This window comes from Equus przewalskii, chromosome 4 (assembly GCF_037783145.1).
Source record: "Equus przewalskii isolate Varuska chromosome 4, EquPr2, whole genome shotgun sequence".
NCBI lineage: Eukaryota > Metazoa > Chordata > Mammalia > Perissodactyla > Equidae > Equus > Equus przewalskii.
This window is the reverse complement of record NC_091834.1, coordinates 37,084,920-37,373,277: the sequence shown is the minus strand read 5'-3', so window position 1 is coordinate 37,373,277 and position 288,358 is coordinate 37,084,920. Positions and strand designations below refer to the sequence as shown.

General features: G+C 37.2%; 1 protein-coding gene across 1 annotated transcript; it reads left to right on the top strand.

The window, feature by feature from the left end:
- The first annotated feature begins 111,219 nt into the window (after window positions 1–111,219).
- Window positions 111,220–255,365, top strand: CALCR (calcitonin receptor). Its single transcript, XM_008526146.2, has 14 exons — window positions 111,220–111,325; window positions 111,516–111,735; window positions 190,627–190,707; window positions 197,771–197,927; window positions 199,701–199,811; window positions 205,324–205,436; window positions 210,653–210,744; window positions 218,420–218,546; window positions 231,931–232,084; window positions 237,472–237,532; window positions 237,613–237,679; window positions 240,276–240,494; window positions 242,597–242,638; window positions 253,222–255,365. The coding sequence occupies exons 3-14, from the start codon at window positions 190,657–190,659 to the stop codon at window positions 253,453–253,455; spliced, it is 1,428 nt and encodes a 475-aa protein (XP_008524368.1). The 5' UTR covers window positions 111,220–111,325; window positions 111,516–111,735; window positions 190,627–190,656; the 3' UTR covers window positions 253,456–255,365.
- Window positions 255,366–288,358: the final 32,993 nt, after the last annotated feature.

The following is a 288,358-nucleotide window of genomic DNA, read 5'->3' as shown; positions in this document are numbered from 1 at the left end:
AATAGACTTTAAATCAAAAACTGTAATAAGAGACAAAGATGGGCACTACATAATGATGAAGGGAACAAGTCAACAAGAAAATATAACACTTGTAAATGTCTAAGCGCCCAACATAGGAGCACCTAAATATATGAAGCAATTATTAACAGACATAAGAGGAGAAATAGACAGTAACACAATAATAGTAGGGGACTTTAACACTCCACTTACACAAATGGATAGATCATCCAAACAGAAGATCAATAAGGAAACACTCGCCTTAAAGGACACATTAGACCAGCTGGACTTAGTAGATATACAGAACATTCCATCCAAAAACCAAAAAGAATATACATTCCTTTCAAATGCCCATGGAACATTCTCCAGGATTGATCACATATTAGGCCACAAAACAAGTCTCAATAAATTTAAGAAGATCGAAATAATACCATGCATCTTTTCTGACCACAAAGGTATGAAACTGGAAATCAACTACAGAAAGAAAACCAGAAAAGACAGAAAAATGTGGAGATTGAACAAAATGCTACTGAACAATGATTGGGTCAATGACGAAATCAAAGAAGAAATAAAAAAATTCCTGGAGACAAATGAAAATGAAAACACGACATGCCAAAATCTGTGGGATACAGCAAAAGCGGTTCTATGAGGGAAGTTTATAGCAATTCAGGCCTACCTCAACAAAGAATAAAAATCCCAAATAGACAATCTAAAAGTGTACCTAAAGGTACTGGAAAAAGAACAACAAACAAAGCCCAAAATAAGCAGAAGGAAGGAAATAATAAAAATCAGAGCAGAAATAAACGAAATAGAGCCAAAAAAAAAAAAAAAACAGTAGAAAAAATTAATGAAACCAAGAGCTGGTTCTTTGAAAAGATAAACAAAACTGACAAACCCTTAGCTAGACTCACCAAGAAAGAAAGACAGAAGGCTCAAATAAATAAAATCAGAAATGAAAGAGGAGAGATTATAATGGACACCTCAGAAATACAAAAGATAAGAGAATACTATGAAAAGCTATACGCCAACAAATTGGATAATCCAGAAGAAATGGATAAATTCTTAGAAACACACAACCTTCCAAAACTGGACCAAGAAGATGTAGAAAATTGGAATAGACTGATCACCAGTAAGGAGATCGAAACAGCAATTAAAAACCTCCCAAAAAATAAAAGTCTAGGACCAGATGGCTTCCCTGGTGAATTCTACCAAACACTCAAAGAAGCCTTAATACGCATCCTTCTCAAACTCTTCCAAAAAATTGAAGAGGAGGGAGGCTTCCTAACTCATTCTAGGAAGCAAACATTATCCTGATACCAAAACCAGACAAGGACAACACAGAAAAAGAACGTCACAGGCCAATATCACTGATGAACATCGATGCAAAAATCCTCATCAAAATACTAGCAAATCGAATACAACAATACATTAAAAAGATCATACATCTTGATCAAGTGGGTTTAATTCCGGGGATGCAGGGATGGTTCAACATCTGAAAATCTATCAATGTGATACACCACATTAACAAAATGAAGAATAAAAATAACATGATCATCTCAATAGATGCAGAGAAAGCATTTGACAAGATACAGCATCCATTTATGGTAAAAACTCTAAATTGCGTATAGAAGGAAAATACCTCAACAAAATAAAGGCCATATATGACAAACCCACCACAAATATCATTCTCAATGGAGAAAAACTGAAAGCTATCCCTCTAAGAACAGGAACCAGACAAGGATGCCCACTGTCACCACTCTTATTTAACATAATATTGGAAGTCCTAGCCAGAACAATCAGGCAAGAAAAAGAAATAAAAGGGATCCACATTGGAAAAGAAGAAGTGAAACTGTCACTCTTTGCAGATGACATGATTTTATATCTAGAAAACCCTAAAGAGTCCACTAAAAAACTTTTAGAAATAATAAGGGAAAACAGTCAAGTTTTGGGATACAAAATCAATGTACAAAAATCCTTTGCATTTCTATACGCTAACAACAAAGTAGCAGAAAGAGAAATTAAGAATACAATCCCATTTACAATTGCAACAAAAAGAATAAAATACCTAAGAATAAACTTAACCAAAGAGGTGAAAGATCTGTACACCAAAAACTATAAAACATTGTTGAAAGAAATCGAAGAAGACACAAAGAAATGGAAAGATATTCCGTGCTCTTGGATTGGAAGAATTAACATTGTTAAAATGTCCATACTTCCTAAAGCAATCTATAGATTCAACGCAATCCCTATCAAAGTTCCAACAACATTTTTTACAGAAATAGAACAAGGAATCCTAAAATTTATATGGAAAAACAAAAGACCCCGAATAGCCAAAGGATTCCTGAGAAAAAAGAACAAAGCTGGAGGTATCACACTCCCTGATTTCAAATTATACTACAAAGTCATAGTAACCAAAACAGCATGGTACTGGCACAAAAACAGACACACAAATCAATGGAACAAAATTGAGAGCCAGAAGTAAACCCACACGTTTATGGACAGCTAATATTCGACAAGGGAGTCAAGAGCATACAATGGAGAAAGGAGAGTCTCTTCAATAAATGGTGTTGGGAAAACTGGACAGCCACATGCAAAAGAATGAAAGTAGACCATTCCCTTACACCATGCACAGAAATCAACTCAAAATGGATTAAAGACTTGAATGTAAGACCCAAAACCATGAGACTTCTAGAAGAAAACATAGGCAGTATGCTCTATGAATTGGTCTGAGCAGCATATTTTCAAGTCCCATGTCTGACCGGGCAAGGGAAACAAAAGAAAAAATGAACAAATGGGACTACATCAAACTAAAAAGTTTCTGCACAGCAAAGGAAACCATCAACAAAACAAAAAGACAACCTGACAATTGGGAGAAGATATTTGCAAACCACATATCAGATAAGGGGTTAATATCCAAAATATACAAAGAACCCATACAGCTCAACAACAAAAAAACCAACAATCCGATTAGAAAATGGGCAAAAGATCTGAACTGAGATTTCTCCAAAGAAGAAATACAGATGGCCAACAGGCATATGAAAAGATGATCAACATCGTTAGCTATCAGGGAAATGCAAATCAAAACTACAATGAGGTATCACCTCACTCCGGTCAGAATGGCTATAATTAACAAGACAGGAAACAACAAGTGTTGGAGAGGGTGTGGAGAGAAGGGACCCCTTGTTCACTGCTGGTGGCAGTGCAAACTGGTGCAGCCACTATGGAAAGCAGTTTGGAGTATCCTCAGAAAATTAAGGATAGATCTACCATATGATCCAGCTATCCCACTGCTGGGTATTTATCCAAAGAACTTGAAAACACAAAGGCATAAAGATACTTGCACCCCTATGTTCATTGCGGCATTATACACAATAGCCAAGACTTGGAAGCAACCTAGGTGCCCATCAAGGGATGAATGGATAAAGAAGATGTGGTATTTATACACGATGGACTACTACTCAGCCATAAGAAATGACGAAATCCAGCCATTTGTGACAACATGGATGGACCTTGAGGGTATTATGCTCAGTGAAATAAGTCAGAGGGAGAAAGTCAAACACCATATGATCTCACTTATAAGTAGAAGATAAAAACAACAACAAAAAAACACATAGCATTGGAGATTGGACTGGTGGTTACCATTGGGGAAGGGGGGAGGGGGAGGGCAAAAGGGGTGATTAGGCTCACATGTGAGGGGATGCACTATAATTAGTGTTCAGGTGGTGAACATGATGTAATGTATCCAGAATTTGAAATATGATGTACATCTGAAAAAAATAAAAATGAAACAACAACAACAACAAAAAAAGAAAAAGTACAGACATTAAGAAGAAACGGAGAGAAAGACACATGAGTGATTCGTTTTCTCTAGCCCTAACTCATTGTTCTCAGGAACCTACTTATATCTGCATGTTAATGAAAAATAAACTGTAATAAATATTAGGGGTTTTTGGTAGGAAATGACGTTGTAGTATTGTGGGATAAGATTGATTTGATCCTATAAACAATATCTGATGTAATATATGTTGTTTTTTAATTTCTTGGTGTTTCTTTTCCTAAATCTTCATTATCTACTTTACTTCTCATCTTTTTCTGTTTCTTTTGTCCAGTAGGAGAAAATAAAATACTTTCATTTTAGGTGTGTTATGGATTTTGCTAATTCTTCCAAAAAGCCACTAGTATTAGTGGAATAGGCAACTCCATCATAGTCTTAACCAGCTTGAAAGATATCCCTGAAACTAGTTAGTCAAAAGGAGAATCATCAAAGTGGACATGAGGAAATCATATTCAGCTGTTTCCCTACAATTAATCGATTCTAAGTCCCTTGCAGTTCTTCTTACCACACTCCCATGTTATATTGTTGTTGTGGCCGTGGAAATATTAGAGATAGGGGGAATTGATAGAACCAAACTTAAAATATAGTCTTGTATGTAAGTATATGTACAGGTACATAATTTCTTTACTTTGCATCAGATCACTTTCTGTTAACACAATTTCTCTAGAAAGAAATGTAGTATTATAATGACAAATTTTCCAATTTGGATAATTTCCTGAGTACCTAACTGTTGAACTCTACAATTTAGTGTTGAGGAATCAATATGAACATTTATTAAAAGTGGAACAACATGCCATTTTCTGCTTCTGTTTGATTCATTGAGGAGTGTCTCATATATATTAGCTCATGTTTGTGATGAATGTTAGTGTTTAGGATCCAAAGATCAAGGAGAGATGTGTGGACCACAGGGGAGGGAAACATAAGAGGTGATGACCATGGAATAGGGAAACAGGTCAATCCTTTAGGCCTAAGGAATAACGAAGAGATTGAGTGGCCAACCTAGAACCCAGTGTCACCTACAATGTAACCCTAGTAGAAAACTGAAGTCTACAACTCCTTTGTCTCTCTGCCTTTGGAGTATCTGTCAACACTCCTCTTTCCCCAGTCCCTCCTCGTCACAGAGTCACTAGCTCCTCCCCTCATCCCATAATCTTGTCCCCATCCCCTATCTAGCTCAAGTTCCTGTATAAGAACATTTTCAGTCACTTAGATCTCAGAGAGTCTCTGCTTTTACCACCCAGAAGGCAATACGTTAATGGAAAAGATCAAATATTCTCTACTAGAGTGGGATGTTTCTTTGAGAGACAACTTTGAATATGTTTCCCACAGAAACATTGCACTATTGTTATATTAATGCAATACTATAACTCAGATATGTTTAGAATTGGCCTTACCAAGAGATATAAATATCCTGCATGATATTTTCTCCCAAAGAAAAATGTCTTCCAACTCCCGGACAAGTAATGTACAATCAAACTTTTAAAACCCTACCCCCATTGTTATAGTAGGAATTTCAGGTGTATTTGTATGCATTGTTTTCTTCATTACTGTAAATTTCTGGGCATGAGGGATAAGATTAAACCTTTTATAAGATTAGCAAGGAAGATAGAGTATCTAGTTTGTGCCATAAGCTAGGCTCTGGAGAAGAGAAAATTAATCACCATCAGTTGTTTATTATACACAAATTTGGCTATGGTCTATGCTTGGACATTTCAAAAGGAAATAAACAAATCTAGTCTCTTCCCTCAGGGAACTTAAAATTAAGCATTGGCTATTCCAATAAAGCCATAGAGGTCCAGGAAACATGTAAATTAAATAAGAAGTATTTATCAGTCAAAATAGAAATTGAATTAAATGAGAATTGATCTTCTCAGAAGAATAATCCCCAAAGTGTTCTGAAAGGTTATAGTGCATCCCCTAGCAACAGTGAGGGGCTGTACTGTGATGCTTTCCCTGAGACACTTGGCTTTGCCCACCACCAAAACTGTGGAGGACCTTTCTGTGCATCAAGAAGCACTGGGAACACCAAGCGTCCACTCTCAGTCTTAACACTGCACCTGTCAGGAAAGCATGACTCTGCTCTGATGCTCTCTTTATTCTCTATAGTCATTCAAGATTGGAACTTTATTTTCTATTTTGAAAATAAGGAATTCCTTATGTTATAGCATGTTGGTTTGGTTGAAGGACATAAAGAAAATCTGGCCTCACACAAATATATAATTGGAAAAGGGAAGAGTATTTTAGTAGGCTTTTTAAGATAATTTCATATTCAACAAGATTTTATAAGTGGTAGTTTCTTAAAAGTTAGTTGAAACAGGAGATCTGAAACAATGTCAATAAACTTTCCATATTCTGTCACATTAAGTTGATTTGTCTATCTTGAATTTTGAATGAATCTTGAATCCATGTAAGATTTGGTAACAGCAAACATTGGTCATTTGGAAAATATTGGATCATTGAGCTATGCAGGCCTTCTAAATGTTCACACGTTTCATGAAACAACATAAAGAACATTTGTCAATATCTGTAACAATCTTTTCAGGAAAGTCTTTATGTATTGGGAAGCTGTCAGGCTCATGTTGATGGATACAAATTTTCCAAAAGCCTAATTTTCACTTAGAATGTCTATCATCGGCACTGTTTTCATTTTCAATAGTGTGCTGTGGTTGCTTTGCAATGGTTTGTGAGACCCAATTATCTATTCTCATCTCTATGTTCAATGACATCAAGTTGGTAGTTTGAAATCAGCCGAGCTGGGAGAGCTCACACCGCAGAAACTGACTACAAATCTACACATTGGGACTTTCTTTTTTGCCCAGAGGGCTAGTTGTTAAATATTTATCAGTATATCACTGGTTGTTTTCCTTGAAGTGACAGGTTTACATTTTGTTGAAGATAAATTTGCTGCCAAATATTTGAAATTTAAATAATGATAGGTTGTCTGAAAGTCATTCTTTAAAAAAAGAAATGTTCCATGAAGAAGCAGTTCATTCATCTTATAATACAAACTATTGGACAAATCCTTTTCCTTCAGACAACAAAGGAACTTTTTAGTTCGCAATATGCTTTATGCACATTTCTTCTTCCTTGAAACAGAATAATAAAAAAGACATGTATTCAAGTGTCAAAATGTAATAAAATTAGGAATTTTTACTGCTTCATCAAAGCATTCCTACAGAGCCAGCAGTTTTACCCACCATTGCTTTTCAACACTTGTGCAAACGTCACCTTGGTGAAAAATGCAAATAACACCTTAGTATTTTTATCAAAATAGTTTTATAAATCCTCTGAGAGTATCTCAGGATCCCCAGAGTACTATAGTCTATACTATGAGAACCATATTTTAAGACAAACAGAAACCTAGAAAATTTACTACCAATATACTCTCACTTAAAAAAGTCTAAAGAAAATAAGGCCTAAAGAAGAAAATATCAACATTAGATGATATCAGAAGGAGAATTTGAGATGCAAGAAGGGATGATGAAAAAATAAAATGAGCTAGCCCTGACAGCCCCGCAGTTCAAGTTCAGCACACTCCACTTCAGTGTCCCAGGTTCAGTTCCTAGGCAGAACCACACCACTCATCTGTCAATAGCCATGCTGTGGCAGTGGCTCATGTCGAAGAACCAGAACGACTTACAACTAAAGCATATAACTGTGTACTGGGGCTTTGGGGAGAAAAAAAAATGAGAGAAGGATTGTCAACAGACGTAAGGTCAGAGTGAGTCTTTCCCAGCAAATAAAATAAAATAAAATGATATGCACCTGTTAAATGAAAATAGATATGACATAATAAGCATGAAATAATAATAATGTATGTGCTGAGGGATTAAATACACAAGAGGAAACTAAACTTGCACATAATAGAAGTATTTAACTCAGGAGAGAAGGCAAATGAAAATAAGATGTTTGAAATTCTTGATTTGTTTCAGAAGAGGGACAAGACGTTAACTTTAGACTATAGTAAGTCAAATATGAATACTAAATTTTCTGGGGAAGCATTAAAATATTAGAAATAATACATGCCCTTACATTATACTTCAAATATGCAGAAGAAAAAAATTTAAAAAATAAAGGGAGAATAAATAACTGAAAAAGATCACAACAATATACCTAAGTAAATTTATAATTAAAACAAATAAAAATCAATTAACTTATCTTATTAAGAGGGAAATATTGAGGATTTCCACTTTTCTCTATGATAGAGTAGTTTGTAGAAGACCAATCTTCCCATTGAGAATAATTGCCGGCTGTAATAAAAATGAAAAAAACAACTGTTTGAACACATCAGAGAGCAGCATAGACTCTCAGAACTTGAGCAGCCTAGATTACAGAGAGGATGGAAACACACTGAGGTGGCCATCACATTCTCTGACTGTTTTCTCCTTGAAATATTTGCCAATAAGTATTGTTGTCAAGCTAGAGATCTAGCCAAAAGCAGCAGCTCTGAACCTTGAACACTCTTCTGAGGCTGGGGAGACAGATCGAGTTTAACACTCCAAGACAGCAAGAACTTGTGGGACCAGGATCCTGCAGTTTAAGAAACTACAGAGAACCAGCCTGACCTTCTGCATTGCTTTTTCTCTTGATACATTTTCCGTATTCTATGCTTTGTAGGATAGAGATCTAAAAGCTGAGAAACCAGGGGCTGGCCCTGTGGCCGAGTGGTTAAGTTCACGCGCTCCGCTGCTGGCAGCCCAGTGTTTCGCTGGTTTGAATCCTGGGCGCAGACATGGCACTGCTCATCAAACCATGCTGAGGTGGCATCCCACATGCCACAACTAGAAGGACCCACAACGAAATATACAACTATGTACCGGGGGGCTTTGGGTTGAAAAAGGAAAAAATAAAATCTTTAAAAGCTGAGAAACCAGTTGTCTTATGAAATTCTCCATCTTGACACCTATTTTCTTGAATACAATAATCACAATTATTTTAAAATTTACATATGATACTTCCAAAACCTAGTTCACCTGTGAATCTGTTTCTATTAACTGTTTTCTTTGTTTGCTTTTGATCATTTTTGTCACGTGGCTGGCCTCATAGATTTTATTTGAATATTGAACATTGTGTATGTAATATTGTAGTTTATCTGATTGTTGCCATTTTCCCCTAGAGGAGATTTAAAGATTTAATTTTCTTTTTTCAGGTAGTTAGAATAGGGTCACATCTTACTTCTGACAGAAACATTTGCATATTGATGAAAAGTTTTAATCCACAGAAATACATAATAATTCTAAACTTGTGTATATCTAAGTGTAGTTTAAAAATGTATCAAGCAAAAGATAGGCAGAACAATAATAAGTAATTCTACCTTTTAACACTGAGTAATTCATAGCTCAGGAAAACATTCCCCAGTAAAGACAAAGATTGAACAATAGAACGAATAAGTTTGAACTAATGAAAATTATAAACACTGTACTTATGCATAAGAAGCCAGAAGATGCTCCTTAAAAATATACATTTTTAACTGAACCTAGAACATTTACCAAAATTGGCTGGGCTTTAGGCCATTAATCAAGTCTTGATAAATCTCAATCCCACAAACTATTTCTTTCATCAAAATGCAATGGAGATAGAAATCAATATCAAAATATATCTTTCAAGGGGCTGGCCCCGTGGCCGAGTGGTTAAGTTCGCGCGCTCCGCTGCAGGCGGCCCAGTGTTTCGTTGGTTCGAATCCTGGGCGCGGACATGGCACTGCTCGTCAGACCACGCTGAGGCAGCGTCCCATATGCCACAACTAGAAGAACCCACAACGAAGAATATACAACTATGTACTGGGGGGCTTTGGGGAGAAAAAGGAAAAAATAAAATCTTTAAAAAAAAAAAAAAAGAATGTTTTAAAAAATATATATATCTTTCAAAACCACATATATCTGGATATTTTAAAACCTTTGTAAATAATTCAAATACAAAAAATCATAACAAAAATTAGAAATATTCAGGGCTATATAATGAGAAAAGTAGAAAATCTCAAAACTTGCATGTGATGGTTAATTTTATATGTCAACTTGACTGCGCTAAGGGAGGCCCAGAGAGCTGGTACAACATTATATCTGGGTGTCTCTTTGAAGGTGTTTCCAGAGGAGATTAGCATTTGAATCGGTGAACTGAATAAAGCAGATAGCCCTCCCCAGTGTGGATGGACATCATCCATCTCTTGAGGACCTGAATAGAAGAGAAAGGCAGAGGAAGGGTGAATTTGCTCTCTCTCCTTGATCTGAGACATCCATCTTTTATCCTTAGACATCAGACATCCATGCTCCTGGTTCTAGGGCTTTCAGACTCAGATGGGAACTTACACCATCAGCCCCTCACACACACACACACACAAACACAAACACACACACACACACACACACCATTCTCAGGCCTTCAGACTTGGTCTGAATTATACCAGTGACCTTCCTAGTTCTCTAGCTTGCAGACAGCATACGCTGGGACTTTTCAGCTTCCATAATCGTATGAGCCAGTTCCTGTAATAAATCTGTGGGATGCATCCAAAGAAACACGAGGAAGAAATTTTAGACTTAAATGCTCATGTTAAGAAAAAAAGACAAAGTGAATGAGCTAAGCTTTCAGTTTGTTAGGAAAAGCATACAGAATAAACCAAAAGAAAGTAGAAAGAAGAAATAAAAAAAGATCAACAAAGCTAAAATTTGGTTTAACGAAAGACCTAGTAAAATTTATAAATTTCAGGTAAAGCTGATGAATAAAAATAAAAGAAAACACAAAGAAAACTATTTAAAATGAAACAGAGAAGAAAACGTTACAGCAAAGATTTATAAAAGACAAAAAGAATACATTTGAAAACTTAGACCAAAATACATTCCTAGGAAAAAAACTTTACTGAAACTAAGCGTAGAAAAGGAGAGTCCTTAAACAGTTTCAAAAAATTGAATAAGTAGTTAATATATACCCACAAATAAAACACCAGGTTCAGATGGCTTTAAGGTAAATTCTACCGAAACTCAGAGGCAGTTATTTCCACTTATTTCCTCTTCTAGAGGTTGTAAACAAAGGTACTCTCCACAATTCGTTTTATGAGGCCAACGTTATCTTAGTATTAAAACCAGAGAAGAACCGTATGTGCATCAAACATTACAAACTACTCTCAATTATGAATATAGATCTGAAATCTAAATAAAATTTTAATAGATACGACCCATCAATGTGATTTTAAAAACTGTATTTATTCCAGAAGTGCAGAATTAGTCAACATTAGGAAATCTATCTATGTTATTCCTCGCATTACATTATATAATCATCTCAATAGATTCGAGGGAAATAATCAATATAAGCAAACATTTGTTCATGTTAAAAATTCTTATCAAACTAGGAATAGAATTTATTTCCTTAATTTGATAAAAGATATCCTCAAAAACCCTCTAACAAAGAGCACATTCAGTATAAGTGTGAAAGCAGCCCTTTAAAAACCAGGAACAAGACAAATACGTCCATTAACACCACATAAATCCCACATTGTGTGGGAGGTACTGGACAGCTTAAAAGTACAAGAAAAGGCAGGCATGTTAAAGAAACAGAACAGAAGCAAAACTAAATTATTTGTAGTAGATACGAATTGCCTACAAAGAAAACCCAAAAGAATGCATAGACAAGATATTAGAATTAATAGGAGAATTCAGCAAGAGTACTACACATAAGATCTAGGCAAAAATCAATTGCATTTCTATACCAATAACAAGGTGTTAGAAAATGTAATTAAAAGATACAATTTTCAATAGCAACAAGGGATTTAAGGTGTCTGTGGTACCTAGAAATACACCCAACAAAAGATATTGTGAAAACAATTTTGGAAGACATTAAAGATAGAAATAAAAGAATAACAAGAGCATGGAGATGGAGCTAACAAAAGATGAAGCTGAAGATGTAGTCAGGGCCAGATCATGATGGGTTTTGGGGTCTTTTTAAGTTGTGGGAATAATTCTGAAAGCAATGAGTATCCACTGAAGGAGTTTAAGTAGGGATAAATATGCTGGCAATGGTTTGGTGAGCAGACTGAAGAGGGGTGACATTTGGGATCAGGAAACAAGCTAGGAGGCTTTTTCAACTGTCCTGGTGAGATTGAGGGTGACCTGAACTAGGCTGTCCAAAAGGTCCTTGGTGGCCTTGTCCTTGACTGCCTCTCCAGCTTCACACTTTATCAGTCCCATCTTGTGCTCTATGCTCTATGTTCTTGCAGTTCAATGGGCTCCACATGGTCTCTCATACCTCCAGAACTATTATGAAACCCGGTATGCTGGGACACATTTCAGATTACCTTTCTCTGACAGTGACCTGGGTAACAGTCATCTTTCAGATCTAAGCTTAGCTGTTGCATCCAATTGGAAAATTTTTACTGTTCCTCCAAAATTGAGGCAGTTTTTTCACATAATAGTCTTTTCATACTCCTACTGTAATATCTAAAACACTGTATTGAAATCGTCTCTTTATTCTGTTGCCTCCCCTATTGACTGAAAGCATCTCTAAGTCAGACAGCTAGGCCTTATTCAACACTGTATCCCTAGCACCTAACATATACTTGGGCTTCAAAAAATATATGTTGCGAGAGAGAGAGATGGGTGCAGGGAGGGGAGAAAAGGCAGAGAAGGAAGGAAGGACAGAAGGCAAAAAGAAAAAAATTCCATCCATTATTTGACATTTCAAAGGTCTTTTTCATATCCCGAATAGAACACTAGCGATAATTTAAGGCAACTGAAAAGCTTAATCCTGTCTGGAAAATGTAGCTCATGTGGGATTTCTACCTGCACAATCTTACCCTTGGGTGGAGGAAGTGGTGGATTTTTGCCTGAGTGAAGGTACAAAGCAGAAGTTGACAAACTATGGCCTGTAGGCCATATTTGGCCTCAGTCCGTTTTGTAAGTAGTTATATTGGAACCGAGTCATGTTTATTCATCTATATATAGTCTTATGACCACTTTCATTCTACAACATCCAACATCTAAATAATTGTGATGTAGACCCACAATGTCTAAAATACTTACTATCTTGCCTTTTACACTTTCACAATTCGTTGTGTAAAGAGCCAGAGCTCACCTGGTCAGTTGTAAGTTTCTTAATTACGACTATCTCCTGATGGCAGAAGAGCACAACAGAACCTCTGCTCTCTTTCAAGTTCAGTCCTTGGTGTAGTGGGTTGGGTTAGACAACATGACAAATCACCTTGGGGTAACAGATTATTGTACAAAAATTTTTAAATGAGAGAGACAGAGACGGAGAGAATCATTGATAAGAGTTAATGTCTGAATATCTTCTTGATATAGAAAAAGAAGTCCTCTCCACTCATATAAAATAAAGTGTCAGACACTATACCCAGGACGTGGTTTTCTTTTGTCATTTTAGAATATTTCTCATGCTTATGAAAGATCTAAGACTGGAGTTGTGGAGGCTGTTCTATTTTTTCTTTAAAGATTGGCACCTGAGCTAACATCTATTGCCAATCTTCTCTTTTTCTTCTTCTTCTCCTCAAAACTCTCCAGTACATAGTTGTGTATTCTAATTCTAAGTCTTTCTGGTTGTGCTATGTGGGTTGCCACCTCAGCATGGCTTGATGAGTGGTGCTAGGTCCATGCCCAGGATCTGAATCAGTGAAACTCTGGGCCACTGAAGCAGAGCGCTTGAACTTACCACTCGGCCACAGGGCCAGCCCCTGCTCTATTTTTATTTAAGAATAGCTGATCTTGGCTGAGGGCTATGGAGCTGTTAATGTCAAAGTTCTTCCTTTCACAAAGACTCAAAGAATTTTTACCTTTTGTGGCTATGGCACATTTGTGTCAACTACAGTCACTTCTCAAGGTGAGCCTCATGACACAGATGTTTCCTTAACAGATCCAGATGCAATCCAAATAAAAGGGTACTTCAAGAACTTACATATTTTATTGTGGCTCTAAGTTACTATTTTCAAGAATTCATATAGAATCCTAGGACCGTTTTAAGATTGGAAAAGTCACACTTAGGTCTATTTATCAAAAATTGGAAATATCATACTGATTAGTTTTACTTGGATGCTTCAAAGAATAATTAAGCAAACCATCAATTAATCATTTTGCAGTTACATAAAAAATAACTCTCTGGGATAAAAATTATCATAGTTTTGTGACAAGTTATTCCTTTCAGCTATCCTTCTAGAGCTGCAAAATTATGTCTCTCAGTATTTCAAGAAAAATATTGGTATGTTTGTTCTTTATTGTGCAGAGTTTACTTCATTTACAAATGTATCTTTTTATATACTTTAAGATCTTTCTAAAAAATTATGTATAAACAGAATTTCTAGTAATATGTGTCAAGAATGTCTTTTTTTAATCTTAGAAATTCAGATTAAAATCCTGACTCTTGCCTTGTATTTTAAGTGATCCTGTAAATTATTTAATCTCTCTGAATTTTCATCCCCCTTTTATAAAATGGGGAGAACGATAGTATTTATCTCCTAGGGTACTGTGAGGATCAAATGAGCTAACAAATGTAAAGCTATATTGCATTATCTGGAATGTGGTAAATGCTCAAAAAATGTTAATATTATTATTCTGCCTGCATTGAGGAAACTAACTATGGTGTTTCACCACAAGTGAAAGCTCCTTGGTGAAATCAGTTGTTATACAAGTAAGCTTTTTCCTACTTGATTGAATTCTGGGCTTTGTGTTGGTATTTGGAGTTTTTTGTTTGTTTTGCTTTCTTGTTTTTAGCTAATTTGTGTTTCTTCCGTGGCTTTTCTTAAAGTGGTCCAGCTTTACCCAGTATTCTTGGCAGATTGTCACTTGGATCATAATTACTTGGCAATATCTTTTAAAAGACATAGCAAACCTATAGCACACGCGCCATCACTTCATTCTTCCACTCCAGAAAAGACACCGTTAATCAATGACAGCACGTCTTTTCCACCTGAGTCCTAACATAAGCTCAGAATTCTCCTCAATACGTGACTCCTGGAAAGCAAGAGAGTAGCTCAAGGGTAATATATGAGCTGAAATCTGGTTGGTATCCCTGATTTAGGAGATGGCACCTGTTAAAATTGTTATTTGTATTTTTTATCCTCCAATACCTTCCACTCCTTTTAGGTCTTCTCTTCAATGCCTATCTTTTTACTTGCCTAAGTCTTGGATCTACCAGTGATTGCCACCCATCCCATCATTTCTAAGATCCATTGCTAACATTGATACTAAGATGCTGCTTATTAAATTTCTATACTACAAGGAGCTGCATAGAAAATCAAACTTGCCTGTAGTAGATTACATGAACATTAACAAATAGACACATTTAAAATTTAAAATGACAATAGAATCAAATGCTATGGAGGAAAAGTATATAACAGGAGTCCTGATGAAATCTAGTGAGTCAGAAAAGGCTTCCCCAAGGTAGCGATGTTTACGCTGAAATGCAAAAGATGAATAGGATTTAAGTAGAAGTAGGAGTTGGTGAGAAGTAAAAATATTCCAGACAGAGAGGCCAGTATGAGTGAAGGTTTAGGGATAGGAGGAACTCAGTATGTGTAAAGAACTGAGAAGTTCAGTGGTAGGGCCTTGGATTGAAGGTAAGGGGAGTTGTGGTTAGATAGGTAGGCAGGGGCCAAATCATTTAAGGGCATTGGGAGTACATTAAGTATTTGTGACTTCATCATATGAACAAGTTGAAAGTATTAAAGAGGTTAAGCAGGGGAGTGGCATGATCAGATTTGCCTTTTTAAAGATTATTCTGGGCAACATTTAGTAGACTGATTACAGTCGAGTAAGAATGCATGCAGGAACTTCAAATGGGAGCCTATTAGAGTAGCCCAAGTAGGAAATGATAGTAACAGATCATGGAGAAGTGGGGGGAGATGAAAGATATTTCAGAGATAAAATCAACAGGGCATTTTGATGCATTGCATATGATAGGTGAGGAAAAGGGTGATCATGGATGACTCTCAGGTTTTTGCTTATGGAATTGGGGGCATGTGATGTCATCCCCTGAATTAAGGAACATTGCACAAGGATCAGCCTTGGGTAGAAGGTCATGAGTTCAGTTTGGGGGAAGGTTAGTTGGCTACACATTTGAGGTGTTCAAGCACTGACAGGATGCAGTTGGATACACACATCTGAAACTCAAAGAACTCAGACATAGAGATATAACTTTGTTAGTAATGCATGTATAGTGGTAATTTGTTATATGTGTGGATAATACCATAAAAGGAGAGAGTAAAAATTGTAATCAGAAATGGCCTTACGGGGCTGGCCCCGTGGCCGAGTGGTTAAGTTCGCGCGCTCCGCTGCAGGCGGCCCAGTGTTTCGTCGGTTCGAATCCTGGGCGCGGACATGGCACTGCTCGTCAGACCACGCTGAGGCAGCGTCCCACATGCCACAACTAGAGGAACCCACAACGAAGAATACACAACTATGTACCGGGGAGCTTTGGGGAGAAAAAGGAAAAAATAAAATCTTAAAAAAAAATAAAAAAAAAAAAAAAAAAAAAAAAAAAAAAGAAATGGCCTTAGAATTCAGACTTGAGATCCCTGATGTTTAAAGGTCAGCTGGATGGAAAGAAGCCTATAGAAGAGGTGAAATGTTCAGGAATAGGGAGAGAATTCAGGAGGAAATCAGGAAAATGTTGTGTCATGGAAGCTAAGAAGAGACAGTGTTTCCGAACAGAAGGCAACCTAAGAGCATTGAATGCTCCTGAGGTAAGTTAAGGTGAAGGTTTAGACTTAAAGTAGAGGTTTTTGGGAGATTTTAAATGAAGGCTAAGTGGTGGGGTTGGAAACTAGATTGGAAGTAGCTGAAGGTTGTGTGATTTGTGAGGAAATGCCAATGGGGAGCACAAGGAGAAGAGAATTTCAGGGAGGAAGAGGGTTCAGGGAGGCTCGGTTTGATTTTTCAGACAGGAAAGACTTGGGCATATTCAGATTGATGAGAAAGAGTCTACATAGAAGGAATATCTGAAAGTATGGTAGAAAGGAGAGGTAGTGGGGAGCTTAAGATTCCTGGGAAGGAAAGGGGACGTGGAAGTCAGAGCACAAGTGGTGGTCACAGGTAGAGGAGGCACATCTCTAACGTGAGATGAGGGAAGGAGAGGAGAATCAGACAGATGGAAGTAGGTGTCTCAGCAACAATGCGAGGGGTACAGGAAAGGCAGAGTGTACAAGTGTGGGATTTTCCTCATACGACCAGCTTGAGGTCATCATGGCTTATGTGAACTACATCTAAATCTGTGCTTTAGAGATAATAATATCCAACCTCTCCTCCTTTTTGAAAAAAAATAATCAGGAGATTCTTTTTCTAATGTGCTCTTAGCAATCAGTAGAAAGCAGGGCTCAGAGAGTTCTAACATTGTTTGGTCTCTTTAAAATCTCCACAAGGTGCATTTTTAAAATTATACAGAAACTGAATCCTCTTCAAATTGGCAGAGATGAGGAGAGTGTTGGTGTGGCTCCGCCTTGCCCTGTCAGCAGGTATAAAGACTTCTGCTCCTTAAAGCAACACAGCTTGGCCTCAAAGGGAGTATAAAGTTTTACTTTATGCAGGCAGCTTTTATAAAACAGTAGTTTCCTTTGGAGTTGAAAAGGCGTTCACCTTTTAAACTTCACTGGAGATAGAGATGTTATGGAGGCAACTTAAAAATGCGTTTCTTTGGTATAAAGAGAAAGAAAGATGATAAAACAAATTAATATTTGACTGGGCATGTAAGTGGAAGAGTATCATCTCATTAATTTTAGGAAGGCTCAGAGTCACATCGCCGTCTCTTAGCTGTCACGCCAACATGGGACTGGTTAATGAGAAACGCTGCACTGACTTGAATTTCACTAGTCCCTCAGGTCCTTTTTCCTATTTCATCTCAAAATAACGGACCAGCATGTTTCAGTTAGAAAAATCTTCAGTGATCTCATTACCAACTCATTGTCTGTAATTAAAATAGCCATAAATTTAAGGAAAAGGATAATAGGTTTTGATATGCTAGTCCCAGTATAGCCTCTGAAAAGAAAGTTCTCAAATATTTTTGAACACTGAGGACTTTTCTGCAGTTTTCATGCTAAGGAATAAGGGTGAGAGTTTTCACCTCCAAGAACTTGGTGACAGAAACTTCCCTTTTCCTTTCTTCTGAAGTATTTCTTCCCTTAATGTCTATTTAACATGACAAAATCACAGACTTAAACTACTTCACTGCATTGTGGAGTAGTCTCAGTAAATAAATTAGGTACATAACTGATAAGCAGTATCTCATTATTGAATTCAGCCTGGTGAAGTTAAATTCATTAAATTAGGCTCTTAACGTGCCTTTGCCCTGGGTTTCAGTCTCTGGTGAGCTAAAACTCCCAGCCATCTATTTACCCATTCCTTCTTGATGGCTCAGTCCTCACCGCTTTCCCAGTTTGAGATTGTTTCGTCAGTTACCCAGATCCTAACTCGTTGGTTCTATCTGCTTGATTTCCAAGTAAGTAAAGATCTTCCTGCCTCAGTTATTTACAGGTTACTTTTTCCTTCGTATTGAATTGTGAGTCTGTGCAATATCTAAAAAGTTGTACTCCCTCTGTCCCCTCTATCCTCTATACTGCCTCTAATTTGAAAACTCAAATGTCTATAGAGACCCAGCATGTGTCATAAATAAGAGAAGTGATTGAAGTGTAATGCAGTAGAAGAACCTGTAAATAGAAGGGGCTGTGGCTACTCACTTCCACTCTAATGCAGCCATAGTTTTGCTAGTCTTTCCAATTTATCATAAAAAGACAGACATCCAGACTATACAAAATATCTCAGGTATTAAGTGTGGGCAAATAGCTCAATATGTTGTGTGGGTCAAACAGATTTATGCATGGATTTGGGGCCACAGGTCACAGCTTTGTTGCCTCTGGTCATCAAGTTCGTGAGAAGGGCCAGTTCGGACACTGTGGGTGGCTCAGACTCAGAGGCCCTTAGCACCCAGCCACACTGATATGTTGTTGTGTTTCTGAGAACTGCAACTGAGCATGAATGTAACCTGAGAGGTTGCAATTCAGCCTGCACATGGTGGGACCAGCAAGGTCCTCCTCAAGAGTGGACAAGTGCCCGTTAGACTGTATAGGTCCAAGCTTCAGCAGCAACTATAATAAAGAGCATAGGTAGTAAACTGATCAGTCTTTCTGGTCTTCTGTTTACTTGCTACTTGGAAAGAGGATTAATTCCTCCTTTACCCCCTAATTTTAGTGCCTGAATTAGCCTGTCATGTTCTTAGGAAACTGGGGAGGATGGTTATCCTCAAGGGGATAATGCTGAACTAACTACAACAATACCAGACCTTTAAAAATTCATTTAAAACTAAGTATAACTATGTTTGTACCCATATTGGTGAAAAGGACAGTAAGAGTGAAAAGAAAATCATTAATACTTCTAAAATTTCAATTTACTTTTGGATTATTAACACCAGGTGACTGTCAAACTCATGTAAGTCTGGGGTATTTTGTTAGCCATATGTTGTGCAAGTTAGGACCCTTTAACGAACACCACTATTTTGTTAGATAGATCCCATTTGGATCTCCTTATCCATGCATCAATGTTTAGAATGAATTCCTTAAGGTTTTGCAGCTCAGTTGAGAAATAGGCTTTAACCAAGAAAAGGAGAATTTGCAAAATTAAAGTCACATATAATTCAGCAATCCATCATCATCCTATAAAGAGGGAAATAGAAGCTTGAGCAATCTTCTGGAACCCCAAATGAGTCCAAGTCAGCGTAGATGGAAACTGTCTACTGCCCATTGTTCTCATTCTTGCAGGGCAAACATTAAAGCAAACTTCTTAGGCAATCTGGATTAGAATGTCAACTATTTACAGGAACCGTCTGGGAATGCTATCTGCCCAGCACTTCTAGAGGACTTTATAGTCTCCACTGCAATGCAAAAGCCTCTTGTCCCACTGGACCCAGCTAGCTCATTTTCAGGAAACCTAGACTGAGCACCTGGGCTCATTTTTGTATAGTCCTGCTCCTTGTATCACACCAGAGAAGTTCTACCTTCCTTCACTATTATTGGCCCCTTGAAAAGCAAATATCCATGTCCTATACAAATATGCAGACATCTGGTACTTTATACATCCAAATCTGGTAATGGGAGCTAGAAAGTGCCGAGAAAACTAAAATACACATGCAATTTCCAAACTTCACTTATCACTTATAAACTGTTCTTTTTGCTAAACCTGCTAAGGGACCGACAGGCAATTTGTTAGATCTGGGTTTTAGGTATTTGACCTTCACATGTCTGCCTTGGAAGTGGCAACGTGTGTTGGTATGGTTCAAAGACAGAGAGAGCCAGGATGGTACCTGATTGACTGGTGGACATACCACATAGAGGGAGTACCTAGTGTGCCTCTCCAAGAAAATATTCAGGACCTTAAAAGGGCAGTGGGGACATTCCTCTAACAGGAATGTGTGGTTCTGGCTTTTTCTGTATTTTAGATAGTAGTTGTCATGGTTTTTAAACCCAGAAAATCCAAAGATCATGTCTGGATTGTTTTCTCTGTCCCAAGATGATGTTGAAGTGGACTCTGGTCAAGATTCTAGGATGACTAAAGCATACTCCTGTCTTGAGCCTGCTTTGTGGAAATATTCACTCTGGACCAATTCATCAGAAGATGTATTCTTTAGCTTCACAAACATCTGTCCCTCCACAAACTCTTGCTCCATCCTGGAGACCTGAGTAGGGTAGGGTACTCAGTCATCTGCCAGGACCAATAATTGTTCATGTAGATGGGAAGAGCACAATGTTGATGCTCTTCATATTATTGTGCATCTGAGTCATGGTGAGAAGCTAAGTGATGGTAAATGTGCACTGGTTGGCTGATTTTTCTTAGACTCATTTTATCAGCCAGGGATCCAAGAGAAAACAAATGGCATAATGGAATTATGCTAACTTAGGATAACCTTATGAGAGTTTAATACAAGGACTTTTTACAAACTATGGTCAGGATACAGGGAAATGAGAAAAGATAGTGCAGGACCCTGGGAGGGGGAGAGAAGAGTTCACCACCCTAAGCCTAAAGGCAGATGAAGAGGAGGAACACTTATTGGAATTGGAAGGACAGAGCTAAGAAATGAGAGCCACCTATCAGAAGCTAAGGCCTTAGATGGAGGGACTCACCCAGCCATCACACACCCCATAGGAAAGAACTGGGGAAACAAATATCCTGACCTCACTTTCTTCCATGCCTCTCCTCCCTCCTTTTCACCTCCTATTGTGCTACCAACTGGCAAAATCCAGTGCTCAATCTGATCCCAGAAGACCAGGGCAGAGCGTGTTGGAGAATAATAAAGAATGAATCTGAAGAGGAAAGGAAAGATATCCAACACTCTCACCCACTAAGTAGGGGGAAAGGAAGTGACATTCCTCGTGAAGGGTCAGTGAAGACCAATAAAACAGGCCAAAATTATAATGCCCAAAGTGCCTCAGAGCTTCAGGAGTCAAATTAAAACTGCCAGACCACATGGAACCACAAGTGACCTGCTTATGCTTTCTCCATAGGAAAGGCTCCAGAACACTGAGGTCTCCATTCCTTTTGCTTTTGCCAAATGACCCCTTCAATTGGTACTGGGCACTTGGGTGTTATCTGAACCTCATCACTCAGCACACATTAGTGACAAGTGTTGGATGGTACTTGGCTATAAGAGGAACATCCAGAGAGAGTTGATTTCTTCACACTGATAGAAAAGAAAATCAGGTAGACGATGTGTGATATTGTGACTATGGACAGTGACGTATATTCTAACTTGTTTGTTTCTGACATCATTCTTTTTCACCCATCATGCCAAGGCTTGTCACTCCTAATCAGGTTCACATCATTATTCTCACATGAGTGCTCAGCTATCTAATTTTGATGATGCTGGTTATTTTTAAGACAGCTTCTCTTTCTTTTATTCCTCATCTTCTGTACCTTTGGTATTAAAAAGATTTCCCTAAATTTCTATCTTCAGAGAAAATAGTAAGGACCAGGGCTGCCTGAACTTGGACATTCTCAGAACTTTCCTTTTCTGTCTCATAACACTTCTCTTGTAACCTTTCAGAGTCCTGAGAAAATAAAATGAAATAATATATGAGGAATCTTTTTCAAAAATATTTTTGTTTTACTCTTGTGCCTCTTTTTACAGTTTCTGTATTTTCCCACGATTTCTTTCAGGGAATTGGCTGATTCCTATTTTATTTTTATTTGTATACGAGGAGCTTATTTTATCTTATTGATTTTCGTTGTAATAAAAGGAAAAGCCCATACGCATAAGCTCACGTGTGTGTTCACACACACACATACATCCATTCACAGAGAAACCATATGCAGCCATTTCTATTCTTTCTGAATGTTCATGTTTGAAAATTATTGGAAACAAGGCCAATGAATTCGCACCTAGAAGCAATGGTGAGAAATACGGCCACTATCACCTTTAAGAGGAAAAAATAATATAACTTGGGAGTAAGTTCTTCTTAGGAAAATAGTGTTTCCTTTGCATTATTTTCTTAATTTTCTCTTCATGAAGGAACTAAGAGAGCTTTGTCAATTATTGCTCTCCTTCCTACTATAAAAATTATAAGCATTTTAGAAGGTCTGAAGGTTAATTTTCTACAATGCTTATTTTAAAATATAAATTACTTTCAAGTGTATGACTTCACTGTGCATGTTATCTGTATAGTAAGAGTAGAGAGTAATATACATTGAGTTCACATTAATAATTTGAAACTATAGTATTATCATGTAGTTCACCCAGACAAATTAACATTCATTGAAAAATGATATTTATACGTTTTATGCCTAATGTGAGCACCTGAATCTTTACCACTGTGGCAGAATCCATCTTCCAAGTTCAGAAATCTGTCTATATCTTAATCTTTAGAGAGGCTCTTCAACTGGAACTCTTGTGGTCTACAACATCCCTGAACATCCACTCTGAAAAGAGAACTGTATTTAGTGTTCACTACATTTAACACAGGCATAATTTTTTATATAAAGCGATGTTTTGATATAAACTTCCAATTCTTCCTCACCTGCGATCGGTAAGCCCCTTGACCAGTATGTCTAAGAGCACAGTGTCTTTTCTGAGCCAATAAGGATTCCTGTTCATGAAGGCACTACAGCTCACTCTCCTGGTTTCTGCTGAGTCTGCCCTAGGACACTGTCTTTTTATATCAGATATCCTTACCGTCTGGAATAAATTTTTAGTCTTTGCTTATAGGCTTCTTCAAAGCTTCCTTTCAGTATAGAAACCTTATAACTTTGTTATTAAGGTGGTATTACTTTCTTCCATTACATTCAAGACGTGCTTCTGATCACTCATTAAGCTAGGAAATACTAGTCTTTCTGAGATGCTCAGATGCTGTCTTTCTTTTCTCTCTGAATACTTTGTGTCCTAATCTATTAGAAAATTTCATGTTCTACTTGAAAATTCAAATGTTCTATTGTCGTATCTAATTAAAAACTGATTTCCATCTCACCTTCATCCTTACCCATTGCTCAAAATTGTAAATACTGAAGTATGTCCTACATTGCACACACAAACTCTTGGTATAATATCTCAGGGAGGTGATAGTGTTTAAAATGTATACACCTAAGAGTATATAAGTGAAATTGACAAACATGTGGAATAACTGCCTTCATTTCCTCTTCTTCATCCAAGGCACAGATGTTCAATGAGCCACAATATTTTTTTCTATTGGATCCAAATTTCAACTGATCAGAGTTATAAGATGACATCCACCTACCTCCCAGATGTAGTGGATACATTATCCGCCTTAAGAATATTGCATTTTTGGCAAGGTTTATAACAAAAAGTAATCTATGTTTCTGTAAATAGTGTCATGAGGAAGATCATTAATTTGAAATAAAAATATTGAGAAGGATAATGGGAGGGAAAAGATTCACTTCTATCAACCCAATGGATCGGCTACTGAAGAAGACCATTTACTTCAGGCTAAAAGTACTATGGTAATTCACCTTAATGAACCACTAATTTGCTCTAAAAATTGCTTTAATTTAATACGACTCAGAAAATATTATGTCTCGTAACTTTTTATGCCCAACACTTAGCATAGTACCTCACGGAGTGTACTTGTCTATCATTATTCATCACTTCTGAGGTAATCTGTCTTCCTGCTTCCCTGATGACCACATATTGTAAACTGTAAACTTCTCCTATCCCCAGCCACTTTTGATTAAACTATGGCTTCTCCCAGAATTTAGAAACTTATGAAAGATCCAGGAGTCAGGAATTGGCCCAGAGTTATGTTGTGTCACAACGTTTTCTTTGGAAACTTTAAGAGGATAAAGTAAGGGAAGCACATTTTTCATAAAAAAAAAGTATTGATTGCTTAATTAAGAAACTATGAAGTTTTTTGCCACCAATTATGCCACTTAAATGAAGTAGCTATGACAGAGTAATGATATTACCAAAAACAGTGAGAAGAGAAAGATAAAATGCAAATATTGCTTATAAGAAACTGTCAGTGACCTGCCAGAACTGGAGGAATCTAAACATAAAGAAAAATACACCAAAGCACATCATAAATAAATTGCTCAAAACCCATGGTAATGAACAAACCTTAAAAGAAGTTATAGAAAAAAAAAAAGATAGTAAGGAGGAACAAGGATAAGGATAACAATAGATTTCTCATTGGTAACAATGCAAGCAGGAAGTCAGTAGAGCAATGTTCATAAAGAACTAGAACAAAAAAACACTGTTAACCAGTTAACCTATACCCAGTTAACATATCTTTCAAAAGTGAAAGCAAAATGAAGACTTTTTCAGACATGCAAAAGCAAAAAGAACTCATCACCAGCAAACCTGCACTACAAGAAATATTAAAGATAGTCCTTCAGGGAGAAAAAACCCCACAATATCAGATGAGAATATGGAACTACAAAAAGAGAAAAAGGGCACCAGAAATGATGCCCACATAAGTAAATATATAACATTGTTTCTAATTTTAAGAATCACATTGAAATATAATTTACTATTTAAACAGAAATAATAGAAATGTGTTGTGGAGTTTATGACATATGTATGTAAAATGGGTGACAATATTACAGAGTCTGGGAGGAAATATATAAAAGTATAGTATCGTAAGATTCCTATACTATGCAGAAAGTAGTAATATCACTTGAAGACAAACTGTGATAAATTAAAATTACACTAAACACCCTAAAGCAACCACAAAATAAAACAAAACATGTTAGTTAATAAACCAACAAAGGAAATAAAAGCGGAGTCCTAAAAAACTACTCAACTAATTCACAAGGAGTAAAGAAGGGACAGAGAAGGATTGGGGCAAAAAGAATGGAAATAGCAAGATGACACACGATTTAAAACAAACTGTATCAATAATCACATCGAATGTAAATGGTCTCAATAGTCCAACTGAAAGAAAGACATTGTCACATTGGATTTAAAAAGCAAGATTCAATTATATGCTACCTATAAGAAATGCACTTTAAATCATAAATAACTTAAAAGTAAAATAATGGAAAAAGATATACTACACTAACCTTTATCAAAAGAAAGAAGGGGTGGCTATATTAATATCAGGCAAAGTAAATTACAAATCGAGGAACATTACCAGGAATAGAAGAGGAGGTCATTTCATGATGATAAAGCAGTCAATTCAATAAGATGTAACGATTCTAAACATTTATGCCCCTCATAACAATGCATCAAAATAAACGAAGCAAAGATTAACAGAACAACAAGGAGAAATAGACAAATCTACAATTACAATTATAGATGTCAATATCCCTCTCCTAATAATTAATAGAACAAAGTGACTTACATCAGTACAATATAAAAGGCTTCAAAAGCTTGATTTAATTGACATAAAACACCACCCAACAACAGTTTAACAGATATTATTCTCAAGTACATGTAGAATATGTACCAATAGGTCGTATTTTAACCCACAAAATATGTTCCAAAATTTTTTAAAGATTCATGTCTGTTCCAGGACAACAGTGAAATTAGACTGGAAATCAGTACTAGAAAGAACACTGAGAAATCCCCCAATACTTGGAAACAAAATAATACGCTTTCAAGTGTCTCATGGGTCAAGAGAAATCAAAATTAGAAAGTGTATTTGAATTCAGTAAAAATGAAAACACAACATATCACAATATATGGAATGCCACTAAAGCACTACTTAGAGAATATATTGAAAAGTTTCAAAGAAATGACACAACTTATACTATAGGAAATTAGAAAAAGATGAGCAAATAAAACACAGTTAGCAGAAGAAAGAAGATAGTAAAGATAAAAATGGAAATCAATAAAATGGAAAATATAAAAATAATATAAATAATAGATGGAAGCAAAATCTGGTTCTTTAAGAGTATAAAGTTTACAAACATCAAGAAAGATTGATCAGGAAAAAAAATAGAGACGGTAACTAATGAGTAGGTGATATTAATACAGATTCTACAGATTTAAAAGATAAGGAAATACTAAAAATAACTTTATGTCAATAAATTCACCAGTTACATGAAATGGATAAATACCTTGAAAAATACAAACTGCTAAAGCTGACTTACAAAGAAATAGGTAACCAAAATAGCCCTGTGCCTATAAAAGGAATGGAATTTGTGGTTTAAAATCTCCCTACAAAGGAAACTCCAGGCCCAGATGACTTTGCTGGTAACTTCTAACAAATATTTAAGAAATAAATAATATCTATTCAAACTCTTTGATAAATTCAATGAGGAGGAATGTATTCCTACTCACCCTAAGAGGCCAGATTTATGCTGATAACCAAAAGCAGACAAAGACTATACAAGAAAGAAAACTACGAAGTAATAACCTGGATGAATACAGATGCAAAATCCAAACAAAAAATTAAAAGAGTTGTATAATATATGAAAATGACAATACGTCAAACCAAGTGTCATTTATCTGTGGAATTTGGAGTTGGGTTAACATTAAAAAATCAGTCAATGTAGGGGCCAGCCCAGTGGAACAATGGTTAAGTTTGCACATTCCACTTCGGTGGCCTGGGGTTCGCCAGTTCAGATCCTGGGTATGGACCTAGCACCGCTTATCAAGCCATGCTGTGGCAGGCTTGCTACATATAAAATAGAGGAAGATGGGCACAGATGTTAGCTCAGGGCCAATCTTCCTCAGCAAAAAGAGGAGGATTGGCAGCGAATGTTAGCTCAGGGCTAATCTTCCTTAGCAAAAAGAGGAGGATTGGCAACGGATGTTAGCTCAGGGCTAATCTTCCTCAAAAAAAAAAAAGAATTGGTCAATGTAATCCATCATATCAACTAACTTAAAAGAGAAAAATCATAGATCATTTCAATGGAAAATATTCACCTTATAGTCATAGTAAAAAACATCCAGCAAGCTAGTAATAGAAGGGAACTTATTCAAACTAATAAGGGGCATCTAAGGAAACCTTACAGATAACATGGTATTTGATGCTTTTGCCCCAAGATGATGAATGAGACAAGGACGCTAGCTCTTGCCACTTTACTCAACACTATGCTAGAGATTCTAGCCAGTACAATAACAGGGAAGTAGAAATAAAGGGGATCCAGACTAAAAAATAAAAAGCAATATGGCATTTATTCACAGATAACATGATCATCTATGTTGAAAATCTGGCTGGGATGAAGAGAAAGCCAAAGCTTCATTTATTGCTGGCAGGAATGTAAAACAGTACAGCCTCTTTGAAGAACTGTTTGGAAGTTTCTTTAAAAGTGAAAAATAAACTTACCTGTTATTCAGCAATTCCATTCTTAGGTATCTACACAGGAAAAATGTAAGCATGTGTTCAAACAAGGACTTGTACACAAATATCCGTAGCAGCATTTTACATAGTAGCCCCAAACTGGAAACAATTAATATTCATTGACTGGCAATGGATAAACAAAATGTATATCGCTACTATTCATCAATAAAAATAAACAAACTACTGATAACATACTCAACATGGATGAACCTCAAAAATACTACACTAAGTGAAAGGAGTCATACACAAAATACTACATTTGTATGGCTCCATTTACGTGAAATATCTAGAAAAGGCAAATCTACAGAGACAGAAAGATCAGTAGTCGCCTGGGGCAGAGTCTGAAGCAAGTGATTGACTACAAACAGGCATGAGGAAACTTTTTGGAGCTATGGAAATATTCTAAAATTGCATCATGGTGACAGGTGTACGACTCTATAAGTTTATTGAAAATCACTGAATTGTATAGTTACAGTGGGTGAATTTTATAGTATGTAAATTATACTTTAATAAAACTGTTTATTTTAAAGCCAATGAGGGCTTGGAGTGCGATGTTTAGATGAAATAAATTTGGCAGTATATTTATAATTATTGATGCTAGGTGATGGGTAATGGGGGTCCATTGTAATATTCCTTTTACTTTTCTGTATGTTTGAACATTTTCAGAATAAAAACTAAAAACAAAAAGAGAGTAACTGATTCATATTTTGATCTATTGTGCAAATTCTTTTGTACAATCTGACTAGTGTATTATTAGCATATGCTATTCATACCCCTAAGCACCCATATTCATTTTTAACCAATAACTCTGTTGACCTAAACTTCCTAATATTTCCTATCTCAATCATTTATCATTGTTAATAAGTCTGGAGAGCCACTTTCAATTTAATTTTTCTCTTCAATTATAAATGAGCCAAACACCTGATTTTCATGCATTTCCACATTTCAGCAATCTTGTTCAATACACTATGAGATTACCGAAAGCTTGGGCATTAGACGCTCCGTGCCAGTGCTGAGGCAAAGGAAGGAAAGAAGCTGCTTTACATATTGCTTCCAAGTTTCCTCCTTGTTTTTACTTTAGTCATTGATTAATAGTTCCCTAAGAAGTTATAATATGCCTGAAACTAGTTTATAAGTTTTTTCCATAAGGAAATTGTGAGCACTTGAATTTAATCCCATTTCCTCAGCCGCTACGTCAGGAGTTCCTGTGAAGAAGTGGCTGGTTCTCTCTCAGTTCTGCCAACAACACGTACTGTGATTTTGGAGAAGTAGTCACCTAACTTCTCTTTATCTGAGTCGTCTCCAAGATTAGGACCACAACTCTTAAACGCTACTCACTTGACTTGGAGATTGAATCCTAATTCATATTTCTGGAGATATGACATTCATACCAGGTGAAGTTTCTGAAGTCCTCCATGATTTTTTCTACAATCAGAATTATTCATTTCACCTGAGTTTTAATATCACTTTGATTATAATTCATCTTCAAGTTTATCATACTGTGATTGCATTATGGGAAGACAATTTTATGCCTGTCTCTCCAGTGAGGGTATAAACTCTTTGAAACGTGACGTTGGACAAACCACATTCTGTTAATCTTTGAATCTCAGAAGTTAGTGTAGCGATCTCTCAAAAAGTTTGTTGAATTGAATTGAATTAGAGTTCATCTTGTCCAATGTCTACATTTTACAGATGAAGGGACTTAAGCCTAAACAGTATTTCTTCACCTTTTCCACATCACGACACACACAGGAAATATGAACATTTGTGCAGTACACTAAGGTCATTGAATGAGGCTGCTCCAAGACAGAAGCTTCCCTGGAAGCTCCAGCAGGCCCAGGCGTCCCACCCCCACCCACCTTGCCCCTCTCGGGATGCTGCTGGCAGATCATTATCTCAGCCTGGTCATAACCCTTTCACAGCAGACCTGAGTGCCAAGGCATACCAGGAGGAGGCGAGGCTCTGGTTGTGTGTCTGCCTCATCAGCCAGCCTTCCAGCTTCAAATACTTTCCATGTTCAATTGCAATTAAATGTGTGCAATTAAGTTTGTATAGCAATAAACTTGTTACTAAATAAAACACTTGCTTTTTTTATTCAGATGGTGGCCAACTCCTCCTGCCTTATTTCTGTATAATTCTCTGTGAATAAAATCATCTTAAATTATGCTCTCCAAAATGTGAGTGGGATATTTTGAATAAATATTAGGTTTCATTTTCTATGTTCTCAGATACAATGTTTCTATCCATCCTAGTTTCAGGTCATGGACTCTTTTCTTCATTAAAAAAATACTAATAAAAAAGATCTTTTATGGCTGTGTTGTATAAAGATGAATATAATCCAGGCTGAATTAATTATTATAGACTCATTATTATAACACATTTTTTTCTTACTTTAAAAGAAAGTATAAATAAAATATTTTCTTGGGCCCTATGTACTGTGCCTAATGGAAAAGTTGGCTCTGCCCAGTTCATTCTTGATTTCCGGCTTTGAAGTTTACCCACATAGGAACACTTTAGTTAACCATTCCATGGGCTAAATTTCTGGATGTCTCCAGCAGCAGAACAATTGGTCTCAGCAATGATTGAACAAAAAGATAGCAGAGTTGAATGTGCAAGCAAGGACAGAAAACAGTGTATTCTAATCCCTACTCTAGGGCACATTAATGTGCCCTGGGCAAGTCCATTGGATTTAGCCAAATTACCTTTGTTCACTTAAAAACAACTCATGGGAGACTAAGTTGGAACACTTTGAATCATTATCTAAGACTTCACACCGTGAAGAAAGTTGCCCACCTGACTGCTGCTGAGTTATTGATGTTTGTCACAGAAACTGAAGGCAAAATCTGAATTCACAGGCTACATAGAATCTGATCTCTCATGCTTTCTGGTTCCTAATTATTTTCAATTGGAAAAGGCTCTCATGTTTTCCAGAGAGTAAGTGGCTCTGAATTAGTGTAAGGCATGATAGATTGATGGGCACAGAGTAAGTGGCTTAGCTCCTGCTCTTAGTTGCATGGTGAAGGCAGAAAGCCTTTCCTTGCTTTTCACTTTTCCATGGGTTGTATTCAGCGCTCTTTCTCACAGTGCATCTGGGTGAAAACTGATGTTAGGTGAGGAGTCTCTTACCTTCACTCAGACTCCATTCTGAAATGTGTCATTTCCAGGTGGGCTCAGATCTGATCAAACACCAAAAGTCTAGGTCCCTGATAGCTCTCTTTTCTACATTCTTTGATATGCATAACAGGGCCAAAGTTGCTGCTGCTAGTTTCATAAAGCACCGACTTCCACAAGGAATCTCATGATTGTCGACTTGCATGCCAGAAAGACAACTATTTTCCACAGGCATTTATCCCCTCTATTTCAATGAACTGCTTTCCTCGGAGAATTCAGCGCCTCTTCCGTGTTGGGAACTCAGATTGGGTGCTGACTACTAGCGAGGGCTCTTTCTCCCTTCGGACTCCTCAGGAAGGAGCTCTCTGTTTTATTCCTTTACAAAGTCTTCCGGAGGTTGTTCAGGCAACACTTCTGCATTCAGACGTGTAACTGAGACTGCAATCTCCTCTCAGTCCCAGGACCTACGGGTGGGATAGCGGGGTGGAATTAGTAATAAGAAAAGCAGCTATTGTATTTGTGGATTTTAATTTACCCATTTAGACATATTTATTGAATGTTTACTAAATACCAAGTCCTAGATTCCAATACACAAAGAGGAAAGACAATTTCTGTTCTAATAGAGTTCACACAATCCCAGAGAAGAGACAATAAGTAACAACACTTATATTGGAGAGAGATAGATGCTATGATTGAAATAACAAGAAAAAGATCTGTGCATGCTCTACAATTGAGAAATATCAAGGTGGTGACACCTTATGGTTAACACTAGATAAATTCAGATTATTTCTTCATTTGGGCTTAATGTGTTTTTCCTACTTCATGGTTTCTATAGGTGGTGGGTACTATTCTCCGATTCCTGCTGTTTCAGTCTTGTTGTTTAATATCATCTGGTGTCCTGTTCATTCTAAAACTCATCTTTCCCCAGCACCATTTTCCTATATTCTTCCCAGATTTTCCACCAAAGAGGTGAAATGTTTATTTTTAAAAGTTAAATAGAAAAGATATATATGCTTTGTAAATGCAGAGGCAGGGTCCTGTATTAGAGTCCCATGACTGCTGTAACACATTACCTCAAACGTGTTGCCTTGAAACAATGCAAATTCATTCTCTTACAATTCTGGGGGGGCTAGAAATACAGAAGCAGCTTCACTGCACTAAAGTGAAAGTGCCCACAGGGCCGCATTCCTTCTGGAGGCTCCAGAGAACTTATTTCTTTGCCTTTTCCAGCACTAAAGATACTCCTTGGCTTGTGTCCCCTTTGTCTATTTTCAAAGTTCATCAATCCAACCTCTACTTCCGATGTCACATGGCCTTCCTTCTGGTTCTGTTCCTCCTACACCCCCCTTATAAGGACCCTCATGACTTCATGGGTCCGCTGAATAATCCATGATAATTGAAGAATCCCTAACTGCATCTGCAAAATTCCTCTTTCTATTTAAGGTAATATTCACAGGTACCAGAGATTAGGCTGTGGACATATTTGGGGGACTGTTATTCAGCCTATCATAGGTATCTCGAGCCCAAGGAATTTGTGAAATAGATTCAGCTCTTATGTTTCTGGGTGGCACATTCTATACCACCGCTATGCACTTCCCTAGGGCTCAGCACATTCCTGGATCTTGATCATATATCAAAAATATTTTTACACTGTTAATATAAATACTAATATGTGCTAAGATACAAGTGTAGTGGGTGTAATAATAAAAAAAACTCACGACCAGAGAATAAGGGAAAGAATGCTGCAAGTTACTTAGTTTCTGAGATCTGGTTTTTTGGAGACAACATGGGGTTGATATCTACCTTGTAGAACTGCAGTGAGGATGACGTAAAATGTATTTAATGTCTTATTACAGTACCTGGGACAGGATCAAACCCTCAAAAATAGCAGCTCTGATTATTATTCATAGCAGTAGCATTATCAAAATTATTATTATGTCAGAGTCCTTTTTAGGTAAATGAGTGAAATGAATCCTGAAGGAGATTAAAATGTGCCACCACCGGCAGGCCTTCAAAGCCTAATTATGATTTGGTTGCAATAAAATTTATTAAAATCACGACTCTTTATAACTACGTGTGCCATCTCCCTTCACTCTTGTGAAATTCAGACATTTTCCCCAAGATTCGGGGTACAATGGAAAGAACTCTGAATATGCTGGGTTTAAAATGGTTAAATAAAGTAATCATTGTTTTATGATATCTTTTGGCCTTCTACTAAAGAAACTGTGCAAGCAAGCATGTCACCCTGTCTTTTGTGCTTATTTCGTCTCCCTTATTTTTCATGAAGTGCCTAGAGAAGGGCACTTTCAATTTCTGCCACTTATTGTTCTGCAGTAATTTCTGAAACATTCATAAGAACGTGTTTAAGGAACTGAATACAAGTGTGACTGGAGAAAGCAAGTAAAGTCATATTAGGACTCTTGGCTACGAGTGACAGAAACTCAAACAAGCTTTTTTCAAAAAGAAAAGATAATTTATTGGTTCTCTTAACTGGAAAATTTAAGAGCTGAATTTTGGAGTTGAGATTGTTATGGAAGAGAGAAAATTCTTATGATTAAAAATGAATGTGAGAACCTGCATTAATATTGAAAAATAATTATAAGCCAGTGAAAGTTTCTGCTGAAGCAAGTACGGTGGTCAAATTTGAAGGGTGTTTTTTTCAGTAATGAAATAATGCATTTACTCAAAAAATTTGGATGACGCACATAGTTGGACCATATTGGGTTGCCCCTCACACAGACTTTCTGCCTTCTCTGCCCTACTGTGTACTTCAGGACTGACTCATATGAACTGGGCTTCCTTGTCCTCTACTTTCTGATTTGTTCAGCCAATATCAGGCACTGTTGGAAAGTTTAACGGTAGAAGGAGACAACTCAATGTACTTATTCCTACAGTTCCTCCTGCTCTGCCTTGTGTTGACTTAGGCTGTGTTCCTTGACCAAAACTTCAGCTTCTTACATATGAGTCTTTCCCGTAGCTAGAGGTCTCAGAAGGTTCCAATAAACTTTTGCTGCCTTTTTCCTTTCAAGCCTACAGGTAATAATAGCTTTCAGCTTTTGCTAGCTGTTGGGAGGTTTGCCATTCTTTATTGATTTTCTTTAAACCTTGTCACATATGTGTAAAAAATTGGTTTATTAAACTATTTTTCAACATCCCCTTATAATGTTGCTTTTTCCTGCTGATTTCATGTCTGATACAGTAATTTATACTGGATCTGGCCCTGACAAAGACCTTCAAAATGTAATTCTGTAATTGGGTTGCTCTCATATCAGATGGGTACACTAACTGTATTGTGCAGATGGGAGGATGGGCCTTATTGATCCCAATTCTTCATCTCCCTACAACAGAATTGTGCAGCCATACTCTTGCCATGGACTCAAGATGGGCAGAGCGAACTTTCTCATCCCTTTATGAAAGTAGATGATGCTTCCAAAGCATGAGCCAACCACCACTGGAGCCACAGTGATTTTGCAGGTTATATGTTCATAATCTTAAGTCAAAGTGAGCAGTAGCACCTATCCTGCATGTCCCCTCAGAGTCCAGGAAGGCCTTAATCTCTCTGAGTCATTAGCCAACAGAATAATTACTCTTAGATATCTATTCCACAGAGCAAGAACTAAAAGAATTAAATGACTGCTTTTGCTCTATGTAGAGAGTATCTAAGTACCCAAAGCAAGAGGAAATTTTTCAATGATCAATTATGTGGAAAAAATGAATAAGTTGTTTGAGTTAGAAAGCGTCCAATGAAATATTCTTACGTATCTCTGGTAATGAGAGAGCAATGATATGAAGAGGGGAAAAGCCCTAAATCAGGCATAAAGTTGACTTTGTTACATCCCTCCCTTATATTTTGTATAATTTCTGTGGGGTCAATCACATAATTTGCGTCATATCAGTTTATATTTTTAACAACTGAGAGTTTGAGGGACCTCTAAGTTTGCTTCTACATTTTATATTTCAAATGTCTGACAGTTTTTAATTCTTTTTGAAATTTCTGCATTCCAAGAGGTCTTCTAAAGCCTCAGCAACTTGGTGAAGTCAATCAGGACTTTAAACACAGTGTTCCAAGTAGGAAATGGAATGTAAACACAGGCTGAGTATCTCAGTGACCTTTGAAATAGTGGCGCCATGCCGATTGCAAAGTAATATCATATCACAGCACTGTCAAGACCATGAAAGAAGACATTTAAACTAAATACCAACAAATAGAAAAAAGGAAGAGTGCCACTGAATCAGCTGCTGCATTGTATTCCATTCAGAATCCAAACAGAAATTTTTGGTAGTTACAAAGTTTCACACAGGCAATTTCAACCTCATGCGGAGTATGAGCAGTACGAGGATCAGCGGTATGGAAGCATGAGCAGCGGATTGGCAGGATTGGAGAAAAGCAAAACATTTCCTCTAGCTTCCAAGTAACTCCCAACATTGTTGAAAAACTCTCTTAGGTCTAACAGAGTAAAGTGTGCAAAAACGTGGAAAAGGCTAACAGAGGTAAGACAGGGCAGCTGGTGCTGGCCTTCAATTGCTATAGAATCTGTTAACCTCCCTTATCAGAAAGAAGGTTTGCTCAGAGCAAGAGTACTGACCATCCGGGATCCCTTGAGCCTGGTCTTGCGGTGGGTACTTTCTTCCCCAAAGTTAAAATGCATGGAGTTGATTTACCAAATTGGTCATAATGGGAAAGGGGCTTGAAATGAGTGTCAGGTGCCAAGATATAGACAAAACTGAGGGCCAGAGAACTAGGAATATAGGAGTTAGGAATACTAGATTAAAATGAAGAAAAGAAGAGGGAGTGTGAACAAATTCTGGAGCTAGAGGTTCATTGCTTGTGATAGAACCTTTAGACACTGCCAATATATGTGGGTTGGACTCTGGGGTGGGGGAAAGAATAAAGCAATAAATATCACATCTCTTCACCATCCACGTTCTGAACAAGTTGAAAAATAAATAGTAGTTATGGAGAGCAAATTATCACTTTTATTAACCAGTGGTTAGGTTGGAGAACCTTTAGGTGGAATAGTGAAGTAGATTGCCAATACTGGGCCCCTGAATTAAATAGACTTAGGCACCTAGTTGCAAGCAGTGCTGGACTAGTCAAGGCCTCCCTGCATTGTGGAGATCTGTCCAAGTAGGACTCACAGTATGAGGAAGTAGAGGAGAACTTGTCCTGTTGCAGGCAGGCATGGTCCCAGAGAAACAAGTAGCACTGAGCCAAGCCTGTCTAGTTATCCTCCCAAGTTTACCACTCAGATAAATCATTCTACTTCCTCAGGACATAGCAAGTAAAGCAGAGGACAGAGATCTTGCTTATACTGATTGAGTTCTAGTCACAGGAAGGAAAGATTAGGAATAGGGAAAGCACCTTCCTCAGTAATAGGAAGTAGCTCAGTTTGGATGGACTGACAGGGGCCAAAGCGGAAAGAGCTCAGAAAGATATGGAAGCATCAGCCAGGAAGGGTAGAGGTCACAGTGCTGTGCCCCAGGAGCTGGAAGGAAGCAGTGCCCATCCTAATCCAACCTCTATGCAATCGCCACATTTTCAGGAACCTTGGAAATCCAGCTGAGGACAAAACATGTTAATCAACCCCGGCACTTTCATCATGATATTCCTATAGCTGTTTGTACTCCAACACTTCCCTATAGTCACTTGGTACTTTATACTTTTCAAAATAGTTCCATATATTGTCGTTTTACTTATACTCATCATCATCCTGTTTGTGGAGACAAGACTATCATTATTATTTCTATTTTAAAGAAAAGTACAGAGAGCTAAAATGTCATTTTCTTGGAAGATATTTACTAGAAGAACTAAAACACGATACTAAACAAGAACTGAAACATAGGTTTCCTAAAATTTTTATGACTAGAATATGAAACTTCTGATTTACTTGTTGGTATATGCAGAAGCTAATAAAGAAAGCTAGATATGTATCTTAACATATTGGCCTTATTCTTAGAATATGAAAATTCAAATATTTGGAGATTCAGGCTGGAGCAAAGTCATTAACCATCTTGTGCGGCTACCTTTGACCCATTCAATCCATGAGCTAAAATTTTACACATATAGAGAAAATTCAGCTTTGTTTTTTTTTTTTTTTTTTTTTTTTGGCACATCTATTAAAGGTGAGTTTACAGATTTTTTTTTTTAATTTTTATTTTTTTCAGATGTACATCATATTTCAAATTCTGGATACATTACATCATGTTCACCACCCTAACACTAATTATAGTTCATCCCCACACATGTGACCCTAATCACCCCTTTTGCCCTCCCCCTCCCCCCTTCCCCAATGGTAACCACCAGTCCAATCTCCAATGCTATGTGTGTGGGGGGTTTTTTGTCGTTTTTATCTTCTACTTATGAGCGAGATCATATGGTGTTTGACTTTCTCCCTCTGACTTATTTCACTCAGCATAATACCCTCAAGGTCCATCCATGTTGTCACAAATGGCTGGATTTCATCATTTCTTATGGCTGAGTAGTAGTCTATCGTGTATAAATACCACATCTTCTTTATCCATTCGTCCCTTGATGGGCACCTAGGTTGCTTCCAAGTCTTGGCTATTGTGTATAATGCTGCAATGAACGTAGGGGTGCAAGTATCTTTATGCCTTTGTGTTTTCAAGTTCTTTGGATATATACCCAGCAGTGGAATAGCTGGATCATATGGTAGATCTATCCTTAATTTTCTGAGGATACTCCAAACTGCTTTCCATAGTGGCTGCACCAGTTTGCATTGCCACCAGCAGTGAACAAGCATTTATGGACAGCTAATATTCGACAAGGGAGCCAAGAGCATACAATGGAGAAAGGAGAGTCTCTTCCATAAACGGTGTTGGGAAAACTGGACAGCCACATGCAAAAGAATGAAAGTAGACCATTCCCTTACACCATGCACAAAAATCAACTCAAAATGGATTAAAGACTTGAATGTAAGACCCGTAACCATGAGACTTCTAGAAGAAAACATAGGCAGTACGCTCTATGACATTGGTCTGAGCAGCATATTTTCAAGTCCCATGTCTGACCGGGCAAGGGAAACAAAAGAGAAAATGAACAAATGGGACTACATCAAACTAAAAAGTTTCTGCACAGCAAAGGAAACCATCAACAAAACAAAAAGACAACCTGACAATTGGGAGAAGATATTTGCAAACCACATATCAGATAAGGGGTTAATATCCAAAATATACAAAGAACCCATATAGCTCAACAACAAAAATCCAACAATCCGATTAGAAAATGGGCAAAAGATCTGAACAGAGATTTCTCCAAAGAAGAAATTCAGATGGCCAGCAGGCATATGAAAAGATGCTCAACATCATTAGCTATCAGGGAAATGCAAATCAAAACTACAATGAGGTATCACCTCACTCTGGTCAGAATGGCTATAATTAACAAGACAGGAAACAACAAGTGTTGGAGAGGGTGTGGAGAGAAGGGAACCCTTGTTCACTACAGATATTTTATTTCAGATTTCTTTTTTGCTAAACTGACAGTAATATAGAAAAATCTTCCTAACCATTCTTTTTAAGGGAAAGGACTTTTGTGTGTAAGCCAGTCACTTATTCACTTATACTAAAGTGCACAATAAGTGCTAGGTTCTATTCTGGGTGCTTGTTTATACAAAGAAGAGAAAGATTTGTCTTTAGTTGTGGATATTCAACTCACGGAAATGGACACATAGGCGAACGTAATAAATTATTGCGGCTGAAATGATAGGGGGATATATACCCTGCAATGGAGGCTCAAAGGATAAAGTAAAGAAAATTGGTTTTGAAGTCTAAACTTTTAGAAGTTTTTTGGAGATTTTGTATAATATATAAATTCTTTTCTACCAGAATTTTACTTTACAAATTGCATGGGAGCTGGGTTTACCCTACTCAGCGTGTAAGCAAAAATGATTTATCTTTACTATCCACAAAAATTTTTTGAAGGGAAAATGTAAATGATCGATATTAATTATCATTGTGTGAATGATCACTTTAGCATTTCCCTGGTTATTACAGTGTCATAAGGTGGTGATTAGGAGAGAAAAACACTTGGATCCCAGAACAGTTAGAATAATATAGGGACTGAATGATATGTTTCTGAAAGACAACATGTTCCATTATCCTAGTCGAGAACAAAGTGACAAGTCCCTATAGAATCTCCAGACTGACTTAGCAATTAGCTAAGAATTTAATGAATCCACAGAAAAAAAAACTATTTTCATGATTTTCTCTGTGCCCATTGGGGTACTTTCAGTGAAACACAGGATGTACCTAATCACATAGAATCCCATGAAAATGACTTATGCTGTTACTGAAATACTGAGCCATCTTTTACAGAACAGAAAATATTTCTAGTAGTATCCACCTTGCAAGAATCTTCATCTATGAAAAGTTCTTTAGAAAAAGGTTTTTCTGCATAAGAAAGTGAGCCTGTGCTAGTTTTCCTGGTAAACATTCTCTATCTCCCATGTCAATTGAATAATTCATTCTATTCAAGTAGAGAGGATCCCATAGGGTCTGTTTATCTCTTGATGGGAACATAAGCCATAGTTATGACACAATTGTCCAGCTCTGAAGCACTCAGTTCTAAAAATATTCACCTGTGTCAATATGGGACCCACCTAGAAGACACAAGTGGCACAATTATTCACAGTTCTATAAGAGTTCTTTCATTATGATTTTTTTCTTCGTCCTAATGCATTTGTGTCTCACCTTTTTCTTTTTGAAATGAATAACCTATGTAATTGTGTGTTTCTCAGAGACAATTGAGATATGAACAGCAAGTAATTCATAGATTTAATTCCCTGAGTTTGGTAAAATTCTTGAGAAAATCAATGGCCTTAGTGCTAACAAATGTACCTCAAAATAGGGCATGAGATTAGAGCAAGCTGCAGTGAGGTCACGGGTGGCCCCACAAAGCCTGATAGGGAAAAACCTGTGGTACAAAGTCACTAGGCAGCACTTCTAGAAATGACAGGCTATTTGTCATATAACGAGGAGTAAATAGCATCAGGCTGTAGGTGTGAAACTGGTAGTGGAAATGTAGAAGCCTCAGAAAGGGCAGATAGAGAGGTAGGAAGAAATTAAGCTACAGGGTTGATGTTGGGCGTTCACTAGCAGTCAGTCTGATAAGGTCAAGCTTCATGGTGCCCAAATAAAAGAACTCAAAAAGTAGACACAGTCAATGTTGGTTGATGATGATGATAAGTTTTGAGGACAGAACCAGCCAAGAGTCTGAGCTAGATAGTGCAGGTAAAATACTATAGGGAAGATTGAGTAGACAGGTGGTATTAAACTTAGTACTGAGAGTCCCAGGAATCGAATCTCTGAGTTAAGAGGAGGACGAGGAGCTGGGAGGTCAGCAAGTGTTATGGATTGAACGTGTTTTCCCTCAAAATTCATACGTTGAAGCTCTAACATCCAGTGTGGCTGTATTTGGAGTAAGGAAGTAATTATGATTAAATGAGGTCATAAGGCGGGGTCCTGATCCAATAGGATCAGTGTCCTTATAAGAAGAGACACCAGAGCTCACTCCCTCTCTTCTGTGCACACACAGGGAAGGCAACGCAAGCACACAGTAAGAAGGCAGTTTCTGCAACCCAAGGGGAGAGCACTCACCAGACACTAACAGCCCTGCTGGCACATTCATCTTGGGCTTCCAGTCTCCAGAACTTTAAGAAAATAAATTTCTGTTGTTTAAGTCTCCCAGCCTGTGGTATTTTGTTATGGCAGCCCAAGCAGACTAACTGGCAGGCAAAGAACTTTGGAAAGGGAGTTATATGATTTTAGGATTCAGTGAAGCCTGTGAGCTGAGGAATGTGCTGCTATAGTGTTAGATTTTACCTTTCTCAATAGGACGTAAGCTGCAGGACAGCAGGGGCTTAAGTCATTTCCTGCTACATCCTCAATTCCTAGAACACAACAGGTGTTTGATAAACATTTGTTGAGTGAATTTCACCTTACCAAAATTGGCCATAGACCTGCAGTAATGGCAATCAGAAACAAAAGCAGAGAATAAAATAGCTCCCAGTACAGCATTTTGTACACAAAAGACACTGGACTGATATTTACCCAAAACAGAGATAATGTGGAAACCGTCATTATACCTTCTCCAAAGTTTCAGAGTAAAAGTCATTCTTTAGACTGCTAAACAATTGCCTCTGGGCCAATTCCATTGTCTTTTGAAAGGCAAGAGGTAGAAAACACTGTTGATGAAAGGCAGCTCATTCAGGATGAACTTAATGGACTTCTTCATTTTTCCAAGAAAATAGTTATTGAGTGATCATGACCTGATACTGGAAACAAACTAGGAAACAATGTACAAAAGCCAAAAGTGTGTATGTCCGTTTGTGTGTTATGAAACATCTCATAATTCGCATGTTGTCCAGTGATAAAGTCAAGTCAATCAAAGTACAGATGATTAATATTGTGAAAACCACATGATATATGTACATGTATGGGAATTTTATAGGGAACGACTAGAGAGCGTAGGAGCAAGCCCCACAGTGTAAGCCCATTTTAAGCCACTGTTTGTGTCATGTACACTGACATTCCATTAGTCAAAGCAAATCGCAAACAAGGCCAAAGTCAAGGAGCAAGAACATTCATTTTACACACCAAGAAACCACAGCGAGGATGCACATGTGGAATTGCATTACAGAGGAATGAAGTGTCGAAACCAATAATTCAATCTAATACAATTGGTGTTTTCTGATTTTTAAAGTTTTTGAAAATCTTTGTGATTAGTAGTGTTAAGCTACTGCAGTATCATTTTGCTTATTCTTGATTATTAAAGAGATTAAACATATTTTCATGGAGTTATGTGGCCAGGTGAGTTTCATATTTTTCATACGTAGGAGTGTTATATATATACTCCCAAATCAAGTTAATTGTCCATTGTATGTTTTGTGCATATCTTCTCTCACATCTCCTAAAGTGGCTTGTCTTCACTTTCTTCTAGTACTTTGAGGACCAAAAGGTTTCATTTTAATGTAATTGAACTTATCTATCACTTTTATACTGGAAGCTATTCTATATTTTTAAAGAACTTCTTCCCTATTCAAAAATTACAAATAAAATTTTATATTAATTTCTTTAAAATAGTAGTTTTGCCTTTAACAATTAGATCTTTATTTCTTCTGGGAATTTTGGGCAGATACAGTATGCAGTAGTAGTAGTCCAATTTTGTTTCTTTTTCCCACATGGATTCCCACTTTTCCAGCACCTTTTGTTGAACAGTCTGCATTTCTCCACGGATCTGTTATGCTCTCTCTCTCAAATATCGTGCCCATTTATGTATGATTCTTCTCTGGGCTATTTGTTCTGCCCACCGTTCTATATGTTTGTCGCTGAAACATGTTGTTTTCTTTATTAGAAATTAACAATAATCTTGATATCTAGTAAGAAAGGTCCGCTTACATTGTGAATAGGGCAAGTTAAAATGTCATACAATTCAATGTTCTTACTCAGATTCATCTATTTTTCTTAAATAAATGCTTCTCAGTTTACTTCAAGCCTTTGGTTAATTTCCAGAGTTCTACCAAGGCTGATTATCAGAATTTTTGCTAGCGTTCCATTGTTTTTATGGACAGAAGGATTTCTGGAGGTCTTTACTCTGCAATTTCTGCTGACATCACTCTGAAAAATAAATGTTTAAATACTAAATTAATATCCAACAACTTACAACAACTCACCTACCAATTCTAAAAATTTATCTATCAATACATTTGAAATGCTATATGTTCAATCATTGATGAATAGCAACAATTTTGTTTCTTTTCCATTCTTCAGGATTTTTTTTGCTTTATTAGAACCTCTAATACAATGTTTAAGCAAAGCAACTTTCTTGTCTTATTATCAATCACAAAGCAAACTTTCTGGTTTTGCTGTTAAGTGTAATGTTGCTATAGATATTTTTCTATGACCTCTAGCACATTAAGAAACTTTGGTTTTTCTCAATTTTCTAAGATTTCTATCTTACATGAATGTTGGATTTTTCCGCATGTGTTAAAACAAAAATATAGTTATTCTCCTTTACACTCTTAATGTGGTGATTTATATTAACAGATTTTTTAACGTTAAACCAAACTTTAATTTCTTAGATAAATTCTGTGATTTCTTATTCTTTTATGTTTCCTGGAATATAATTGCTAACATTTTGTTTAGAATTTTGCATCCCTATTCATGATTGAAATTGGCTTGTAATTTTCCTTCCTCAAGTAGTGGTGGCATCAATATGATACCAGACTCAAAAAAAATGACAAGTTTTTTCACATTACCTGGAAGATTTTGTGTAAAATTAGAATACTTTCTTCCCTGAAATCACTGAACCTTGGATTCTGCTTGTGAAACAATTTTTGATTGCTAGTCCAATTCTTTAATTCAAATTTGGGTTCTTTATTTCTTCTCAGTTGGTTATGGTAGCTTATACTTTTCTAGGAATTTATCCATTCTGCCTAAAATTTCAAAATTGTTAGTATAAAGTTTTCCATAGTACATTGTTACAATTTTTAAATCTCTGTATCATTTATAATGATGTCATCTTTTTTATTGCTGATATTTGTGCATTTTTTTTTATCAGTCACTGGAATTTTGTCAGTTATGTTAGTTTTTTTTCGAAAAATCAACTTTTGCCCTTTCTGCTCTTTTCATTTGCATGTTTATTTTCTATTTTATAAATTTCTTGTCTTGTTTAATTTTCTTATTTTTATTTTTCAATTCTTATTCTGACATCTTGAGGAAGATCTTAGTTCTTTAATTTGCAGATTTTTTTAATAATATATGCATCAAAGTCTATTTTTTCCTTTAAATACTACCACTGAATATACATGTTCATATTTTATTCAATATTTTGAATCTTTTTCAAGCAGAGATTTAATATGAATAACTTGGCCCAACATTTTGCCAGAAGTAGAAGTCAGTTCTCGTCTTCTATTGATAGAACCACCACTTTCTTCTTGGCTCATCCTATTCTTAAAATTATCAAAAATATAGCATTCTATATCTTTCTCCACCTTGTCTTTATTTTTCCCAATGCCTCCTTGATTTCAATAACTTACTATATTCTATTGCTACTATGTAAGTTTATTTTACCTCTCACATTTTATACAGTAGACTTCCCTTCTGATCAATTCTATCCAGCAACACGATCTTTTGGAATCATTGCATAAAGATCAGAAGATATATCTAGATTTCCTTGTATATTTAAACACTTTCAATATGTACAAATATTTCTGAATCTTTACATGTTGAGTTTCACTCATTCACATCATCTTTATTGTTACATTTAATTTATTTAATTTGAAATATAGAGCTTTCTCAGTGCTTCTTCTCATTCAGATTTTTTTTCAAGTGACAAGAGACCATGGCACTTACCCTAAAACCCAAAACAAAACAATCTGGACAAGTTTCAAAATAATACTGAATTAAAGACACCAAGAAATACAAATGAGCTAAAATACAGAAAGTGATAAGACATTAATATTCTTAGAACACTAGTGAAAGGAAAAAGAATATGACATAGAAAGAAGTACAAGAAACAGCTGAACTTTTAACAGCTGCATGTAAGTTAGTGTGACATATTAATATCCTAAGGAATCTCAGCTACAGATTGAATCTGTTACCATCTGCCAATTATTTCCCTCATATCTTCACCAAATATTCAACAATAGTATACTGAAACCTGGGAGCAGGGAAGGTGACAAGGCTTCCTACATGTTCCAGATAACAACCTTAGCAAGTAGGGGGTCAGGAAAAGAAAGATAAAAAAATTACAGTGCTGCCTCAGGCTTTCAAATATCAAAAACTGGGGACACATCCTTGTTCAAGAGAAGAAATAGTTAACAAATGCAGATCAAGAGATTTTTAAGGTGGTGGAATTAATTAACAGGGACTTTAAAATAATTGTGATTAAAATGCTAGAGGACCTAGTAAAAATGGTGGGTGAAATGTGTAAAGAGGTGGGAAAATGCATCAGAGAGATGAAAGCTACAATCAAAACTAAATGGAAATGCTCATAGTGAAAATTACCACATCCAAAATTAAAAATTTATTTATTGGACTTAGCAGAGGAGAAGATCAGAAAACTTGAAGATAGGTTAAATAGAAACAATTTCAACTAAAACTCAAAGATTTTTCCAAGTGAACATAACAAAACAATTATGTGTAATTGTAGTCCCAAAAAGAGTGAAAGGATGAGGCAGAATGAACATTTGTGATAATGACTGAAAACTTTCAAAAACTAGTGACACACATCAACTATTGATCCAAAATTCTCAGCAAAGTAAATATCATAAATACAAAGAAAACTATACCTGTGTACAGCATGATCAACTCCTGAAAATCAAAGATAAAGAATAATTATTGAAAGTAGCCAGACAAGAAAAGACTGAATACAAAGAGGAAGAAAAGAATATAAATGATGCCAATAATTTTATCAGAAATAATAAAGGCCAGATGACAATGGAATGATATCTTTAAAGTGCTAAAAGAACATAAGATAAAAAATGTCAAATCTAGAATTTTATCTCCACAGAAAATATCCTTCAACTATGAAAGGAGTATAAAGATGTTCCCAGATAGCCAAAGCTAAGAGAATTTGTCTCCAGCAAATCCACACTTCAAAAAAAAAAAAAATATATATATATATATATGAAGGAATGAAGAGTATCAGAAAGAGTAAACAGCTGAGTAAACAAAAAATATTTTTTTAAATTGCATTTATTATATTTGCATTATATTGTATTTACAAATTTTTAAAAGGTGATTCTTATTAAAAAATAGTAACAAAAATTTTTGGAGATTACAGGTAGAAGTAAATTAATAATAACTTCAGAAAGAAAGAGTGGGGAAAATAAATGAAATTATATTATTATAATTTTTTTAAGGTTCCTATGCAGATCCTGAAGTGCCTTTTATTGCTATTATTTAAAGGTGGACGGTGGTAACAATGATTTCTGTTGTAATCTCTAGAGCAACTACTAAAAAAATAAAATAGATATAGCTTAAAAAGTCAATGCAAGAAACAAAATAAGATTGAAAAAATGGTATTTACCAAAAGAAGGCAAAAAATGAGAAACAGAGAAACAAAGTACAAATGGAATACACAGCTAACACCAAAATGAGATACTTAACCAACTATATTAATAATTATATTAAATGCAAATAGAATAACCATTCCAGCTAAGACAGAGATTACTACACTGAAGGAGAAAACAAGACTCAACTATATGCTGTTTACATAAAACAGACTTTAAGAATAAAGGCACAGACATGTTGAAAATAAAAATGGAAAATATTCCCATGCAAACTCTAAGCCTGAGAAAGCTTGTATGGCCATACTAATTTCAGACAAAAAAGACTTCAAGACAAGAATATTACTACAGTCATGCACCACACAGTTATGTTTCAATCAACGACGGACCACATATATAACAGTGGTCCCATAAGATTAGTGCCATATAGCCTAGATGAGTAGTAAGCCATACTATTTAGGTTTGTGTAAGTACACTCTGTGATGTTCCCATAATGACAAAATCGCCTAATGATGCATTTCTCAGAACTTATCCCCATTGCTAAGCGATGCATGACCGTAGAAACAAAAGAGGGCATTTCATGACAAAATAACAGTTTATCAAGAAAACATAAAATCTGGGCCAGCCTGGTGATGTAGTGATTAAGTTCGTATGCTCCACTTAGTGACGCAGGGTTCACGGGTTTGGATCCAGGGCAGGGATCTACTCACTCCTCATCAAGCCAAACTGTGGCAGCACGCCCCCTTACAAAATAGAGGAAGATTGGCACAGATGTTAGCTCATGGCCAATCTTCCTCACCAAAAAAAAAAAAAGAAAACATAAAATCCCAAACATGTGTGCACCTAATTATAGGAGAGCTTCAAAATACTTTAATCAAATTTGACAAAACTAATGGAAGAAATAGATAAATCCATAATCAAAGTTGGAGATTTTAGCAAACCTTTCTCAATAACTATTAGAATAAGTAGAGAAAAAGTCAGTAAAAATATAGATTTCAAAAAACTCTCAAACAATCTGAGCCAACTAACAATTATAGAACACTACTCCCAAATGCCAACTATACATTCAAGTGCACCTGGAACTTTCACTAAGATTGTATAGTGGGCCTTAACCAAATTGCAATAAATATCAAATAATTGTAATTACACAGAATATAATCTCACACTACAACAGTGTTAAATTAGAAATCAATAAATATATCTACAAATATATTTAGAATACACAGAAAGTATAGAAATTTTAATACTTAGGAAATAGAATAAGTATGTATTTAAGTAAATACATATTTAAATAAGTATATAAATACACATATAAAGTAAATACAATATATAAATATATAGAAATTATAAATATGCAGAAAATGGAGAAATTAAACGAAGTATGCCCTAATTATCCTAGGTCAAAGAAGATATACAGGTAAATTAGAGCATATATTGGGATAAATAATAATAAAACCACAACAAATAAAAATATGTGAGCTGTGGTTGAAACAATGCTGAAAGGGAAATTTATAGCTTGAAATGTAATTTTGCGAAAAGAAGAAAAGCCTAAAATTCTCCTTGAAGAAGCCAGAAAAAGAGAAGCAAATTATATGTAAGGTAAAATTAAAAATTAAAAATGACTGGAAACCATTGAAATAGAAAATGAACTAAAAATAAAGAAAATCAAGAAGCTGGAAAGTTGGTTTTCTGAAAAGAATAATATAGGTAGAATCACCAAGAAAAAATAAAGGAACCACAAATTAAGGAATCAGGAATAAAAACATTAAAATGATAAATAAGGACGTGTGAGCAACAAAATAAAATGTGGATAAATATAACAGCCAGCAAATGGATGGATTTCAAAAATACCTTGTTTAATTAAGGAAACCAGGCATGGCAGACTTCCCAATATTTCTATTTGAATTCCAAGAAGAGGTAAACTTCATTAACAGTGACAGATATTAAAGTCATGGAAGGTGTTGGGGTGGCAGAGGGGAAATGATTAAAAAGGTGCATGAGGGAAGTTTCTGCTGTGCTGGAAATGGTCTGTAGCTTTGGTGTTTACACAGGTGTATACAATTGTTAAAATCGAGCAATTAAGATCTGTGTAATCATTCCATGCTAACCATTCCTCAATTAAAGAAAAAAAACTTGAAAAGTAGACCTTTCCTGCTTGCATCCTACTTAGAAGAGAGGTTGAGCCCTCCCATTAGCATTCTTTTACATCTTCAGCGATCTGATATTCCTCCTTTCTTAGCTTTCTCTCAATCCGCTAGCCCTATGTATCTCTCCCCAAATATGTTTTTCCGTCTCTGTGAGCCTTTCCCAAAGCTATTTGTGCTTTCTAGAATACTGTCCTCCTTGACCTATGCAAATTAAAGCTCAGTTTTAATCTCCCTTAAGGTCTTGCCCGTCTACTCTTGCTGTTATTATTATTGTTAACATTACTAATAATAATAACTGCCAGTTATTGAGCACTTTATATGATGTACGCTGTGCTGTTTTATTAGTTAAGTCACTTCTCATAACAGCCACAGGAGATAGGTGATATTATCCGTAGCCCTTTATAGTAAACTAGGCTCAAATGCAATTTGCAGAATATTACACAACTAGAGAGAAGTAGAGCCAAGATCATCTCACTATGAAGATTGTGCTCTTAGGTCCATTATACTACAGTCAATCATATGCTTTCTTTTGGTCAGTACAAATAAGCACTTTAATATAGTGGTTTTTTACTGTCACTGTCTCTTAAGGATAGAAACCAAGGCTTTCATTTGGCTTACTCCTCCTAAAATACTTAACATATCTGTAGTCACATAGACAACTAGGCAAATGGTTGTTGATTGATTAAAAATAAAGTCATTGTCTCCTAATCGCTGGGGCTAGATCTTTGCCTAAGTAAATAAAGGAAACAGTCACAATAATTATGGCTAAAATAATGGGAGTTTTGTTGACTTGAACACTAACTTATTGCCAATACTATCGCTTGTCTGACACACCCTGGGTGGGTTATACCATGGTAATGATGAAAGCCAACCTCTTAAACATTAACATGAATATAGGGACACACTTGTTATCTGTACAAATATTTGTTATTAATTAGAGCTGTAATGAAAGCAGAGCTGTCATTTGGGTAAAGAGCTTTTAACACAAAATTAAAGCTAAGGGTGTTTTATTCTACTTCCTTGTATTTCTAAAAGACTACGTGACAAATGTTGCTTCCTGTAATTTGAGTTGTCTCTTGTTAAATTAGTTGCGTGGAAATTCCCTGTCGTCTTTGTTTCTTTACTTAAAAGCTAAGTGTTGCCTTTCTGAATGTCCCCAAGTGTTCTTATTTTATATCTCAGTGAATAGTCATTGTGCAAGTTTTCTCCACCCCTGCCACTTCTGATCTTCTCAGTGTCACAGAGAACTACAGTTATTTGCCTTTCCCCTGCCCTCTGACTTCAGGTAGGCCTGGCTACCATTAGGAGGAATAGCAAAAGATTGGAGGGCAGGAATAGGGTAAAATCCAGGATATTTCTTTCTTTCTTCTCTCTCTAATTCTGGTGACATCTCTGGCAGGGGTCACATATTCTGCTGGCTCCAACTTCCATCACACAGCCTTCCATCTACCCTCATAAAAATATCTAGCTTCTGGATTCTAGTAATACCACCTCTTCATCTTGTCCCTCCAGCCCTGGGATGGTAGTGCTGCCACATCACAAATAATATTATTAAAAATTAGTGCCTTTCTAAAATAATCTGTCATTGCTCTGTCTTGAGATAAAACAGAATATATTTTGTTAAACCAATTGAAATTCAGGACTCATTAGGTCTACTGTAGAGACTCACTGAGATGAGCCCTTACTACAGACATCTGGAGCTGCACTGATTGATGTTGTCCACTGTCTCTTAGATATTCATCCAGGAAACTCAGAATTGAAGCTTTCTATATCAGGAACAGAAAATTAAAAAGTGTTCTTTGTACCTACCATTCTATTATGAGTAGATAGGAGTAGCCACGTGTCCCACCAAGGCCAGCACAATCTTTAATAACCTGCCTGATGTTAACCTGACAGCAAGTTAAATGTCTACAAAGTTGGTCAGTGAATAAAAGGCCTGAACCCATGGTTGCTATCATTTACCTGAACAGCTCCATCAATGTCCTCTATTGACAACGAAAAAAACAAAGATAGCCTAACATAGGCATATCTAATGATTCTGGAAGAGGATTTAACGTCACTTAGGTAATGTGTGATCTTAGAAAACATACTTCATCCTTTGGACCACAATTTACAGACCGCAGTCTGTAGCAGCTGATCTCCAAGTCCCTTTTCCTTTTAATGTTCCTTGTTCTGAAGTCTCCCATCTGCCTTTATTTGACAATATTCTCTCCTAATTAATTGGCTAGACATGTGTAAAGGAAAATGAGAAACAGGACTCCCAAAGAACTGTGATATGGAAAAATAAAATTATGGGTAGTATATGGAAGCCAGGACTAATATTAGTGGAAACGCTAAAAGAAAAAAATGCTAACCCATGCAAAAAGAATACTATCAGAAAGTCAGACTGAGTGGAGTGAAAGGCAAAAATGCGTAGCTCAATTAGAACAGAAGCAAAGAGAAAAGCACCAAAGAGAGAACCCAGCAAAAGAAGCTAACGAGGGAATAATTTTCTTGTACTCTCTCTTAAGTACAAGGAGCAGTAAAGCCCACACTTCATTTCAGTCCCTGAGATAATTATAAATAAATACACATAAGAAGATGATCTTTTAAACCAAAATTTATGGTGTCTCAAACAATGTGGAAAAGCTTTTTTTCCTGTTTAATAAGTATATACTCTGAGATGGGGAGTATTTTATTCTCAGGCTAGTGGAAAGGAATTGCTTGATCATCTGACAGAGTCAATCTCCAAAATATTTCCAACCTCTTTTCCCTTCATTTCTCATTCTATTTCATTCCCAGGTAACTGGAAATTAAGCAGGAGGGAAATCCAATCTCTTATGTAGTTTCAATTAAAAATAGAAAACAGTTTATCAAGTTGAGTAGGTTCCTTTGAGCATTTTTACTCTATGAATAATGTATTCCTGAAGAGTAACAGAGAAGAAACATCAGTGGAAGAATGTCACACAACAGAGGCGTACCTCTGTATTTGGAGAGGAATTTGCCAGAGAGAAAATTGAGTTGCTCAGTATTGTGGTCAATGTATACAATTATAAGGAGTGTTATGGCAATACAAAATAGCTTCAGAATTTCCCAATACCAGCTCACTGTTTAATCTGTAAAGTATTCTGAGTGTCTTCAGAACTGGTTGCCACAGAGTTTGGGGGTTTTCTCTTCTCGTCATGGGATAGGGCATGATATCGGTTATTTTATACATAAATGGAGAACTCAAGACTTTGACAATAGAGTGGAGCTCCAAGATTCCAGAGGTAAAATGTGACTCTCACAGCATGTGACCACAAGGACCGTAGGAGCATTACATAGAATAATTTATGTTATTTGCTCCCAAATCTCCCCCATCTCTTAACCAATCTACCAACCCTGAGTGTAGAAGGGAAAATATCTGATCCTTTGGAATCTGTTCCACTAAGTTGGGAGTACTAGATACTCCTATGGGGTTGGGGATCGTCAATCCTAGACGTGATTGTCAAAATAGCAACATAAATATAGATATTGTATATAATATATACTTTATAATAGTAAATATTATATATATTTTATATATACAATATAAAAAACAAAAAAGCAATAATAATAGTAGTTATATCTAATACTTACTTGAGGACTTATGTATACATTACCTTATACTTTAATTTTCAAAACGATTCTCTGAAGTAGGTATTATTACAGTATACCTTTTACAAATGAGGAAAGCAAGACTTGGAGAAGTTATATCAAACAGCCACAGGGCATGATGTACTCCTTTCAGGTCTCACCCACTAGCAATGCTAGATATTTTACCAATTATATTATACTAAAATTACATTATATGTTTAATGTTGTCTCTCAGAAGAAAAGTTTCTGAGACTACAGAGAAAATGCTTATTTTTAGAATGGTTCACGAAAGTTTCTGTGTGTGGCTATGATGTTAAACAAGATAATGCAGTACTTCCATTTCTATTTTGCCAGTATATGTAATAAGTATTTAGATTTTGTTTTAAAAGCATTTCCAAGTTGTGTTGCATGTGTACAAATAGAGATATTCATCATTTATATAACGAATATATTCATGACTTAGTCACCATCAGGTTTCTAACTCAACTGAAAAATACCAGCCACTACAGTGATTGCTTTTCAAACAACTTTACTGAGATATAATTCACATATGATGCAATTCACTTACTTAAAGTGTACAATTCAACATTTTTAGTATATTCACAGGGTTGTGAAATGACCATCTCAATCTATTTTAAAATATTTTGTCCTCCGTAAAAGAAATCCCATGCCTATTAATAGTAAGTACCCATTCCTCTTCAAACTTCCTCCCCCACCTCCATTAGCCCTGAGGAACCACTAATTTACTTTATGTCTCTATAAATTTCCGTATCCTAGATATTTCATATAAATGTAGATATACAATCCATGTTCTTTTATGACTAACTTTTTTTTACTGAGACTATTGCTTTATAGATTGTTCTATGTTGTAATATGTACCAGCTCAATTTATTTTTATTGTAAAATAATATTCCATTGAATGAATATACATCATATTTACCTACTCATCAGTTGATGAATATTTGAGTTCTTTTTACTTGTTGACTGTTATGAATTATGCTACTATGAACATTGTGTAGAAGAGGACATAGGTTTTTATTTCTCTTGGGTCTACATCCAGGAGCAGAATTGCTAGTCTATACAGTAACTCTATTTTTTACTTTTTGAGGGACTGCTAAACTGATTTCAACAGCAACTGCACCATTTTACATTTCAACTAGCAATGTTTGAGTTTCAAATTCTTTACATCTTTGCCAACAGTTGTCATTATCTATCTTTTTGATTATAGCTATCCTAGTGAGTGTGACCTGTATCACACCATGGTTTTGATTTGCATTCCCCTAATGACTGCTGATGTTGAGAATTTTTTCATATGCTTAATAGCCAGTTATATGTTTTCTTTGGAGAAATGTTTATTCAAATCCTTTGCCTATTTTTAAAATTGCTATTTTTTTTATTGAGGTAAAACTCATGCAACATAAAATTAACCATTTAAAAGTGTATAATTCCATGGCATTCAGTACACTCACAATGTAATGCAACCATTATTTCTAATTAATTCCAAAAAGAATCAGGTGTTCCATATAAATCATACTATTTATGTAAACTATATAGACAACGTTTATAGTATGGCTCAAGACCCTAAGCATGCAAAGCACTCTTACCAGCCAAAGCATTCCATGAGCTCAATTCTCAAGAGCTGGCCAAAGGTCAACAATAAAAAGAAGCTTTTCTGGGAAACATGCAAGGTTTGCCCTGCTAGGTTAACCCTTTTCCACACAATGTATATCCAGAACATATAAATAACTCTTAAAACTCAATAACAAGGCAAACAAACCAATAGAAATGGTAAAAAGATTTTATAAAAACCTCCACTAAAGAAGATATGTAGATGGCCAATAAACACCTAGAAAAGATTCTCAGTATCTTTGCTTATCATGGAAATGCAAATTGAATCACAGTGAGATACCACTAAATATGACTAAAATAGGATAGAATTAGGCAAACTAGTCTGTAATGCTGGAAATACGATCACTGGCTGCTTAGGGCTGGAGATGGGGAAGTGGGGTTGACAGCAAAGGCCACCAAAGAATTTTGGGGAGTAAAGAAACCCTATCTTGATTAGGGTTGTGGTTGTATACATTTGTCAAAACTCATCAAATAGAACCTTTAAAATGATTGCATTTTATTGTACACAAAGACATATACAATGACCTTGCAAAAGTAGATTTGTGAAAAATAAAGCTAGAGCCACCGGATCAATACTATTGCATTTTACCACTTGTCTTCCAGTTATGTGAGTAAATAAATCTCCTTACTTTTAAACCAATTTGAATTGATTTTCTGTTACTTGCTTCCAAAAGCATCTTTACTGATATATCCATCAATTGTGAACAATACAGAAAACATTTACAGATAATCCAGTCAATTATTTTGTGTATAAAACTCATGCATATCAAACAATTAGATTATAAAAATAGTTCTCATGTATTTTCACAGCTTCAACTACAATTATACTTTAATCTGTATTTTAATCTGTATTTTAACATATGTTCAATTCCTAACTAAAAATGATACATCATTTTTAAAATTTATTTGTTGCTAACGATGCACTTTCTCCAAAAAAGATGGAATTTAAACTAAATTAAACTAAAATCCTTAATTGTTAAATGGTATATATGTGAAATTTGCCTTTAAGTAAATATTATTAAATTCAAAAAAGTATATATATTCAGATATATTGTGAATTTCATGACATTCTGATCTGAAATTACATAATATATATTACAAATATAAATACCCAAAACTATTAATTTTTAATAATTTCCAATATATAAAAAAGAATTTAGATGGATAATGATGGATAAATAGATAGATATTTGGGATAAACTTTTCTAAATTTGAGAATGTTGATTTTCGGTATTAGAGAATTGGAAGTATTATGGAAAACGTCACAGTCACAGGCTGCTAAACATTATTGTAGTTAGTTTTTTTTTTCTTCTTCGATTGTTAGTCATGACTGCAGCTCTCTCCTTTTGATTCTTTCATCTATCCTCTTTGCTATCAATGAACACCTTAAAGAAAGAAAGAAAATGACCCAAAACATGTAGATCGCATGATCAGCCCAGGAACGATAAGGAATTTCCATTTATTCCTGAATTGTATCCTTTATTCTTATATCTATCTTTCTCTGTATGTTTTCCTTAGAAACAGCACAATGGAGAAGAGCAACAAGGCTGCCACTTTGTCAGTTAATTTGGATTGGGTACCTGCTTACATTTCCACAATGTGTTAAACTACTTTCCAAATTCATCTCAGAAGGTGCTTCTGATGTGATTGAATTTTCATCTCAATAACTGTGGGATCATTTTATGCCCTGGAATCAAAGTTTCATTTTCTTTTGTTCCATTTTCATTAATGAATAGGTTAACCAGATACTCGTGCCTAGCTAAACAAAGTTGCATTATATTTTTCTTGTATGATGCAGTAGTGGTGACGCTGTGTTCTAATTCAGTTGGTTCGTGCTATAGTTACATGTTTGTGTCCCCTCAGAGTTCATGTGTTAAAAATCTAATGCCCAAGGTGTTAGTATTAGGAGGTGGGGCCTTTGCAAGGAACTAAATCATGAAGAAAGAGCCCTCATGAAGGAGGTTAGCGCGCTTACAAAAGAGGCCTGATGGAGCTTCCTAACCCTTCCACCATATGAGCATGCAACTGAAAGTCAGCAATCTGCAAACCAGAAGAGGAACTTCACCAGAACCCGACCACGCTGGCAGCCTGATCTCGGACTTCCAGCCTCCAGAACTGCAAGAAATAAATTTCTGTTGTTTATAAGCATGTGTTATAGCAGCCCGAGCTGAGATGTTGAGTTGAGATGTTCTCACATTGATATTCTTTTCCAGCACTTTTATAGTGGAGCTCCCTATATAATGTCCATCCACACAAAATAAATAGATGAACTTATTTTCGCTCTGTAACGACTTTCTCTTTTCAATAGGTTAAGGAAAAAAAACTTCTAAGTAGTCATTAAAAACATCTTCTGAAATATGAGACTCTTATTAAATAAATATCTAATAATTACTACAGAGAAACAGTAGAAGATAGTGGTCAAATCCTGGGGTTCTGAATTCTGTAGGCCTCGGCTCCGAAGAGTTTTCTACTAGTAGCAGTATCACCAAGGAGACACAACCTCTCTAAGCTTTACTTTTCTAATCTAATAAATAGACAAATTAGAGCAGTCGTAAGAGCAAAATTAAATTATAAATAAGAAAATGAAAGTGTAGTTAGCAAAGTGAACGAAGTGACAAATGCTAGTGTTCAGTAAAGGTTAACTTTTGTTCTTAAAATTTACCATTATTATTTTTATTATTTTTTCCAGACCCTAATAATAATATTTTATTTTAATTATTTGCTAAGCTATTGGATTATAAAGATAAATTAAAACATCGGAAACAGTGTTGTTCAGCCTATTAGAGAAACAAGACATGCTAACAGATGCTTATAATCTAGTGAGATTATCATGGGATGAAAACTGTGCTGTGGTATTTCAAGGGAAGAAGATATTATAGATTAGTTTTACCTGAGAGTGCGAGAGAAAGTAAAGGGTGACAGCTGCTGGAAAGATGAAGAGAAAATCTTCATGAATGTTATGACGTTTGTTTCCTCATAAACTACCTGTATGAGTCTGGTCATTTAAGTCCCCCATTTACCACAATGACTATTTTAGACTTTATCCACCCCTCCTCACACTTACAATATCTCCTTTCCTCCCCACATTCTCAACAGATGACAATGATTCATAGTTTTTGGAGGAAATAGAAGCCAGCAGTCTGGGACCCCATTAATTTCATTTTTCCTAATTTGCAATCCTTTCCACATGAGAATCTGTCAATATCCCTTCATTCCTGTTGCACTAAAGGAACTTAACCTCCTTGTGTACTTTGGCTCTCATCTCCTCCCCCTTCTCAGGAAACAATATTATCTATTCCTCCTTTCCTTTTGTTTATTTAACAACTCTTTTCAACTGGATTCTTCTAGTTGGCTTTTAAATACATTGTGTCACTTATAGAAAAAAATAAACATCTCCAGCCACTTCCTGATCTTCTCCCCTTCACACTTTAGAGTTTTCTATATTTATTGTTTTTTCCTCACCCTCACTTTTCATCTCACTTCAAGCTGGTTTGTTCCCCCATTGTTTCATTTCAACAATTCTTTCTAGGGTAATCAATAAATCTCATTTGACTAACTGCAAGAAAAATACTTCTTATTTGACATCTAAGGAGCATGTGTCACACTGGCAATGCTCTTTTCCTTCAAACACTTGTTTTCTCAGTTTCCATGACACAATACTTCTTTTTCCTTCACAACTGATTGTCTGTCTGTCTCCCACGTGGGCTTACTGACCTCCACTTGGCCATTAAATGTTACAATTCTTGGGGCTGGCCCTGTGGCCAAGTGGTTAAGCTTCATGCTCTACTTCAACAGCTCAGGGTTTCATCGGTTCAGATCCTGGGCATGGACATGGCACCACTCATCAGGCCCTGCTGAGGCGGCATCCCACATAGCACAACCAGAAGGACCAAAAGCTAGAATATACAACTATGTACTAGGGGGCTTTGGGGAGAAGAAGAAAAAAAAAAGAAGATCTGCAACAGACGTTAGCTCAGGTGCCAATCTTTAAAAATGAATAAATAAACAAATTAATTAATTAATTAAAATTCTTTAAGTTCCATCGTTTTCTCATGCTATACTCTCCATTGGTGATGTCATCCATGTCCATGACTTTACTTATCACCATTACACCAATGACTCATATCCAACTGCCTACTAAGCATCTCCTGTTAATTATCTCAAAGCCACATCAAACTCTACACATTTAAAGCCCAGTTCATGTTTTTCACCTCCTACAACCACAACATAACCCACTTAGCATGGTGGTCTTCCAATGTGTGACAAACCACGAATGGTGACAAACCAGACATCTGCTTTAACTAACCAGTCTTCCTTATCCCCCAATCTGTCTCAAAGTCAAATCAATTTTAGCTCCTGAATATCTCTTACTTCTGTCTATCTTTTCCTCTATATCCACTACCACTGCCACAGTCCAAGCTGCTATTATCTCTCACTCCAGTAACTGTAATGTCCTCTGTATTTGTTTTCTTTTGCCAAGTAACAAGTTACCACAAACTGAGTGACTTAAAACAACACCAATTTATTAGCTCACAGTTTTGTATGTCAAAAATCCAGCATGGAACAGGCATAGCTAGGTTCTGTGCTCTGGGCATCAAAAGACTGAAACCAAGGTGTCAGGTAGACTGAGTACTTATCTGCAGGCTCTGAGGATGATATGCTTTGAAGCTTATTCTTGTTATTGGAAGAACTAAGTTCCTTGCAGTTGTAGGACTGAAGTTCCCATTTCCTTGCAGCATGTCATCCATGACTGCTCTCAGCTCTTTCCTTCTTTCATTCCTTTCTCTCCATATTCAAGTCATCAATGGCACATGAAATCCTTCTTGTGCTTTGAATCTCTAGCCCTCTCTTCTGCAGTCTGCTAAAGAAAATTCTCTGCCTTTAATGATTTTAAGGCCAGGTCAAATCCACACAGATAATCTGCCCATTTCAAGGTAAATGGATTTGGGACCTTAATTCATCTGTAAAATCTCTTCACAGGAGTGCCAAGATTAGTATTTTATTGGACAGCTGGGAGAAGGTATGTGTACACCAGAGAACAGAAATCTTGGGGATCATCTTAAAAATTCTGCCTACCATACTCTCTATATTTATTCTTGTCCCCTCCTACAGCTAATTCATGCTTGAGCCAAAGTAATCACAGCATACCCCATCCTTGACACTGAATGAATAAACTCCACTGCTTTTTTGTTGGTGTCTATATAAGGTAAAATGGAAACTAACCATTTAAGTCTTTGTATCATTTTGATCAAAGAAGTGTAATATAATTTTCACACAATTGGATGATAATTATCTAGCAAAAGGGCTATCAGCAAGGAAGAATTGTGTAGGGCTCAAATAAAATAGCCTCAAATATTGGACTACTCCTTATTTTATAACTACATGATAGTTCAATGATTTGAATTATAAACCTAATTTGAGCATGTAAGTAGGCAGTTCTGAGAGGCACCTTGGGGGACAGTTTGTACAGACAATCTAGTGAGAGCTGAGAGGAAACCTGATAGAATAAAAAATAGATATCAAACAGAGGGTTTGAGCTGTGTCTAAATATGAACATTCAAACATGCATATATAGAACTTTGTGATACTGCAGACTGGTTTCTTCTCCCACTGACCAGTTGCCCATGTCAGTGTAAGTAAATTGAATTTTCGTGGTTAAACTGTTAACTGTTTGGTATGCTCACAAAGACAGGTATTTTGTTTATTCGTTTGCTTGTTTTGGTGAGGAAGATGGACCCTGAGCTAACATCTGTTGCCAATCTTCCTTTTATTGCTTGAGGAAGATTGCTGCTGAGCTAACATCAGTGCCAATCTTTCTTTACTTTGTATGTGGGATGCTGCCACAGCATGATGAGCCGTGTGTATGCCTGCACCCGAGATCTGAACCTGCGAACCCTGGGCCGCCGAAGTGGAGTGTTCGAACTTAACTACTATGCCACCAGGCTGACCCCAAGACAGATTTTTAGATGAGAAAAAAGCAGAGTTTGCTTCCTTGGAAGGATAATGAATTTAAATGGGATTTTAGAGTTATATGGAACAGCTCTGTTTAATTGGTGTGGTGACCAAGAGTTGTGGGAATGACCAGCAAATGGGCTAGAAAAGACATTGTTAACAGAAATAATGAAGATATGGATATGCAGTATACGGGAGTAATAGCAAACAACTTGGGATAAAATAGAAAAAAAAGAGCATGAAATTTGGGAGATTAGAAAGGCATATTTGAAGTATGTGATGAAAAGTCTCATTTTCCTTGAGTACTACAAAGGGTTTATTATAGGCTGAATGGGCAGCCTTCTGTTATGGGCAAAAGTGCAATGGTATCAAAGATTCTCCATCTCTTGGCATCCTATGGCATCCTTTGGAGAGGCTCCCTGAGGACAGAGTGCAGCAGGACATACCATGTGGCTGTGCTTTAGCAGAGAAACCACACCACTCCCTCCCCCCGCTGCTCCCACACTGACTTTTTGTTTTTAATGGGGCAAGCCGAGGTACTCATTGTAGAGTTTGGGTCAAAATAAACTGCTTTGGCATCAAAAAGTCTGAGCTTAAGTGCCAGCTGCTCAGAAGAGTACTAGAAAATCCAGGCACCTACAAGCTGGAGATACTGGTAGTCTCTCCAACTGGGAACAGGAGACCTTAGTCCCTTAGTCAGGCAACTGAGGGAGACTATCTAAAGCTACACATCAGAGGAATCCTGGCTGCATCTCCCCATACAATGCTAACAGGATTATATTTCATTCTCCAGGGTGGGAGAACCATTGGAGGTTTCCAAACAGGTGACAGACATGACCAGGTCAGTGGTCAGGATGACTAGTAACAATGTGAGTGGTGGATTTGGTAAGAGAACATACACAAGAGGTAAAGACATCATTAAGAAAACTATAAAATAAGGCAGACCATGAAGTAGGCAGATATCCTGCAAGAAAGGGGATGGATTCTAGAGATATTCTGTATATCTGACAAAACTATAACTCAGTCATCTTGATTTTCATTAAACCACCACTCTATCATTCAATAAGTACTCTTTACATGTTCTTCTTGGAACTAAATTTAGGTTTGTTGCTAGGACATTAGCATCATCAAAGACCCAAAAGATCTTCTGGAACTCTCTCACCCTTAATTTCTTAGGTATCCACCCAGCCATGAAATATGTAAATAAAATATAGGTTTCATACAAAATCAACATGTAACCAAAATATATATTAGTTAAAGCATTTTGAAAACTGTAAGGTATTGAACAAATTCCTGATGCCTAAACTTTCTCAGGCAGATTCAACTGCACTCCTATCTGATCACCTAAACATGCAAAGCCCAGAGAACAAGATTAATCTACCCAAGGTCTTTTGACTTCTGTGAGAATCAAGACGGTCCTTGAGGTAGCCCAGAATGTCGATCTTTATTGAACGATATCCTAATCAGGAGTCTTGTCCTTTGGTCACTTCTACTTTCTCAAAAACAGGGGACTTCCTACTCTTTCTGATATATTGGTAGCTTCCCAGTGAATCACAGAATTCAATTCTATTATTCAATTCAATCCAAAGGATTTTTATTAAGCATTTACTACTTATGCAGCATGACTGGTAGACACTGTGAGAGAAATCAACAGTAAGTAAGCAACTATTACTACTCTCAAGTAATCCAAAATCCAGTAAGGAAGACAGACATAATCAATTAAAATGTAGTGTCAAAAGTGAAACAAATGAAGGTATATATAAAGGGCTATGGGGCATAGAGTGAATATCAAATTGTAACCCTTTTCTTCCCCTACTAATTTTCCAGGAAGGTTTACCAAAAACGGACATCTGGATTTATTTTCAGATGCAATCTATATATAAATAAAAAGAAATAGTGTAAGATCAGTTATTCCTAACATTATCAAAAATAAAAATTTCCAAATATCCCTACATGAGCGTAGTTTTACTTTAATTATGGATTGTTTGGAAAACTCAGAATGACAAAAAACTTTTGCCTTTAGTTGGTAAATAAATCACAAATTAAATTTTACATATATCTAATAGAAAAAAATGCACCGTGAAAAATCTTTTTAATCATTAAAGTATTTTCCTTTAATTTAATGGACATTTAAAATTGATTATTTTAACTTTACTAATCATGGGAATATCTATTTATATTTCAAAAATTAAAATGCATACATATGAGCTACTTTCAGTCTATAGAAAATATTTGATGCATTTAAGGATTTACATTTTCTTCAAACTCCAATAAATCTACAGGCTCCCAGACATTTGAAGTATGTAATTTGAGAGTTACTAGTCTAGGTGGCCTATAACTCAGAAAAGGAAGAACAGTTTGGATCTCTGGGACACTAAGAAAGAATTAGAAAGTGTGTGGGAAACTAGAATGGAACTGAGAATAGTCATAGGTGTTTTACACTCAGTATGTCTGTGTGTATGTCAATATGTCCCTAATACAAAATGTAAAATTGTAGGGACATTAATGATTTTCTTTTTTGGTCCTTCTCATTTTACAGTGTGGGAACTGAAAATCAGGGAAGTTAAAATATTGCCAAGAGTTACCAAGCAATACAACCAAAAGTATGATCTTGGTTCTTGACTCTAAGTATATCCTTTTATCCAACCCATTAAATTAAAGGAAAATATCCTAATGACTAAAAAGATTTTTTGCAGTGCACTTTTTTCTAATAGATGATGTAAAATTTAATTTATGATTTATTGACCAAGCTAAAGGCAAATTTTTATGGTAATTGTATAGAAAAGAAGACAATTATAAAGAATATAAAATCTATATTGATAGTAATTTGTATATAAATAAGTTTGATTGGAAACTTGAAAATAAAAATTGACACATTTCCCTTCCCAAAAATGGGACCCCCACAAAAACCACAAACAACTTAAAGCTTCTTTCCTCCAAGAAAGACTTGTGTTTATAGCTCATTGAGCATTCTAGGTCAGAATAATTATGCAGGAGAAGAAATACCGGACAATGCAAGAACTGACACTTCATTCCTACTCCTACAATAATTACTTGGCTTCATTTCCTAAAGTCTTAGATGAGGAGTTAATTTCCTTTCTGTTGTTCTGACCATAAATGAGACTGTCATTTACTTCTGTTTAATTCTGATTAAAAGTAATGACCACTTAAGTATCATTATTTAATCTAGTTTTAATCAAAATCGTCTGTCACCACCAATAATAGAATTTAAAACATGTAATAATGTGATGTATTTATCCAGCATTTTATGTGTAGCTCAAACAAGGAAACAAGTCCTACATTGTATCTCTTTAAAGAGCATCTGTATTCTTTTACAGAATGGATCAATGGTGGATTTTTGTCACCAAGGACCTTATAGTTCAAAGTTCAGGAGGCAAAAGGCTTTTGCATCCTGCATAGAAAACAGTTGGAACTGAAGGCCTTGCACAAAGATGAGTCACCTGTCACAACATCACTGGGATGAGACCTTCCCTCCCAAAGGTTTCAGACATTGTAACTATTGAATCAAGACTACGAACATAAACACTTAAAGTAAATTAAAGATATAAAGTAAGAATTTGAAAACAGGAAAACAGAAAAATTAAAAAGCTAATGAAAAGTTAAAACACAAATAGATTCAGCTGAAATTTTGAGCTATTAAATTGGAAACTAGATATTGAATTAGACGCAGAAAATATAAAAAAATTAGGAAATATAGAATGTGTAAAGACAAAGCCTGTCATAAGTTCACGGGAGCTCCAGAAGAGAAATAAGAAAATGGCAGTGGGAAAAAGAAAACCAGCTTTACCAGGTAAAAGTTCTAGAAATAAGAGTTCAGATCTGGGAAAGAAGCTGGAAATATAAAGAGGAAATCATGGCAGTGCAAGAAGAAAAGTGAAGCCAAAATTCAGAGTATAAACTGCCCAAATCGCTACTGACAATTACATATGCATGATGGGGTTGATCCCAGGGACTTGGAGGAAAGGCTCACAGAGACCACAAAGAAATCAACTCTTGAAAAGTAGAGTGATACTGAGCCAGATCTGTGAGTTTGATGATTTTTTTGACTGAGTGCCAGATCTAAGAACCTCAACCAACTCCAAGTAAGATTGAAAAATACAAATAAGGGGCCATCCCAGTGGCATAGCAGTTAAGTTCGTGCGCTCTGCTTTGGTGGCCCAGTATTCGCCTGTTTGGATCCCAGGCATGGACCTACACATCGCTTATCAAGCCATACTGTGGCAGGTATCCCACATATAAAAATATAGAGGAAGAGGGGCACAGATGTTAACTCAGGGCAAATCTTCCTCAGCAAAAATAGGAGGATTGGCAGTGGATGTTAGCTCAGGGCTAATCTTCCTCAAAAAAAAATAAAAATAAAAGCTCTTCTAGACACATCATACTCAGCTGTACTTCACCATACTGATGAAAGCCAAAGATAAAGAGAAAATCTTGAAACCAGCCAGAGAAAAATGGCATATTATATAGAGAATAATAATGATTAGATAACAGATGATTTACCAGAAATTCTCCAAGCCAGAAGACATTGAAATGACATACAGGCATACCTCCATTTTATTGCACTCTGCTTTATTGTACTTTGTAGACACTGCCTTTTATAAAGACCCTCCACCAGCAAAAAGATTGAAAATCACTGAAGGCTCAGATGATGGTTAGCATTTTTTAGCAATAAAGTATTTTTTTAACTAAGGCGTGCACATTTTTTTTAGACATAATGCTATTGCACACAGACTACAGTATAGTGTAAAGATAACTTGTAGAAGCGCTGGAAAAATAAAAAGTTCATGTGACTTGCTTTTTTGTGATAGTTGCTTTATTGCAGTGGTCTGAAACCAAATCCACAATATCTCCCAGGCTGTATTCATGGGGCTGAAGGAAAAAAGTTCCAGCATTATTTACAATAGCCAAGACATGGAAACAATCTAAGTGTCCTTCAATGGATGAATGGATAAAGAAGTTGTGGTATATAACTACAATGGGATATTATTCAGCCATAAAAAAATGAGAAAATCCTACCATTTGCAACAACATGGATGGACTTTGAAGGCATTATGTTAAGTGAAATAAGTCAGACAGAGAAAGACAAATTGTATGATCTCACTTACATGTGGAATCTAAAAAAACAGGAGATCAAACTTGTGGTTACCAGAGGCAGAGAGTGAGAAGAGAAATAGGAGGAAGGTGGTTAAAATGTACAAACTTTCAGCTATAAGATAAACAAGTACTAAAAGGTAATGTATTGGCAAGTGGGCAAATGGGACAATATGATGACTATAGCTAATACTGCTGTATGGTATATAAGAAAGTTGTTGAGAGTAAGTCGTAAGAGTTCTCATCACAAAGAGAAAAGTTTTTTCCTTTTTTCTTTTTTTCTTTCTTTTCTTTTTATTATATCTATATGAGAAGATGGATGTTGAACCTATTCTGGTAATCATTTCACAATATATGTAAATCAAACCATCATGCTGTACTCAAAACTTATACAGTGATGTACATCAATTATTTCTCAATAAAATTGGGGAAAAAATTGCCAACTAAGAATTCTATATCCAGTGAAGATAAACTCCAAAGATAAAATTGAAATAAATAAATTTTTGTATAAACAAAACCCAAGAGTATTTACACCTCACAGACTTGTTCTATAAGAAGTACTATAGGGCAACTCAAATCTACAGAAAGAAATTTTAAAAACCAAAAATGATAAAGATGTGAACATATATATGAGTAAAAGTATAGAAGATCGAATGACACCAACAACCACATGGTAACTTTGTGAGGTAACGGATGTGTTAACTAACCTCATTGTGGTAATCATTTTGCAATATATACATATATCAAATCATCACATTGTACACTTTAAACTTCTGCAATATCTGTCAATTCTATCTCAATAAAGCTGTAAAAAATAACCACATTAACCTACTACCAATTTTATAACACTACATCCAACAACTAAAGATGCATATTCTTTTCAAGTGTTTATAAAATGTACATGAAGGTAGACCATATGATGGACCACAAAACAAATCTTTAAAATGTTTGAAAAGGTTGAAATTTTACACAATATATTCCCCTACAAAAACGAAATCAAATTATGAATCACCAAATAATACATCTACAAAAGCCCCAGATATCTGGAACTTAAGCCATTTACATTTAAGCAACTCATGTGTCAAAGAAGAAATCACAAAGAAAATTAGAAAATATTTTTAACCATTAGTAATAAAAGCACAACACGTTAACATCTTTGGAATGCAGCTAAAGCAGTATTTAGAAGGAAATTTTAGTCATTAAAGGCTTATGTAAGAAAATAGAGTCTCAAATCAATGACCTAATCTTTTCCACTAGAATCCAACAACTAAAGAAACTAGAAAAAAACCAGCCAATTACATCCAAAGAAAGCATAAAGAAGGAAATAATAAATACAAAGGCAGAAAACAATAAAACAGAAAACCAATAGAGAAAATCAATGAAACCAATGTTTTTTCTTTAAAACAAACTGAAGACTTCTATTAAGGCTGATCAGGAAAAAAGAAAACACAAGTTATCAGTACCAGGCATGAAAGAAAGGACATCACTACAGATCTTACAGACATTATGAATAACTTTATACTAATAAATTAGAAAACTAAGAGTAAATTAAATCCCTTGAAAGACATAAATTACCAAAGCTCACTTAAGGAAAGATACGTGACCTGAATAAGCCTGTACCTATTAAAGAAATGGAACCCATATTTGAAAACCTTCTTACAAGGAAAACTTCAGCCCCAAATAGCTTCACTAGTGAATTCTACAAAACATTTAAGAAAGAAATACCAACTTTACATACAATGCTTCAGAAAATTGAAGAGGAAGAATTATGCCATAACTTATTTTATGAGGTAAGCCTTATTGTGATATCAAAAATCAGACAAGGATATCACAAGAAAAGAGAATTACAGAAATGTAAATGCAAAAAATAAATATGAGATATAAAAGTTCTTGAGAAAATTCTAAAGGAGCAGAGAGAAGACAAAATGAAAAGAGGCTGTTGGATGTCCAATACTCTACAGGAAGAAGGCAGGCTGCTAAAATTACTCAGGTGCACGCACATGCTACCTTTCACCAAAAAAGAAATATGACTAAGAGGATGAAATCAAGAGCAGAGAGAGCATAGCCAAGACCCTCCAGGGCACAAATGAGAGCTCAGAGGGCAGAGTAGAGAGCCATGAAGGATTATCCCTGTCTTGAAATCAACCCAAGGAACTCAAGCTAGAGTTTGCCTTGCTAAATTTCAGAACTGTGTTGGACCAATAATTCCGTATTACCTCCCATTTTTGCCTTTTTTGAATTGGAATGCCTATAATTGTGTGCCTATTCTTGCCCCACAATTGTGTGTAGGGAGTGTTGGGGGTCACATAAATTCTCTTTTCAGTTTCACAGGTCCAAGGATGAAGAGTACTTGTGTCCCAGGAGTTACACTTCATGGATTATACCCAGGAGCCTCATTTGCATGTAACTCAGATAACGTAAATGTTGAGAGTTTGAACTTTTGAGCTAGTAAGATGTAGACGAGATTCTGGATTTGAGCCACTGCTGCAATGGGGTGAGACTCTTGGATCCTTGGGAGGGAATGGATGTGTTGTGCATTTGGCAGGGACTTGAATCTTTGGGGGCCAGATGGCAGACTGTGGCAGGCAGAACTGTAAGACAGCCCCCAAGAATTATCACCCACCTTGTACACGTGTCCTGGTAATACCTGGGACCTTGAACAAGATGGATTTTACTCCAGTGATTAGGTTATGTTATAGGCAGAGTTAACCTTAAGATAGGAAGATTATCCAAGTGGATCTGATCAAATCATATGAACCTTTAAAAGCAGAGAATTTTCTTCAACTGGTCACATAACAGACAGTGAGATTTTCAAAGCGTACAAAAGATTTGATATGTCATTCGTAGCTTGAAGATCTACGTTATTAATATGCCTTACCTGGACTGATAGAAGGTGGAAATGGGGGTGATAAGGAAGAAGAGGGAAAATTATATGACCCAATTATATGTAAAATTATGTGTCTGGGAGTGTGGATGAATGCACAAAAGATACATTAAAGCATGAACTAAAATGTTAGTGGTAGTTATTTAGGTATAGTGACATTTCAGGAGATCTTACAAGTATCTGTATGTATCTTTTGAATAACACAGAGATGTATTATTTATTTAATACTGAATAAAGTGCAACTGTTTTTACCATGGGGAAAATAAAATTTAAAAATATTTGTTCAAAAATAACATACAAAAAAGTAACTGTGATATCACAAGTGAAATAAGATTGGAAGATGGGGGAGTCAAGGTGGGAGAGAGAAATTCTGTAAATCAATAAGAACAAAGTCAAACAACCACGGAGAAAAATATAGCAAAAGATATGAACAAAAATTTTCAGAAAAGCAAAACTCAATAGCAAATAAACATAGGACAACATGCTAGTGATCATATAAATGCAAAATAAAATCACAATAAGATTCAATTTCATACTCCTAGACTGACAAAAAATACATAAAAATAAGGTCTAATAATAGTAAGTGTTAATGAGATTGTGAAATAATAAGAACTCCCTTATACCTGGCTGGGGAAAGTGTAAGAGTAAGAACAATTTGGGGATATCTGGTAAATCTGAAGATGCATTTCCTCTGATCTAGCAGATTTCTTGCCAGAGACCCTCTCACACATGTACACAGGAAGACATACACACAAATGCTCAGTGCAGCACTGTTTGTAACAGAAGCAAATTGTAAACAACCTAAATGTCCTTCAGTTGAAGGACAGATAGATAAACTTTACTCTATTTATCTATGTAAGAGTTGCATCAGCATGGATGAATCTCAAAAAATTTCATTTTAATAAAAAAACAAGTTGTTAGAGGAAACACTGAGTATGAGACCATTTATTATAAAACAGGCAGAACAACAACATATGTAGTAAAAACTTACATGGGAAGATAAACACTAATTCTTGAGGTTGGAGAAGGATAAATAGGAATGAGACCAGGATGGTACATGTAGGGATTTCCAGCAATAGTTTCTTTTTAAAATTTTTTTTTTAAAAAGTGACAAAATGTTACGATTGACAAACCTGAGGGAAGGATGAAAGATGATGATGATGAAGATATAAAGATAGATGGATTAGATCAAATGTTTCATAATGAAAAAATCTTGCAGTATTATAAAAACGTATTTTCCAAGCTTCTGCTGATAATAATTTTTACAATGGAAATATGTCTAAAATTACTTGGCACATATTAGCTAATAAAGCTTCACTTTATTTTACTAATTGAGGATAACTTATTATTACTGAGCTGTCAAAGTTCTATTAGGGTTCATTTTTTTTATCATAATTTCATGAGGAACAGAACTCTAACACAGATATACCTAACAATTGATCAAACCAAGGCACAGTTGAACCAGTCATTTCAACCCTCATCAAGATCAATACCAATCACTACAATATTGATTGGAATACAAAGCCAGACATAGATAGTGAAGCTGGAGGAAATGATTACCTCAAGCTGATTCTATAACCAGTGCAGAAGTGGCCCAAGGGATGAGAAACAGCAAAATCCTTCCAATGTGTCAGCTGCATTAGATTAATGTAGAATACTACCCTTCAACTCTTCTTTGGTTGTTAATCCTCTACTTTACTTTCTGGAAAAACTTTGCTTTTAATTCTGCCCTTTTGGGCTCAGAAATGACTACATTATTTCTGAAGATTTCCTATACTCATTTTCCAAAGAGCAGGTCCAATCTATTTGACAATATAATTAAATGGGAATGTGGCTTCTCTTATGCTGAATTAAGAATCAGAATGTAAAATCCAGAGAAGGAAGATTTGGGAGACTCACACAAGCTGTGTGAGAAGGGACAAGATTGTGATGTACTGATATTTCATAACATAAACCATAATATTATTATATAACATACATCTTCTTGAAATTTGAAAGCCTTTATAATGAATGAATACCTTTAAATACTCTGTGGCATATGAAAATGTTGATTTATTTCTATATGATTATAATCATTACTAGAATTGAAATGCACCAACTGTAGGACTGTGATATACAAATAGAGAAGACAGTGTGCTTTTATGGGCATTTAAAATGCAGTAGGTAAAGATATTATTCATGTTTCTTTTATTATCTTCTTAAGCCAATCCCCATAATGACACTTGGAATCGTGGAATGCATTAATTGGTGAGATAACATAATCTGGGTACTCAAGCAGCAGAATTCTGAATATCCAGCAAAGCAAAAGCCTCTAATAGTATGCTTACAAGTAATGCCATCGAGCTCATATAATAGAGGTATACCTAATAGCTGCTGCCAGACATAAGGTGTAGCAAGCAGCTTTCAGAATATGGAAGGGCAAAATTCTATTTCAAAACGTTTTTTCCCCCAAGTTAGGGGAAAGATAGAGAACATCCCTATAGACCTCTCAGCGTTTAAACCTCGACAAAGCAGTGTGGGAGAGGTAATCTGATGGTGCTTGTGAAAGAAAAGATGTAGATCACATTATTCATGGATACCACCTGCTGGTAGACATGCGGCGTTGCTACACAGAGAAGGGCAGGGAGGGGAAACATGCGAAGAAATGGAAAGACCAGAGTATACTGAATAGAGAAATAATGATATTTAGAAAAGAATGACAAAATTGAGTAGGGTTAGAGCAAGCTGGTGACAACACCTATTCCTTCAAGATCTTTGCAAACAAATTTCTGAGTTTTGACTTTGAAAAGTCTGTAGTAGTAGTGACGTAGCAATTGGCTCCACTTTGTAACTAACAATAATTGTACCTAAATCCAAGATTTCTGGGCTATTAATTCTTATATCTAGAGCACTGATTTTCAAAGGGGACAATTTTGCTCCCCCCATTGGGAAATTTGTCAATGTCTGGAGACAATTTTATTTGTCACGATGCGGGGGCAGGGAGGGGTGCTACTGACATCTAGTGCGTAGAGGCCAGGGGTGCTGCTGCTAAGTACCCTGCAATACACAGGACAGCCCCCACAACAACGCATAAACCAGCCAAAAATGAAAATAGGGTCAAACTTGAGAAATCCTGACTGAGAGGAATCAATTCAAAGATAAAAATACACAAAACTAATGTTAAACCACAACAAACCTGCTGGGTTTTATTTTATTTAATAAACACTTACGTAGTACTTACTATGCATCTAGTGCTCCTCTGAGAGCTTTATAAACATTAACATATTTTATTCTCATAACAACCCTAGGAGGTATATATTATTAATAATTCCATTTTAAAAATGGGGGAACTGAAACAGAAAGAGCTTCAACAGCTTGTCCGACTTGCTTGTCACAACTAGTCAGTACTGGAGCCGTAATCTGAACCCAGAGGGCCTGGCTCCACAGTCTATTCCCTAGACTGTGAAACTAGGCTGATCATCTTTCAGTGGATATGTTCTTCTAATTGAAGGAAATATCCAAAAATAGGATTACCATTTCAATGATTTTCCTGCTCACCTTGGGGTCTTCTGCTAGAACAGCATGAGTTCAATGTGTTGTCAGGCACTGCTCCCTTTGGCATCCCTGTTTCAAGGGAATAGGCTAGTGCAGTGAAAAAAAAAAACTTTGGGTTTTGAAATTCAGAAGGCCTGAGTTCAAACTATCCTTCTTCCTTAACATTATGGCCTCCACCAACTATCTAAGCCTCAGTTTCCCTCTTATAAAATAGAGTCATTAATACTTGCAGACGTTGCAAAGAATAGAGATAAGATGCGTGGTGTGTGTAGCACATAGAAGGCACTGAAAGGCTAAATAGCCAATAAAAATGGTTATTATCATTATTTTTCTATTTAATAGACTGAAGTTTCTTACCAATATCCAACTGGTCCCACATTCTCTCTTCCCGTCCATTCAAGTCTGAATATCTAGTTCTTGAATGATTCAGACTCTCCCAGTCAGCCCCACTAAATGAAGCTAATTCTTCCATTTTCCTGGCTATGGAATAAGTGAAGTCACTGGGACAACGCATATAGAAATAAGTTTTATTGTGGTTGAGACTTGAAGTTCTTGAAAAAGTAATTTTTATTCATCCTCTTGCTATGTTGATTTCTTTGTCTTAGCCGGTTTAGGTATAAATTCATGTCTCCTATATTATTCTTTATCTGAAGCAAGATAACGCCCTGGTCTCACATAGACTATAACATTACAAATAGTTCAATTTGTGTTTACCATGTCAAATTTGACTCATTAGATTGCCAGTAGTAGATCCACTCAAGAAAAGAAATTCAGGTGTTAATTCATACCACTGGGAAGTTTGGAAATGTAGCTAGGTCCTGGGATTCAAGCATGGCTAGACAGAGAACATTGCCTCTTTGGACATCTCTTAGAATCTTCTGTCTCCACTGGTTTTCTCTTTGGCTTCTTCAGAATAGAAAAGATGACTAATAGTTACCCCATATATCCCACACTTATAGGCTAGTGGCTTTGGAGCCTCAGCCTGAAGGGCAGGCATCTGTTCTAACACACATTTGGGAGCCTGCTAGGATGCTCTCTGGGTACAGAGACCATCTCCGCACTTCCTTCTGCGAACTCCAGGGCGCCAGTATCTCCTGGAGGGGAACTTTTGCTCTGGGGCCCAGCTCTTTGCGCCGCTGCCCAGGGGATGCTCCTTGATCGCCTGGCTCCGGGTCCAGGGGTCCTTCCCTTCCTGGGTCCCAAGGGACTGTAACAATTGGAGAAACAGTTCTTGGTAGGATGCCACCCCTAAGGCACCGCACAAACAGCGGGCTGAAACACATCCATTTTTCTGTGAAAGAGGCCTGTTTGCTCATCCTGGAATCTGGCGTGAGGGGCAGGCTTCTGCTTTGGCACACCTCTAGGGCCCTAAGATGTGCTCCCAGGGAACGGAGGCCAGAGCACCCATCTTTGGGTTCTGCCGCTGTCTCGCCACAGCTCTGCGGTATCTCCCAAACAGGAGCTTATGCTCTGGGTTGGAGCCCCAAGTTTTGCGACTGCCACCCAGGGGACACTTCTAGATCACCAATGGCTGGCCAGAGGGGCATATGCTTACAGTCCGCAGGGCTGTATACACTCGCATACTTTAACAGGCGCTGCCTGAAGTCTGCCTTCCAGTTGCATACACAAATATAACACGTTAGAAAACTCTAAACAAGAAAAATTGTCTTCCACAATCTCAGCAGCAGGCCTTGACTTTGTCATTTATACCACTCTCCAGTCCTTGTTCACATTTATTTTCAGAATCTGTATTGACTTTTACCTTCTACTGTGGTAATTTTAAAATACAATATTTGTTTTTAAAAAGATCTCTCTTAATGAGCTATGCATAAGCTCTACCAAACATAGCATTAGTTTCTAATACATATGTCATGAATAACTTTATGAATATCGTAGGTTACCGTCCTTGTGTTTCTTGTGCTCTCCTGCAGGATTTTATGGGCAGTATTTCATTGGATCAAAATAAATATTTTATATTCATCTTTTCAATTCTTGCTTATTAAACTTCACAGATATAGTCAATAGTTCCCTGTGATACAATACTAAGACCAAACAATTAACTCATTTTATTTAAAAAAATTTTTTCTAGCTTCAAAACCTCTGCATGCATTTACCACAATCATTTGAGGATTTTTTTAAAGATCCTTGTTAATCTTTTGAGGTTCACTCATTAACTTTGCCAAATATAATATCAACAAATCTCTACAATAATGTTTAAGCAAATTTGGTTACTTTTAAAACAAGTTTGCAATGTTTTATTTATTTAAGCACTTTTGGAAATATAAAAAGACATGGGGCATCCTTGAAAAGCAACTATTTTAAAAACTTATAAATTCTCTGGTACATGAACTTTGTGTTAATACTTGTATAAATGCATACCACTGCCTCTTCCAGTACCGTAAGGCTTAATGATTATGACCTTAGGGTAACATTAAAGTTTTTTTTTTAAGTAGGTAGTACCTGATATATTTTTGTGAACATTTAATTTTTCACTTGGAGGCAGGGTGAGGGATTGGTGACTCTGTGATTATTTACATCAGAGTAATTCTAATGGGTAGCCTTCCTTAAAGTAGATAAATTAACCTTATCGTTAAACCTTATTGCATTTTAAATGCTCTTTGTGGTCTTGACTGTTTGAGTTACATATACCACATATTTAGAAAACTCTAAATAAGAAAAATAATCTTTCACACTCTTCCCAGCAATCTCTGACGTTTTCATTTGTGCCACCCTCCAGTCCTTGTCCACATTTATTTTAGATAGTTGTCATAGAATTGTGAACATTCCAGGCTCTATGGCAAGAATATAAGGAAGTTATTTTTCATCAGACCTCTTTGCATCATTCTGCCCAAAGTTCACGAGTAAATCTTTTCATTACCTCTTTTTTCTGGTCTTGTTTTTACTTAAAGAAATCTATTCCCATTAAAAAAGCTTACCCAGCACAGGTCTTCACTATTGGTTAACATCTATCTTTCCATCCAACAGTGTCCCATTTTTCCTGGTCCTGCATTTGGTATCCTATTTAGATTTTGTCCAAGTTTCACTATTACTCTTTATGTCATCCCTAAAAATTGTATGGCAGAAGAAAACATCCCCTCAAAATTGTTCAGACAAGATATAAATCCAAGAGTTGCTTACTACAAAAAGCCATTTTCTTGGCATCTTAACTCCATTTCTGAGCAATTGAGAGCTCAACCAGATGGGACACAAAACAGAAAATATTATTAAGTACTATTCTAATTGCTTTTCACATATTTTAACTTTTCTAATATTCGCAATAACCCAATGATGTAGCTACCATTATTAATCCCATTTTGCAAATAAGGAGACAGGCAGAGAAAGGTTAGACAACTTTCCCAGTGCAAGCAATCTGGCTCCAGAGTCTGTGGGTTTAATCATTGCACATATTTTCTCTTTTATATACGATTAACATTGCCCACCTTGTTCTCGCTTTCTGCCATATACATCCACAGGTCTTAGTCATATTTGAGAGTACCTAAATATACATAAGGAATGCCGTCTTAGAATTTTCTATAAGTCTTGAGCTAAAAAAATTAGATTACATTTCCAATATTTTAGATTTTAAAAAGAATTTCAGGAATTGTAATTCAACTTCAGAAGTATTTGAGAAAAGGTCAAGGAGATTGTTGAAGTATAGACTAGTATTTTTCATTTAATTGTAGTCTTATAACATGGTACAGCAGACAAGGAATTAAGCTAGAAGTCGGAAGACTCAGCTCTGGTCTTGGCACTGCTCCTAGATATGTGTGTTAGTTTAGATAAGTCACTTTCTTTTTAAATTAGTTTCTTCATCTGATAAAAAAAATTCCAAACAAAAATACATGTTTTGCCCATATCACTGTTCTGAAGACAAATGAGATAATGTATTGGGGGCACTCTGTAGGTTAGTCAGTGTTATGTACGATGCTACACAATGGGAGTTATTCTAGAATGTGGCTAAGAGCAGGCTCTAGTGTCTTTTTCATATACTTCCTAGGTATATTACCTTGGCCAAGTTCTTTAAACTTTCTAATATTCCATTTCCTCAACTTTAAAAAGTTATAAGAGGGCTTAATAATAGAAGAGACTTCCCAGGAGTTTTGTTTATTTTATATAAGATAACGCAAGTATAGTCTGAGTTTCCTCAGACCCTGGTCCTGAGACAAGGATTCAAGTGCAACTAATTTAGCGAGGTAGGGAAATGAGACAAAGCAGGCAAGGAAGCAATAAAAGGTATGTGTGAGACAGATTACCACCTTGGCTTACTGGGAACTTAATCCTGCTGGGGAGCTCTTGAGTCTGAGGAAGGCACGGAACATATACTTCAGAAACATACAAAATCATTCTGCTTCATTTGGACAATTTCCATCTACTCATTTTCGAGTTAATTGATCCTCTCATTTCCCATGTCCACTCAGTTACCAAACCCATCAAATCAATGTTTGTTTCTGATATTCTATTTTCACTTCTAGAATTTCTACCTGTCTCTCTCTCACAGTTGCTATTTCTCTGCTTTAATTCTGCATCTGTTCACATCTCTTCTCTACCTGTCCTGTTTATTATTGCTACATAATAAATTACTCACACGCTTAGCAGCTGCAAATAACCATTCTAGTTTGCTCATGATTCTATCGTAATTCGGGAAAGGCTTAGCCTTTGCTGTCTCCCATGTGGTTCTAGGAGGATACCAGCTGGGACCGCAGTCATCTGAAGGCTCAAGTGGGCTGGGTATCAAGATGTCTCAACCCACAATGGACAGTTGATGCTGGATGTTACCTGAGAGCTCAGCTAAGGCTATTGACCTGAGTACTTACATGTGCCCTCTCCAGGATGGCAATCTGAAGGTAGTCAGACTTCTTACCTGGCATCTGGCTTCCTCCAGAGGAAGCAACCAAGAGGATCAGAAGGAAGCTGCATAATTTTTTCTGATATAGCCTCAGGAGTCACATAGGATCACTTCTGCCTTACTCTGTTCAAACTTTATCAGTTTGAAGCAGATAAAAAACCTGTCCACATTCAAGGGAAGGTAAAATAGACATCACTTCTCAGTGAAGAGTCTCAAAGAATTTGGGGACCATGTTTTAAAATCATCACACCACTTTTACATATAAATTATTTAATATATTTGTCATAGTCATTTTAAAGACCTTTTCTGCTAATTCCAATATCTGTGTTGTCTGTGGGTCAGCTTCAACTAACTCTTTACTTAACTGTGAATGACATTGTCCTGTCTCTGCATACATCATTATCTTCACAGGTGGTTGATTTGCTACCTTTACTGTATTTTTGCCTTTTTATTCCCTAGTATTTTGTTGTGTTTTTTTTTTTTTGATAATTTTCTTATCGCTATTTGTGGTCTTTTCTTTCCCACTTAAATAAGTCCCTTCAGCATTTCTTGTAGAACTGGTTTCTTGGTGATATATTCCTTTAATTTTTGGATAGAGTATTCTTGGCTGTAAGTTTTTTCCTTTCAGCACTTTAAATATGTCATGTTACTCTCTTCTAGCATGTAGGGCTTTGGCTGAGAAGTCTGCCAATAACCTTATGGGCATTCCTTTTTACGTCACTTTTTGCCTTTCTCCTGTCTCTTTTAGGATTCTCTTTTATCTTTAATTTTGGACATTTTAAGTATAATATGTCTTGGTGTGGGCCTCTCGGTGTTCATCTTGTTTGGTGCTCTCTGTGCTTCCTGTACTTTGATATCTGTGTCCTTCCTTAAGTTAGGAAAGTTCTCAGCTCTTATTTCTTCAAATAGAGTCTCTGCCCCTTTGTCTCTCTTTTCTCCTTCTGGGACACCTATAATACAAATGTTAGTGGGCTTGACATTGTCCCAGATTTCCCTTAGACTGTTCTCATTCTGTCTGATTCTTTTTTCCTTTATCTGATCAGCTTGGGTGATGTCCTCTAGTCCTTCTTCCAGCTCGCTGATCCATTCTTCTATATCATCTACTCTGCTATTGAGTCCTTCTAGTGAATTGTTCATTTCCAGTATTGTATTCTTCATTTCTGATTGGTTCTTTTTTATATTTTCCAATGCTTTGTTGACATTCTCACTGTGTTCATCCAGTCTTCTCCCAATATCGGTGAGCATCCTTATGAATTTTTGTTTGAATTCTTTGTCAGGTAGATTGCTTATTTCTATTTCATTTAGTTCTTTTTATGGGGTTTTGTCCTGTTGCCTTGCTTGGAATGTGTTCCTTTGCCTCCTCATTATGCTTCTTTCTCTGTGCTTATATCTATGTATCAGGTGATTCAGCTATGTCTCCTGATCTTGGAGAATTGGCCTTATGTGAGAGATGACTTTTGAGGCCCAGCAGTGTACTTCCCTCTCCTCACCAGCCCAAATGATCCAGGAGTGACCCCTGTGTGGGCTACTTGTGTCCTTTTGCTGTGGCAGGGTTGCTCTTACTGCAGGTACCCAGGGAGTCTAGTCTTTCCCTCCCTGGATGGCTGTTTCTAAATTGGGTTTGGGGAACCCCAGCACCATTGGCTACAAGGTCTAATAGCACACTCTGGTAGCAATTTTCCTGTTAATTAAGTAGGTACCCAGTGTAGCTGGTTTCTAGGCTCAGGGGCTTACTGTTGCTACAGGCCTCGGGCCTGAAAGGCAGTTGTCAGCTCTCTTAGGATTGCAGCTGAGTGGGGCTGGTCTTAGGTACAGGAGCACCCAATAGTTTCAGGCTTTGGAAGGTGGGGCTGATCCTCTTTGTGGCTTTTTGTGAAGCACAGGTCTTCTGCCACTGGTAAGCCCCACCCCCGACAGGTCCACACACACCATCAACACAGCCCTGGTCCATACACACTTCCAGACCCTCTGTAGCATACCCTATCACCCCATTGCAGTAGCCCTCACCTCTCTACCAATGCCCCCCACACTTCACCTGGTCCTCACACAGACCCTGACCTACAGAGGTGGACACAGTCACCTGCCTGTAGGGGATCAAGGCACCCAGTCTATGCAGGCTGACAAGAAGCCTGAGGGCTTGCTATGGGTGTGGCCAGTCCCTAAGGCAGGCTGCCTGCTGTGTCTTAACTGGATTAAATCTGCACTCTAGTGAGTGTGGCAGACCCCTGGGCTAATAGGCCAGGGGAAGAACTTCAATGGCATCTGCCAGGGTCTGTGTCAGCATGCTTGTGCTAGGTCACAACAATGGCTGCCACCAAAGTCTGTCTCTGGACAGGTCTCATCTCTCACCAAGATGCACCTAGAGCCTACCAGGTGAGTTTCTTTTCACCAAAAGACTGTGCAGCTTTCTTTTTGGTGATTTTAGGTTGCTCTCTGAGATGGGTCAATTTGTGCGTGGGTCCTTTAAGAGGTGAGTTTTTCAGTTTTCATTCAATAGCCTTTCTGGGGGTATTCCCCTTTGCAGTTAATAGCTGGTGAAGCCAGATAGTAGGACACTCATCTCAGTTGTGTTGTGTCTTAAGGATGCTTATAGCGGTAATGTGCCCCCACTAAGGTCCCCACTTCTCCAGGGACGGCTGTGTACCTTAGGGTGGCTCCTGCCTGGCTGGCTGTGAAGATCTGCCACCTGTGAAGGTGGCTTTCTTTCTCTCCAGAAGGAATTTCTGCCTCTTTCCCCTCAGTCAAGACTGTCTCTTGTTGTGGGGGTTCTTTTTATGCAGTTTTCCGTTTTCTCTCCACAGTAGTTTTTCCAAGAATAGTTGTAACCTGGTTGTGTGTATGGGAGGAGGTGAGTTCAGAGTCTGCCTATGCCGCCACCTTGACAAGATCTCCCCAGGGACTTATATGGATAAAATTACCCTAGGAATTTCACATGCTCCCCCTCAGAGAGGCCACTAGGTTGTGCTGGTGAGTGAGTATAATCTACAGTTGGGTGATCTGTCTTGGCTTTTATTTCAACTTTAGCTGGATCCAATTCACCACTGGGTTCAAATATTTCAATGGTGAGATCAGGTCTTTCCTGAGCACAGGAAGATGCTGAAGATCTCTACCTTATAGCCCAACTGCCAACATTATATATTGCTGGAACTTTTCTTTGCTTTCTAACTTTCTATCCTTCTTTTCTGGCCCCAGTTTTCCATGGGCCTATGCTTGGTGATGGTTGCATCCACCTCAGGGCCATCTCTCTGAGCTCTCCTGCTCTGCCCTTAGCCTCCAGAGGCCTGCTTCCTTGCACTTGATGAGGGTTCTTTGCACCTTGGGGATATACCTCTTAGCTTTCTTTCCCTGCACCTAGCTTTCACACTTTCTTGCTGTGCTTCATTGAAGGTCTCATGGGAAAGAACTTACGCCTATGTGTGGACTTGCTTTGTGACTGGGGTTTTCAGAAATCTAATTGCTCATTGCCATCTACATATAGTCATTAAAAGTTCATTGAAAATTTAGCTATTTCTCTTTACCTCTATCTATTGAAAGCTTCTCCCACCAAGGCCCCGGGGATTATAGCAGGCATAAGCATCTTCTTTCCTAAAAAGAGCTAATTTGTTTCCAGAATTAAACTTATTTGGATTTCTTTACATCCTCAGCTCTCTGAAAAGTTTCTGAAAGACTATGATTTTATAGTAGCATATATGACGTGTTTTTGTTGTCACGGAGGGGAATGATGATCTCTTTCAATGTTCTACATTAGAAACTGATTTTGAATGGGAAGAACTTCCCTGCTATATATAGCATAACTTCACTTCACGATGCTAAGGTCCGCAATGTGATTCTTCTATTAGGGCTTGCTAGAGATTCCATACATTATATCATTTGACAACATATCCCTGGTGCAAGGCCATGAATGTCTATTTTTGTTCATCCCACGTGAATGTGAAATGTTTTTGATCCTCTTTCTTGATTGAGATTGAAAAAAAAAAAAACCCCACTCCTATCAGATGAACAGTAGTATACAATATGCCAGAAACTATACTGATCTGTTCTAATAAAGATATATCTGGCATAGCAACTGTAATTGGGGCTACCACTTACTCAAGTTTTAAGAAGCATACCATTATCCACCATGGTCCATTTGGTTTTTGCAGGAATAACATCTGTGTGCTTTGGTTTTTGAAAGTGGCAATGATCTCTGACATTCTAGCTAAGATACTTCTGATTTACTATCTTGCATGGCACAATGCAGTTTAAGGGGCTTTCACATGGCCTTTCCCACTATAATGGATATCATTCCAAAGGTAAAGGAATCAATAGGAGAGTCCCATCAGCTACTAAATATATCTATCCTTTTAAGCATATTGGTATTAGATAAATAACCACAAGTTGATCCATGGACCCATTGAACTCACTGTCAGATGGACTTAGGTCATGGCTCTATTTTGCATCCGGCTTCAGTATACTTCACTCTAACTAGAGAGTTATCATAGCACTGATGTGTCCCAGAAGTAACCTCTGAGACAAGGTGAATTAATTATCTATTGTGTACAACAAATTATTGCAAAATATTATGTTAGCATTTATTATCTTACATAATTCCTGAGAGTCAGGAATCCAGGTGTGGCTTAACTATGTGATTCTGTATTAGGGCCTCTAATGAGGTGGTAGCTCGAGTCATCTAAAGGCATGACCAGGGCCAGGAGATCTGTTTCCATGATGGCTGATTCACATGGCTGTTAGCAGAAGGCCTCGGCTCCTTGCCACATGTACCTCTCTATAGAACTACTTGAGTTTTCACACAACATGGCAGCTAGCTTTCTCCAGAGCAAGTGATCAAAGAGAGACAGCAAGGAGTAACCCATGATGCCTTTTACTCCTACACAGAACGTCATTTCTACCATAGCCTATTGGTTAGAAATAAGTCACTAATTCTAGGTGAATTAAGGGAGGGAATTTGGCTCCACCTTTTAGAAGGAGTGTTTAAGGATTGTGGTCATATCCTAAAGCCACTCCGAAAGGATTCGTGCACAAATAGTTTAGTCAGAAAACAGTCCTAGGAAATATCAGAAGGAGACAGAGACAGAGAAGAAAACGATCCAATAAAGGGTATATTAACAAGTAAGTTACCATTGAAGACAACTGAAGTGTAACACCACTGGGAAGCTTGGAAAAACACATCTCAGAGTTTTCTTACCCAAGATGTGATAGAGCAGATTATTTGTGCAAGAACTCCACCAGTCACTAGTTAACATACAACACTTATGCTCACAATTTGTTTTCCATATCTAGTTACTGGCCTCAATCAACTTTAAGGAACCAGGATGCCAAGAATTGATGACCACAGCTCTTAAGAATCAAATCCTAACCCAGAAGAAAGAAGGGCCTAGAGTTTCTTCCACAGTGGCAGATTGGAGAGATAATGGCAACCAATGAGAGTCCTGAGGGAAAAAGGAATAATAAGGGGTAAACTTGGAGGTCACAGGGCCTGAGGGAGAAGACGTGCGGTCTGGGGGTTTCCCTATCCCTCTGTCACCTTTACCAATGAATCAGAGAAGGCCTGATCCAACATCTATAGATTGATTATGAGGACTCACTGCATGTTTCCCATATTATTAGCCATGTTATCTATTCATTTCACTAATTTGTAGGGTACTTAACATACAGCTGTCTTCACTTGGCCTACAGAAGAAGCAATGCCTGAAACTCTGCTGAGCCTCGTCTCTGCTTCCCATGGGTATTCCCATTTTCTATAACCAATGGTACATCCTTGCTTCCATAGAGGTAGTGATAGTAAGGAAAGGAAAAGTTCTCAGCCATTGAACTTGGGCAAGACCAGATAATGATGAAACCCTGTTATTTGCTATCTTTCTGCTAACCAATATATCTGGTTAATGAAATTCTCTATTTCCCACACCAGGCTAGATATCTGAAAATGTATTATATTGAGGAAATAAGTGTGTCAAGCTTCTAATAATCTTATTCATTTCCATCACTACAGGTAGAGTAGCTTTCAAATGAAATGTGAAGTGAAGATCCAGACCTTCTGTGATCATTTGAGATTTTATTACACTTTCCATGAGATTGATGTTACTAACCCCAGTGCCTTGCTCAATTCAAATGAAAGTAATTATATTTTGTCTCAGTCACCTTTTTGAATTTATAATCTCAAAGGAAAATGATTTCTTTTTTCCACACATTGGGCTTTGATTTTGTGCATTTTTAGAGAGTTCCTAAGTTTGTCAATCACTTTAAATTTCACAAAGAAGTCTTGACTTTTAACCAAGAAAAAAAAAAGATGGGAACTATTTATTTAAAGAAGCCATAATTAGCAGTGTTACCAAATTAAACCAACATATTCAGCATTGGATTTTTGTGTGAATAAATGGATATTATCAGCCTCCATGTTACCATAGAAATAATCAGCAAAATACAATAAAAGATAGCACGTTTCTCTAATATGGGGAAGTGGGAATATTAGCCAAAGATCTGGCAGGTTCAGGGCAGATTTTCCTCTAATCAAAACAGAACTAAATCTTGGAAACAAAGTAATGGGGCCAGACAGAAAACAGGTAATTTTTAGCTGACTACTTTATGATTTACCTCGGAGTTATTAGGTTTTGTCCAACTAGAAGTTTCCTACTGAGAGGAAACTTCTTTCTGAGGGAGCTCAGTTCATATCAGTCCCAACTATCCCCTAGTTATTCTTCACACTATTATTTCACTTTGTAATATTATTCATCACAGTTAAGAATGATAATTCTTTGTCCTAGTTTATGACATATGACATAGAAAGAAGAGGTAGGGAAAGTATGCAGATTGAATATTAGCCACAAAGATTTTGCTTTCACATATCATTAAATTCATCTTTTATTTACACTACATTGATGGGTCATTTCTTTTCTCTGTGTTTCCTGAACACCTTCCTGAGAGCAGAATTGTTTAGAAATATAATTTGGTGATGTGTTTCTAAAATTGGCTCTGGAGATTTTGTTGAAAATATTGTAAATATTCCTTGCATGGGTCAACTTATTTTTCAAAAAGTTTGTAGTGAGAGTGAGAGCATAGAAAGGGGAGGTACTGAAAATATATGATAAGCAACACGGCCTGGGCTCTGACCAATCAGAATGGATGTTACAACTAATAAGAACACGGGCCACAAACAGTGCATCTATATCTGCGCCTACTACACAACTATGTAATGTGAGGGCAGCGGTCACCAGGATAAATTGTTAGGATGTAGGAATAATGATGAAGGTATGTGTGTATTTTTTTAACATCTCAGCAAAGCTGATATAATGTAGGATTAAAAGCACAGTAACAGATATTACAATGCTCATTCTCTTACCAAAAGGAAAAATAAACACTGAAAGAATCTTAAGATAATAAGATGCCTGACTGATTTGAATGTAGAAAAATGTTTTATAATTACTAAAGTGGAATAATGGTCATCATTTCTAGTGGCCTTTAAATTTATGTTAAAAGATTTTATTTTGTATGCAATGCATACACCAACGAACTCATGTCCCACATCGGTAATCATTTCTCTATCAGATAACAGGATTTACATAGAGATGAGTTTCATGTGAAAACTGCTTTTGGTTTATTGCTAGCAATAGATAATTTGGTGAAGTCTCTAACTATGCAAAGGGGCCACCCATGATTAAAAGGGCTCATCGATGCCCCCTGAACAGTGCGTGGAATGCTTAGAATTCCAAGAAATTATCCAAATTTCAAAATGAAAAAATAATAGGATGACCATGGAGAAAAAAGATTATTTTGAAGTTATTTCAGAAGAGTAAACACCCTAAGCTTTCTTTTGTGTACTCAAAAAAGAATCTAGAGAATTTGTTAAGATTTACATTGGATACAAACAGGTCATGAGATTGTAAAGAAAAAAGGAACAAGAAATGAAAATGATCACTCAATGAACCCTCAGCAGTTTAAATTCTTGTTTCACAAAGTAACCACAAATTCTCATTTGACCTTCCATCACTCCCAGTCACTCTCTAGACACCTACAAGAAGAGAAAGTGCTTTGTCTAAAAGAGAATTTCTCTTTGTGAGATCCTGAACAACCCATGCCATATTCAATAGTCCTGTAGAAGATGGAGAATGTGTGTATTCTGAGATAATGGTGTATTTCATTTCCTTCCCTTTTTGTTAACTTTAACAGCCCTCTTTGGTATATCAAACTATTTACACACAGGAAACTAATATTTACAACTTTCTTGCCACTTAGGTGTGTGTCTACCCAGTTAAGATGACAATTTTCTTGACTTCAATCATTGGACCTTTGTAAAACATACATTTATAGAATCATATTTTCATAAATCACTGTTTTTCAAGACTTCTTTTACCACAACTCAGTAAAAAGTACATTTTTCACTGGCCCAGTCAATGTATTCATATGCTTACATATACATGTAATTGAAACAAAGACCCTCACTATACAGTGAAAACCAATATTCTCTATTTTGTTGCAGTTGGGTCACTCTTAAGCTGCTACATTGTATGTGTTCATTTTAATCTCTTGTCCAGACCTACTAAATTGACGTCACAACCCATCTATGGCTTGCTTTCTTCAATTTGGGAAACACTGTTGTGAAAATCTCAAAATGTTATCTAGACCCTTGTTTCAAATGGGAACAAATCAAGAAAAGGGACTCTCTCTTAGAAATGATAAATTCTGTGGGGAAAAAAATCACTCTTTCCTGAGATAACCTACCAAGCCAACTGAGCAGGAATCTGTTTCAGGCCCAAGGGCATGTTTAGCTAAATGCTTTTAAACAATCTCTGAAGCTTGATGGCGAAAGTCCAGAACCTCACAATGTGTAGAAACTCTATAGTACCGCACATGAATTCACCATGCAGTTCCCCTTTATTGCTTCCAGAGGTGAAGTTATGCGTTAAATGTAGAAGGACTGAAAGAGGCAATTGCCTCTTTGTCTGGAATAAGACCTTGAGGAAGAACAGGGGCTTAAGGGCTGTGAGATGCCAGTGTGAACCTGATGCTGTGACATTATTTCAACACCGTGATATCAATATCAATGTCAAATAGAATGGGTATTATATAGAGGGCTGACAGAGGCAAGAGCCACACAAAATGATCTCATGGTTCTATAAGCCTACCCCAAGACATACTTAGTACTATTTTTATGATATAACAAAAAAAGTGTTCGGAGCATTTTCCTAGTGTCTAAACTGCTTAGCATTTATTTCATTTTAATTTGTCTTTGCTTTCTCTAATGTTCCACTGTACTCTTAAACCACAAGTTCCCAGGCATGGTCCTGTGTTTTAATCATACATAAAGAATATATATATTCTTTTAAGTTACAAATTAAAGTTTTATGGCCCTTGAAGCCCTTCGAAAGAAAAAATATGCACAGCAAACAATGTTTTTCTTCTCTTCCTAAAGAAAATGCAATAAAACAGCATGACTAGAAAATTTTTCCTCATTTAAAATATTTTTTTCTGGGAAAGGTATTATTTGGGTCGGTGTAAGGACTTAGTGGCATGGTTTATTTGATATGGTCCATTATCTGGCATTATGCATTATTTTACCATGGAATATATTCTAGTAAAAGGAAGTAGAGGGATCATTTTTTAGAACCACATTATCTTATTCAGGCTTTTGAACTGTTCATGCACATTGAAGAGAGAGCTCTGAGTCCCCAAAGGTTTAATGCACCCATGTGAAATAAAGAAGAGAGTCTCTTCCTCCTGGTAGGCTTAATGTGGAGAGAAGAAAGACCAAGAGACAAGAAAATTCAATAATACAAGTTACACTGAATTTAATACAAACATGTACAGTCATCCCAAATAAAAACATTTTGATACACCTTAAAATTCTAAGCAACTAAAAATAGCTATGCAAACACCAGGACCATCTTGTTGCATAAAGTTTGTGATCTCTTTGGCATAAAATAGGAAAGTATAAAAAGGAAGGCATATATGTAGATACGGTATGAATATACTCTCATCTCTGAATGAGATGGAGAAAGTAATTGATCGTTTTGCTGGCGGTTTTTTTAAAGTCTTTTAGTAGATTATCTCAGTCAGATATATGGTTTATTTGTAATTAAAATTTTTATATTCAGCAGGATATATGTCAGTCAAATCAACCCCAAACACATTTTAAATAATCACTTATTCAACAGGTGACTTGATATTTATCTTATATCCTCTCACATCCAAAGTTTTACTATATATTTGAATGAAAGCTACTTGTTATTATAATAAATTGGAATTTTTTGACGTGTAAGTACTTATTTAAGAAACAAAAACTTAAGTAAAATTAATCTGGAGAGGAAAAATATGTATTTGATGTGAATTTATACTTTAAATATGTATTTTAATGTGTGTCTGTGTGTGTGTGTTTGTGTGTATGCTTACAGTGGCACTATTTTCTCTTTAGAGTAAAATAAGCAATTTTTAGTTAAAGATGGCATTAGCAATTATAATATTGCTGAAGCCAAATTTTCTCAACAGTAATATTGAGAGTTTTAGAGTTAGCTGAATATTGAAAACAACTTAATTACTTTAGTCTTAAAAGAGACCCTACATCATTTCTCACAAAGACATTTCAAGTCATGTGTGACTTGATTTCAAATACTACAGGTCCATATTATTAATCTTTGAATGCCAGACCAGAAATTAAAATTAAAAACCTCCCAACTGCAAACCTTTATCTTTAATCATTAGCAAATATTTATAACACAAGCTCGATAGAATATCTGAGTTTGCTACTTGTTAAAACAATTTTTTTAATTCTAGAAATTTTTCTTATTTTCTTAGACTATATAAAACATACTATTAATCAGTATCATTAAAAGACATCCATTGTGTGGACAGGAAGTATTAATACACAAGTGTCATTTGCCACAAATGACTCATGGTTGAGGAGGAGCTCTGTTTAGACACTTCCACATGGCCTCTGAGAAGGCCTATAGGAAGTTTAGGCAAGCCCAGGTCAGTAAGGATTAGAATAGAATCTAAAGTTCTGTTTTCCTGGTTCTGTCTTTCTTCGGGGCAGTGAGAGTGGTGTTTTAGTACATTGGAGTGGCGACTTCTGGGAAGATGGAGGAAACGACCAAAATAGGTCTCATGGCCTGCTTTGGCTTAGAGCTATTTGGGCCACAAGGTTAGGAAAAAGGACTCCTTCACACAGCCCAGCCCAGAATTCTTGGCTTTTGAGACAAAATCCCAGTTAATGTAAAATATTACATTGCCTGCTTTGTCTCCTTTGTGCATGGATTCCTTCTGGGAGCTGAAGGGGAACTAGGGGTGTTTGGACTAAATACTGTGTTTGGCATTCAGCCCAAATATTATGCATCTGGCCTTGTTTCAGTAAGCCAGCAAGTACATGCCTAGGAATGGACATTTGGAGAAAAATTTACAATGTGAACAAATTTCTGTATCAGAAACGGCTTCTTCCTTTTAAACCACAAAATGAAAGTTCACTTTTCTAATATTTATAGGATTGGGAATACAGAAAATTCTGGGATTTTAAAGGATAAGCCATTTAAAAACCTGCTGATGAGATTCAAGGGAACAGGCATCCGGCCATGGCCAGAACAATATTTGTTTAGGAGAATATAGGGACTCATTCTTAACCTTCAGAGCAAAGGGGAAGTTGCTGTTCTTGTGGCCTGAATCCCACAAGGAGTCAGCAGAGCTCTTGCTAAATCCTCAGTGGGTATCAAAGGCTGGAACTTGTTTCTAGTGTCAAGGAAGCCTCAATCCAAACCAGGAATATGGGTGTTGCGGATTTTGCTAGCCTGACTTAACTTTGCTTTGGTTATTGGTATATTGATTGGTTAGTTGTTTGATCTATTTATTGATATAAAAAATCAGCACTGAGAACTTTCATATTTCTACATGGGAAGTCAGGTTATATTCCAAATAGAAAAAAAGATGTAGTAGACAAAGAATATTGAGTTATAATAAAAATATTTTTTCATTTACTCAGCAGATATTTATTGAGCACCTATTATGTGCTAAAGGAGTGAAGCCCATTCATAGCCCAAGAGAGTTGAGATGAGTTCAGGAAACGAGCAGGTATGAGTTCAGGAGAAAGAAGGAGTAGGGTTACAGCTGGAGACCTGGGAAGAGGGTATATGCTTCTGATTTGGCCCTGAGGAGCCAGTCTTCTGAGGGAAGCATCTGGGAGCACAGCTTTTGGCAGCAGAGACTTAACAAGCTCCTTCAGATTTCCAAAATATCATAGGGAAGGGCAGACAATAACACAATTAATCTCTTGTTGCAAGATTTCTTTCAAATGTCTCGACATCTGGAAGATTGAGTGACAGCCTGGAAACCTGAAACCAAGAGACTCTCCCTGTATATTTTCTCTATATTTCTCCTGTCTACTTTCTTTCCTCAAATAACGCTAATGCTCTTTAGATATCAACTTTAGTCTGGACCTAGATTTTCATATGTACTGACTTGAAGAAATTTCTTTGCTTGGGAATTATAATTGTATAAGAGAATCAGCATTTAGAGTATAAGTTTCTACTCTTAGATTTTGGGGTCTTGTTGCATTTTGGGGATATTTATAGTTAAGTCACATAGGTATCTTTCCAATGTTATAGTCCTATGTTGTGTTGACATTCTGGAACCTCAAAAAATTAGAATATATGAGAAACTGGTCATATTAATTAACTTTTCTTACACAACAAACAAACTGTAATGACTTCTATTTGCTCATGACTCTGGTTTGGCATTTTAGGCAGGGCTATCTGGGACAGCTTGTTTTCAAGTCTTGGCAGCTTGGCTCTCTCACGTGTTCATGGTCAGTTGGCAGGTGGGCCAGGGTCTGGCTTGCCTGGATGGCCTTGCTCACATGTATAGTAGCTGGCATGGGCTTTCAGCAGAGGTGCTTCAATTCTTTCGCGCATGGCCTCTTCATATGGCTGATTCAGGCTTCCCGACAGTGGCTGGGTTTCAGGATGTCATGGCCCAATGCACAAATGCTTATCAAGCCTCTGCCTGCACCACATATACTGATGTTTAATGGGACAAAGTAAGCCATGGGGACAACCCCAGAGTCAATATGGAAAGGAATACACGAGAGCATGGATGGTTAGAGGCATAACTCATTGGGGCATTAATATAACAATATGCCACAGTTGTGGTGGAATAATCCCTCTTTAGTGATAATGAAGGATCCAGCTTAGTTCCTTGCAAAATGACATGAGCTAAACACACACACACACACATACTTATTCACTTGAGGGGAACTCTTTTAGATAGAGCCAAATAGCATAAGAAGAAATGCTAAAGGTAAATCTTTGAATTATCATTCCATTGTGAGAAAAAGAGTGATCCATATGTAAGCAAGTAATTTCTGCTTAGTAGAAATAAGTCAGAAACTTGATTTGCCCTTCTCTGTGGAAACAGGCATTTTCTTGATACTTAAAGGAGTTTGATTGCATTATTTGGCTATAGTCCCCGTATCACAATGTGTAACACTGTTTGTTGAATGTGATTGGACAGCAAGGAGAATTATTCAAGATAGGAAATGAAAGAGATGGCAGATTCTTGACTTGATGTGGCCTTAGAGTTAGCTTAATGTTTTATCTTGACTGATTGCAGAAACTTCTGGAGGAATTATAAAAGATTTGAGAGTGTGGTGGTTTTGAAATATGTCCACAAATTCTTTGATAGCCCTTCCTTCAAGTCGCAGAGTTTCATTTCCCTCCTCTTGAGTGTGGACTGGAATTAGTGACAAATAGAGTGTGGCAGAAGTGATGGGTAGCGACACACAAAATCAGGATATAAAGACATGTTGGCTTTCTCTTTGGTCTCCTCTTGGATCACACATTCTGGAGGAAGCAGCTGCCATGTTATAAGGACACTCAAGGGGCTCTACTGAAGGGTTCGTGTGGTGCGAGACTGGGGCATCCAGCCAACAGCTATGTGAGTGAGCCATCATGGAAGTGGATTCTCCAACCCCAGCCAAGCTTTCAAATGACTGTAGTGCCACCTGATATCTTGAGTGCAACCTTGTGAGAAACTCTGAACCAGAACCACCCTGCTTAGCCATTCCCAGATTTCTGTCTCTCAGAAACTGTGTGAGATAATAAATGTTTGTTGATTTAAGCTACTAAGTTTTGGGGTAATTTGTTTCACAGCAATAGAGTACAGAAGAACAACCTCTATCATTAATCCCAGATGCACAAAATAGAATACTGAAAGCACTCAAGAAAATCACCCCAGTGATGCAGGTGGGACTTACGGATGTTTGCTGACATCTTCCCCAAGGAGAAACAGCCCCACCTCAGCTGATCATAGACTCGACCTTTAACTCTATGGAGTTAGTTTCACAGAAGAACGAATGCAAAGATAACAATTTTGGCTTATGGTTAAAGAAGCTAAAACTCTTCCTCAACCCCTCTCCTCCTTACTCTGTCTTCAGGATGAATCTGAATCTACTGAAAAATACTCTACCACCAAGAAACAGCATGTACTACACTGAATTTCTGGGAAAGGAACCACTGGTTAATAAATCCGGCACAAAGAGGTGTGGCCCCATTTAGACAATTCCCATGAAGCCTAGGTGGTGAGAAGCCTGGGGCTACTGCCGCAGAGTAGGGCCACGTACTCTTCACTCTTTCTTTCTACTTTTTGAGAAAAAAAATTCTATCCACAATTCTGAGAGAAGCCCAGAAGTTGTTTTCCCTTTAAAAAAATAATGCCAGCTGTCTCTCCTTCTCTCCTGCCTCTCTTCTTCTCTTCTCCTTCCTGGAAACTAGACCTGCACTCTTGTCTCACTAGGAGAATATCTGGAGTGAACTGCTTAGCAAAATTCCATTCTAGGCAACAGAGGCAAACATCAATCTCTAATCAATCTCTCTCTCTCTCCCTCATTGTGCTACTTTCTGACTGCTTTTTCTCAAACACAAGCACAGGTGTTGCCATCAGAAGTAAGATCCTAGGTTCCAAGGAGGATCTGGAGGGGAAGTAGCCTACCACATATAGGGAAAAAGAGTTTTCCACAAAGCCCAGCCTACCTACTACAGCTTTACACTGGGTTCTAGAAGAAAAACCCAGCTAAGAATGAAATATCACTTTGCCTTCTTTGTGATTCTTTGTGTGTATATATGTCTTTGGGGCTTTCAGGAAAGGAGGCAGAAGCTAGGTTCAGATGTTTGTTGGTTCTAAGTGACAACTGTTATTTGTTGTTTTTTTAAATATATAATTACTAAGTGGAATTTGGGAATTGTTTACTTGCATTAATTGGGGGATCAAGTTAAGAAATGGATACAATGTCATCATCCTAGACCATCATATTGTCAAATTGTCAGTCAGGCTAATGCTCTGTAAAATGTGAGGAAATGAAGGATTATTCCAAGCAGGAATTGGGCACTGTAATAGCAAAATTCTGTAGTGTCAAGTTCAAAGTGAGGCACATTGGAAATAGCAATTTAACATCCTTTGTCCTGATTTTGTAGTTTCTGTACCCAACTCCCATTATTTCAGGAGGCAGTTTGCCTGAGTATGAACTGTGGAATTGGATCACAGCTGATAAACTGTGGAAAAATTTAACCACTTGTAGAAAAAAACGAATAAAAAAAGACCCAAGAGTTATCACTGTCATGATAGCTTAACGAAATCTTCTGTTTGGTCTGAAAAGAACTTTAAAAAGCAAAACTCTAGTCAGTCTAAAGAAGTGAATATCACATATTAAAAGTATCGTTGAGTGTCTGGTATATGCCAAATTCACTATGTGATTATCTCATTTAATTTTCATTAAAAATGCCTGTGAGGGCAGCTCTATTATTTTATAGATAAGGAAACTAAGGCTTAAGAATTTAAATGTGTTCATGATCACACAAAGAGTCAGGAGGCAAATCTAGGTAGGCTGACCCCAGAATGTTCATTCCTAACCAGCCACTATAGTATCTCTAACAGAAAAGAACCACTAAAGTACCATTAAATACCACCAGCAAATTCTGCTAGAGAATTATGAGATTTCACTCATAGAAATACTTAAGACCTGATGATTTCAAAGGAGAGAAATAAAGAATATTGGTAATATTATAGTCTGTCTGTCTGTCTCTCTTCTCTCATTCTTTCTCTTATTCTATCCTTTTTCTCTGACTCAAACCTGGGTATCCAGGAGATATTCTTTATGTAGCTCAAAATTGCCACTTTCTTCCACATTCAAAACACAGTCTCAGGTCATTGTGGTCATTTCCTTGACCAACAGTTCCCAGCATCCCAGAGAAAATCTATATGCTGCACCCATCATTGTTGCCCAGCGAAGCTGTTGTAAAATGTTCTTCTCTTACCTGCATCACTGAACAGGCAGCTTTCTTATCCACTTCAACTGTTCTGGTACTGAATCCACAAAAACAGCATTGCTCTGAGCCCTCAGCTTTGTACAAGAATATCAGCGACATCTGCTGTTTGACTCTCTGCATTATCTCCTCCTTACTTTAGAACTCTGGCATTGAGCCTGAGGGAGCTAGCTAGACAATCTGAGTATCACTTCACCATGACGAAATGAAAGTGCGCTCTCCTCATGTCATGTATGAAATGTCAGGAAGATATTTCTTCCTCAAGCCTTATGATAATTAGGGAAAGGAGAGCAGAGATGGTTGTCAGCCCCGGGAACAGATACTTGTTTTCTCTCCACCAGGCTCCTTGGTTACTCATGAAAACAGCCCCTGGTAGATCCACTAACCAACCCTCAGAACATGCCCAGATAAATCTGAATCTGCAAGAGACAGAGTTAGGGTATCATTCTAGCATTCTGAATACATTGTCATAAACCCATCATTAGTCAGTCACAGGACAGTCACTATATTATAACCTATTCAAGTGCCCATTTTTAAAATGTGTGCTTTAGGTTGGTATCAAGTAGTTTGTGATAATACTAAGTATTTTTTATGATTAAACTAAAAGCTCAACAATTCTGCATAAATTACAATTTTTATATTTAGGAAACCTTCCAATTTCATTTCACAAAGAAAATATTATAGAAAATTATAATATCGTCAGTGTATTTGTGTGTCGATTAAGGTATAAATATCATGCCAGTTAAGGACATTTCTAATCACAGAGACAGCACTGATAAGATCTTGGTTCAGAAAGATGCCACTAAAATAAACCTTCTTTGTTATGCAAAAACAAGGTAACAATTAAGTATATATTTGCAGGGCAAGTTTGTGTGGGGAAGTTGTAAAATAACCTTTTTTCAATGAATCTAAGCTGTCTTTTCTGATATCCGTGGTATGCAAAGCTCACCAGTGGGAAGAATGGACAATATGCATAAGAAATGTAATACCTTTTGGGAAAGAACTTGAGAACCCAATCTCTGCTCTCCAAGACTCTACATCAAGACAACTTGGCAGAAGAGACTGAGTTGCCCTCTCTGAGGTCCACTGGCAGAAATGGACTCTAAAGCTCCCCAAAAGGAATGAACCAAGTGGGAAAAGGCAGTTTGGACTCTTGACACGGAAGCTCAGGGTTCACGGGCAACAGTCCAGGGCTGGTTATAGCACAATAAATCTAGGGCTGGAAGCCCTTTGGGACCCAGCCAGCTTGCTTTGAGAAAAAATGGTTGAGGATGTCAGCTATTCTAAATCAAGACCTTTTGGTGCTGTGATCACCATGGGGCCAGCAAGGGCATCTCTTCAGAGTGAAACAAGCATTCCTAGTCTTGTGTGTGACCAATCTTCAACATTGCCACTGGTATGTCAAGAAGCAACAGCAAGAGTAGACTCATGAACTTCCAGTTATGTCTCAGTCTGGCATTTGAAAATAGGATTGAAATTTCACTCTACTAGAACTGAGTAACTCCTAGAGTTCTTGGGTAAATTTAAGGTAAAAGGATACAAGAAACATCTAATGGCCTTCCAGCAATTAAGAACAGTTGGAAGTGTTAGTTATTAATCCAATTTATAATAGAATTATTTGTACATATATCCCCCAAGTTGTGAAGAGTCCTTATATTGGCTTTTCTGCTTACCCATCTTCCTGCTCCAGTTGTCTTACTCTTGTTTCTTAGAATCACCTCCCAAATGAACCACCTATAACCAAGTGTTTGTGTCAAGCTCCACTTTTGGGAGAACACAAATTAAGACAGGCACTTTGAGGAACAGTAGTGGAATAACTGGGTTCCAGGCAGGGATGAAATCTTGAGCAAGAGCACAAAAGTGGATCAGAGGGTGCTACTAAGAGTGTCTCAGCAGATTGGCTTTAACACAGGCCTGGGAGGAATGCAACGATGAAGAGTGCACTGGAAAGAAAGCCTTCGTGAGAGCTCAGGCTAGAAAAATACAAATTGCAGAGTGATTTGTATGTCGAGCTGAAAAGTTTGGATTCTATTTTTTTAAGACATAATGATTCATAGAACAGTTCTGAGCAGCCAAATGGAAGGTGCAAATATATATTTCAGGAAAATAACTCCAACAGAAGTATGGAGAACATAGGAAACTGGAGAAATAGAGAGACAAGTTGCAAGACCACCAGTGTCCCACATGAGAAGACATGAGGCCTTGAACTAAGGTAGTGGTGTAGAAGTAGGAAGGAGGCTAAATATTTGAGAGATATTTAAGAGCTATAATCAACTGGAAGGCAATGTAATGTGATGGTTAATAGTGTAAACTCTGGAGTGAGAGTGCCTGGATTTCAATCCTGTCTCCATCATGGCCCAGGTGTTGTTTGAGGAAGGATTTTAAACTTTCTAAGCCCTAATTTCCTCATGGGTAATATGGGGATACTAATAGTAAATGCCTGATAGAGGTATTGAGTATTAATTGAAATAATGTTGAGTTCTTGGCACAATGCCTGGCAGATCGTGATCATCACTGACAGTATAGAAAGTCTGATAAAAGCGTCAAAGATACAGCTATTATTTCTATTTGGTCAAAAAGGATTAAATTTTTTTCAAAGCTTTACATTACCATAATAAAATATAAAATTATTTCTATATATATCTCCTCCTAGAAACACTTGAAGTCAAGTGTTATTATTCCAGTTAAGATTCACGTAGAAGTAATGTCTTGCCTAAGGTCACACAGGCTGCAAGTGGCAGGTCCAAGATTTGAACCATGATCTCTTAATGTCAGTATCACGTCTTGATCCACTAACCTAGAAATGCCCCTAGGCACCAGCATGTACATGTGTGATAGGATATGGAAGATAGGAGTTTCCTTCATACAGAAGCCATTTAGGAAGAGCCTACTCTGTTACTAGAAAATCTCGTAGAGGCTAACTGCATAAGACCTTGTACCTGCTCTGAAGACTGCCATAGCAATGATTGGGATGGAAGGATATTGGACATCTATAGTTTCTTGTGGTATCTTGGTTAATTCTCTTAACAATTCAGTGAGGTAGACATGTTCATCATTATTTTCCAGATAAGGAAATCTAGGCTGAGAGAAATTAATCTACTTACCCATAGTCATAGGAGCAAATGAGAAAGCTGAGATTTGGGCCCTGATCCGCATGATTCTAAATCATAGTTTTTCAGAGTTTGAGATCTTAGAGATGTGGTGTTCCCAGGAGATCACAAATTCTAAAGATGCATTCAGATGAATACAGACCAAAGCGGTGTGGAGATTGAGAACTTTGAAATTGAAGATACCAAAAACTGATGAAAGTAGATCAGAAAGTAAATGATGAAAATCTAGAGAATAAAGGCAGAAATTGTCATGGAAATCAACTCATATGGGTCAAGTACGGGTTATTGAAAACACAGGGACAGGTCTGTGTGAAAGAGAGTGAGGTATGCAATTAAACAAAGGCAGACAGGTTTGGCAGACGGTTTTATAAGTGGATAGTGGGATTTGAAAGAGGAATTATTTTTCTTGATGGCAGGGTAATAACTTCCTAAAGAGTTAGGGATTTCTTGCCACCTTACATTTAATCCATGCCTTTTTTCTGAGTAAAATAATTTTATAGATTATATTGTACTGAGTTTCTGCTATTGGGAAACAAAAATCTATATCATCTTATAAATTGGAATCTGAAAGTACTAAGTTGGAGAACAGGATACTTTAAATTCCCATTGTTGGCTTGGAAATTAACTTAATAGTTTTCTTATATTTTATATTAAAATAACAGTGTGATGGTATAATGACTGTGACAAGGTTGTTAATTGTCTTCCCCCAAATCCATTCTCTCCATTCACCCTCGGTAACAGAACTCAGTTTTGTTTGGGTGACAAGGTTACTAGTTAAAAGACTAAAAGTTGCGTATTTTCTTGTGAAAACATAGAGCTCAAGTCAATGAGATGTTAGCGGAAGATTTATGTGAGACTTCAGAGAAACTATAGGTTGCCTCTGAAGACTCTAAGGATGGCAGAGTAGCAAGATAAAGGGAGACTGGATCCCTGATAATCCTAGAGTCATCACAATGCCAGCGGCTGCCTACCTCTAGACTCATCTATGAGCAAGTTAAGATTTTCCTGTGTGTTAAGCTCCTATTACTTTGGGTTTTCCCATTTTATATGGCCAAATCTGATCCTAACCAAGATATGACTAATTAGATTGACTCATCACTGAGTTAGGCTGTTGTTAAATACTAGATAATTTTAAATTAAAATTGAAGTAAACAATGACAAGCTGATGATTCAAGTAATTTAAAATTTACAAATGGAGTTTATAGCTGAGTTTGGTCCATGAGTATCAAATGTAATAATTATTTGAAAGTTGTTCTAAGAGAAATGAGTCAAAGTTAGGTGATAATAGATAAAAATTGCCTTGAATTTCTTCCCCATTTCCAATATTTCACATACAGAGCATAAGCAACAAAGTGTGTGAACTATTTCCATACATAATCAATGTTCTTATGCTAAAAGGAAAGTGTTCAAATGCAACAGCAATGCAGGAGCTCATTTTAATCTCCAATATACACTGAAGTATCTATACTTTTCTGTTAAATTATATTGTTGAAGAAAATGTGCTATATTTAAAGGTAATGTGATTCTTAAATATAAATCTTATGATAATCCACTATACATTAAATTAGTAATAAAAGAAATAGCAGACTGTGGAAGAGTCATGAATATGCTTGTTAAAATCTTTTCCCAAAATGTTGCTATAGTTTGGCTATAATTCTTCTGTTTTACCCTCTATGTGGGTTCCATACCTGACTGGGTAATTCCAGACTGAGAGAAGACCTTAGGAGATATTGATCCCAGCATAGGGTACTTCCAAAAAGAAGGAGAGGTTGGAAGGAAAGGATGATAGCACAATACTAAGTGGGATATCACGCATACTTGTTAATTGGGAGAATGAAAAAAATAATAATTAATGATAGAGAGAATGTAGACAATCAAGCCCAATTTCTGTCAAGAAGTAGAGAAGGGAACTCCAAGTAGCAACTTTCTTAGCTTTAAAATGAAAACAGATCCACTTAAAGTGTCACACTAGTCAGAAAGTATTGCTTATGCCCTGATTTTATCTTGTTTTATGCTTTATTACAGAGTAATTTATGTAACCCCACAATCTCAATCATCACTTCTTACAGATGAATCTCAAATGTCTCTCTCCAAGCCTCATTTTGGCCCTGAATTCCAGACTTGAATACTGTTATCTTCATATGGACATGAAATAGGCATCAGCAACCCAAAGACATTAAAAATGAAAAATAACTATTTCCCTCTGCCCTGCTCCCAACTTACATGAGCTCTACCTAGGTTATGCCATCACCTTTACTACCCATTTTTACCTACTCTCTCTTGCTCGTCCCTAAATGGACTTACTCCTGCAAGTTTCCTTTTATTTATCGCCTCCTTTCCATTGTCTCTGCTAACGATCTAAATTAGCCACCATCACCCCCCAACACCCACTCAGACATCCAACAGGACATCCTTATAACTGATCTCCATCTTTTCTGTCACATTCCCCTTCAAATGAAGACAATGCATTTCCTGAAACCCAGATCTGACCATGCTTATTCTCTCTTTAAAAGTCTTCAACGACAATCTATCCCTAACCCCCTTTACGTTTTCACCTCCTGTCATTTATTTCCCATGTCCTTATAGTCTGATGACATGAAGCAATTCACATCTCTTCAAACAACATCAGCTTTTGGGGCCTTTATGACTTCCTGGTGCTCTTTCCTCTGCATGAGATGTACTGTTTACTCCCCTTCTGTGCCTGTTCATATTACCCACATGTGGACGTCTGTGGCACCTTCTTTGGCCTTCCCTTTCAAAATGAATTGTTCTCTCTTCTTCGTATTCTTAAAGCATTTAGTACACACATCTATTAAAACATTTATATTTTGTGTAGTGCTTAATTTTTTACTTTCCTTTCCATCACTAGGCTGTGAGTTCTTTGAGAGCAAAGACCACATTTTATCTGTTTTTATATCCTTAATATATAACACCCTATATTGTACATAGTAGGTGCTTGATTTTTCTGAATTGATATAAAATGTGCTGTCATGTTACCCAAATAAAGGTTGTTTTTTTGTTTTAGCGGCTTTCCTCTCTCCCTGAAAAAAAAATATCCATTACTTTAGCTTTATTCTCAAGAGGTAATGACCTAAAGCGAGCAGAGAATCAAACTTGGGAGATACTCATACTACTATTGCATTTATATGGCACATTTTAAGTGCACCATAATGCTTAATAATCACCCTAATTATTTATTAAAATTTACCTCTCTTTTCCAGTTAATTAAACTTGCATTTGGTAAAGCTATCCAATTTTGGCAGATAAGCAGCTTATTTTATGCGTATGTATGTGTGTTAAAGGCTGACTGGATACAATTTTTACAGCAGTAGAAGTTTTCAAATTTCTCTCCCTACTTAAATACATGGCAACATCCCTTCTTTAATAGAGGAAGGTTCTTCCAAAGAAACAACGAGACTTAATCTATTGACTCTAAAGGGGTAAATCTTAAATAATTTAGAGAGTTGCTGGTTTTTTCCTTTATATATCCACACACTTATAGATTAAAAGTACCCTATTTTAAAAAACAAAAACATAAATATTAAGAGTTTATAGCATGGTTTTTGGTTTTCCTAAATAATTTTTCCTACTATGAGTAAATGATCTACATTTTATGCCAAAAAAAAAAAAAAGTAGAGCTCTTATTACTTTAGACATTCTCATCTTGGAAATGTACTAATTCCAATATTCCTTTTCTAGGAGCTATTTGCCTTCCTCTCTGTTTTTTGGATGCAGGTGCCATTTTTGGAGTACACAAGCAGAAGCACACACATTTTACAGATGTGCAGAGTCTCTGGAACTGCTGGTATAATTCTGGAGCTTCAATCACAAAAATATCACACTCCAAAAGAGTCAGTCTTCTCGCGGCACCATTCTGTAAGGGGCTTCCTCTGGACATCCAAATGGAAATGGTATTGAAACTCGATTACAAGTTTTATTTTTTCAAGGTAGGGGGGCTGTAATTTTTTTCTTTTTACAACATTTTTGTTATGTATATGTGGAATATTTTAAACATACCAAAGATATACAGAAATTAACTTAGCCTTCTATATAACTATCACCTAGATTTGACAGGTGTTAATATTTTGTCACTGTTTACTTCAGATTTTTTAAGAAATAAAACTGTATCAATATATCCTAAGTCCTACTCCCCATCCTTTCTCCATCTCTCTCATCTGAGTGATAATACAGATAATAATAGTGTATCTTGTTTATGGATGCACCTACATGAAAATATAATGAAATGAAAATATAATGAATGTATGCAGTGTATGTGTGCAATGTAATGTATGTAATGTAATGTAACGAATGTAAATGTAATGAAAATATAAAGGCTTCTTTTCACTAGAAACTTGACAATTACAAGTAAGAATATATTCATCCAAAATCTGCGAAACCATATTCTAGAGTCTAGAGCAGGAGTTGACAAACTTTTTAGGTAAAAGGCAAGATAGTAAATATTTCAGACCTCTGTTGCTACTACTTGACTCTGCTTTTGTAGTGCAAAAGCGGCCATAGACAATATACAAATGAATGAGCATGGCTGTGCTCCTATACAATTTTATTTAACAAAATACATGGCAGACCGGATTTGGCCCACAGGCTGTTGTTTGCTGACCCCTCCACTAGACAGTCTGGTTTGACCTATTTAATTTTATTAAACAGTTACGTGAAACACAATTATATGTAGAATAAGCTATAAATAAATAATATTCACTGTGGTTCTTGTAACAACATCTCTAAAAGAGATCAAAATTGTCACCAATATCCATTCTCCTCTTCTTTTATAATGATATAATTTTTAGCATATGGTGGTCTGGAATAAAGCCTGATTTTCCCATACTCCTTTGTGGTTTGTGGCCATATGACTAAGTTGTGCCCAATGAACTATAAGGACAAGAGCCACATAGCAGCGTCTGTGAATTCTCCTCAAAAGAAAGCTGGCACACACCCTTTGATACGTTTTCTTTTGCTTCCTGCATCCTGCTTTGCAATGCAATGGCAGTCACTGGAATGCTGTCTTAACTCAGGAGGCCATGAGCCTCACCCTGGCAATGGGAGAGCAAGGAGTTGGAAGGAACCGGGTATTTGAGGACTTGGTAGGAGCAGATCCTATGAGCCATATTATCCCTCAAATGCCCATGTCAATATATTTTTTGATGAAAGAAATAAACTTTAATATTATTAATCCACATTTATTTGAAGTTCTTTCAGCCATACCTAATTCCTGATGTAACTTTCAGGCCTATTCAGGAGGCAATAGGCAAAACTCTCAAGCTCACCCAACATCAATGTTCTCATCTAACATAATCTCCTCCCTCCTCATCCAGATTCTGCACTGCTCACTTCTCTTCATCATGGAACCTGTGGAAGACTGATCGTATTTACTTAGAATAGGAAGTTATACAAAATGTAAAGAAGTATCAACATGCTCTCTACAACTGTTCAAAGCATAGACCTAAAATGCTATGCAGAGACTTTATCCCTTTTATTTCCCTAATTCTGATTAACACGAATACCTACAGTAGATTCATACAAATGTTAAAGATTTCACTGTGCTTTGTTTTAAATGTTTGTGCCTATTACCTTGGATAACTCTCTTTAGCTGTACTGCCAAGTGTTTCCCCACAGGCGCTGCTATAATGGTAGTTGTTGTTGTTATTTGTCCTGCCATAGCCGTGGCTGGAAGAAAACAGATTCCAGACTGGACAAAACCTGAAAAGAGTTACCCTGAGGCATGAAAACCCTGTAAACTGTATGTAATCCATACCATGTAAACCATGTAATCTATACATTGAACTTCCTATCATATGACCCACTAGATATAACATCCTGGGTTTGGAGTCATTCGTTTTACATGTGTTTTTATATAAAGCACTTTTGCTCATCAGATCCTAGATGATGACTGGAGGAGGGAAGTTGCAAAGGGAACTACAATCTCAATTTAAATGCAATTTAAAATAAGAGAAAGATAAGCAGATACAATTAATATTTCTAACATGGGAAAACTACTGGTGAGAAAAGAATCAGAATGTTAATGCTGCTTATCTCTGTGAAGTTATAGATGATTTATTTCTTCCTTTTTATTTTCTAAATATTCTACAACAAACATTTATTACTTTTGAAAACAGAAAAAAAATTTATACTTTAAGTTCCTGAAAAACTTGATTAAATTAAAAAAACACATATAATGAAAAATATGAGGCAAATCAACATGACACATAAATTAAGAGCAAATAATAGACCACCAGTTCTCATTCATTTGCATTAAAGGAAGGCAACCAAGATATAGCTACCCAAAGAGCAAATGACCCAATGTTCAATTTCAGTTTGGTTGGTTTTGGAACACTTGTGCGATTAACCCCCTGGTCTCTTCTTCTCTGAGCCCTTGAACCTCAGTTTCCTCCTCTGTCAAACTGTAACCATCTCTCAGAGCTGCTGAGAGGACTGAAAATTGATGTGAAAGCACCTGGATTTCAATTTCCAGCAGATGAATAACCAGTTCCTATTATTGTAAACAGCGATGTACATCTGTATAACAGATGTTCAATAAATTCAGGAAATGCTATGTGAGTGCACACTGTGAGTGCACACTGTGAGCATCAGTGTTGTGTGGGAAACAAAGATGAATGGGAAAGCTGCTCTGCACTCAAAGACATTACAATTGAGTTGGAGGAATAAGACATATATCCAGATAGTTACCATACCATGTTCCTGGTAAGAGAGGAACAAAGTACAAAGAAGTTCAGAGGCAAATTAAGAAAGGTTTTACAGGGCAGGGTATTCCAGCATAAAGATGTAAAGAGACATTCTGCTAAAGGACGTAAAAATCCTGAATTCTAGAGTTGGCTGCCCCAGCAACTATGTGAAAAAGGACAAGGTTATAAACCCTGTCTGAGTTTCAGATTCATCATTTTTCCAATTAGGAGAATTTTCCCAGATGATCTCTAGGATAACTTCTGCTTTTATAACAAATATTGATATAGTATTTTGTGCAAAAATTGATCTAACTTCTTCATAGCTATAGCTATAGATAAAGATTTTCTGTGTGTGTGTATGCGTGTATGTGTGTGTGTGTATGTGTGTGTGATATAGTATAAGGGCACACATATAAACCTTAGGATACAAATACAATTATTACCTTTCCCATTTTTCAGCTGAGGAACTGAAGCACAGAAAGATAAAGTAAATTGCCTAAAACCACGCAAGTTGGATTCAAAGCCAGGCACTCTCCAGTCGGTACCATTTGAGTGAAGCCTTGAAAGGTTTTTAGGATTTTATAAAAAATAGCAAAAAAGGAGTACTTTCCAGAATGGAAACGCACTATGAGCAAAGGCAGAGAAGCAGGCGAGTCAGAGAGCTTCAGGGAGGCAGCATGTGATCGAGACAAGAGTTGGAATATTTATTCATGTTGTGACAGTGATAAAATTACTTAAATACTACAAGCTTTAATTTCTGTAAGTTAGGGATAATGACATGCTCCTTGTAGAGTTGAAGAGAAGATCAGATAAGATAATGCATGTAAATGCTAAACACAGTGGCTGGCACAAGGTGGGCACCTAATAAATTGAAGCTGTTACTAATTACTAATGGTGTGAATAGCCTAGTTTGGCTAAAACAGGTCAGGATAGGGTAAGACCTGGACAGTAATTGGCTACAAAGGTAGTTCAGATACAACTTGGGAAGATCTTGAATGTCTGGCCAGGAAGTTTGGATTTTTTATGAAGTCACTTAAAGTTTTCAGAGGGAATTTTGTATGTCTACAGCCACTAATAAACTTGTTTGAGTTTCCTGAGCACTCATTTAGTGAGCAGGAGGAAAATAGTACTATGGGAGGATCCTAGGCTAAATAATAAAGATGTATGGAAAAAAATCCACATCCATTTCTAAGGACACTGGCTCTGACCCCCCAGTTTGTGAGACTGTTCAATTTTCTAGATAAAAAAATATATTATTATATTCTAGAAGTACCAATTTCTAAAAGACTGAAATTACAGAAAGAAATTTTTAAATAGGAAATGATTAAACTGCCTTTATTCGTTTATCATCCAAAGGTCAATGCCAAATCTATGACTTCTCATTCTGAGCCAATGAGGCTGTGTCAAGGAAAAAAAAAGACAGACAGAAAGAAAACATGAACCAAATAAAAAGTCTGAATCCAACCTAGTTGAACATTCACAGGAATAAATGTGAAGTCAGGCAATTTCATTGATAAGTAATCAACATATTTATTGAATATGGGCTATATGCCTTACACTTTGCTAAGAGTTCGCATGCTTTATTTTGATTAATTCCCATAGCATACTCATAGCTAAGTATTTTATTATCACCATCTTTTAAATAGAAAACAAAGTCTCAGAGACATTAAGTAATTTGCCAAAGTACACATAGATGTTAAATGACTTGAACCAAGATTGAAAAACAGTATTTGCTGCTCTATTATTTAGTGCAAACTAATAAAATCACCATTACTACCACCTCTACCCACATCTCCACCACCACCACCATCACAACCACTAGCACTACCACTGTCACCACTACGATTACAACCACCACCTCCTGCAACACTATTAACACTATCATGACTATCACCACCACGACCAAATCACCAGAAATACCAACACTACCACCCATCGGGACTACCACCACCTCCACCAGCACCATCACAATCACTAGCACTATCACAATCACTAGCACCACCACTACTACCTTTATGTCTACCACCACCATCACCACTGCCACCACCACCAACAGCAACATCTGCCCAACAACCATACCACCACCACCACCACTATCTCCACCACGACTACCACACCATTGTCACAACTACTGACACCACAACTATCATCACCACCACAACCACCATCACCACCAATACCACAGCTAATACAAAGCACCTCCACCACCACCACTCCCTTCTGCCTCTAAAGAAGACTAGTTCCTTTACACCGAATACTGTCCCAGGAAAAATATTTGATATCCATAAAATCTCCCAAGAATAGATTTGTTTCCCAACTTCCTTCTACATGAGGGGCTTCTCCTCATCAACAACACTCCCCTCCCAGGACAACTGTCTACTACAGATATTTCTGCTACAGATAGTTGCCAAGATATTTTTGAGATCGAGAAGACCAGAATCAGTCCTATTTTCCATGGTCATGCACTTATGTATTTTATAAGGAATATTTCTAAATGTTAAAAGAATAAAGTTTATAAGATGAAATGCATATTTGAGAGGAATGATTCTAAAACCTTGCAGCTTCAAGGATGATCCATAAACCAGTGTCATGGGCCCGGGAGCTTGTCAGAAATGCATGGTCCCAAGCCCTGTCCCTGATCTGTTAAATCAGAATCCGCATTTTAACAAGATGCTCAGGCGATGTGCCGCATGTTAAAATTTGAAATGTACTGCCCTAAACCCCTTAACCAAATCTATCATCCTGCACACAACCGTGGGAGATTTCTGTGTGTCCACTTGTTTGAAGAGCTCAACTCCAACTCATAAGAAACATAAAAACATTTCCTTTTAAATAATAGTATAGAGTTGTTTTCAAAAAGCTGAGAATCTGATCATCGAGTGACGAAAATTCTTTCTTAGAAAGGGTAAGGCAGGTTGCAATAAGTAGGAGTAGAAATTTTGAGTGGAAGGGAAAGAAATATTAGAAAAGGGTTAAAAACAAGGTAAAATTTGAACAGATATTTGAAAGAAACAATAACAGAGAGAAAACGTTCTTTAAATAGAACAGGAATAAAAAGGACATGGGAAAATGCTGCCCCCCTTTGAAGTAGAGAAGGGAAACTGGTAAATGCTGAAGCTAAAGTGCCAGAGGCTGTTAACGAGGTTCTGAAGATGTGTTTTTCACTCACCCCCCCATATATAGAGTAATCTGTAATCAATTTAGTAATCTAATCAATTTAGTATTCTGTAGGAAATTTTTAAGAACAACTACGGTGACGAGGGTAGTTTAGGAATCACCAGGGATGAAATACCTGATCTCTCAGAGTCCCTTCCTCCCCTTTAACCCTTGTTCCTAGTCACGCTCTTTCTCTTTATGCTAAAAGACTCCTTTTTCTTTTCAGTTTCCACCTTTGAAACATGCGTGCACCCTGGTCATCATCTGCCTCTCTGAGTAATGGAGGCAATTAAAATCAATTTCTGAAGTATTTATAGATGTTTACCATAGGCCTAACCTTTTGTCATTTAGAATCACAGGATTTTAGGAAATCAGAGAGTCCTACCTGAAGTGAAGCGGTCCATCTGATTCTGTGTCCCTTATAAACCAGTGTCTCTGTTCATTCCCTCTGTCTCTCCCGCCAGCTGGGATTGGTGCCGGTGGGGCAGAAGATTCCAAATTCTATAAAAACATTTTCATACATTAAAGGCCTCAATTTTAGCAGTTGGGTCAATTGTTTCTCTCCCTATTTTTATTTTGCCTTAAAAATATCTTTTCTCAGTGTCTTAGACTGATTCCATTTTATTCTACTCTTTAAATGCTCCGGCCATGCATCAAAACAACATTTTTGCTTAAACTATGAACTGGAAAGAATCTACTATAAATGTTTAAACACAATATCCAAAGAAAAGTTGTGTGGACAATATATTCTACTGTTACAAGATTTCATTCATGTATATTTACCATATAATTTTAAATATCACCTCTTATTTTATACTAAAAGAGGTAAATTCTATTTCTGGGGTACATAAAGCTCCGTGTTTCTAACATTAGCCCACCCACACCAGAGTCTGTTAGTGCCAGAGTATTAGATTTCAGAAAGACGATAACTAGTAAAAACAAATCTCTTCCCAGGCAGAATTAATCCCCTCTTTTCTGAGCTCCCAGGGCACTGGAACATACTTCTGCTGCAGATCTTTGAATTATTATTAATTGTTTAAATGATTTGACTCTTCCATTAGACCCTACTGTGCCTGGAAGGCAAAAAATCCACTGTAATTCAGATGGCTGGCTGTTCAGTTTGTGGTTGGTTGAAACAGAAATTATTTTTTGAAAGATTTTTTTTGGCTGTCACTTAAAAATATGTAAATCTGTATAGAATTGCCTATTAAAATACTCTTGTGCCTCACTATTTTCTATCTATAAAAGTATATCTCTGTGCTAAGTAGTTACTGAATCAAGGCCAGTCAAATAGATATTAATATATATATATATATGTATATCATGTATTAGACTGCCTGTGTTAGAATCTGGGCTCATTTGTCCAATCATTTCACCCATTAAGCATCAGTCTCTGCATCTGTACAATCGGGATAATAAGCATGCCTGCTTCCTAGAGTTAAAGTGAGATAACGCGTTAAAGTGCTTAATACAATGCCTAGCATACAGTAGGTGATAGATGTTCAATAAAGCTGTTGATTTTTAATCAGAAAACAGAAAACTCAGAATCGTGGATATTAAACACAAATCAAAGTTTGCTTTAGTTCTGAGGGGAGTTGTACATTCTCTTGCATTTTAGCACTCTGCCAACATATCCTCAGACAACCCCAGCTGCAGGGCCAGTGCCATGTGAGGGTTCTCTCCTAATTTAACTTCATATGGATAGTCCAAAAAGCACTGAAAATTACCACGACCTATGTCACTCAGTGCAAGCCAAATACCTCCCATTTCCCGGATTCCTGATCACAGACTAAATACAACCAAATTACAGAGAGCCCTTTATACATACACACACTCACACATATACACATAATCACAAAAGAGTAGATTCCAGACCCTTGTGGTATTTATTTTCATTTAATGAGGGGCTGGGGGAGGTGAAGCAGCACTGTATGAGAATTTTACTAGGGGGCTCAGAATGGCTGGTTCCTTCTCATCCACATCCCAGCTCAAGGAGGGCCTTCCCTGAGCATCCTAGGGCAGTGCTATCCCATACCCGCCTCTCAGTCCTCTGTCCATGATCTTCATAGCATTGTCAGTATCTGAAATCAACTCATTTCTTATTTTGTTTATTATCTATCTCCATCCTCCCATGAGAATGTAAACTTTTTGAACTCAATTATTCATTATTTATTAAATGAATTAATGAATGGATGCATGCATCAATTTACTTCCGCAGTTTTTCTCCTGGCTCCTGTGTTTACCTCTAGAATTCTCTCTAGAAGCTAGAAAATATCTGACTATTTCCCAGCTTCATCAGAGATGGAGGAATTAGTTTCCACTGCTACTTAATGGTGTATGCCCCTGCCATCCCCTCCTAGCCTGAGTTATTTATTCATAAAGTTAACAGTTAACCCAAGTGAAGTTTATATAAGTACAATCTGGAAAGACACTTCCTAGTTTAAGTGGAATTTGTTTTTTCCTCTGCCAGGAGACACATTCTGTAGAGAAACACAATGTGTTATACCCTTTGAAAGGTGAAGGGAGAAGAGAGCCTTACAAGAGCATCATCTCCTATTTCAGGAAAAGAGGCTGAAAATCGAAGCACGAGACTACCCTCAAGAGAGCTTGATCTATCAGGTGGAAGTTCAAATTATTTCTAAAGGAAAATATTTATTTTTTGCCAAGGTGAATTATTATTCTGGCATGATGAGATCTGTAGATGCGAAGAGTAATTATATAAAAGATAATCGCCAGCTGTTGTCGATTTGGAAGGAGGCTACAAGAGGAAGAAACAAATGTCCTCAAATAGATTGTGGGCTCACTGAGGATAGGGGCTGCATATTATATTTTGGGGTCCCTCATGGGTGGCTAGCTCAATGTGTTGTGACCTATGGTAACATTAAATCTGCATTAAATTGCAGACACATACGTATGAGGGATTGAGCTGCATTTCAATGTGAGGAAAACTTTGCTGATCAGGGAGTTAACAAAGCTAGGAAATGGATTCCCGAGAGAGGCCAGAAACTTTTTCTTTAAATTTCTTTTCAAAAGAGAACAAACTAATCCGATAAACGTTTTTTTCCCCAAATATAACAAAATGCATACTTCGTTTTAGGCTGACTTTTCTGTCCCTCCACATGACCTTCCCATGTATTACCATCTTTAACAAGAACAAGTTGTAGTCAAGTTAGTTTTTAATACAGGGCAATCTTCCTTCCACTCACTGCAATTCAAAAATTTCATGATTTTATGGAAAAGTCATCGGACTCTAAAACCCATAAATGGCATTAAAGTGATATGGCCCAAACCTTGGTTTTGCAGATGAGTAAAGCTTGCTCTGGAGAGACGGAGTTGAGACGTCACACAGCTCTCCCACGGTGACTTACTTCCTCAGGAGTGATAATAGACGGTTTGAGGATAGAAGGAGAGTTTGCATCTAAAGGCTGTTCTTTAGTACCCAAACATGGGAGACAAGATCTACAACAGAATTCTCCCTAAATTAATATCTGCCCAATGGGGAAAATTTTTTTAAGGGGGGGGGCAGAAGGAAAGAGGCAAAGTCTCATAAATACAGAGAATTTTATAGTCATAAGTAATCAGTAAAAATACCAGAAATGTGTGATTACCACATTTTAAGATGCTTATTTACTGAATGCCCCTTTGATGAACTAATTTCCTTTGGAGGCTTATTTGTAATTATAAAGTATTCTATTTGAAGACTAGCTTATTATAACCTTGATTGTGAGTCGCAGAAACAAATATACTTTACTTGCATCTCAGTACACACATAGAAGACACACAGGTTTCAAGAAACCATGCTCACACTCACCACAGGAGATGCATTCTACTACTTTTCTCTTCCACTTCATTTTTAAAACATTGTTTGTGCCTACTAAATTGATTTCAGTACCCACTAGTGGGTTCCACGGCATTTCCCCAAATGCTACCAATTCCTCTTACCAGACCATCCCCAGGTTAATACCCACTCTCCAAGGATTTACAACACTGTATCCGCATAGAAAATATTTTGACAGTGTTAAGACAGCAGTAGAGTTAAATTTCTGTAAATTCCAAGTGCTTCTAACAGGTGCAAACCCCTTCGTGCTCAATAAACATGTGTTGCTGATAAAGTCAGTTTTATCCTTTCCAGAGACCAGAGAGCCTCATCCTTGATCCACTTCTACTCTACCCTTCCCTGAAATCTTCTTCCTACAGAGTGCTCTCCTTTTTCCCTCCAATATTGTCTCTAACACAATTAGCACTTTAATCAGTCTGGGTCTTTTATGCTTCTACCGCACACAGTTTAAGGTTTATAATACACTCATGCCCTTTTTCTCACTAATTCTTAGACTTCTGTTTTGTCTCTCTAAGTTAAGGTTAAGGGCTGTGTCCCACACATCTTCAGTAGCTGTGCGGAACCAAAACCGTCCTGCCTTCCGAAAACTGGTTGTCATTCAGTGACGTAGGATGCCCTAGGTTAACCTCCAGCAGAGAAAGCTCCCTGTGCTTGCTCGATCACGCAATGCAGAGGACAGCAGCACCCTCCATTCAGCAAAAATCTCCCTGATTCAAAGTTATTTCTGTGATTTGGGCTATGACGGGGAAATTCTCAATGTTTGGCCTCCAGCACTTGACCATAGGAGACACTCAAACAACTTTAATAATTTTCTGCTTGTTGGCACCGAAAAAGGGTAATTAGAGTTGTGAAAGAGAATTCTTAAAGGAGAGCATGGTCAGGTGTTGGCTGGTCAGCAGCAGCTGGGAAGCAGGGAGCTATCGAACCCAGGACAGATGTCAAAGCACAGAGTGCATATTTGCATCTAAATGCTGAATTCAGAGGTTTCTTGTACAGGTTTTGTTTCTGTTATTGTACATGTGTGTGTTGTGTGTGTCTGTGTGTGTGTTGTGTGTGTGTATGTGCTCCTTTGCAAGATTTCTCTCCCAATTGCGCAGCTTCCTTTCCTGGTCACATTTTTTTTACTGCTAACAACATCATTCCCACTTAGATCCCCCGAATAAAGGGACTCTAGAATATTCCCCTGCAGTGGGGCGGTGCTGTAGGGTTTGAATGCATGGTGAGTCACACGCAGCCCTCTGGGTCACCAGACTGGAGGTGGCAGGAAAGGGGGGGGGGGGCGCCAATGGAGGTGAGAGAGAGTCTGGAAAAACAAAACCCCTGAAAGGTCTGGTGGGAGACCTGATCTGCCCCTGGACTCTGTCTTCTGTTGGGTCCCCTGAAAGCCCCCAGTCACAAGAATTAGGGGTCCCTGAAGTCCCTCTGGGATGGGGAGTGGGAGCTCAAAATAGGACAGAGACACACGCACCTTTTGCTATAGAGTAACTAATCTCTCCAGAGAAGGGATCCGAGCACAGATGGGTGCAGTTTGCAATCCCATTCCCAAGGCATTTCTGTCAACTTGGTGCTTAGGAGAAACTCAGACTGCCCAGGAAAGTGTGCTGTGTTGCCATCTGGCTTTCTTGCTGTCCTGTTATGTTGTTACCATTATTTCTTTTGCTGAGCACACAGTGTTGGTGACCTGGACGGTGCACGGCCACTTTGCAGTCCTGGGATGCGCGGGATACTGCTTTCTTAGCCCAACGCCCCTTGAAAAAGAGTTAGGAAAAAAGTGTCCGCTGCTGCCTTGCTCTACGCAGCGGTGGGCTAAAAGATGTTAAGGGCTGTGCGTCTTTGAAGCCAACTTGCCCGCTTCCCAGGGCGCTCCCGCCAGCCCGGGTTGCGTCCTGCTTGGAATCGGATAGTCCCAGGCTCCTCCTGGCATCAAGGGCTTTAGGAGGAAGAAGGAGGAGTTGCAGTCTCCGACACCAAGTCTAGTACTCGAGACCTTGGTCTTCTCACGCCGTCCTCACTGCGCTCATTCACCCTAGGCTACTATGCCCATCAGCAGCCCCCTACGTGGAGGGCGCTGTTCCCCAAAATCCAGCCTCCGCCCCATGCTCCGGACAGCTGCCTAACTCCGGATGCTTTCCCAGGGCTTGCCGGACCCCTGTAGCCCCTCTGCCTCCTAGCTCCTTTTCTTGCCTCTTCCCAGCACCCCAGCTCCTAGCCAACCGTTTTCCCACCCATCCCCATATACTTTCACTACCTCGCCCACTACCGACTGTCTCCAGAGGCTCCCAGGTGGTGCTGTCCCCCGAATAGTGGCTGAAGGAGCCAGAGTGGCACGATCTCTGGGTGTGGGTTCTTTTGGAAACTCACCTCCCTCCGGAATTTGCATCCTCCGGGGAGAGGACAGGGCTCCCAGAAAGCTGTCTCTAGGGACGGGCTACGAATCTCGCAGCCCAGACTGTCGCCCCCTACCCATCCCTCCCTACTCAACGTCTAACTCGAGTCCCTCTCTTGCTTCCCGTGTTTACGCGGCGTTTTGGTCTCCGGGACCCTTGGGGTGAGCCCCGGCCGGGACCGGAGGAAGGCAGCCCCTGCGGGCGCAGCCCCATTAGCGGGCCGGGGCTGGAGGGGCTGGAGCGGAGGCGCTCGGAGCTCTCCTGCTCGCCCCTCCCTCTCCAGAGACAGGAGCCGGCTGACGGGGGCGGGAGGGCAGGCGCTCATCAATTCCGCAGCCACCTCCTCTGCTGCCCACGGGGAGGCGGGCAGGGGTGGGGCGGGAGCGCGGGTGAGTATTAAGACTCTTAAGTCGGGAGAAGTTTGCGCACAGCTCACAGCTGGGCGAGGGAAGGAAGGCGCCGGCAAGGTGAGCCTCCTGGACTTTGGGGAGGTGGAAATAAAGCATGGGGAAAGAACAGTTGCCTGTTAGCCTACAATACAAGCTGGGGCTGGGTTTAAACCATCACTTAAGGCAGAATTAAAGTGTCAGGAAATCAGGAGAGGGGCAGGAGACAGAGGGCTCAGGACTAACGCAGTTTGTTCTCATGTCAAATTAGGACGGCCAGCCCCCCAGACGCTGGGTGGGCTGTGCCGCGCGGCTGGCGGACCTTCCCGGGTTGGAGAGGTGCGCACCGTCTGCACCTCACCCCGCGGCTGACAGCTCCTGCTCAGGAGATGAGCGCTGTAGCTTGAGTTCCTGAGTCTCTGGAGCCACCACTTGCGAATGTCCTTCGCTTCTACTGAGCTGTGCCCAGCCGCTAAGTGAGAGTATTCCAGGTAAGGAAGGTCTGGGAACCAGCGGGACTTAAAGCTTTGGGATGTTCCCGGGGACGGTTAACAGTGCAGGTGTGCTAGGTACCTTGTTGTTTGATTGCAAAACTGCAGTTTGGCTGTGGTGTTTGTAGGGTCTGATGTAGGGTCAGCTTAGTCTCAGTCGCTTCACTTTACCCTTGATTAAGGAAAAGATAGTTGTCCGAAGAAGGTGCTACAACTTACGGGTTCATATTGAAGTCTTCTAAATTTTTGAGACTTTTACTAGGGTGTTAATATCAATTTTCCTTCAAAAGTTTTATTCTCCAACTTACTGGATATGAAAATTACGGGGCTGAAAGTTGTGGATTTTTTCCAGAAGATGTTTACTAACTAACAAACATAATCTCATCTATGTGATGTGTCATGGTTGTTCTGGATATTGGGAATGAGTACAGTGGTGAATGGAGTTGCTTGTTAAGTCATGTTTTACAGAGAATTATTTTCCAACAATCATTTATGCATAGCAGCCATTCTTCACACCTATTAGGAAAAATATGTTGTGTGCGTAGTTTCCAAAAGGGACTCTTTTTTTTTATGATGCTCTTTCCAAGCCTGGGTGAAAGACATCAAGAAAAGCTCTAGCAAATTAGTTCTTCTTCCCAAAACATTCATTTTCCTTGAGGTCCAAGGAAATCTAATCAAATTCAAAATTCAACAATCCAATTCGATGTTTAACTCTTTATTCAGACTTCATTTTGCAAATTACCTAAGACAGGTTCTATCTGAAAGCTTGAACCTGTTAATATATAGTAACTGCAAGTCTAGAAGGCAGGGTTCTAGCTACTGATCTTCCGGAGACCCTGACGATTTCCTGGCTGTGGTTAACCTGAACCAAGTCATCTGTTCAAGACTACTTATTGAAATTGTTGGGTGATTGAGAGTGAAATGTTCAAAATAAACCAAAACGTGACGACATAGTTCCTGAAACTAATCTTTAAACAGCAGAGTGTCCAAGTTTGTGTGTCTTAAGTGATAATAGAAATCAAATGTTATATACGTTAGGGCCACTTTGGCTTACCGTTAAAGACAAGGTAGCAATGCTTTTGGTGTTGTGGGATTTATAAAGTATCATCTGTAGTAGCATACTGCTAGCCTACTATGTGTTCTGGTAAACAACTCAGCTTTGAAAAGTCAAAATTGCTCGTTTTCTACACTAGCGTTGTGAGAGGAACTCATAGGTGATTAGATTTGCAAAAGGTCTTTGCAGTTGAAGTCAGTATTCTCAGTGGGCACTGATTTCTACTCAATATTTTAACTTAGCTCCAAACATCCGTCAGTCGGGATTTGTTTGGGTTCAATGCCTCTAATCTACAGTTAATTTTAGGAACTATAGCCACAAGAATAATATTCAGTCATATTGTAAAATGCTCCAAGATTGTTTACTGACCACACCAACACAATGAGTATAGTAAACATGAAATCCTTATTATAAACTTGTTCACAAGAACACATAAATAATCTTAGAGTTGCATTGTTTCATGATGCTTGGAGTTGAAGAAAATTAGCTTAATATGGCTTCTGCTTCCCATTTTCTTGTGTCTTTGGAACTCCGGATAATGAATGATGATGAATGGATAAAGATAGCATTTGTTTCAATCAGTTAAAGAAATGAAGCTAAATCTTGGAATAGCAGTGCTGTGGCTGCTCTGTTCTTGGTAAACTTCTCAGACTCTTCAAAATTGACATGAATAAAGATATTATCTACCGTTGGTTTTTACTGCAGTAAGAATAAAATGGAAATAGGAGACGTGATATTTTCAATGATAACCCAACCAAGTGTTCTTACTCAGGCTCCGAATTAGAATCAACGGGAGAGCTTTCAAAAAATATGGATGCCCAGACCCTATCCCAAACCAATTAAATCAGAATAGCTGAGGAAGAGGTCTACATTTTAATTTTTTCTTTTACGTCATTGTAATGTGCAGCCATGATTGGGAACTACTGACCAAGATGGTTCCTGTCGGATTTGGTGAAGCCCGTTAATATCGGAGAGTCTTGGTGAAAATACATGCCGTATGTTCTATTCTTGGTCTAATCTTTTCTTCTTTAAAAAAAAAATACAACTTGATTTCCCAATTAGAAGAAAGAGATTTTTTTTCTTTGATGGTAGATGTTTAAATCATAACAGCTTCAGGCAAAAAACATTTTTTTCCAGAACAGCTATTGAGTTTGAAGCGTATCTGACCATTCAGGAAATGCTTTAGTAAATTAACTCTGGTTTTAAGAGATGTTAGAAATAATGCTTTATGAAACACAGAATTTCATCTCATTTTGTTAAGACCTGCATGATGTGTAATGTGCAAGTATGTACCCTTTGGAAAGGGGAGAAGGAGGAAAATTGTACCATTCTCCTTGGCAAACCAACTAACATATCCCAGGTGCTGATTATGTTCTAGTATTTTCACATAAATTATTTTCTTTAAAGCTCACAATAGCCTTGTGAGGTACCAGCAATTATTCTGATTTTACATATGAGGAAATTAAGGACCCATTAGGTTAATGAACTTGCTCAAAGCCACAAACCAAGTAAATTTAATATGTATTTGAACCCAGGTTTTTTTATTCTAGGTTCAATATTATAATAAAATATATATATTTATATACATAGTTCTATATATTTTTTTAATTTAAGGACAGCATTTTTTTAAAAGCAATATTGGCTAGGAACATAGATTCTGGCATGGCTCTGCTTGGGTTTCATTCCCGGCTCCATCACCTTCTAAGAAGCTGTGTTCTTTTGAGCAAGTAATCTAACCTCTCCATGCTTTAATTTCCTTTGTAAAATGAGGTTTTTCTAATGAGAATTAAATGAGTTAATATTTGTAAATTATTTTGGGTAGGTGCCTGGTGCATAGTAGGTTCTATGTAAGATTTTTTCTTAAATGTCATTTATTTAAAAAATATTCTTGATTGTTTATTGTATGCCAAGCATTGCATTAAAATTGAAGATATATAGACACGGCATGCCCCTAGCCTCCAGGATTCTGTGTCTACTTGAAAATAACCAATACATAAATAATATTCCACCTAGGTATTAGATTTTCTTCCACTTTAATTATAATTAAAAGCATTATTTTGTGTGACAACTGTGTGCTTTTCAATGTTAATATGATCTTCCAGAGGCCCATGTAATGAGTATTATGAAACCAAGTGGTAATATTTTGTGTTATCACAATGGTATTAACTTGTTTTCAATTCTACTATCAAAACACAGAAAATAATATTAACATATGTTTCTGGCTTCAATTTATAAGTTCAGAAAACTGGTAATATGGAAAGGTTTCGAGACTTTAAAATTTTATTTTAGAGGGGAAGCATTGGTAGAAAATGTCATCAGACTCAATTCCTCAGTTCTTCTAAGTGCAATTTTCTTGAATTGGTTTTCCGAAAAGAGCATTGTCTGATTGCAATGTAGTGGGGTTTTTTAAGAAAAATAATTTTACAGTAGGAAGAGTGGATCAAGGAGTACAGTTAAAGGTCTCTGATATGGAGCTGGCTTGGCCAGAATATACATCATCGGAGCCGACGATGCTCCAGCTCCATGCCACTGCCCAGTGTCGCATGATACCTCCAGGGTACCCGTGGATACCTGAGGTCTAAGATTCTGTCTTTGTTCAAATGGAAAGCCTCTCTTTATTAAAAATGGCATATGAATTGGTATTCTTTGTAAAAGAATAACATAGACACTCTAAGCCTAAGGAGCAATTTCTCAAAGAAATAAAGTACCTGGCTCTTTGAAATATTTTTTCTGATTTTGTAATCAATATTTAACCATTCTATTTCATTAAAATTTCTGTTTGCAAATGTGTGTCTTTCTTCTCTCTTTTGAAATCTCAAGGCTACTCCCAATATTTCCCATGGATGCTGCATTTTTCTTCCTTGTAGTTTCACTGCTACCTCTCTAGTTTAAGCTTTTATTACCTTTAACAAAATAGTTAAATATGCTCCTAATAGTCTGTCACATTCAGTCTCTCTGTGCTGCATTCAGTGTTATACAACACGGTCAGATTTGTTTTCCAAGCTCCCATGTCGTCACCCTCTATTCATAATATTCCGTGATTGCGCAGGAACTATCAGACGTAGAACCACTCTTCAGCCTGGCATTTAAGATGTTTCATGACATAATCCCATTTTATCTTTCCTACTCAAGTCAGGTAGAAAACCACAACAGATGCCTAATTCCAGTGCTGAAGCCATAGTGACACCACAAAAATTGACTCCAGAGTCCATCTTACTCTTTCAGCCCTATGCCCTTGCCTGTCAACCTCAGTTTGTATTCTATTGCTTCAGAATTGGGGTGTGTGGTGGGGGGAGCCCTATACATCAATGGTTCAGCTGCAGAGCTATTTTGCTTTGATTTTGGTTTCTTTCCGAAGCCATAGTCCCTATCCCCACCTTTTATCTGTCTGGTAGTTCAGAATTTTGGCATTTCAAGTCTTACGTTCCTCCGTCCTTCAGAATATATTAATTATTCCTCCATAAGACATCCAACAAATTTCCATCCTTGTAGCTTTGCTCATATTTTAAAACAATAAATATTTACTAAATTCCTATTACAGTTCCTGGCTTCATGAGGACTGTAGTAGACAGACTAACCGACAGACAATTACACACGTGTGTGGTATGGTAAGTACTCCAATAGAGAAATGCCATGAACATTCTGGAAGCAGGGAGGGACAGCACTGAGCTGGGCATAGGGAAGCAGTCTGAGGAGGTGACCCTAAAGGGGATATGACTCAGCATTGAAATGACAAGACAGAAAGAAGCAGATAAGGAGGGGAAGAGTTGAAGCATGTTACAGGTAGGACACCAGACTGTAAAAAGCCCTGGAGGCTTGAAACAACATGGTGATTTAGGGAAGGTGTTTGGGTTGGTCCTGGTGACGTGTTCTGGGCACTAATCACAAAGAGGCTTATGTGCCTGACACACTAAAGGGTTTGCATTTTGTCATGAAGACAATGGGTCCTGGAAGGAGTTAAGGTAAGGGACTGAAATAATCAGATCTGCCATTCTGGTAGATCACTCTGGTGGAAAGATAGGAGGAATATTACATTGAAAAGGGAATGGATACAAATTAACAGGAAGCCCGGAGCCTTATTGCAGTAACAGAGGGGAGAAACAATTAGGAAGAAAAACAGGAGAGTTTTGTAGGAGTAGCTGGTGAATGATAGAAACTTGAGGTGGGATGAATGAGGGAAATGGCCGATTGTGTGATGAAGTCTAAGTTCTTTCACAGATAATAGCAGAGAAGGATGTCATTCACACAGTCAGAACAAGTAATATTTTGGGGAAGGAAGATGAATTTTATTTGGAACATGATGCATTTGGCTTATCCATATGGTGAGGTCCAGTAGAAGTAGACACAGAAATTTGTGTCTTAAGAGAGAATTCTGTACTAGAGATATAGATTTGGGAGACAGAAGGGTATCTATTTCAGCTGATGATGTAGGAATGGAGGATATCACCTACAGAGAAGTAAAAGAAGGAAAGAAGAAAATAAAGGCAGAAAATTAAAAAAAAAAAAGAAAGAAAGAAAGAAAGAAAGAAAAACATCTAAGATAGACCTTTGAACCTTGGGGAGCACCAATTTTTTTTAAAGAGACAAATGGAAAACAAGCCTACGAAAAAGACAGAGATGAAAGGAAAAAGCACAAGAAGAAGGGATTTTATGGAAACCAGGGAGAAGAAAGTGGGCACCTAAGCAGGATGTTGCAAGTAAATCAAGTAGGATAAGGACTGAGAGATTGCAGGTGGATTTAACTAAGCACAATTTCCATAGTGGGTTGGGTGTGGGTGACGAATAAATAGGAAGTAAGGAGGGGGCCAGCCCAGTGGCACATTGGTTAAGTTTACACATTCCGCTTTGGCGGCCCCAGGGTTTGCAGGTTCGGATCCCAGGTGCGGATCTTCTCACCGCTTGTCAAGTCATATAGAGTAGAGGAAGATGGGCACAGATGTTAACTCAGGGCTAGTCTTCCTCAGCAAAAAAGAGGAGGATTGGCAGCAAATGTTAGCTCAGGGCTAATCTTCCTCAAAATAAAAAAAGAGAAGATAGGAAATGAGGAAAGGGAGACACTGAGTATACACAACAACTTCAATCAGTTTGGCCATGCACTGCTTACTTTATGTCCCCTTTTTGAAATCTTTGTTGTAAATTCCGTCAAGTCAATTCCAGTTCCTAGCTACAGCAAAGTAGAACCCGGCTGGTATTTTTGCGGCATCCTCAGAAGTTGGTGGCCAGGTCTTTCTTCCTAGTCTGTTTTAGTCTGGAAGCTCTGTTGAACACTGTCCATCATGGGAAACCCTGCTGGTATTTGAAATACCAGTGGCATGGCTTTCAGCATCGCATCACCACTGCAGCCGCTGAAGTAGGACAACTGAGAGACAGGTGGTATGGTTCCCTGACCAGGAAACGAACCCAGGCAGCGGCAGTGGGAGCTCCAAATCTTAACTACTAGACCACCAAGGTTGGCTTTTGAAATCTTACTGTCCCCTAAAGTTTAACTTAAATGCTGCTTCCTTTTTTTAGCCTTACGTGGATGGTCAATGACACCTGCCCGGTAAGCAAGATGTAATATGACATCCTGATATCTCTTTCCTTAGAGTTTCCCAAGGTACCATGTGTGCATACGTGTGTGTATATTCCTCCACTGTGTCATTCATTCATTGACATAAACTCTCTTGATCTCTTTATTATAATAGTGTATTGGGGGAAAAAAATATCGGTTTTATAAACCCCTACCCTCAAGGATTACAATCTAGAAATCCCAGCATTTCAGCATCCAAATATTTCTCTGAATGTTTGTGCACTCAAAAATTCCACAGATGAGTTTTTCAGGGAAATATACCAATGTGGGATCACAAATTATACCATTTTATACTTGTGTTATGGCTGTTTATTCTCCCTTTTCTGTTAATTTTTTTTATTTCCCTACTAGATTAAAAAAGACAGAGTCACCCTTTTATCTTGTATCCAGCACACGCAGGAGACATTCTCTTCTCTTAGTGAAATGAGTTAAACTTACCTAAATGTGGCCATAAATATGGTGCTTTTTTTTCCTAAAATGATTTTTCTCATATTGAGGCTTAAAATTTTCTTCTTTTAAGTATCAACTAGCTATTGCCCCAGAGATTTCAGCCTCTTCTCTCTGGTACTTCCTCCAAATCAATAATCCATTCACATTTCTTACCTTGGCACTCTTATTTCCGGCTTAAGTCACTGTTGACTTGAGAAGCCACCTCTGTTTTCTTCATTGAGCATTTGAAGCATAACTTACATACTCAGAACACAGCATTCAGTTTGAACAGAACTGGTTTCCATCAGCCTCTTTACCTTTTCTTAATCATAAAGTATATACCTATTCCTACCCCTGCCTCTTGCACTAAGTTGAAACTACATAGGTGGTATTTATACCTCTGTAGACAAAAAAAAAAAAAAAATGGGACTTTGCTTCTCATATTCCCAATATGAACTGGAGCCCTGGAAGCAATTAATCCTAAATTATTTGAATAACTGATCATCAGTAAGTTAATATCTCCTAGACCTTAGGAATATAACTAAAATAATAACAAAAACAGCTCCAATTCATTGAACCCCTATTGTCTGCTGGATACAGTGATGCTCAGTCACTTATCATGACAGTCCTATGAGATATGATCAGGCCCATTCTGTAGGTGAAGAAACAGAGACACAGAAGACTTACATGACATGCCAAGGTTCACATATCTCAGAAGCTGCAGAGCTAGAACTCAAACCTAAGTTTGCCTGATGCCAAAAGACTATGCTCATTCCACTACTGCAGTCAAGTGACACTTTGATGGTGACTTAAAGATCTTTTTGTTGTAATTGATATTTATTAACCATCTTGAATGATCAGAGCCTTTAATAACAGATGGAATTAGGAACCCCTCTCCGTGGACTTTTAAGTCAATCTCTCTGGAGGCTTTAAGCTCAGCTTTCCAACCCAGTGGGGCTACAGGAGCCATGACTATCCTGATGGACAGAGCCCAGTCTTTTGGAACAACCCAAAATGGTCCAGGCTCATGACATGTGGCCAGTGGACATTTTAGGTCGCCACGTATTTAAGCAGGAGCTTTCCGCACAGCAGTGAAAATGTGAAATGTGAAATAGTTCTTCTGGGAATTTAGACTTTCGTGTCTGACCCAAATCTATTTCCATTAAGTAGACACTAAATGAATTTATTGTAAATAAATATGAATTTGGTGTCAGCCAAATATGAAAGCTATATTTATCCTTTCCTGGAGCCCAAAAGTAGCATCACTTGTCCCAGGACTATACTAGGAAAAAAATATCTCCTTGATAATAACAATTTTTAAAGGAAAGTTTTGCCATTTGAGGAAATTTCCTCTCTGGCGGGCTGTTCATAAAGTCAACCCGGACAACAGGGGAAAAGGAAAGGCAAATTGCACTGCTGCCAAATTTAAATTTCAAATTGACTTGACTCACCCATTAATTAACCCAAACTTTGGCATAATTATTTGTTGCTGACCTTAAGTCTGACACAGAATTCTTGCAAGCATGAGGGTGTGTTGTAGAAAATGTTGGTGTTTACAAACATTGAGATGGGCTCTCTTTAGCCCAAGATTCAAAGAACACAATAATGCAAATTACTTCAGCACCTCCATCCCTGGCCTACAACAGGGCTAAAAGGTCAGGACAATATTAGAACACTTTTGCATTCCCAGCATCATATAGACTGCAAAGATGGCATTAAGGCAGAAGCCCAGTAAAGTGGTGAACGATCATTGTTGCTTGAGGGCCAATTCAGGAAAAGCAAGAATTTACTGGGTTGGTTTTTTTTTCCTATTCACAATGAAAATAATTTCACTGCATCCAATGAGAAAAATGTATATTCTTGCAAATTAGATATTTTTTAGTGAATAGAAGTTCAATGTGAAACATGGCATTTCTTCTTAGCTACTAAAATATTAATAATTTGGGCAAATTTAGGGAGTAGCAACTTGGAGTCAGAAAATACCAAAACTGGGAGTTGTAATCTTGTTGAGCTGCGTTTTAATTTGTTGAAGAGGATTCCTAGTATTCGAGGTGATGCCATACATTTTCTTCGAAACTAATATTTTACCCTTATTATTGACCAGGAGTGTAATGTTTTCATTAAAGAGGAGACTGAGTCAGAGATGGCATATTTCCCCATCAGTAGGTGACAGTACTGCCATGAGCACTCCAGCCTTCTGACTCCTAGTCTAGTGCTGTCCCTGAAGAGTCTGCAAAGTTTCAGGGAGTCATGAGCATTTGCAGAAAAATATTTGCATGACTGTACTTATAGATGACCACAAGGAGAGTTAAACACATAAATAAGGCTGACCCTAGACTACATTGCATAAGAGGTGGAGCCTGACTCTGGTGTCCCCTCTCTTCTCTTTGTTTCTCAATCATCTACTGCTTGCAGTGTTCCCATTTATTCCAGAAGGCTGCTTTCTTAGGGAAAAGCCCCGTTGCTTGAGTCTTTCCACAATCTCCCCCTCAACTCCCTTTTGCCTGCCCAAATTAATTGCTTTTCTTTTACCCTATTCCTATAAACCATGCTGTCTGCAGATAATGTAGTAATGGAATAAACCTTTATTTCCTTCAGGAAAAAAATATTTGCATTAACAGTGATCAGGAGATGATCCTTGAGCCTGACATTTCCTGATGCGTTATTTGAGCAAATCAGTTTGGATCTTTATTCTCAAACTTGAACCTTTCTACTACACATAAGCGTATTAAAAGTTATGAGAAGTCCACTTCAGTGCATGTCCACCACTTGTACTGCAGCCCACCCGCTGCCACGTCTCCGCGGACCACTCCAACGGCCTCCTGCTGGCCTGCTCACCAGCCCTTGCACCCATCCCCTGCACGTTCTCTGCTCAGCACCCAAGTGAATTCCTAAAGTGTAAATCAGATCAGGTTTCCTCTCTGTTTACAACCGTTTAATGGCTTCCAACCACACCTGAACCCATGCTCACACCCTCCTCACCATGGCCTCAAGCTCCTCTGTGATCTGGCTGTCGCAGCCTGGGGCTCCAACCTCATCTCCCCAGACTACTCACTCCACCACACTGATCTTGATCCATTCACCAGAACACACCACATTCTTTGCTCATCTCTCTGTCTGGGATGCTCTTTAACTCACTTTCACATGTTTAGCTTTTTCTCTTACTTCAGGCTTTAGCTTAAATGTCGCTACCTCTAATGTGTTGTCCTGTCAATCTCTATCTCAGCTTCTTGTTTATTTCCTTCATAATACTTAATACAATGTAGTCATCTTACCTTTTTGAGTCCGTTTCTTTTATGTTCTATCACTTGCATTAGAATACAAATTCTGTGAGGTCCGTTTTGTGGACTCTTTAAATTTCCAGCACTCAGTAAATACCTGTTTAATGAATGAAGGAAGTTATCCATCTAATCTTGTCCTATCACAGCGTTTCTCAATTTCTGTGACCATAAGACCCTTTTGTGGGGCACCAACTCTTAATATCCTGCTGAAAATCTTTGGGAAATCTGCCTTTTCTGAAAGAAAGTTAAGATAATAATGGGGGTTGTAAGTGCTGAAGCAAGTGTGGCTTAGGGCAGGCGGGCCTTTTTGGTAATTTGCAAATCTCCCTTTAGATGTGGTGACTCACAGTGGGATTGACCGTCTGGTTTCGTGTTTATGAGTCTGAATGGGCCCAGTACCTGCTGAGGTAAAATGGTACCCAAGTCTTTAAGGGCGAATTTTAATCTATATCACTCTTGGAGGTTATGGAGGTTTTTTAAATCTAATGATTTTTATAAGTTATCGTAACGACATCTACTGTGCATGGCCTCTGTTGAATCTGCAGTTTTTACCAACCACAGTTGTCACCTAGCTGCCTTATTGCCTATACATAAAGGTAGGAATTTCTAAGTAAAATGCTAAAAACTTTGCACAAATTATTAGGTTCAAATGGGATTTTTTATAAGTATCGCAAGTTGCAACATGCAAAACCAGCTGAAGTCAGAAGGGCACCCCATCAATCATTATAACTAACTTGTACATGGTAGGGTCGTAGAAATTAAGTGATGATGTTGGAACTGACCAGATCATAATCGAAACAGAGCCAAATGTGAAACTTGGATCAATATCCAATTCCCAGGAAAGTGTAATTTCCAGTTTTTAAGAAAAGCATGTTTTAAAATTTTCAAGGAAAATTAGACGTAAAATAAATTAATAAATTTATTGAAAATTTCAAAAATGATAATAATAATGACAATAGTAGCTAATGCTTACATAGCACCTACTATGAGCCGGTAAAATTCTAAACATTTTGTAGATATTAATATACTTAATCTTCACAGCAACCCTCTCAGGCAGGTGCTATTATCCCCTTTACACAATGAGGAAACTGAAGCACAGAGAGGTAAGCAACCTATGGAAGAACACACAGCTAATCCATGACAGATTTGGAAATAAAACTAAGGAGATCTGGCTCCAGAGAGTAAGTAAATCTGAAAAGGGAAATGTGCTGATTATAAATTTATGTTAAAAGCTTAACAACCTAAGTTTTGTCATTATGATGTAAAGTGGCTTGCAGTTTTGCATTTTTGAGTCTTTCAACAGTGGATCCATGGGTTTCTCTCTTTTTCTTAGAAAATTAAAGGAATCAAGTAGTGGCTTTCCTTATTTGTTCTAAATATTAATCTCTCCAGCTGTCACGGGATGTACCCATGCTAATAGTATTCCACTCTGCCCTGTGGTTTACAAGAAGGAGAAATTGTACTTTGCCAAGTTGACACCTCATTCATAATAAGCAGAGTCAAATGCAAGAACTTAATTTTTTGTTGTTGTTTTAAAGGTGTAATTTCTACTAAAAAAATACAAAACACAACTCTTGACAAAACATGATTGTAAAGGGCATTTCAAAACTACATTTTGATTATTTACGGGAAAATTAGTCAGAAATCCATGATCTTTATGGTTGTAATGGGTGAAGGAAAAAAAGTGGTCTAAAAATGGCCAGTTGAATTTTAATTAGTCTAAAAATGGTCAAGTTTCCTACTCACTCACTTAGCGATGATAAACTTTCCAATATCTATTTTGGAGTGTGGCAACTCTTTTCCGTGTGTTCTGCAGGGTCTCATTTCCCTCTGCGATGACTCCGTTGGCACTCTCTGTACTTGTGCGACGGGAGGGATCTGTTCAGATGCCCAAAGGAAAATCTATGTGTACTTCCATGTTCAATTACTCAGCCTTTTGCACATGATTTTTATTTACCATCCATGATATGTTTTTAATTTATTTACCAAATCTGCAATTATTTTCTTTTCTAGTATTAATTTTAGCTCTTATATTTACTGTTTTAAAATTTTTCATGCATTTTATTCTGCAATACGTTTTAGTCTAAAGCTTTTTTCCCCTTCTGCACTGTTAACAGCTCATCTTAAGAATAATGAAAGGAAGAATGGAAAACGTGTGTTTCAGGGAGATTTCTCAGAATATTGATCTAGAACCTAACTGCTTTGCATTAGATTATCCACTTTCCCTGGGCATCAGGTCATTTTTCCAGCAGTAGGTTATCATTTTAGAGGCGAGGAAATGAATACACTAGAAAGTGAGAAGATTTTTATCTTTCAGAGTTATATAAAAGTGTAATCAAATTCATGGAGAAAAAGACATGTATACAGCACAAGGAAAAACTGTTTTATTTCAGTCTAGTTGGAAAAGAAAATCTTAACATTTCTTCTCTTAATATTTCTTCTATCAATTTGATATGATGCTATATTCTAAGTATTCAAGAAAAAAATAGTTCGAGATCTTCTTTGCCCTTTATCAATCTCAAAATATTACAGAATAATATTTATATTCAGTAATGCAAAATATGCTCTGAGGACAGGGGGAAAAAAGCACCTGATCTTTAACACACAAACGTGTAGTGAATGCTTTTGCAGATTGATCAGCGTCTCTAATAGAAGAGAAGCAGTCATCATTCTATTCAGTTTAGGGAATCTTCAAATAGCTAAGTTAGTCAATCAATTTAGCAGAAGCACAGAGTTTCATAAACATTGCAATACAGAATTCATTTAGACCCTGCCCGAATGTTTCCCTGCCAGAAAGCCAAACAGCAATCCAGTCTACAAACTTAGGAAGGTTCTAATTCAGAGCAGACCGACTCTGGCAATAGCACGTTGAACCTCAAAAGACAAGATAGAGCCTGTTTTCTCTGACTTCTTTATTGATTTCACAGTCATGGATTTTTCTAAGCTCCCTTTTGTTGTTTGATATTTCCAATCTGTACCACTTCTTAGCAAAACAAGAACAATACGTTTGAGCTCCTCTTCATATTTACTATAAATTCCCACCAAAATGATTCAGGATAAAAGCCCTAGTTTAATACCGCAGGTATTGTCAATAAAAGTTCTCTCTCACCATCGATTTTTACCTATGCACACCTGTCCCCAGCCTTCGCTCGCATTCTTAAGTGTTCATTATGTTAGATTATGCTCATCCGTAATCTACTTGTATATTTGAGGAATCTTCAAAAGAACATAATGCCTCCCTCCCATGTTCCCTCTTCTTCTCAGTCACTCACGTGTAAGTCTTCCAAAGCAACCTTTTCCCTTTTCCCACTCCTTAGTACACAGGTGCTGATAGATGATTATAGCAGATCTTAGACATCCTAATCCAACTCCTTCATCATATAAATGAAGAAATAAAAGAGATATGCCTTCTCCAGTATCACATAGATATTTTCTCTTTTTCCCTCTATCAGATGTTTTGAGGGGTATAGGTGGGAATAGCTATTCCAATTCCATCCAGTGGTGCACCAGACAATTTTAGATTTGGATAGAGAAGTGTATATTAGAAAGAAAATAGGACATTCTTCATCAAGGAGCCAAGATTATAGCAATGTAGGCTGAGTTTATCCCTCCTTTTGACTGCATTACTGTCCAGAATCTCCCAGTTGGCCAGATTCCACCCCACATGAAATAAAAGAAAGGGCCGGGATCCAGACATAAGCATCTTGGTGACTAGGGGGCAGTAGATGTGAGAGATAAATGCCTCTTGGGTGACTCCCTGAATTGTCCAGGATGATGGACACTTGAAAATATAGACATAGACAGGAGAGAAAGCTAGCTTCTCTGGTCTTACCATTACTCATTGTATCCAGGCTGGAGGGTTTTATGTTGTAAAGTCTTCTTTTTTACTTTCTTCTTCACAATACTTTTAAGCAGAGCTCGAACATAGGATAATGCTGAATTTTTAAGAGATAATTTTGCATGTATTTTGCTTTTAGGATTTTTCAGTGTGCTTGTTTAAATAACATTCAAAACTTTTCCAAGGCAATTTGTTGATGGAATTGCTTTCAGATGCATTCGGAACCTTAAAGGACAAATAATTGGGACAGGTAAGTTTTTAGACACATGGTAGAGGGATTGGCTGGAACCTGGGACAGAATTCCAAGTAGGGCAGCAAAGAGGGGTTTGAGGGAGCCAAGAGCAGTCTGACAATAGCGAATGAAATAGGGGAGTAGGGAGTGGAGAGGTCACAAAAATAATAATGACTACCATTTATCAGGCTTCTGATAAATGTCAATCTATGTACAAATATGCATTATCTCATTTAGGCTGCACAACAACCCTGCAAATTAGGTACTTTTATTTCCACTTTACAGATGGGAAAACTGAAAATCAAAGAAGCTGAATAAATTAATAATAAAAGAAGAAGAAATCAGAATAAAAATGATTATAATTAATACTAAGTTAAAAACGAACATTTTTGAGGGCTTATTATGTTAGTTCTTGGATAAATTATCCCATTTAATTCTCCTTATAATCACAGGCATTGTTATACCTATTTTACCTCCAGGGAATAGTGAGGCTTAGAGACTTGAAGAAAGATGATCTAACTAGAAGCAGAGGCAGGATTTAAATGTAAAGTGCCTAACTAAAGAGCCTGTGGCTTGAATTGCTGTCCTGTGCATGCATTCTCACCCAGGTCTGTGTGCTGCTCAGTTCATGATTTTTCAGGCTCTCACATGGCATTTAAAATAGTAGTTCTCAAATTTGGTCTGATGACCCACGCTGGTCCACGATGGAGTTTCACTGTCTGGCAGCAAAATAAAAACATCAAAGACAATGTCAGAAGTTTCTCTTACCACTAAGTGTGTTCAATTTAAAGGATTGCACTTTGTTCTGAGACTATATTCTTCCTGTTCCAGAGCAAAAATGTCCCTTCTTTTTAATCTAATATGATGATAATTTATGATAGTTTTTAAAAATATTCTTTATTTAAAAATTATCAATTTGTCAACCCTATGCCCCCTACTTCACATCAGGGACAATGGGAAAGGACATGTATTTATTCATAAAATTTAAAAATCTGGGCTCCTCTGAAAAAGGAAAAGAATGATGTTTGGGAATGAGGGGTGGCACACAAAGCAAACTCCAACTTTGCCCAAGGTTAACCCTTCTCTAGTGAGTACCACTTTATATTTTTATAGAATTTCCAAAGAAGCAGGTTACACTTGAAAGAAAATGATATCAGTGTATAAATATATTTTTATAGAATAACACTCTCCATCTACAAAACGCCTAAGCTTTGGTTGAGTAATGTGCACACGGTCTAGGAAGCTTGTTCACATTCCGTATCTCATTTGATCTGTGCGCAGCACTCCCTGACACAGTGCTCCTGTAACAAGAAGGGTTCTGTGTTCAGAATATACAGTAGGATATACTACTTAGTACTGTTTGGCCTCTCTTAGCCTCAGTTTTCTTTAAGGAAGGAATGATTTCTATCTTACAGGATTGTTTCACAGATTTTAAATAAAGTAGAAAAAGTGCCGAACATAGCACAAGGCACACGTCAGTCAGTAACTGCTATCTATTATAATTATTATGATACTCATTTTACCGAGGAGAAAACTATAACAGATTAAAACACAAACTAAAGTAACTCATCTAGTTAAGTGATGGAATTGGGGCTCGAATCTAATTCTATCCACATCCCAAAGCTTCTTTTGGTTACCCCTCACCTACAATTCTATGTGAATCCCAAACCTCTCTTTGCTATCCCACATCTCTGTTCCAGTGATGTTAAAAATCCGGGACATCCCATTGATTTAAATGGCCTCCATCATTCTGTAGATACATTTCAGATGATGCTGTCCATATGGGCACAGCACATAAACTTCTCAGTACGAAAACCAGATGAAGTTTAAAATGATTTGTTGTGTATGTCAATCCAATAAAGTAACATTAAAACAAATATGAGTAGGAATGGAAATTGTAAACATTACCAGATGATATGAAACATAAGATCCTGCAGTGCATAAAGGAGGCAGTAGCTGAAGGTCATCAGTTTAATGAGAAGATAAAATTTGAAAGTGAACCTATAATTTTGATATCTATAAAAGAGGCTTCGTTGTGTGACTAGTGCATGTCAGCAGGTGTATTTTCCTAAATTACAGACACTGATTGTCAGTGTGGTGTTTGTTATTTAAATTACCTGAAGAGTGACTTCATTTCCCTAGGATAGAGTGTGGCTTTAGTTGTCGATGGAAGATTAGAAAAAGTGGGCATCTCACTGATTCCGTACTCAGGCACTTTGTTTTCATCATAATCCTAAAGAATAAGAAGTTTCTGTCTTTTTAAAGAGAAAGGAGAAGTATGACATATCTCAGTCCTCAGAGCAAGCAAATGAGGAAGGAAAGCCAATTCCTTTTCTTTTTTTTCGGAGGGGTTTTCTCTTAATATAGCATGCTCTAATTTAGAGTTCCATCTCTTGTTTTGAGTTCATCAGAGATCTGGATCTTAAATAGCTGCTTCTAATATGCTCAGAGACAAATGTATACTGAATATACACTATGTTGTGAGAATGGGTACCTTGAACTTAAAGAATTTAACAGTTATTAACTAGGTTGCATATCTTCCTGTGATTTAGGGTGCAAATTTGCAGCAGAGAGCTTGTCACATGGTGTGGCAGCCACCAGACAGGGAAGATAAGAAGGCTGGATTTCCAAAGGGAAGTTAAGAGTAATACAAGAGACAAGGACTCCAGAGAGAGTATGAAAGAGTGGGAGATAATGTTTGAGAATCTCACTTGCTGTACCGATTTTTTAAAATTTTTATATTCAAAGGCCAGCAAATTTTTTCAACTAACTTTGCCCCATTAGTAGTAATGAGTAGAACATCCAAAATGTTTTTTTCGAGTACCTGAGTATCTTGCCAGCAATTCACCACGACTCCTAAAAGTGAGAAGGGGAGAGAATCCCAGCATTTAGCTTTGAGCTCTGCAGGTTTATTTCAGGTAAGGGAAATATTTTAGGTGAAATAATTGATTTAACTTATAATACCAATGAATCATTTTGCTAAGCCACAAAAAGGCAAGGGCCTTGGTACACAACCCATGAGAGTGTGGAAGGCACTTCTTTATCTGTTTATTTCTGTTCTCATCACTTTATTTTTTGACCTTTTTCTTCTTTTGTAGTGAGAATGCTGAAGATCCACTTTCTTAGTAAATTTCAAGTATATCGTACAGTATTATTAACTATCGTCACCTTGCTGTATGCTGGAAGTCCCTTCTTAATAGGCAAGATGTAGGAAACAAGATCAGCCCATTTTCCTAGAAAGCAATCATGGGAACTGATTTGTTTTAGAGGCTGGGGGTAGAGAGCAGAAAAGTTTTGGCTTACTGGTCTCCAATTAAGCAGTTCTGCCCTGTGCACTGTGCGAATCTTGCTAAGAAAGAGGTACCTCAGGAACTTACCTGCCAAATTTCAAAGTTACAATTTGCTGCCAGTTTTACCCTATTTTTTCAAATAATTTTCTCAACTTCTCTTTTATCCTCATGACATGGAAATTGATGATAGGGACAGGGATTTTATTAGTTGTCAGATTTTTTTAACCTCCCATCTCCTCTCCTTACTGCACTGAAGCGGGAGTTGTTGAATTTTGACCAGCAACAGAAGCACTCAGAGCTTGTTAAAATGTGGATTGCTGGCTCCACCCCAGAGTTTCTGTTTCACTCTAGGCTGGAGCCCCAAAATTGACATTTCTATTAAGTTCCCAGGCGATGCTGATGCTATTGGTCAAGCTGTCAAGCTCACAAATACCTCCCAGGTATCCCTTTCAACCACTCTCTTCCTTATCCCTTCATAGTTCAAGGGTTTTCAACTTGACTTCTCCATGCCCATGACTGTCTCGCTTTGTCAGCCCTTGTTTCCCCGGCCAGTGTCAGCAAAGCACCAATAGTAATGCGATTGTATGTGAGTGAAGCATTCCAGATGCTTTCCTTCTTCACTGCCCATGTTGCTAATATTTCCTTTCCTTCCGATACTTCCAGTATTTTCTTTCCAATATTTCCAATTCATATCAAAAATACCTGGGTGAATAGGAAGAACAGATTGTTTTTCTCCCTTGTTTTCTTCATTCCAGTTAAATGTTGATTAATATAATAAAAGGAATCATCTTTGTTTCAAAGACCGTCGAGAACAGCAAGACATCTGAAATCTGCCCTCCGTTCTCAATATCTCCACTGAGGCTTTGAGAGAGACAAAAAACCATGAAGCCCTATTTATTGCAAATGGCGTTCTTTAGCTCACTAAAGGTGAAAGTTCCAGCAAGTAGCTATTTTTCCTTCCTAAAAAATAATGGTAATAAATTACCAGGGTAAATTATTTACCAGAGTAAATAATGTCCTTTTAAATAGTACACATAAATTAACAATTGCCAAACCTTGGTATACAAAGAAATAAAGATCCTACCAATATGACTGCTTTTAAAACTACTACTGCTGGCATAATAGTTATATGGAAGGCAAGAATTGCTTTGTTTCTTTCTAAAAATTAGATATAGTGCAATAGTTACAAGGGTGTTTTTATCTTTGTTTTATGTTGTTTTCTGTATTTGTTTAACAATAAAAAAGTCTCAAGGAAAAGCAAAAAAAAATGAGTGTAAAAAAGACTACTAGATTTAAATTTGTTTATTCACATTGCATATGTTGAGTACCTATTCTGGGCCAGGTAGTTTTAGGCAATTAACATACAGCAATAAAAGACAGACAAGGCCGTGCTTCTCTGGATGCATTCTAATGCAGAAGACAGGTGAAAAACAAATAAATATAACCAAAAGATTAAAAGGAGTTAGAGTCTTGCCTTATCAAAGGTCAAAACACACCATGAAACTGAAATGACTAAAATACTATGATATTGACACAGAAAACGATAAATGAATGAATGAAACAGACTAAAGTCTCCAGAAACACCTTGGAATTTAGTATATGATAACATCAGCATTTCAAGTCAGTGGTGAAATGATGGGAAATTCAAAATACCTATCTACCTTGTGTCACTCATAAACAAATACTGATGTATTTCAGGTCTAAGGTCTAATGTATTTCAAGTCTAAGTATAAATATTAAAACTGTAAATGTATGGGCCGGCCCGGTGGCGCAGCGGTTAAGTGCCCACATTCCTCTTTGGCGGCTTGGGATTCGCCGGTTTGGATCCGGGGTGCGGACATGGCACCACTTGGGACACCATGCTGTGGCAGGAGTCCCACATATAAAGTAGAGGAAGATGGGCACGGATGTTAGCTCAGGGCCAGTCTTCCTCAGCAAAAGGAGGAAGATTGGCAGTAGATGTTAGCTCAGGGCTAATCTTCCTCAAAAGAAATTTAAAAATAAAAAATAATGAAAAAAACTGTAAGTGTACTAGGATGAATATATAAGAGAATATATTTGTTATATCTAGGTGTTATCGTTCTAAGCTTAATGCAAACCCCAAAAGCCCCTAAAAGGGGGGCAAATGAAAGATTTGACTATATCTAAATGTAGAATTTCTATAAACTGATAATTTTCAAATGTAAAATTATGTCACCTAACCACATGGAAAAAGTATTTGCAACATGTAGAACAAATAATATTTATTGAACACATACTCCATACTAAACACCATCCTAAAAATTAACAAATATTGTATCATTCTTAAGACTCAAGAAAAATCTATCCGGTGTGTAGTCTTATTATCCTCATCTTATATGTGAACAGCCTGAGAATTGGAGACTTCAGACGAGGTGCTGAAGTCGTCTAGTAAGAAAGAGGCAACACTGAGCTTTAACTCAGGGCTCCCTGGCTCCAGAGTTGAAGTCACCAAACACTGAGACACAAAGAGCTCCTATAAATCTGCAAGAAAAAGGAACAGTAACCCAGTTTTTAAAAAATTAGAGTTTATGAATCCATGGAAGATGAACCAAGTGGCCAAGGTCATTACAATAAGGCATGCAGGCTCACTCCTATCAAGGAAAAGCAGGTGATTTGGTATTACATGTCAAAATTAGGAATGCTGAAATGCTTTGGCTGGCCCAGCACTTCTATTTATTATCTACCCCAGAGAAATGAGGGTCTTTGTGTACATACCCTTCAGTAGCTCTGTAATGTGCCTTGCAATATTATTTGTAATACTTCAAAGATGAATACTCCCTACACACCAATCACTGGGGAACAGTTAAATGTATCATGGCAAACCTGTATCGTGCAATACTATACAGCTATTAAAGAAGCATGAAAGTTGATCTATATGTACTTACATGGAAGAACATTTCAGGAGAATATATCTACATAGATCAATGCATCCTGTTTTGTAAAATTGCACATTCTACACACATCTATGTGCACACGCAAAAAAATATCTAGAATGGTAATCCTCAAATCATTAATGGTTTCTACTTTTGAGCAGTTATACTGGGGAAGTGGGATGGGTATGAGGGAGAACTTTAACTTATATAACATAAAATGAAGTATAAAATAAGATAAAGATTCTCTCCAATTTAGATTTCATAATTAAGAATATGTATTTTTTAAAAGAAATAAGAAAAATGCAATGGAAAATATTTTTTAAACAAATTTTAATTAAACAGTAAAGAACATATCAAAGACATTCCAAGTAAAACAGCATAGCCCATTTCTTCTTGAACATGATCTCTGAATGCAAGGAAAACACTTCCCATTTATATCTGACTAAGAATATCAGTGCTCTTGAGTGTCAAGCTTTGCTTTCATTCTTTTCCAGGCCACTGATGACAAAAGCCACCCAAATTCCATTTCCGTTTCATCTTCCATCCCCAGTCTGCTGTTTTAAAGCAAAATCTTGCCCTAGAAAAACAAATTCAAGTATCCCCATGAATCTTGGTGACTGAAGGATAACATGGATGAATTCAGAAAGGATTGCACGCCCATATTCATTGTTGAGCTATTTGCAGGATGTAGTATTTGGTTAAAGTAAGCCATGCAGTGTGAAACATCTGCTCCAAGCATTTGGCCATCTGAGTTACTCACCTCTATATTACAGATTAATTTTATTCTTTTCACAATTGGTGAAAAGGATCTCAGTGGATATGGAATGTTTTGATTTGATTAAAACTTGAGCAGAAATACCTGTTCATTCATAAATGTGATAAACTTCCTCTGTTCACCAGTCAACCTCTAGTCTTGTCTTCTTGCTGTCAAGTTCTTGTTTATCAAGCCCTATTTTTAAAGATATGATTTAAGATTAGATGTTACCTTGATGTTTATACCTGTTTTACCATACCAGTCATAAACTCAGCACTGTGCTTAATCTGTAACGCTTTGATGTGGTCATTGATCTGCATCAATAAACTATCTAACAAGTTTGGAATTCAATGTCTCCCCTTTGATAAATGCCTATCCCTTCAAAACAACTTGAAGGGAGACATCATTCTAAAAGCTTACATTTAATCTGCTCCACAAGTAACTTTTTGCTGTTTAAACCACTATCAAATTTACTTGGGCCTATCAGCCCTAGGCCCACCCCAGCTATTCCAAGGAGCTTAGGAGTATGCAGGCCTGCCATTTCTTCTTCACAGCCAGTTTGGGGATAATGTCAGTCTTTCTCTAGCCCACCCACAGTCCCTAAGGGCCCCAAGTTAACTATGCCCACACTGCTTTGGAGCACAGAGGGGATGGGGCATTGCTGGATCCTGATCAGATCAAAATCCCCTCTATCAAGCTCCTGACCTTCTATTCATCCAGAAGTTTCTCCAGCGGCGTGCAAAGTATTGACACCTGAGTAGTAGTTCTGTTTGACATTCTCTGATAGGTCTCTGGCTGGGACCTACCTGCATGGAAGTTCCCACCAGCTCTTGAGTCCAAGGGAGGCTGGCCCAACAGTTATCCCAAAACCACAGTGACCCTCAGTGTATCAGTGACGTGCAGAGACTCTGGAGTCAGAGTTTCTGAGATCAAGTCCTGGCCCTGCCGGTTACTGGCAACATGGCCTGGGGCAAATAGTTTAACCTGCCATGCCTCAGTTTCCTCATCCATTCAGTAGAGGTATTAGTTCCAACCTCTCAGAGTTATGGTGTCAATAGAGATTTGAATAAGTAAGGCTGTTAGCAGAGTGTCTAGTACAGAATTAGTGCTCAAATATTAACGACAATATGTACTTTATAAAATGGCATGTACTTATAGTATGTGGCCTGGCAATCGGACTGTTCACCATCTCTGCCTTCAGAATTCTGCATTCGTCCTGTCCCTGCAGCTGAGCCCTCTCTTTGGAACGCAGCACTTAGCTTAGACTAGAGATAGCTGCTGCTTCTTGGTCTTGAACTTTCTGTTCTTCCGATGGACAATTGCTGGACTCTTATCCTTATGGTCCTCTTATGTCCCTCATTCCTTGAGATTTAGCTATCTTGTTCTTAGAAAAGGCTGATGATGAATATCAATGCTTTTCTGCAAACAAATTATAACAGCGTCATCTTTAATACTTTAGGTCACTTGTGCTAACTTCTATCTCCTTTGATCTCTTTGCATGTAGATTTCCTTTCTTTGAGGATAATAAATGGTTCTTAATCTATAAGGAATAGGAACAGATCTCTTCTAGGAAGTGTTGAAAATCTTTCTTGCCAATCTCTAAAGAACAGAATATCAAGAGAAATAAATATACTGTCAAACAGATGACTTCTAATAGAAGCGGCCCCTCTCACAAAGCTCCAAAGCACCTCTTTATACACCAATGTTCATGATGGGTTATTAAAAATACACATCTTCTCATACGAAAAAATAAACAGATCAAACCAAAGTCTTGTGGCGATTTACCAAAGCCACCATGAAAATATCACACCAAAGCACAAAGTAGAGTGGATTTGTCAGTCTGAGGTTTATCTTTTGATCCTGACAAGTTTCACAGTTAAAGTTCAAATCCAGATGTCTTGAACAAATTAACAAGTTTCCTCTCTCTTGTCTGCTCTAGAGCTCTATGGTGAGAGTGATGCTGAGGTCACATCTAGGCACAGTGGCATTGAGTGCCCTGCCAGAAGATTACTATCTATCATTGCTACAGGAGTGTGAAGTGATGAGATCTGTACCACACAGTTACCATTCCTGCTTCTTTTTGGTTCTCACATACATTCCCTTTGTGTAATCAAAGTATGTGTGCATTTGGTAGAAAGGGAGAGTGCAATGAAATCTGGGGAGTAGAGGCAGGGATTATTCTGAACCAGGCATTATTCAAAGCACTTCACAGGTACTCATTCATGGCATTACTACAATAACCCTAAAAAGTACATACTGTTGTTAGCCTCATTTTATAAATGAAGACATTGGGGCACAGAAAAATGTCAGTAACTTGCCAAAGATGGTACAGCTAATAATGAGGAAATCTCCTTGGCAGAGCTGACAGGAAGTCTGGTTTAACACTCTGTGTCTTCACCACTGTACTAATATGCCTGCTAAGTTTTTTGCGCAAAAAATAATAGAGATTAAATTTTCAGGAATCTCTTTCTACACCATGAGTTTTGTAAACCTCGCACTATAAAATCATAACATGGGAAGGGATCTTGCTGGTTATCTAGACCAAACTTCTACCTGTGAAAGGATCCAGTTCCTGGTACCCAGTGCCATCTCTCCCATCTCAGTATCTCCTGGCTCTTCCCTAGTTGAACAGCTCTCAAAACTCTTTGATATATGGAACCAAAATCTACCTCCCCATGAGTCACACCTTTGATCCTATTTGTGTCCTCTATGGAGCAAACAAACCAAACTATGCTTTCTTCCACATGATGGCAATCAACATGTCATCAGTGAAGTCTCTCTACCATGAGTGAAATTTGATAAGCAAGGAGGCAGGAGATTTTCAAAACAACTCGTAATTAAGTAAAAGGTCGTTTTATTTTAAAACTTTCTCTCTCTAAACCAACACTATACATTTCAAAAGAAGAAGAAAGTAGTTAGAGTTCATATTTCCATTCATAGCTAAAAAGATGGATACCTTTGGGGCTGGCCTGGTGGCGCAGCAGTTAAGTTCCCACATTCTGCTTTGGCGGCCCAGGGTGCGCTGGTTCGGATCCCGGGTGCGGACACGGCACGGCTTGGTAAGCCATGCTGTGGTAGGCGTCCTACATATAAAGTAGAGGAAGATGGGCACGGATGTTAGCTTAGGCCAGTCTCCTCGGCAAAAAGAGGAATATTGGTTGCAGCTGTTAGCTTAGGGCTAATCTTCCCCCAAAAATAAAAAATTAAATCAAATAAAAAACCCATTGAAAGAAGTTGTTATTGTTTGAACATTAAAAGATTGATTCAGAGCATATGAATTATGTTAGCAAAAAGCCTTCAGTAATAAATGAGGAAATAACTTGTTATCAGAAAGTTGGAAAAGCTTCCTGCATATACCCCAGAGCTTTATTCCTACCAATGCCTTGCTGTTGAAACACACATTTCAAGTTCTTGAGCGCATTTTTTGGGAGTTGACAAGTTGTCCAGTAGGTGGCAGAGTGTTAACACTCTGTTAATGGCTTTTCGTGTTAAAAGGAATTTTCTTAAACTTGGTTGAAAAGCAGTCTCAGGAAGGACTTGCTTTATATGTATGTTGTTGAAACAAACATGCAGCATATTTATCTCATTTTTGGAAATACATTTCAAGATTAAATAATTTTTGAGTTTTTATATCTTGTTTGGGGTTTGTTAATTTTATACTCATTCATTATGGCTTCTTCCTCCAAATATTTATATTATACACTTTCACTTTTCTTCCCTGAGAAATAAGTAGAAGCAGATATAGATGAAAAGTGGGTTTTCTAATATGTCAAGTAGGTGTTCTGCCATCTTTAATCCATCCAGATAGTGTACTTACCTAATAATTCTTTTCCAATTGTTCCAGTTCCCACATCTCATTTTCTTGAGTGTGTGTGTTTAGCCCAAATGGAAATTCTTCATTACAAAAAATGCAAATTCTAAAGATGCTAAAATCTACCAAATTGACAAATTTCTCCACTAATTTGTCTTTAAGTGGAAAATAAAACCACATAGTACATTATGTAGTAAACACTGTCTAACCAAGTCATCATTTTAAGAAACAAAGCTGATTTAATGTGCTGCACTGGGTAAGATAGAAAAGATCGCACCTCACATTTTGACATATTGTATTTAGCTAAAGTGCAACAAATGATGAACTCTATCATCATGTTCTGAAGCAAATCATTGCATTTAATTATGTTGCCAGTCTGATCTTTCCAGAAGATAAGATTTTTAGTGACTGAAACTGAATTGCTTATTTGCAATGGTTGAAACCCTGCTCCATCAGTAGCCTGTGGTAGTTTGGGATAGATTAGCTCCTGGATAGCCCCTCTTGAATGTAGTTATTGTGATAATATTTAAACACTGCTCGCGGTCTTTACATATCAGTTGAGTCACAAAGATGCATAACTGCATCAGCCTTGCATTTCCCATTAACTCTACTCTATAAGGCCTTCAGTGAACCTTCCCTCTGCAGAGGGGTCATCCAGTCAGATGGTCTAAATGAATTCTAAGAGCAACCTCTTAACTTTTTTACTTTGATCTCTTCATCTTGATACCCTAATCACAAATCTTAACCTAAAATTATTCTCTTGGGAAAGTTTCTATGAAAAATAATGAATAACTTCAGCTTCCAAAGTAATTGTCTTCATAGTATCTAATGTCAGTTTCCTAAGCTGGGTATTTGAAATGGTCCACTAGCTGAGAATGCTCAAGAAACAAACTGGAAAATTCAGTAGTTGAGAATATCTCATTCTCTCTTTTCTACCAGTTTTCCCCTTCTCACTCCACCTTCCCTAGTTGAAAGGGGTATAGAATTGAGAATTATGTGAATCATCTGAAAAATGTTATTGTCCTTAAGGTCTAAGAGTACTTTATCCTCATTCAGTCTCCAACACTGACATAAATCTCCAGGCGAATCATAGTGTCCATATGATGTGTGGTCTTGTCTCATTGTACACTGGTGACAGATAGAGCAGTGATCAGTTTAATTAAAGTTAGAATATTAAAAGTAACTTTTTGGCTGGACCATATTATTGTAAATGCTTTAGACAAATTAAATCAATTACATCAAATTGCACATTTGTTGTAATGAATGATTGGCAAATCCAATAAGACTTACCAGAAGCAAACCACGTGTTTCCTGGACATAAGTAGAAGACTCCAAAAGGCTCAACATTGAGAACATTTGCTGTTACATAAAGCAAACTTCCTGCCCCTGAGTCTACTAAATCCTACTTCTTGTTCTTGCATGTCAACCAACAGGGCTGATCACATTATAAATTAATACATAAACAAGGTCTGATGGATCGCTGAACTACCACATAAGGTTGAAAGCTAGAAATATTTGCTTCTTAAAGTTACAATTTTTGAGTCAGGAAGGGCCTTGTTGAACCCCTGGTCTCCAAGTGGAGTCATTCTTCATATGAATTCTTCAGCAGCTCTTCCAAAGTTGCCGTGGCAGTGAGGGAGTGGCTGGGCCATAGCCACAGCCAACTTCTACCAGAGCAGCTCAGCTTTCTATTCTCCACCTGAGATCCCATTGGAATAAAGAGTGTGGAAGCTAAAATGGTAAATGAATCTCATTCAACCCCTTCATTGTAAACGTGAGAAAATGAAGGCACAAAAAGGCTAAATGACCAGCCAGACATCCTTCCTTGAATAACCTCTAGAAATGTAACAATAGAAAATTCTACATCATTTATTTTTGTCATATGCGTTAACTCATATTTCCTTTTCACTTCCTAAAAGTAAGGAAATAATTAACTCAGTGTAACACTTTTGTACTTGAAAATAATTTTTACTTGAAAATTTTGATGATCAAACCATTACAGTTCTCTGAAGGAAAAACAAACAGTGTACAAATATAAATCTTAAGAGTCCCAGATAATAAAAATTTAAATATACACACACATGAGAATAATTTCTTCTGGATAGCATTATCATTGCAATTATTATCAATTTACAATTATGCAAGACAACATAAATACACCATGAATTTTAGTAGTTACTAAATATCTAAGTAAAACTTTACTGTAAGTGCTTCTCTTAATGAGACGGATGAAGTGTTTTGTTTGTGAAGTTTTATTTTTCTGTTTTTCTTGCTGAGAAAATTTGTTTACATGAAAAAGAAAATGTAATAGGATGAGTTTTATTAGAGTTATGTCCCTCAGTTCTGTGAAGTCCTCCCTCATTATAGGTCAAAGTCAAAAGTCACTTAATGATTGACATTAAGTTAAGAATTTTGTCTAATCATTTTTTCAGCTTAACAATCTATTTAGTTCTTCCTGTAATTTTGTGGAAAGCAAAGAATTGGACTCCAACTAACTTGCAAAAAGATTTGTTAGTCAGTCATCATATGTCATTCACTTTACCAACACAACAGCAGTATTTGGAGCCAGGAAGGTTCTTTACACACCAAAAGATGCACTAATCATTGGTGAGTGGTGAACTTTTGTGTTTTGTTTATTTGTTTGTTCTTTTGAAAAGTGGAAGAGAGGTGTTTCTGAAAAGTGATAAGAGAAAAAAGAACTTGGCCTACCTCAGACAAATTCTAAGGCAGATCACTCTTAGGAAAGAGTTTATGTAGAGGCTGAGAATCTAGAAATTTATACTCAAAATTACTCATATGCCCTCTACCTTAGAAAGTGTTCGCATAGCCGGGATTATGTGCATACCCATTTGAAGGCCACTGGTTTAGGGAAGTCTCAAGGTGAGCAACGTGCTAGAGCCAGAGGAGTGTGGCTTGAAACAGTCATTGGTTCACATACTTAGGAATCAGGGAAATTGGACAAATTCCTTTTTAGAAGCAAACTTTCTCCCACACAGTGGTTGTAAGGCCTTGATGAGAAGGCACACTTGGGAACACAGAATACAGAGGTCAAATGGATCCAGAAATGGTTGATTCCGGCACATTGAGTTATTGGGACCAATTACTTGCATTGAATACTCAGGTAAGTGTGACTTTCCAAGTATTATGAAATGTAATTGCATGGGACCAGCTAGAGCTGGGATTGGGAGAGGAACATCCACATTCTGACTCAAACTCCACGTGATTGACCTATGTGACTTCGAGTGGATCAATAAATGCCATTTTCCTGTCCATAAAACAGAGATGCTAATTACCTGTGGCCAGCTTCAAATTCTTTGTTGAATGAGGAGTAGTACAAATGTGGTTGTCGTGGGCAAAACCACACAAAAGAAAAATTATTCAAATAAAATACTATGATCTTCATTTTTAAGGCACTGGAAGTTTTAAAGATCAAAAAAGTAAGGTAATTAACATAATAATAACTGACATTTTTAAAATGCAGTTTACTTAGTACTCTCCATTTATTTCTTTATTTACCCGAAAGAGTTTTCTGCATTCAGGAGTTAGAGATCAACAAAAAGCAATGCTACTTACAACACTAAGTATAACGTGAACTTCAAAGGAAAGTGTGTTCTAGAAATTAGCACATATTGTCCTCATGTCACACTAGCTGGGCACTAACCACCAGCTAGAATATTCTAACTCCAGTTTTTAATCCAAGTCCACCTGCTAATGTCTCAAGAGTAGAGTTCCCACAAGCCACATAACCATTCCTGAGAGGTCTGTACCATGACATCAGGGGTCTTTTTCCCTGCTTCCTGGAAGTTGCTAGGGTCAAGTGGGAGAATTTCCATCCTCCTTCTGCACTTTCTTCCCTGGGGGCTAGCAGACCCCTCTTTCTGCGAGCTTGTCCTCTCATGTATCTTTACTACTTTGAGTTCCTAAGGGGGAGAAGAATGAAAGCACACATAGCAGCTTTTCCTCATGAAGAGAACTCAAATCTGAATCCAGATTCTGCTTTACTCGAAGAATATACTATAAATTAGGAGTCACTCAGCTTCAGGACAAACCTTGGGGACACGCCATGACAAACGCTGAAGCCAGACTGCCAGGGTTTGACATCCAGCCTCTCCCAGTTACAAACTGTGTGGCTTCAGAGAAATTACTTAGACTTTCTATAAATTAGTAACTCACCTGCAAAATGAGGATCATAATAATAGTGTCTTTCTCATAGTTCTTGTTAAAACAAAGGATAATAGGTCACATAAGTAATATGACCTTATAAAGTATCATTCAAACTGGTGCACTTTTGTGAGTGGACAAGGATGTTATTAATAATTACATTAGGACAGTAGGAATAAGCCAGGATTTTCCTGGGAAATCCAGGATTATGAGATTGTCCCATCATAAAACACCCAGCATGATGCCTGGCACCTTGGCAGAATGAGCTATTAACATCCTATTAATATTGCCTGAGAGATTATGGCCAAAAAAATTTCTGTTCCATATTAGTATTTTCTGTTCTCTTCCATATTAATACTAGTATTAATACTAATAAATTCAGAATTTGTTAATTTGCAGCAGCTTTTTTTTTAATAAGAGGAAAGGATGTGTGCTCAAATGTATATGTTTAGGAGGGTCCCTTACCACTGTTTCACTTATTCAGGCCCTACCTTCACTTTGTGCAAGAGAAACATAAGCATGGAGTGTACGAAGGAGGCTCCTTGTGTTCATTCCAATCCCCACCCTTGCCTGATGATGAAAGAGGGGTGATGTGAGGGCAGCCCCAGTGGTAACAGGACTAAAGTTTAACTTCAGGAAGTTGACCGTTACTTTTGTTTAGATTTAAAAAAATTAAAAACACTGTGTCAAAAGTCCAGCAAAAATAATTGGTAATAGAAGCAAAGAAATTCCAGACTCAGAAGTCCCATGAAGTCATCTCTATACCTCTTGCCAGCATAGGGTCTTTTTAAAGCATGTTCTCAGGGTCCTGGCCAGCCTAGCATCAGCTGCCCCAAGATGGGGCTTCCCTCATTTCTTTGGCAAAACATCATTGAAGTCCAGCAGGCAAGGTCTTCTGACCTGGATTTCTAGTTTGGTATAATCCTATTACTAGGAGATGCCACATTAAGTTTCTGTTAAATGCAACTTCTTAACCAACATTTACTGCTTTTGAACCTGTGCATCTAGAAGCAGAATTTACATTACATAGTTCAAATTCTTTTAATATTTACCATCCAAATTATCTTTCCCAAGTCTAAATTTAACAAAACCAGCACCCTATACTTGGCAAGAGGACAGGACTTTTTAATCTATGTAACGTGAAAGGCAACGGCATGCGTGAAGATCACATTTTACTGAAGAGTCTAATAGGTTCCTTTTTTCCTGATAATAGTATCGACAGCAATAGCATTTGCATAGGGCCTCCCAGTTTACAGAGTAAGCCAAGATACATTATCTCATGGGTATTTTATTCTTTCGGTTCCACCAATTTAGCACACAGCAGGTCCAACCTCGTGCCTGAAGCGGCCTAAAGAGAAAGCCCAGGCAGTAGTACCATGCAGTGTGTTTTCAGCCCTTCTCCACAGTCCAGGGAAAGTGTGGGACAGCTCGCGAAAAGATGAGTTCATGTTCAGCCTGGGAAAGCGGCACAGCGGCCTTTCCTGCTGCTCGGCATGAAATGAGCCTTGAGCAGCATGAAATCACTGACCACAGGTGTAGAGATTCACAGTGACATAAATATCTTTGCTGTTTAGCAGTTGGAGGAAAGCTGTGGGAAGATTTGCCACAAGCTCCTCCTGGCCAAGTCTGCCTTTATGAAGAAATTGTCATTTAGGCCGCACTGTTGCCAGGGAGCTTGATGAGCCTCATCCCAACTTCCACTCTTCTTAAAGGGCTAAAAGACGCGAGGAAGAATTGGAGGAGATGTAGGTGGATACTTGCCTCAGGCCTTTCCAAGGAAAAGAGCAAAGAGGAAAATCATAGAGTGCCCAACCGGTAGATATGTTTGACCACAAACACTTCAAATTTTCTATGTGTTAAAAAAAAAACTCCATAAACAAAACTTACCAAGACAAATAAAGGCAAAATGGTAACCTATATGACAAATTATCAACAATACAACTATATAGAGTGTTTTAAAATTCTTTCAAAAAATGAGTTAAACATATGAAAATACAAAAAGGGAAAGCAAATCACTAAAAGGGGATAAAATCTTAAAATATGTGGAAAATGTTCCAATCCACTAATGATGAAAGATATGTAAATTAATGTAATAAATATACCATGTTTGCCTATAAAAGTGGAGATCTTTTTCTTTAATTATAGTATCCAACCTTAGCCAGGGTGTGGAAGGGGAGACTTTGTATCATCTGATTTCAATTTTCAACACTTCTTTCATTTTATTCGGTATCAGACTAAATTTCACTTATCTATTTTATTTACTCATTTCTTATCAAGGTAAGCAGGATATAGCTGGGTTTTTTAAACAAATTAAAAGTTATTGTCTTTTAATGGAAAAATATATTCCAACTATGTGTATTGTCAAAATTGGCATGATTAATCTTAAATTTAGCTGTAAATTCTCCAGTGTCCCTTCATTCTACTATTTTTTTATGCAGTCTATGTTTTGTTTACTTTTAATTTCTGTTGAAATTTAAAAGGTAAAATTCTTATAGCAATTATTATCACATATAAATATACTCTAATTACTAATGGCAATAGTTATAAACAGACCATTAAGAGAAAAAATACAAATAACCAATAATACAAAATATTAAATACAGTATGTTTATCAATTTGATAGAATATTTTGTAGTTATTAAATTTTTTATTTTTAAAAACATTTTGGCATGGAAAAAACTCACAATATAATAAAAGCTTGACAAAAAACTAGTACAATATGATCCCAAATGTATATGTGTGTGTGCGTGTGTGCGTTTGTGTGTAGCATTCATTGAAAAAAGGCTGAGAGGTAAATACGTCAAAATAGCAACAATTGTTACCTATTTATCAATTATGGGGAACTTTTTCTCTACCGTATTTTTCTAGATTTTCCAAACTTTATGTAATGAGTTCATACTATTTTTATAACCCCAAAACAACTATTAAAGTGAATTTTAACATAATGCTTATCAATGTGCTTCTCAGAAAGCAAAAACATCAGACACTCATCTAATATCTTCTAGCAGATTATAGGGATTATTTAGAAGTCCAGAGACCCAGTTTACAATGCATGGTGACAGGCCAAGCCCTTTAAGAAGAGTGGCTAGTTCCAGCCACACAGCAAGCTCGATATTTGTCCGTACTGATGGACAAATAGACAGAATGAAACTTGACTTGCACTCTGCAAACTGTTTTCATACATTAGCATAGAAGTCACAACCTTGAGATGCCCTCTAGCCCATAGATGGTCTAACATATACCAAGAGAACATAAAATAAAACACTTTAGCAGCTGATTTTTTAATTATAGAAGTATTTGATATATTGTTCTGAAGTCAATATTTAATGCCAATGCAGCAGTGAATGTATTTTCCCCTAGTTTCTATCGCCTGATTTCAATTCTGTTGCTCTTTTATCTTAAAAAGAATTCAGTGCTCAGTTTCTGTTTCATTTACAAAGCCTTAATATGGTTTTGTTCCTTTGGAGTTTGTCATCTAATTTGTATCTATGGTTCAGCCCAGTGGAGTGAATTTGCATGGCAATCTAGACTACAAATTACAAACTCAAAATACCTCTGAAATTTTGCAGTCTTTATAAGCCTACAGTTTTAATGCCAAATCACTTGTCATTTTTCTTAATGAAATTGAATTTTTTGCTGCTGATATTGAACTATTTTCTATTAAATCCTTCCCAATTGATTATAAACGAGGAAAGAGGTTGCATCAAGTTGATTTATAGACGAATGCTAATTTCATATATTCCCATTCTCTGTTGTAGCACTCAAATGTAATGAAGACATATATCTTTTCCTTAGAGTTGTCTTAAAGTTTGAGAATTTTAAAAATAGGACAATTTGGGATAAAACAATACAAATTGTTTAAAAGGAACAAGAAAAAGTATTTACTTAAAATAAATTGATTACCATTGGGCACTAAATTAGCCTCCAATTTTCCTGTAAATAAATGCAAATACAAAGACACATAAAGATCAAAATAGTTAGAAAATGTATCAGCAAAGTAAAATTTTTTCTGGATCTCAGTTCAAACAAAACTTTATCACATGGTTCCATTTATGAAAAATGTTAAATTTCAGCACAAAATACTTTCAACCACAGTTTTACCAAAGATAGAGTGACTGTATTTAAGTAGACAATGTGTCCTTCCATACAAGAGAACCATAGCCAACCGTTGACTCCTTTCTTCCTACGTAATGTGTTCATGCAACTGTTTCAGAGGTATCAAAAACTCACCAAGTCCAAAATTGAACTACCTGCCCCTCAAATCCTGCTGAATTAATCAGTATTTTGGATTGCATGCAACAGAAACTAATTTGCAGTCACGTTAGCAATGAGTATTTTTTTTTGGAAGAATCCTAGGGCAGCTTAAAGAAACTGAAAGTAGCTACTCTCTCCTCCCTCTTACCTCCCCTCTAGAGAATAGAACTAGACATTGAAAGGCCTGCAAGAAGCCTGGCAGTACTTTCTTTCTAGCTCTTATCTCTGCTCCTCTCTGCTCATCTGCTTCATTTCACTGCAGACTTGCAATATCTATAGCAGAAGACAGTTGCCACACAGATCCTGCTTTGATGTGGGTCCTCCAGTTCAGGCCATACAAAGACATGGACTGCCTCTTTTTTCTTAATCTCTAGAATCTTGTCATGGGAAGGCTTCTTTCAGTGTCCAGAGCACACCATTCTCTCTCCCAATCACAGGCTTTGCCTGTTTCCCCAGCCAGCACACCTATGCCTAGCTAATTCTTAGGGATCATTGGGCTGTCACCTTGAAAGTCATTTCCTCCAGGAGGCTTTCTCTTAATTCTTAGACCATTCTTTCATTAATTCATTAACTGAACAAATATTTACTGAGCACCTACTCTGTGTCACACACAGTGATGGTACTGGATGAACACTGGTCCTTGCCTTCAAGGAGCTTATGTTCTGTGAGAAATATGTAAGTATTCATTATGATAAATACAATAAAGGAATGCAATAGGATAAAGAATAACAGGAGGACCTCAGGGTGGTCAGAGAAGGCCTACCTGAGGAGGTGATATTTCAACTGAGACCTCCAAAGGACAAGGAGTCAGGGCTCTGATCCAAGCAAAGGAATCAGAATATACAACAGCTCCGAGGTGCATTTGAAGAATTGAAGGGAGGCTAGTGTCTCTCAAGGCACCGAGAACATGAACAAGAGTTGCCATGACAGAAAATGAGATCATTCCAAAAAATGGTGGTAGAGCAGAGGTGAACAATTAGTAAGGTGCACACCAGATTTGGCTGTAGGCACATTTTGATTGACTGGTAGAATATTTTAATTATCTTTTTAAAAATGTTACTGCGTTAGGCAGGGCAGCACTCCACACTCCACACTTCCATCGGGCCAGATTCAGACTTCTATGCTACTTGCCAGTCCCTGGAATTCCATTTGGAAGGTGCTGGAAAGAACTGGATTAGCTGTTGCACATGCTGTTTCTGAGGATATGTGGAAACCCCTAATACAATGTTTATAAACTTTGAGGTTATTCATAAAGTGGGATGAGCTGAATGGAATCTTGGAGCCACAGTAGAATCCAGCTCAAGATGGTAATGAGAACCGAGAGCATCTGCTTGGTCTTATTGCAGGCTGGCCCTTTCATTTATCTGGATAGTAAATGCTCCCAAATTATTTACATAAGGAGATAAAGGCAATGCTCTTAAAAGTTTTATATCTTTATACAAACATATAACATATCCCATACATATGTTCTCAGGATTGATTACTGATTTTTTTCCTTCTTTTTATGAAGGTTTTCATAACAGTATGATTTGCCACATCTGCTGCCTTCACTTCTTTCAGTAAAATTCTAACTCAATATGTAGCCCCTGCATCTGAATTAGACAAATAATATATTTTAAAAAAGGCATGGGGGCCAGCCCGGTGGCGCAGCAGTTAAGTTCGCATGTTCTGCTTCGGGAGCCTGGGATTCGCTGGTTCGGATCCCGGGTGTGGACTTACCCACTGCTTGTCAAGCCATGCTGTGGCAGGCGTCCCACATGTAAAACTGAGGAAGATTGGCACGTATGTTAGCTCAGGGCCAATCTTCCTCAGCAAAAAGAGGAGGATTGGCAGCAGATGTTAGCTCAGAGCTAATCTTCCTCAAAAATAAATAAATAAATAATGAAATTTTTAAAAACTGCCTGAATCAGTGTCCCTTGAAATTTTTAAACCTAAATCTAACATATCTCAGCTTAGTGATAATCTTACTATAAAAAACACTTACAAATAATTATACTGCTTTCAGGGTTATAACTAATTATGTTTTTTCTTTTAAAATATATTATTCATACCGTGTATGTGTATATGCTGTGTAATGTTTCTCTTTATCAAAGGAATTTCCATAATTTTTATCCTTTATTTGTGCCTCCCTGAGATTTTAATGATACCTGGGATTGTTTGTGACCATTTTCTATCAATGATCAGTCACATTTCTTTTGAAAAAATCTTTCTTGATGATAAAAAAGAAAAAACAGCTCACATTGTTTTGATATATCTAACAATTAAATCTTAGAAAAAATTATTTGAAAAATACCCTGAAATGACAGTTATCAGTTACAGTGGGTAAACAAAAGAAGATGACACCCACTCAGACACTTAAAACTGTCAAAATCAAAACTGAGCCAAATTGGAAGCTCAAACTGAGCTATACAAAACTGGTTCCAGCTTATTTTATATAAAGGACATAGATACCCTCTTATTAGATTTCTTTTTTCAGCAATAGGAGTAAAGGACACAGTGAAATTCTTTAGGACTTCTGTGGTCTTTCTTTAATGGCATTTTTTGCCTTCTTATTTGTTTTGGTGTATTTTCAATATCTGATAAGGCAAGGGAAAATAAAATAAGGGTCTACCTTTACACCTGAGTTATAGCCTAAATATACATTCACTTGCCTGGGGAGGTACCTCTCATTGGACTCTGATGTTCGACTTCAGTAAAGTCAAACACAGTAAATGCTCTCCTTTACTTAATTGCTGTACTGAAAGCAATTTTTAAGTTCATACTGGCCAAATTATGTATTCACAGATCTAAATTACACCTATACATTCTCTCTTTTCAAAAGGCTACTTTTGGAGTGATGCATATCTTAATTTACATAACAAAGAACCCAGAGACATTCCACTAAATTATCAGGCATTTTGCTATAAATTCCGACATTCGCTTGCTTCCTGTCCCCTTTCTGAAAAATGGTGGCTTCTCAGAGAGTTTCAGAAGGGCTAGTACAAGCTTAATCAGCACTTCCCAACTTCAATTTCTTTCAATCTAATGTGGAAGACAAACTCTAGCTGTCTCTGTTTGTCTCTTATTTTTCCCCTTTTAATTTACAGGTGCAAATCACTGAGATAGCAAGCAAGAATTTAATTCTGAGTTTTGATTTTTGTGGTTAATGATATGTAATGATCTATACCTAGAAATTTTATTAGCTGTATTATGTCAAAAAAGAATGGAACCTTTAAGTAAAGCCTGTGTTTGTCCACACAGATAAGAAATAGCATGATTCCATTATAGAAGTGCTTTCAGAAATATACTGCACTCTGAAAATTGTGGAAACATATTAAACGTACAAAAATGCTTCAAAATTTATTTATGTGCCACAGAAAATGGTGACCATAAATTAATTCCTAATGGAACACTGTTATGTCATGAACGATTAACATGTATTCGGTTATGGTATTAGGAAGACCAGCTTATAATGCCAAATCATAATATAAATCTTAAAGGAAGCATACAGAAACATAAAGTGGTCCGTTTACCTATTTCTTTCTCTTATTTGTTAACAATTTTGTTTCAGATTTGAAAACTTAAAGTATGATTTGTGGTTTATCTGACTTCAGTCTGCATTCACAAGCTTGTTATGCAATGTATTCGTTTTCCACTGCTGCTATGGATACACCTCTCAGGATCCCCCAAGGTTGAAATCATGATATCAGTCCTCCTCTGGTCTCATTAGAGTTGGGAGTCCTCTTCCAAGGATGTTTCAAGGCTGTTGGCAGAATTTAGCTTTTTGCAGTTGTAGGATAGGGGTTCCTGTTTTGTTGCTGGTTGTGGGACTGAAGTACCAACTTTCTTCCTAGCTTTTGGCCAGGGACCACTCTTAGCTCCTAGAGGTTGCCTATAGTTCTTTGCCATGTGGCCCCTTCCACATGCCCTTTCATTCTTCCAATTTCTGATTTCTGGAAGAGTCCATTTCCTTTAAAGACTCACCTGATTAACTCAAGCCCACTCAGGAAAACCTCTCGTTTGATTAACTCAAAATCAACAGATTTGAGGCCTTAATTATATTTGCAAAAATCCTTCACTTTTGTCATATAACATAGCCTAATCATGGGAGTGAAATGGAATACATTCACAGTCTCGCTCACACTCAAGGGGAATGGATTATGTTGGGACAGTAGACAAGACAGGCAGGAATATTGGGGGTCATCTTAGAATTTTGCCTACCACATGCTGAAGAAGCCAACATCACCAAGAAATCAAGTAATTAACTCTTACTGAGTACTTGCCATGTGCCAGCTCCATGCTAGGCAATTTGCTTCTATTAATTCATTTTGACACTCACAACAATCTCATGGTGGAATTGGTCTTATTATCCTTGTTCTACATATGAGGAAACCAAGCCTTTTAGAAGCATTTGGTGACTTGCCCAAGAACACACAACAAGCAAGTATCAGAGCTGGGATGTAATCATAGGTCAGATATATCTGATTTCAGAGACCTGTGCCACATGGAAATGACTCGCCTGGATGTCATTGACCAAAGAATACATTGTCATAGACTCTTAAGGAGAATTATTGATTTCAGAGGAATGCGTCTTCTTTTAATCGTGCATTTATCAACCAACAAAGGTTTATCAAGTTCCTCACATTTCCTGGAACACTAGGCTGAGCAATCAGTGGTTATACGGCTCTCTACTAGATCCTTGTCCTCAAAAGTTCATGATCAAAGTAGGAGAAATAACATACAATCCAGTATGATTAACTGTAGTCACTATGTTGCTAAGAAAGTATACCTTAGAAGTTCTTATCAGAAGAAAAAAAATTGTAACTATATCTGGTGATGGATGTTAACTAGATTTATCATGACAATCATTTGGCAATATATACAAATAGCAAATCATTATATTGTACTCCTGAAGTTAATATAATGTTATATATCATTTATATCAATAAAAAATGAGAGAAGATAATCGTTTGCCTCCCCTATATAGCAACCAAGATCTTAAATGCATAAAACATGATACATTTGTCAAACTAATGGTACCGTAAATAAATGTAGACCACTTTGAGCTTAAAAACTTATAAAAAACTTCAGAAAGGAAATGAGACTTTGATTTAAGGGATTGGGATTTCATAAATCCTTACACTGGGTGTTTGGATGAACTTTTTATATATAGAAGAAAATTATCTGGGATCTTTTGTGATACATCAACATGTATCACATGTTGTATCCTAAATAAAGCATATCAGGCCTCTAAGTTCAGATTCTTCTAGCGCTAAGAAACACAAAACCTGGAGAGAACATAGAGTAGAGATTCTTCTCTGAGGCTCCTAGACACTAGACGAGTCTTTTTCAGAGTGTGGTGCAGTCTTCATACATCAGTTTCATTTAGAGTTTGTTAAAATGCAGATTCTAAGCCTCTCTTCAGTTGTATTCAGTAATATCTCAGGGATTTGGTCTCAGGAATCTACTTCTTAAACAACCACCTGAGAAGATTCTTATTTCAATAACCACTATCCTGGAGGGTGCACGTACAGGCTTTGAGGTAGAGCATATCCTGAAACGGTGCACAAAGTCTTAACATGTGTGCCTATCTGCCTGGAGAATGGCTTCCATCAGACTATCAAAAGGGTCTGTGACCCAAAAAGAGGTTAAGAATCACTAAAATATAAGAGAGAAGGCTAAGGTATTTTAAAGATAGAGAAACAGAATATTTCCAACGTTCAGAGGATCAGAACTGTCTAGCCCAGGATAGAAACACTACCCTGAGGGTGGATCTGAGCACGCAGTGATGTTAAATGGATGGTAATTCTGACCAAGTGCTCGTCACCTCTGTTGAAGGTAGAAGAAGAATAACGATCATAAACTGTCGCAAAAGGAATCGAGACAGGACATAAACACTTCTTCACACTAAAAATGCTGAGAATACCCCAGAGGGTGGGAAGAAACCAGGCAGTCACCTATCCAGAAAGTCAGACACACTGAAAGATACATTATTCAGGTCTGTCTGCTTTTCCAACAGAAAATGTAATTATGCATTCTTGGTTGTTTAATAAATTCTTCCTGTTTGATAAATGCTTTATAAATGCTCATTTACAATGAAGAAAACTATTTCACAACTTTTTCTTAGTTTATTTCTTTAACTTGTTTTCGTAGAACTTCAAACTTACTAAAAAATCACAAGAATAGCGTAAGGAATTCCTACGTATCCTTTATCCAGATTTACCAATCCATTTGCTTTATCATTTTTTTATAATTATTTTTTTGGACCATTTAAGAGGAAGTTGAAAACATTGTGCCCCTTTACCCTGAAATACTTCAGTGCGTATTTTTTAAGAATAAGTATATCCTTTTACATAACGACAGATGAGTTCTCAAAATCAGGACATTTAACAATGATTGAATACTATTATTTAATCCATAGTCCACATTTAAATTCCCACATCACTAATTTTTTATATCAAGAATGACCCAAAAGAAACTTCATGAAAAAAAGGCCAGAAAATTAAAAAGTCACTAAACATATAAAGAAACAAAAAGCTTTCCTCTTGGGAAAAAAAAATGATGCTCTCTACTATTCTTTACAATTTTCACAGATTTTATTTTTCCATAATGTCAGAAGAGCTGAGAGTTTTCTGCGAGATCTCTGGTTTTTCTTTCCAAAATCAGTTAACAGGAAACATTAACGTTTCTTAAACAGAGGCTCATGGCATGAGACAGATCTCTTTAAGGTGATCAGTACAGCGAGAACAAAATTAATGCCCAGAACTGGAGACACGGTATGCCTCTCACTTCCGTGAAATAGCATGTGTCTGTCTAAGGGCAAAAAGCATTTAGCATAGAAAATAGCTATCCGGATTTATTTTGCACTTTAAAAATGCTTTTATGCTTCCTCCTGGCACTTGCAGCTGATAATCAATGACTAGAAGCAAGAAATAATTTCTGGACAGTCTCCTCAGTCAACTTATTCCTTCTCCTCAGACAGAATAGCAAAATACTAACCTGAATGCGTTTTCTCTCTTGGTACATGAACATAAACACATATGATATTAAATAAATAAGCAAAATTTATTTTTTTATTCAATTCAACAAAGGCTAAGACAGCTGAGATTTGAGAAGATGCAAATAACTATTTCAAAGGTAAAAAAAACAATTGAAAATTCTTTTTTTATGCAAAGAACTTTAAATACCGCGGCATTAGTTGACAGTTCAGCCTGGTTTGGTAGTTCCCCCGAGTCCACACTGGCTCCTAATTTCCTGATTAAGTCAGAGAAATGGTCATGCTGCCTCTTAGGCCAGGGGCAAGTGCTTAGAGAGTGTATACAGCCTTGAGTACATAAGCCAAGGTTATCTACTTCTGGTTTTCAAATTTTTAAATTCTTAGGCAATTTTCTGTATATCTCAAGTGAAAACTACTGAGTGAAGGAGGGATATCTTTTGGTCTCCATGAGAACATTAATTCATTCACTCATTCAAAAATTGTGAACTTGAGTTTATTGATAGAAGTAGCAGCACAGTAATAATCATTGTCTGTATATTAGTTTTCAGTTTATAAAGGACTTTAGCAAACATAATACCATGTAATCCTCATCCTTACTCCTGTAAGATAGAGGCTCTAAATGTCTTCATTTTACAATGAACTGTGCTTAAGTGCTAAGGAGAATGAAATGTTAAACAAGGAAGGCCTGTGTACTGAAGGAATTTAAGCTTACATGGTGAAGTACACAGCTAGGTGGAATTTTATTTTAATATGAAGAATACAATTTGCATTTCAGCTTGTTTGATATAAATTATCCAATGGATTTCTTTTGTGCAATTACCAGGGTCTCATAGAAGCCGTGTCTTACGACTAGAAGAAATGCTGACTGTACTTGGAGAAATGGAGCACAAGCATATAACTAAAAATCATAGGTCACAAGAGTCAATGCCAGTGAAATTTACACTCATTTTGCTGTGTATTCACATGAAGAATTATGGGAGAATTATTGAGGGGCAATATAGTTTACTGAGTTAGGAAAATTTAGCTCTATCACTAATTTAATGGTATTGGGCAAGTTTGTAATTCTCTGAATCTCAGTTTTCTCTTGTATAAGATGAAGGTAATAATCAGTCTCTCTCTTGGTTTTTATATAGATTGAGACACTATACATAAAATACCTAGTATAGCTCAGTAAATGTTATATCTTTTGTATGAGTATTTGAATGGTTCTGTATGGGACTATTCAAATATTTCTAAACACTGTAGGCTCTCTGGACTTGTGTAAGAGTAAATATTTCTTGTAGCATCTGTGTCTCTCTTCAGTAAAGCCTTATGATACAATGATTTTACTGAAAAATGGGAGAGGAGAAAATATAATGAAACTTGTTTCACAAAAATATTGTCCTCAGTTCTGCAACCACTATTACACGTGTGTTTAATAATCTCTCATTAGCACTACAAGAAATGCAAACTCTTCCTAAGAATGGTTTCTTTTGATACCATAATTAGTAAAACTTTGGAATTTTGCTGGAAGGGGTGCTAACAAGGATAGATAGAAATAACATGTATCTGCATTTACATCTTTATTCAAAAGAACAACAAATTGTGCAGTTTAGGGCATGCTTCTTAATCTCGCTCAGCTTTACTTTCTATTCTTTCTACAGGAACTACTAATGTTCACTTTTTAGGGCTGTTGTTAATATTAGAGATAGTGTGCAATACTTGCCAAACATCTGATAGGTGTATAGTAAATCATATTTCTTAGTTTTATATTCAGCTATTTGATACAGAACCTTATGACACTGACAAAATGTTCATAGTCAGCTTTCCCCTTTAGATCATTCTTTTTAAAGTGGCATCTTTAAAATCCTCCTTCTGTTGGATAAAGGGATCTTTTGTTAACCAATGGTTAGCAATATAGAGCTGGTCTTAGGATAATGAGAGTATCTACACCAACTGCTAAATAAACGTCAGGAAGGTACAGGCATACTGCTACCAAACTCGTGAACAATGACCCCCAGATTTGTTTCCCAAAGAAATAACATTTACAGCAGAAAAAAAGTGAATACTTTCTAAATTTACTGGGCAAGGAGGAAAACAGCTCTAAAATGTTGATAGCTTATCTCTGTGAATTTTAGATCTACTTACTACTAAGCCTCATAAGCAAAGGACCCTATCTTTCCACTCTCCTTCAATCAGAGGAAACCCAGTGTAAAACAATGAGATGAACAGCCTTTTACTTTAATGTGTTTCTCCACCCTCACTTCCCAGTTTGTGTCTATGCTGATGCTTCATAAACACAAAAACATAAAAATCAATAGCAGCTTCATGCTTTATCTCTCCCATTGGTCTTTGCCTTTCAAAAGAAGTCAAAGGCCAACTGAATTTCAATCGAAAACATGAAGCATAATTTGTAAAAATGTCTGGCTTCTGGAGGAAAAGCTGCCAAATTAGGAAGACAATTAGAACTTTCTGGAAAAATAAAGTCACATTGGATAATTGGTACTCAGCCATCTCTTGGGCATTTTAGTTAATCCAGGAGAAATGGAACTGTCCCTCAGACACACTTTTGGCTTATTCGAAATGAAAATCGCAAACTGAGTCCCACTGAAAAGGAAGTATTCTTCAATTTACATTACCTCTTTTATTGAATAGAACAAAAATAAAAATGAGAAAATCAGCACCACTTTTATTCTCTAAAATGTTAGTCCCTGGGCAACTTTTAGAGAAGTATCATCTTTAATCCCTCAAATTTCACAAGATGTGTTTCTAGGTGTTGTCCCACTTCATACTTGTCAGAGTCCTGGGAGGTATTCACCATTATCATCCTTGTTTTGTGAAAGATCAGAAAAAATAGTTCAGGTTGAATAGGTAGTTATCAACAAAGCTGAGGGTAGAGTTAATTTATCCTGTTCAGTGGACTAAGTACTGAGTGCCTCTTGTGAACCAGGTCCCCTTCCACCCAATGCTGCTGAGCTTTCCTCTTTATTATTGCAGGATTTCCTCTCTGCTTGGCCATGGTCCGGCAGAGCAAAAGGGGCTGTGCAAACTCTCCCTACGCTAATGCTATGAGTTGGCCAAGAAGGCAGAGGGCTTTGGCTCCTCCAACTTGCATTGCACCACAAAGCCCAGAAACCCCAGCCCATACTGGGTGATCCTCCTGGCTGTGTTTCCTGGGTTAGACTGCATTGCCCAAGAGAAAAAAAAGTCAAAGCTCTTCTCTTTGATCTAGAACTGTAAATCCTTTGGAGGCTTTTATTCCATAATCTTTCTTTGAGCAGAAAAGTAGTATCTGAAATTGGCAAAACTAACTAAAGCAGTTGATAGTCAAGCAACTAGAACATATGATCATGATCACTTTCTTCCTAAAGTTAAGGCCAGCTCTAATTTTAATGATGATCCAAAGACGTCTTGGCTCTCTGTGTCTCCTGGGTGTACCAGAGTCATATGAAGGAAAGCCAGAACACCAATTTTCCCACTGGTTTGGCAGTACCTTGATCTTTTGTAAGCATATTAGCCAAGCATATCAGCCACTTATCCTACATCTGGTTTGCCAAACATTTCCACATTGACCAGGAAGTGGAAAATTGTCTTTCACACCAACGACAATTGAGTACTCACATCATATTTGAGATTTTTCTGCTTCGGACATGAGCAATCAGGCTCTGTGGTGTAGATATACATTGAATTCCTGCAGAGTCCTCTAAGTCTTTTGGCAAAGGAGCACCCCTGCCATTTTTATTCTAAAGAATTGAATCCATAGGCCACAATCTGTCCACCATTCCGAAGCCTAGCCAAATGGACTGTGAGTGAGGCTGATCTAATTTGGGAATCATTCCAGTTCTGAAATAAAGTGCCTTAATAATTTTGTTCCATGTGTATCAGCCATTGACTGAGGTTTTGGCCCACCACAAACAGCAATTATGCAGCTTTCTCATTACTATCATTATCCATCTGCAAAGCGTCCTGTCGATAAACTGCATTCTCTGCTGCTGCTTGTGGTCTTCTTTAACCTAAGCTCCTGAATAATATTCTGTTCTGCCTAAGGTAAAAGGAGATGTTGCAAAGATAAGCACATGCAACAGAAGGACTTGTAAAGGTAGATCAGTGAGACCGGTGGCTAGAGGAGGAAACTGGGAAAGACTGGCAAGAGTTCCCTTCTTGTCTTCAGCACAGCCCTACGCTCAGAGCTAACCCCTTTCAACACCAATATAATCTCTTTGGGGCTTGTGGGTGTAGCTGTTTATTATAGAGCCTGTCCTTGCCTTTAGATAGCCTTAATCATGCAGTGTCTGTCCCAAAATTGAGAAGAGAAGTTTTGAATTAGTGAGAACTTTGATTATTTTACCAATACTTTCTTTTATTCATATCACACAGTTATGACAATTATTTCTGCATGGCCATTTATAGCTAGTATTTGAGAGTATTCAGTAGTGTTAATACTAACAAAATTCATATTCATCTTACAGTTTGTATAAGCTGTTTTCTTAAAATCTCAGAAAGAATTATATTTTTAATTTGGTGAGAATGTTAACTACATTATGAGCTTTGTTGATTTATTTATTCAGTATACTAAATATTCTTCAGCTAAATTTAAAAACAACTTCTGTGATAATTTGTTGATAATGATTTCACTGTATTAAAATTTTAGTTACACTTTGAATTTTGATTAAGACTTTGGCCACCAGATCTTTGGGTTGTTTCAATTATCATAAAGCCAGAGGGTTCCTGTTTTTGTTTGTTTTTAAGCTTCTATTAGTAGTGGCTTTCACAGTTGGCTCTGTTGACATGGAAACCAATATAAAGAAGGAACAGAATAAAAGAAATAAGGATTAAAAGAATATAAATATAATTTTATGACCACATATATTCATATTCCCATGAAATTCTGGAATTACTTTGTAGAGTAAATAGAAATAAATTCAAGGAAAAGGAATATCTTTCATATTGGCTCCCTAGATCGGTAATTTGCTAATTTTTCCATTTTCCAAGGTGGTTTGTGATGTTCAGTTCTATTTTGTGATATATAAATGTGATGTATGATTGAAGAAATATTCCTAAAGTCATAAGACCTGGAAGATGGACATACGGAACACCAAAGGTGATAACTTAGCATCTCAGGTCCCTGGAAGGATGCAAAGACTTTAACAGCAACTCAGCCTAGGTTCCCACACTCAGTAACTTTCAAGCTACCATTGCCTAAAGCAACTTCTTCTTCACAGAGTGAAGTCGCATTTAGCATCCATGTAGGGCTGTGTTGATAAATTATTAATTCAAATACATTAATTCTAATGAATTCAAAATGGAAATTAAAGATGAGAATTAAATATCCTACCGTGAACAAATAATGTTTTATAATTGAAATATAACATAAATTATAATAATACTTTAACTTTTACATTCCACTGTGTTCTCTCTGGAGAGCCTCTTTTCCAGGCACTTCCAAGTAGCTTAGAGCAGAGGTTCTCAAATTTTAGCTTGCATGGAAATCATCTGGAGGCTTTCTAAAAGCACTGATTGCTGGGCCTCACCACAGAGTTTCTGGCTCAGTAGGCCTGGGATGCAGCCAAAGAATTTGCATTTCTAACAAGCTCTCAAGTGATGCTGATGCAGCTGGTCTAGCGACAACACTTGAAGAACCACTGGCTTAGAGGACCATCTATCCTGCTAGGATTGGATTTTCCGTCAATCAGCCATTTTGAAAGCTCTAAAATGAGCAAAGAATTAATTTTTTTTCTCAGCTTTATTGAGGTTTAATTGACATGTAACATTGTGTAAGTTTGAGATGTACAACGTGTTGCTTAATGAGCGAAGAATTTATATAAGGATCGAAGAAAGTTGGAGTATTGCTAGGAGATGCTTTGAATAGCACCTAGTATTACTGTTTGTTTCTGGAGATTCAGAGGTTCTTTTCACAGATGGTGCTGCTCTCCTCAATCAAAGAAGTTAACTGCCAACATCTGTGTGCCTAATTGCCATCTGTGCTCTCTGGAACCCTACTAACAGGAGAACATGTCAAAGATCTTTAATAAATTTTAAAATACAACACTTATGGATGATCTTAAGCACTTTTTACATAAAGGAAATTATGGGCCTCCTGTCTAATATATTGAGCTTAGACTAAGCAAAAACATGAATATTTTGATTTATAAATTTACAACCTTTGTGTGCCACTGACTTCCTATGAGGATCACTTAACCTTTCCCAGCACTGTATTTTCTCAGTTCCATAATAAGGGACAATTATGTTGACCTGTAGCATAACTATATGAGAACATGATTAATGGAAAAGAGCTCTTTTCAGAACTTAGCTTTCTAGACTATAAATAATGGTCAAAGTGCTTATTATCATATGTTTGCTCAATTTGGCTAACCAATTTGCCTGAGAGTTCATGATATAAAAACATGAGTACCAGTAGAGAGCAGTGAAAAAAAGACCTCTGTTTTATATATAGAAATGTAGTAATAGTGATGTTTATGAGGCTTTTGCTATTATGAGGGGAGTATAAATTGAACTGTTAATCTAAACACAGAGGAAAATTTTGCCTTCATACATATGAAGAGTAATTTTATTGTACTATCTTTCCAATGACTACTGTAAGTATTTTAGAGTGGTAATCACTGACTTTGTCCAAACCTTAGTCATCTTTCCATTCATTTATCCATCATTCATTGAACAAATACTAATACCTAGTGTTCTATTTGAATTGTGGTTGGAACTGTGCCTTGACCCTACGTTTTAATCAAAGTTGTGTAAGTCCCAGACACAAGATGTTCAAACATGAAATTAAAAGAAATAAAGAAAACAAATGAAAACACACCTGGCTTTTATGGGATAAGTGATTTAAGAATAAATGAAAAGGCATAATATCAAATATGCTGTTTTGCAAATTTTCGTGGTTTTCAAATTTTTGCTTTACTTTGAAACTATATGGAATACATACTTATACCTTTATCATAGGTTCACTTCTCAAATTTCATTCACTAAGTTGTTCATCCATGTGTGCAACAGGCATTAAAATAAACTAATTTTCCTATAATCATAGTCCAGGCCAGTGCCTACAGATATAGAACACAGCATTACTCCAAGAAAAATTGGAGACCAAGGTTTTCTACAGAAATAAAGCCAAACATTTCTCTTTCACAAAATCTGCAATGAAGTTGGTTAAATACCATCTATCAGTTTCAGGCTAAGTTAGCACCTTGAGTGGGGGTAATCAGAAGTCTTATTCAGGAGAAGTATTTTGGGGTAGAATAGAACATTTGCATTATGGAACTCTGACTTTAGGAAATTTCACTGTGGCTTTTCCTTTGGTTTAATTTGTTCTTTAAAGGCTAAATATGAGTAAGACATATTTCTAATTATTTTCCCATTAAAGTTTTAAAAAATTATATTACCTTTTCAAATTAAAAATCAATTTTGATATATTTAAATGGAGAATAACGTTTTAGAGCTTATTTATATTATATCATAAAATTTAAAATTTCACAGCGATTTCCCAAACATTATTGAGGGTACAGTTTGGACCAAACACTATGCAAGACTCTGGTAAGGTAGAAGTGAGTAGATGTGAGGTGGACCTGAGAGCGCTCAGGCCAGTGCTAATCTTTGTTAGTAGTGGACGGAATTTATTTAAACATAAACTTAACTTTTGGACTAATCAGAGATATGAGAGCATTTCCTGGGCAGTTTTAGACTCTTTGAGGAAAAAAGACTAATATTTCATAGCAATAGACAATAGAGTGTTATAGTCTGGAACTTCAAATAAGCCATTAGATTACTATGCTTCTTTAATAAGCTTACTAAATTAAATTTAAAATGTTCACACTTTGAGGCAATGAATAACAAAAATTTCATCTCTGCAATAAAACCAAGCAGGTCTGTTTTCTCCAGAGATGCCTCAGCTTTAATGATTTTGACCCTGAAGACAGCAGTTCCTTTCCCACTAGAGCAAACTTGCATGAAGCGGCACAGAAGTCTGCCCCCATGAACGGGCTTCTATTAGTCAAGCACTTCTGTTGTTTGTGTTTATCTTCTGTAATAGCGGGGGCCATTGTTCTGTCTCAGAAGCTTATATACAGAGCTATTCCTAGACAGTATTTTGAAGTGGGCAAAATTTGTTTTGGATGCTTTCTTTCAAGAACCGTTCAGTCATTTTCTGAAGATGTCTACCTACTTCAGTTGTTTGTCATCTTCAATCAAAGGATCTAAAAAAATTTTTAAATAAAATATTTATTACTCAAAAATCACAAAACTAAATAAGTATAAAATAAACTTAAGTGATTAAATTTTCAAATGATGTTCATAAGTTGATAGCATTTATAGTTTGGAAGTGATTAAAGTTTAAAACTATATGAAGACTTTTGAGACATCTTTAGAGAGAGACAACATTTAGATATAAAATTTAACTATAGATTTGTGCTTCTTAATGAATAGTATATAATATATATTAACTTATAAAACTTATATGACATACATACAAATTTGCATTTATATGAATATTTCAGTATGTATAAATATATGTAAATATGACATAAATATGAATATTTTATATATATATATATATATATATATATATATCTTCTGAAACTCACTCATTTGCCAAGCCACCTATCTGACAGAGAAGGAAAAAGATACGTTATTGAGTGAATTTAAGGTTCTGTTAGAGCTGTAGAGCTACTTTTGCATATAATCACTTCTTATAAAGAAAAATACATTTCATAATACGAATCCAAATTTGAGAGAAAGAGAACACTCATGAAGAAGAAATAGATTTTTTTCTCAAAACTATTTTATTCTGATCCATAGTTTTATTTGCTTTGGAAAAATTTGGTTCACCTTCTATCAATAGATAGCTAACCTAACGTCATGCATTCTGAGAATGGAATGACCCAAAGCTAGAATTTTGGTATCTTATGCTTATTTATAATCTTATCCTGTCAAACATAGACTTTCTCCTTTAAAAAAAAATTTGTTGAAGTCGTAAGGAACTAAGTTGTTGAATAAACTAAAACTTATATAGTTATAAAAACTAACATCTTGTATGATCTCTCTATTGACAGACTCATGGAATCATTTTCTTTCTTTTTGCAATAATTTGCTGTTTAAACTGTGTGACCACGCTGAATGGAGTAGAATTTTATAAATTATCATTTCACATTGTTTTATACTCTCTAGAATATCTTGAAAGTCTTCTTATTAACATTATTTATGACTACACTTAAATAAATAACCCATATACAAATCTAAGTGACTCAAAATATTTATTATAAATTGCAATCTAATTTTTCTCTTTACCTTGTCTCTGAATCAATATTGGTAATACTTTACCTTTTTTCCTCCTTCTTTATACTATTTTGTAGAGGATATTGACCATTTACTTCTAAAGGGCAATATCAATGTAGTGAATTGATACAAGTAAAAGAATAAATGCCGAAGGAGGTGGTGTCTCTATCATGTTCTCTACTGTTGAGCAGTGTCAGCTTGGAGAAAATCGCTTCTTCACTCAGGGTTCAAGTTTCCTCACCTAAAAAACCAAAAACAATCAAATTCACATAGATGTATACTAGAGGTTCTTTCTGTATTTTACTGCCAATGAATCCTTTTGGAATAGTGGTTTCTAATCTTTATATTGACTCCTCATTAGAAGAGCTCATTGAGAAATATCCATTGGTTGTAATCACATTCCATCTGTCCTTGTTTATTTCCTATGTCTAGAAGTGACAATGGATACAAAAAGGTGAATTCCAAATTTGCTTATGTTTTCCACTAGGATTAAGCACTGATTTTTCTCACTATACAATAATTCTTTTCCAAAAAGCACTCAGTCACTTTTAAATTAACTTAATAAGAAACAAGTCTTTAAAACACATAAAGAACATTAAACAAAAGAAAATATTTGAAGCCCTTACTGATATATTCTATAGTCAAAGAAGTAATCAGCAAATGGAAGTTATACACATTTTGCAACGCATGTAGAGAAGTGTTTAAGAACACTTGTAAAAAAGATGTTTCTAAGAACACAAAACAGAGAGCGAGAGAAAAAGAGAGAGAGGGAAAGAAAGGAAGGAAGGAAGGAAAGAATTTAAGGATTAACACAGATAGACTAAAAACTAGACTAAAATCTCTAGCCTTGATCTCAATGAGCGTACTGCAGTAGTGATATCCAGAGAGATAGATTGCTGTCTGGCAAAATAGATCCAAATTGAGTTCCTGGCTCCTGGCTCCTTTTGCTTTGTGTTTAGCATACACACTCTGACCTGCTCTACACCATCTTCTGCTCTCAACCTTAAATTGAAAGGCTCTCTGCTCTTGATGGGATAGTTATTTCATGTTATTAGTCTGAACATAGTTCTAAGAAATCCAACCAGGGAGCTTCTGAGATTGAAGCTTCTGCAAGTCCTGAGTAGCCTAGCAACTTCTGTTATGCTACATTCAGATTCTGTAAGAAATTCAAGTAATTCGAGAAAAGTACAGCAGGGAGTCAATGTTAAAAGGTCATGCTTTTCAATATTTTTTGAATTGGTCAAAGGGGAAGAATAAGATGTGTAGAACAGTGGAAAGATAGGAATGTTTAAGTGATTTCTAAAAGAATATTATTACCAAAAAAATGCTTATCATTTTCTATTTAATTGAGACCAGGAAAAGAAAAAACTTTTAAGCCTCAAGATTTGAGACTATTATTTGGCCACAAGACTTTCCCAGTAATGATAATTATAATTGACATTTATGAAACACTTTCCATTTGTTCAGGCACTTCTCTATGTACATTGCATACATTGATTTCTTTAATTCTCCAACCAACCCTATAAGGTAAATATTTATAGTAGCCTTTTATTTTAAAGATGAAGAGACTGATGTTTACAGAGGTGACATGATTGCTTTAAAATTTTCAGTTTTATGCTAGAAACCAATACAGACACAAAATGCTCTCTGAAGCGTACTTTTTTATAAGTGTCTTTGGAATTAATTTTCTGAAAAAGGTTGTAGAGTCTCATTGTCTACTTAGGGTCCAAGGGTTAAATATAGAGATATTTATAAAAATTATACACACACACACACACATTATTTTCATTTTTATTTATTTTGTTTCCAAGTCTAATATTTTGATAATTCTTTGAGATTAATTGCATATGTGAGCTCCTTGTGAGAGGAGTAATTTTATAAATATCAGTAAGTTTATGATAACTTGGAATTAAGTTTGCTTACTTAGTATTAGAATGCATTTTTCTCCTCAAGCAGAAATGAAATTAATAGATAAAATATTTGAGATTTAATATTAATTTTATGGTAACTTGGAAAAGAAAATTGTAAATATATGTACCAAATAAATTGGAAAAAAATATAGACCAAAATATTGGAGGTGGTTGTGTTGGGGTGGTGGGACTCTAGCCAATTTTCTTCTTCATTCTACATGTATTTTCCATTTTATTTAATGAGTGGTTGTTACCTCTATGATGAAAAATATTTAAGTATGGAAATAGGAAATGTAACTACAGAGTGCTATAATTAGAGAGTCTTAGAGTTATAAATATATTATCTAGAATAAATTTCTATAAAATATGGACATCCATTATAGAAATTTCTAGACAGTGATATGCAATTTGTTAGATTTGGGATCTTAGAAACTCACTACTTCAAAAGGAAATCATTAAAGTATTAGATATTGAAAGTAGATCTTGAACTTTCAATATCTACTTATCGGAAACATTTATCTTGACCTAAATTTTATTTCACTATTGTGGTTTAGACTTAAAAATATAAGAATTGCGTATAGATTTAAAAAAGCAATCAAAGGGAATGTTTTGCTCATTTGCTAGTACCTTTGAAGTACTTTTGAAGTGCTGCTTTAAGGCACTTTGCTCAGCACCATTTGGGGCTTGCCAAGCCCAGCAGAATATGAGTCCTGTCCTCAAAGAACTCCCAGTCTAGTTGAAGACGTGAGACATATACCCAACAAAAGTTAAAAAAATATTGAAGACATAAGAGGGATAGAATTGATTCATTGGTTCATTCAGCAAACGTTATGGAACACCTACTAGTTGATGGGAATGCAGCGGTCAGCAGGATACAGTCTCTGCCCTAGAGGTCATCACAGTCCATAGAGGAGATAGAGAAGAAATCCAGTGATTATGAGACAAGTGTACGCATTTATCCATCCTTTTATCTCTAGTTCGTTTTTAAAGCTTTCACTAAGCACCCTCTGTGAAGCTACCAAAAAAAAGTGAGGGGTAGAGAAACACGTCAAAATTAAATCCTTGTGGAGAGGAATTTACTACATAGAATGAAGTAGGCAACTGTTTGCATTTGAAACGATTGGAGAGAAAATTTAAAACAATCCTTCTAGGTTTTGAGTGATCAGGAGGGAAATAAAATAGAAACCTGATTAAACTAGGGGCACATTCAGGGATGAAATATTCTCGAGCATTCATTTTAACAATAACTTTTGAATTACTATATTCTATTAAACTTCAAAGAGACAGGTATTGTGAAACAATATTTTTTGAATGCTAATTTAAAACATTAACAATAGTGTAGTAGCAGAGTCATCTCAATTTTCTTAACCTATTTTACACAAACCAAAAATACAGCAAGTAATAAGCTAATTAAAAATAAGTTGATTATGCTTTGGTTTTTGCTTCCAAAAGGTTTGCAAGTGGCATAAGAGAGCATACTTTTACAAATTTTTGTTAAATTCTGGTCTTTTTTCTTAGTCATTTGCACCTTCATAACAATGTGAGAGGAACCACACAAAACAAGATGGGCTGATGGAGTTAAAAGAAACCTGGTCTACAGGTGGCACGGCTTTTCCTTGCTATGCCTTAGATTAGCTTTGTGATCTGGTGCAAATGACTCAAGCTTTTCGTGACTCAGTTTACTCAGCTTCAAAATGGGAAAATCTGAAGGAAATTGTAAAAAGAGCTACCTTTCAGCTTTATAATACTTTACTTTTATAAATCTTTGACTCCTAAAAATTTACTCAAAAAGAGCAAGTCTCGCTCTGTCTCCCTCTCCCTTCCTTCCTTTCTTTCTCTCTCTTTTTGCTATCTCTTTTTCTCTGTCTCTTAATGTCATACATGTACACACATATATGTATTATGTGTAAATACATACATATATGTACATACCTATCTTCTATCTATATGTATGTGTTTATATATATATATATGAGAGAAATATGTATATATATGAGAGAAAACAAAGCCATAAACAGGTATTTGAGGTTTATTTTACATGTTATATTTCCTCATTTCTTGTACTGCTTGGAATATCTCCTCAAAGAAAATTTAAGCCACACTTTCACTTCTGATGTCAATTTTTAAACATTTTCAGTAAATGCCACCATCTTTAGTTAACATCTCTGAAGTTTTGATAATTCACCAAAGGGCACATACCTGATTGTACTATTTCCTCAAGGCCTCTGAGATATAGATGTCAATTTAATGATCAGTAGTCTGCCTTGACTATTTTTAATGACTCTGGGCTTGATGAGAGATCTGTTTTTGAATTGTTAGAAGTACAATTTGAGAAGTTTCTGATGAATTTCCAGAATGACTTACAGTATGTCATCCCAGAAAACTGCACTTTTGTTTGCAGGAACAGACTGTGAAATTTTCGTTTGAAAAATCATTAACATTTTATCAAGATTGTAGGTCCTAAAATCAAAAGAACAGCAGGTGGTTATAGATATCTTTGCTAGCTCGGGGAATACTCTTTGTCGTGTGTGTGTGTCTCGTGTGTGTGTGTGTGTGTGTGTGTGTGTACACATGAGCACACACAACCTCTGGTTCTCAGAGTCCTTGAAGAACCCAGAGGACCAAAAACTGAAAGAGATAGAAAAGTACTTCATAGCCACACATTATCTAAAGCAAACAGTCATGTAATATCCAATTCAATGAAAGACGATAAATCTCACATAGAAAAGAAAAGTAGTTTCAAACATTTTAAAAATCAGTAAATGAATAGCAGCATTGAGAGCTTTAAATTTATTTTCTTTTTATTTTGCTAGATTTACCACCTAGAGAATCGGCTACTCAGTTTTTAAGTTGATGAGGTATCTGGCTTCCTCCATGATATGAATGATATGCTTCACACTACTTAAAAAAAGTCAATGCCCAGATACCCACACAAACATATATGCAGGGTTTCACTCATATACTTATACTTGGGATATTATCTTGGAACTGTTGTGTAAAAAATAAAAACAAAACTATCTGGGGAAGAGAGGCAGAATTCACTGAAAATGATAAACTCCAGATGTGTATTTATAGCTTTCTGATTTCTCCAAGATGATACTATAAAATCATAGCCTAATTGCATAACAAAAGTTTAGCAATCAGACTATTGCATCCTTCATAATTTTGATAAAGTAGTGATAATGCAGGTTTGAGGTGTTTACATAATAGAGTACATATCAGCTATGTATGTAACAGATATGGGGATATCTATGCATGTTAATATACGTGGCTCTGCACAGCTCTAAATGGGAGAGTCCCTAACAATCAATTTATGTGGATACAAAAAGAATCTGTTGGAAAAAAAATCTAGAATCCAGGATGAAAAATAGAAGGAAACACATAGGCCTTTAATTTTGACTTGTCAGTAGCAGATTCTACCCCTAGTTTTCTGAGTAGCAGATTTACTTTTTTGGTGCCTTAGTTTTTTTGGTTAGGTAAGAAAAAGATTTGAGAACTGTGAATGTGCATACTATGATACATGACCTATTACATTTTATCTATGAAAATAGAGTTTCTCCTCCTTACTGGTAGGATGAACAGTCTACTATTTCCCATGTCCAGAAGAGGTGGTCAATTGCTGCTCTACCAAACACATCTTCTCAGGAGGTGCTCTTGTGGCCTGTGGCGATGGGTTGCTGGACAGACTTACCGCTGCCTGGAACTGCATGAAGTTACCTGGCCCACCCAGGCTGGTCACAACTTTGGACTTATGGGCAACAACTCAAGCAATTGGAACTTTGAAGTACTGGAACTTAATAGGCCTTAGAGCTGTTTACTAAATTAGAGTTAAATAGGCAAATTATTGGGCTTCTTGAATAGGTTGTATCTACTAGGTTAAGTGTTTGGACCTTTCACTGGCTGTGAAAAAAAGGAAAGGAAATATGCTCACTACACAGGGGGCAATGGAGAAACACCAAATGTTTTATGGCCGTGATGTCTTATTGCAGAAAGCCACGGTGACCTTTCTCAAATTGCATGTATTCATTGCTAATGGGCTCCGACATCGTTTAAAGTGGCCACATAAAAAGTATAAACACAAAAACACCCACCAATTTTGTCTTCACCTCAGAGTAAAAGGGCTCACCGAAACTTGGCCACTCTGTAAAGTAGAAAGTGCAGCGTGTACCGTTCAAAAAATAAATAAATAATAATCAGGCATCTTCTGTGGGTGAAAGCCTGCATTTCTTGTCAGAGTATTTGTTGTCATAGTCAGCTCTGTCTTTGAGAAATAAATGATTTTGGTAGGGTTAACTTTTTCCTCTTTTTTAGCTATAGGTGGAATTGTTTCGAATCAAGCGACGGAATCTGTTTAATTATTAAATCCTGGTATCAGTGAAATGAAAGGAAAATATCTGGATAAATGCCACACATGTTGTTACATGTTACATTTAAATAGAGTAAAAAAGAACAACTTAAACTAAGTCCTCATATACACCTATCATCTCACTGCCCCGTCAGGTAGAAGGACGTGATTTCCCTTTTCCTTTGTGAGCACTCTTTGGCAATTTTGATTCAAGGTTTATCTTCCTCTTGTTTTCTTTCTTCATTTTTTGCGTATTCAATAATTTCTGCTTGAGAAATTGAAGGTAACATTTGCAACTCTGATATTTTTCTACAAATGAGAAGTAGCTTCTTCATCTTCAGTAATAATAGCCATTTATTCTATTTTATAAACATATTTTGGAGATTGTATTTGAAGACCAGACTATATCATAATGGAACTGAGTTTAAAAATATCTTTCAAAGTATTTTAATAATAATATAAATTACGATAACACTCAACACATTAATTGAATGCTTACTGTGTGCCAGGGACTGTTAAACATTCTGTCTGTATTTATCCAATCCGCCAGCTGCCCTGTAGGAACTATCATTCACATTATTGTACAAATGAGAAAACTGAGAAGTTAAGTTACTTTCCTAGGGCCGTACTGCTAAAAAATGAAAGAGCTGGGGTACGAATCCAGAAAGTCTAACTCTAGAATCGCTATCCAATAAAATAATTTTATTTAAAATTATTATATTGATGGTAGGTATCCGTTTTCATTTAGGCTAATTTACGTTAAGCTAACCAGATAATTATGGCAATATAAAGAATTCTAGATAATATGACAACCAAATTTACAGAACTTAAATTCACAGAGCAGATCACACAGAGGAAAAGATTGGTATGTATGAGTGAAGACTGGAAATCTTTAAAGTCTGTAACTTTAGGACGATCTTAACACATAGGAGATTGTGCAGAGCGGTTAATGAGCATAACTCACTAATTACTTAGCATGGTTTAAGCTTTTTATTATAAAATTAACATGCGTATTATATAAAAGTTAAATAATACAAAAGATTTACCTAAAAATAAAAGTACTTTTTCTCTCAAGCCCACAACTCAACTCCCCAGAAGGACCCACCATAAATAATTTCTTTTGAATCCTTCTGGATACTTTTTGGTAAACACAAATATATGTTTATTAGAAACACAAATGAGATCAAACTATAAATACTGTTATAGAGGTTTTTTTTGACTTAGTGCATCTTGGGGTCTTTCCATGTCATCCCGCAGAGATTGATTGCATTTTTTTTAACAGTTAATGTTCCCCTTCATTGATGAAAAATAACTATTGTATATTGTTTCCAAATTTTTGCTGTTTCAAAATAATAACACATTTTAGTCTTTGCTGTGTGAACAGGTGAGAAAGTTCCTCGTGTTAATTTGGCATTTATTTAATTATAATGGAGTTAATTAATTATTAATAGTAGAGTTAAGAAAGTATTTAATTATAAGTGGAACTTTCCCATATTTATTTTCTTTTTACCATTTTTATCATGTTTTTTATCTTATTTTTTTCTTTGTTTTTATAAAGATTTAGACTATTTTCTGTCATATATGTTGTGAATATTTTCCCCGGTTCCAGGTTTATGTTTTGCTTATTTATGTTTTGCTCTGTGTGTATGTGTATGTGGTACTGTAAAAAAATTTTAAATCTCTATCTTGTCAAAACTATCAGTCTTGTCTTTTCTGCCTCCTGAGTTTGATATTCTTGGAGGGCTTTTTCCTCTTCCATGATTATAACAATATTCATATTTTTATCTACTATTTTTAATGTTTCATGTTTTTGCATGTATTTATTTTATCCGCCTGAAATTTTCTTAGATATAGGGAATGAAGAAGTAACCCAGTTTTTTCCCAAATGGCTTTGCGGTTGTCCCAGCACCATTTATTGAGTAGTTCATCTTTTTCCCTACCAATATAAAATGCCATTTTTACCCTATAATAAATTCCCATGGAGAGTTGGACTTATTTCTGGATCTTCTACATAGTTATAGTGAACTACTCCCCTTTAAAGTTCTCCTTGGGTCACCATTTTACTCAACAAGGTTTCTTTATCTTGGATAGAAAATATATCCTCATTATAGCTAAGAGATAGAAAGTAATCCTAAGAGGTCAATAAGACAGGCTGCCTTCGTAGCAACTATACACAAAGAAGTCATATGTGTGTATATGTTTAATATCTCAAATCCTTAAGGTTTTAGCAGCTTCGATGTAAGAATAATTTAGTTTTCTTTTCTTTCTACATAATGTCATCTACTCTTAGTTCTTAGTCAAATAATCTTTAAGAATTCTAAAAAGATGGCAGCATTGTTATGAATTGTTGTAACATTATATTTAAAAGGTCTTTTCAAAAATAAAAATAATTTATGTGCAATAATCATTCATAGTTTATAATATGTAATTATTTAGTCTTCCCAAATATCATCTAAATTTTACAGTAGGGATATTTGTCTCAGAAATGCAAGTCGTTAGCCCAGGACCATATGGCTAGCAAATAACAGAGATCTCAAATCAAACTCAGGTCTTTTGACAGTAATCCAAAACTCTTTCCAGTATTTCAGATTTCCTGGTTAGAAGCATTTTCAGAGTTTGGGCTTTGTGCCTGGCACTGCAATAGGCATTGAGTGGTAGAAAAAGAATCTTCAGTTCTGACCCCCTATGTTAAAGTGGAAATCACCTCTGAAGTCCCTTATAGACTAGCCAGAGGCAAACTGAAGCGGTGGCTTATCTCAACACCCTCTTGGCAACTTTATAGTATCCTCTTCTCAAACACCAGTCATGTCATGCTCTCATGGTTCTAATGGACAAACAACACCCCAATGTCCTACCCAAGCCTGTCCTCCTTGGACTTACGTGCTCTGAACCACAATTCCTTTTCACTCTCAATGCTGCAAACTTACTGCTCTGCATCCTAAAGTGGTGTCCTAATAACCCAGAAGAATTTAAGAGTGATGCCACATTCTCCTCTCTTCTGGGTGTTTGTACTTTAGGAAGGACTTCTAGCAATTGATTATTACCCTTTTATTATAAAAGTAAATATATAATCCTGTTTAAAAAATAAGTAGCATTATGGGAAACTTCACCCATCATTCTACAATAAGAGATAAACAATCTTAATCTTCACATATATGTATATATTTGCATGATAGAGCAAAGAGAAAATGGGCCTTTGAGTGGAAAGATCTGGGTCCTAGTTCTTTCTTTAGCATTTATAAATTGGGTAATAATGGCAATTTCCTTGAACTCCTAGTCCTATATCTAGCCTATATGGTAAAACATGGACAAGTTTGACTTGTCTAAGCCTCATTTCCTTATCTATAAAATCAATATATTTGTGTTTGCTCTCCCCATTAAGGGCTGCTGTGAGATACAATTGAGATCATGTATATAGAAATCAACTGCAAAATATAATGTAGCATAAGATCAAAGATTTAGAACAATGCAGTCTTAGGGATGCTGATCTTTGTATAAGTCTGCTCATACCTTTCTGCTCTCTATTGATGTGAGGGATCTACTGCTGGTACGTAAGGAGATTGAGAATGACACAAACAAGTGTGCTAATTATTCTGCAGAAGCATTGAGGCTTTAAAATAAAAATTCCATCATAACATACAAAAACAGAGACGCTTTCCATCTCTTCCCTTGCACTATGAAGTAACCAACAGTTTGTTCTCACTATGTTGAAGGTGGGCATAACTCCCCTAAAATAGGTTTTCTTTGTCTTGCCCACAACTGGAACTTACTAATTTTTTTATTAGGCAAGTATAGCAGCAGAAACAACTCAGTCAGCAGAGTGGAGCAGATTACATCTATAGGATGTCAGTATCATTTTCCCTGTTTTCAAGGCAAATGAAATCTTTCATGCCTTAGTTTCAATGACTAAGACAAGAAGCTGGCCTGTGGGTGGAGGTCAATTGCAATTTGATAAGGACCTTGGTCTCAAAATATATTAAAGATCAGAATATCATATTAAAGATTAGAATGAAGTTTCCTGAGCTGTTATAAGAACTAGAGAATGCCAATTTTCAAGGGACCTTAGACATCAGCTAAAAAAGCCCTTTCATTTTATAGATGGGAAGCTAGAGCCATATATTGATTAGCCTAAGATGGTATGGGTACAGTGAGTGGTAAATCAAGACAAGTATTGATCAGTAACATCACTTGAATATTAAAATTTGTAACTCCAGTAATTACTTACACTCTTTAAGTTTTCTTCTAATTTTGGTTATAAATATCGCTTCATAGGTACTTAGGACACTCTCTAAAATGCTCTCTCCACCTGCTCAGGACACAGAAGTTGTTCTGTATATGGATTACATACTCAGAGGAACCTTTCCATAGAGAGGGGAGGAAGAAGGATAGGAATGCTGCGATTCTATTGTTTCTGTTGTCACTCTTCCTTTCTCCTTATTTCTTTAATTTGAAAGTTCTACGCTCAGTTGCATCCAGGATGTCTAGAGCAACATGCCCCAATATGATGTTCTCAGGATGTCACGTCGGTCACTCCTTCCTTTCTTCTTAATCTCTCTGTGCCTCATTTTTTTTTCTTCTGTAGAATGAGGGTGACAGTAGTATCTACCCCATTCATTAATGTGAGAATTAAATGAGATGACATATGTAAACCACTTTGAACATTGCTGAGACATAGTAAATACTAATAATATTAGCTATTATTATTACTATTGTTGTTTACTAAATCCTTCCTTCAGACAGTGTTAGTGAGATACCACCTTCTAAAGTAGGTAAGGTTATTCACAAGGCACGTGGAAAAATCTGGACAGACAGCTTCAATATATTTTTTGATATTATTTTAAATCCCAAATCTTAAAAGGCCAGTTTAAGAGCAAAATAATTTTAAGATCTCATTGAACATTGTTCCTTGTAATTATAACGACAGAAGATTGTGTAGAGGATAGTATGTGAATCAACATAACCTTTTTTTACTGTGTAAAATTTAAAATTTGGTTATGAAAGGAAAAAGTTTGCCAGGAATGCCCAAAAACAATCCCATAAATGTGTGACTCTATCCTAATAATCTTATTGCACAAAGAGCCAAATGTTATTATCTTAATTCTGTAAGCTTTCTAAGGACTTTTTACTTCTTGGACTGTATCTGGACCCTTTTCCTGACTTCTTAGGCTTTCTGGAGGCTGCATTCTTAAATTATAGTTTGTTCCCAAAGAGAAACGAAACTTGTCCAGGTTACAATAAAAGTAAGTGTCTATATATTGAATGCTTTTTGCCCGTCAAATGTTTTATGGACCCAACTTCCTTGAAGTTCACATTAACACTGCAAGACAGACATTATGATCCCCATTTTCCAAATGAGAAAATGGAGCCTCAGAGACATTGACTGATTTTCCCAAGGCCACACAGCTTGTAAATGCCATAACAGGAATTCAAACCTAGCTTGGTCGTTTCACGATGCCGTGTGGAAAGTTTAAGAAGTTTTATTGAGAAAACAGCATTCTATAAAATATTAGCTTTTAAAATATATATAGAAATATTAAGAATAAAACATAAGGAACAACTCAAATGGAAATATAAAAACAGAAGAAATATCTTTTTAAACCAGCTGTTCTGTGAGAAATCAGTGGATTTTTATTGCAGTATTCAACAGAATGTCCTAGCGAATAAAAATATATATACTTTTACTTTGAGCCATGAATGTTGTTAGAAATATTTTTCTTCATTTTAACATTTATTAATATGAGTGATTAGCTTGATTTTCCTTAAAAATAATAATTTTTTTCACATCTCTGTGGGGCAATTGAGACTTCTAATTGTCCTTGGGGATTATTCATATCCCAGTTCCCTCTGCAGCCAATATTACTTTAAGACCATCCTAGAAGCACATGATGGGGCATGGGGGGGGCGGAGTTGGGATTCCCATGCAGGTGAAGGTCCCCTCTCAGGGCTTTCCGGGTAGCTCAGAGCATTATAGAGGTGCAGCAGCCTCCTGCAGCAGCTTTTGTCTGGATTTGGCAATGGGCATGTATTGAGGAGTGTTAATGGTCACTCCTGGCCTTCATGGGGCCTCTGGTTTGCCTTAAATATTTTGTTTGTTACATAGCAGGCTCTACTGCCTTATTAATTAGATGCCAGTTCCTAAGTATGGTAATCATACATTGGAAAAAAATGTGGTTATCATAAATTATGTCAGTGTTGCCATTTATCGAGGAAAAAAATTTTATGAATGCTATTTAGAACCAGCCAATTTTCTATGGAATCATACGATACTCTTGTGTGAAGGGACAGATGCAGCCAAACTGCATGGAGCTCTTTAAGAACCGCTGAAGAGCCTTTCCCACTCTGAAAGAGAGCTCCTTTTTAATTAGACTTTTCAGATTTTCTGTATGTCATAGTATCAAAAATATAATCATCTTAAATATTTTAGGATCTCCAGCTGAATTTAATTAAGCATGAGTGCACCCCCGTGTTTATATGCACCAAATGGTTGTTGATTCCATGTACATTTTACAAAAGTTTCATGTTACATATATTTTTAAGGTTCTGAATTACTTTTATTACTAATTGTGGTACCATAAAACAAAAGAAACGCTTTTCTAAAATGAGGAAACCATCGTGAGGCACTGGGAAAATGAAAACATGGTCTGTAGAGCCAGAAAAACTTAGGTTTGAATTTAGACTCTGCCTCTTACTAAATGGAAGACTTTGAATAAGTCTCTTAATCTCTCTGGAGTGCGTTTTCTTCTTCAATAAAATGAAGGTGACAACAGGGTTGTTGTGAAGTAAAAGCTTGATGCCTGGCCATACCAGATCTCCAACAATTTTGAGTTTAAGGAGATTGTTAGCAGTACCTATGAATCCTTCCCCAATCTCACTCCATTCCCTTCCCACTCAGAGGCAACTATTATTTGTTATTCTAAAATTTCTGGTTGTTATCTCCATTATTTTCCTAATTACATGTGTTTGTGTCCCTAAGCAATACATATATCCTTTTTTTCACCTTGCGTATTTTGACACTTGTCTTTCTCTTCTCAGCTCAAGGTCACCTTCTCCGTGAAGTCTTCCCCAGACCCCCAGGCCCCAGCTCCCTGACTGTTCCTGCCTCCGGGATTGCTCTTCCCCAGCCCATTCTCCAGATAGAATCCTGTCACTCTCCTAATCAACACTCTAGAGGCTCTCCAGTTCTCTTGGTCCAGGCTTAGAGATGAAGGATTTGATGCAACGTATGCAAATGCAGTGTTCTTCCTCGTTTTCTCAAAAGACTGATTAAAGCTCCCTTGGGAAAGCCTGGCTACTCCCTGATGGCTGCCTTTCTGGCCCACCAGGAGAGAGTAGGATCTTCACAGAGCTGTCCCAGAGAGGCCTGGAGGCTCTCTGGCAGTGAAAGACGACCGACCCCACCTTAATATTTACTGGGGACCTTTCCTCCCGGGGCTATTGGACAGGGCTTGAGCTCCTCATGTTACTCTGAACCAGAAAAATGTGGAGCAGAGAAATGCTGACGTACTCCGACTTCAAAATATAGTTTTTAGGGGAAGACACATTGTTATCACATTGTTATCACATCAATGTAAATCATTATGGAGCACTCACTCCTCTACTCTGAGTTCCACTCTGATCAATGAAATAATGTAAATAAACACTTTTGCTCACAACAGGGAAATTTATAGGGAGAAAAAAATATCTCAAAAGCCTTTAGAAAAGTTTTTTTTAAAAAAGATATAGGTCATTCCAAATAATCTCTGAAAATCCCTTCTATATTAAAAAAATTAGTAGAATTATTATAAAGATAATACCTAACTAATGGTCAAACTAATGATGTAGGCAAACTGTATTTTTATGTATTCAGCCTATAAATATCCACATTTTGGAATTCTAATTAAATATTACTGATTTTACTATAGAGATTTTTCAGTTCTATGTTTAAACTTTCATGATATACTGGTGTCATATATATAACTCACTTGATACTGAGTCCTTAGTGACATAGTCTACAAATGCAACATTGTTCCTGGACTAAATATTATTCACTTGATGGAATGATTTCCATTGAGGAAATAAACTGGGAACTTGGTGTTTGGCAGAAAGTTAATCTCCAAATGTGAGTATTCCAAACGTTGCTTTGGCCAAAGTCTTTAGAAAGAAAATGAAGCTAGTTTCTGCTTGGAAAGCAGTTGACCTCCAAAGTTTTAGATTGATTCTAAATTGGAATTTTTTGCTGAGTTGTCTTGAAAGTTTTTTCATTTTGTTTTGTTTGATCATATGTACTAAAAGGTCCAAAAGGCCCTAGGGCATCTGTTTATTTACATGATGTGAGGTTAGGAATCGTGGTAGTTTTTAAACACCCTATTAGGGTCTTCTCTTTCCCAGATAACAATATCATATTTCTAATAACTTGAGACTCAGAGTTGCCAGCAACTCCTGAGAGACTGGCTCCCCAAATTAGATTTCAGTAATGTGCAAGAGAAGCCTTCATCATTGCCTGTCCAAAAGCCACTATTGTTGGGGACAATTCAAGAGATTTGGGGGAAAGCATTTTGTCTGGGAATCTTATGGGATTCCTGCCTGCCTTGCTTTTATGTGAACCAACGTGGCACCACTGTGCCTTGCTCTGCCCTCACCTCAGTCACACTCTCTCGAAGGCAGAGTCCAACTTCTAGAAACAAAACATCATTTTCTCTCACTAAAACCAGGTCATCTTTCAAGTGAAAACATTCTATCTAATTTGCTGATGGTCATCTTTATGTTTCCTGGGCAGGTGGGCTGGTGGTTCTGAGAAGGACAAATTGATGCCCCTCGCCTGGCAGAGATTTTCATTAGGGTTCAGTTGAGTCACAGCCTCACAGGGTGGTGTTTTCCTTTATGTCATAGTTCATTTCTGCAACACAGGATTTTTAACGTAGGAATTGGATTTTCTATGATCAAGAAAGAAGAATCATATAATTTTCATGTGATTTTCTTCCCTTAAAATAAACTGTTTTCCTCATTTCAGAGTTAAGAATCATTTTGTTTATAAAAATAGAAAAGCATACCAAATGCCTCCTGACAGAGAAGCTCACTTTTCCTCTCTTCTCTATTTCCCTTCAGGTAGAAATCTCAGGGCAAGTGAAAGGCAAGAGTAAAATGAAGAGCTAAAAGTTAATTTTAGAGGTAGCCATACTTCTCCCCAGGAATTTAAGGGGATGTCTCCTTCCCTACCCTTGGTCCCACCCAGAGAATGAGAACCCTGAATGAGAGGCCAGGGAACCAATGTGCTTTCAGAGTTCCCCAGGTGATTCTAAAAGGCACCCAGGCTTGAGAAACCCTAAAGTTTCCCATCGTGAAACAAGACTACCTCTTGTGTCCCCAGCTTGCACTTGCTACTACAAATTACCCATGCAACTTAATATTGGCTATACTGTTTGTGTATCTGAAAGGTGGAGGTGGTGAGTGGTGATAACTGCTCAGTTTTTTTTTTTCATTGTGAAAACCACAGGCAAAAGCACTTACCTTCCGTATAGCAATTCATTCCTTTAAGGATGTTGTAAATGTGCATCAGTGTGATTAGGATGATTGATACAATGTTTCCACTCCATCCACTCTGTCAGAATTAAAGCTCCCAAGGTATATAGTTAATGGCTATTATATTCGTCTATTTTTAAATTTTTCATTCATTCATTCATTCAACAAATATCCGTTGGATATACCTCATGATATTCTCTTATTTAGAATGCCACATCACAGGATCATGGATCCCAGTGCTGGAAGGAACCTAGTCCAATTTTCCCAATTAGAAGACGGAAAAACTGAGACCCAGAGGTTATCGTACTTATTCAAGACTAGTTACACTGGAGTAACACAATTAGTTAGTGGCAGAGCTAGAAATAGACACCAATACTCTTCCTTAATATTTTACCTGAGGACCTTGAGCTATATTTCATTACAGTTATCTATTGTTGCATAAAAACTTACCCCAACATTTAGTAGCTTCAAACAATAAAAATCACTTCTTATTTCTCACTGTTTCCGTGAGTCAGGAAGTTAGACGGGGCATAGCAGGAACAACTTGATCTTGTTCCTTGATGTCTGGGGCTTCACTGGAAGAGTTATAGGTAGGGGACTAGGATCATCTGAAGGCTCTTTCATCACATGTGCAGCAGTTGATGCTGGGACTATCAATCAGATTGGCCCTTCCATGTATTATGGCCTGGGCTTCCTTATAACATGGTACCTGGGTTCCAAGGGCAAGTGTCTCAACAAAAAAAGAGAGCCAAGGAGAAACCATCAGCCTTTTGTAGCTGAGCCTAGAAAGTCATGAAGAACCATTTCTGCCACACTCTGAAGGTCAAGTCAGTTCCTAAGATATGCCCAGATTCAAGAGGAGGGAATATAGATCCCAGCTCTTGATGCAGGAGTGTCCACACCATATTGTAAGATCATGTGGGATGATATATAGTGGAGCTGCCATATTTGGGAGAATACTATCTGCCACAAGTCAGAGGTTACTTATGGGAGCATGATACAAGTTGAAAACAGTATCCATTACTTTTTTATATAAATGGGCCAAGACAGCACAACCCCACCAAGAATACCTCCTTGAAAAGCCTAAATTCAATCATGCTTTAACAATATATCTCCTCAAACACAGGCACACACATACAGTTTATGCCCTCCACATTTAATGTTCTGAATTTGTGCTCTATCTTCATGCTCTGGCTTATTAATGCTACATAAATGATGGTAGTAAGAGCCTTGAAAAATTGAACAATATTCTTTATTATTTTTCACAGTGTTTGGAAAGTTAAGGGACTTTAGTCCCATCAAACGGACGCTCAAGAAGTCAGAAAAAATTATAATATATCTGGGAAACTGAGTAAAGTAAGGCAACTGAATGTCTCCTGGAACCTAGAACTTTCCCCTCCCAAGCGTATATTTTCCAGCTTCCTCTTCTCTTCTCTTCTCTTCTCTGTATCCTTATCTAGAACGTAGCTCTGAAAGGATATTGCTTGTGCCTTTCTCACCCGCCATCACATTTCGAGTGCTAGCATAGTCCTTGGCATAATATGTATATATTTTGATATATATGATATATATGTCATATAATATATAGATATGTATGTCAATATATATATTGAGCCATTTTATATCTCCTTTCAGAAATGTAAGGTGTGTAGTGTGCACAGTGCAGGGTGTGTGTGTGTATGCTGAAAATATCGAAAGACTTCTTTTTATTATCATTGCAATTTTTTCCTTCTGTTTATACATGGGAGAGAAGTAGAATTGTATTGGCTTTATTTCCAGCATGGATAAGGAGGTTCATAGTCAAAACTCACTAGAGATTTATTAAGTAAAGTCATATTAGAAAATATCTCATCCTTTTAGAAGATTAAAGAGTGTATATCTGAATGTTGAGAGATAAGAATCATTGAGAGATTTTAAACCCAATAGGATATTATTTTCTGTTGTGATTAATGCAAAATAACAAGAAAAGTTAAAACATTTTAAATCATCTAACTAATTTAATTTCATGATGGTAAACCTTAGTTTTACTTTTTTGTTTTTAAAATTTACTACATTGACATCTTGTTTTGGAAAATAGTCCATTTTGGGCTGCCTTATTGTTGCTGATATAGTTGAGCAAATATCACTATAATTTAGTAGATTCAAACTTTTTAGACATGCAATTACCAATTTGGCTACTGACACAGGGGGCCATTGTTATTATCTTATTTAGGAACTATCTCTCATATTGCATGTAATAACTTAAATACATGCATAGAGATAATATTAAAAGGTAAGATGAAAAATCTCTCTAATGCTTTCAATTTAATCTCAGCATTAATTTGTTGTGTAAGTCTCAAAGGAAGAACATTCTAATTAATTCATCCTTTCTAACCACTACACATGTAGAAGATTTAAGTCCTTGTTCTCTCAATTTTCAAAGTTCTATCAATTCATTTGGGAATTATTTTCTAAATATTTTTAGAATTTAAAACACAGTCTTTGAATTAAAAATGTAGCAGGGACAGAGTCCTTGATTCAAGCAGCATTAATTGAATAACCCTTAAGTCAAACCCCAACTGCAGAGTCCTTTAAAACTAACTTGAATTCTAAAATACATTCCTAAAGAAGCACATGTATAAAGTTTTTCCTGAAGTTATAACATGATTAAAGGCAATGTTGAAAGAGTTAAACATTACTCAATCATGACAATTATTTTTATATCCTTTAAAAATGAAAATCTTGGGCCATCTATTTAGCAGAGCGCTCTACTCTATAATTATGATGTATCTAAAACTTAAAGACTTGTTTGGAAAAATACCTAGTATTGTTAATCTGCAAATGAAGGTCACAAGTCTTTTTAGATGGTCCATGAAGTTTTTTGTTGTAGCATCTATGTTTATGATCTATTTATCTATAATCGCTGTCTATGCTTTCATTCTTGGGAGGAACTAATAACATATTCTTTTTTCTTTCAACTCCTAAAAAGAATATATATGTAATGACTTTATATTGTGTACACACACACGCAGTGGAAGGCATAAATGGGTGGGACAAATGATTCTTGAATTCCTTTGCCACTCAAGTTACCCATAAATTGAAAATGTGAGCACCACTTATCTACATAATATCTTATTCCTAGTTTGCCTGAAATTTTCCCTTCATTAGTTGATTCAATCTCTTCTGGCATCTATTTGGCATAAGTGCAGCCTGTTAGAAATTAATTCCCCAAATTTTCCTGATTAGTGAGTGCACAGATATGATAACCATTTTGTGAGTACTGAGAGGTAGAAAATACTTAGCTAGCTTTTTCTGTACTGAGTATCTAGTTTATTTAATTTTAAGCAAGGGAGTATGAAAGAAAAACCCAAATTCCCAATTTTTAACCCAGCTCTATAGAAATTAAAATCAGGGACCATGACAGCATAGTCACTAAGTGCATGGATTATAAGATCTCAGAGATCTGCTATTGAATCCTAGCTCTGCCACTTTCTTATCTACAAGTCTTCCCTCGTAGGGTTGTTGAGTGAATTAATTTAGACAATGAAAGTAAAGGCCTTTAGCACCTTTCCAGGCACACAGCTATTATCACACTTACAAAGTGATCATTACAAGGGCCGCACTCTACTGGACTTTTATTTCAAACAGGGTTAATTAAAAATATTTCAATGACCCTACCTACTAGACCATTCAACTATTTACAGTCATGACTTTCATTTTGTTTATTGCTGAGTGCGAGTTTAGTGCCAACAGAAGCAGAATTAAGGTTTAAGTTCAATTAAATTGCATTAAAAAGCAATTGTATTTAATGCTTTAATTGGAGTGTATTGAAAAGCCCACCCTCCTTTGTGAGTCTACCTGCTTTCTGATAGCCACACTTCTGAGAATGTAGTCCATCCATCTGGAAAATATTTTACATTTTGCTTTGACTCATTCTTCCCTTTTGTTGACTAAACACATTGAATTTGTTTTTGGTAAAATACCCAATATATACATTTGGCTGGCTCTCTTTCCCACAGTTCTTCGGTTTGGGAGAGCCCTGAGGTCAGGGTCTGTGAACAGTAGCCTCATCATTCATACTGGGTTAAGAAGAACTTTGATGAACTGAGTATTTTGGTTTTGATCTTAATTATCTTTGGTTGTATAGACTCTGCATTTGATTCTGACAAAAAGAGAAAAACATAGAACTGCATTTTAAAATTCCATAATTTAGGAATATTGGAGCAGTTAATCAAGGAGTATTAGTTGTAATCTAGCCCAATACTCACCTTGATGGCCAACTCTAGAATTAGCTCAATTCTGCAGAGAGCAACCTTGAAACCGACATTGATGCATTTGTGAATAATTGCTTCAATAGAGTTAAGTTAGAAAAAAATCTAAGTAATTTACATCTGTCTTTAAGCAATAATCATTCCAAAGTATTATTAGTTTACACGCATGATTTAGATAAAAGTCAATATAGTCAATACAGTTGATCTTGGAAAATAACATTTGTCTAATGTTATTAAAATGAGTAGCCATAAATCTCTTAATGCCCTTTAGATTTGGTCCTCATTGGAGGTTTTTGGTGGTTATACTGGGTTGCTAACAAGAACAAAGAATCGTAATTAAATTTCTGATTAAGTCTTGTTTATGTACCATAACTTCTTTATATACTTAATTTTTTAAAAATGAACTGGGAAAGTGAGTAATTTTCCAGTTCTTCATAAGGACCAAGGTTTCATTGATAAAACAGGTTGCAACATGTTCACTTCACCCGAAATATTAAATTGTCACATTGGCATTGACTTTGACATCATCATTTTAGATAAAAGCTCCTTATAACAGAGGCTTGAATATTAGCTGTTAGGAACATGGTGGGAAACAACTGCTATGATGAAAACTATTTGCATCATCATGACCGACATTTAGGGATTCAGTGGCTGGCCATCCCTGATGTCATTAATCCCACTTAATCGCTGTTTTTCAAAGGAATTTAGCTAATTTTACAAAAACTGCTTATTCAGCCATACAAAAAGGATGATTTCCAAGACTCTCAAATTTCATGGAAATGGGTCCTTAAATAATAGGAAGAAAAGGAAAGCTTTGTAATTATTAAATTACATTTGATGGTGCATTTCTCTATTAGCAAATATATGCTACTGGAATTGGAAATACAGGGGCAAGCTTGTCCCTCGTAAGGTTCTAGGTGAAATATCTTTGTGTGGAATCCCAGAAATGGTGAGAAGATTGGAAAACATGTGTAAATAAGAGGATCCATGAAGGTAGCTCCCGCTCAGGCATTCTCTGTAGTGCATAATGACTCATGAGAGCAAGAAGGCGTCTGAATCAGTAAATATTTGATGAGTGAATTTATAAATACAATAAGTGCTCTCTACCTCATTCCATCCCACCTCTATTTCTGCAAACACAAATTTACAGAGATACGAGTACAATGAGCAGCAAGGATATGGGAGAGAGGAGGAAAGCGGAAAACTCTACAGCTAGTGAGCATTGATGCAACAGTGCCTATGGTTAATATCCAGCAATTGTTCTGATTGGTGGATGTTTAAATAGCAAAGATTGTTAAATGCTTTGAATAACACTACAGGATATTCCTTTATTCAACCCATTTTATTCAGGTCTAGGCACCTTCTACACTAAGATATCCTTGAAATCAGAACCAAACAAAATTCCTGAAGGTGATTAAGCGAAATCAAACTGGATGAGAGGATGAACTGACGTCCTGGGTCACTTCTGTCTCAACTACACCCGGCCTCGGAGGCTTTACTGGCACAAGACTGAAGCCAACTAGGAAAAACCTTTGATGTGAGGCAGGGCAGTAATTTAGAGTGTACACTAGTTTGGGAATCCATGATAGAGGTTTCCCCAGAGCTCTTCCATTAACTTTCTAACCAATTTGAGGGAAATCATCTCAGTAGTTTTTATTAACTCATCTGTCCAGTGAAAAGTTTGGAAAATTTGAATTCTAGAATCCATTCCAGTTCATTGTCTAATGAAATCAGGCTTATCTTTTTCTGAAAGAGGATTTTTTTTCAATAATGTGTGTCTAAGGACACAATAATGAGTATATAAGAACTAAATCATAAACCTACAATTTTAAATTCCTGTTGATATTTATAGAATGATTTGATGTATGTATGACATTGAATTCTACATAAACATTTTAAAGTTTGACTTAAAAGGGTTCATAGCTTGTATCAGCCAATGCAGGTCCTCTCAGGAAGTCTCCTCGGTAAGAGAGAAGGATATCAGTATTTGTGAAACTGGACCTTCAAAACAAAGCACCAACATATTTAACTCAGTCATCTATTCATAAGAGTTGAGATAATCTAGACAAGTTGTGGCAAAGTCTTGCAATTTCTGTTCCAATATAATAAAGAAATGCTAATAAGTGTGCAACATTCACCTAAACCCACAGCCTTTTCTGCTAATAAAGAGAGAGCAACACACCTTTCACCTTTCATTCACTGAAATCAAAGGAAGTCAACTATTAGCGAAGCTTGCCTGTTCATTCTTTGAGTGTTGATTGCACATTATTATTGGTAAAGATAATTGGTAACAAGAGTTAATTCAAATGAATTTAATTAAAGGATCCATTTTTGCAGGACTTCTCAGAACTTTTAATATCCTAACATAAATATCTTAACATAAATATAAAATTTTTCCAGAAAAGAGCACATGGTATTCCACATTGTTCAAAGCTTCTCTTTTTCATCATTAATTAAGTAGTCACAAGGATCATGTTTCGGAGAACACAAGGTGGAAAAGGCTGTTTTCATTTATTTTTTGTTGGAGGGTCAAATAGACCCAATATTTATCTAATTGCTATGCTGTCTGTGTCTGCAAAATATGGTTTTAGTATTTTGTTGCAGCTCAACTTAGAGCCACTGTTGGAGTGAGGAGAACCCTTAATTACGATCCAGTTGCCTAACTTATAGATAGTGAAATTGATGTCCAGAAAGGTGCAATTATGTGCTTAAGAGTCATGTGAAGTTTGAGGTTGTTCTAGGATTAGAATATGGATTCCTTATTCCTACCCCCAGTGTTTTTTTTTCGTTACACTGCACTGCCTCCTCTTCTCATATTTACCATAGCCGATGTCAACAGAAGTGCTTATAAAGAACCCATGAACATTCTAATTACAGTCAGCTGCATTTTAGGTTCTCCAAATAGAAGACCCTGCTGACAATTCAAATTCTGTTTGTCCAAATTTGAGTTTATTTCTTCCTTGTTATATGCCAGTGTATACGTAATGTAATGACTAAGAACACGGACTTTGGAATCAGCCCGCATACAGTTTCTTCAATGTATTCAGTGATTCCTGCATCCTCATCTTTGCTCAAGCTGACCCTTTAGACTGGAATATGTTTCTCCCAACCTCTCACATACTGAAGTTAAACTTTATCTTGAGATGGCATTAAAACACATGTAATAAGTGCATGATGTATTTTTAATTAAAATGATTTGAACCAAACAGTTTCTATCTCCCCTTTCCCTATCATGGCTGCTATTGGAGATCCAGTAATAGAAAGTATTCATGGAGTTACAGTGCCCTTTCCTCAAATTAATTTTAATTAGCCAAATTTTATCTAATTATCCATGAATAATATCCATTTGAGTAATGGCACACTTTGAACTGCACATGACTCTGAACTATTTCTGCAAGATCTCATCACTTTTTAATGTTACCCAGCCAACTGCTTAGAGGCAATCTGTTTTATTCAATACATGTTTGTTGAGCACTTACTATGTCAGGTCATTGACATGAGTCAAAGAAAAAGTCTTATTTCTTTTCAATATGACATCTGTTTTATTCTGCTTCACTTCTTCTCCAGATTCTTCCTTTTACCTTGTGTGCCAACTGTTTACCAAAAACAGCTCCCCGATGCAGACAGTGCTAGTTTTTACCAGCAAATCTGGATTTAGATGGGCATTTTAAACTCGTAATGAGGAGCAGGAAGGCTCTCTGTTTTGCTTAATGTGGCAACCTAAATTGGATTTATGACCTTATGCCTTGGCAAATTAGTTCCTATTGTAATGAAGGATGATTTTCTAATAGGTTATATAACCAAGGAGTTATCCAAACAGAAGGCAAGCTAGCGTACCCATGGCTTCACAAACTTCACTTACCTGTTCACTCGGACCATATCTACAGAAATATTAAATAGAGCTATGTTCAAAAGAAATACCAAGTTTCAAATTTGAAACAGATGCTAGGCCTTGGGTGGCATAAGCCCACAGCCATTTTCAAATAAGGAATGCCTGCCTTTTCTCTTTCCTACTCTTCACCCATACCCCTCATCCAATTCCTTGTTATTATAGCCAGGGTATTAGAGAAGAGGTTCTTGACGAATAATGCTCCAAAGGAGGAATTGCCTCTGAGATGCCTTTTATAGCTTTGGGCTTCATACCAAGGCTAGGGAGTATTTAAGACCTCAAAAATTCCACTTTTGCTCCATGGAGAAGAAAAAAGAAAATTTTAAGTAAAAGGGCAGCTCTTTCTCATGAGTTGTGGACTTAATTGACTATCGTGGGTTAGAAATTGCCATTGAGCCAAGAGATCATTTTCCAAAGTATATTCTGTAGATGTGTTAATAATTGTTATCATAAAAAAACTTTTTTCATGGTCAAACAGGTTTGGAGAATTAAGAGTTAAAGTCAAACTAGTGTTTTTGATACAGGAAAATTAGATACTTTAAAGTGCTAATGTCTATGGTAAATCTCTAAGAGGAATATAGGAAATGCTTAATTTCCTGAATTTTTTGGCCATGGAAATTTTATTTTATACTGCTTCTCAAGGGATTACTGCTATTCTATGGAATACACTTTTGGAAATGCTGATCTATAAGAATAGACACATTATTTTCAGACATTGACATTTCATATTCTTTCCACAAAAAAATAAAAATAATAACTTTACTTTTCAAGGAAAATCTGTTCTCCGTAAATGAAGATCATTCTATTCAATCATCATCATTGCATTAGTGATTTAAACTCTATGCTCAGGAGGCATGGTGTCCACTGATCAACTCACTCCTGCAACAGAGGGGTACAATTTTCTACAAGGAGATTAGTGACGAGTGTTCACCGTGGATTCAAAGCAGTGCAGATTCTGTCATCCCACCCAGTAATTGAACCACTGTCCAAGTTTACTTCATCTCTATTTTCTAAATCATGCTCCACAATTGGGTTTTTAGAGTCCACATTCATGTGGTTTATCAATGGGGCTCCCACAAGAGCTTCTGTTTAAGAAAGTGGTTAAAAGACATCTCAGAAACCGCTGCCCTAGGTAACTAGACTACTGAGACAGATCCAAGGGGATCAGTATGCTTCATATATGGGAGTGTGTTCTATTCAAGGAGGAGACAACTAAGGAGTCTTTCTATAGACAGAAAACTGGCATAGAGGTGAAGCTCCTTGCCCAAAACTAAAGAAATAGTAAAAGTAGAAGCAGAAATTAGAGTCTCTTGGCTCCACAATTAGGGCTCTTTGGGAACAGAATAATGCTTCCTGCCTTGCCAAATTCTGACCCTAAATCATCCCTTAAACTAAGCAACCAAGATTGACTGAGCATTTGCTATATTCCAGACTCTTTCCTAGGTTCTAGGGTTACAAGACTGAACAAAGTTGTTGCTGTAGAGAAGGAAGAGGGAAAACATCAAGAAGCAAGTAAACAAACAAATAATCAGATGTCAAAGTTAACCGGTTTTTTTTCTGAGTCATCTTCCAGGTGTACCAGATGACTGTCTGAGCACAGATTAAGTCTCACCTGTTCCCATTCCAAACTGAAATTTTCTAAATTGCATTTTTATCTCCATTAGCTGCCGTTTGCCTGACTTTGTCATTTCCTATCTGGGTCCAGGTTTAACTCTAAGCCTGAAGTCAAAACTCTTCTCCTCAAGGCCACTGAATTCTGAACCCTGCCTATCGAAAACTGCACATTAGTCTTGCCCTAGATTAAACCCTGCAGTCTATGCATCCTTTAATCATACATTCAACTAAGCTATAAATCTTTGTTAGTTCATTTTGGGTTTTCCATAGCTGTCGCTCTTATTAACTCTGTTTCTTCATTCTTTTTTCTCTTTCCTTTGAAGAATCTTGAGAAGGAGGATTACCTCATTCTGCATTCTGGTTCTACTCCTCTTTGCCTATTTTTCCCCCTTAAACTCATAAAGCCCTGTCTTCCTTTACAATCTACCTATAAGTTCTTTCTCCCCTTATCACAAACCGCCATGAAATACTTTTCTCAAAGAGAGGCATATCTATAAGGTACTGTTTAACCCTGGACAGTTACATTTGAACTTTTCTGACTCGAGGCAGGTTCAGTACAGCCCAGATCTACCATAAAGTTGCATATGAGGAATTTGTTCTAGTTCAAAATAATGCAAGAGTATTTAAAATTATAGACCTCTTCAATTAATAGGAAAAAAGAAAGGACTTTGTTTCTTGGCTAAACCCCTCTGTCATTTCCAAATGTTCACTCTCAGACCTATTTTCATTCGCCTTAGTTGTTCATGGTAAAATTGTAAAAGCAGTGTGTGAAATCAAGGGCCTTAAATCATGGGGCGCCCCTTTCCTACAATATGGTGACTGTGCAGCTCCATTCACCTTAGGGGTGACAAGTCTCCCACCACCTCTATTGCTTCTTATTATAATGATACTGTTGAGTCAAAACTGAGCAACTTACACTTTACAAAATATCAAATGACATCAAATATATGACACAGATAGAACAAGCCAATTAACTGCCTAACTGCCCCATAGTCACCTTCATAGAGGAGCTGGCATCTCCCTGAACTAAGCTCTCACATTTGGAATTAATGAGCAGGACTTTCATGTGAAGAAGAGATCTGACTTTAAATTCTGACACCTGTAATGTTCCACACATCCTGCTTCCCTCAGAGGCTAAATCATAGGACTATCATAAGAAGCAGACCTTTAGGAATTCAATGTATGTCTATGATTTCCTTCTAAAAATGCAGGATCTAGTTAAGGAAAGCTGTGTTGATTTCACAAGTATGTTTACATTTCAAAGGTCCTACCTTTCACAGCAGGATATAAATCTTCTTCAATACTCAGGTAGTAATATTCCCAATTAAGGGAGAAGACAGATTAAAAGCTCCTCCTCTTCCACCTACTTCGCCTTCCTGAATTCCTTCATTATTGGTCCTCACACCCAAGCTAGCAATCTAGGAGACAACTTTAATTTCTCCGTCTTTATTTCTCTCCATGATTATCCTGGTGCTTGTTGATATAGGAGGACCCTGTATTATATTCCTAGCCAAGAGTTTTATGTATTTACTTAAAGTCTGTAGGGAATCACTGAAGGAGGATACAATTCTATTCATTTTGGTGTATAAAATGGGTTCGAGATCAAGACTTGAAGCAGGGAAACTAGTTGTGAGGCACTTGCTAGTGTTCTGAAGAGAAAGATGGAGACCTACACTAAGGTAGTAGAGAGGGGTGGACATATATGAAAAGATACCAAATGCAGATAGAATCAGAGTCCTGGAGACAAGATCTTGGGCATGGAGGAGTGTGTGGAATCAAGGATGATCCCTGATTTCTCCTTCAGACAATTCATGGATAATTGTGCAAGTCACTGACATGGGAATGTGAAGAATTGGAGAGGGAAAATAATACATTCAGATTTGTTAATGTGGTGGTGTAGAGAGGATACAGTTGGAAAATATCGGAGTGCTATGCTTCATTTAATTTGTTAGACCGCAAACCACCATCATTGTCAGTAATAATAATCATGTGTAAGTGATTGTGTGATGCACCAGGGATATCTAGATAACTAAAACATAGTTCTTATCTGAAAGGGGTTTAGCATCAGGGAAGGTTATTAGGTTGTGTATATGCATAGATGAAAATGTATGGCAGGCATATAAGTGCCAAAAGGGTGTTTTAGGTAATAAATTTCCAAGGCACTCAAAATCTACTTTTCTAGCCTTATTTTCACTTCCTGAGAAGTTCTAAGCTCCAGCTAAATTATATTCCTTATTCTTTGGTTACCCCTAAATTTTCCTTTCTCCATATCTTGTTTTAGTCTGCTTTCTTTGCCTATATGTCTTTGCTTTTCAAAATCCTATTCACTTTTCAAATTATATGTCAATATACCAATCCCGGCATGGCCCCCCAATCAGGAATCATCCCTCTCTTTTATGAGGCTCTGTATTTGTACCATTTTATGAACTTTTCACCCAGTTTGTATTATGGTTATTTTGGCACATCTTGTATTATTCGTATCTACTCCATGCCCCCTCCCCATGCTCAATTTCTTGTAAATGGAACCATATCTCATCCAGCCCACCCATATTTGCATTCCTTGTAGTGCATTAGCAATTAATACGTGTATGTTTGTGTTTTTAACTAAGTAGTGAACTTGAAGTAAATCAGAAGCAATAAATAATGATTGCCATATGACACTTGAAAATTATACTTTACATTCTCAATTTCCTGTCATACAGATATGTAAATTGAATACAACTTAGGCTCTTGGAGGGGGCAAATCTATTAGGCACACAGTGTAGATGCTAACTCAGCAGAATACATAAGTGTAAGATGTCAGATGCAATCATAACTACCCCCTCATTAAAATATAGTTTTCACATAAATCCCACTGATGAAAAAAAATGTTTCAGCCCTTTACTACCTTTCCTGTGTAAAATTATTTGCAGAGTCATGAAAAACTGTTTGATATTTGTGACAAAGCAGACTGCTTCTGACTATTGTGCTCTTGAGTAAATAGTGAGCTGTTAGGTGATGTACTCAATTCTTGCTGTGGAAGAAATTTATTGTTAATAGCAACTTGAAGCTTGAAGAAAATTTTGTAGGAAGGAAAAATACTCAAGGCTCCAAATAAGACTACTTAAATAAAAGTTGACCTTAAAGTACCTAGAGGGCATGACTATTGATCATTTACAAACCATGGATTTTACTTGTTCGTGTGCAATGAGAGGTGACTTCTGTGTGAATGTTTCCATTGAAATTTCCAGCAGTTCTATTGATGCCACATGTTAACTGCAGTCCACATTGATCGTTTTTGATTTCTCTCAGTCCTTTATTTTGGTCCTGATATGTAAAGGTGGCTCCAGAATTTCTTAATAGGAAGACTTTAGACAACAACCAGATACAAAGCCTTCCTGGCTGAAAGGAAGGGTGATGGAATACGCAGCTGCATTTGCATCACAATCATACCATTCTTAACTTACATGGATTTTATTTAGGGGGTCTTGGGACATCGATCCTCTGCAAATCAAATAGAAGACGAGAAAAAGAAACACTATTGTCAATATTAAAGCTATGTTAATTTAAATGTCTTTGTTACTTTTACATTTTTCTAGGACTTATAAGATCATCTTCAAAAACCAAAAATGAAGTTCTCACTTACGCGCCGGTGCTTGGTACTGTTCATCTTCCTAAATGTAAGTAAAACAAAATTATTCTAAACTATGTTAATCAAGAGTGCTTAAAAAGGGAGGAATCTTTTGAATATGATTGAAGGGTAGACATTATTCTCCAGAAGCCAAAACTAAGTTCCTCAAAACTATCGTTTTCTTAGTATTTTGTTAACAAATCTCCCCTCTGAACTTTTACTGACTTAGGTTAGTGTTATGGTTTACCCAGATATGTGAGCTTTGTTTGTTTACAAAAATTTAGCATTAATGTGGGGGCTGGCCCAGTGGCATAGCAGTTAGGTTTGTGCTCTCTGCTTCAGCAGCCTGGGGTTCGCTTTTTCGGATCCCAGTTGCCGACCTACACACCATTTATCAAGCCATGCTGTGGCAGCATCTCACATATAAAGTAGAGGAACATGGGCACGGATATTAGCTCAGGGCCAATCTTCTTCAGCACAAAGAGGAGGATTGGCAGTGGACATTAGCGCAGGGCTAATCTTCCTCAAAAAAAAATTAGCATTAACTTGAGTCATCTCCATATTATTTTGGAAATTAACATTGAAGGTTAATCATGTTCTTGGATAAATGTTTTCCATGTTAGACATGTGGATTTGAATTAGAGTTTCTGGGCCTCTGTCTTTATAAAACATCCGAATTCTTTCAGTCTGGGGATTGATTTCAAATGTATTTATCAAATACTGACTAAGAATCTTAAGTCTTAACATACCACAGTCATTCCATAACTCTACAGCCTTTTAAATCATGTCTAGTTTATGTAATTTTATATTATTTTATTGCTAAATGATTTGGCAAGTAGTCAGAACTATAATTGTCTTAGAAAACACCATCAATGCCTATTTATTTGCATCAATTTAGTTAACCCACCATCATATCAGCTTCAATAGCACATGAAAGGCAGATAGTAAGTTTTACATAAACAAATTTGGAGTTGTCTTGATCCTTATCCTCTTTACCACATCAGAACAACATTGGCCAATGACTTATAACTGGTAGTAAAGATCCCTCAATATCTGATGTTGTTATACTCACCCAAAGCTTGCCTAGGGTTCCATGATTTCCATCGTTAATTAATGTGTAATCACAGGCTTCTAAATTTGCATAAACTGTTTCTCTTTACATTATTTGAGGAAAAGTATTACTAATATTCCATAAATGTTAATTTAATTTTTAAAGGAATTTTTATTTTATAATATTATAAATCAAATAAGTAGTTTATGGCAATGATTGCTAATGTAGCCCTTTTGTACCTATTTGGATAATGAGTATAATTTATTTTATTATGTAATACTGTCATATTATTTTAATTTTTAGGCAAAGTACAGTATAATTTGCTAAACGTAATCCAGTATTTGGAAATGCACATAACTTCATGCCATTGGAAATATAATAAAAACATTTAAACAAGAATATTTTAGAAACTATTAGAATATTTTATTGTGTCTGTAAATGCCCAAGCCTTATGCTGTATTCTGTTGATGCAGAAATATTGGCATATTCTCTTCATAAATAGATATTGTTATTTTTCATAGCTCAAATAAAATCCTATGTGATCAACTATATGTGAATATTTCCAAATAATTTCATTTCATAAAGCATATACTTATACTAGATATTGATAGAAGAAAAACTAAGTAACTACTAGATATTAAGATAGTTGGAATATTACCACCTTTCTTATTATGATGACTACAGGTAATTTTTGATGTGTTAAAAACATGAAGTAGGTCACTTTTATTCAAAATTTTTACCTTATATATTTTAAAATTCAAAGACTGAAAGAATTTCGCATATTTGCACCAGCCCTGGACAGAAATGTTTTATGGTTTGTGGGCGTCTCTTTTACTGTCAGACATAATTGCACCGGGCACTTAAATGGCTCTGTGCTCTCTTTGCTGTAACAAGAAAGTTGCTTTTCTGTCTGTATTTGGATTATATATTTGATTTGGAGGATTTGTCCACAAAAAATTTTTGATACATCAGTTTCCTTCTAAAACACTGATTGTGTTCCACATTGATAGTCCTCAGAGAAAAGTAAATTTTTTAAAAATAACATTGATTTTAATTCCTTCAAAATGTCACTTCTTAGATACATTATTGTGAAAAAACACTACCAGTATATTGATTAAGTTCTACTAACCTGATTTCCAAATGGTCTTTAAAGTGCTAGTTTGGGTCACCACATTTCATTAGCTACGTCTGCATTAACCAAGACCACCCACTCGCTTCCTCTCCCTTATCTGCAGTAATGCAACATGGTTAGAACAGTGCTGGGCACATAGAGAGCGCTCAAAAAATGCTGGTGCTGCTGCTGCTGCTGACAATGATAACACCAATGATTAAGACATAGGAAACCTGGTTCTTCTGAGAAGCATTTTATTGTTGTTGATTACTTAGCTATATTCTCCTATTTACTTTGAATTGATGCTATGTGCAACAGTTTTGTTCTTTATATAATGCTTAAGTAGAAAGTACATAGGACATCAACCAGGCATCTAATCCTACCTGGAAGAACCAGGGCTAACACTTTACAAAGTTGTGCTTTATCCTTTGTTATTTTGAAAAGTATAAGTAACTGAAAACTACCAACAATTACAACTAAAAGTTACAAATAAATAAAATTACAAATAATTCTAACATATACATTATTAGTATTAAGGATGGCAACATGGAAATCCTGTTGGTTATATCAATTTGACTCATATTCCTTTTAGAACAGTTCTATCCTGTGGCAATCAGCAGGAATCTCTCCCTTCAGCACAGTAGCATGGGTCCCTACATTCAGTAGGTTTGAACCATTGCAGAGATGGATGATTTCTCAAAGTTCTACTCAGAACCACTCTGTAATTGTTCTGTCTCAGTACTTCTAGAAACCACCTGTAACCCAAAAGTAGGTTGATTGTCTTAAATCATGTATCTTACATGAGGTGCTTGAGCACATGGCCATTCAAATCATATTGCTTTCCTCTGGACTCCATGATTAGGTGGAAGAAACCTCCTAGAATGTAAGCTCGATGAGGGCAGGGACCTTGCCAGTCTTGTTCACTGCTGAATCTCCAGAACCTAGAACAGTGCCTGGCATGTGAGAGGCACTCAAAGTATTTATTAACCAAAAGAACCAGCGATGTTTCGGCTGCGGACTACAGCTGTTGGTGGCAGCTTGGTGGTCGTATGTGTGGCGCCATTTATTTGACCCCTTTAGGAGTGACATCACATATACGGCGGCTAAACTGCTACATAAGACAACAATTAAGCGGTTGTTTTTGTTTTGTTTTGGAAGAATCATGTGAGATGGCTTGTATGCAAAACTTTGAACATCAATCTTTATTCAGAAAAGCAATATGTCCCTACTGTCTCATTTCTATCTTCATGTCATATATTTCTTTATATCCTCCAAATATATAGTATAAACATAACACTATGATAAGTAGAGTATTTTTAAATCTTTCACATCATTGGTAGTTTTATCTAATCACTACTGCTTCTATTGTGCCTTTTTATTGCTGAAAATTATACCACCTCATTAGCAATTTTTATCTGTATTACATTATCAGCAAAAAGTTTAATATGTTTAATGAACTTTATGAAATTTTTGTACATGTTATTTTTAAGCAGTAGTAATTCCATGATTGGATTCATACGTATATAATAGCTATATAGCTATATGTCTATATCTACATATCTATATCTAAATATCTGGTATATATACATATATAACAGAATGCCTCAACCTGTATGTTATTTTCAGAAGAAAGTCTGAAAATTCAGCTACCACTGGAAAAATTCCATCATCAGTGCTCAGACATGAAGCAGACCAGGAGCGGACTCAGATTATTATGGCTCATCTAAAGACAAAGGTTCTAATTCCTCATTCCTTCAGTGTTGAAACAATCTCTGCGGAACCAGGCTCCAAACTACGTTCACTGGAGTTTGTTTCAATATTGCAAGAATGATAAAATTGATGCTACTGTCATCTACATGACCTATACCCACTCTTGCAGATGGTCTTATCTCCACTATTCCTGATGTTAAAACTGCATTAAACCAAATAATGCTGTAGTAGAAAATACAAGTATAGGATTTTCCACTTGATATCCTTGCACATACTGCCTCCCCATGGCTTCTATGAATTTCCAACTAGTGCAGGAATGTTTCTTAATTGGTTGTCCAGTCCATGTAAAGATAGAATTCAGAATGTGACTTCTGGAAAGAATGCCAAATTTAAGCAAAATAGTCCCTAATGTCAAAAATATCTAATATAAGTGACAGAAAAGATTGATATATGACATCGTATTTCATCTTCTAATTTGATTTGAAGATGGTGAGAAAATGGCCTAGACATAAAAAATATATCAGATGATAATTGTTGTATCAACTAAAATTTCTAAGAATAGAGCCACAAAGAATCTAACATAGGTGTACAAGCTGAACCAATCATTAATATTTCTTATTGTGAGGACACAATAATTTATTAAAGATCATGGTTACATTATCTTTAGTCGAATTGTTAAAACACACACACACACATTCATAGAAATGTAGGCTAATAAAATCCCACAAGAAGCTTTAACATAAAATTTCTTCAAAATACGTTTTTTCACCCCCAAATCACATTCCAATTCCTGATGGAGCATCTCAGCATTTAATGATTGATGTTTCTTCACCTCCCACAATTTCTGGTGTCAGGAAATATTTTGTAGTGTTGGTCTTTCTTGCTAGACTGTAAGCTCCTTGAGGGCAGCATCTATGCTTGCTTTATTCAGCACTGTGTGCCCAGCATCTAGCATAATATTGGCAGATCAATTTCGATGACTATTTGCTGATTGATTGATCTTAAAACCAGTTGGAAAAGGGCATTTTGAGAACAGAATGGTGTTTAACTACATTGGTAAAGGATTTGTACATTTTTAATCATTTTTGTTGGTTCGTTAATTTTCTTCTATCATAAATTCAAGAGGCATCAAAATTAGAAATAATCCTAATATTTAAAGAGTAGTGTCAACTATATTCACAATAAGTGTCCATCTAGGGTTATAACAGTAATAAGCATTTACCTTCTCCTGTTTGCAAGCGATTTCTACTCAGATGGCTTGCTGGCACCTCCAAAACAAGTCCGCATTAGACCTGACCTTCTTCCCTCTAGTAAAGGTTTCCTTTCCTAACTTCTCCTCTTTCTCCGAGCACTACCATTTTTTTTCCAGTTACATAAGCTAAAATATATGGGCTATTTGACTATTACTGTTCTCTATTCCTTATATTCAATTATGCCTTTGTGCTTTTATTATTTGAGAAAGTGCTGAGGAACACACCTGCGTGGTACTAGTCCATGCCTTCAGCTTCCCGGCTGCGTCCCCAACTCTAATCTGTGGACATCTGATGTCTCCCACGAATTCTACTAGCACTCTCCTTTCTTACCGTTCGCTGATCACAAAGCTGCAAAACTCTTTGTTTTATTATCATGTTTTAATAATATTAGCTAAAATGTCATGAGCCTTTCATGTCCCAGGCACCTTGTATTTGTATTTGTTTTCCCAGGGCTCTGCTTTATCTCATTTTCCTCACCTCCATTTCTTACTAACCCTCAAAAATGCCCCCCTCCTGACAGGATGGTTTCCTTACAGTGTCTCACACATGCCTTTCCTGCCTCTGGGCTTACCTGCGTTCCTTCCCCTCCATCCAGAAAGCCTTCCCTCTCCTTGCTGCCCATGCAGACACTACATAGACTCGAGGTCCGGTTCAAATTCCACCCCATATCTGTAGTCATCCCTGACTATTCTTGCTCCGTGCTCTCTCTCCACTATGAATTTTTATTGTATTATGTGCTGTACAGTTTAGCGTTTAGCGATATGCTATCTCATAGGATAGGATGCCCCATCTACACAATGACATACACTGGAAAACAGTGAGGCTCTATCATGAATAGCCTGGGGTAGACAGGTCAACTGAATTATGCTGAGTTTGTTTTAGAGGCTGTGGGGAAGAGAGAAAAGTACATAACACTATTTTTGCCATTGATACATTTGGGAAAACTTCAATCTTAGAATAATTTAGACAGAATAAGGCCAAACAAAAGAATATTTCAACAGATGCATGATAGAGAGAGAGCAAGAACTATTCTCAACTTCAGAAGAAGAAAAGTCAGTGCGGGCTAAAGCTTGCAAATCTTCTCAAAAAAAGTCTTTATTGAGAACATGGATATAAAAAACCATGGATGCAAGCACTACAAAAAAACATCACAGCCACAAAAGAAACTGAAATCTATATAAACACAACTTAGGACAATATGTCAGACGGTGCTGTCTTCAGACACATACACACACATCAACTTTAATAAACAGGACCTATGATGGTGATGAGGATTAACCAAGACTGACAAAACTAATGCCAGCCTGTACCAAAAAAGCAAAAGCGCTAAGAGAAACATTTAAGATTTACATTGATTTTCAGCAGTCAACATGAATTACCCTGTATAGGTCATCTGCTGGTGAAACCAATTCAAAGAGATTAAGGCCAGTTATCCAAGGCAAAATATCTCAGAAGAACAGAGTTCGTTCTATGGAATAAATGGGGTAAATTTTTGGCAGTGTACACAATGTAAGCACAAATAAAAATTAGCTGGAAGAATCCAATAAAAAGCTTATTTATTGCACTAATATATCTATTTTTAATAACATGATTCATGATTCTTTGGATTTCCAAAGAAGGCAAAGTTGATTTAATATTAGTATGTTTTGGAAATCAGATTATTTGCTTTGTTTACTTCTAAACTTTACAGTGATAATAAAATTAAAACAATTTTATATGATAAAGAGTTGCATGAGTTTGTGTTGGCGCTCTACATTTTCAATAGTGAACAGAATGAATGCAAATAAGAAATTTGTACGTAGAATTTGTAGATGAAATATAAATAAGCTTTTTAGTTATAAAGCAAAAATATAATACATAGAGACCATGCATAATTGTTCCTTAAAGAAGAAGAAATATGTGCTTTCAAACTTTTTGATTGTCTCATTTATTTATGTATACACCCATCCCTTCTCCTATAAGTAACCGACTTTCCTTTTTAATACAGCACCCAACCCCAATTCTTCCTGCCTCTTCGAATGACACCTACCCTCCAACAATAGAGTCCGAGCCATTTCTGTACGTTCTAGGACGAAAGAGAATGATGGATGCACAGTACAAATGCTATGACCGAATGAAACAACTACCCCCATACCAAGGAGAAGGTAAAAAGAAGGATGTATGTGAACATGTGTTTCAAACATCGTTAAAGGGTTATTTTCTTCCATGGGTAAATACGTGTTGACTAATTTTAATGTAATGTGCCAGCAGGTTTAACAGCAGTTTTCATACCATGATACGTTTGTGTATTTCATGCAGCAGACATGCCTAGTTTCTTTGCTCAAGTTCAGCCAACTGCTTTTTTGGCTAACATCTGCACCTATGACAAAACTATTTCAGTAACTCAGTATTCACACCTGGCAAACAGGAACAATACAGGACTAAGTGAGGAAGAGGAATTGGAAAATGACAGGAAGGGAATTGGAAAACGGTAGGCCGAGAATTTGCCTGAGGTGGAACCTGTCAAAACCCGTTTTGTTTGGGTTAATTATGCAGTATCTTCCCTTAACTGTCAATTGGTTGGCAACTCATGGTATTCTTTCTCCTTTTCTACCCTTAGTTCGCAGAGGAATTAGAAAAAGATATCTCCTAGGCAGATATTGTTTATCTGTCACCTTCTCTAGGATGCTCTAAGTAATTGCCCAAATGTTCTCGGGCTAAGTATATTCTATTAGCTATAAAGAGCTCAGAGAAAAACAAAAGGGAGAATGTGGTGGCCAAACATTGCTACATCAATTTAAATTCTCTCCCTTGTCCCCCAGAACATTTGAAAAGACCCAACAAGATCTTGTACACCCTTGTGTATTCTAAGACAACACAGCTTGGTATGGGGAAGAATTGGTTAAATATACTCTATTCTACATATGGTTTGCCTTCAAACCATTAAAGTTTTAATTTGTAGTTCCTATTTTTAGCATTTTCCACTGAACAAAAAATCAAGTCAATTGAAGAAAGATAGATACATATTCTTCTGCCTGCAGTAGTTTCAGGGTTTTTTTTAAGAACCTGAAAAGGCTTTAGATGCAACTTGGGCCAAAGAAGAAACCATTTCTCTGAAGCAAATGAAGTAGAAACAAGACTGATATTTGTAGAGATTGAGTGCAGTCTCCTTCGCTTTTGTCTTAGATATCTTGGGAAGCTGAACTTTCGTGCTATGATCATTATTTAAAACTTTTTTTTTTTTAAAGAACTGCCTTCAAAGCCTGAGGCTCATTCTTTTGAATATCTTTATAGAGGTAAATCTTCATGTTTTAGGATAGATTTAAGTTTTGAAAGCAGTGAGAAACCACTTGGACCTAATGTTGATGAATATATAAAGTGATCAAACTGAGCATTGTTTTAGCCATTAACAAAGTGTGATTCTAAAGTAATAAGACTTTTATTTGTGATCCATTTACTGGCTGCAAATGCATCACCAATAGGAATTTTGAACAATTGCATATCACCTTTCGATTAAGAATAGAAGTACCCAAGCCAACCTTTTTGGAGGTTAATGCTTAATAGGATACATGCGTTCCAAAGGCATATAGTTTTTTCAAGGTAAACCTTTTATTCACGAGTGATGTTGCATATGCTTTCACCAGAATTATCTTGTAGCATTTCTGGAGATACTTTAAAGGAAAGATTTTGGAGGGAAGATTCCGTACAGATGACATATATGTCTTTTGAGGAACAAAAGGAGAAAACCCTACAAAAATGTAAATTTCATTAGTAGTTAGTAAAGTTAATAGCTTTATTTTGTTGTTGCTGCTGCTGTTACTGTTGTTTTTAATATTTCTATATACAAATGGAAAGCCCCTGTCTATGACCTGTAAAATCCTGCTGAGGATTCTGCGATTTTGGACAGCCCCAATATTAATTTCTTTCTAAACGGCCAGGTCCGTACTGCAACCGCACCTGGGATGGATGGCTGTGCTGGGATGACACGCCGGCTGGAGTTCTGTCCTATCAGTACTGCCCAGATTATTTTCCAGACTTTGATCCAGCAGGTAGAACATTTATTCTCATTTTATATTTTGCTATGAAGATTTTAGAGTTTTCCTGGTTCTGTAAAGAAAATCAGGTGTAAAATATACCTTCCTAATCATGCTCTACAAATTTGAGCATGTTCTGAAACATTTCCATAAGTGAAATATTACCCAGTTGCACAAATGTTGCGAGCTATCCTATTTTTAAGTCCTGTTACTGGTCACTTGTGCACATCAGTCATAAATTCTATTAAATTTTAAATAAAAATGAAATGTTTATATATTTTAAATATTTGATATTAAATTTTAATAAAAATTTAAGTTATTTTTTCTAAAACTGTGAATAGTTTTATTTAAATGCGTTTTTAAATTTTCAGTTGTCTTACATTTGATGACATGCAAATGCTTGCTCTAGAGTTTGCGTATACTGAGCTGGTATAACGTGCATGATGGAAATTTTATATAACTTTGGAAATTACATAAAATTGTCATGTGTAAGAGAAAATAAATCAGAAGGTAGTAATTATAGACACTTACCAGATTTCTGTTCCAACAGTAGATTATTAAAATATGCTCAGTAAATAAGACTAAGACCGTTAAAATGCATTATACTTAACACCCAGCTCTGTGCCCTGCACAAACGTGAGTGGTGAACAAATGTGGGTTAAGTAAATTAGTGACACCAAATTCACTTTCGTTATAAAAGTAACATATAAATACCTTTCATTGAATATCTTTTTTTAAGTTTTCAAAACATTTTTTTATATATTGTCTCATTTTGTACTCACACAATATTTGATACAAAACTGCAAGTGAACGTGAGTCTCCTGAGCTCTTACCTAACCCTCTCTCTATATTTAAGCTCAACAGTCTTGGAAAAGCATTTGAGAAACAGCATTTCTAAATCTCCGTACAAACTTGTGCAGATTGAAGCACTTTTAGAACTTTCAAGGAAGGAAATATTTTTCCTTTAGGCTTCAATCTAGTCACACTGGTGTGGTAGGAAGTTGGGCTAGGGTGCTTAGGCAGGATGAAGATCTGGGAGTACCAGGTACTGAGTAGAGTAAGAATCTAGAGGGTTACAGTTGTGTTTCTTAGAATTGCCAGATATCCAAATAGATTGAAGCCCTGAAATCCAAGAGTCTCAGTGGCTAGTGGTCAGAAGCAATGCAGAGGAGTGTTCGAGGAGATGTATGAGGTGGTATAACAGCCTCGATCCAGAGACTAGACACATGGGGGTGGGGAATGGGATTGCGTAGGTGCTACTAGTGAGTGATTCTCAACTTGGCTAAGAAGACGGGAAACTTAAAAACTTCCTGATGCCTGGGACCACTCTAGACATTCTGATTTAATTAGCCTAGAGTGCAGCCTAGGCATCAGGATTTTTAAAAGTTCTACTTTTGACTAAATGTGCAGCCAAGATGAAAATATGTCAAAGAAAGTCCAGATAAAAAAGTGGCTGCGGAGGGCTAGCCTGATGGACTAATTTTTGCCATTTTGGCATGCTCCACTTCGTCAGGCTGGGTTTGCAGGTTCAGATCCTGGGCGCAGACCTACACCACTTGTTGCCATGTTGTGGCGGCAACCCAGATATAAAGTAGAGGAAGATTGGCACAGATGTTAGCTCAGGGCAAATGTAAGAGAGTTAGAACTTCCACTCAGTGGAAGGGAATGCCAGGGTCCTGACAAAGGAGGATCTTTAAATTATCTGGTGTGGACTAGAACTAGCATTTTGAAGAGAAGAGTCAGTATTTGTTTCCAGTTTAAGAGATTATGGAAAACCAACCTTGACTTTCAGATTTTTCCAAGAGCTGTCTGGTCAGTTTCTACCATGTTTCAAAGTCAACCAGCCCATCTGGTTACCTTTGCTTATTGACTATGAATGACAAGAGGTTATTGCCCATAGACTACAAGTGAGGACATCAGTTAAGATAGAAAACAGCAGTCACATGGTAAAATCTAGGCAAGAAAGTTTCAGGAATCCAGATTAGAGCAAAGAAATTAGTATATGCCTGAGACAATGTTTCGGAGATGGTTTTTGTGCTTCCTTCAAGGATGAGATACAAAGTTCCACCCCAGTAAGACAGAGATAATGGAAAGGGGATTACATGGGCCACTTTTAAAACAAGTTCAGGCCAGCTACATCTGGGAATTCTCATTTGATGGAAAAGTCTGGGTGTGAAGAGAGAAAGAGCTTAATGTTGAGCAGAGCACTCCTGTAAACTAACTAAATGCTATTTGACGGTCACCCTTCAGGCCTTTATTGGCTCTTCCCAATAAATGGTGCTCCATTAGTCTTGATTTGACAACTACATTAGCAGTAACTTGATTGGCGTAAAGAGCTGTTCTGCAATTGAGGCTACAAGGCCGCTTCCAAAGCAGCAATGGGCTCTTGCCAAAGTGGCTATAATTATTGACTAAAAAGCAAGATTTTGGTCAGCAAAACAGGGACTTCCAGGCATAGATCTATCTTTACAGCCTGTTTTTTAGATAGAACACCCTCAGCTGGGGGACAAATCCACTTCAAAGGAAAAGAACATCTTAAATATGCCTATATTCAACAAACTTGGACACTTTAGGATTTACTGTTGACCCAAAGCCAGATCTTGATACACAAAACAGTTTTATGAAAGATGACAGATTTCATCTTAAACAAAGCGCTTGGTAAAAGACAGGTAGATCATGAAAGCATGAATAACAGTCTTGAAATTCAAAAGAGGCTGAAAGTCTGAAGGAATATGCTAGAGTGTAAAAAGCCAGTTTAACAAGGTATTTAGGCCCTGACCTTGGAGTCAAACACTCAAACATTAATGGCACAGAGCCAAGATGGTCACCATATGGTTGAGGACAGTGATTCTCAAGCCTCATATCCTTTGGAACTGGTGAGCTCTTTAAAAATGCTGATTCCTGGGGCCTCCCCAGGTCAAGCGAATTTGAATCTCTGGAGATTGGGCCCGAGAGTCTGTAAAGCTCCCTCACGTGAGTCTAGAGTGAGGGAAACATGCTGTCCTCTTCATGGGGCAGTCCAAACTTCGAATATTTTGGAAGGAAACACCAATATCAGAGCGCATGCAGACAGGCTCGAGGCTGTGAGGGCACAGCAAGCTGTGTGGTGTGAGTAAAGGGGCAGGTCTGGTTTGGAAGGGGAAGTCAGAGTAGACATATCCTTTCTTCAAAGATTGAAAGATTTGCCAGGTGGAGGAGGATGAATTCTGATAGCTGCAGCAGTTAGGACCAGAAAAGGCCTAGATGCAGACTTTGGTTAAATTAAAGCAAAACAATAAAATTTCCTACAGTCCTAACCATGACTGGAATGGACTTCTTCGGGAGGAACACGCCTCCTCCATGTAACATATTTTGCCATGCATAGCTACGCAACTTTGTTAAAACCACATTATATTCATTTCGATAAAACAAAAAACTACTTACTGACAATATAACAAAGATAAAATGCTACAGTACAAACCACTTTTTTAAAAATTGCAAGTAAGCTTAGAATGGTCATTGTCAACAAATAACATTAGCAAAATCGTTGTCCAATTTTCAACATCAGCTTTCTGTGCTGATTAGTGCTAACCCTTTTTGAAACACTGTGGTGTCCAATGGTGAGTCTTTAAAGAGTTTTTGTCCAATGGCTGTCTCAGCAAATTCACAATTTTAAATTTTTCTATTTAACTTTGCAACAAATTTACATTAAGCAACGACGATTCTAATAGGTTGCTTAACAATATCCTTTGCTTGAAAAATCTGTTTTTCATTGATTTTAAATAATGGTTGGAGTAGACATACAAACAAATCTACAATTTGCAGTTTAAATCTTGTGTTTAGTTTAGGGTATCTGTTTCAGTCATACAATGAAAAATGATACATTTCAACGAAAAATTGCCAAAGATAAAAGGATTTTCGTACTAGCTCTTAGCATACTGATTGACTAACCAAAACTACTGACATAACATTATTTTAATATTATCAGAAATGAGTGATATTTCAGCCAAATAAGGGTTTTTTTTTAACGTGAACTGTTTCCTTAGCCTTCAAAACAATAACAGTATCCTCCAACTGTTAGTGTGTGACTCTGACTTCTCTTTTAGCACCTCTAAAAAAAATTAGAACCATATATAAAAGGATTATTCATGGGTGTGATGGCTTTGCCTTTGCCAATGAAGAAAAAATGCTTCAAAAATATTTTCCCTAAGAAATTTTCAAAAATCAAAACTCTGTATGGGTTCCAAATACACTGGTAAAATCTCCTCATGTTATATTAATGCAGGGTTGCTATATGATCTCTGAGGCAATAAATGCATTGGAGAAGTACTTTGGAGAACTAGAGGAAGTCTGAATAACTCAGATTAAATTTGGCAAGTGCATCCATTTTAGTGTTTACTTGTTCCTTGTTTCTATTTTACTTAATTCAATACATATAATATTTTTCTTCCAATTGTGTAGCCAGTTAGGTTAGAATTCAAATACTATTTTGCAGTCAACAAAATTATTTACAATCCTTTGGGTCACCGGAATGGAGTATAGATAACCTTGCCACAAGACTATGAGGCTTAACGCAGAGTTTACTGGCCTTGCAATAGCTTTGGAATCAAGTAAACCTGGATTTGATCCCTGCCCTTACTACCTCCTGGCTGTGAAAAGGGAATTTACTCAACTTCTGTGAGCCTCAGTTTCCTCATATGTACAGTGGGAAGACCAATACCCACCTTAAAAGGTCATTATCAACATTTAAGATAATCCTGCAAAGTGCTTAGCACAGGGCCTGGTCCATAGCAGGCAGAAATCTTGAATATGCCAATCCAGCTGAATCAGCAAATTTCAGTAACTATCACCTAAGAGATGATTAAAGAAGTATAGGGTAGGCTAAATCTGTAAATTCCTAATACATTTTCTGTGGGATGAAGAGAGATGATTCATATGTTATGCCCTTTTGAGAGGCATAAAATGCCTTCTTGATACATCTCTTAGTTTGGGGCTTCTTTGTTCTATTGGATTTAACCATATGATGTTGCCAATATTTGACTATTTGACCCACAAACACTGCAATTTCACACAGCCAGCCTAATTAGTAAATATTCATTTATATTTATTCAAGTGAATAAAGGAAGAAAGTATGGTCTTGCTCTTCTCACATAGTTCCCATCTAAAATCAGAAGTTTAACATTGTTTAAAAATATGAGGTACAGTGAGGGTAGCACTTTGGAGCCTGACAGACCTGGGATTAAACCCTCGCTCAGCCACTGTCTAGTGACTTTTCAAACTCCATAACCCCCCTCACTGCCTGCTTCCTGTTTGTGAAGTGGAGATAGCAATGTCTGCTTTACGTGGCTCTGCTGAAGATAAAGTGAGACAGCGGATATTAAAGCATCTTGTGTAATGCAGGATTCGTGGTGATCTCTATTGACTTCTACCCACATTCAAGTTCCATAAAGTGATTAACACTTTGGAATGGCTTTTAAGCCTTAACTTATTATTTTTCTTTCTTGGTGTTTGAGATAATAATGTGATAACCGTTATGTTTCATTAACAGAAAAGGTAACAAAATACTGTGATGAGAAAGGAGATTGGTTTAAACATCCTGAGAACAATCGAACCTGGTCCAACTATACTATGTGTAATGCTTTCACTCCTGAGAAACTGAAGGTAGGTGATATTTCAAATTTCAGTATTGGGTAGGAATGCCATTATTTATACATGGAAATGTATTCATAACTGTAAAATATGTGCTACCGAGAAGCCAGCCTGTTTTAAAGAAGGAAATAAGATAGTGACCTGTACGTTCTAGGGACTCCATGAAGTGGTATTAGAGCAAATGACATTTTACTTCTTGGTTGGCACTCAGTGTCGATGGGAGTTCCATGAGCATACGGAATCAGGCCACTTATGGCAAGGGGAATAGTGTCATGGGACACATGATGGGATTCCCTGTGATGCCAGATATTAGGCAGCATTTCCAAGGACTCTCTAAGATCTCTCTTCTCCTGGAACAGTTACAAAACTCCAGATTTCTCCACAAGTCACAAGCTAACACTTACCCCCACTCCCTGCCCGGAGATGTCCAATAGTTTTACCATCAGGCCCTGAAGGAACCCTAAGAATGGGGAGTCTCATCAGCCTGTTGATACAGATATGGCTATTTAGGTGATTTTCAGTGGAAATCCATTCTGATTTGTTAGTACTTGTCTCATGCTGGCTGTTAAATATTTTTGATATCATCTTTGCTTAGAAACATTTAAGCCAATGGAAAAAGCAAAATAACTATTCTCTTCTTCAGATGCAGCAGAAATCTGAAAAGATTACCAGTTAAACAGTTGGTCAGTGTTTAGCCACACAGGACATCTCTGAGCAACCCTGGTGGCTGCAACAGAAATCTATTGTTTCCTCCAAAGATAGGCCTGTATGCTAAACAACTCGGTTGGGAGGTGAAAGCCCATCAGTGCTTTTGTTTGCTGTAGAGAAACTTTAGGAGTATAGAAAATTTTCCTTTTATTAAAAACAAAACAAGGGCTGGCCTGGTGGCATGGGGTTAAGTTCAAGCGCTCCACTTTGGCGGCCCAGGGTTTGCAGATTCGGATTCCAAGGGCAGACCTACACACTGCTCATCAAGCCATGCTGTGGCAGCATCCCACATACAAAAAATCGAAGAAGATTGTCACAGATGTTAACTCAGGGACCATCTTCCTCACACACACACCAAAAACAACACAAAACAAAAACAAGATGAATACATAGCTTGGAGACCAGTTGACTAGAAGGACACCTTGTCAAGGGCACAGGCTGAGGGCACTGAAGCCAGTTACCTCTTCACAAATTGCTTAGTCACTCCCTAATGGAGAACTATTTACTTAATAAGGTCTGACTGAAATGACATGTCACCGAGTAAGGAATTTCCTGAATAAGTGCTGATTATGATTTTACAGAAAAAAATTATAACCCTGTTAACTGACTTGTTATAAAGAGTACAGATCCAAATAAATAATTCTCCATGCTGCCATATTTGACCTTCTCACGCACTCTGGCCACATCTGAGATGGAAATAAAGTATGTTAAGCATAAATGCTTCCCCCTAGGCACCTAACATAATGATTGAAATTATTTGCACAAATCTCCTGTCTATATACATGTACATAGATGGCAAAAAAATTTTTTGAAGAGTCAACCTGGAACTTATTAAAATACAAAACAAAACACTTCTCAGTCTAAAGAATGACATAAGAGTGGCAACTAAATTATGAGCTATTGGTTTAGTCTTACACATTTACACAACTCTATTGCAGAAGAACAAATATTTTTTAAACTATTCTGGAGGCAACTGAAAGAAAAGAAATTAAGTTATATGAAGTTTTCTTAGAAATAAAATATGCAGAGATAAAAATAAAATACTGACAGAGGATAGGGGCATGGATATGTATCCAAATTAAAAACAGTATTTTAAATTGAAAGGGGATTCTATGTGGTGAACTATTTAAAAGGAAGAACTTTTAGAAAATGGTATTCCTGGTTTTGTCTAGTGTTGAAGTTAGAAAAAATAGCCAGAAAATGAATTTCTGGGTGAAAAGAAAGAAACTAAGTGTTTTCTTGCAAAGATTCCTAAATACCTCCTAACAAGGGATCTATAGTTATTTTGAGGTTTTTATCAGCTCTAGATATAAGCCAACCATTCCAACTTTATGCTCATTACCTGCAAGGATAAAATGTGCTGTTAAGAGAATAGTATCGACAATGAAAATGGCAAACAATATGTAAATGCCTGGACAAACAGTGCAACAGGCACAATGCAGGAGAAGTTGATTTAGGTCACTTTGAAATTCTAAGGCCTAGAAAGGCATTATTTTTCCTGTTCAGCAACAATGCACATAACCAAACAAAGGACTCTGCATGCTTTGAGAGCCTTTTAGCATAATTAGCGCTTCAATCTCAGACACTTCACAAGGAAATTGACAAGCATCAAAATGTTCAAGGGTAATGATTTGTACATAAACATCACATTTCTCCCAGGAATTCAAAGAACTTCATAGAAATTATCCCACTTGTCTACACTACATTTGCATTCGTACCAGGACCCAATAAACTGTGGAAGGAACTTAAGACCAGAAGGCAAGAGCTTGTGCTGTCCTCATTTCAAGTCACTTGTCCTCTCTGGGCCTCTGTGTTTTTCACCCTTCCAATGGATATTACAGTTTTTTTTCTCTCCCACACAAAATATAATAAACGGCTGCCAGCTCTGAAAACAAGTTATAAGTTTGGGGGCTGGTACACCCCCCCAATAGAGAAGGAAATCATCCACTATTATGTGAGGAGTGCCAAAGGCCCACCTGCCCTTAAATGTCTCTCCTCTTGGCATCATAAACGTAAAAGGTGGCACTGGAAAACATAAAAATGTGAGGATAAAATAAGTAAAGAACTTAGATTTAGCATGATTTTCTAATAGCGCTTTGACCACTCGTGTATCACAGACCTTTAACTGCCTGATCATTTGTCTGCAGGTGATCAAAGATTACACACAAAAGGTGCTATTTCTTTTCAATTTAGAACACACATTTTAGTTTGTTGAAAATCAGAGAGTTAGGGGTCAATTGTCATTTTTTGCCTATTGATATTCAGCTGACCCAGCAATATTTATTGTAAAGAACTTCCTTTCCCTATTGCTTGTAGTGTCACCGTTTTTATATATCAGTGACAATACATCACCACATGCTCCTGGACTCTTTATTGCGTAGGTCTCTGTCTCTTCTTGCACCAATACCACACTGCTCGATTACAGTAGCTTTGTTATAAATCATGATACTCCACGGAGCAGGTCTTCCTCCCATGTTCTTCTTCAAGATTGTCTTGTTTATATTTTGTCCTTTGTATTTCAATATAAATTTTAGAATCACTTTGTCAAATTTCACACATAAGGAAAGCTTGTGATTGCATTGAATGTACAGATCAGTTTGAAGAAATTTGAGATCTTTATAATATTGTGTTTTCCAAACATTGAATAGTATATATCGCTCTATTCATCTAAGTCTTCAATACCTCTCAATAATGTTTTGTAGATTTCTGTGTTGAGGTCACACACATCCTTCCTTAGATTTATCCTCAGGCATTTGATTTTCTTATGCAATTGTGAATTCCATTTTTGAAATTTCATGTTCTATTTGTTGTTCATGTATTAAAATTTTTTATATCCAGCAATTTTGTAAAATTCACTTATTAATTTTCATAGTTTATCTATAAATTATTTTGCATTTTATACATACAGAATTATGTCAGCTACAAATAATAACAGATGAATTTCTAGGTAGCCATTAATCTACTTTCTGTCTCTCTAGATTTGCCTGTTTTAGACATTTTATACTAATGGAATTGGACAATATGTGGTCCTCTGTGACTGACTTCTTTCACTTACCATAATGTTTTCAAGGTTCATCCATGTCACAGCATGTATCTGTTCTTCATTCCTTTTTACGGCTGAGTAGTATTCCATTCTATAGATAAACCACATCCATCAGTTGATGGACATTGCAGTTGTTTCTATTTTTTGGCTATATGAATAATGCTGCTATAAACACTTGTGTGAACATATATTTTTATTTCTCTTTGGCCTTTTTTTTTCTTTTTCAGTCTTGCTAGGGATATTGAAATTAATGTCTTTTAAGAATTAAATTTTGTCTTAGTTGGTCCACTCAATTGTATGTTAAAGTTCTCTATATCATTACTACTTTCTTTCTTTTACATTCTTTGAGTTTAATTTTCTTTTTGTTTGTCTTAGCTTCTTTAGATGGAAATTTAGATCATTGATCTTCAACCTTCTTCTTTTCTCATATATGCATTTTAGTCTTTAAATTTTCCTCTATATACAGCTTCATTCATATCCAATAAGTTTTGGTATGTCATTGTGAGTTCTTTGATCTAGTGGTCAACATTTATAAATGTATTACTTAATTCTCAACAATATGAGCATGTTTTTTTAAGTTATCATTTTATTAATGATTTCTAGACTACTGTGGTCAATGAAGATGTGGTTTAAGATTTCAATTACTTGAAACATGTTGATATTTGCTTTACTGGCTAGTGTATGTCAATTTGAATAAATATTCTTTGTGCACTTGAAAAGAATGGGTATTCTGCAGATGTTGGGTGCAGTTTTTATCATATGTGAATTAGTAAAATTTGTTAATCATGTTGTTCAAACCTCTGTAGCTTGATTTTTTTTTTGTCTGTATGTTCTATCAATTACTAGAGGACATCAGTTTTTGCTTTTTGCTTTATGTGGTTTGAGTTTATATTATTAGGTGCATAGAAAATTAAAATTGTTATATCTTCCTGACTTAACATCTGGACCTGTAAGATATTACAGCAGTTTTCTTATGGTCATGTTTACCTGGGTCATCTTTTCCATCCTTTTCCATCCAGTATTTCTGTAGCCCAGTATTTAACAATGTTTCTTATAAGTAGCATATAATTGCTTTAAAAATCAACTGGTCCAGCCAAATTAATTTTTAGGTAAGGACAATTGAGATCTAGAGAGGTGATATGACTGACTTATGAGGGCTACACAAAGACTTAATGATAATATGCTGAGTAAAGAACAGTTCTGATAAATGCAGTCTTACTTTCCTGCCACCACATCGTGAATATTCTAATGTAACTGATAATCTTATAATATTTAATCTGTTAATCCAACTTATTATAATTCAATATAATTTAATTCTCCGAAATATTTTCTATAATTTCAGCAGATTATTTTTAAAGGAAGAAAACAGTTATTGATTTACACTGATATTTAAAAATAGAAACTATTTTCCCTCTTTTATAATCATTTATTTACCTATCTGCTTTTGTAACTGTTTTTTGTTTGGCTGTCGTTCCAGAATGCTTACGTTCTGTACTACTTGGCTATTGTGGGCCATTCTTTGTCGATTTTCACCTTAGTGATTTCGCTGGGGATTTTCATGTTTTTCAAGTAAGTACCATTATAGCATCTACATTTTATTTTCTTCTCTAAGGTACTGAAAGAAATGGCAAACTCTGCAAGAATGTGTGGGGTGAGGGTCTTCTGCAAATCACAAGAGACATGCAACTTTGGGAGTCATAAAGTAGCAAGAAAATGAAATTAATTAAATTATGCTTTTTAACCCTAACTTTAAGGAAAATAGGATCAATTCTAATAATTTTCAAAGCCAATATACCTCCTTCCCAAAGTGAGACAGTCCTACGAGTCCATCAGTGCACTGTGTTAACTTGGTGAAGGTTTCATTCTTCATGGCTAAGGTTCCATGAAGTACTGAAGAGAGGATCCTCGTCTTTCTTTACCCCTACTCTAAAACATGGAGGCCATGGCCACAAGTCCCTATGCACCCTACCTAATGATGAGCTATATCACAAGTGGATTTGGCCAAAAGAGAAGTGGAGCTGGTGAGGCCATGATAGTGTTTACCAGAGAAGTTAAATCTCTCTTCTAGCCTTGACTCACTCAGACAGTGTCAAGGAGAATCTCTGGAAGAAGATGGCCTATTGTCAAGTGTCACTTTTTTGCCCTAGCATTGTTAACTGAAATTATCTTCTAAGACACTGTGAGAAATAAAATTCCAATGAGGGTTTCTATTCTGAAGCTGTGTCTATATATGTGGTGCATTATCTATGGCAAAATGATTAAGTTGATATAGGCTTTCACAGTAATGGAGAATTTAAAACAGTGATGTTGTATTTTCAGGAATGATTTCATAATGTATGTGAGATAGTAATATATGTTAAATTGGTCCTAAAATCGTGTCCTAAACTTAGTGTAATTTATTTAAATTAAAGGCAGGAGGCACTACATTACCCTTTCATGAGAATTCCAATTACCCTCTAGACTACCACAGTGTCTTCTTCCACTAAGCCTTTTTTTAATTGTGGTGGTATAATACAAATGATGAAGGAAAGCTCCTTCACAGGCCCAGACTACAAAGAATCCTCCACACTTTAGAGATGTGACATGTAATTAAATATACAGTGAATCACGTATAGAAAAATACAATCTTAATTTGATTTTTGTTAAAATATTATCATGATAATACTAAAGAAAATTAAACGGAGGGGAGACTAACCTGTAAAAACACTCTTAACACAACTGCTACTATTATTTTTTACTTGATCCTTTTTTAATGTTTCTCTACATCTTATATCATAATTATATATTATGTCTATATCTTATATAGTCAAGATTCTTATATTGACCATCTGAATAGCAATTTTTTGTTAACTGAATAGCAAATAATAATTTAAATAAACAGAGAATGAGCTCCTTCTATATATGATTTAAAAGGAGAAAGACATAAACAAAGCAACAAGACATGAGGGATTAATTACTAGAATTAGAACAGAAGAGTGTTTTCAATTATAATGATCAGAATGCAGCAGAGTGAACACATAGCATGATTAATCCTGGGATGTCTGCTCATTTTTCAAGCGCACTTGACCACAGTGAATAAATACATCATCATGGCTCTCATAAAACTTGGATTAAATAGTTTGTCACTAAAAGGCTATTCTTTAAAATTTTTTAATATGACCATAAGAAAATTGAAAGAAAAAGTCTCCAAATTTGTAATGGTGCAAATAGTAAGTGTATTTGGGACTTTAAAGATAAAAAAATGTCAAGGGGGGTATTTCTTAGTTCTTTATTTCTCCAGTCCCTTGAATAAGTGATGAGATAGGCAAGCCAAATCAGCAAATAAAATAAGAACATTCTTTCAATAATCATTTCTCTATTAAGCCACTGAAGATGGGTGTTTAAAAGTGCAGTGCATGGGCGAAGTCAAATATTTCTCAACTCCGCTTAGTCCCAAAACAAAACTAATCTGGTGAAACCCTTAAGAAAGTGTAGAGGCAGATTGTCTAGGAAGCACCTGATTTTGTCCTACTGTCTCTCACTCCCAGGAACCTACCAAACAGCAACTTAAATCTTGGGAGGAAAAACAAGCCCTATTGAATTATAATCTGAATATAATGATGGGAAGACATAAACTAAAATAGCTGGCTCTCCAGAGCACACACACCAAGAAACGAACAGGATGTGAAAAACACTCATGCTGAGATGCTAAATGTTCAGATCCAAAAGAAGTCCTATCTGATTTTTATGCTTGTTCTTTATCTTAAACCTACCCAAACTAAAAATATCAAGGGCATCTGTTCTCTTAAAATTAAAGTATGTTTCTGATTCTTCAAATTTTTTTCTTTACATTTGCATTTCAGAAATATTAAAAGTGATTGTGAAAAATAAAAGGTAATTCTGATCTATCACTGGATTTTATCTTTTAATTAGCAACATTTTCCCAGAATTGTTTTCAAAAACTCAACATCACCCTTAAGGCCTTTACTGCACATTGCAATGGAAGGTTTTAGGATTTATACACTTAAATGGCATCATCTTTGTGAAACCTGAGCAAAAAATAATTAGCACTCCCTTACTTAATTCCGCATTCCCAGGGTTGAGTTATCTTGCAAAATCCAAATAATCTATTTCATAAAACTTTCATGAAACCAAAATGAGAAGTAACACCCAGCTCCACTTCTGAAACCTAATGCTCCATTCATAATCATCCCTCTGAAATCTCACTCTACATGCACAAAATGTGCCTTCTAGGGCCGATGAGAAAGAATAACCCTGCAGGTGTCCTCCTCAAACCAGCAGGCTAAGAAGACCTGCAGAGAAAGTTAAAGTTACTGAATATATGGAAGGCTGTGGAACTGCCGATACTTTGCTGCTAAAAATCCTGGAATATTACTCAGAATGCAATCATTAAGGCATGCCTCTAATCTTAATGTGATTTTATTCTGAGCACGCAGAGGAATGTAAAAGGCAGGGCTATGTAACCCTGAAACAAGTAAGAATCATGCTCCCTGTGCTATCATAAAATGAATGTAGAAATATATATAAAGTCTTTGTTATTTTAAAAGAAGAAAATTGAGCTTCTGTGTCCTCTTCAAGATAGGGGAAAAATTTCAGTGATTTAAATGATATAAAGGGCAATACTAAAGACCTTAACTGCACAAAAGTGGCAGAGTTAAAATAATGTTCAGGATGATATACAGGTTACTTCTAGTCGACTAGTTTAAGGCTGAAGACAGCCTCTTTAGGATGGTATTTGGTTTATGACCTTGGTGGGAAAAATGGTTAAGAAGAATAATATGGAGAAGGATTAAATAGAAACATCAAATTAGTTCAGCAAGACTCCTCGCTACTAGATGCCAATAGTAAATGTCAGCAAGAGTTAAGACGAAGATAGCCTTAGGGAAGGCTGGCTTGAGAAAGTCCCATAAGTGGACTTTTGTTTGTGTTGTTTCCTGACCATTTTAAGCAAGTTAGCAATAAATTCACTTATCCCATCAGTTCCACTTACAATTTTATCAATTTACTTTTCTGTGGAAAAATCCCAAATAGTGGAACACCTCACTGTTTTCTCTCAAGAAAGCACAATAATAGAACATTCATTAACATCCACTTTGACTGCTTGATACCCATGTCTTCCTGATTGTTAAATATTTTTAATATTAATTACTCTTGTCTGTAAGTTTATAGAGATATATGTTGGGAGATGGGGGCGGGGGGGGGGGGCAGTTCTTCCTTGCATTACATTGTCTACATTACATGACATGGGCCACATCAGCAAAAGAGGAGGGTTTCCACTGGGACCTCCAGGAGGAATACTGAGTCCTCTACTACTCACTCGGTATTCCCTATTATTCTGTCACATTGACATAGTGCATGGATAGATAACTCTTTATCTTGTACAGTATCCATCTGTACATGTTATACATCTCTGGCTGTCTTCCTATTCCTCCAGAGAAACCACTAAATCAATGGCACCCAAGATAGCCTCCTTTCTCCCAACCCACCCTTGACATGACAGCACAGCAAAGATAACTGTTGATCATATCTGGGCAGACAGTTCACTCATGGAATAGAAGTGATAGGAAAGAAGCAAGAATTATGATCCAAAGGGGGTTCCTTAAAGTTGACAATTTTGTTCTAAATCCAAAGGTACAAAGTCCCTTGTCAGATTAGAAAGATGTATAATGTATTGTGTTTTGAATTTTTCTAGAAGTTTTAACGCAATCCATTCCCCATTCCCTCTCCTCTTCTCATTTCTCTTGTCCACTGTGAACAAGGTACGATACCTGGGTAAGAGAAAACTTAGAGTTACACTGGAAGATAGGACTTTGCTTGTATCAGTCGCAACAGTTATTCCAAATGCGTGTTTTCCCATGCACCAGTAAATTCAGAACAACTTTTACTTGTTTTATTAGTGCTGCTTTCCTTGTTTGCTTTGAATGTGATTCTAATTACACTGTCTTATGAAGGAGTGAGTGCTGCTGTTCCTCGTCCTATGATATCAAACTGATTTATGCAATCTACAAAACTCAAGGCAAATAGCAAATGCCTTCTCATACAACTAAAAGCTCCCAAAAAGCACGCACATACATACATAGGGTACCAATACCTTGAAACAAATTTTTTAGTGTGAAAAGATTTGTACCAGGTAAACTAAAACCATGAAAATGACATTTTCCTTTGGTCTTAAAATATGACATCTTGAGATTCGTGCGCAAGTAGATCATCATGTCTTCTTCACATTTGAGTGACACCTTGATTGAGCCGAGACAGAAGGAGATTATGTTGTCTTATCCTCCCACTATTGGAGAATCTATAGTACTTATGGTTCCCTGTCACTCAAAGAGGAAGCAATGTCCTGTCCATCTAAATACCTATTTTTTTCTTTATCAAGAGGAATTAAGTATAGCTGCCATGAGGTTTGTGCTCTTTCTACATACGACATTTCAGATCTGACAGGAAAATGCTGTCAGCTTCTCTCATGTTCTTTAAGCAATAAGATATTTGCACTGGGAACAATTAAACACGTAATTACGTATGTTAAGTTCAGTTAATCCTCTTTAGCATCCTATACCTCTCCTTCATAACAGTTACCATCAGAGTAAATAAACATTTATATAGTATTTCAGGTCCCTGATGGCAGAAGCTGTCTGTTTTGCTCACCCATGTATCCCCAGCATCTACCAGAAGGTGTGAATCATAGTGGGTCCACAGGAACACATGTTGGATTATTGAAAGAATTTTAATAAATTTAAAGCACCTTTAACTCATTTCAAAAAGCCAAGTGGAAATGCCATCAAATAAAAGCAATAAAATTTTTAAAACTCAATAAGCAGAAATTATATTGAAACCTTCAAGAAACAGAAACTCATATTATATATTAGTCATATACTTCATCTGGAGCCTAACAGTTTATCTAGCTTTAAACCACTATTTTCTCATTGTGTACATAATGCAGTCAGTACTGTATATATGTTTTAGCTAGTGTTGAACAACAGGGTATATGCCCAACATTAGTTGGTTAATACCTATATTAAGAATTTGGCCAATGTACGGTATGATTCAAAGTATAAGATATGAGATCATCTAGCATTTAATGTAATTCTCTGATGTACCAGAAAACTGTTTATTGGTCATAGCTCAAAGAAAAATTGTTCTTATATAAAGATTTTTACTTCAAAAAATTAATATTAAGCCCTACGGTGTATCAGCCACTATTCTAGGTGCATAAAACAAATTCTTTTAGCACTTCCATTCTAATGAGAAAAAGGAGAAAATAAAGGCAGTAAACATATATGTCAAGAAGTGATAAGCGTTAAGAAGAAAAATAAAGCAGGGATACAGGGACCAGAGAGTAAGCTGGAGTTAGAGGAAGTATGTTTTATTCAGGGTGGTTCTGATTTACACAGGAGATTGAACATTAACCAGTCCTTTAGCTAAGGTACATCAGCAGATTATTGAACTCTCTCCAGTCAAAAGAAAATCAAGCCTGAGAACAGCAGTGCTGTACGATGCATTCATCCATTTTCCTTAGTCCTGGATAATGTCCACTGTCATTGGTTTTAGCCAGGCTGAATCCAATAAGGAGACCACAGATATTTGCCTTGCAGTGAGAAGGGGAGTAAATAAAATGCTATCAAGACTATATAAGAAAAGGCAGGTGACTGGTTTAACAGTGCTAAATGCAGCAGTTGCAATATGAAAGAGTTTATGCAGTATAAATAGGTATAATGTTTCATACAAATAATTTTTTTCTTTTTAAAGCCTTATATTTGCAACCTGCTTTTATAGTACTATTATAAAACCAATTAGATTCAGTTTATTTAACACAGTTTTCTGCTGCTAAATAAAGTAGCACATGGTAGTGTGTCTGTGGGGGAGAGAGAGAGAGAGAAAGTTCGTTCTTCTCTAAACCCCATCTTTACCATACACTACCTCATGGATATAGAGTTCTGAATTCTACCCCTGCTCAACAAGTTGAGACTTTTAAAATATTTTATATTAACTATTTACCAATGTTTGTGCTTCCTGTAAAGTTGAAAAATGTAGCTACAGTAATCAAAATATGCTCTAACAGATGTCCTCATTACTTAAAATTTGATCCTTACTACAGATAATTGACAACTCATTTTCCTTTGATTTGGAAATGTAGGAAAGCATTCTAAATAAACCTAGGCCATTCTCATATTTCATCTTTGCCCAGAATTTCCTTTTCAAAATTCCTGGAATTCTAACTTTATTCCATGAGATTTTTTTAGGAATAGTCACTGTGATCAATCGTTGGCATCATTAACTGAATGTTTTAAGTTTTCACATTATGCTAGACACTTTTTGTCTGGATCACATATGGCAAATACAGGATTTTTATTCATTTAGGATAATCATTCCAATTTTGGTATAGCCATCCTGCAGGCTCTCTCTATTTGCATCCAGAAGTAAAAAGGATATTTGAAGTAATGTTTATTTATGTGAACATTCACACAAATACGTATGTACAAGTTTATGAAATGGTGTAGAAAGGAATGAAAAATCCAACGAATTGTTTAGTACCCAAAGGTGGGAAATGGCTACGCCAGCAAGCAGGAGCCTTTGGATAGGACTTGTCAGATCCAGACCACAGCGTGCCTCATAATGAGATCAAATTTGAGCCTGTTTATTTCTCTACCTGTGTCTGAGCTCCACCATCAGGAGGATGTGGAAAGGAGGAAACACAGAATTGATTCCAGCTAGAGTAAGAAGATGTTTGTGGTGAAAGAGAAGGATGACAGGGGCTTAATAAAGTTTGTGTATGTGATGGGTCAAGGACATGGACGGAGTCCTCTGTCACAGGCAGCTTTGGTTCTGACTTCATGCTCTGTTATCCCATTTGCCACACAGTTTCTACCTAGTTGCATCAATGCATAGTCGACTTTTTATCTGAAGCACACTCCAAACCCTAATGGTTTCTCTTGTAAGAGTCTTTCGCTTAATTAATTTCATGCCGTTTGCTATAATTAAAAGTGATTTTTATCACTCACTCTTTCAGTTATTGCACAAAGTCACCCAGAGGACTGAAAACTATGAATTACCGTGACTGGAAAACTGTTTTGAAAAATCAGGCAGAAAAGTAGTAATGAGTCTTAAAGATGGGACAAGCCTCACTTATTTCTATATGTTCTCTCATCTGTTGCTAAAGGAAACATTAAAAATATTGCCCCAACTTTTTTCCAGGTACTTCAACATTTTGGTGCTGGTTAACGCATTCTGTTACTTTTTCTTCCAGGAGCCTTGGCTGCCAAAGGGTAACTCTGCACAAGAACATGTTTCTGACTTATATTCTGAATTCTATGATTATCATCATCCACCTGGTTGAAGTCGTCCCCAACGGAGAGCTCGTGAGAAGGGATCCGGTAAGCACTGAGTGATTTGTTTTTAATTTTATTTTTTAGGATATACTACCTGTAAATAGTGAACAGGGTGTTATTATTTGACTTAAGCAGCTGTTTACATGTACCATCGTATTTACTTTTACAGTTGAGTTTTGCATTAAGCAAGGCATACCATTTCCAGGTAGTTATTGGAAGTAATTATTATATGCTATAGTAAAGGGCTAGGAATAATTCAATCATAACGAAATAAGAATTATACAGCAAATCATGAGTTTTTAGTACTAATCAAAAATTTGTTAATGTCCATGGGAAGTTTACTGATACTAGGCATACTAAGGCAATACCTCCCAGTGGCCTCAGTGTGTCACTAATGGGTTACAGATGTGCTTGATCAGATCCCGTCAGTATTCTGGCACCAGGCTGGGTTTGGGCCAGTCAGCTATGAGTAGCTACACATTTACTCTAGTAAGCTGTATAAATATTATCACGTTGTAAGTCTGCATGCCTTGAGAATTCACTCACTCTCGTCTCCCAATCCCTGCTGGTAGTTCCCGTTAACGGAGCTTGGCCAGAAACCAGAGGGTGAGGAAGCACTGATGGAGATGTACAGATCCGTTTCTCCGGGCCCAAGGCCGGGAGAGAGGCTGGAGAGTACACTTGAAAGCACAAACAGAAGCTATCTGGCCCACAATGAATGGCCAAAGGATATTTTCATTTTTGTTTTTCTGCTTAACTGTGTTATACAAGCATCTGTAGATAGCCTCATCTTTCAAAACTGGCATTTGACAGCTCTGCCAACCCAATGACAAAAATGCGTGAAATCTGCCCAGAGCATGCATCCTGCATGACAGTGGCATGGCATGGGAAAGCAGCTTAATTTGGCTTCTAATGGATCCACAGTGTTAATCATTTTGGCAGTGTGAATATACCCAGAAAGGCATTATGATCCAGCTTTTAAAACCACGGCATCTGTTCTCTGCGACACAGTCCTATCTTACCTGCAGAATGTGATTATGGGTTTATCTCGATGAGTTTTCTTTTTCAATGTCAACTGATTTTAATAAAAGTAATCTCATTTCATTTAATCCTCACAAGACCCCAGCAATGGGTGAATATTATCCCCATTATTAACTGAGTAAACTGAGGCTCAGTGAAGGCACATGTCCTCCGTACTGTGGATAGTTAGAGATGGGATTCAAACTCAGACCTGTCTCATACCAAAACTCTTCCTGTCTCCTCTACACCACATGGTGCTCTCGATTGTCTTGATTTATTTCCTGAGGAAGATGTGTTCTTAAAGAAATGGGCTCAGTCATTCCAAAGTGGTAACTGTCCATAATTCAACATGTGCACTGTATTTAATTAGGGAAGCTGATTCCCACTAAGTTTAAAATAGATATAGAAGCAACTAACTAAGCATCTTTCATCAGAGAAGACTCAAATTTTCAGCTTCCCATCTCCAATAAATGTGGAAACCCTGAGAAAGTTACTATCTGTACGGAGTGGGCCAGGAAATGGCACTTCAGTCATTAAAGAATCAACCCACTGACGTGGGAGCAGCGCTCACTCAAATTATGAAGTTTTGTAAATTCTCGAATAGACTCTCACCCATCTCTATTGTAGGGGGTCTCATACCCATATATCATACCACAGCCCATTCTCTGGCTTAGGGTGAAGGGGACATCTCATCTGTTGTGAAATTGTACTAAACCTGTTATCTTCCTGAAATAGTATAAATTCAGGATTTTTCTGAGTTTGCAATTAAGTTATAGAAGCTATTTAACCTTATCCATTAAATGAAAATAATAAAAACTTCCCTGCTTACTTCCAAGAGGTTGTCTTGGAGTCCCAAAAGAAACACAAAGCTTTTAAAATTTCCCAAGGGCCTAATACTGTAATTGCTCACAGGGTTGCTGCTAACCCTTGCCCTGGGGCCGCCTCCCTGGGTCTCTGCACTTGGCTTTCCCAACCAATCTGTTACTCTATTCATTGCTCATAACGGTCTCACGAGTTAGCATGTTTTCGTTTCATAGGCTAATTTATGGGCAAACCTTCCTATGCATTCCTCCAGTGTCTTCACACAGGCTGCCTCCCAGGCACCAACAAGCCAGCCCAGCTCTGCCTTGCAGATCCCCTACTGCCTAAAACTCTTTAATAAAGCCTATAAGCAGGTGTCTAGGGGCCTGGCTCAGCCACTATGCAGCTGATTTCCTGGGAGAATGTAAGCATGAGCAGAGGGGAGCCAGAGAAATTAACGGGAAGCTTTCTTCTAGGTAGGGGGAAGTGGGGGTGGCTTTCTCACACACATTAGGCGTTCTCAAAGTGACCTAAGTTTGAAAAACAGGAAAGAAGCTTACCTTTATGGCATGAGTAGTACCTGGTTCTCTGATCAATGTATTGTTAACCTAACAGATTTGGTGTTTTTAGCTATGCAAGAGCAAACTTCCTATCAAACATTTGAAAGTTAGAATTTCATCCAATCAATCAAGCGTTTATTGAGCGCCCAAAACTCAAATTTTAGTCTTCAGGGTGAACTAAATTCGTGTGATTTGCGGAAAATATCTATTTATGACATTCCCTTCACAATCTGTAGGAATGTGCCAAGCCTCACGTGGGAACAGCTTCCTGTCTCGCAACCATACACAAGGAGTTCAGTCCTTACTTGACCTACTTCAAAGTGTGTGTGTGTGTGTGTGTGTTTTTAATGGAAAACAAAGGAGCAAAAAGTCTTTGTGCCTGAATGAGAAACCTCCCTTCCTCTGAGGGTACACAAAATGAGAGTAAGCCACCAATAACAAGCCACTTACTATAGTAAACAGGAACGTCATAATGTATGGGCACACGGTGCCCTCCTTCACATTTCCGAATGTCTGTTTCTTCCATAAGACAAAATTTGGAGACATATATCTCTCACCAAATATGTGTAAGTAGTATAAACTAAAAACAAATGACTACAATGACAAAAATTAATTTATGTTTGTAAATTGTGAAGCATACACTTGACCCAAAAGAAAAAAAAATTAGGTCATTGGTTTTTAGTACTTTCTCTCTTTGAATACAGCCACTGTTTTCCAGTGAGAGTTTGTTAAATCTCTTATCTAACCCTCCATTTACAAACAACACAGGACTACTCTCTCTAGACAAACAAAATTAGTTCAAGAAAGACCAGGAAAAAATCCTCAAGTAGACATGTCTTATATGTTATTCATCTTTGAAACTGCTTATTTACTAAGACACAGGACTTTATTAAGACCCAGGACTTGACATTTGTGTTGTATCTCCCCTTGAAAATGCAAATTCTGTCATAAATGCATTCATAGAAGCCCAGTTTCTTGAGTATATTTTCCTATCCAAAAGACTATTAAAGTGAATTGCAGTTGAAACTGAAATTCAGGCAACAAGAAAGAAATGTTCCCCTTGTAATATATTTGAATATACAGAGGTTAAACAAGAAGTAGGAAAGGTTTAACTAGAAAAGTCCCGTCTTTCCTAGGAGTGAAATTCTTCACCTCTGGAGACAGACAAAATAGCATCCAAATTCTAAGACTGAAGTCATCAATATATTACTAAGTGACGATAATAAAGAAAAACCCAGAAGAGTCCCCCAAAAAAGAAAAAAAGCACAAGAAATTTTTGGAAAAAGGAAGTTATTGGACATTGTCAATCTACAAATATTGATTGAAATTTTAACTAACATGAAAAACATAACCACAGTCATAAATTAAAGAAAAGCTCATCCATCAACACTTCATCTCTCTGTGATTCAGACATACGTGTCTTTTTTAAAAAAGCGGAATATATAATTTTTAAAGACACTTTCTCTCTTAAACAAACTAAAGCAGAGTTGTGGGTTATTTTTTCATTTTGACCCAATTCTCAGGGCACTGAATCAGCAGTTAAGGGGCAGAAAGCTTTTCCTTCTCAGTTCCCAAGGGAATATATTAAAAAGAGTTATTTCTTGTAAAAGGGGGCTGCATCGTCCCAAATGCTGTCGCGCTACTTCTGTAAGAGTTTATTTTGTTGGGGGCAAAAGAAAACACAGTGTTCTCCCTCCTCAGTGGGGAATCCCTATGGGTTTGTGGTTTCTTTCTCATCAAAGTAGTCATTTCTTCCCTTGGACGTTGTTTGGTGAGGCAGAGCCTCCCCTGTAAAACCAACGATGAGAATCTTATTCCTTCACATTGATTTTTTTAAAAAGTTAAACTCAAAATAACTCATGGCATAAATAAGAGCTGAATAGATCCTCAGTTTATTGAGTGATGTGAAAATTGCCCATTGTCATTTGTGTCATTTGAGCATTTGATTTCCATAATATCTAAAATTTCATTTTCTTGTTCCATCTGCTTATTCGATGATCTTCATGTAGAGAGTCAGGAGGCAGAATTAAAAGCATTGTTCTTGCTGAATCTAAAGGACGCTGGCAGCATACTTGTCATTTTCCAGAAAGAAATGTCTCTGAACTTTTTATCTGGGTCTGAAAGGGACAATGCAGGGAGATTAGTTTTTACTCGGAAGCTAAGCACTTTGCAACTCAAAAGTCAAAACAATCGAGACACATTTTCTATAGCCTCCTAGAAAGTAAAGTCAAATGAGTCCCAACTTCTGAATAGCAAAGTGAATTTCTTCTTAGTGTCATTTGTTTGCAACAATTGAGCTGCTGGGCTATGTCAGAACGTCATCCTAGTCACAGGAAGATCAGCTTGGAATGGATGCTCAGAAGTGAGGCCCTAGAGACTGAGGAAACCCAGAGTGGAAACTGGACTCCTCCTGCCCAGCCCAAAGGAGGCTGGTGCAAGAGAGGGCATGTAAATGTAAGGGAGGTGACAGGGACAGCTGAGTTTTTGAAATAAGAGTTCAATGGCAGATAAAACTTGATTGGAAATTATCCATTTCAGTAGCCTATGGAAGAAATTAGATTGGGAATGAAAAGCTATGATGTATTTGAGGAATGATGCAGAGAGAATAATGCCAAGAAGTGCTCATGGAATAAAATATCCTACCCTGCTCATTTATGCTACTTCACTTTACTTATATGTCAAAACCAATAAACGGTCTTTTAACAAAGATCATAAGGTGCATAAAGGTATAGAAGATTCCTTTATTCCTTTTTAAATGTATTATTTATAATCAACAACTTTCCTATATGGATTTGAAGAATTTATTCCTAAAATGGCAATACCCATCAACCCAATCTCCAGTGTCTCTCTTCTGGCCAATCTGAGCAGTGCCTCTGTGCCGGAATCAGTGACTCACAAATGGTATCTTGTGAAATGGTTTATATAGTGAGTCTTCCTCTCACCATTTGCAGTTGGCTTCCCCTGCTTTGAGAAGGCTGTCATGAATTTAGTGCAGAATTTCTTACAGATTTGTTTTCATTCTCAAAAAGTTTCAGTGGCGATACGAGGAGTTTTGTCCCCTCCCATGGGGTCTGTTGGTTCATTTTCTTGGAGCAACAGTGAATTTGATATCTGCTGTGCTTAGGTGGATTGTTTCAAATACTATAGCATTGTTCTTGCTGAACCACAGGATCTCAAATCCTAGCTCTTATGCTTACTTACAGATTACTCTGTCATCTTGAGCAAGTTACTTAACCTCATTGTGCCTCACTTTCCTAATGTGTAAAATGGAGATAACAATAGTACCTTCCTCACAGAGTTGTTTGTGAGGATTAAATGAACTGATACACCTAAATTTCACAAAACAGTGTCTGGCACGTAACAACGCTCAAATGTTAGCTGTTATGATTTATATTATAGTTGTTACCATTGTCATTAGGCCTCAAACACTTGTTATTTTCTAGCTTGGCACCCAGTTTCATTTCTGTGTTACACAGCATAGGAGATATGGAAACTCAGAGCATTTGTAAAATACTGTTTAAATCCAAAAGGGCCTAAGTATAAAAGCAGAATGCCCATAGCCAGAGGTTTGTAAATCACAAATACCTAAAAGGGCTGTGGTCTAAGAATATAAAACTAAATCAGTCACGGCTTGAGAATCCCCTGTGAAAAGTGATATAATATCCTCTTACACCATATAGAGAAAGACCCTTGAGGACAGCAAGCTATTTTTGTTCTCCTGCTATATTTCTAACAGGCTTTCCTTTCCATCATGTATTGAATCCTCCTTTTCTGTTTACTCTGGCTTTATTTTCTGAACGCTTCCAGAATATTTCCTTTGCTGATTTCTGGATCATCTTCCAATGTCCTTATCTCAGATGGGACTTTTTTTCTCCAGTGCATTTTTTTTCCCTAAACACACTGAATCATGACTACAGTTGCACAGATTCAGGCTCATTTTCTCTAAAGTTTTATCAGAAATCAGCTCAGGATTGCATGACACACTTAGATTTAATTGAGAAAGTTACATCTTTAAATTCCTCTGGAGAAAAAAGACTGCAGGACTTTCCTGCAAAGTTACTGAATGCTGACTCTCTGGCTAGAGGGTTTCTCCTTCGTTCAGCTAGCTTTAAAGATTGTACTCATTGACAGCTTTCAAGTTGATATGAGAGCCTTCATGCCCTTTGGTTTATCAACTGCTCTGGCATCTTAACAAAAAGTTCTGTAGTTCCTCTGCGTGAGGTTTTAGTATGCATGTGAATCGAAGTCAGGACGTCTCCCATTGCACTTGAGTCTACTGGAACAGGAAGCTTGTGCTCTTTGATGATTAGGATTATCAGCACTGAAAGGCCAGCAGGGAACCAAAACAGGAGTCAGGAACTGAGGACACTCCCTCTGTACCCTAAATCCATTCAAATTGTGACCCATAAACCAACAGCATCAATCACCTGGGCACTTAGAGAAATGCAGAATCTCAGGCCCTACACCAGATCTTCGGAATCAGAATCTCTACTTCTAGGACCCAAGAATCTATGTTGTAACAAGCTCTCTCAGTGATTCTGATACATGCTAAAATTTGAGAAGCACTACTGTAGACGCTTTTATTATTTATATTTGAATTGGATATTTGGGGAGGGATTCATTATAATGGCACTACTTTCAAGATCTCATAGTCTTATAAATAAGCCATGCTCATGCCTTTTAGAGTTTAACATCAAGGAGTAGATTAAAGGGCATTTCAAGCTTGTAAGATGCATGAAGGGATGAAGAAGAAAAGGTAAGCCGTGCGTCCTTTCTAGATGTCTGTGTATCAAAATCGCCCTGTCGCTTCAAGAGAGGAGAGCTGAGAAAACCACCAACCTAATCAAATGTCAGTCTCATTTGATCCATCCTCTCTGCTAGACAGACAAAAGTAATTTCTCTCCACAGCGTTGCCCACTTCAGTTATAAGCAATTCAGGGAAGATGATGGACATGCAACCTCCATTCCCCAGAAGTTTGCGTCCACACAAGGCAGAGTGATATACACACCACTGAGACACAGTGCTGGCTGGTGCATTGTTGAGACATCTACAGTGGCCAGCCCTCCCAGGAACATTTACAAATGAACAAAATGTCATTTCCAGAAATTGATCTAACCAAATTGAATAGAAGATCAGAATCCCTTTTATTTTGGCTTTTAGTTTTTATTAACTTATCTCTCTCCCACAAGAATTCTCTTCTCCACATTTTTACCAATCCTTCCTTCCTGTCTCCTAGTTCTTCTGGATGGTTTCAGTGAGGCCTGCTCTAACGGAATACCCAGTTCTCATCTCTGACTGATCTTGGTGTTCTGTATACAAGTGACTAGAATATAGACAAAGTCCTAACCCAGGTGGTCACTCAGAGGTGACTGCATTGCTCTTATGCGCCTGACTACTTTTTCCAAATGAAACTCCACATTGACTCTGAAAGTATAAAATTCCTCTTCGATTCCCTCTGGGTCCACTTGTCATGTTTCCCTGGAGAAGCTGGAAGAAGCCCTTTCTAGATCCACACAACATCCTGAGAACACCCTTGAGTGATAAAAAAAAACACTTCTCTAGAGTAGCGCTATTGTAGCTCCCCAAAAAATTTCTAAAGAAAAGTTGCCCTGAAAAAAGTAATCAAGAATTACCCCTATGGGAAGATAAAGAGACCTTGAATGTTTAGAAATATCATCTAAAAATAAAAATGCTTTTGAAAAAAAATTAACGCTACTATGACTGAAGCAGGGTAAATGCTAGTCTGAAAAGCAGACATATTATAGGCAGGGAAAATGTAGGGCGAAAACAATAAGGTAAAAATCTTCACTGAAACCTAGAAGCATTCAGGACTTGAGGCTCCAGGTCTAACGTGTGCTGCCTTTGAAATACATATATCACATTCCAGAGAAACATTTTCATTTCTCCCCGTAAACTCTCTACATTTGGAAAGCAGTTCAATGGTTTAATGTGTCAGTGAAACAGATGACATTCCTAAAAGTTGAAATAATCAAATACCTAATGAAGAAATTTATTTGAAGAATATAAATTTTGTTTGAAAATGTAGAGGTTGTTCCCCTTGAAAGTAAAGGTCTGGAGAGAGAAGCAATACAGTGGAGAGATATCATACTAGGGGTGTTGGGTATTAACATTAGCCTAGAAAAATCAAATCCTCATAGAATCAAAATTATCCTCCAAAATCTCTTAAGTCATCCATTAAGTATAATATACATCCCTGTACAGAAATTCTTACACACACTAAAGTTTGAAAATACTTTGGGTCGTTTTTCTGGGCATTTTTCTCTGCTGGGAACACTAAATTTATTGCTTTAAAATAGCTTCCAGAATGATAAGGGACCATATGCAAGAGGAAGGAAATGACATTGATAATTAACATCATTAATTTTTTGCTAAATCTTTTTGGAGAATTTGTAAAAGTGATATTGTTTTAGAAGAAAATAAAAGCAATAGAAGAGATGAAAAAAAGAAGAGTCCTTGACTCTACAATATGTAAAACAATTTGCCTTTCTTCAATCACATACCAAAATATTCAGATATCTCGTTGTCCCCTGACATGTCTCAAGACACAATTCACAACTTCAAATAATTAGGTAAAGGAAATCAAACTCTTCTCAACATCCCTCATCAGATGTAGTATATCCCATCTTGTTTTGGTCCAATAACTGAGTTCAATAATGTTTATAATGAGTGAGAAGTAAGCCACACTTCCAATCATATCACAAAGAATGGGAACACAAATTTTTTTCACATGAAACTAAAAGCTAATTATGAAAGCTCGTCTCTAATAATAATACTTTAAAACTATCCAGAAATCAAAATTCTTTGTCATGGCTGGGGCAGACTGGTCCATAAAGTAGGACTCTGATTTTCAGTTATTTGAGTGTTTTCTCTAGAATTTCTGTTTTCTGAGGAAATGCAGTTTGGGATGGTGTCATGGGGAGAAGGGACACTGAGTATATTTGATTCAGACAAAAGCTTGTTTCCTTTTAATTGAAATGATAAGGGGAGCAGCAAAAAGACATACTTTTAAACAGGTCTCATGTAAAGATAGCCATTGTAAAAAAATGTTTCGATTGCATACATAAATAGTACTCCAATGGAGAGCATCCATCTTAGCGTCACATGCAATTGAATTCAGCTGATAAAGGCCTTGCATCTCTCCTTTATGAGAAAAACAGTGATTATGGATTTTACGTGTAATAAATTCAAGGGCCTTGAAATGTTCTGAATGATTTGCATGCAGTGTAAATAATTGAAAAACGTAAACCCTTGTTACAGAGTGAAAAGCAGATGTATTATCAAAATTAAACTACCAAGTTTGTAGACAATTATATTTTTAAATATTTTATTTGAACTTTATCTCAAGATGGGAATGTATTAAGATAAACCACAAATCATGAAGACAGGAAGTATTTTCAGAAAGAAGAATTCATATGCCCAATTTGAAGATCACTGTGCAAAGAGAAACAACTTTCTACCAGGGCTACAGGGTATCAATGACAGGATATAGCCAGCCTTAGAGATGCTGCCTTCTAAAGATACCCTTGCTGGAAACTTAGAACTTGACATCACTTAAGATGCATGCCGCCCCCCACCCTGGGATTCTGCCCAGGGTTGTAAGTTTTCTTTGATGACAGTAGTCTGATGCTTTCAGACATTTACAAGAATAAGATGGTTAGGAAAAAATTACTCTGGAATTTGTCAAATCTTGTTAAGCAGCTCTTGCTTGAGCACTTGATAAAATGATCATCAAATTAGGATTTAAAATACTTTCAAGGAACAATATTATAAATGTTATCCAAAGTCATATTCATTTAGATATAATAGGCATCTACTCTCACCTTCTGTATAAATGTCATTGGGTTTAAGTCCTGAGGGTAGAGATGAGAGAAACAGCAGAGACAGAAAGATGAATCAGGCAGACACATTTAACAGCAATTACATGTTCACTCAATATGTATTCTAAATGTCCATTAAGTAAAATTTACTAAAAGATTAACCCGGTAAACTTAACCAATAAGGACCACAAATCTTTTTTTCCTATAGTAATCATATGTGCTTTAATAACTTCAACAAATGAGCTAGAAAAATCCATCTTTTTTTGAGTCAGAAATGGGACTTTATTCACAGAGAAAACATTTGACAAGATCTGGCATCCACTTATGGTAAAAACTCTGAATAAAATGCATATAGAAGGAAAGTACCTCAATATAATAAAGGCCATACATGAAAAACTCACAGCTAACATCATACTCAATGGTGAAAAACTGAAGGCCATCCCTCTAAGAAAAGAAACAAGACAAGGATGCCCACTTTCACCACTATTATTTAACATAGTATTGGAAGTCCTAGCTGGATCGGAGGAATTAGGCAAGAAAAAGAAATAAAGGGAGCCAATTTGGAAAGGAAGAAGTGAAACTCACTATTTGCAGATGAGATGATTTTATATATAAAATACCCTAAATAATCCACTAAAAAACTATTAGAAGTAATAAATGAACACAGTAAAGTTGCAGGGCCCAAATCTTTATTATTCACGGTCTTTTAAAATGTCTTTTCTTTCGCGTAAAATATCTAGAAATTGACTTATCGATTCTTCTTGCCTCGCTCAAGTAAATATAATTTGCACCCTTCCTTCTGTGCTAAAATGAACCGATGAGAAAATATTTTTAGAAGCTTCAGGGAAGTGTAATCATGCATAATCACTAGAGATCACTCTGAACCTACAGCGAAGTTTATTTCTGCTTTAAAACAAGACTTAGCAGAAATAAACTTGGCAGCTTTGATTCAGTACAAAGTATTATGGAGTTAGTACTATTTAGACCATTTCAAACTAATTTTTCAGTATTTTAAATTATTTATTTATATATTGGTAGAGTGGAGGACGTGGTTTTGTTTGCCGTAAGTTTCCAAACATACTTATGATAGCCCCTAGTAACTGAACAGCAAGGAAATATACTCCTTGCATGCTTTTCATTTCTTTCAATATTGTTGATGCAAATTTAAGAAGTAAGTTTATAGTCAGCTACCTTTTTTACTATAAATTAGTCTGTATTGCAGCCCCCAAACGATGTAAAAATTGGAGGAAGAGCAGAATGCTTGACAGTGCTCATTAATGTGTTCGACTTTGGCAGAATCTACTATGTCATTCCTTGTTAATTTTCACACAAATGGAATGGATTGTTTACTGTCAACAACACAAACCCCATTAGTTTGATTCATTTATTTTCTATGATTTAGTTGCCAGGCTTTGCTGTGTCTCTGAGAAAAGAATTTAAGTCTTAAAGTTGGTTACAGAAATTACCCTTTTTAGAAGTCATTGTGCATGGTCGCACTTATTTGTTTCCATATGTACCTCCCCACCAGAAGGTGACTTCCTTGATTGCAAGCACTGAAGTTTATCTTTGCATCCCTGGGACCTAGACCAGGATTGAACACAAAAACACAAGCATAGTTTCTGCGTGAAACTTAGCTACCATTTTGAAAAACCAAAAGATCTTAAATAATAAAATACGCATTTTGATCAAACTCTAGCAGAATAAGTCCTTTAAGAAATATGTGGTTGTTATTTTGAATTCTCCTTTGCCAAATTTGTTTTAAAGCAAAGCAAAACCAAAACATCTCATAATTTTTTCCTTAGTATGCTATTGTCTCTAACCATATAGAGTCAATATAAGAAGCCAAACCTATCCACCTGATTTTCCATTTTACCAATGAGAGAGAGAAATCGCAAGCATTTTTTGTGAAAGGTAAGAGTTTTTGATCACCTATAAAACGTATCATGAGCATGAAGTGTGCACTGAGAATGAAGCGTGCACTGGTTTAACACTGGCCAAAGTTTTCCAGTAGGCACGGCTTACCTTCAGCATTACTTCCCTGGGCCCTCTTTTTGTGAACCTCTCAAGACTGTAAGTTTCTTGGGAATAAGGACTGTGTTTGACTACTTTAAATTTTCTAGCCTAGTGCCTGCATCCAGTGCAAGATCAATAAGTATTTGTTAAAGCACATTCTAAATCTGCGTTTTCTATGATCCTCCATCCCCTTCCCTATACCTTCTTTCATTCTTCTATTCTAAGTTTTCTCTGAATGAATGATAGGGTTAAATGTGTAAACCCTTCCAGAGGTATTGGCATTTCAATAAGGAAAATGGCCATAAGCTAAAGAAATGAAATTATATGGCACTTCAGGCATTGGGAAGATAGAATGAATTCTTAGGGACAAGAGGGTATTCCCCAGCTCCCTTTTACACCCCCCACAACAAAAAAATTATCCAATGCAAAATATCAATAGTGACGAGATGAGAAGCCCTATTCCAAAGGTGATTAGGAAATAATTTAGGATATTGTTATGCAGTTTAAGTTATAATTATTTCTATACAGACAACAATATGTAGTTAATCTGATTCCCCTAGAGGTGTGGCTCCTACATCTGCATTGAGCACTGAGCAACAATGCCATCCTAATCTCTAGGAGCCAAACACTCAGACCCCAACATAGAAACCAAACCTCCCATATGAAAACAAAATGGCTCACATCAGTTATGTTCAGCATAGCTCCTGGCTCATTTTTGAGAATTTTACCTCCTGGTTCTCTCCTCTTTACTGCTAAGGAGACATCAGCAACAGATCAATGAAATTCTGGAGCAGCATTAACAATTTCTGGATTATTCGGCTCATTGGCCATAGAAAAAGGGCCATAAAAGTCATGTGACAAATCTTTGGATGTTCTCAAAAATCATGGGTCTCAGACACATTGCAGGAAAATGAACCTGTCTAGTCTATATGTCACCATAATGTAATGGGGAAAGAAGATTATGCTGGGGACTAGGCTTACATTGCCCTAGATGGCTGTTTACATGTAATACTAGTGATCTATGCACTATCACTCTGATTCATGGATATAGAGGATGGCACATGTTGACAGATGCTTGGGGAAACTGTTTTGCAGGCTAAATGTAGATACTTTGGCTCATTTTTACATTCACCCTCTGTTCACTACCAGACACTTGCCGATGTCTCCCACTGAGTATCTTCATTTCTTTTGAACAGGTGAGCTGCAAGATTTTGCATTTTTTCCACCAGTACATGATGGCATGCAATTATTTCTGGATGCTCTGCGAAGGGATCTATCTTCACACCCTCATCGTGGTGGCCGTGTTTACTGAGGAGCAACGCTTGCGGTGGTATTACCTCTTGGGCTGGGGTATGTATTTTCTCCAGCTGAGTTTTGAGCCACCAGTACTTCTGTCTATATATTTACAGTCTTCTTCTAGTCTTCGTCTCAGAGAACAGTCAGGGCCCCAGGTCCTTTGAGGAATGATGGGACACAGGTGCTGGCAGGAGATCAGTCTCCAAGAGAGCTTGGTAGAAGCCCTTTAACAAGTTCATAAGGGCTGTGATGTGTAGTAGGGTCAGTGCAGAAAAGGAGGGAAATGATTATGAGAATGTCTGCAGGAAACAAACACAGGTAACAGACGAATAAAAACATGCCCTGATTGAGAGAAGATCTGATTAGGCCCCTTTAGTTTTATTTATCACCTGTTTATAAAGCAAAGGTGAATTTCACATTTTGAATTCAATATCTCCTCTGCCCTGGCCCCACTTGCCTTCCTCAAGAACATTCGTTCCTGTCAATCCATCAGCAAGACTCCACCAGTGAAAGGTCAAGAAGTGGAGTCCACCTGAGCAATAGACATAACCACATCGGCCTCCGAGTAGAACCTACCTGACACCATAGCACATGGCAATGGCTTTGCAAAGCCTACAGTTGGATTGCTTAAGATGTAGCTGCTTCTGTACAGATTGGCTAAGGTAGGGTGCTGAGGTGCATGAGGACTCTCTAGAATTGTTTCCCTTCCCCCAGGGCTGCTAAAAATCTAGCTCACTCTGGTGGAAGGGGAGCAGATGGATAGTGAGACAGTAAGAGTAAAATGGCTCTGGGACAAAGACACATGCTGCCTTATCAAAAAAAGACACATCCCATGAAACTCACATGCCAGAGGAGGATCATGACTATAGAGCCAAAGGCTGCCCTTACTATCCACTGACAGGGTGACTTTGACTCTTGGAGTAAAGTCTGTGGATTGCTTTCAACTAAGCCTGCCCTTTAATGCAGCATTTTGGGGAGCCCCTAAAAATATTTATAAGAAAGGAAAGATTTAAATGAGAAGGGAGGATAATCCAAAGGCTTTCTGAAAAATAAACGTTTGTATTTAAACCCTTGCCCAACACGCATTGTTACCAACCATATAGAAATGTGTCTGGGAAGTCATATAAGCAGCCCAAACACTTTGCCACAATTTATACAGGGCTGGTCCTGTGCGATACTTATTTCCACAACACCCCTCCCTAGCAGGAGTACATGGATTTTAACCAAACACATGACCCAAACCCAATGGGATAATCCAAAATGGTAGATCAATGGGGCAGATATTTGGAGTGTCTCAATGTTGAAATGATGATGCTACAACTCTTTGGTTGCAAGAAACAGGGAATAAGTTGTTCTAATTTAAGCAGAAAGAGAGAAATTATCAGAATCTAGAGTATCTCATGGAAGTCAAGAGCCAAAATGCAGCTAGGCTGCTAAAAGGGCTGTACCTCTGGGACCAGGCAACGAGGAGAGTCTCTCTCTGTCTTTTGTCTCTGCTTTTCTCTGAGCATCTGTTTTAGCCATCTCTTTCTCTGTAGATAATAGATCACAGAGTCTCTGCTCCTCCAATCCTAATGGCTAAATACAACCTATCCCAAAGTTTCCTGAGTTCACATTTTTCTGTTCCAGGTACACAGAAAGAAAAAATGCTTGTCTTTAAGTCCCAGTTCTGAATAGCAGGGCAAGAGAATCTGATTTGTCCAACTGAAGTCAGGGGGCCAGCCATGGTTCAATGAACTGTGGCCAAGGACATTGAGAGGGTTGTTGTCACATGGTGCAAACATGTCTGGGGTTGGGTGACCCATCCAGAAAAAACGGGAGAGGGTCTTTGTGAACTGAACATCCCTCTAGAATACACCCCAAAACACCTCATCTTGTAGGCTGCTCTCCTCAATGAGCAGCAACAGCAGCAGCCCCAGCATCCTGTTTCCTTAACCATCCTTTGGGGTTAGAAATCAGGCTTGTGACTATCCTCCTGCTGGTCCCATAGCAGATGCTGGGTTCTCATGCTCTTTCTTGTCCTCAAGGTCAAAATCACCTTTTATCGTTTTTTTTTTTTTCTTTTAGCTCCAGCCTTTTCCAAGAGGTTGATCTTTCCTTTCCCTGCCCTTTTCAGCCTCATATATGTAGCCTCATATATGCCCTCTCAATGATTTCTAATCTTCCAAAGCTGGTCATACTAGGAATCAACTGAACACAATTTAATCCACCCAATAGCAATTCTGATCATCACAATAGTAATGATTAGTGCTGGTCAGTTGCCTTGCAATTAAAGACCTGAAAATAACATCCCACCCAAGCCTGCCACACACACACACAGACACCATTTCTGTCTGATCCATTTTGCTTATTTCCTTTGAAATAAAATATATGGCATGCTTCTTGTACCGGTTTTGACTATTCAAAAACATCTATCTGCCACACTCAGAAAATTTTCCACGGAAGAAAAAGGCTGTAAATTTATTCTTGCCTGTGACATTCAGCAGAGATGAGGACACCCTGAAAGGAACAATTTACACTGATCTTTCTATACTGATGCATTGTGAATTAGTTATAAAACTTTTTGGCATCATCATAGACAGCTCGACGAAGACATCTTAACATGCATAAAGAACTCAAAGGAAAAAAGGAACAAGCTTCTCAGCTGTGTCAAAAAGAAAGTAATGAAAACAAGTAAAATATTTATGGGATACCTTAACTTTCTTTAACCAGAAAATAACTTAAAACTTTATCAGAATGATTCAAGTAGAATCCTAAGGAACATTGCACTCAGAAAGGTAAAGACAGAATTGTCAACTTAAAAGAATGAGAAGGATTTGCATTTCCACAGATAGATGATTGGAAAGACAGATAGTCAACCAATATAGTTCTAAAATGTAATTATTTTTTAGCATGCCAGAGCTAAATCTTTCTCCACTCCTACACACACACACACACACACACACACCAAAATTCCATCAAACTCCTTGCTATTCAAAAATCATAGTACCAAATCTCAACTCTGAGAACAAAACTGAGAGACACCCATGATGACATATTTTAAAGCAATAGTCCTCTCTTAAAACTTTAGGCAAGCATTACCTTTGGATGGGAGCAAAACAAGTAAAATTACAACCAAAAAAACTGTTTAAGAAAAATAGTGTCACAGAAACTTTAAAGAATTTAATGGAACGAAGAAGAAGAAGTTTCTACTGGATAATATTTGTATTGTCTTTTTGAAATTATTTTCACACTGAAATAGTATGATAGGTCCTAAATTTTACAATGCCATAAAATAAGGCATAACCTAGACATTGAAAAGAGTCTGAAGGTGTGACAGCAGAAGATTTGGCCCAAGAAAGCTTCGTCCTGAGACCTAACCTTGTTTGTAGGCAATGTACATCCCATTCATTCATTTCAGCTGTGAATAATATTACCCACTCCAGGATCTGGAACAGATCTCAAAGTATAAGAGATGTTATGAACATCACTCTCTGAGTGAAAGCATCTAGTGGTTAAATTCTCCCCAACAGAAAATGAAAGAAGGCTTCTTTCAGTAGTTACTCCCTTACAAGTCTACACAAGACCACTTATTGGTTGATTTCTTTCAAATTGAAACAACTTCAAATACTGAATTTTAATTATCAGAAAAGTCATTTATTTTACAACCTTCTTCAGATTGATTCTTCACCTTGCTGGTTCTCCTCTTGCTGTAAATCAAACTAGGAAATTCCCCCTATGGACTTTTACAATGAACAAATAGAATTTATCTAGTCCGCCTAAAAGAAGAATCCTATGGAGAAAGGGTTATTCTTACCCTCGCCATCCTTAGTAGGAGGGAATGGTTGTTATGGCTCTTGGGGCCTAGAGGGAGAAGAGAAAGAGGAAAGAACAGGCAAACTGCTTAAAAAGAGGCATCATGGCTAGAGGAAGGCAAAGAACCCCAGGAGTTAGCAGATATGGGATCTACACTCCTCTCTATATTAAGTAAGAAACACATTTTCCTTTGTACAAAATGGTAAGGTGAGAGTTAGATCTCCATATGCCTCTCTTGCTAATTCTAAAATACGTATTTCAGAATAAATCTAGAGAATAAATTTCTGTTTCTAAACCCAAGTGGGAAAATGTTATGTTAGAACTGCTCTGAATAAAACAATTATGTTTTGTGTAAATAGTCAAACTCAAAATTCTTTCAGGTCAAACATTTAATCGATAGTCCTATTGAATTACATGCTCCATGGGTTAAGAAGCTGAGGTTGTTCTCAGTAGAAACTCAGTATTTTGAGGTGTTCTCTTTTTGTGTATACTTCATAGAAACTAAAAGTGTGTCGGTCTAATTCACTTCTGAGACCCATTTCTTAATCTGATGATAATTTTACAAGTCTTGCTACAAATGTCTCAATCAAAGCAAACAATATTCTATTGTGCATCGGTACATCTGAGAAAAGAGAGAATTTTTTTTACAAAAATCACAACTTTTCTCTAGATCACATTTGCAGAATAAAAATCGATTTTAAAAAGATGTAACTAGACAGGATGCATTTCCAGTAACTACCTCCATCGTTTCATTTATAAATTCAAAGTTATTTTTACTAGAACTTCAAGTTTAGTCAGGGAAGTAGGTACTAAGCTGCCTTAATCAAGTTCTGCAGCCAGAACTTACAGAGGGTAGGGAAAGCACTAGCTACTCTCAAGTGTTCTCGTGATATAAACAGACAGAAAAACAAAAAATCTAAAGGAAATATTGTGAACACCAACAAGGCTTTCGGCACAATCACACTATTGCTTCCATATGCTGTCCCAAGGCACATCCCTCCAAGGTGACCCAGTGCCTCTCCACAAGAGAGCCCAGTTCACATGCAACGCGATGCTTTCTGGCCTCAGTTAATAGTCATCATCATCATCATGACAAACCTAACAATGGTATAATAGTCATAATAAGAGTCATAATGTAGCCACCATACTGGATCATTTGGGAGAGGCTTTTAATTATCTGGCTGTTCTTAACCAAACTTGCTGAAAACACATGCTGTTCTAACCGAGAGCATTTTTTACCTGGCTTGACCAAAGATAATTTGTGCAAAAATGTCAGGGAAACATCTCGAAAGAGAGATTAAATTTGCCACCACTTTTTTTTTTTTTTAAAGATTTTATTTTTTCCTTTTTCTCCCCAAAGCCCCCCAGTACATAGTTGTATATTCTTCGTTGTGGGTCCTTCTAGTTGTGGCATGTGAGACGCTGTCTCAGCGTGGTCTGATGAGCAGTGCCATGTCCGCGCCCAGGATTCGAACCAACGAAACACTGGGCCGCCTGCAGCGGAGCACGCGAACTTAACCACTCAGCCATGGGGCCAGCCCCAATTTGCCACCACTTTTGAAAGTAAACTAATATTTTCCACGCAACTGTAGTTATAGCTTATGAGCAAGAAACCCAGTGTGATTTGTACTTCTTCACATTTTCAGGATTCCCGTTGGTGCCAACCACTATCCATGCTATTACTAGAGCGCTGTACTTCAATGACAAGTAAGTATTATGGTGGGTTTTAGTTAACACATTTGTAAATAAAATGCACTTGGATTGATGTGTTCCCCCCTTTCTTTCAGCTGCTGGCTGAGTGTGGAAACCCATTTGCTGTACATCATCCACGGCCCTGTCATGGCTGCATTAGTGGTGAGAATTGCTTTTTACATCCATTATTAACAATGTTATCTCTTTATGGGGATTTCTGTGAAGATGGTTCTATGTAACATATGTATTGTAACTTCAAAATGAAGCTAATTTAATGATAATCTATAATAAGAACAATTTGATTTGAGAGTCTTCAAATAAAAAAAGTGATTATTTGGGGCTGGCCTCGTGGCTGAGTGGTTAAGTTCATGCGCTCCGCTGCAGTGGCCCAGGGTTTTGCTGGTTTGGATCCTAGGCATGGACATGGCACCACTCGTCAGGCCACGGTGAGGCGGCGTCCCACATGCCACAACTAGAAGGACCTGCAAGTAAGAGATACAACTATGTACCAGGGGCGATTTGGGGAGAAAAAGCAGGAAAAAAAAAAAAAAAGATTGGCAACAGTTGTTAGCTCAGGTGCCAATCTTTAAAAAAAAAAGTGATTATTTAATATAATGGAGGGGGGCATAAGCTCATTTCTATGCATACCATAACAACAATATAGGTGGTTTTTTTTTTTTTTTTAACAATTCTATAACTAAATTCTCCTAGTTAAAGGTAAAGACCAAGGGGCTGAGGCATGGCAAAAAGGTGTTGCTGATAAAGTCAGAGACATAAGGTCCCTCTGACCTTTTTCCCTCAGCTTTGCCAAACAAAACAACTTCCATTTCATCTTTGGTACGTGAGCCATCACCATATTCACACCTGATCATGCACTTAAGGTATTTCAGGCACTTCTCATACATTGCCATGCACTTCCTAATAGCAACCCTTCAAAGTAGAATCATCAGGACATTTTACTCACTAGGAGAACTGGACCCAAAGACTTAAGTAAACCCACCCCAAATCACATGACTAGTAAGAAGTTGGAGTAGGGCAGAATATGACTGTCTGAATCTATATCCAAGCTCTTTTATTTCTGCCCATGGTTTCTATATGTTGGCCAGCATCAGAACATCAAATTTAATATTTAGATATTATTTTTCCCGTTAACTTCAGTGATGGTGTTTTCTTTGGATAAGAGTAAGACAGATAAAAATAGTCTGAGTCATGGACCGTTCTGCTTCTGCACTGAAGAAGCATCCATTAGTAACCGATCAAATTGGGTTATCATCCAGACTGTGTTCTAACTTTCCTAGGTTTTCCAATGCAAATTCAATTTCCTTTGCCCTTTTTCAGAATAGTGACACACTTACTACCCCACCTCTCCTTGCAAGGACCCACTGATGTGGGTCTTGAATATTTGCAACACCCCATAAAAGTTCAACTTTACTAAGGTCTCTTTCTTGAATTTTTTTGGCAATAACATTTATTTCTATTCTAGGTAGAAAAATCAGTCTGATCATTTTTAAATAAATTATCAATTAAATTTTAAAAATGATTTTGGTTTCAGAACTAATCTTCACAACCAAAAATAGTTTGTGACCCACCAGAATGGCTAATATTAAAAAGAGTGACCATACCACGTGTGGTCAAGGGTGAAGAGCAACTGGACTTCTCTTCTAGTGCTGGAGGGAACACAGAATGAAGCCGCCTTTTAACAGATTGGCAATTTCTTATAAAGTCAAACACACACTTACCACATGAACAGGCAATTCTACTCCTGGGTACTTATTCAAGAGAAATGAAAACATGTGTCCACACAAAGACTTTTATACAAATATTCACAGCATGTTTATTCATAATAGTCAAATTGTGGAAACCATTCCAATTCCCATCAACAGGAGAATGAATAAACAAATTATGTGTATTACTTATATAATGGAGCAATGAGCCCAGCAATAAATATGAATGAAATGCTAATATACACCACATGGATGAATCTCACAGATAATATATCAAACCAAAGAAGCCAGACACAAAAGAGTACATAGTATATAATACTCCGTTTCTATGGTAATAGAAATCAGTGGCTGCTGGGGGTCGGGGGAAGGGCCTGTTGACTACAAAGCAGGAGGAAACTTTCTGGGGTGATTGAAGTGTTCTTGTTTGGAGTGACTGTTACACAGCTGCATACATTTGTCTAAACTTCTCAACGTAAACTTAAAATCTCCATTGTATTGAATATACATTATAGTTGAATATGCCATGAAGTTATTTTCTTTATAAAAAATGTTATAAAAAAAGAAGGCTGGGTTAGCTGTCTCCACTGAATAAACTTTACAGGTAAATTTTTCAGTCCTCATTTCACTTTGAGGTAAGTAGTCCTGGCTAAGGGGGAAATCTTCATAATGAAATGACAAGAAAGAAAGATCTAAAAATGTCATTTATGACTCCCTTTTATAAAAATTATAAAAATCAAAATAAAGAGTTGAACCTCACTAGCATTGAACCTAATAAATTTACATGTACAGGAAAATATTTCCTCATTTAGGGAAAAAAAAAGGAAATGTTAATTCATGTCTGAAATGAATCTTTGGTTATCTGACGCGCGGTATGCCAGCAATGCTGAGTAAATTATACTCCACCTCAGGTGGTCTCTCATGCCCTGTGGAGATGTCATCTGCTCCCCACACTGGGTGAACAAGAACTGAAGAAAGTGAGTGCCCTTAAGTGGTAGTAACCTGGATGATTTGCTCATAACTTCATATCTTTCCAGGTCAATTTCTTCTTTCTGCTCAACATCGTCCGGGTTCTTGTGAGCAAAATGAGGGAAACCCAAGAGGCAGAATCGCACATGTACCTGAAGGCTGTGAGGGCCACTCTGATCCTGGTGCCCCTGCTGGGAATCCAGTTTGTCGTCTTTCCCTGGAGACCTTCCAACAAGATGCTTGGGAAAATCTATGATTACCTGATGCACTCTCTGATTCACTTCCAGGTAAGGAAGACAATGGTGTATTTAGTCAACTACTTGCTCAGCAATAAAAATGAATGAAATGCTAATACACACAACATGGATGTGTTGTGTCTAGCTAGCTGCCACAGGATGATCAATTTTCTGGGGTTCATCTGTGACTAGAAGGGCCCTTTAGACTATATGTAACTTGGAAGGGCTACAGTTCCTCTATTTCTCATCGCCTGCTATCCTGTGTATTGAATCTTAAAATTACGGAAGGAAGCAGAGGGAGTATGAGCTTTAAGAACATATCTTTATGAGGACAAATATTTGTCCAGGGAGTGACCCACTGCACAGTGCTGAGGACAGAGCTTCTACTCCCACAGTCCTTTCGACCTTTCCTTCCCTTTCCTAGTAGTTTGAGGGCCACATTTGTTTTCGCTTTATTGAGGGGAGTTTTCAAGGTCAACATAACCAATGCCAATCAGTCGCCCAACCTGGATTACTATCAACATAGTTGCTAACGCCATGAAAACACAACAGCAGAGAGGCAGATGTTTCTATTAGTGTGAAATGCCTCCACTGGACCCTGAGCTGGAAGCTATCTCCCTCTTAAACTGGAACCCAGTTTCCAATTACTCCATTTCACTACCTTGGCCCTGATTAGAAAGGTGAGGACCAGAGACTCTCAGTTTAGCCATTCCTACAATGTTAGGCAGACGCCAGAGAAGGGATATGGCTGACATTCTCACGTTGTCTAATCAAAAATAAAGATAATTATAGCTACCATTTATTAAGCACCTAAAGTGTGAGGTAAGTATTATTACACCAATCTTACAGATAAGGAAATGGAATTTTCTGGTTAGTGGTAAAGTCAGGAGATTTAACTCTAAGTCCCATGATCTAAAATCTCATAACTTGCAGCCTCCAAGTCAACAGGCTCAGCCAAAACTGTGAAGGAAACTGAGGTTTGTGAGGCACTTTGTTGCTTCTGCTTTCCCATGACTCCCAGGGCCTTCAGCTGGTCCCACCCAGGCATATTCTCCCTGGTAACTCATACAGAAATTTTCAGACTCTCTTTTCATAAATAAATATTGAATCAGTTTTTCCATGAGGCATAATGAATTTGCACAAAGCCATCCATGCCTCCTGCTTTATCACCCGCCATTTGTCAGAGGGATGTCAGGAATCCATCCAGAACAGACCAGTGACTATAAAGGGAAGTATCCAGGCCTCTCCTTATGTGGGAGAGAATGGAGTGGGCTCTCAGGGGCTGTACTGGGTGGTCCCGTGTCTGCCATACAAGAGTGGAGAATGGCTGCCCTGTTTCCATTCACTCTGCCCCCGATCCAAAGCCCCATTGAAGACACAGTGCCAGGTATTTTGAAAGCCAGGTGGAGCATGGAGGGTCCTAAGTCAGCAGTGAGTCTGCTACAGGCTGTTAGGCCAGAGTTTTGCTGTCTCAATTTTAAATTTCAAAGTAATTTTATTTTCTACTGCTGAGGCTTAATGTGAAGAAGGATGTCAAGATTAGTAGGGCTAAAACCAAAGTTTAGGGGTTGTTTTAATAATCTGAGCTATTGCTTTGGCCATTTCCATAGATCATTAAAGCTTAGACACAAGGAATCTTCTGAGTAGTGACCAGGACCTCAGAGGTTGCTTATTCGAGAGATGTCCTTATTTGGGAGATGAACTTGGCTGTAGGTACAGTACTACACCAATTCACCATGAAGACGCAGGGCACAGTCGGGCCCACAGCCATGCACTGTGACACTTGTGCTTGCAAAAGTTTTCTCTACTAGACTACAAGATCTCAGTTTTCAAATTTTTTAAGTACAAAATTTTTTTCAAATCCTCTATAATCAGCATATATAAATGTCCATGTTAAAAGCAGTAATATATTAACCAGATTGACTAGAGCTGTCCTTGTAGCCAAATGATAAAATCCTAAAAAGAATACATTTCTAATGGAATATTTTGTAGTGAGGGACTGAATTTGCATGATGATAATTGTTTCTCCTTGAGCTTAGTCTTGCCGTTGCAGTAGTGAAATGTTCCTTTCCAGGTTGTCTATTTATATTGATTGCCAAACAATATAATGCACACAAAAATAACGTCAACTCTATTTTTCCTCCTCTTTTTAGGGATTCTTCGTTGCGATGATTTACTGCTTCTGCAACAACGAGGTAAGCATGCATTTCATGTAACACTATCATTTGTTTATATAAAACCAGCACTTTACAGTTCCCAAAGGGCCCCCACACATTTTTCACTTGCTCTCACTTCTACAGTTGGCCTCACAGGACTTCATGACTAGCAGGATTGTGCTTTTTCCACTACTCCAAGCTGAATGTTATCTGTGTTTGTGTGGTACAATTGCAGATATTATCCAGACAGGCAGCTAAGTTCTGATTTCCTTGGAGTGCACCCTAAACTGGTCAGCACCCTGAGCAGCAATAGTGACAGCTGTTCTGGATTCCCATAGGAAGAGAAGTCATGCCTCTGTTCCCTTTGGAAGACCCAACTCCTCACCAAGGCAGAGCCAATGTCCAGTCAACTTGTACTGGTTCACTACCTTCTTTTCCAGTTGTGTGGCACCATGTCATACTACTTATAAAACATTTTGAAAATCATCCTAAAGTTAAGACTCAAAAAGAATTCTCAAATAAGACACTTATTATCTCAATATTTAGATCAGGAAAATCTAGAGATGCATGAGGCGAGTGTTTTCAGGGTTTTTTTTTGCCAGAGTATGCTTTCTTCCAATGGACTCTTGCCTAGGAGCCCAGCTTGTAAAACATAAAAATGGAGCCGCTAAAATTTGGCCCAAAGAACTGCCAGGGCTTCAGGGAACATGATTCAAAAGCTTCCTCATTTTTCAGGTGAGAAATCTAAACTCCAAAAAGATCACGTGACTTACCCAATGCCACGATCTTAGTTGTACAACCAGAACTAGAACTCAAATTCCTGATCCTTAATTAGGTAAATTTCCACTGCCCTGCATTATGTCTATGATTCCTCCCTGAGACTTTATTGGTTCACTTTCTCCAGTTATTCACTGCATAACTTTTAATGTTAAAGTATTTCTGATAATTTTAAATTAATTGCAATTAAGAATAATTCTATACCAAAGCAAATCACATTTTGTTAAGAGATCAACATATTATTTGCCTGTTAGTAATTAGAAACATTTTCTAACCATTATCAATTGATTTTTAATTGATTCTCTATTCTTTATTTCTTCAGTTAAACAATATCTAGTGAACACCTATAATATTTTTGCTGCTTGTGACCTATTACTCATCTCCAATCCTAACATCACAAGAATTTTGTTGCTCCTATTCTCCCTTTCAACTGGCATATTTTATTCCTTCCTTCATCCATTCACCCATCAACTCATTTCTTCACTCAACAAAAACATTATGCCTTCACTATTGCTAGGAGTAGACTAGAGGCTTGGGATAGAAATGAAAAAACATCCTTCTGTTGCCAGCTGTTAAGTCTCTTCCTTTTTTTTTTTAAGAATAGCAAAACTAATAAGTAAATAGGGCTTAGGTCACCCCACCTTTATATCAATTTCTGTGAATGCATATCTCTGCCTTTTGAGTTGTTCTGGGTGGCATACAAAATAAATTCTTTCATCTAAAATAATATCAAAATATGCCTAATATAAAAATCAGGTTCAGAAAGGGCATGCTTTGAAAACATGAGAGGACTGCATGCTTTTGTAAAAATACCTCAATATAGTCATGCTTTGCATAACCATGGGGACACGTTCTGAGAAATGCATTGCTAGGCAATTTTGTCATTGTGCGAACATCATAGAGTGTACTTACACAATCCTAGATGGTATAGCCTACTACATACCTAGGCTATATGGTACTAATCTATGGAACCACCTTCATATATACCATCCATTGTTGACTGAAATGTCATTATGTGGCACATGACTGTATTTATTATCTTAACTATGATGCTGTCTTTGAAGTATCAGACATAGAAAGCAAACCCAGAGGTACTCCTAACAATTAAATGTTTCTAGTTCATTTGAGTATCTCTGTATTTGAGTGTCTCTGATTTTTGAAGTAAAGAAACCATCTCCATTTTAATTAAGGTCCTGTTACTGGGGAAGGTACAAGTGTGACACTTCTAATAATATACAAATTGTGTAGTATGCCAAATATCATATTACAACCCCATGGATTTTAGGCATCTGGGTCTCAGCTGGGCTTTCTGTGAATGTATTGTCTTACAACATTAAACCTAGGTAGGGCACTCATACATGCAGGGCATTATTTCCAACTGCATCTGAGATACGGTTGTGGTCAAGCTTCACCTGGCTGAATATTAAGTTTTAGTAGAGATTTAGCAGGCTAATATGTCAGTTGTACAGTGAAGATGGAAGTTTTAATTTTTATTTATTATTTGTATGTTATCAGTGATTCCTCCTATGGAAATGGATCAGATAGCCAATTGGTAGATCAGAAACAGGGAAGGAATTTTGAGAATTACAGTAATAGGAATCAGGAGATGACCAGGAAAGCATGCTAATGTATCACCCATTTCCTACAGCTCTTCCGAGAGCATGGACATTGACTATCCAAACATTTCAGTAAATTATTAAGCATCTAAGAGACCTCAAAAAAGATGATTACAGCTATAAAGATGTCCCATTCTCCCAAGCAGTGGCTTAAAACTTAAGAGTGAGTACTAACAACACACAGTGGATTTTCTCTCTTTCCTGTCTTGCTAGTGCCCATACATTGTGGATAAAATAGTTTGTAGATCAAAGTAACTTGATCAGAAGGATCTCAATTTAACAGTCACAAATTGGAGTGGATGAAAACTAAAACTTTGTTTATTTGCTATAACTTATCTTGCTTTGAAGAGCCCATTCCACCAGCCTCTAATAGTTTACAACAGTCTCTTTCTAGAAAATACTTAATTCAAAACCCTTTGTCCAAAGGTGCAGGTGGTTACCACGTATTATGCTGACACCCCCTGTTGAAGTTCATGTGGCTCCCCTCACTTTGACGACCCTGGAGATCCCTTCACTCTCTGGCCTCCTTGACCTGGACCCAGCCCTTTTCTGATACACTAGTTCTCTCTTCCAAGCCACCTGAGGAGCCCGGGAACGTGGGCTCCTTTCTTCACTCTGTGAAGGGTCTGTGAATTTGCCTTCAGCACGTGCCTTAGCCTCGGCTCAGGCACCATGTTGGCCATAGTACCAGGCCAAATGTGGGACTCTTTACAGGGCTCTCAGTTTTCAGGACTGTGCTCTCAGAATCAAAGAGAAAGACCTGCTTTACTGGGGTGTTTCTATTATTCCTTGCTTTCTTTCTTCTCCTCATTTTCCCAGGTATTCCCACCATGAAGGGGAAATGCAAAGTCATTGTGTCTCTATACATCTCTCTCTTCCTCTCAGGACTGGAAGGGCTCTGCACTTGCCCCTTGCCCTTTCTGTCTGTGAGGGACTCTCCCTATATCATATCCTGCATGTTCTCTATACTATGGCTTTTAGTAAAATCTATTTTCAGACCAGTAAAGTTTTCTCAACATATGCAAAGATAGGCTTTTCTGTTTAGAAATTCTTCCTCTTACTCAATAAAACCTGGTTTTCAAAACCATTGTCTTTCTAGAGAGTCAAGAAAATCAGCTTTGGGACTCAAAGCTAAGCAATGATTTCTTTGTTCTACACCAGTATTCTCAAACTTCAGTGTGCATCAGAATCACCTGGAAAGCTTGTTAAAACACAGATATTGCTGGGTGCCTACCAGCAGAGTTTCCTATTCAGTAGGACTGAGAATTTGCATTTCTAACAAGTTCCCAGGTAATGCTAATGCTAATGCTTCTGAGCTGGAGACCGCACTTTGAGAAGCATTGCTCTAGACAGAATCTACTTTGTTCTTCAAGCAATGAATGACTCTGCCTTAATGAATGAGGGAGATGCAGGGCAATGTTATTTAAGAAATACAGTGTTAAATATTTTCAAAAATATTAACCTGATCATAGATTACACTTATGTATTGTTGTCTTTTAGAACAAGAAATCTTCCCCAAACATAGGAAAGTAGGCAGTGAAATGGAATTAGAAAGCCTTGATCTTGTAATCTTCAAGTACTCAATTATCTCTCACCATAGAGCATAGAAATTTTATAAGGTAAAAATTCTGTAAGATAAAGACCAGTAGAGAGCTTGCTGAAATGTCCTTTAAAAAGGTGAAAAAATATCAGTTGCAACTCTGTGAACAATATTCAGAAGTATCCTTCAGCATCTAATTACTAGGGCTTAATAGGGATCCAGCCTTGAAAAGTCATATGAAAACATTTAAAGCATGCAATTACTTTTTAACTTCCAAGTGAATTTAAAGTGTTTTTAAAACCCACGATTTTTTATCTTAAATTCAGTTTGCAACAGGTCTGGTGAGTTGTGATGGCAGCAAGTGAAGTATGGAGGAGCAGGCCTTGAAATCCTTTCATTCATTGAATCAAAACTTCTGGGATAAATCTGACCTTTAATTCAGCAATACATAGCAGCAGGGGCTTATAATGAACTGAACTGGAAAACAAAGGCCAAAGACAAATACATGCAAATCCAGCCAAGAAGACTCCAACCTGGTTTTCTTTTTCATAAACGTAGAAACTGAGACCCAAATATCCCAACCTTGTACAACTGTTAATACTAGAGCCAGGCGTAATAATTACGTCTTCAAACTGTCGGACCAGAGCGGCTCTATATTTTAAAGTTATTGTAATAAGTGATGAATTTACACAATTCAAATTACACTTATCCCATTGGCAACTCCTAATATTTCTGATGCCTTTGGGGAGCGACAAACGTCTCCCTGTTTCTTTCAGATTCAATGCCCTTATTCTTGTGATCAAAGCAGCATTAGGCTCAACCTGTGGTATTGTGGGAGATAATTGCCCTTATTAAACTGTAATTATTGAAGTGTCCTCTACATGCTGTGAAGGGTCTATTCTTTTTTGTTTTTTAAAGATTGACCCTGAGGGGCCGCCCAGTGGCACAGCGGTTAAGTGTGCACGTTCCACTTCGGCGGTCCGGGGTTCGCCGGTTCGGAATCCGGGTGTGGACGTGGCACTGCTTGGCAGAAGCCATGCTGTGGTAGGCATCCCACGTATAAAGTAGAGGAGGATGGGCATGGATGTTAGCTCAGGGCCAATCTTCCTCAGCAAAAAGAGGAGGATTGGCAGCAGTTAGCTCAGGGCTAATCTTCCTCAAAAAAAAAAAAAAAAAAAAAAAAAGATTGGCCCTGAGCTAATATCTGTTGCCAATCTTTTTTTTTCTCTCCTTCTCCCCAAAGCCCCCCAATACATAGTTGTATATTCTAGTTGTAAGTCTCTGTAGTTCTGCTATGTGGGACGCTGCCTCAGCATGGCTTGATGAGAAATGCTATGTCGACGCTCAGGATCCGAACCTGCCTATTTTTCTATATCTGGTTTGCAAACTGAAGCAGATTGCCATCTCCACACAAGAGGATAGGTTATAATTCTGTAATACAATTATAGATGGCCATGAACATTTCTGTAATAATAATTTTAAATATTAAAATAGACTTCAAACCCTTGGGCCTCATGTGGGACTGGGTTCTTCATTAATATGCATGGATATGCCAATGGGGATAATTTTAAAAGGACAGGTGAGGTGAAACAAAAACTTGTTTTTTTTCTGCTGGGCACTTTTGCAAACTCACTCCAAACTTGTAACTGTCTGCCTCACATACCTCTAAATGTGAGTGTAAGTTTTAGCTATACAGACAATGTCGGTATTTGAGAGGTGCTGAATCCACAGAAACTATCAGCTCCCTTTGTCTGGGGACATTGCTTCTCCAAAAATATGCTGAACCAGTATATTTCCTAATTCCTTAACAGTATACTTCCTAATTCCTGGGCGTTTGATGGTTCCTAGGTTATAAAGCTGGCGTTTGGGGACCTACCTTTAATAGACAGTACAACCCAAATGAAGTCAAGCCACCTCTTGTCTAGTCACAACAGGATAATGCATTGTAAAGAAATCCAAATCCAAAGTCCCAAAGAGAATTGGAAAGCAATTTAAATATTTACTAGATTCTTGAAGAGAAAAGTAAAATTTACTCATGTTTTATCTAAAAGTATAACTCATTAGGGATGCTCTTTCCCAGATATATTCAGTTTGTGGTTTCATATCAATACTTTCTGATATAATCAGTCTAGTCGCTCTTGAATTCTGTAGCACTCCCTTCTGCACAGATTACAAAGCAAAAGTCCAGAAACTAGACTGGGAAGCAAAGGATCGTCCTGGGGAGTGGTGTGGAGGACGAAGGGAAAGCTGGAAGAGGAGAGTCTGAACTACTTACTCATTCATACTTTAATAAATGCACTTGTATTTGAAAACATATTCCTAGAGATGATCTTCCCATTGAGAGTATTTTCTTCCCTTTTCCCAAAAGATCCAACACCCCCGTTTTCCCAGCACAAACCACAGTGTGAGGAAACTCGCTCATTTACGTCAACTTCAGATACTTCACAGGACGTGGCAAGCCCAGGTTATACAGCATTTTTTATGGAGACCCAGTTTAGAATGTTTGAGAGACAATCAAATGTGATATCAGGAACTATGTGTGTAATTAAGACTCTTTTTATTTTCTTAGCACCACCACCCTCCAAAAAAAAATATGACAGAAGAGTTTCATTTTAGTCTAAAGACTTAAGGTCAGCATCCTACCTTAATAACAGTATAGTAATACTAATAATAATAGTAGCCACCCTGCATGGTACTTTGTAGCTTAAAAGCCATTCTGATATATACTATAGGTAGAAGAGTTGTATTGAAGGAAGGAGTCTCAGAGTGGTTAACTATCCTGCCCAAGATTACATTGCTCATGTGGGCAGAGTCAGTTTCTTGATCCAAAGTTCAATACTTTTTTTCAGCACATCAAATGAGACCCAGTGAAATGATCTGATAGATGGAAAAGGAATGGAAGGGTGGTGTGATGTTACCCGATGACAACCTTTCTCTGCTGCCCAGTTGGTTGCTGATACAATATGACAAGTGTTTGCTTCTGATAATTTCCAAAAGTAGCAACCCATGGGAGCTCAAGAGCAATTCCCACGAACATATACCACAGCATGAGATACAATCTACTAATGGTTGTAGATGATCTAACGTCCAATCGCTTACAATTCACCTCAGGGAGGAATTCAAGCGCTCAAAAAACACCGATGCTAAGTCTTATATCAAAACTCAGTTTTGAGTTGTGTGAAAAAAACTTCAGTATCTCTCTCAGGTTCACTCTAGACATTTTCAGCACCCCAACCCTAATACCACTGGATACCAACACACTAATTATAATATAGTCATGGATGATTATTTTCTTGACTGAAAAAGTTATGAACTCATTCTAAAATGGATGTTGACAAACAGTCAACAAATATTTGTTGAATAACTGCTATATGCCGAACAGCATGACAGGTTCTCGGAATACAAAGATGAATAAGATGTGAGTCCTGCTCTTAAGGATTTTACTGTACAGAAGGAGAGAGAAACATAATGAATCATTGCAATATAATGTAGTAAGAGCAATCGTGAAGACATGGACAAGTGCAACAAGAGCACAGAAAAGAGACTTCTAACTCTGTATTAAGGAGACAAGAAAAGTTTCCTGGGATGACAGTAGAGTTGAGTCCTGAAAAAGGAGTTTGGGCACCGGTGAAGAATAAGAGAAGGCCATTCCAGGCAGAGGGAACAGAGTGAGCAGAGGCCTGATGGGAAGTGATACAACTCAGAGGGAGAGAGAGGCAGTTTGGAAAATTAAGGTCACGGCAATAAGTGGCTAAGAACCACTTTGGCAGAGAGATGAGCCAACTCAGGCAAAAGCACTGGCATGATGGGAATTTTCCATTCCTCCCACTGACACAACTCTAGGCCTGGTGTCCAAGTGCTCTTGCTGGATATTAAATCCCCCCATATGTGCCTGGCTGAGTGACTGAAATGGAAGCATTTTGGGGAAATAACTAAAAGACAAAACCATCAGACCAAGACTTCAGGTCACTTTTGATGTGGATTGAATTCCTTCTCCTGAAGAGAGTAACCCTGATCAAGTTCAGCCCATTTGGAGTACGTCACCCCGTTGCTATTTTGAATGGCAATAGCTGAATGCAAGAAGCCAGTGTGTGAAGGAGCATATTGTTTTGATTAGAAGGAGTAAAACGACTTAATCTTTCAGACCTTGTCTTCTCTGTGTGTCCTGACCTCATGACAGAAATATTCAAAGGGTTAACAAACTAGTCAATGCTCAGTTATTCAGCACTAGATGTAGACAGACTGTCCTGCTTGATTTGCTTCTTCACTGTTCCATTCTTCCTCACCTCTACCTCTTCCATTCTGCCAATCCAGCCTTTTCTCTCAACATTGCAGCTTCCACTTGTGCATCTTCTAGTAATGTGCTCAGCAAACCACAGGAGGCGAAACACATGCATGAATCAATTTTCAATCAGTAAACACCCCTAATGAAGAACTGAGCCAGACAGGATCCTGAAAGTGCTAGATAATAATAAGGGAGATACTTGACTCTCTCAAATTCAGCCACGTTGATTGGAAAATCCTTGGTGGTCAGTGTAGAGAGAAAAGAGGAGAAAAAGAAGGGAATTACTGCTGCCATGCACCAGCACCACTCTGGGTGATTTAAACAACCTCAATAAATCTTATCAATATCTCTGTGAATTAGTGTTATGACCCCCTTTTTACAAAGGAGAAAACTCTAAGAAGTTAAAGAAAAAACCATGCAGCAAACAAACTGGTACTCAAACCCACAGGGCACAGTCTTTGGAGCATATGCTTGAGCACTTGATGCTGTCGTCCTACCTGTGCAATGACCACAAGAAATAAATCCTGTCTTCAGTTCAGTTCTAAACATAATGGTCAGCTCTCTACTGTGTGTGCTGTGGCCAAGTGGCAGGGTCAGGAGCCATGGGCTTCACCTGGGTCTGTGGTTCTGCCACATTCCAGTTGTCTGACCATGGACACATTACACAACCTCAGCCGTCATCTGTAAAGTGAAGAGAATAGGACTGTGGCGAGGATTAAATATATTAATACTAATCAAGTGCTTGGCATATGGCACATGGTGAACCCTCAATAAATAGTAGCTAAAGCTCTCAGGCCATCCTTTACTCCCCTGTATGGCTTTGGTCAATGCAAAGTTCAGCTGCATGGCAACCAGCTCACCCAAGCCACTTAAAGTTTTTGTCTTTGTCTCTTTTAAATAAAATTAGATATAAAGTGCTTTGCACTCAAGCACTCAAAAAAAAAAAAAAAAAACAACCAGAGTTTGTTGCCTCTGTAATTTGGAGAGACTAGTATTCCAAATATCAGATTACAAATTATACAAATTATTCTGTCATTTGTCATCTTGAACCCTACAGCTGCACCGCTGTATGAAAATGAATCTCTCCAACTACAGGTTTCATACCCTCTTGACTTGCTTTTCAATGAATCATTTGACTGTTTTGCGTTTTCCTGAGTAAAATATTTAAAATTATATGACAAATACTAATAATTACCTGGAAAGATTGTTACTCTACTACATACAGAAAAAATGTATTTGCCACAGAAACATTCAGCCTTATGTCATACATACAGCTTTACAACATTAATAGGTTGTACTATTGTTTATATCTTCTTTCAGATCCATGCAAATGTAGAGGAGATGAAATGGCTCTCCACAATCAACTTGTTACGTGATTTGTGTCACATCATATTATTTCCAGATTTCCCTTCATGTGCCCCATAAAGTTTAGGTGTTATATTTAAATTTGGCAGCCAAATAAACTAAGGATGTATTAATAAATCAATGCAAGTATTTTGTATATAAGCTTGTCTTAGGTACTGAGCAATAGAAACTCTCAGAAATATAGAGTAGATATTATAGCAATAATCTCTTATTTTTTACTTTTGAACAGCTATAAAGAAAAGCAAGAAGTTAGGAGACAACAGGAAAGATGAACTTTACTAAATTGAATTCAGTTCTGTAAAAAGCAGAGCTAGACAAGCAAATTTACCACCTGTGTTGTTCTCAGTTGTGGTTATTGTAGTTTTTATGTTTGGAGCACCCTGGCTAGCATCTTCTCCTCCTCTTGTGTTTGATATAGAATTTATCATATTTATAAAGCAAGTTTGTTAAGTTTGTTTGCATATTAGTCTTTCAATAGAAAGAGATTGAAATTTCATTTTTAAATGGTTGTCACTCCATTAATCAGAGTTTTATCTGGCACACCCCATTCAAGCCATATTGGATAAAGGAAAATTGACAGGATGAGGCCATTATCATAAAACCCACTGTGCTATGGTTTACATATATATTTCCATGACCAATAATGAGTAGATTTAGATAAAAGCTTCTACCTTATCAGAGGTGGTAGCAGGTAAAAAGTTTTCAAAATCTTTCTCCCTAATATGACACGTATGCCATATTGAGGGTGAAACCAGATCTAATTTCATTCATTCCACATAAGAGCTAAAGAAACCTTTGCTCAGAATAGCAAATAACCTTGCCAATGGTAGCTTAGGCAAGTAACTCAGTTCTGCAACTCACAAATGCTTCTCCCGAGATGGTATATTCCACAGCCAGAGCATATGCCACACAGCCCTTCAGACCAGAATTACAGTTCAACCTCTTTAACCTCTTATTAGCTCCAAGAACAGTGCTCATAAACTCGGCTTGAGTCATTTCTGACAATTACATGAAAATAAGTCACCCGCTTCTCTTCCAGGTCCAGACTACCGTGAAGCGTCACTGGGCCCAATTTAAGACCCAGTGGAACCAGCGCTGGGGGCGCCGCACCAACAACCGCTCCATTTCCAACGCTGCAGCCTCCGCTGAGGCCGGTGATATCCCTGTTTACATCTGCCATCAGGAGCCGAGGAACGAACTCGCCAACAACCTAGGTGGCGAGGGTGCTGAGGTCATCGCTTTGGAAATCATAGAGCAAGAGTCATCCGCTTGAATGTGAATAAATACAGCATCATGATCACTGAGCCTTCATCTCCTGGGAGAAAAACAGACCATGCATTTAAAGTGATTCCCATCCTCCCAGGAGTCGAACATATCATTTGTGAAGAATTATTAAGTGAATTTGTCCATAGTGAATTTGAAGAAAGTTATATTTGGTACTATTGCTGTGGGAGACAGTCTAGGAATGGAGTCTCCCACTGCAACACTTGTGAACTCCATCTTTCATCCAGGACTGAGATGCAGATGTCATAGTAATGCAAGCAAAGTATCCAAGAAAAACACAATTAAATTGACCTAGTTCAGAAACAGGGTGCTCCTTGTTAATCTTGAGCCATTTTTACCTTTGAAAAATTAAAATCACTGTCAATATTTTTCTTTTTAACTCTAGACTTTGAATTAGAATATTTCTGTATTTGGCTATAGATCTGATTTTTAATTTTTTTTATTTCAATCAATTCTGATGTTACTCAGATGTTTTACCATCAACACAATGTAAACCACACAAATTACAACATGACCTCTGCAAGACAAGTGGCTTTCTGATACAGAGATGACTGAGGATGTGGGGAAAGACCTGCCTTTGGCAGGAAGACTTAATACTTTGAATGAAAAAGAAATTGAGAGTCAATTTGCTCGAAACCTAAGATAGACCAACTTGCTCATTGGTTTGTTAGTATCAGATGCTCAGCTTGGCTTTGGCTAATCCCGTCCGTTGGGCAAGCCTAACTGCTGTAAGGAATTGGCCTTCGGTGCGTTGGTGGCTGACATTTATAAACTGGGAGGTTGCAAAGAATCCATCCTAAATTTTTCACAAAACTGCCAAAACTATAATTCCTAATGAAAGAGAATACTCTCTTTAAAGAGAGTTTTCCATTTTCCTAAACTCCAGGATTTATAAAGCAAATCACTCCAAGGTTTGTAAAGCAGATTACCTCTTGCCCTTGGGTGCTATCTAGCAGTAGAAGATAAATTGAAGACTGGTAATTAAAAGACTCCATATAAATCCATTAACTGCCTTCCACGCAGCTTCAAACCTTAACAAGATCTTAGTCTTTTCCAGGAAGATTCACGAGGGCTAATTAGAAGTCAGTTGGTAGTTGACCTCTTGTTTGCCGCTATTAGCAAAACAGGAAGGGGAGAAAAAGGACCTGCTACAAATTTAAACTTATACCAATTCATTTAAAATAGAAGTAGAGTTTCTCATTAAAACTCAATATTATATTCTCACATGTCTCTTTACTTCCTCAGTATAAAATCTTTGAAAATCCCTGAATAAACTAGTATCGTTACTGGCACCTGAAACTAATTTCTGAACTCGCAACAGTAATCAGAGTTACCGTTATTTAATCTGTGTGCTTAAGTGAGGCGATATATTGAAACCCTCCAAACCTTGTCTCACCTGTGTCATCTTATGCCACTGCCTTTCAGAAGTGATTTAGTTGTAGAAAGAAAAAAATTGATTTGTTCTGGTTATATATTTAGTGCACCCAAAGAAAACTATATTCCTTCGATGAAAATGCATTTTGGATACTAAAGTAGCTGAAGTCTCCTCTACTGAATGTAAGGGAGGAGTCAAAAGAAGGTATTTTCCAATCACAGTGTTTATGTAGTGGTGTTCCTATTTTTGTTTACAAACATGGAAAACAGAGTATTTCTGGCAGCTCTAGTACAAATGTGATAATCTATTGCTGAAATATTCTAGATGCTATTGTGCTAATCTAGTAGGGGCTGATGACAACAAAACAGCTTACCATAGAATTGTACTACAGTGCCAAAATTATGTGACATGCTTATGCCATGTATATGTATAAATTAATACAGAGTATGTTATAAGCAAAAACTTGTATATTTGCATATTTTTCTAAAGAAATATATTCTTCATCTTTTCATTCATTCATCTCATCTCCTACTCATTCCAAGTTCTTTTTATTCTCTTTTTCATTTCAGCCATGAACTGCTTGCATCCCATCTTGCTTGTATTACAGGATGAGGAAGGATAATCCAAAAGTATAGGTTAGAAAACCAAGTGCAGGGGCTGGTCCCGTGGCCAAGTGGTTAAGTTTGCGCGCTCCGCTGCAGGTGGCCCAGTGTTTCGTTGGTTCGAATCCTGGGCACGGACATGGCACTGCTCATCAAACCACGCTGAGGCAGCGTCCCACATGCCACAACTAGAAGGACCCACAATGAAGAATATACAACTATGTACTGGGGGGCTTTGGGGAGAAAAAGGAAAAATAAAATCTTTTCAAAAAAAGGAAAACCAAGTGCAAAAACATCAAGGTTATTATCTTTGTCAGTATAACCATCTTCAGTCTTCATAACTCCAAAGCACAGTTCTCACACCCTTGATGATGCCATAACCACACACAACTGTCAATCTATATTGCACAAGTTTGGGAAGCATGGCAAAGAAATCTAGGGCAAGAAACTATCACATCCTTTTATTGTTCTTTGCGGTTTTTTTCATTATTCTGTGACCAGACTTGAAGTGTCCAACATCATATCAGATCATTAGAATTGTTACAATTATTTATTTATTTATTTATTTATTTTGGTGAGGAAGATTGGCCCGAGTGAACATCTGTTGCCAATCTTCCATTTTTTGATTGAGGAAGATTGTAGCTGAGCTAACATCTATGCCAATTTTCCTCTATCTTGTATACGGGATGCCACCACAGATGGCTTGATGAGCAGTATGTAGGTCCGCACTTGGCGCACCTGGGATCCGAACCTGTGAACCCCAGGTTGCCGAAGCAGAGTGCACGAACTTAACCCCTATGCCACCAGGCCAGCCCCAACAATCATTGAGTTTTTAATACAGTTTGGGAGAGAGACTAAGGCTGGATAAAAGGAAAATAGTTAAACATCATTAGAATGCATAAAGGCCACTATGAGAAAGATTTTCAGATCTGGAAAGCATGAAATGGAAAGAACGAGGATTAAATAAGAAGAGTGATGGACTAATAAAGGAGAACAGGAGCAATCTGTAGGTTCTTACACTATGTGACAGCATCCAAAATTCTTGGCCGCATGAGATCTGGAGAACTTTTTCAGAAAGAATACATCAGGGCTGCGTCTTTCCCTTTGTGTTCCAATGGGCTATACAAATAGATATTATCACTCTCGGGATCTTGAAGAACAAAAGTAATTTTCCCTCACACCATAAAATGATTCTTCAGGAGGGTAACATCAACTCAGATCAAGTTGCCCACCTGCTTTGATCCCTGTTACAAAGTGATCCAAAATAGCCCTTTGGGTGCACATGAATATCATGGTCACTGAAGGAGGGAAAGATATTAAAAAAGGAATGACAGAAACACTATCATCATGGAGCTCCAACCCTTCTCATTCATTCCTTCATTCATTATCATTGATTCAACAGACATTTCACATACCTTTCATTCAGCTATACAACAAATATCAATTAATACTAGTTATTATGGCAAAGTTTCTTTGCAGTGGTGACTTCTTGTCTGTGTCAATGGTAAAAATCAAAACTTGCCAAGTGAACCATTATCCTAAAACCATAACCACTGATATCTTTGGAGTGGAAGAACAAAGTGAATGTGGTTGCAGGTGGTAGCTGAGTGTGATCTTTCCTCATTGGCACTGGGCAAGACAGCTCAAGTTATAAGAAACATTCTCAGAACAAGATCTCTGCAGAAAGCCTTAGTAAAGACTCATTTTCTTCACAAACAAGGTCTAAAATAGTGATTCTTCCATTGGCTAGATTACAGTTCAACTGCTTATCATAGGAGTTAAAACACTTTGGAGTTTAAAATAAGATTATTCCTGAAGAGGGGAGATCAGAAGCCATATTTAGAAAAGCAATCAGGCACACTCAGAAGGAAACTCCATTTGTTATTTTGAGAGTGGAGACAAGACACCTCACTCCAAGCTTAAGCTTATGAGAAATTGATTTTACTGAACTAATCCACAGATAATTAGTGTTACTAGTGAAGTGCTGAATAGAAATTCAATAAAACCAGTTGAGATGTCTTTAACGGGAAAAAAAAAATTCAGAATAGATCAGGAAATCTGTCCATCTAACCCTGCCAGACTGGCTGATCAAAGCTGGCACACTGATCTCTCACACAGAGGCCCTGCACCCAAACATACAGACAGCTGCAAACTCTTGAAATCTTTTCCCATCAGGGTAGGGGTTATTCTCAAGGCAGCAAGCATTTCTCCACTGCACCCATGTAGTGTAAGCTACCCATTATAGCTTCTGTATGCTGTCATCACAAGAGGGCTATTGTGGTGCTTAAAGTTATGGAGAACATCCCTTAAACAGAGATGATTTAAGAAGAAAAAGAAAGGAACACCGATTATTGAAACACTGTTGTCAATAAAAATACTTATAGACATTAGCTCACCTGCTCTTTATAACAACTAAACCTGTTTTTATCCTCATTTTAGTGATGAGGAAACTAAGTGGAAGAGAAGTCGAATAATGTGTCCACCACAGACACATAATTAGTAAGTGGCTAAGAAAGAATTTGAATCAAGATCACTCAATGCCTCTGCTTTTTAAATTGCCCTCTTGGTTGGCCCTACTACACCATCTTGCCTCTCAAAGCAAGACTTCAGTTTCAGGATACCAGATAGTTGTTTCCTGTTGGTTGACAGGACAGGGATTATTTGCAACATGTATCGTTTCAGCTCAAAATTAACTTAATTCGTGGTCCATAGATTCCTTCCAATATAAGTGGACTTTGAATGAAATTCATCTTTCTATAGTTTGAAGGGTTTCTTTCTATAGTGATGATTTCATTCTCTAGCCAGAGATCTTTTTACACATAGAGCTGGTTTGCAGCTTTTCCACTTCAGATGTGGTCTACACGCAGATATTTGGCAGACAAAATGTGTTTGGGGAAACTTTCCATGGTCTCTTAATGGACACACCAGGCCTAATTTGAGGCCTGCTGAAGAGCTGAGTAAGAGCAGGCAGAGCTGTTTTTAGCACTGTCTGTAATAAGACTTACACTTAAGGGTTTTCAAAAATGGAGGCCTGAATAGATACGATGGTGAAGACCATGAATATTCATTCACCCATATAACTAGGCGTCAGGTGATGAAGAGAGGTAGAGAGTGGAGAAAGAAGCTTGGAAGAACTGTTGGACCAGCCAAGATGGCAAACTAGTTAGGGCTGCTGGCTCCTTCCCCAGATATCAACCCTGCAGAAGCTGTAGAAACAGAGGGGACACATGCATTTCAGAAATTAGTATTAACGAGACAAAGGAAAAAAGAAATAAAAAAGAGAAACTCTAGGCTTCTTGAACCACTGTGCATTTGGAGGAAGGGAGAAGGAGCCTAGAGACCAGTTAAAGGCCACAGGCAATAAAGAATAGGATGGAGGAAAGAGTTTTATTGCGTTCTGCTCTACACCTTCTCTGCTGCTCTGGGACACCACCTGCAGCAACGGTCCTCATTGCTGGTCTCAGTGTCCACAGGATATTCTCAGGGCAGCACAAAAGTCCTAAAGGAGCATTTCCAGGGAGAACCACAAAGGTCTGTACCTCATCTTGTGAGAGAGGGGAACCTGCAAAGTGAGTAGTATGTTTGTTTGATTCAAAAGTTCACAGATGATAAATGTTTTAGAAGCAAGCAAATATCCTGATTTGGGGAAAAACAACCCTCCTCCAGTTTATTGGAAGACTAGAAAGAATAGAAGAAAATAATCCTGAAAGTTCAGAAAGGAAGCAAAGTCAAGTTTGCAGCTTAGTGCCTAGAAAAACACACGTAGGAAAAACAACGCTTGATCTGATTTGTGTGACAGCTACGTGGTCAAGGAGGGTGAAACTGAAGCATTTAATCAACAACGATGAAACAACCAAAAACCCACCAATCTAAAAGTCAACTAATAATAAGAAATAACCTACCTACACCTGCACTTAGTATATGTGTTGAAATAACTGAATCAAAGAAGGCACTTCATGCATTTTAAAAATGGATACATTTCTCTCTATTCTAGAAGAGTGAGTATGTTGATGTACTGATAAACCGATCACTACCTCTCCATCTAGTCCACCGTCTAAGAGATTCCGTCTACTATGTTCAGACCAGATGACCTCACCGTCTTTGCCACAGCACATTGGACACAGCAGACACCTAATCTAAGCTGAACTAATCAAAATCTCTCTCTCAGGATTTTAACTAAGAGACATAGAAACTATTTATTATATGGTGATGGATTTTGGAGATATAGGTCCACAAAGATTCTGAGTTTGCAGCCATTTTTAGCCATATATACACTGATAAATCAGAAAGAGAATCAGTACAAAATAGACACACTGACAGAATAGAGACAAGAGACCATGATGAAGGGTAGTGGGGAGAGAAATGGAAACAATAGCTGCCTGATTACTTTCTAACTCTCAAGAGACCTGGCTGTATTTCCAACAATTGGATCTTATAACACCATGTATTCTTACAATTAATCCCTCTTTTCCCTGAAATAGTTTCAGTAGATTTCTGTCTCATAGCATAATGTGCCCTAAGATAATTGGCTTCTTAGAGCATATGTCTAAGTCCTGGACAAAAGCTTGCCAAGGCTCATTAAATGCACCAGACATGTTCTTTTTAATCCCATAAGAATGAAAAGTAATGTCATAAAAAATGTTTCCTGTCAGAGGGGTTTAGGTAAGAATTGAGGGTGTTGGAAGCACAGATTGTTTTCATCTCTTCTTCCAAACGAAGGTAGTAGCTTGGCAGAGAAAGAAGATAGAATGAGAGGAGTTCAATCTGAGCATATCAGTGAAAAATAGAATTTGGTTTTCTGAAACTTATTACAACAGTACATTGAGGCCTTGCTGTGGGACTGCCTGCCCATCCTAAAGGCTGAGAGGATTTTATTGGGCAGAAAACCTACTGGTAAAACCAAGAAATCTTTGAACTTAAAAGTGAGGAAGAGAGGAATAACAGTGCACACATACAGCTCCAAAACCTTCTCTGGAGGACCCAGCATGAGAGACAAAGTAGAATCAGAGAAGACGAATAGGGTCTGTTTCATAGAAAATTATCTGGGAGGGAAGTCAGAAATAATTCTCTTATCCTACAAAGACTATATAACAATGCAAAGTCTAGGCATACCAAAATGAATCAGAAATATTAACACAAATAGAGAAGTACTGTCACGTGGTTGTTACAGAAAGGTGGAGAAACAACAGCAATAGAAAGACGTGATGACTTTTATATTTTACGAAAATTAAAAACTCAACTATTGAAGGAGTGGAAGGCCAGAAGAGTATATTTAGAACGTGTGGAAAAATCATTGATCTGCCTATAGCACCAAGAGTGGACCTGATGAGGAAGGTGAAAAGACCATCTAAAAAAATCAGCATGGTGTCCATGAAGTTCTCTGAGCAAGATACAGTGTATTATGAAGAAATATGCACAGCTGGAATCCTAGTTCTATTAGTGACTGATTAGGTAATTCAGATTAATTCTGTCTCTGAAAACAACTAAAACTTTGACAAAATATTAAAATCATCCTGTTAAAAACATAAAAGTCAAAATAAGAAGAAACAAAGCACACAAATCAAAAGTGAAAGATGAGTGCTCTCAGAAGCCACTCACACCCCGAGGGCATTTGCCAATGTGAACCTTATTTTTGACAGACAGAGAAGACAGACAGCCAGCAGACAGAAAAGAAATCCTTCCCCACAGTTAGCTGGCATCCCCAAAAGGCTACACGGTCAGGATTCAGGATGAGGGTGAATCAAAGTGAAATAACTCTTATGGAATTATATCCCATTCCACTCTCCAGGAAAACTAGCAAATTTCAACTCCTGAACTTCCTTTAAGTTCTCCAGAAACACTTGTGCTCCCTACTTGTGCTAAAGCACAAAAGCCCAGCAAAAGCAAACAAAAATGCTCAGTTAAAAGAAAGTATAAGCTTTATTAACAGTCAAAAAAATTCAAACATGCTGTACAGCACACAAAGACTAGGTACATAGGAACTAGGCTTATGAGAAGAACTGGAAAAGAAGAGATTTGCAAAGACATCAGGTATTGAAATTGCTGTTACGTAGACTATAAAACAACTTTGCTGACCATGTTTAAACATACAAAAAAAGTTGACAATATCTGCAAAGGATAAAAAATTATAAAAAGTGTAATAATATGGTAAAAGAATCAAATGTAATTTCTATAATAAAAAATACAAGAATATTTGAGATACAGTAGATGACTTAGGCAGAGGTATAGAGTATTCACGGACTGGAAGAAGAGTGAGAAGAAAATATCCAGAGTTCACACACAGATAGATAGAAGAAGTAGGTAGAAGAGAAGCTAAGGGATGTGAGAAGGTCTAACATATATTTAACCAGAGCTGCAAACAGAATGGAGAAAGAGAGTGGGTTGCAAATAAAATTTGAAGAGATAATGGCTTAGAATTTTCCATAACACTTGAAACACATCAATCCACAGACACAAGGAGCCCAACAAAAACCAAGAAGAGTAAATAACAAGAAATTCACACCGAGTCATACAGATTAAGCCCACAGAAATCCAAAAGTAGGAACTCTTAAAAAGCAGCCGATTATGAAAAACAGACCAATTTCTAATGATGAAATTACAAAGCTGATTCTCAACATTAATAATGGAAGCCAGAAGACACTAGAATGATAGAACCAATAAGATAAAATAAAATGAGTATTAATCTAGATTATGCATTAACTGAAAGCATCTTTTAAGAATGAAGGCAAAATAGAGGATAGACACATCCAGAATGGCAGAGTAAGAACTTCCAAAAATCTGCGTCTCAATAAAAGCAATGAGAACACTGGCAAAAGTTGTCAAAAAGTCAACATTTTCAGAACTCTGAAAATTAACTAAAAACAGAATTAGTCCAGGAAAGTCATTAAACAACTCTCAGCAATAGCTTCTCCCTGGGGAAGAAAAAAGTTGGAGCATACTTCCAACGTTGCAGCTTTGGGGTGGGAGGGTTGACCAAGAGACTTATTTCTGTCTCACCCACTAGAAGCACTGACCAGAACCCAGAATAGTCTATAAGCCTGAGGGCTACTGAGAACAAAAGAAAGCTCAGAGGCGTGCAGCAGTTCCAGAGAACCTGCAGTACTGCAGAGAGACACTAGAAGGAGTAAGAGATTACAAGCTCCTGAAAAAGAAGTTCAAATCTGTCTAATTGAGAATTTATGCACAGAAATCCAGAAAAGATGCATCAACAGAATAGGTTTGAGAGGCCCCCAGAATTTCTAGCTAGACTGAATGGTGAAGGTCTTTCCTTGTACAAAGCCAGCTCATAAAGACTGGGAGAGGTAGCTGTTTCTTCAAAGACATGGATATCAATACAAAGTTACAAGGCACAAGAAAAAGCAGGGAAACATGGTCCACTCAAAGGAAAAAAATAAATCTACTTTATTTCCATACCCTACTTTCAATAATGGGTAGGACATCCATACAGAAGGTCAATAAGGAAAGAGAAGACTTGAACCTGTGAGGTCTGTCTGGTCTACAGAGGTATAGACAACATTCCAAGCAACAGCAGCAGAATACACATTCTTCTCATGTGCACACAGAACATTCTCCAGGACAGATCACATGTTAGTTCACAAAACAAGTCTTAACAAATTTAAGAAGACTGAAATAATTTCAACTATCTTTTCCCACCACAACGGGATGAAACTAGAAATCAACAGCAGAAGGAAAATTGGAAAATCCACAAAGATGGGCAAATTAAAAAACACACTCTTGTACAACCAATGGACCAAAGAATAAATCAAAAGAAAATTTAAAAACTATCTTGAGATAAATGAAAATGAAACATACATACCAAAACTATTGGGATGCAGCAAAAGTAGTACTAAGTGGGAAGTTGCTAGTGGTAAACACCAAGATTAAAAAAGAAAAAAACACATCAAATAAACAACCAAACCTTACATCTCAAGGAACTATAAAAAGAAGAACAAACTAAGTCCAAAGTTAGCAGAAGGAAGGAACTAACGAAGATTAAAGCAGAAACAAATGAAATAGAGAAGAGAAAAACAGTAGAAAAGTCAATGAAACTTAGAGAGTTTTTTGAGATCAACAAAATTGACAAACCTTTAGTTAGACTAACTAAGAAAAAAAGAATACTCAAATAAATAAAATCAGAAATGAGAGAGCAGACATTACAACTGATGCCACAGAAAGAAAAGGATCGTAAGAGACTAGAAAATTAAGTGCTAACAAATTGAGTAAGCTAGAAGAAATGGATAAACTCCTAGAAATGTACAACCTACCAAGAACAAACATTTATAGAATTAACACCAATCCTTCTCAAATTCATTCCAAAAATTGAAGAGGAGGGAACATTCCAAACTCACTTTATGAGGCTGACATTATACTGATACCAAAGCCATACAAAGGGACTACACAGAAGGAAAACTATAGGCCAATATTTCTGATGAATACAGATGAAAAACCCTCAATAAAATACTAGCAAACTGAATTCAACTGCACAACAGCACATCCTCTGGGATGCAAGGATGATTAGCCTTATTGAAATCAATCAATGTGACACACCACATTAACAGAAAGGATAAAAATCACACGATCTCACAATAAAAGTAGAAAAAGCATCTGACAAAATTCAATACCCTTTTATAGGGAAGACGCTCAAAAAACTAGGAATGGAAGGTACCTCAACACAATAAAGGCCATACATGACCAGCCCACAGCTAACATTATACTCAATGGTAAAAGACTGCAAGCTTTTTGTCTAAGATCAGGAACAAGGCAAGGATGGCCACTCTCGCCAATTCTATTCAACATAGTGCTGGAAGTCCTCACTACAGCAATTAAACAAGAAATGGAAATATAAGTCATCCAAATCAGAAGGGAGAAGTAAAATTATCCCTGTTCATATGACATGATCCTGTGTGTACAAAACCCTAAAAATTCCACAAATCACTGTTAGAACTAATAAACAAATTCTGCAAAGTTGCAGAATACAAAATCAATATTCAAAAATCAGTTGCATTTCTATATACTAACAATGAACTATCCAAAAAGGAAACTTTCATTTATGATAACATCAAAAAGATAAAATACCTGGGAATAAACTTAACCAAGGAGGTAAGAGACTTGTACACTAAAACTATAAAAGGCTGCTGAAAGAAATGATATATTATAGTCCATTAATATTTAGACAATAATAATAAAGCCTGTATGTGAATGAACTGGCATCTGTAGGGAGAAATCACAAGCATTTTGATTCATTCTCATCATTTCCTTTAAACTCATTCTGTAAACTGGTTCTCCCACATTGCTGGATGATGCTTTGGGAAGGCACATTTTCATTCACAAGAATAATCTTATTTCAGGAATTAAAATGTTCAGGACAGTGTAATAATCTCATTAACTCCAAACTTCTTTCAACTTAAAACGTCTTCCCTCCCTAGGTCCCTCAGTCCTGGAATCTGCGGAGCCGACGGCAGCATGGGAAGGGCGTGTTGATCAGGGTCTCTCACCGTGACCACACTTCAGGGCTGGGTCCAGGGAAGGCAGGATTAGGAGGCATGAGGGTTTTATATGGTAGGCACATCTGTGATCTGTCTGTACTCCCTCTGGATGTATAGGACCTACAGTTTTCTGGCTATTTCTAGTGCAGTTTCCTCAGAGGTCCTCCCCTCTGATGGAAGTGGGTGGAGGGAAGGACATACGACTGTCTTACCAGCTGACATTCTCTTAACCTGTGGACATTCTCCCACCATCCACTCCCTCTGATAGGGTCACCTCTTCACTCTAGGCTGGTTCCCTTCCAACTGGGTCCACATTTGGTCCTTGGAGATCATGCACCTCTGCCCCACTAGAAGTGAAAGCACAAAAACCCTCTCCACACTGGCATTAGCCAGGGCAGCTTCAACCAGGTCCACAGTGATAGGCTTCTTGGTGAAAGTCAGACACTAGTCTTCTCTTTTCTTTAGCTTCTTTAAGAATATCAAGTTTTATTCTCTGAGTGTTTCACCTTTCAGCATTTCTAATTTGGTTTTAACGGGGAACAAACAACTACCTTCCTTCTGCCATTGATGGGAGAGGGAATAAGTTGGGCATCTTGAATATTTACAACTCTCCTGAGAAATCCCTTCTCCCAAGGCCCTTTTACCTCAACTCTTTTATACTTTCAAACTGTGTTATTGGACAATGTTGGGAAACTAATTTACTACTCTTGGGACCTCCAGTGTGGGCTAACCTCTTGCTTTAGGATATTCTGTGGGGATATTGGCCAACTGTCAGATTGTTCTTGGCCATTGTGGTCTCAGTCAAAACTGAGACATTGTGCTATTGCGACATTCTATTTATAACACTAATTAACATACATGTACATGAACTTCACAAACTTCTTATTTGGAGGCAGATTGGTATAAAGAAAAGAACACAGCTTCTAGTATTGTATAGAATTTGGTTCAAATTTGATCTTTGTCGCTTAGTAACTGTGTCATATTCCTCAACTATTAAATGTAGATATCTAATTTCACAGCATCTTGAGAATTAAACTAGATAAGTAAATATAATTACTGACTCATTGCAGGGAGTCAACAAATCCACTTCCTTATTCCCTCCAAAGTTTCTGTGAGACAGACATTGTGATCATCAGTTTCCTAATGACATTAAATCTGGAACTATATGACAGAGGCTATTCTCAAACACAGGCCTTCTCACTCCAAGTGTCACTCTTTTTACTACCTCAGCTTGCCCTTATGTGAGAAACCTTGAGACTGTGAGAGAAGCTTCAGATAAACATCCTTCTCCATTGGCTATTCTTAGTCTGTAAAACCTGTAGAGATGGTGGAAGACACATTCCTAAATTGCTCGGATATTTCCTTAGTGGTTTAGATATGCATCATGCATCCTGAATGAGCCCATCTGTGTTCAGAATTTTGATTACTTAGCAAATTCACAATAATTTGAAAATCAGTTAAGATTCAATTCACAGCTCTGGGTATGGCTGTTGATGACTATATTTATAGAGACTGGTATGCAGAGAGAATGATTGAATGTTTGTCATTAAAATGTATAAATTATTTTTGCACTCAGGATGTTCAAAGTTTTCACATTTGTAGGAATCTTCATCCAGCAAAGTAAATAAGACATTGGTCTCATAGGCTTATTTATTTATACCATGCCTGTATCCATAGGTTTGCAGATTTAACAAAAAAGAGATTAGGATGTTGTAGATATTGCAAGTTCTCCATGTAAGGAAGGACTGGCTGCCCAGATGTGTGGTTAGCTGGCAACTGCCAGCTGTTAACTCCAGGTCGCCCTCATCTTTTGGGCTGAGCACACATTCCTGTCAGGGTGGCCCCAGTCAATGACTAAGAGGTATTAAATTTCTTTAAAGTGAAGTGTAGAAGCTAAAACATGCAAGAGAAGATCTCAAAGCTCAAAATCCTATAGATTTTTCCAATCTTTTACAGTTGTCTCACCCAAATTTACTTCAACAGCAATTTTGTAACTCATTCATCAGTATTGTTGTTCCAAAGCATTTAACTTAGTTTTGTTAAAAACAACTCTCTCTTTTCACACTCTTATTTAGCTATCTGTGATACTTAGTTAAACTATGTAATTACAAAAGCAAGTGCAACTGGTACCAAATGATCTGGGATCAAAGATTTCTTGAGCAGGTGTACTTGTCATGGTGCTTCTTAAACTTTAATGTGTTTATGAATCAACTGGGGATAGTTAAAATGCAGAACCCTATTCAGCAGGTCTGGGTTTGAGACCTAAAAATCTGCCTTTCTAACAGGGTGACGCCAAGTGATTGCACAGGTGATGCCAATGCTGTTGGTTCTTGACCTCACCTTCTTGAATAGCTTCCGGCCCTGAGCATTCAGCGTGCCATAGGCATCTACTAGAATGTTTGACAGAGGGAAGGAAGTACATGGCTTCACCTGGAAAATCTGGAGAGTCCCATCAATAATGATAAATGAGGTTTTACTTTGGTCACATGCTATGCTAAGTGCTTTACACACATTATTTCATTTTATCCCCTGAAACACCATATCAAGGAAGATATATTCCCATTTTATGGTTCACAAAAGTAAGGTTCTGCCAGCTAACTTGCTCAAAGTCACACAACCACTAGGTGGCAAGAGATACTCTGACTAAGAGAGAACAGCTATTCTTATTCCCATTTCAGATTTGAAATTCAACTAAAAAGAAGGAAATAGAAGCTGAAGAGAAGACCAGCCCACCTCTCTCTCTCTTTAAAGTTCAAGGGATTTTCTCAAAAGGAATGTGAAGCAAAAGAGGGAATGAACAGTGTTCAAATTCTGAGACTTCTGAACAGATTGTCAGGGAGGTAAGCCCATGCCATACTTCATTTACGGAAGGCAAAATTCATATCTTTATAATAGAAACACTTTTCATGCTTGAAATTGTCTTATTTATTAATTTATAATGTTTGTGGATTTTTGAGTGCTAATGAATCGAACACACACATCACATTAGCACAAAAAGGATGTGGTCTCAAACGTTACAAATATAAGTTCGCAACCAAACCCAAATTGACTTTTACTGAATCCTAAATATTTACAGTGTTGCTGAATAATCCAGTCATTTAAAACTCTGGAAGAGATTTCCTTCTCTATTAGTAAGGACTTAAAAAGAAGAGAGAGTCACATTTACATTCTATCCTATTCTTTGAATCACTATCTTATCACCTAAAAGAGAAAAAAACAACACAATAAACTAGGATCATGAGCCAAGGAAGCAGAATCCAAATGTTTTAAAATTATTCTTCCTGAACAATAGTACAACTAAAAGAATTTTCAATTACACAGAAATTTTCTACTTTAGATACGTTAATTGCTAGTTGACAGAATTTTAAAGAATAAATGTAACTTCATAATGCACTCTAACAGAAAAACATTTTCCAGATGGTAATTTCTGTCTGTTAGGTATCTATGGCAAGACTTACTCAGCTTGGAAAATATCTCAGAGCCTACTAGCGGTTAAAGAATGGTGCTGCACTGTGCGGCCTCATACTTCTTGGAGAAGCTGAAGGTCCTGCATGCTTGATTCAGAGTCTGCAAAAGCCAACCAACACTCTTACACTCTTTCTTTAAAAAACTGAACCACAAGCAGAAAACAGGAAAAATGAAATTTAGTAACAATTATTTTTTAAAAATACAGCTTACAAATAACATTTTCATTTTCTTGAAAAACAAAGGTTTCTTTAAGCAGAAAACTATGACAGTTAAACCTGAGGTGAAGTGGAGCCTGCTGGAAGGGTCATGGAATTGGAGTCCAAATACCAGTGTTCTCACCCTAGTCCTGTGACATACTATGTCTTGGTTTCCACATCTGGAATGAAGCGCTCTGGCTTTATAATTCTATGATGGTGTGAAGCATTTCCTTAGTAATGATAGAACTTCAAAAAATATACATACAGTCATTGCGTTGCACCTAACCTTTAAGAGGGTAGGTTATGAGTCAAAGAATATCCACAATTATCCAAAAGAGGTTTTAAAATACTCTTTTTCTTTTTCTAGTATATATCTGTGTGAGGCTAGATTTTCTTTATATACCTCAACCAAAAACAACATATTTCAACAGATTAAATGCAGAAGCAAATATAAGAATCCAATTGTCTTCATTAAGACAGTCGCTAAAGAGATATGCAAAAATGTAAAATAATGCCGCTCTTCTCACCAAATGTTTTGTTTTAGAAAAATTTGTTTGGAAAATATAATTGTTTTATTAGAATATGTTATTTATGTTATCATATAATAGGTTCATTTTATTTTAAATAGATAGATATTTAACAAATAAATACAGTGATTGTTTTATTTTACAGCATACCATACTGAAATGATAGTTACCAAAAGTTGACAGAGGTTACCCCTGGCTGATGGACTAGGATATCCAGGGACTCATATTTCCTTCTCTAAATACTTCTATTTTTTCTCGAATCTTCAGAGTAAGCACATATTACTCTTACATTCATAAAATACCATTTCAAATTTGAAATAAAAATAAAATGAACCACAGTTCTTTCAATAGTACATATTACACAGCATCCATGAAAAATTTTCTCCTTATTCAATCCTAGCAATAAAGTACATATACTATTGATAGTCAGTTGTGCCATCATGGAGATATGTTGCATTTTTAATGTGCTTGACTGATATTCCTTTTAATAAAAACAAATTAAAAGAAGAACGCTTTCTTCATTTAGAAGCAGCTTGATATCATGAAAAAAGAATGGCTTCTTCCATCCTCGTATACTCGCCCCAAAATCCCAACCCTTCTACCTCTCCCAAGCCCCAAGCTGTGACTTGGGGCAAGCTGGCCAACACTTCTGATGATGGGGTAGGGCTACTGTAGGATGTACTGGCTAACTGTCTCTCAATGCTAACACTCTCTTCTGTATTTGCTCTGCGATGCTGAGTCTGGAACTCTGGAAACTACACATCCCAGATTCCCTTGCCTGCTGGATTCCAATTAAGATTTGTCAGTGGGAGTCACTGACCGGTGATTGGAAGGTTTCCAGATTCTCTCAGCATCCTCCCCTACCCCTCACCCCATCCCCCCCTTGCAGATGACACTCCAGCTCCAGCTTCCAGCTTCTCCCAGCACTAGCTACACTAAACCTCTCAGAATATCAGCCATCTGCTCTGCATCAGTGATCCAAGCACTAGGCAGTGTGGGCCCCAGAGGCCATCAGCACCAACCACACTGCACACCTGCTGAGTGCTTCCCTCGAAGGTTCCAGCACCATTGGCTTGTGCCTTCATCTCAGAGATCCAAGCACTGGCTCTCAAAGTGTGTGTGTTGGGGTGGAGTTGGGCGGAGGTGTTCTCCTTTGGGTCCCTGAGTTCTAATAACTTAACTCTGCCCTTGTTTTCCCCAAGCTGCATGTAGGCCAATCCACCTATACAGATAAGAAATACCATTCCTCACTTATCCTTCCAGTAGAAAAATCACTCAAACCTGTGCCTCAGCATATTTGTGCCTCATACATTTCTGATCCTTTGGTTGCTTGTGAGTGTCCAAATGGTATGTTTTAAAGTCTACCATGTCAAGGGTCTATTGTGTTTCTAAAAATTGTTCATAAGAGACAGACAATAAACGTGACTGGATCTTCACATCTGCAAGAATGTTTCAAAGTCTGCAATTGCCTGCATCCTTTGTAAGGACAACTTACCCCAAGAAGTTTCACTTTTTAAGTGGATAAGTTCCCAGTTAATGAGAGAACTGATTTCCCCCAAATAAAGTGTCACTCCCTCACCAAAACACTAACTTTTGACTCCACACACTTTTATCCTATTTTTATCTTAGAGGGAGGGGGCAAAGAAACTATAGTAAGACAAACTGTGTTACTTAAAAAGATCTCTAACGTTCCCTAGAGAGTTCCTTAAAGATTTTTCAATCAGTAGTAACAACGTTAAGTTTTTTGTCTATATAGTCAACTTTCAGTTGGGACATGACATTGTCACTAAAGTGATATATTCCAGACAGTACAATTTCTCCCTCTAGGTAAGGAAAAGAATGCAATATATTTTGAGCATTTCCTAACAGAGCCAGTAATCCATAAATAAAAGAAATTGCATCAAGCCCGGTTGATGTTATTAGTTGGTATATACTTCTGATGAATGAAGTTATTTTCTGAAATCTCTTAAATTCCAAGGAGCATAAAAGAGGAATAACTGGGTCTCTATTGTCCCCTGTGTCATATATTTCTCTGGACCAATTTATAGAAAACTAAGAGTATTAGTGTCTCTCCCAACTTTGATCACTTTAAATCAGAGATAGTACCTGAATAAAGTAGAAGTGAACTTTCCCAACTCCCGTGTTGACTACATGTGCTACAGCAGTTTCACATGGTGAGCTTCTTTGCCATACAGAAGTTTCAGGATTATGATATCTTGTGCTCATTTGAAAGTATGATGGGCTGATTCGCCTGTTTTCTCTTTCTCTTTTTTCACTTTCAGATGTTACTGGAAGGAGTTGTTTGGAGTGCAGGGGAGGGAGACGATCTGAAAGAGTCTAGATCTGTCTGGAAACAAATTTAGGTGTATGAATTCTGCAGTTTAATGGCTCTCCTATCTTCACTGTAGAGTTGTGTCATCATGTCTCACGAGGGGTCCTGGCCGGCCCTAAAGGAAGCACAATCCTTTCACGGTGTGTAGGACGAAGTGCTATTGCTGGGGCAGCACACCACGGTTTAATTGTAGGAGCTGATTTATTTCCTAGAAACCAGGGGAGGGCTGAAAGGCAGATGCGACATCATCTAGTCCTGTACCCGCTAGTTTTTTAGTCTCTATGAGGAGGTGGTCTTCAAGATAGCAGAAAATCAAAGGACTGTTTTCACCAGGGGCTTTGTGAGACTCAGAGCACAAGAAGCAATGCTCAGGCCCAGGTCCAAAGTGAAGCTTAAAGCAGGAAGACAACCAGCCCCACTCAGAGCACAGCCCAGGTACGGAGAGGATTGAAGGGGCAACAGCACTTTTCATACCTTAGGGTTGTGTTATTTTAGCAATTGAAGGTGGTGTACTTTGGGCTGTTTCAGAAGAAAACATCCAGATGGATCTCCCGTGAGGACAAGAGCAAACACAGGGGATATCCACAAGACCAGGCTGATGATGAGAAGGTGGGATGGCTCAGTGCTAAGAGAGCAGCAGCACCCTGCAGAGGGTGGGGGTCACTCTGGGGAACAATCGTGCCAGGAACTGGTACTTTACCATTACACACAAACAGGCTGCCAAATAGTGAGCCTGGGAAATTAATGCTGATTGTCTTCATATACCCACAAACTGATAGAAAGTGGATATTTTCCAGTTACACATACTTACCATATATTTGACTTCACATTAAACTCATTTCAAATGAAGTCACCAAATGTTGGATTTGCAAAACATTTTTCAAATTGAGAGCATTGTTCTTGAGGTATCCGGTTAAAATGTCTTTAATTCAGTCTTCTTATCTTTGTGCTTTTCCAGTGCCACCAAACCAAGACTTTAGGTAGAAACCATTCTCCTTTGCAATGACTAAAACCAAACATCTTACAATTTTCCGTTCAAACCATTACTCTGACTTCTTCACTGTCACACTTCCATTCTAGATGTTTCTGAAATTAAAAATAAAAGTCTCCCACATCACAAGAAACATATTTGAATAGGAACTTACATAAAGTTAAGCATAAATAGTCTCTATTTCTATACTTATTAAAAGAAATCAGCAAATGTAGGAAGAAAGATTTTTAAGGAAAGGTTTAGTTTTCTTCAGCACTTTATACTTTGATGGCTTGCTCATTTGCTCCCATTGGTGCTGGGCTGCTCTACTGGGTTCAGCTGCGTGCAGTTTGATGGCAAAGTCTGAAAATGTGTCACTGTTGCATTAACGTGCTATGCTGCCACGCAGCTGGACCATTATAATGGAAACACTGGGCTTGTGGGATGTGATCACCTTCGAAAATTCACCTTTAAGATCATGTCTTACTTATTTCTCAGCAAAAAGTTATCCTTAGATTTCCCACTGCTTTCAAAGAAAAGCCTGACAAGTAAAATTTTAGCAGATTTAATGGATTAAGGAAAGCAAATAAGGTTATTGGGTGGTTGGTTCTATTTGGATTTTAGCTGTCCATAGGAAATAGCTAAGCATTTTGGCAATGGTACAACACTCAGCAGAATTTGACAGCCCAACATTGGAAGCCAACTCTCTCTCCATGGAGCAGATATTTCTGACGTGCTGACTAGAAAAGGAGAAGGGGAAATTGTTCTTGACAGTGGATTGAGGGCGGATCTCTGCCAGGAGCTAGCAAAGAAAGTTTTAGACTCTCCCCTAAGTTCTTGAAGTGCTCAGGTTTCCCTCTTCTTAGGACATAACCCTACCACTCTCCAGAATGACCATCAGATCTTCTTTATTTCTGTCTCGCTGGGCTCAGCCTTCCACTGACCTCACTCTCCCTGCTGGGTGTGCAGAACTTCCTTCAGCTTTCAGAAAAGTAGGCATCAGAGCAGTGGGAACGCGGCTCTGGGAGAATGTGAGGGTAACACTGTAGTAAAGTGAGAAACTCAAGCCCACGAACAGGCCATTAAATGCAATCCTGTATCAAAAATACTCTAGGTGAAAAAAACATGTCCCTGTGACCTGTAAGGAAACTCTTCAAACCTCAGGGACAGAAAGGATGTCTCTGTCCCAAAGAGGATGATACCTAAGCTGCCCCAGAGAAGAACTAAATCCTTTATTAGAAGACCACTAGAGAAAGGCAACCCCACGTCTACCCCAAAGACACCCCCTTTTCAGTACCCACGAAATACACCACTCTCTGTCAGCCATGAGGGGACCCCTGAGTATGTCCTCAGGTTTTCTAGCAAAACCACTCTTCAGCTCACCAAATGTCATTCTCACTTTACCTTGTTGACATTTCCAGGGTGTGGCAAAAAATAGAAAAGCTCAAGTCACAGAATGTTGTATTCCAGGAGCAAGCAAACCGTGGACTGCTCATACACACAATCAGCACTTTCCAAAGCTCTATTAACTGTTTCCCTTTGTTTAGACTGGTAATGGGCTACAGATTTTTTTCTCAAAAATTAGAAAATAAAATAGGCTTTCATAAAATGACTAGGATTGCTTACAACTTTCAATTTTTTAACTGAAATGTTACCTAAACTCTAAGATTCTCCATATTGCCAGTTGCCATTTGGATTTGTATCTCCTTTTTATACAAATAGGCTCACTTTAGAGAAATCAGTTGGATTAGGGAGATATGTTATTGTTCTAGGAAATATTTCCAAACACTGTTTCTCATATTCAGCAAAGTTAACAGTCGCATTATATTACCTGAAGCCAGAGTAGGGGAAATAGTGATGAGGGCTACAAATTTGTTCATCAGTCTTTATCTCTCAAAAGTCAAGGTTAACAAATTTTTATTCCAAACCAGTTGAGTCCCTCATTTCAGTCACCTAAAACTCTCTTATGGACTAGCCCAGCGCTGGCACCTCATGAGGTGAATGATATGCCCTACTCATCTGCTCTTTATAACAGCATTTTAATCATGATCCTCTCTGAATGGATCCACGCCCCTGAGCCCGGATGGCCTGTCCTAAAATCCTGCCTTCCTGCTCTCCAAGCAGACAAAAACGTGTAAAATAGCTAGAGATGAGGAATAGAACTCGGAATGTATTATTAAATCTTTAGTCATTGATGGCCTAGACATGGACGATAGCTAGAGATTATTCCTGTCCAACATCCTATTCAGATACACACATTTACACTCTAGCAAGAACTTACAGTAATTTCTAAATAATTTTATCATAGTTTAAACCAACTTTGAATTAAATCTAAATAGGGTTATTATTTTGAAGTTCTATCAATAATAAGAACTGAAGAAATACACACATAGAAATTAGAGTTAGTTATTTTACCAGAACTTGAGGCCAGCCTGGTGGCGTAGCAGTTAAGTTTGCATGCTCCGCTTCGGCCGTCTGGGCTTGGCCGGTTTGGATCCTGGGGGCGGACCTATGCACTGCTTATGAAGCCATGCTATGGCAGGCATCCCACATATAAAGCAGAGGAAGATGGGCATGGATATTAGCTCAGGGCCAATCTTTCTCAGCAAAAAGAAGAGGATTGGCGGCAGATGTTAGCTCAGGGCTAATCTTCCTCAAAAAAAAGAAAAATCCGTACCTCAGTTTATATATAAAATAAAGGAAAAATGCATATGCATATTATTTTGCCAGAACTAAAGAAGAAAGCTTGTGTAAACTACATCATCTTTCCAAAGACGATGTTAAGATTTAAAGGATGGGTGCACTCCTGATTTATCCACCTTTGCATTATTGCTAATCTATGGAATGAAAATTTAAATAGCCATATTTCATAGTCCAATTTACATTCTCACAAGGGTCTAGCTTCCACCACTTGATTTACCACCCTTTATCCCCAGTGGTCAATCAAGTACTACCAAGGCTGGCTGACCTCCTTTCCTTTGCCAGGTGTCCATCTGGCCACTTCTCTGGCTCGTATTCTAGTTAAAGTATGTCCAGATTGACTTTGCAGTGGTTCACAGCTGGCCACTTAATATTTACTAGCTATGACTTCTCATTTTGGAAAAACGTAGCAGATCTACCAGTGTGAGCGGTCACCTGCCCTTACAGGGTGGGGCCTGTCCATGACCCACGGCCTTTATCATTACCAGTTTGCTTTTGTCCGTGGCCTGCATGAGTTTCGCAGTGTAAGACTCCGGTGCCAATTCCTAACTGAGAACCTTATTCAACTCTCTAACTCGGTGATCCAAATGCCTCCATTTCAGTCTAGAGTCCAGGCCATAACCTCCTCTCAACAGGGACTGTCTGTCTGCTCTCAGCTAGCAGGGCTAGAATACATGAAACAGCAACCTGTGGCCAGTTGAGGGCTGTCTGTCTCCTCCTTGCATTCGCTTTTGCAAAGGGTATGAGAAGTGGCTGCATTACAGGCAGTAGGGGGGAATACTGGACACACTCTCCCATCCTCTCCTTATTCCTACTCCACACAGCCAGAGAGGAAGTTTGTGCAGAACCAGTCATATACTTCAAAAGCAAGTCCACTTTACACTTGCACAGCTCCTCTTAACTTAACATCTGTGCTACTTTTGCTCTATTATAACCATCTCAATCAACAATTTTTGCTGTGATAAGGAATGTACCATCAAACAGAAACATGGTTGACTGTTTTAAATTCATCACATTTTTACACAAGAGAGAACTGAGTTGCAAATGGAATTGTACATATTGTCCTTAAGTTTGGAAATTGGTCAACAATAAAGTTGGATTAAATAAATGAATAATTGGGTTGGGTTAACACCAAGCCCATAATTCCATGTGTTTCCCAAGGAATGCCTCAGACCTTCTATGCATGCAAAAGTGGCATATTTATTGAAGTTCAGCTTTTCTCTTTTTTTCTTCAGCTCTCACCTAGATAAGAGCTATCCCAGGCCCCAATAAGCCCTACTCTATCTAGGTCAGGAAGCAGGGCATGCAGGGGCATTCAGAAAGTATTGAAGGGAAAGAGAAAGATACCAGGTGTGTGGAGAAGCTGAAGAAGGGAAAAGGAGAAGTATGATATATTTCTTGTCCTATTACACTCTTCCTTCTCTCTTTAGCACATAAACCTTCCCTGCCACTTAGCTCAGAAGGATAGAGATCACATGGAAATTGATTTGGGCCCAAGGGTTGAGAGCTTTGCTATTTCTAGCATAAACCAAGCAGAGATCTGAAAATGGCTGCCTTGGGGAACAGTGGGCTGCTGTGGTTGAACTGGAGGGTCAATAAAAGAGACTCAAATGCAATGCAAAGACTTCCACATCTTTTAAGGGGGGGCAGTGGCATAATGGATGGAAAGTGGCAAATATTAGAAACATACACTCAAGTTACATTGAGTATTGTACTAATTCAAGCAAGAGATACTAAGGACCTGGAATGAGCCAATGCTCGTGCTTATGAAAAGGAAATGGCAGCTATGAGAGGAACTTTGTGGGCAGAACCAACTAGAACTATTATTTCATAGGATGCGGATGATGGAAGAAAATGAGGAGCTGAAATGACCTCAAGATTTCCAGCCAGGTGACTAGAAGGATGTTTATGCCATTAACTAAGAGAGAGCATTTTGGGAAAGGAAGAGGTTTGGACAAAGCATGTAGGAGAAGAAAACCTTGGGGTAGATTCATAATATGCTTCAAATAGAAATGAAAGCATGAATAAACATGATCCAAGTTGGCCAAGAACTTTAAAGACTGACATTTTAATCTTTTTCTTGCTGTAATTTATATAGTCTTACTAAAACTTAGTCCTCATTGGGAAATTGGTGACTAAGTATACATTAAACCTGCTTTCCCCAAGACTCTGTTCTCCTCTGAAGGAGATAACAACCTACCAATTATGACTATGAATCAAGATGCCTGGAATCAAGACAGACTGTATATTCATACTTCTTTAATAGCTTCTAATTATAAGAGGTTATTATATAATAATTATAGGTAAAGGAGAATATGAAATTTCCTATGTTATTAAATGAACCTATAATGATAAACCATCAGAATAAGCCTGTTCACCATTTTCACAATCACCACCAAAAAAGTCCCCGTTTTTTGTTCCTAAAGATTAGGGTAGACACAGTTGGGGAAAGATGAATATTACTTATATTACATTTATGTTTAGACTTCCTTTACAAACTTACCTGATGTATCCAACATATATACATTTTACAATACAGCATAATTTTTAAGTATAACACAAATGTTATATTGATCGGAGACCACAGTCCATTTCAGACTTTTGCAGCAATCAAGATTAATCTGCTTTCTGATAAAGTGGGCATATATTTTCCTAACACATTTTTCCTCTTTTTAAGCTCTACATTCAAATTACCACAAAAGGTCTATGGTGGGTTCCTCCCTCTAAAACCAGTTGTATTATATTTAAATTTGAATTGTATAAAAAGGTATACTCATTTAACCTTTCCTGCAAGATTTCTGCTCTCTGACTTATAGTTTTTCTGCCCCTTCCAAGTGATAGTCATTTTTTTGTAAGTTTAGCTGAGAAAGACATGATTCACCCAAAACCAAAGGAGAGAAAGACAAAAGACTTATAAAAGGCCCTTTCACTTCTTAACCTAGGTCCATCACTCACTCAGTCATGCAACAAATATTTATTGAGTACCTCTATGTACAACTACTGTGATATACACTTGGGATTACAAAGTTGACCATGATAGGTCCTTTCTTAAAGTTGAGTAAGGATGGGGGCCCGGCCCCGTGGCCAAGTGGTTAAATTCACACGCTCAGCCTCAGCGGCCCAGGGTTTCACCCATTTGGATCCTGGGCAAAGACATGGCACCACTCATCAAGCCATGCTGAGGTGGTGTCCCACATAGAAGAGATAGAAGAACCTACAACTAGAATATGCACCTATGTACTGGGGGGCTTTGGGGAGAAGAATTAAAAAAAGAGGAAGATTGGCAACAGATGTCAGTTCAGGGCCAATCTTTAAAAGAAAAATGTTGAGTAAGGGAGGCAGACAAGTAAAACAATAACTACCATACTGCATGGTAAGAGCAATGATCAAAGATTCAGGTGCTATGGATGCACAAATGGTAGGGGACAACTATACCAAAATGGGGGGAGTCAAAGAAAACTTTTGAGAAAGTTAAGCCTCAAGTGAGTCTTGTAGGATATATGGGGTCCCTGTCTTCTTAACTACTATGCTTGAATAAAATATACCAGTGCCAAGATGTTATGATTGAGAGGACCTAAATGGTTCTTACTCATTAATCCCTGCCAATATGCCATATTGTTCAAAAATTCCCACCTTGTAAGTCATTTTACATTAAGACTCTACCTGAGGAAGACTATTGTCAAATGCAAATTCCTTAATTAGAAAGGTTAACACAATAGTCAACAATCATTCATATATTTACTCATGTAGTCTATCAATTTCTGACCTATGGGCTAGATCAAGAAATGGGATTCTAAACAGAAATTTGGCAGAAAAGAGAGAGAAGAGCTAAAATCCTGTAAGAATTCTGTAAAAGGCAGGGCCTAGTGGGGTATCACCACAGGGGATCACCAGATACTGGTTTCTTGGCAAAATTATGGTTGCCTGTAGAAGAGGAATAGAATTGCCTTCAAGAGAAGGAGAAGGAAAAGAGGCCCTAACTCATTATTTCATCTCACGTTAACTCAAGTGTTTCACTTCTCTGGGAGGGAGTGGAAAACTGTTGTTATTCTAGATCTCCCCAAATTGGAAGGAAGCCAACCAAGTGAGACAAGCCAAGAGACAAAGCTTGGGCTTCAATTTTTGTTTCCAATGGAGAAGGCACTGATAAAGAGCCACTGAACTGTCAAAAGAATTTTGAAGTCAGAATCATGTTTAATCTCATTAATAAACAGAAATCAAATGTACAGAGTTGACTTCAAGCTGGCCGAGAAGACAGAAAAATGGAAACTTACTTAGCCCACATCTGTTGGAAATCAAGCAGCAGGTAGTCTTGCCTTAACTAAGATGTGGAGAATCTGCTTTCTAAAAACCATGCTGTGAACTTCCACCTCCAGCAAAATGGAGTCCATGTAAATTTTCCTTGGTGGCTCTAATGCCATAGTAAGCAAACCAAAATCTAAGCCTGTAAATGCCTCAAAATTACAAAATAAAAATACTAAGGACAACCAATCACAACAGCCAACTAGGCTTTAAGCTATAGCCAATTGAATAATTTCCTCTCTTTGCTCCTGTACTTTCTCTATACAAGTCTTTCCCTGGCACCTTTGAGGAGTGCTCCTAATCACTTCTGGCTTTTGCTGCTGCCAGATTTGAATTGATTTTTGTTCAAATAAATTCTTAAAATTTTTAATATTCTTCAGTTTATCTTTTAACGATCCTTAACACGTGGTATTGAGTTCATTTATCTATTCTTAATTGCTCAGTCTTGTCCTTTCACAATCCCAGTGAATTCCCATCCTGAGATTGTTAAGGAAGCCGGCTCTACTACACTTTGTTTCCTTCATCCTGCTGTTGCTTTCTCTGATGCTGATTATCCACTCAGTGCCTGCTCAAACAGCCTGTCCAATCTTTCCAAGCACGCTGTCAGCCTTTCGAGTATCTTCCCCAGTGGATCAGATTTTCAAAGCCTTTGGTCATGTCTGCTACTCATCTCTGAGCTCCATCCATTTTGCCTACATTTCTCAGGTAATGAGATGGTCAGGACTAAACACAATGCTCACTGAAGTAGGACAGAAGGAACAGACTGCCTCCCAAAATTATGATGGAATTCTCTGAGCTAAGCTTTTAATAATTTTTTTAATCCATCTCCCATTTAAGATTTGAATATAATTTTCTGTCTACTAATAACCTCAGTTGCACTTCTGTTCTCTGGGTTCATCCTTCTAGTTCAAAAGTTATTTATAAAAGTATTTCCCTGAATGGATTGGCTTCAGTTTTTAGTGAGTATGATATTCTTTGTATCATTTTAATATTCTTAATTTTTCCACTTTTAATTTTATAAAAGTATTTTTCAATCTGAACATGACCAAAGTTTTGCATAAGTGAAAATTAAAAAGTACTTTTTAAAAAATAAAATGTAGAAATACCCTATTAGAAATCATCTTGTCTAGAGAGTGCCAAACTAAATGTATTTACATAACAAATTCCTACAGATTGCTTTTTAAAAACAGGATTAAAAGGCATTTTAATTAACCTTTTGCTTTGACACAGCATCAAAATAACAAGGTGCTTTGCAATTTACAGAGTCTTCAATTTCTTTGTCAGGGGAAAGATGCTCTCAAGAGTATCAGATCTAAGAGTGATTATTCTATTCCTGACAATTTGGATTATAGAAGTTCATAAAATTTTAGAATCTTTAGGCAATGTGAAGGAATCAATAAAAATAATTTTTCAAAGAATATTTGAATTCAAAAGGGATATGTTCTTAGTTATTTTTTTAAGAATAAGAAAACACTCTATGTGCAGTAGCAAAAAAGAAAAGAAAAGAACACTCCACTGTTTCTATTAAAAAAAAAAAAACCTAGACAAACAAGGAGATAAATAAACAGCTTCTTATCCCTCCAGGCAGCAGAGAAGGCAGGATAAAATCAGCCCACCCAAGATCAAATGTCTTGCCCAAAATAAGGAAACACACAGTCATTAAGAAAGGTCTTGTAACAACAAAAAGAACTATCAAAAACAAGAAGCTGTGATGTGACAAGGAAAAATTGTAATTGCTGGGTCTTAAAATGTTTGTAGATCGTGACTTTTGGATACCGAACATGATACTTATCAAGAGCCAATAAGGACAAAAAAATTATTCATAAAGAAGAGATTATATCAGACAAATGTTTGTCTAAATATATCTGGCAGGGAACGTTTTTTCCCTCTTTTTAAAAAAAATAAATCGCAGGTCAGACCCTGCCAAAGAGCAACATTGATTCATTTCACTTAACTGAAGCATTGACTCATTTTTCACCTAAAAGATTTTGGAATATTCTATGTTCACTACCAAATGGTAGATCAAGTATAATAAAAATGGATTAACACCAACCATCCTCCTAGGAAAGACTTAACTAGAAAGCAATGTAACTTTTGTGGCTTTGACACAAAAAACATATATGGCAATTAGTTTATTCTTCCCATGGATGGCATAAATAGAATGATCTGATTTTAAGTGGTGTATTGGCACTCTTTTTAAGGAAGTTTGAAAGTATTTCTGGGAAAACATCAATCAATAATATTCCATGTTGATAGTTTACAATCTATTTAAATTTGGTTTTCCACCTTTTGGTGACTTGACTTGAGACTACAGCAAAGGAAGAACTCTTCCTCTACCCTCTAGGTCCTTCTCGCTTGTCTAAGAATTAAATCAACATGAGAAGAATAACGGGAGAAAATTAAACAAAGTCTAATAACATGTACATGGGAGAAACCCAGAAAAACTGAGCAACTCGCCAAAATGGCAGAAGCCACCACCTTAAATACCATGTTCAGCTACGGACAAAGGAGGATGTTGGGGGTAGTGATTTGGGACTTCAAAGGGGAGGAAGGCAATTCACGTGGAGATGGAAAAGCAAATGTTTGGTAAACAAACCTTTGCTGGACCATCTATAGACAATGTAACCGGAGAGAGAACTTTCATAAAAATGGGCCTAGGAAGGATCCTCCCAGTCTACCACACCCAGAGTTATCTACGGTGATGGCCTGTCTCGGGACAGGCCTTCTATCTTAAATTCTCTTAGGCAGTTAGGGGAAGGTCAAAATTTCTTTCAGGTCTTTCGTTCTTAAATATAATCAAGTCAAAGAGAGACATTTTGGCTTGGTCAAATGTGATCCCCCACAAGACTCAACCAGCATAAGAAAATTCCTAAATTTGTGTGTGAAGTAAAGATGCTTTGGGGCTTCTCTCTCCAGTAACCTAATACTCAACTGATATAAGGCTGACTTCAGACATTGTTATTAACCAGGGATCTTAGTTGTAAGTGACAGAAAGCCAATTCAAATCAGCATAAGAGAGAAAAAAGGAATGCATTGGCTCATATAGCTGAAAAAGCCAAGGTTGCACTGGGTTTAGGCATAGTAAGATCCAGAAGTTCAAGATAGCATCTAGACTCAGTTTCCCTTTCTCCTGAGTTTCACTTCCTCTGTGTTAGCTTTGTTCAATGGCATGCCCTTTCCACTTTTATAATCCCTGGCCTTTTCAGCTTCTTTTTCCCCCTAGCTCCAATTAAAACCCAGAAAATAATCTCATTAGCCATGCATGGATCATGTTTCCATGATTACAACCAGCAGGGGTGTGAGTAAGGGTGTGTGTGACCCCATCTACAAGGACTGAGAATGAGGAGGGGTGGCTCCCAAAAGGAAAATCAAAGTGCTATTACTAGAAAAAGGGGAGAAGGATGCTGGGCAGGCCAAATCATCTGTAGGTTTCAAAAGAAGGCAGGATCCCTTAGGTACACATAAGAACCCCAACTCTAACTTAGACAAGGAAAGATTTTTAGTTCACAAAATCAAACCACTGGAGGGGCAGGAGAGCAACTGGGTTTTAGGGACTCCTCCAGTGCTGTCTCTCTCTCCATCTCTGTGCTTCTCTTTGAGTGCCAGTCTCATTTTCTCAGCCTGGACTCCACACTGGAAACATGGTGACCTAGTATCTCTTCTCCCAGCTTCACCCAAGAAAGGGTACTGAGCTTGCATTCTCTGAACTTAGGCTTAAAAGTCGTGAGAAAGCTCTCTGAATGGTTCAGCTTGAATTAGGCCTCACACTTAAACTAATCAATGTGGCCAAGGAGGCAATGGCTTTACCTAAAACCATGAAAGCTCCCTCGTGATTGAAGTGGAAAGAATGGCTCCCAGAAGATGAGAGATACAATTCCTAAAGGAAGAGAGAAAGAAGGCAGGCCAAACTGAGCAGTGGATGTCCAGATTTGCATCATGGAACACAATAAGGTTCTATTCTATCATGGTCCCTATAAATATACCTTCCATATCTCTGAAAGCAGATATCAGAAATAGATAAACAAACAGACAAATGTCACTGTAGTGACTGTATTCTAATAAATTCTTACAGGTTCTCCAGGCCCTCTCCTTTGTGCCTTGCCTGCAAGGAGTGTTATCTCCCAATACAAAGCTGTCTTGTAAAAGAAAAAGTGTCAGAAGAGTGTACAAACATAAGTTTGATTCTGGTACCTGAAAAGGCACCTGGAATAGCTTGAAAGCAGACTTGGTATCTGTGTAACATAACCTATTTTCCTTTTTTCTTTGGCTGCCAACAAAACACAAATTCTTCTGTATTAATTCAGTGATTCTCTGGTAAGTGAAACTATACTGCTCTTTTCCCTCCTCATATGACATCTGATTTATTTTTTATATGTATGTATATTTGACTAATAGACCGCTTCAAATTACTTTTGGAAGCACAATGGGGCATATTTTAGAACAAAATACAATATTAAGATACTTTAGATATTTATAAATATCAATTCAGAAATTTTTTCTGGACCCTACATTTTATTCCTTATAGGCCCAGTCATTCCTATTATAGCACAAGTTAGAAGGCCTTTCAGGAGTTTCTCTCTATTGAAGAAGGTTCAGAAGCAAATCCATGGTTCAATAGAAGCTATTTGTTTGACCTCAAGAATATGTATGTGTAAAATTTTGATACAAAATAACTCTGCAGCCCAAACTCTCTGTCAAACAAAAGGAAGGAAGAACAAAATAGCCATTTCTTACCTAATGAGAACTTTAAAGTTACATTGTTCTCCATAGAGTGCAAAGTACCCTGGCAAGGTACTGCCATTAGTATCCCTGGTTTTCACTCGGGAAAACCAAAGTATAGAGAGGCCCACTGATTCATCCAAGGCCACAAACACTGGTTTTGAACCCATGGCCTGTCGAACTCGATCTCCTTCTACTACAAGGCTCAGTCTTCCTCTAACAGGCTTCCAAAGGCTGCTGCACCTCTCTGGGCAGACTGTGCTCTTTGTCTCAGATTTGTCTTCATCTTAATGAAGAGATTCAGGTAAATCCTGACTTCCCAAGGCTAAAAATCCTCTGCCAAGCAAACATGTGCTCACTGCAACAGTAAAATCTTCAAAATGTTGGTTCTGTCTAAGGCCACGAAATAGGGATCTTTCAACTAAGCCTCTCTCTACCACTTATTAAAATACAGAAGACAAAGAAGTGCTGGAGAATCACATTTAAACATACAAAGTCAGCTAGAAAAGAGCTTTTCAAAGATTGTCCTCCCAAGATACTCCTTGAACAAAATAGTTCCCTGGTATTAGTTTCTTGGAGTTGCCAGAACAAATTATCACAAACTGGGTGACTGCTACAGTCTGAATGTTTGTGTTTCCCCTAATTCACATGTTGAAATCCTAATGCCCAAGATGATGGTATTAGGAGGTGGGGCCACACATTATTTTATTCACTTAACATCTATTAACATCCTGAGACTCAGTGTTCTGAGATGCGTGCCATGGGAAATGCTGACTGGGAAACCCCTCAGCATCTCTACATACCAGAGACACTCTCCCACTTCCTAGTTGTTAGTGAGGACCTCTGCGGCTGGTGTGCTCAGTTAGCTGAGCAGTGATGACACGCTTAAGGATACAGTGACTCTTTCCATGATGCTGCATTACCAGCCCCTGTACTTCTCCCCATTGACTCACTTAGCAATACGGTGGGTTGGTCCCAAAAAAGGAGTGAGAACTTGTGCTTAGGTAAACATAAAGCCCTCTGCAGTGCTGAGGGAAAAAAATAACTGGATGAACATATCCTGTGACTCTTAGCTTGGAAGCATTGTGAGGCATTTTAATTAGAAAATTCTTTGTGCATGCATGTGTGTGAGCTTATTGAGGGCTAGAGTTATACATTACTCAAGTTCATGTATTGTAAATGCCTAGCATGGGGTCTGGAATTCATTAATTCATTCAATATTATTTTTGAATGTCCACTCTAATTCATTCTAATTTATTTATTGAATACTAAGCACTAGGGGTTCAGCAACAAACGAGATGAAGGGTCCCTGCTCCCAAGAACCTTGTATTCAAGTGGAGTAGAACAAACGATAGACAATAACAACGACGAGTAAAACTTCTCCAACAGTGATATATGCTTAGAAAAAGAACACAAAACAAGGTAATGTAATAGGAGAAACTAGGTGGCTGCAGGGGGATGATACTTTAGGAAGGGCTTCCAGGGAAGGCTTCTCTGAGGAAGTGACATTTGTACCAAGCCTTTGTGATGCGAAAGAGCCAGCCACGGGAAGATCTGGGAGAAGAGCAGGCACAGAGGCCCTGAGGGGGTGAGGTTGATATATTTGGGTAATAGAAAGAGCAGCGTGGCATGGCATGCTCAACAAATGGTATTAGGAAACCAGGTTGGACCATGTTTTCTGGAAACAATATCAGGGCAATGGTCTACAAAGAATATTTTTTCAGATGTTCAAAGTTATCGTTACTATAAAAACACAAGAATATGAAAATGAAATCCCTTGTTGCTGTACATTTTAAAGATTCTTTGTAAGAATAATGAAAGAGCATGAGCTTAGGCACAACCTCTCCCAGAGAATCCAAGAGGAGCAGCTAGTGTAATAATAGCTTATGGTGGCCTTTGCATAGGTCAGCCTGGAAGACACAGGAATCAACCACAAACCCCTACAAAGATTCACTGTGAGGTCTCCCTCACCTAGTTTACCATGATATGGGACAGTTTGCTTTGAAGACTGGAATGTATTCAATCTCTTGCTGAAGATACTATTCTGTGCTGAACACTTTGTGGCTTTCTGGAACTCCCTCCATTTGCACGTAATCACCTTTAACAATACTGTTGTATGAAAAACGGTCAAATTGTGCAGGGGAAATAGGCATGCTGCACTTAGCAGTGAATGATCTTTAAATTCAGTTGGGTCCCTCACCTAATGGGGGTAAACTGAACGCCAAGTGAAATGGAAACTAAGGGGGGCGGGGGAAGGATGGCTCACACAGGCCTGCCCTGAGATTTAGCATCACAGAACTTCTCTGTATGCACTCTTCTGAACACTTCGGTTTTCATGAGAGAGGTACTCACTTCACAATCTGAGAGACACAAAAAAAATCTCGAATAGCTCCTCGCTAGAAAAGGACATGATACCCTATCTTTAAGCTTTGAATGAACTTAAAAGGATCTACTTTCAGGAACTGCTGTGGTTTCTCTTTTCCCCTCCAAATTCCTTGTTTAGCCCTTTCTCCTCCCACCCATTCAAGACATCCCCTAACCACTAATCTACAAGGGGCCCTCTCGGGATGTTTAGCAAAGTAGAACAGAGCATTCTTCTCCCCAAACTTGCAATCCTGTTTTAGAATATTCCCACGTCCGGCGTGGCCCAACTGGAATCTGGTTTATTTGTCAACCCAGAAGCTTCAAACAATGCTTAAGATTATCTTTTCTTCACTTATAAGCTGATTATTAAAACAATTGCTTGTTGCCCCAAACAGAAATGAATGGTGTTATCAGTTTAAAGAGACACACATATTACTTGACCCCCTCTGGCATTGGAAAAATGTGCTGTTTTTCAGGTCCACTCATATGAGGTTTTTGGTTTTACTCTGAATGGGAACTTTCTGCAGCTAACATAAGAGGAGAGGCTCTGGTCAAAGCAAGGACTTTCTGAAATCACCAGGCGTTTCCTGAAATTGCTTATTTCAATGCTAAAGTCGTTGAGTTCAGTAAGAGAAACAGACCAGAGAAACTAACCAATACTCATATTTCTGTAGGGTTCAACAGGACATATTAAAACTAGGGAAAACTTCCTATATTAGTCAAGGTTCTCTGGAGAAACAGAACCAATACATACATAAAAAGAGATTTATTATAAAGAATTGGCTCACGATTATGGAAGTTGAAAAGTTTCCAGATCTGCAGGGTGAGTCAGCAAGCTACAGACCCAGGAGGGTTGATGGTGTAGTCCCAGTGCAAAGGTCTGCAGGCTTGAGATCCAGGAAGAGATGTTTCAATTTGAGTCCCAAGACAGGAAAAAGCCAATGGCCCAGTTCAAAGGCAGCCAGGCAGGAGGAATTCTCTTTTGCTCGAGGGAGGGTCAGCCTTTTTGTTCTATTTAGGCCTTCAACTGATTGCATGAGGCCCACTGACATTAGGGAGGACAATCCACTGTACTCAGTGCATTGATTCAAATGTTAATCTAATCCAGAAACACCCTCACAAAAATATCCAGAAGAATGTTTGACCAAAGATCTGGGCACCCCATGGCCCAGTCAAGTTGACACATAAAATTAACCATCACACAGAAATATCACTATACCTGAAGCCATATCCCCAAATTAATTGTTTGATGGAAGTTACAGAGCCAGAACCTTGCCTTTCTCATCTAAAAATTAATGCCACTTCACTTAGAACATTTTCAGAGGGTTAATGGTAGTAACCAGAAATACCGGAAGTTCTATGTTAGGAATATTTTTATACGATCTAGATTATACCTTATGAAATTTTGTGCACAGAGACTTATTGAGATCCTCGGAAGCTGAGGATTCTTTTTATATTGTCTCTGACATTAATAAACTTGTAAACTTCCTTCATGAAAGACCAAACAGCCTACATATCCCCTGGCTAGCTTTAGAACAAAGGCAAGGTAAAAATCTCAAATAACCAGAAGCTTTGCTTAAAGTGTTTTCCAATATTTTGTGAGAAACAAAACATAGCTAAAGAAGCACAAATCACAAGATTCAGTCAAAATGCCAATCCCCAAGAGAGGACAGACATAGTTGATCTTTTCTACCTATACTGACATGTTTGAACAATGAGAATTAATTCTGACAGTATGACTGAGTTACTACAAGGTCTTTCAAACAAGACCATTGTCAAACAAACAAACAAACAACAACAACAACAAAAACCCCTTCAATTATCTACTGCGTGTGAATTTACTGGACTGAG

Bases quoted from the DNA above. Each gene is read 5' to 3' on its own strand.
- CALCR (XM_008526146.2), top strand. From the start codon at position 190,657: ATGAAGTTCTCACTTACGCGCCGGTGCTTGGTACTGTTCATCTTCCTA. The intron at 237,533-237,612 runs GTAAGTATTATG...CCTTTCTTTCAG, and splicing joins GCGCTGTACTTCAATGACAA to CTGCTGGCTGAGTGTGGAAA. The intron at 237,680-240,275 runs GTGAGAATTGCT...ATATCTTTCCAG, and splicing joins CTGTCATGGCTGCATTAGTG to GTCAATTTCTTCTTTCTGCT.